Source organism: Lonchura striata, chromosome 1A (assembly GCF_050655825.1).
Source record: "Lonchura striata isolate lonStrDom1 chromosome 1A, ASM5065582v1, whole genome shotgun sequence".
In the NCBI taxonomy this organism is placed as follows: domain Eukaryota; kingdom Metazoa; phylum Chordata; class Aves; order Passeriformes; family Estrildidae; genus Lonchura; species Lonchura striata.
The window spans coordinates 39,204,675-39,493,032 of NC_140741.1; the positions used below are offsets into that span (position 1 = coordinate 39,204,675).

The 288,358-nt window shown below is 37.8% G+C and overlaps 1 protein-coding gene and 1 long non-coding RNA gene across 2 annotated transcripts; both read left to right on the forward strand.

The window, feature by feature from the left end:
* The first annotated feature begins 214 nt into the window (after window positions 1-214).
* Window positions 215-34,102, forward strand: PPP1R3A (protein phosphatase 1 regulatory subunit 3A). Its single transcript, XM_021545243.3, has 4 exons — window positions 215-1,077; window positions 21,456-21,514; window positions 21,618-21,754; window positions 23,961-34,102. The coding sequence occupies exons 1-4, from the start codon at window positions 284-286 to the stop codon at window positions 26,436-26,438; spliced, it is 3,468 nt and encodes a 1,155-aa protein (XP_021400918.3). The 5' UTR covers window positions 215-283; the 3' UTR covers window positions 26,439-34,102.
* A 56,884-nt stretch (window positions 34,103-90,986) lies between these two features.
* On the forward strand, window positions 90,987-202,201 carry LOC146763455 (uncharacterized). The gene is made up of 3 exons (XR_014952207.1): window positions 90,987-108,524; window positions 109,133-109,216; window positions 162,829-202,201. It is a non-coding gene; the product is annotated as an uncharacterized LOC146763455 (long non-coding RNA).
* The last annotated feature ends 86,157 nt before the right edge of the window (window positions 202,202-288,358 follow it).

Below are 288,358 nucleotides of genomic sequence, written 5' to 3' on the forward strand. Positions count from 1 at the left end.
TAACTATGCAAAGAAGACAGTTTCTGCTGTTCTTCTTTTTAGCACATAGAGCCACGTAAAATTAGGGAATACAATATTTCAAATGTATCACCAAAATTGTAACATCTAATACTGCCAGATGGAGAAAGGCCAACATAGCTTGCACACCATAGCATCTATTAATAGACCCAACTCCCTTTTGCAATGTCAACTGTAACATTAATCCTTGTCTTAAATCATAGTATCTCAAATAGCAGCTTCTACTAGTTGTACAGCTCTCTTTCAGTTTATATCAGAGAGCCCAATGGAGTCTTTTGAAGGACCTAGTCAGGTTAACAAGGCTAACTTACTACGAGTCCCCACTGGAAATGATTCCACTTCAGACGACGAAGATGTTAATATTGACATTAAACTTCGTTTCTCCCCATGTCCTCGAAGACGGAATTCTTCAGCTTCAGAGGAAGAGGAGGCAGAGACTCCCACCAACATCTCAAGAAAAGTTTCATTTGCTGATGCATTTGGGTTTGATCTTGTGTCTGTTAAAGAGTTTGATATCTGGGAATTTCCTAATACAGGACAAGAAAATTATATAGAAGATGAAGTGTTCCCTCAGATTGAATATTTTTTCTCCCAGCAGTTTACATTACCTGCTTCTCAAGAAGAACTTTTACAAAAAGTGCGAAAGCAGAAAGTAGTGTTGGAGTCAGTCCTGCTCCTGCCTGGGATTACCTGTATGAACGGCATTATACGAGTCCTCAATGTATCCTTTGAAAAACAGGTGTATGTTCGCATGACATTGAATAACTGGCTCAGTTACTATGACATCCTTGCAGAGTTCATGCCTAATTCTTGTGGCAGTGAAACAGATCAGTTTTGCTTTAAGATTTCTTTGGTGCCTCCTTTCCAGAAAGATGGAATTAAGGTGGAATTCTGTATACGCTACGAGACATCAGTTGGTACCTTTTGGGCAAACAATGATGACAAAAATTACACACTGATTTGTCACAAGAAAGAAACTGTGCCCAAGGTGGATAATAAAGCCCAGAAAGAGGTTACAGATAGGAGTCTTAAAGGCTGCTTAAAGACAACACAAAGCAGGTGAGATTACACCTTAATTTCTGGTAATTTAGAATATAGCTGGTTAATTCTGACTTTCTATGTATGCTTACTTGAGTCAAGACTGCCCACTGTCATTTTCTTCTATTTTACTTTTTTTGTAAATGAAAAATTAGACTGAGACTTGTTTTCAGTAAAGTGTTTGTATATATCAGCTGGTGATTTTCTGCAGACAGATTAGTTGGGATCATAATTTTATGCATGACATTAATTTGAAAGGTAGTGTGAGGTTCTATAAACCCTCTATGCACTGTGTACCAGTTCTGATCTCTGTAGGATATAAACTGAGCTGATGTCAATGGGATCTTTGTTCCAGACTAAGGTAGCTGTACAGTTAAAATAGTTTGCATTCACTTCCTTCGTAAGTCAACAAAAATTTAAAAGCAAAACAAAAGCAAGGTTTTCACACAATTTATTTCATGGTTCTTTTTCTACATGCAATATTAAATCAGAAATGGCACCAGTGGTTCATGAAGCAGAAGTGGATAAATTAGGGAAGAATACAGCAATTAAAATGGTTGGTACAAACTTTTCTGCAAGTGGTTGGGCTATTCTGCAAGTTGTATATTATGGCTATAATTCCTTTCCCCTGTTAGTGGTTCATGCTTCTGTTTCACAAATGGTGAAATGAAGTATGTTTTATAAGGCAGAATCGGTAATATATTAAAGAAAAAATTTATAGAATTTATCATTTATATACTTTTTTGATTAAATATAGACAATTAATAAGTTAATTATAAAGTGGCAGTTGTTAACTTATACTTTAATCCTATATAAAGAAAGACACTTAGGAATAGTCACTTCTGTTTTCCTACTGTTTTTAACTATGTTCTTTCTGTTAGCAAAGCAGTGTTGCATGCAAAAATCTAATTCTCAATTATTTTCCTCCCCAAATTTACTATAAATCATTTGGACTTTTTAAATTCTTACAGAATTAAATCTGTATTTTATTTGTAATGTCTCTTGCAATACTTGGATGCCAGAACTAAGTTAATACTGTGGGTTTGAATTTATGTTGGCGTTTTAGTTCCTAGACTCTTTCCAAATAAGAGAGAGCTGTTTGATTTCACTGGTGCTCTTCCACTGACTGAAGTGGTAGGGAAGGGGGAATGGAACTGCAGTAGTGGGAGCTTAAGGAAGAGGGAGACAGCCAGGACTTCCTCTGTGCAGAACCTTTGTTCCCAAAACCAGACTTGCTGTGGTGGGAACTTCTGCCAGCCCTAATCACACATTATCCCTGTGAGGAGAAGTGCACAATATGGCTTAGTGCTTGTATCAACACCACAGGGTAGAAACCACCCCAAGGCTAGCCCAAGGTCTGGTTCACAGCCAGTTCACAACGCTCTCCTGACAAGTGTCCTTTGGGCCAACTCTGGAGCTCTCATAATGATACTTCCATGAAGGAACATCCCAGTATGTCAGAGCAGAGGGAACAATGCTTTTACACATACTGTGGTCAATTCCTGACATTTGTGTCTGGTTTTATACATAATTTCTGTGTTTTAAGGAGTGTCACATGACCATTCTGGATAAGTAGGATAGCCTGAGATACCCTGCAGAAGAGCTGTGATATCGAACACCATAGGCATGTGCAGGAAGTATGACTCCAGCCTGAGGTGAGGTAACCCACAAGGAACAGATGATGAACATGGAGAGCTAAGTTTCAATTTAGTGAGTCCTGGGCTTCCAGATGGATTCAGGAATAACCTGAAAATTTAGGTACCATTGACATCTAAGGTCAAATGACTCCTCTGTGCTTAATTCCCTAAAATTTCTCATGATATGCATAGTGCTAGCAAAAGTTGTAGAAGTCTTCCTTCTGGGAGATACTTTTTTACATGGATATACTGAATGATTTATGTGTAAGTCAGAGAGCTGTTTTTAAAAGTGGGAAAAGAGATAACATGTCTTCTCAATATAAAATTACTTTTTTTCTAATCAGATTATAAAGTTGTCTCCCTCTATGTCAGACTGAAGAGGAATGCATATGTGTGTATGTGTTTATACATATATGTATACATTTATGTGTATATTTGTTCATATAGACACATATACACAAGTATGTTTAAAATATTCAAACCAAAGTGGTCAGATTCTTGTCTACATTAGGATCTACCACACATTTCTGTCAAACAATTGACATCCATGCATTTTCAAGACTCTCTTTAATGGCAGAAAAATGTACAGAGACCTTACAGTAAATGCAAAAATGAGCTGCAAGTATCTTTGGAATATTGTTTCAGTGGTCACCAAGGCTTCTGACAGACAGTTCTGGCAGTATGTAATCCAGGACTAATTTTATGCTACAGGGACTTCTTTGAATTCACAAGAGTCGCAGCTTTTGCCAGTGTAAATGAGGTCAGCATCAGGGTCTTTTGTTTCAAAGAACTACGATACCAACTTCCATTGCTCACTTGTTTTTCAAAGTGTCTTTGTACATGTTGCCCCTTTGAGTGAGGAGGAACACCCTGCAGACATCTGCAAAAGCACCTCATTATTCTCCTTCAGACCCTCATTAAAACTCCTTTGCTTTGATACCTCGGAAAAAAGCACAAGAAAAACAAATCCCCAAAAATTGGCAAAGTGAGGCTGCTGATGTGCTGTTACTCCTTCATCTCACGTTGAGCAGTGCTGCCCATTTGCCAGCTCTCCTCCAGCAGCCCATCTCTCTCTCTTCTCTTACTTTTAGTTTGGATGATAAACTCTGCAGCATTTATATGTGCTATGCTGGGTGCTTACGGAACATTTAGCAAAGCGGGGGGATCCTTGAACATAACCAGCTTGTCCTTAGAGTTGCAGCATTGCAAATAGATAGAAGTAAAAGCAATTTTATCTATGATTCTCACAATAAAGTTACAGGTGCTATCCATACCCATGAATTGGACATTAATTAAAGATTTCTTTATAGCAATCTGAATAGAAGGATAATTTTAAAGAATACTCAATTAGGACTCAGTTTAAAATTTAGAAACTTGTATTAACATTTTATTTTTTTTTTAACTCTTGGCTCTGAGATATCTATACTTTCTCTTAAAATGTGCAATTTACCTCTGCAGTTAAAAAATAAGACATGAAGGGATCATGGTTTTTAAGCAGAGAATCTGATCCACTCTAGGGCATATTTGTGTGGCTCATTAAATGTCATTAGCAAGAATTAGTTGTGTTAATTAAGTGAAAGGAATAATATTCACTTTCAGAGGAAGTTACTGGGGAAACACAATAATATGACTATTTCAAGTTACCCTTTAGAATATGGTCAAGGACTAAGATGAGTGAATGAGGCTAATAGGCTGATTTCTGACACCATTATTAAGAAATAAATTTTAAAAATGAATGTAGCCCTCAAAAGTTGCACCTGAAAAAAATTTATAGTAACAAGCAAAACTGCATCAAATAATTAATGCTGAAAACTGTCTATATTTGGATATTCAGAACCACATCACTTAAAATGCTGCTTCTTCATTTCATGTTTCATTTGCTTTTGCTTCCATGTCCAGGTTGAAAGTGTTTGCTTAACTTGTACATAGTCATAGATATACTTCAGGAGAAAAATTGACTGTTAAAATTCTAAGACTCACAGGAAGAGGAAAAGCTTAATAAAAAGCCAGTAAACAGTCCTAATTTACATACTATTTATAAATATAAACAAAATATATACACATCAATATATACACATATATTAAAACATAAAATATAAAAATATATTAAAATTATATGCTATATATAATTTTAATATCATTATATATAGATATATACAAGTCAGAAAAATGTAAATTAATTGCATCAGCTCCACTCTTTTATCTTTTTTATTGACTCTCATGCTTTTGGGATATGGATAATGACTCTGAATGTGAATTCTTCCCAGTCCTCGGATTTAGACCACATGATTGTATTGTGGACACCAGGCTCCTGCATTGGTCTGATCACACAGGAACTGGTTGGCTGCTGCATGAGGCAGACTCCTGCGGATCATGCTGAAAGGTGTAGAGATAGAGTTATGGAAGCCACATCCCCTGTCACTGGGGGTGCTACATCCCATTTCTGTGCTTGGCTTTGGTTTGCCATCTGTCAAGAGCAAAAGCAAGAGCACCAGGAAAGTGGCTGATAAGCACAAGAATTGTTTTACAGAAGGGTATCATGTTTGCACTCCTCTCCTTTAACAAGGAAGGTAAAGGCTAGTATTTTTGTCACAACTGTTAGAGTTATCCTCCCTTACCTCTCTGAGCCAACAAATATATCATTCTGACCTCATCCACAAGTGTATCACTGTGATCCAGCTGTGATCCTATGCCTTTTTTTTGTAATTGCTGAACTGTATCATTTTTTGAGAAATAGTGCAACAATTTCCTTTCCTCCATGATGTCACTTTAAAACACAACACAGAATAGGGCAATGGTTCTTAAAAGAGTTTCTCTTATGTACAACACACAATAAGAAAGAAGAGATTAAAACCCACGTCTGTGGGCTGCCAATACCAACTTTGAAAACATGTATACTGAATGGTCTCTAAGAAATTGTCAGTGAGAAAATTTCTTCCATGCATGAGTCCCTTCTTCAGAAGCTGATCAGCTCCTTTCCGATGGGAGGCAAAGGAAGTAAAAGTTGCTGAAGATGCAGCTTGTCAAGACTGCACTGTGGTCACTGTGCTCTGTCTTTCCAGGCAGATGGCAGACCAGCCTAGGTTGTGCTGGGAAATGCAGTTTTGCTGCAGCTCCTCTTGGCCTTTCCCACAAGCTCAAGATGTGGCTAAAAAAAAATCAAAGGCTTCTTACAAAGATGTTTGGAAATAATCTCTCATGCACTTTGCTATGAAGAACAACTGTGTCGTTCCCATCTGGTACATTTAAAATATGGAATTTAAATTACATTCCCTTTTAATCCTTCACCATAATCAGGAAGGTAAAAGAAGAGCAAGAAAGGTGTTAAAGCACACATCTTTGTGTACCTCTGTTTAATCTCAAGGTTGTTTCTAGCACTTTAAGTCATGAGTTATATCTTGATCAGCATACAGATATGGTATTTGACTAAAGTTTATTGCTATTAATAGGAAGTGACTGCAGTCACTGTTTTTACCAGAGAGCAGCTGCTAGAGAAGCTATCCATTCACAGGGAGCCAGCTAAGAGGAACACTCCTTTCACTGTGTTTAATGTGACTTAGTATTCCCAGACCTTCTCTTGTCTCCTGGTCATTGCCAGTCTTTCTCAGTTGTAGAATTAGGTTAGGACTGGCACCAAAAATAAGACTTTTCAACCTACTTGAAAAGGAAGGACATAGGATAATTATTTAAGGTTCTATAAAATATATTATTCAGACAAGTGGGATAAAAGCAAGTTGTGGAACTGAATTTGACTCAGCATCAGGAACGCTTCTTAACAGTAACTCAAGGGTTATCTTTTGAGGAAATTGCTACAGCCTTACTCTCCAAAGTACTTTAAAATAAGCTAAGATAAACCACTTGAAAAATATTCTATAGAGAACAATCCTACTTGGCCAGAAACTATGCTCAGTGGTTTTTTCCTGTCTGTTTAATCATATTATTTCAAAATCTGGGCATGTATACTATTTGACATATGAAACTTATTAAATACCCTGAAGATAGATATTTAGGTTAATGGCTTAAATCTTTGAATGCTATCACAGAAGTGTTAAAGAAAGAGGTGGAAGATGTGGATTAGAGCAACATGCACAGACAAATAGACACATTCTTTCTGTACTTGTGGACTCCTAATTGGAGTGTACCTGAAAGCTGAAAACCTGTCACATTTTTGCTTTTGGCGGTTGCAAACTGTGCCACCCATCTGCCATCCATTTATTGCACTACAAATATTTAAAGAAGCATCTAAAATTTAAAGGAACAATACATGAAAATAACATGTTGTACTGTCAATCCTAGCATAGTATTTACACTGGAATTTATTAGTATCAGTGGTTTCTCATTCATTTCCAAGATCTACTTTAGAAACTGCTCTCACCAATGCTACAGAACAGAAACTTGTGTTCTATTGTGTGGGAAATACTGGTTGCTACAAAGCTTTTTCAGTTGTTTGCATCAAATCATATAAAACCAGTGCTCTGTAATCTGAGCGTCATTTCTCAGCCATGATAAGTACTTGTATTATACATGCATTGCTTGACTTTACACTTGTAAGATTTTTTTCAGTTACTACAATTTCATCAGCTTATTTAAATACACCAACATTGTAACACTACTTTAGCTTACTCTTAGAACTTTTTAATTCATCAACAGGCTTGATCCTGCAATAGGCATAATACATAATTTAATGAACATCAGGAGTCTCACAGAGCTTTGTAGAGTTCTTCATGTGTAAAACTATTCTTGAATTTTAATATTTACAGAACCAGATGCTCTTAGATTGCCAGTTAAGGACCTTTGGAAAAATAGAAGTACATTGCTAAATGAATGCCTGTATGTTCAATATTCTTTTGTTTAGGAAGATATCTGTTTTGCAAATTGAACCAGGCTGTAAATGACCATTTCAATACTATCTCCTGTCCACCATTCAGGTACTACAGTTCATAAATGTTCAGTTGGAAAAAAAAATTGTTCCATTACATTCAACTTGACTTTGCTAAATGTTAGTCTTGAAAAGATGTTTAAAGTTAGTGCAACATTAGCTGAGAGCACTGGAGTCATATTTAATCATTGCAATGAGTACCAGTGTCATCTGAGCTGTTTATTCTGATTATGAACTTTAAGCTCTGATCCAGTCCCCAGCACTACAACTCTGACATTGAAGCAACAGATTCAGCTGCAGTGTAGGTCCAGAGAACCAACTGCCCATGGTATTTTTAATATAAAATATGGATTATCTTCTCATCAAAAAAGGTGGGAAAAATGGTCCAAACAAATACTTTGAAAGTTAAATGAAGTCTCCTCTATAGGGCACAGAAGAGGGGTAAGACCTTTTAAACACTGTGGGAGAAGGTTAGAAGTGGCTATTTGATCCTTAGACCTTCAGTGACATGCACAAGAAGTATTAGTTGACATGCCAAAGCATAATAGGAGGCTTGGTTTTCTGAGTACCTTTCCACTCTCCTCCTGATTCATGAAACCAGCTGATATGCTAACACTAAACCTGAAGATTTATTACTGCTAGTTACTAACTGTAGTCCTAAAGGGCATTGGGCTACACAATTGAGTGGGAATTAGGCAAAGATGGCAGATTTTTCTCACCTTGCACTTAGGTACACAAAGCGGATTGGCATTTTTATTTTGTTTTGATGCACAGTTGTTGTCCCTGCAATAACATTTACAGATACTGAGTGATAAATATAAGATTTTCTAGGCTGAAAAACTTCATGTTATGTTAGAGGGTTGGGGAGTTTGTCAGTACCTGCAGCTACCCTAGTGAATCTGAACCAGCGTCTCCTAGGTTTTTTCCATGTCTTCTTGACAGAAATATTGATAGCTATAAAACAGCTGCCTTCTTGCTGTGTGGTAGTAAACATGTGAAAAATGAACAAAAGGTTATAAAAGTCTCCTGTCATGATGACACCTGGGATTTTCATCCTATTGAGATACTGAATTTACAATTGCTTTCCAAGATTTAGATCATAATTGCCCTCTCTTAAGAACAACTGCCTAAGGTTTGGGGTTTTTTTGTGGTCACCCTTTCTGTTCTCCTGGCCAGGAGTGGTATCTGTGTCTTAGACCCACCTGACTGCCATCTATCTCTCTACAGTTTATCTAAGGCACTTCCCACCTTCTTGTATACATGCCTCAGCACACTGCAGGCAGCCTCTTGGAAAATACTCTCTTCTGACAGGCCAGGAGAGACTGCTCCTTCCCTAATTTTCCCATGTGAGATTCAGAAAAAGACCAGAGGCAACATAGGTTAACGTTTTTCTCCTCTCAGATTTATCCCTAACAGACAAACTTGAAAGTTTCTTTCCTCCAATATTTTAAAGCAGTGGTAAAAAGAAGCAAGAGAAGAACACTACCGCCAGCTCCTTTCTACAAAAACATTTTGATATTTTGACCATACCTCTTCTAGACAAAATGGTGACCTATGGAGCATATCCTCTCGCATTAGGCCAAGCCTAACCGTCAGAAATCTTGATTGCTCATTTACCTTTTCCTCTTTCTCAACAGCTTGGCCCTGGAGATAGATATCCAAATAGAAAAGTCCTGCATTACGAATTCACAGTGGATCTCTCAGTAGACTTTCTAACACCACCCTGGAGAATCTTTTTGAAAGAGGTTCTCTGTTTATTAAATACTTAGCCCATTCTGTCAAAGGACTCAATGAGCTTTCTGTCCAATCCGCATACAAAACAGCTGTGTGACACTTCTGAACAGGTACTGCTTCAACATTGCTAAGGGATATCACAATGAGGTACAACAATCATGACAGAGCTGTGAAAGCATCTGAATAAAGTGGCAGAGTTCCTGTTTATACTTGCTATAGCTTAATTTGAGGTATAACCGACTCCTTTGCAATAGGCTCTGCAGTCTTCATACCTACAGTCATGAGATCTGGGGATAGACAGTGCTATATTAAATGCTTGGCACCAAACTGGTCTTGGGCTCCTAGTTCAGACTGGATGGCACTAAAATCTTCAAATGGACAGATATACATCTATATTTTAAAAAAAAGTGTTAATGTTTTGCTATTAAAACTCAAGGTCTTTTTCTAATGAGCTAGAAAATAAAGACTAATTTCTTGGGACTTTGTTTGCTTTGAGGCAATGATTATTCTCATCCCAAGTCAGGCCAATGCATTTTGTTCTGTGCCACCCATGTCCCTGCTTCAATCATAAACTAAGACCGAAAAATGAAAATATTAGTAATTGGAAAATATAATCCCCTGGATAACACCAATCCAATAATCTTAATAAAAATAGATTTATTACAAACATTGTCTGAATCCTACTGGGAATTATCTTTGCAGAAAAAAATGCTTAAATTCCCTTACATCTGCTCTCTTGATCAATTGTCCCCCTTGATACTATTAATCATAATACTCTATATTGCTTATTCTGAGCATCTTTTTCAACTTCACTTTACAAACTTCTGTTCTAATTTCTCCTTGTGTAGAAATTACTGACAGTCCTTTATTGTCCTTTTTCAGGCTCACCTTTTCTCCTCTTCTGGTAACAGCCCCTTTTCTTAGGTAGGACAAAAAAAACCTAAGGGGTATTTCCTGAAGGTGGAGAAATACCACAGGTTAATATTGTCTTCCTCAAAATTCAAACATTTCAGTAGAGGTTCTTTGTGGCCCTGTTTTCATTCAAAATGCTTGTGAAGTTTGCTTGCCTAACTCTCCTGGAAGTGAAGTCTTCCATTCCCAGGGTAGTTTCCAAACAGCAGCCACAGTGCCAGCCTCCTTTGCCATGCCAGCCTGCAAATGCCCTCACCTGCTGCTCTAACAATGAGTGCACCACGCATCTCCTGCCTCTGTCCTCTGCTGCCTGACTATCAACAAGGGAGCTAATTAGTGTCAGTCCCATTTGTTGGGTGACACCTATTTACTAAGAACTAGGTTGAGCCTTCTCTAACACTGCTGGTTGTTGAAGGTCATATAAGAAAATCAGTCTTGCCTAGATTCACAGTCAGGGCTCCTATTTTACATAAAGCTTCATTTTAATAGGATTGGTTGTAAGGCAATGTTTTAAAATATTATTCAGTTATTTCTGCTTAGTTCACACAGCTCTTCATTTATAGATGTTGATTTTACCTGCAGTTTTTGCTTCTAAATATTTACCTTTGTGGTCTTAATCAGTTTTGAATCTAACATAATTTTAATTTATTATTTCCTGCACTGTTTACATTAAATTCACTTTGTGTTGTGCTTCTATTTTTTAAGTACCTGCTGAAATAAAATAATCGCATAAGCAGAAGGCCATGATGCTGCCACACATGACATATAATAACAGTGTTATGGTTCAGACATATAATATGGTTCATGACATACAAAAACAGGTTATGGCATCTCCACAAGGAGGGATCATTTGAAGCCAAAATGCTTTTAGGTGGGAATTGGCCATATTTCAGGTAAAGCCACCTGAGAAGTCAGAATTCAGGAGTGTGCATTAGGAGCCCAGAAGAGAGGAAGGGCTGGCTGAGCTTCAGTTGTCCTTTGTTTTGTTGTCAGCATGGGCTGCAATTCTCCACATCATGCTCACACTGCTCTGTGCAGGCTTGGTCTGTCTCTAATTCGCACGGCTGTTGGCTTCTGCTACACTTAAGTCTAGTTCCAGGACTCTGCCCTGAGTTTTGGAAACAGGCAGTTATTTCAGCCTGAGGATGCAGCCACTGCCCAGGCCCACAGCTCTGCCACCTCCCCAGCTCTGCCTCCCAACACCTCCCTGAACTTCAGTACAGCTCCATCAAATTCCAGCACAGCTCTGAAGCCCCTACCTCATATTAAAATAATATTTTTTTAACAGTTTGTAAAAGTCTGAAAATGACCTAGAGCATTTCTCTGAAAAGTGTTTTAGACGAGTACTTAGTTTCCTTGCAACTTGTTTTCAGAGCCACTTTAGAGCTTTTTCCAGGTCCCTCTAACTAATGGGTTTGGTAGTTTAGAACTCACACAGGTTGCTCACACCAACATCCTTTTGCTGCTTGCTAACTTTGCTCTGCTGCTCACTTTATCCTCTCCTCTAAAACCTGGGAAGACTCTTCCCTGATCTGATTTTATGTGCCCGGTACCTTTGCCTTCATGTACAGCTGTAATTCTGTGTACAGTTGTTTGTTTAGTGCTCTCCCTAGGGTCAAATATTAGAAGGTTATCTCATTTTCTGTTATCCTTATGTCTTGTCTTTAAAAAAAAACCAAAAAACAAAACAGAGGACTGCTTAATATTCTCAGGCAGTAATGTCAATTTTCTTGCATTTTCTTGCATGTACCACAGATTATTGCAACATATCTTCTTGTACAGTGCACATCTGTTTGTTTTTTTTTTTCTTTATGCACCCTAACCTTCATACACTCCAAGTCTGGTTTCAATTATTGGAATTCTTTAGCAATCATAGCAATAATCTTTTTCTGTATTTAGATGAGTCCTAAGAAAAAAATATATTCCCTTAATTTCTGGCAAATTCTTATCAATACCTTTATATACAAGTTGCTATGAAGATTAGCTATTCTTATCTAATTGTTTCTTGGAGTTTAAGACTGTCTCAGCAGGAGTTGCTGAGGGATGAAACTTCTAATGATGATTTAAAGCAGTGAAGTGTGTAGGCTGAAACTGAAATAATTATTGCTGTAACCCTCTAAGCACTCCACGTTCCTCAAGAGAAAATACTTTGTTCAGAACAGACCCTGAACAACAAAATGCGAAGAAAGTAAAATAAAAAAAAAACCTCCAACCCTTGAAGCAGGATGATAATTTAGAAATAGAATCAGTATAATGTGTAGATGTTCTCAACAATTGCTCAAAATGCATCAGACATGACAATTAAAAGGAAATAATAATTATGGCCCCATTCTAAAGTATGGAATATTCTATTCCATTCAATAAGTCATGAACACTTTAAAACCATCAGTGTAATCTACAAACCTATATTTACAACATTAAACTGGATGTTCTGCCTTTTCAATAACTGTCATCTCATCTCTATTATTTTCACCTCAGACTCTAATTGTTTCTTTTATAGGAGCTAACCTACCAGTGTCCTTGGCAGTACAGTTTATGGCTCATGCATTTACAGTAATTGTTTGGGCAATTTGCCACACAGTATAACAATCTTCACATCACAATCAGTTTTTATAATAAACAGCATTAGTTGTGAAAAATACAAGTGATGCATGATTCTTATGGTAGATAAAGGGCACTGAAGATGCCCTTTAGAAAAAGAAAGGGAAACGCTCAAGCCTTGAACTACTTGAGAAAAATACTGGTGTCACAATAGAGCTAATTAATTTGATGGTACAAACAAGAGGGGGAAAGGGCCTTGCATTCATTAGTGTCAATTGCAAATGAGAGCATGCCGTTCATAAAAATAATATTCTGCCTTCATTTAGATGAAATATGCAGGTAAACAGATAAGAAGCACCAGGTCTGGCAATAACAATTATTTTCTCCTTAGCTTTATCAAGGTTCTTTCTTTTCTGTAGACACAGGGAGCTCAAAGCCTGGGCAGATACAGCTTAGAGGTAGAACTCTGGAGAAGGCCAGATCCTACCACCCACCAGCTGGCTGGCTCCAGCGAGGCCACGCTGCCAGGCACCACCGGGCACTGGAGCCTCTGTGCAGAGCTCTGGTCTGCTCCCGGGAAGATGCACATGCACTTTATGGCTTCTCTCCATAGCACACAGGTGGTGGCACATAAACGTGTCTCGCTGCAGATGTTTTGTGGCCTCTCAGTTTTCAAGTCCAGAAATAGGAGCTCAAGCACTGATCAGTGGTGAAGCCATTGGACACACCCCCAGCAGGCAGTCTTCCATGTTAGAAATTCTCCAAAGGAGAAATAATATATTTGCCTTCTTAAGGCAGCACACACAGGTAATTCTCAGCCTCTTTGTCACCTCCATCCCACATTAGGGACCTGGGAGGTGCTGTGGCACAGCCAGGCAAGGCCCCAGGAGGCACAAAGGTGGCTTCAAGCCAGGGCTGTAGCTCCTCTTCCTGTGGATTCCCGGGCAGCACCGGGGCCTGAGACTAAGAGCTGCATGTGATAATAAATTGTGGAGTGGTTGTATTCTCAAACTATAACTTCAGATTCTAAGAACACAGATATCTATTTAGATGGGTAGGGAGGCTTGCCCCTGTAGTGAGTTTTGAACTGTGCTATATGGAGGCAAGGAATGAATTTGTCTTTACTCATTAAATATTTAGTTCATATATTCAGTCAGTGACATAGAATAAAATTAACTCTGGAGACATCATCACAAAAGAAATCAAAGTCTACACTTTGAACGTCCACATCAGGATCTGTGGTGGCTCCCAAACCAGAATAAAGCTTTTAGATAGAAATATATATATATATATATATATTTTTTTTTTTTTTTAATAGTACCAAGGCTTTTTACCCTTCTTGCATTTTACTCTCAGTGTGAATTGGTGAATTGGTTTTGGAAATATTTTCTCCCCTGTCCAACTGGTATTTTAGGACCAATAAAAATAAAGCAATATTTTAAAGCAAGACAACTGTTATGGGGGTTGTGTTAGTAAAAAAAAATACCTCGAATTCTTATTCTTCTGAGCCTTACAAACAATTCAATAGAACTTTAAAGCTCTGCATAGAAATTTACACATACAAATCTTTCTTAATCCTTTCCAAAATTCCTTTTTCCTAAGAAATTAATTCTTGTTGCATGTTTGTAGATTTTGAATGATATTGCATACAATACTACTGAATTTTATAATGTAGAAAACCCTTTCTCTAGTTTCTCACCCAGGTCTTCAAGATTTTTTTGCAGGCTTTCTGCTTTTGATGTGTACATAAACATTTAAAAATAATTTTTGTTTTTGCTTGTTTAAATGCAGAGACTTCCTTCTCTACTTCTTTCTGAAGTTACTGCTGCTAATGATACAAAAATAACCAAACTAAGCTGCCTGCCCTTCCCTCACCATATTCCCTTTCCCAGCTCCGTGAGGATACAGTTCTGTGTAGGATTGCCTGTTTGGCTCCAGTGACAGCTCAAACATGAGTACTTAACTGCCCTAAATTACCTTTTGCTCTTCTGCTTCTCAGTAAAGCACGGCTGACACATGTAACTACTTCATTTCAGGGATCTCACATGTTGTTTACATCCCAGTGGCATTATTCTTGAGCAAGGCTGGATATTTTTGGCACTAGATCCAAAAGTTCTAGTTGAATTGAAGGTTGCTGCTGTGTGAGGCTACTCTTAGGCTTAGAAATCTGTCCTGAAATTAAAATATAGCTATGGTTTGGTTAGCAAGTTCGGTCTTGCTAGCTCTTTTCATGAGGACATTTTAGCTTCACCACAATTTCAATACATTCAATTCTATCTTCAGGGTAGAATTTTGATTTGGCTTAATTTTGAATCTGCAGTAAAATCAGAAGTATGAAAGAACCCACAAAACCTAACTGTTTTAAAATAAAATAGGTTTAAAAACTTTTTTCCCTTTTACATATTTTAATTAATATTTAAGAAATACATTCTTTGAATACTTTAGCAACCTCATACCTCTCTGAATTTCAGACGAAATAATATTATCGCACGTATTCTTTTAAATATGAGATAGTATAAAATTGATCAGGTTGCATTAATTTCAGAGTTTTTCACGTACGTTTTCAACTCTCCATACTCCACAATCTAACAACTTTAGCCTTTTTTTCACATTTTTAAAAATAAATATCATATTATTTATATAGTAAGAGCTAGCATAGGTGGATATAGCACAGAAGAATGTGACAATACAGTGAGTTATACAGACACACAGACACAACTACAGCCTAATATTGGTGCGTGAATTAAAATCTTGACAAGCTATGATAAACCCCACCCATTATGAAGTAGTTTGTTAGTCCTGGCCATAGTTCCAATCCTGTTTCAGGCCAGACAAAAACACCTCCTGCTCCATAGTTAAAATCCTGGAAGCATAACTCTCAGGGCATATAGCTGCACAGGAGCATTTGAAATAGGGCTGGATTGTGACTTTGGGATCATGAAGTCTTATTTTGTTGGGAAATGTGTTTCATAATCTCTTTCACAAAAATATATTCATGTTTCCATCCTGAGACCCTCTCAGTTTCTTGTGCCCGATACTTACACTGATAGACTACAGGATATACTTTTCTAATGCTTACAGATCTTCTTTTAAGTTTTCACAACAAATGTTTCTGTGAACTCTTTATATTAATGCATTAAAAGTCTTGCTGCTTTTTTAGTCTTTTGAGTATTTACCCCTTTGCTGTATCAATAGAGGGCACTTATTCCTCCTCTCAGACTTTATTTTATTATTCTGAAAATAGAACTACTGTGTCTCCTTCATTAAAATAGATTTTTCATCTTGCCAGTCTTTCTCTAGTCCTCTTCTGAACATGTTTTAGTTTGAATCAATCTTTCTTGGACATTTTAACCAAATTTTCTAGAGTTTTATTGGTGCCTGGTGCCACAATATGAACATTTATTGGAAATCTTTCATAACCAGGACTACCTTCCCTGAGACATTGCTGCTGAACTTGGTTTGCCTTTATATCACAGTGTCTATCTCATCTTGCACCAGTGGCTTGGAAATGGTTTCTGGCAAAAAAAACGCTCTGATTTTTCATGTTCACCTGCTTCTTCCAAGTTCTAAAACCTAGTTTTGTGGCAGAAAATATTTCTAGTCCCTAAATGTATAACCTGACACTTTATAATTTTGAATTTCATCCCTTATCTATTATTCTGATCCTCCAGGCCACCGATTTCTTTCAATCCTCCTCTGTGTTGGTGATGTCTCCCAACTTCCTCTCTGCCACAGATTTAATTTAACTGTGACTTCTTGTGCTTTGGTCTGTAATAACATGACTGAGTAAGTCTGATTACATGACTTGTCCTCTCCAATTCCCCAGCGACGCCTGCTAGCTCCTCAGTCCAGCTCCAGGGACCCTGCTTGGCACCAAGCCCCTCTCCCACAGCCCAGCTCTTATGCTCATCTCCCTATTCTCCTGTTTAATTAGTAAATTTCCCATGTGGCTGCACAACAAATGCTTTAATGAAGTCCAGATAACTGATTTTTAGACAAGGGAAATATAGTAATCTTATCAAAGACAGATATTATCAGGTGTCTGGCATTTTTATGCCATTTTCCATTTATCTATATTTCTGTTCTCATTTTTGTTTTAAGTCTATTGTGAAAACTTTTCGAAGACACCTGGGCCTGTAGTCGCCTTGACACTATTCCCTAAATATAGCTTCTATTTTTCAACTCTTCTGATATTGTTACAGCAAGGACCACTTGAATAGATCTGAATAGCAAAGGTTTTAAACTAATATGTGTTTTCCTCTGTTGAGTCACTCATATTTGGTTTGGAGATTATTATAATTGTTATAATTGTTTCTCTTAATTGGAACATATTTAAACAACAAGTTCTGCTCCCAGATTGCATGAAATAATATAATTTTCTAAATTGCTCCTCCTATCAGTTATGCGTTGCAAGATTTCTCTTATAAGAATCTGCCCCACCACTACCACTATGGTAGAAGAATTTATGAGAAGTCTTTAGTTTGTGGGGTCATATATGGGTTATCTGAAATTTTGATGAAACCTCACTTCTAAAAAACTCTTATTTAACTTAAAAGGGCTAGTTCAAAGCCTTGACATGTCTGAGTTTATTCTAACCCTTCATGAAATCAAAGAAACATTGTTTAATCACTATTTTCTTGTCACTTAGACATTTTCTGTCTATTCTTCACATCTTTGGGGTTCAAGTTTAACATTTCCTCTCTGGGATGCCAATTCCACATAACTTTGGGACTTCTAACTCCTTCACATAATGTAAATCACATTTTCAGTCCTCTCAGTCCTACTAACTAGCCCCTGAACTTCATATTTGTTCTTTCTAATGCAAAATTACAATGATAACTTGTTTTCAGTTCTGACTTATTTTTATAACTCAATACAAGTGAATGATAATTTCATCAAGAATTACTCATATGAGCATAGGTTTTGGAGTTTTAAGCTGGTAGAAATTCAGAAGTTAATGGTGAACTTTATGAAGATGTGCCCCATTCATCTGAATGAGAAAAAGCAACAGAGCTTCTGCAGGTTTATGGCTATTTATAATGGAATGGAACAGCATAATCTGACATAATGGATTTTTTTCTAGCTTGCACTGTTATAAGGATATCTGTATCACTCAAAAATAAAAGCAAACACTTTTTAACAGAATACAAATGTTGTGTTTCTCATCATGTAGGCAAATTTAGACCATACTTCACAACAAAGTGCAATAATTAATTCCTGAAACAAAAACTTAATTAATATTCTAATTTAAAAAAAAATCCGCTCATGGAATTCTGATACTATGCTAGGACCTTTTCAGAGAAATATGGAGAAAAAACTTACAAACTAGACAAAAAACCTTCTAATTGCCCTGTTTGATGAAGGGGCTAATTTTTATTGGCTTTTGGTAAGTATTTCAGTCCTTAGGATATACAAGTAGGTTTGAGATTGTCCTGTAGTTATATGCACCCATAGCCTCAAAGTATCATTTCTTAAATTGAAGTAGTGATTTAAATAATTTTTGCTTTATACTCCTTGTGATCCTCAAACACTGCAGTATCAATATCCTCAATTTAAGCCAATTTAAAATTTCCCCTGAGAATAATTATATGAGGACAGATATTTCTGATCTAAAATTAAATTAAGTAAAACAACTGTTACATTGACATTCCCTGTATTCAGCTATTTGCAGGGCAGGTGTGCACAAATAATGGGCTACAAACTACAAATCTTTATAAAATTAAGTGCAATAGGAAAGAAATTCTGCTACAAACTCTGCAGTGTAGCTGTAAGGCTGTGTTATCATTGCCATACTTTACCTGTGCTGTGAAAAGAAACTTGATGACCAGGGCTCCAGATGCTACTAGAACAAAAGTTAAGGAAAAATTCTGCTCTAATCACAGCAAAAGTAAAACTGAGATGGTCAGGTCACACATACATTGAATGTTACAGTGCATAACTCCATAACTACATTCCAGTTTGAATTTACAATTGCAAGGTGAGAGTCATGCAGCAGTAGGTAATGGCCCAAAATGTATGCAGCATTAGATAATGGCCCAGTTTCCTTTATGTCCAGTCCCTTTCAGAGGGAAAGAAGTGACTTTGTAGGATATGTCACTCCATCTTACTCATGATTCCCATGTGAGAGGGAATGAATCTCCTTTCGGAAGTGACAGTCTTTCACCTCTGATAATAGGGATGATACACAGGACTGCCTGAACACAGATGCTTAGAACAATAAGGCTAGATGAGGTAACAATATCCTGACACATACCCATAATTATCCATTTTGAAGCATCTTTATACCTGTACATTAAAAGGTTTATAAAATAGGTACTCATCCTTAACATCCTTATTCAAACACTATGCCTATATTTTTACCCTAAACATCTTTTAATCAAAACAAAAAATATTCACTACATAGGTAACACAGGAAACAGGGCAGAATTCATTTTCTCCTTTCTCCAAGGTATGAAAAGTAAGCTAAAGAGTAAGGATCTACTTGTACATCCAACTCCATTAGGAGTTTTTTCCCCATATGTTCTGTATTCTGGTAATGTGGGTATTTTTTGTATGAATGATATGCAGTGTGGTTTTTTATGACATGAGGGTGTGATAGAAGCTGAAAGTGGCTCTGCTATTTGGATGTCACAGTAGTCTGTGAACTCTAGTTAGCAGTAGAATATTAAGCTAGATATAGACATTAATAACTCCCCTTCTTCTGGGAATGCTTCTTGAATGAAAATATTGTCAAATTCCTGTTTCTTTAAGAAGGAGACAAAAGTCCCTTCAAGCAGCAAATGGGTGCCATCCCTGCTTTCCAAGAGCTGTGCCATTCATATGGCTGAACACTGTAGGTAGTCAGCTATACTCAAAGAAATGCAGACATTAGGATTCTCTTTTTTCCCCCACTAGAAAGCAGTGGAAGGTTTCCTTCTGGGCTCCTTTTGTTCTGGGATCATTGTTTTGGGGTGACAATTCAGTTCATGTCTTATACATGTCTTGGTTCCTAATCTGAGGCTTTTGCAGACATCCTAATAGCACCTAATGTTTTGATGCATCTGTATCATGGTTAAACCCCAACCTTCAGAATGTCCAGAAGCAGGTGAGCGAAAAAGAGGCAAAAGGGCAGAAGAAAATTGGGAACTAGATGTAACACTAAGCCAAGCCTTTGAACAGTAAAAAAAGCCCAACCAACAAACAAAAACCAACCACCCTCTCCAAACCCCTATGTATAAATAATAAGCACTAATGGTGTACCTTAAAACCTCCACAGATCAACTCAAAAAGGTGGATCTGCTACATTTTTCAGAAAGAAATGCAGATTATAGCAACTGCAGGCAGGGGAAAGTACAACTCAGTGTGAGTGGAAGAGTGAAAACCACATGGAGGCTATGCACATACAGAATTCAAGAGTGACATGACATTCAGAGATTCCAAGAATATTTAGCATTATTGCAATTAATGGTGAAAAAGAATCACCGAGAGAGCATTAAATTTTGTGCTTCAAAGACAGCTTCTAACAAAAAAAGACCAAGAGGAAATTTAAGAGGGCAGTGCAAATTACTCCAAGTATTTTCCAACAATTCTACATCTTCCCCTGAAGTATCTGACAGTGGCCAGTGTCAGTGATCAGATGCAAGACTGGCAAGAACGTCTGTCTGCTTAGGCTGGCAAACCCTATAAAGATGGATTTTTAAGAAGTTGGTAACAGTAGATGTCTACATTCTTTTAATAGAGTATAAATTTAGCATCCTCCTTCTGAATTAAGCATTTAGGTGGCAGAGTTAATGTTATATCAATTCAAATGAAAGACACTAGGAGAAAATAGAAGGGGAAAAGATTAATATTTGAAAATTAGAAAGTAATTTTCAGTAACAGAGGTGGACAGCTGGTTAAAAATCACATAAATTAAAACCTACAGAAAAAAATTGTCCTCATAAAGGAGTCATTAGCAGTCATACAATAGTTTACATTTATATAAGTGACATTCTCTTAACATTTTTTCCTTTTCCACTAAAGGTTAGATCCCTATAAGCACACAATTCGAACTGCTAGCAGTTTGATTGATATCAATTGATATTGATGAGGTCTGCAGGCTCTCAGCATCTCTCTATAGGTGTTTTTTTGTGTTGAACCTGGCCTATTTTTTCACAGCCAGTGGAGCAACAGAAAAAATTGTGCTGGCTGAGGGAAGCAGAATTTGTTCCTGCTGGCCAGGCATAGTTTAGCAACAGGATTTATACACATTCAGGGAGAACCTTTTTATATATTTCAGGTAACAGAGACACCTTTTTCTGCCATCTTTGTAAATATATAAATATTTGAAAAACACAAGCAAGAGAGAACCCTGGCCTCTTGAACACATATATCCTTCCAGACCCTTGCCTGACCCCAAAATTATGCTCTCCTGTCACTGACCCATCTAATCACCTTTGTGCTGCTTCCTCAGAAAAGGACTGGGAAAACCCATCAGAATTGCAATGTTATCTGAAGGTCAACACAGCCTCATTTTGTCAGCCAATTCTTTCTTATGGCCAAGCCTTAATATCAGGTCATTCAAAAAATGCTACATTTTATGTAGCTGTTATTTTCAGAATTTCAAATAGCATTAAAAATGTTGTGTAATTAACTTGTCGTCTTTATATTTGAGTCTAAGGGGAATTAAAACAATAATTTTTGCAGAATAACACAATAATTTTCTTTTTGTTGAACAGAAAAGAAGAAATATTGACAAAGTATGATGATGGCACATGGAATAACTCAAGGACTTCAGGTACAACACCCGGTTTAATTAGTTCCTCCTTACTGCACCTGTTAATTAAAAATAGTGTAACCAACATCATGGAAATTATTCAACTGTTTTTTTAACTCTTCAGACCCAAACATCCCAGAAATTGTTTATTCACAAGCAGAAGACAAAGACACGGAACTAGCTAAAGAAAATGTAAAAGACAAAAATGCAGAATACAACCAGGGTGATCACAATGATGATGAAAAAGAATTAGAGTTGCTGGTAAGTGTTATACAATTATATCTACAGTATTAAATGATTTGAATCCATTTACGCTTCAAAGCTGGTGAAATGCCCCCTTTTAACAGAGCTGACTGATGTACTAATTTACAAATGTAAAGCCTTGGTCTGTACTTACACTGAATCTCTAACTGATTCAACAATAGAAGGTGCTTTGATTTTGATATAGTGCATCAACTTTTTCTGGTCTTAAATTAATGACAACTCCCTTTTACTTCTTTACCAGAGGCTCTAAAAGATGGTTCTAAGGAATTAGAAGAGTAACATTTAAAAAATCTCCCCTCCTAGGCTCTGGGATGGAAATATTTTTAAATATATGCTATTTGTAAAAATTTTATCTTTGTAGTGCTGTTTACTTATAAGATTTTTGAAATTATAACTATATTAGCATAGTAAGCATATATATTTATATTAGCAGTTTCTTCTCTATCAGTATTTTACATTATATTTTTTACAATGAATTTCACACTCGGTGAACATTCAATCTATTTGGATTTCTGTGCATGCATGTGTGTGTGTGGTTTGCCTTGCATTTTTCAGTATGAAAGAAAAAATGGCAATGAATGAGACACATAGAGCAATCTATTATTCCCAGTGTCTGTTCTCAGCTCATATCATTTGGGTGCACAGATTCATAATCATAGATTATAATCGCCATCACCTGTGAAAATGTGAATGCTGAATCAGATAAGAGAGGAAGATGGGAAACATTCTTTTTTTATTGTTAATAGAGAGAAAAAATTCCTCTCATTTCAATATAAATTTTTGTTGTCTTTTACTTCAAAAAGTTTACATTTGTTGCCTATTGTGGAACCTTTCACTGCCCGAAAGTCAACGTTTTGGTTCTTTTTTCTTCATGGTGAAATGTGCAAAGGAAGACCTCTAAAATCCCTTGTTGTTCTCAGTCCACCCTTTTACAAAAAAGAGGATCAAATATAACCATTTGTTTATCAATTGCCAGACTTGTCCGTACAATAAATGAAGGGGGAGCTATAATTTAGATGTTAATTTGCACTGTGCACTCTTTAATGAATTAAACAATGAAGGCTTATAATACATGGAAATACAACCAAATCTTTGAAACACACAGGCATTGGCTCACAAGACAGCTGTGCAGTTGACAAGTAACATGAGCCTTATGTGAGAAGAAGGGGAAATCGTAAGATTTGCATATAATTATTGAGATCATGCAAATGTCAGTTATGAGGAGGGGAAAAAAACACAGGCATCTCACTGTTAAATCCTGACAGTTGGCATCACCGAAGAACTCAAATACACTTGAGCACTGGTTGGCAGAGGGTCATTAAAACAGAATTTGCAGAGACATTAGCTCCCTCACTTTTCTTTGAGTGACGTTTTACTATTAATAGTTTGCAGAGGCTTTGCAGAAAACATATTAATAAGAGAAACTGTAATGGGGGTATCTACAGCAAGTGCAAATGTATAAAGGGATGCCCAAGAAGCTAGCCTCTAATTGATCAGCTAGTGCTATCAGTGTGACTGCTAAAGTGAGAAGAGAGTGCAGTGACAAGTAGGCATAGCTGAATAATACAATATGATATTTGGGAGCTGGGAGGGAGAATGATTAGTTTCTGGCCTTTTACTTTGCTAATCTCATTTCCAACTCATGTCTTACCAGATTGTCTAAAAACAGTCTGGTTTGAAGCCTGTAAAATGCTCCCTGAGAGAAATGAAGCACAGATAATCCTTACAGTATTTGTCAGTGTGAAATGTGTCTTTGTTTTACTGGACAATACCGTACATTACCGGGCACTGATGTACTGTATCAATGCCCTTGTTTAAGCACCAATCCTCCCCCCTCACCCCACAGCTTCCTCTCTCCAAATCTAGAATCAAATGCATAGTGAACAAATTACCCTGCCTTTAAGGAAATATTCTCTTCAGATTTAATTTGTATAAAATCCACTAGCAGCTTACTGAACTCATGAATAAAGAGAGAAGGTTATGAGCACTATTTTATTTTCTGCTCCTTTCAGCACCACCATAAAGCTCATTACCTATGTTAAAAAATACGTGCAATGCAAATCTTGCAAATGGTTTGGAACCTGTTTCCATAAAAGCTTTGTTACTGAAAACAAAACTTTCCATAATGAAATCCTGCCTCCTTCATTTGGTATATTTTTGCAAAGCACTTTTTCATCATTCTTTTTCTATCCTATTGTTTCAGTTAAATCAGCACTTCACAGGAGCTAGAGGTACCTCTTCCGGAGATGAAAGGAATTTATACACAACAGAACCAATTAATTTTCCAAGTGAAACTGAAAGATTGGTGGAAAAGCTAACCTGTATAGAAAGAAGCAGTGACTTGCACCCTGTGCCTATCAGTTCCTCATCTGAAAACACTTCACATGTGATAGGAGAAGAATTAAAAAATAAAGCTACGTATTGTGTAAGAGATTATAATAATCAGCTACCAGGGAAGGGAGTCACTGCTGGCTCAGTAAACAACTATGAGCAGTCTTTGGAACATACTGGTACCAGTGAAAGCCTTTTATCGGCAAAACATTTTCTGACAAAGCAGAATGAGGCTACCAATATTATGGCTACTGGCTCAAGCCGACAAGGAGAGAGGCACACAGATATTTCAGAAGGTGAAATAGACAGTTCCTCGGGAAGTAAGATGATGGAGAGGTTATTCATCAGTGAGGATGCTGCTGGTACCTCAAAAGAGGCCTGTGAAACAAGACCAGAAACCATTTTACCAGAGCATGACAAATCCATGCAATTAAATGCATGCATAGCAAGGACGCTGGATGGCAATGCTAATCCAGCTCTGGAGCACCAGGTACCACAAATGTCTCACCAAACTTTGGATTCATTGTCATCAGATGCTGAAAAAAATGAAGGAAAAATCAAGATGATTGAAAGTAAAGTTCAGGTACACTTAAGAGGAGATTTGTATGCCAGCACTTTTGCACATGCTGGTGTCTCAAAAGATTCTATGCAAAAAAAAGGAGTTGGTGAAATGTCAGAAAGGAACACTGATTTAGGGAAGCAGAAGGAAGTCATTGAAGTAGCAGATTTGGCATCAATCGGTGAGGAGGAAGCTTCCAAGTCTTTCAAGGCATACAGGAAACACAATGCCAAAGCCCTGAACCCAGCACCTCTGCCAGCTGAGAACAAGCAGGCACCCAGGGACACCAGGCTGGATGAAAGGCGACCTGAGGACACTCAGGAACACAGAGGATTCAGGAGGTTAAAAGACAGAGAGACAGACAATACAAATAAAGGGAGACCAATTGGAAGGGAAAGTGAAGCAAACTTTGCAGAGCAGAGGTGGCAAGAAACGGGGAGTGAGGTTCGGTGGAAAATGAGGGGGAGCATGGAACCTCAGACCGTGACTTCCACAAAGGAGCTGTTTACCTGCCAGGAGGCAGAGAGGTGTGAAAAGTCTTCTGTCTCTGAGCAGGGTATTACAGATAAAGCAGAGGCAGGTACAGCTTATATAATTAAAACAACATCAGAAAGTGCTCCAGAAAAAATGCCTGGCAGTGAAAAAGCAGTAATTGCTAAGCTACCTCGAGAGACTGCACTAAGTGACAGGCCCACAGAGGAAAAGGAAACAGCGTTTGATACACATGAAGGGAGAAATGATGGTTCACATTATGCTCTTTGTCAACTCAACACAGTGGGTGTATTATATGACACTGAATTTGAAAAGGAATCAGTTTTAGGTATTTATAATGCAGGCGTACATGAAACACTGCAAGGAGAAACGAAGTCTGTCTGCAATAGCAGGGAAAAATGTACCAAAGCACAAGCAGATAATATTCTACCTGTAGGAGAAGCAGAAAAGGCTTCTGCTATGGGAAAGAAAGATTTGCAGGAGGGTTTATGTTCAGAAGTACCTAAAAGTCCCCTGAGTACTGAGAAGCACCTATACCATGAGAAAGCAGAAGATCTCTACAGGGAAGAAAGCCATGGTAATACACTTTCCTGTTTATGTTCTAAAGCTGAAACAAAAATGCCACCTTCTGGTACAAACACTGTGCCTAGTTACCATTATAAAAGCTCTTCAGTGCCATCTTCAGAAGGGCCCACTATGGAAGAAGGTATGGAGCACCTGTACAGACACTTTGAATCCAAAGTCATTGACAAGATTGCGGCTGAGTCAGGGTACAATTTAAATCTAACAAATGAAATAACATGTCTTAACAAAATCTTCTCTCCTGAAGTTGAAAGAGAAGTACCTTCTGCTTCAGACTCAGCAATTTCTGGAGAAGGAAGAGGAAGGAATACAGGTCAATTTTCCCATCAAGCAGAGGTCCAACAAGAGAGGTCATGGAGACCAGAAGTTTTAATTAGTAAGTGCACCAAAGAAAATGGAGGAAGAGGCTGTCAAACTGACCATTTAATAACAGAGGGGAAAACATTAAGCTGGCTTGATGACTCACCAAAAGAAAGCCAACACACTTCTAATTCTGCTGATATTTCTCACCAGAAGAGTGAAGCACTTAAGTTACCTAGTGAGTCTCCAGGCTTAAAACATATTGCTTTCAAAATATTTTATTTCTTTTTGTTTCTTCTATTTGCTGCAACACTCTACCATTACGATTTGATGGTCTGCCTTGCACTCTACTTGTTCTCCTTGTATTGGCTATACCACGAAGGAAGAAGAAACAAGGAGTCTATTAAGAAGGAATAAGATTGATTGTCAGCTGTGCTCATGATCCATAGTCAATAATCTTCAATTCCATCAAAGCATTTTCACTGTTAAAGAGTTTATTCTTTGTTAGAATCAAAGCAAGATTTTCACAGCAGCATCTTTTATTAAGAGATTACATATGAAGTTGAGCCTTCATATAAGTAATTAAACTATGCAGGACCATTATGTTTGGATCATTAAATACCTATATGAGTATGAGTTCTGAAGCACGTCAAGTTAAAATGAAGTACAGCTGTTGCTTCTTATCAGGATATGAAAAAGCAATGCTTCATGTCTCTGTAGTACTTAAACCTACCATTTACTTGCTTTAATTTCTTTTGCATTAAAGCTTCATATTTTTCTGGGAATTTTTTTCCCAAGATTCTGTGTGGTACGTAACAACCCAAGACACAATATAAAACCTAAGTCAGTATTTGGTGCTGACATTGCAGTTGATAATCTGCTAGTGTAATTAGCCAATGCTCGAAGCAATGCATCTATTGATAGTTTAATACATTTTTCCAAATTTTTATTTCATTCTTCTGACTGAAAATTTCAGCAGTACCCCTGTTTGGAAAATGTAAGGCTTTGACTTCAGTAACGTCATGTAACTTCCAGGATGTAACTGTGTAGCAGAATAGATGTGCTATTTCCATCCTGTAAAGAATGATCACAGCCATGATCACTCACATGCACAAAGGTTTTTGGTTTTGGCAAATGAGGACTGAGTAACATGGCTGAGAATTTCACTGAAAATTCTGGGCAAAGCCTTTTAGTAACATTTTTCATCAGAACTGCTTGAGCATATCTACAAAGCATTAAATAAATTTTACAAAAGAATGCTATAACTGTGTGGAGCATGTCTGAATTTACAGATTTACAGCTTTTTTCCTTATGGCTTGTGACCTAGAGTGACCTAGAGCTAGTCAAACACCAAGAGAAAACACTGGGCATGACCCTGTTGTTCAGTGAGGCTGCTTTGTCTGGTTTGGGTGAGGCAGAAAAGACTAATATCTGCCCTAAGGAGAGCCCAGATTGATCCTGTGCAGCAGTCCTGTGGGGCAGACACATGGGCAGCTTTGCTGCTCCAACACTGCGGGCGTCCCACACAAGATCAAGCCCAAATTTTGTCCAGAAGGAAAAGAACAGACAGGTTATGATGCTCTTCAGCCATTTCCCAGAGGATGGCCACAGATACTGTCACAGGTAGAATATTAAAAGAAGCACCAAGACTGCATAATGTTGCTGAAGCCATAAAAATGAAGAAGAAAAAAAGGGTTGTTTTAAAGCTCTGTTTGTTTCACTTTCCTTACTGCCACTATGAAATACCACAACTGCGAAAGTCATGGTTGCAATAGATGGCTGAAGAGATGTAATAGCAAAATTGTTTAGTTGTTAGCTTAGCTCTTAAATAAATGCTTTAAAGTCCATGTAAAACTTATACACATGTTTCAGGATGAAAGGACAATCTGCTGCAGAGTTGGCATTCCTGTTCTGCTCGGGGGTAAAACTTCAAAAAATTTTCATTTAATAGTGCATTCAGTGGGGTGAGCAAGTATGTATGTGATGTATTGCTCATATGTGTTCATATGTGTTTTGATGGCTGGATACCTTGGCAACTTTTGACAGCAATATATGAACGACTTGTAGCAATGGGCTAGGGGCATTAAGGAGCTACATGGAAGGCTGTGTCCAGGTGTTCAAAGATATATATGAGGAAAATATTAATAGAGATAAAGAAATTAATTCAATAGGCATTAGGAGATGAATCCAATAAAAGGCTTAGACTTAGACTTAAATGAGGATTAGGATTGAAGTTAAATCAGTGTAAATCCAAAGTAATGATTGCAGATCTTCCTTTTCCTGGAGACAACAAATGCTGAAAGAACATATCCTTCTCATGATGGTCATACATACCTTTTCAAAAGGCACAACATTGCCTTACTTCTGGTAGTTCACTTCCTGCAGTCTGAGTCCCTGGTCTAGGTGGATCGGATTTTCAGGTTAACTGGGATAGAGACATCAGGTATTACTTTACTTCCCAGTATGGTGGAAGCTCTGAAATTACATCTTATATATTCTGACAGAATCAAGGTCCTCAGAGAGATAAAAAGTAAAGAAAGCATCCTGTATCTGTCCTGCTCAAAGTGTCACAATGCAGTCAAGTACCAGATTCCTCAAGTAAGAGAAATCAAAGACATGACATATTGCAATCTTACAGTTAAAATAACCATGGCAGAAATTAGAATCTTTAGATTCAGTTAGCTGTTAAAAGCCCCTTACAATCTAATTTACCACATAGCTCTTTAAAGCAAAATTCATAAACTTCAGAGCAAGGACCAAAGTCCAGGTTCCTGACCAGTTACATAAAAGCTCTACACACAAAGTCACAGGATTCAAACTCATATTTGACTATATTCAGTTTTACCAAACCTTGGCCTTTCATCCAGCAGAATTTAGTTTAACAATTGGAGAAGTGTTATTGTGAGGAGGACTGTAGTCATCAGCGTTTAGCAGTACCACTGTACGTAGATGGGTTCCTACTTTCTCAACTGACTAAAACTGAACGCAATATTTTTTTTTCTATTTGAGGCTAGAGACTCATTTGATACTACCATCACAGAGGAGTTTTCTTTTCCCAGAACTTGGTAATGTTCACTTTTTGGAGAGGTCTTAATCTGACACAGTCTAAATCCCTAAGCACTGACAGAGCTAAAGAACTTTAAATGTCTTGGACACATGCCTTATTTTAAAGAGATCTGAACAAGTCAGCCAGCATGGAGGTAGAAAAGCCTGGTTGTGGTTTTTTATTGAATCTTGGGGATTCTAAGCAGTATGCATTTTAAAGATCCTTTTGCTCCTTCACATGGAAGCACAGATATCCTTGAACCATAGTAGAACCATACATTTGTGTGGTAGTTGTCTGTATGTAATCTGCAAGGTGAAAATTTTGTTTCTCATGCATTTCAACCCAAAATATTTGGTTCATTGTTAAAGGCTCAGGTCACCTGATTGGAAAGCAAAGAAAGGGGTTAGGGATGATTGATGGGCCAAGGACCATGGGTGGAGGAAAGTCAATGAATTGAATCAGTCTCTGGACAGTGGCAGAAAAATGTTACAGAGAGCTCAGGAGAGACAATATGACCTAAAAAATTTGCAAGGGATAAATAGAAAGGATCTATTAATACAGACATTCATTAAAAATTAGTGGGCTTTTAATATGTGTCACAATATATTTTAAACAATTCCTAAATATCAGCTAAGATTTGGCTAAATTACTTCAATCTCTACAGAAAGTGTGCTTCAAACAGCTGTATTCCTGTATGCAACAGGTTAAACATTAGGGTTTGCCATTTTAACACGTACAGTTATTCAGAGTTGGAATTTAGGGTAAATATTTGAGTGTTAGAGTAAGCATATTTCATCTACACACAAGTGGAATACTGTTAGCATTTCTCAGATTTGGACTGGTATTTTATGTTCTATATTTAAAATATTTAATCAGCATATCATACTTTATGATTGCAAAACAGTACTCTAGACTGATCTGTGAGCACAGGTGCCCGAACTTTAAAGTATGTATGTGCTTAAAACAACAAAGCAAGTAATTTTATCTTCTTTTATTTATCATTTGATAAACTATCTTTTAAAAATCCTCTTACTTTTGTTTCTAGTATGGAGGAAACACCTTTATAACATTGGCAAAATATTGGGTTTTACTTACTTAAGGGAATAAGTGGTGTGTTGTGCTCTTGCAATGATTTATAATTAGCTTGCCTACAAGGTAGCAGCAACATATTTCCAGTTAATACTTTAATTTCTAGTAGATTCTAGTTATTTCTTCAAGCTATGCAATAGAAAGGTGTGATCTTATATGGTAGGGTAATCCCATGCTCACAAAGGGTTTGATTCTGGTACAATATAGTGATCAAAAATAATATAATTGCAAAAGACTTCCTTACATTATTGCAAGGAATATGAAGTGTATCTACATTCCATATCATGGGAGGTATGTCCCATGGCTATTATCCAAACTGCACATCCAACAAATAAATTAATTTCCATATTGAAGGCTGTCTAATCTGTTGAATTGGCTTAAATATAAATTCAGGGCAGAAGAATTTCTGCACTCAGATATCCTGCTAGGAGGTAGTCAAAACAAGCTACATCATTAATGACCTAAGTACTTCTTGTTACTAATTGCTTGCTGGTTCTTATCAATATGTGACTTTTTGCTCAACAGAGGATGGGCTCTGAAACAAGCTACAGCCTTTAAAGCCCTAGTTAATATTGGAAATGAAAAAATAGAGAGGACAGAGTATGAGCTAGATCCATAAAGGAAGGTTAATATGAAAATGTTCTGAGGCAATATACTAACTTTTATATGCCCAGTGGTATTTACATCCCTGAATAAACCTAAACTCTCTAGTCATTGAACATATGAACAAGAATCAAAACAGACAATATGTTAAATACAGAACCGCCAAAATTTTCTAATAAAAATGCCTGATGGCAGAGTTGGGTCTTACACTCTTGCTGTGCCAGTGGGATTTAGTTAGCTGGATGGCAGGGACATGCTTTTTTCAGGTCAGGTTCCATATTCTGCAGCCCTCTCATGCACTGAGGTACCTAAACAGCTGCCTTCAGAAACAAGGCACTTTGCAGAAAACAAACCCAGAGTTTGGGGACTGGAGAAAATTTAACTCCTTAAGCCATAGATTGGAGGGATGTTTGGATATAAACTTTGTTCTGAGAATAACTCATGCATTTTATGTGAAATTCTATTTAGATAAAGTACAAAACCAATACCAAGACCTTTACATATCTTCAGTGAGGTCTACTTCTTCCTTAGACTATAAATTTACTTTTCCAGGCCTAGGTCAATACCTCATGAACCAGGACTGGAGAATTTTTCTAGCAGTGAACTGTGAATTTCTCTCTTATCCCTACAAAGGTGCTTAAATCAGTTCCACTTCAGGCAATCATGCCCTTTTGTGACTCCCAGCTGAGCTTTCTAAGACTCACAGCTCTTCTGAGACCACTGTCTGCAAAGGAGACTTTAGAGCTATATGGATAATCACAGGACTCAGGACGTTTATCTGATCTAGGAGGTCTTGATGCTGCTGAGGATTCAGAATTCAGGTAGGTGTCAGGGGAGATTTTTTGACCAAAACTACACATGCCTGAGTGAAGATAGTATTTGTCCAAACCATGGGGAGATTGAAAGGAACAGATAATTTCTGCATTCAGAGTAGGCATGAACTAGGTAAGCTGAGATATCCAACAAGTGTGTTATGTATGATTTGGTGATACACATGAGACGTGTGTTCACGTGTGCATGGGTGGCTCTAGGAAAAGGGAATGGAAAGGTGACAACTAGATTCCATAGAAGAGTGGAAAAGAAATAGTAAACAGAATGTCTAATTTGAAAGTTTCTGAACGGCTTTCGCTAGAGACGTGAAAGTTTAATAAGTTCTGAGTAGGTTGGACAGATAACACAAATACGTTATTAGCTATATAAAGTATAAAAATTGAAATACACACTAACTTCTTTTTGTAACTTACCAGCTACCACTTAATGGAATTATAGTGGAGAATATCTTACCCTTGACCTTAATATTCAATGATTCAAGATTAGAGCATTGCTCTGAGGACTAGAAAGACAGCCTCCTTCTCAGCATGTTATAATCCTCCGGGGGGGACAGTCTCAGGCTGGAGCCACAAACCTGCCTCATGGCTGTTTATGCAGGTCAGTCCCCAAAGACATGAAGCTATGTGTGTCAGGAGAAAACAAGAGTATATGTCAGCCTGTGCTTATTATGTAGAATTACAAAACTGTCAGTAAATAGTTAAGCTTCCACAATCCCTGTGGTGTCTGGTATAGTTCTTTGATTTTATAATAGTATACATGGCTGCAGGAGGACTTTTAGATTCCTAAGGACCACAGGGCACGAGCATATCTTGTGTATATGTGATGATAGGGAGATCATAGAGCATACAGGCTCATTTAATGCACTATACAAGCTGTATCTATGTAGAAATTACTGGTCCTCTCTACCAGTGATCTTTCTGGGGCTGCCAGCTGCTTGTACTCCTGGCACTACCTTCTCCAGTGGAGGACAGAAGGTAGCTCCATACTGCAAATTTTCCAGGGTCTCTGAAAGGGAAATAAGAACTGCTGAGGAAAAGACAAAAGCTACCTTATTAAGTAAGTACCCTTTATTAGGGAAGAATCCTTTCTGCTTTTAGGGCAACCATGAACAATTAGGAATGGCCTAAACTCTTTAAGAACATAAAACAATTACTGTCTTGGGGGAAAGTCCTGATTAAGCTCCTCAGAAACTCCTTATTTATTCATACAAGCTACGTGCCTGTCTGTCCCTCTGTGCTATGAATGAGCCAAGACCCATGACTGATAAAGGACAAGAGTAGGAGGCCTCTTGTGCAGGTTTCATACCTCCTTGAATGGTCTAGGCTGTTGAATGGCTTGGGGCAGTTAGGCACACTTAGCAATGCCTATGGGAAATGTCTCAGCAGCCACAAAGGGTCTTGGCTTGTACCCATTTAATTTCATGTTTTGGGAGACAGAAATCAGGTTTTTATATGAACTTTGTAAGATTAGGTATGAAAGACAAATACTGCTTGGTTTATCAAGCAGTTTTATTCAATTTTGTGATGTAATTTTAGTGTATAATCCCTCTATATAATGCAGCATTTTTGTAGAATGATGGCAGAATTATTAATAAATCTTATAGAATAGAGGAAAGAATGGAAGATAAAAATAGCTGGAAAAGAAAGGGAGAAAGTAAGCAAGCAAGCAACCAAGCAAGTATATGCCTGCACTGTTCCATAGTAGACAAGAGATTTACACATGGGAAAATTATCTAAGTTCAGGCTGAGCTTGTGATCACCACATCACTGTTCTTTAAGCCATGCTGCATTCCAGAAAATGGCACAAACATAGACAAGTCTTTTCACTTCCCTCCTTGTACATGAGTAACAATAAAAATCATCAGTATTAGAAAACCAGTTAATAAAGGCTTTGTTCCTGGAGACAATGTCCCTGTTAACTCTGCAGGTGAGGTGGGCAGGCTGCTGTAAATGCAGTGTTTGGATGGTGTGGCCAGAACATGTTCACAGTCTGCTTTGCTGGGACTCAGCTCTGTGTGTTTCACACACACCCACTCATGTGGACACAGCTACCTGTGTCCTTGCCTTCAATCTTATGTTGGTGTGCATGGTAACCTGCATGTACAGCAATTCATTGTGTTATCCATTACATGATATATAATTTGGTATAAACAAATGTTTAAATAAACTGTTATTATCTTGAAATTATCAAACATTGGAAGACATACAGTGTAAGAAACTCAATACTATCAAATGCAGTCATGACCTTTTAGACTAACTAATCTGAACAGACTTACACCTGTAGCTGTACATCATCCTTTAATGTAGACATATCAAGTGAAATTCAAACATGGTGTTTTTTATAGTGTGTTGTCTGATACTGCATAAGGCAATAGCATGACGTGCCATGTGCTTTCCTTTTAATTCTGCAAAACTCAAGAATTTATACATGCAATAAAAATGGATTATAAATTAGATTAATGACAACTGTAATCTCATTAATTATATTTTTAATAAACCAATGCTAAACTGTGTTCAATTGCATGGATACAAAGCTACATTTTCTACTCTGCACTAGGCATGACAATTTTCACGTTTGTTTGTTCCATGAGATATTTAAACCAAACATTTTGTTGTGGGCAAGTTTCACAGTCCACAGGGCTTGAAGCAATGGACAGCTCAGGTGCCCATCAGCTGGAAGTGCAACCCAGAGCCTGAACAATGTTTCTGTGCTCACTATCCAATGCAATGGAAAATGAGCTGTTTCAGAGTGACATCTCAGAAACCCACTGGATGTGGATTCATCCCACTTTTGAACAGAAAGGTACTCAGAGAATTTAAATAAATTCCAAATTAGGTAGATGCTTCAATCCAGTGTACACAGTGGGGTTGAAGAGTTAATACTCTGGAGAGTCTTAGGCCTAGAGAGCTTCCTGCTCCAAACTCCAGGCTGGGGATGACTGGGCTGCCTCACACTCCTCTGCAGATCTGCATTTCCTTCTCTGGGGTCATTAAGAGAAAATGACATCAGTATATGCCAGGTCTCCTAATTAGAGTGACCAGAAGACCATAATCTGGGGCACTCTATGGACCCTTCCTTACGTGATTCACTGGATTATGACCTTGGCTTCACATTACTCAAATCCACTTGGTTCTTGTTTTAAGCATTTGAGATTTAATTGTATTTAAATAAACATTATTTGACCTCAGTGCATGAGAAGAGACAGTATTTTGAAAGAAAATTTAATGGTAATCTAAATTAAATTAGTAACAAAAACTTTCATCTACTTACAATAGCTATCTTGTCTCTTTCTTGACCTTATTTGCCTCATTTGGCATTAGAATGATAATTAAAACAACTACCTTTTCAGATGCCCTGTTGGGGAAAGATGGCTGGGGATACAATTAGAGGAAACCAATAAGTTTTATTCATACCCTAATGTAAATTATAATGGTATAGAAATTATAAAATACAGTTGCTGGTCCCTGGATGGAATGAAGTTTGCACACTCAAAACCTATTCCATGATGATTCCCCACACCACAATCTGCAACCATAGCACCTGATAAGGGGGATAAAATAGGGGATGGAAGAGAATGAAGAGACTGCAGCCAGGCTCTGTTGGAATACTTGCAGGGAGGTGCTTTGCAGCTGAGAAGCTGCATAACACTTGTCAACCAGGGAAGATATGTCTTGCTGTTGAGCCAACAACTGTGGCAAAATCACTCTCCTCTCAGATTATAACCTGATTTTTATCTTGACACACACCTGCACCCCAACATTACCCATCTCCAAGGTATGACTACCCCTCACTGGGCATACACTCTATATTATTTTTGACTATATCTTTAAAAGTGAAGTGAGAGAATTTTACATCCATCAGTAAACAAAAATTAATTACTAAAGTCACTCAAGCTCCACATAAACACAAAGAAATAGTATAAAAGTTAAGAATAGGGGGGAAATTAGGGAAGACTCCATTGCAACTGCTGAGGTCAGTCAATGGGACCGTCTTCTTCCTTATAGGGATGCCTATGGGCATCACTGTCTGTGCTAAATAATTTTATTGGAGTTTGTCTGTGTATTGCTTTGAATGCGTTTTTGCAGTCAGCAACTATCACTGACAATCCTTGAACCTTAATCTGTCACAATTTTATATTAATAAAGAGTGTTACTCTGGTAGTGTGAGTTCTTCATGAGCACTAATAGCTGCTGGCAGTGGGTTATGCTCAAATAAAGAGGAAGATACACTGAGGGGTCATAAAGTGGAAGGACCTGCTGCAGGGTCTCCCTTATGCTGTTGGTGTTTTTTCCTGACTAAGTCAAACCACCTTCTGATCCTGCAGGACTTCTCAGTCAGAATGCTGACAACCTCGTTGGGTACAAGGGTCTTGCCCTTCCTGATAGATAAATTGAATACTAGGGTTCAAGTAAGCCTCCCCAAACAAAGAGTCCAGGAAATCTCCCCTTTTTGCATGTTACCCATTCTTTAATACCTATGGGCCTATGTTCATATTCCACAAGCACACCCATTCAATTTGACATTATGAAAACTGCATTTGGGTTTTTTTACTTCAACTTAATACAAAGACATATTTATACAAATATATGGCAGATAATTTACTTATATACAAATAAAACCATACCATAGTACTAATTACCATTACATTAGTGGTAAGTAAATCATGGTTGAAAGTGGACAGCTACAAAATAAACTGGTGCTGGCAGTCAGGCATGTAGAGCTCTGCTATGGTGAGTCTAGATAGAAGCGAGTACAAAAGCAGAAAATTCAAACTCCTGACCCTGGAACACCTACAGAATAGTACGTCTTCTAAAGATACAGTCCTACAGTTGCTGAAGTTTTCAGGGAAAGTCTCTCTAACTACAACATTTAAAATTGCTACTCCCCTTCAAAAACCCACCTTACTGTTGTTCACTTTCTGTGAAACACCTTACTTGTTCAGGTACTTTTCTTCATGTCCAGCATCACAGACAAAGCTGTTTATTAATCACTGTGTAATTGACCCTCCTGACATAAAGTCTCATACAGCTGGGCAGAGATGCAGGTGTGTCTAATCAGTTCATTGCAGGTAAGTGGAGGCTTGGTCTGCTCATAATCTGGGTCCGCAGGAGGCTGTTCTGATGGACAGAGGTGGCTGAGCACACTGCCAAGTTTGATCACTAGAACAGAGTAGTTCATCCCTCCCTGGGATGAACTACTCCATACTACTGAGATGGGAAAGCAGTCTTTGGTTTGCACAAAGGATGGCACAATGAGCCCACATCTGCTTGGAGGAAACAAAGACATAAATACATGTATAAACTGGGTAACAGTGAAGGTGCTGAAGAGCTGAAGGTGGATGGACAAAGTCAAGCCAGCCAAATTATTCCACAAATTCTGAGTGTAAAATACATAAACTTTAGACAAATTCTTCACATAGATTTGTTCACAAAACCTTGATGATTTAATATAAATTTAAAAAAAATGTGCATAATTTAAATTTCATTGTGTCATTTTGCAATATCAAAAAGGCAGTTTCAAGAAATTGATGAAAATTTCATAGTGATGCTTACAATTTGGGGATTGGAAAGAAAAAAATATTACTTAAAAACCACATGCTTAGGACACAACCTGTGGAGCAGGTTTATGTTATCTGAGACTGAATGGAAGGTCTAACAAATTGCACTGTAGGAGGCTTTTGGTAAGTTTGGCTACAGTTTTTGTTATACACTACAGTGATAAACCATTTTGTTATACCTTACTAACAGCCTCTCCTTGCTATAATTTCTTATGCTCTGTATTATGAAGACTGTATGTTCTGGGCTGAATATTTTCTCATCAAAATTCTTATGGCAGCAGCTATGTAATCATCTCTTGTAAATGAGTGGAAATTAAAAACACTGAATTAAATGACAGATACAACAAGGATATTTTCTGAGGTTCCTGCCTGCTGTCTAGGTACAGCAGAAACCTCCACTCATCTATGATTTCACAGAATCACAGAATAAGCTGAGTTTGGAGGGACCCATGAGGATCATTGAGTCCAACTCTCAGCTCTGCCTGAGTCACACCACATGCTTGAGAGTGCTGTACAAATTTATCTAGAACTATGACAGACTTGGTGCTGTGACCACTTCCCTGGGGAATCTATTGCTCAAACACCCTTTTCTAATATCCTACCTAAACCTCCCCGACAGAACTTCAGGCCATTCCCTTGGGTCCTGTCACTGGGCACCACAGAGCAGAGATCAGTGCCTGCCCCTCCTCTTCCCCACAGGAGGAAGTTGTAACTGCAGTGAGGTCTCCCCTCAGTCTCCTCCGGGCTGAACAGACCAAGAGACCTCAGCCACTCCTCACATAGCTTCCCCTCAAGGCCCTTCACCATCTTCATTGTTCTCCTTTGGACACTCTCACAGCTTCATATCTTTCTTACATTGTGGCACCCAATGCTACCCCCAGCACTCGAGGTGAGGCTGCCCCAGTGCAGAGCAGAGCAGGACAATCCCCTCCCTTGCTTGGCTGGAGATGCTGTGTCTGATGCACCCCAGGACACGGGTGATCCTCCTGGCTGCCAGGCACTGCTGACTCACGTTCAACTGGCCATTGACCAGGAGCCCCAGGTCTCTTTCTGTGGCTCTGCTTTCCAGTATCCCATTCCCCAGTCTGTTCATACATCCAGGGTTGCTCCATCCCAGGAGCAGAATTTGGCACTTTGCAATGTTGAGCTTCATATGGTTGGTGATTGCCTCATTCTCTATTTTGTCAGGGTCTCTCTGCAGGGCCTTGCTGTCCTTGAAAGAGTCAGCAGCTCCTCCCAGTTTTGTATCATCTGCAAACATGCTCAGTATCCGTTCCTGTACAATGCCCAAGTCATTCATGAGGATGTTGAAGAGCACAGGGCCAAGGATGGAGCTCTGTGGAGCCCCACTAGTGACAGGTCCCCAGTCTGATGTCACCCCATTCACTGTAACCCTTTCAGTCTGACCCATGAGCCAGCTGCTCACCCACCACATAAAGTGTTTATCCAGCTGAGTGCTGGACATTTTGTCCAGAAGGATCCTGTGACAGAGAGTATCAAAATCTGTGCTGAAATCCAAAGGGATTACATCAACTGGCTTCCTTTGGTCAGCTGGGTGGGTTACCTTGTCAGAAAAGGAAATCAGGTTTGACTTTCTTGAAATCAGTACTTTCCTCTTGCTCGCTGTAAGCAATGACTGTCTTGTCTTTCAGATGTTTTTCAGTATCTCCCAAAGTAACCTTCTCCATAACTTTCCCAGGCACCAAAGAGAGACTGACAGCCAACAGAATACCCCTGTAGTTGTGTAGTTGGGGTTCTCCTTCTTGTCCTTGAAAACTGGGACAATGTTTGCAGGGTTCCAGTCAGCTGGGACCTCTCTGGATTCCCTAGACTGCTCAAAAATCATCAAGATAGGTTTTACAATGACATCAACAGCTTTTTGAGGATTCTTGTATGAATCCCATCTTGCTCCATAGATCCAGCTGGATATTGGGATCCAGCTGGATAAGCAGATCCTGCACAGTTTCAGGGTTGACTGGGAGCTGATCATTCTCACAGCCATAGTTCTCCAAATCTGGGCACTGAGACCTGTTGATCCATCATCCATGTTGAAGACTGAGGCAAAGAACATGTTAAACACCTCTGCCTCATCCATGTCCCTGTTTGTGAGGTGACCATTCTCATCCTGTTGATGTTAATGTTAATTTTACACCTGGCCAATTGCCATTAATATATTTGGGAAAAAAAAGCTTCTATTGTCCCCCACAGTTCAACTTCAACTCCAGGTGAGCTTTGGCCATATGAATTTTCTACCTACAGTGGCAAACTGTATCTCATTATTTGTCCCATGTTCCACTGGGCATACACTTTCTTAATTTGCCTTATTTCCAAGAGAAGAATCCTGCTCAACTGGGCTGACTTTCTTCCTCACCTGCATGACTTCCAGCATTTGGGAATTGGCTGTTCCTATGCCCTTAAGAAGTGATGTTTAAAAAATGACAAGCACCGATGGACTTCAACACCTGCAAAAGAACTTTTCCAGGGGACCATACTTACTGATTCCAAGAGCAACCTGAAGTCTGCCCTCATCATGTCTAGAAGCTGGAGTTTTGCTTCTTTTGCTCCTGTCAACAGAGTTTTTACATGCAATTGCTTTGCAGTCACTGTGAGCAAGATGGCTGTGAATCACTGCTTCACTTACAAGATCCACTCTGTTTACAAGGAGCAGATCAAGGAATTGAAAGAAAAGGAAAGAATGAAACAGAGAAATAGCAGAAAGGAATTGTCTCAGCATAATCCCACTGTACCTGAGTGGATTTCCTAGCAGAAATCCCTACATGGCTCATAAGTGCTACTTAAGCCAGCAATAGCTTTCCCATTTGGAATCTATTCTCCTGCAGAGCTCAGAGGATAGGACACAGGTAGGCTGGATTTGGGTGACGAATCCCAAGGCGACTGGCTCTGTCCTTTATTGAGTGCAGGCACATCCCCTAGTTATTTAAGTGACAAGCAGGTGGAGTATGCACCCCCAGCCAGACCAGCAGGGATGAGAAATATTGAGGGTATAAATGCAGTAAATTGGAGTGGAATTTGGTGCATTGCTTTGCAGCATATATGTAAGGTGTTCATGCTTAGGACCACATTTAATTCAGAGCTTGAAAATGTCTTGGAACACCAAAGTCCAAATATTCAAGTCTAAGAATTAGCAGTTATGTTTTTAAAGGTAGGGATAGTGAAATAAATGAAAGATGTTTAAAACACCTCTGATTTGGGCTCTTAGAGTTTAATTAAATATATGCAAATTTTCCTTTTGCAAAACACTTTCAGAGCAACTATTATATAATTTTCATTTTATAAGTAAAGAAGTTTCAATGTGGAAGGTTATACTAGAGGCAGTGTGAAAGCTACAAAACAAATAGGGCTAAATATCTCTAAAACTTGCTGACTGTTTCATCTGCAGAAAAGAGGGATTGCAGGGTGATGGCAGCTGACAGGAGCCAGAGATCAGGGAAGTGTTATGTGACTGTCCCAGGAGCCAAAATATTCTCTGATTTCTGTAGCAAAAAATTACCATCTTTATTACAATCTCTTGCATAGCAAGGATCATGGAACTTCAAATAAACAATCCCAGAATAAGAGACAGTGTCTTTTAAAAACAGACTTTTTCTTGATTTAAGGAGAGTGAATGAGAATGCTTTGTATCCTTTGATAGTCTCTTCCAGTGGTTAATTATTCTCATTGTCAAAAATGCATGTCTTTGTTCTTTATTTGGATGTATGCTAATTTCAAACAGGTGTTTTCTTTTGATTGTGCAATTAAAACACTGTAAAGAAATCTACAAGGCACTTCAGACGAACTGAAATTCTAAAAAACTTCTTTATTGTAAAACTTCACAATTGTATAATTATGATAAAACTGTTTTCCACTCTCCATTTAACTGGCTTGTAATGATTTTTCAAAGAATTTGGCACTTTCAAACTATAATTAGGATGTAAAGTTGTAATACATTTTTATTTGTATAAAAATATAGATTTTATTTTTAATTGGAAAAAATACTTTAAGGTAGTAGTTTGTTACCAGCTTAACTGCTATGAGGCTACATTTTTTCCTATCCAAATGGTTCTGCACTGTGTGAGATAAACCATTCTGAGCCAAGCCCAAAAAGTAAGCTAGTTCCAGAGTTTCACTTCTCAAAGAATAAAAATGAAAAATGAAGTTAAAACAATTGCGACCCATGTGCTCTTGCTACACTGGATGCAGAGTATGTGCCTAATCCACCTCTCCAGGGCCCATGAAGCCCCTTCCCCGCGTTCATGATCTTACAGCAGTTGTTTGGCCATGTGGGAGTGTGCTCTGAGAGCTCTTGGCAGTGCCACTGCTGGTGCACACCATGCACAGCCCCTGGCACCAGCTCAGGGGAACGGCAGCAGCAGAACAGGCCGGGGCTGAAGGCCCAGAAGGAGGCATGAAGATCAGCCAGGGGTGGCTGTGACGGTGGTGGAGGTTCAGATTAGAGCCTGCACACAGCTGGAGTGGCACAGGCCCATGTGGTGGGCAGCACATCTGGTGGCAGTGCCGTGACATGGGAGGACAGCACTGTGTGACCTCAGGCTCTGCCTTCCACAGGTGCAGCTGGGCAGATGAGGAAGTTTGGCGTGCTGTTTGATGTCTTTATTATTACGACTTCTCTCACCAAAGCCCAGCCTCACGTCTTCAAGTGTATATCCTAGCATATCTCACTGTGTATTTCCTCTGTTTTCACACTCATTACTAGCAATGAAAGCTTGAAGTATCTGAGAAGACAGCAGAGCTCTGAATTTAGCAGAATCTTCCTCTCAGGGTAAAAAGAGTTTTGGACATATAGGACATGTAGCTTGGACTAAATGTAATTTGTACTGCTCACCTCTTTCCTTACTGTTGTACAAGAAGTAGCAGAGAAAAAAACAGCAGAACAGGAAGCCAAAATCTACTTGTTTAGAACTATTTCCTTAGTTTCTTAAATTTCTAAGGCAGCTTTGGTCTGCTGCAGCACAAGGTCTTCCAGCAAGCTGTCAAGATGTGACTTTAAGCTGCCCAGTGGGAAGAAGTGATAGGGTAGCTCACAAGTGAAATGTCAAGAAAGACGCATAACATTTGGCACATTTGTGAATGTGCCTTGTGATTTGGGGTGCTCATCTGAAGCAGAATATGGGCCAGATGTCTTTGATGGACACAGGAGCTGCTTTTAGAAATAGTAGCTGCAATGTCTCATATGTGCTGAGGTCACGTCATAGCCAACAGGGCGCCGTGGGTCATGACGTGGCACAGAATTTGCACCTACAGTGTCTGCACAGAAGGATCCACAGATGTGCTATTCTCACACCTATGTATATCAATACCTTTTCCAAGATTTAAGATGTTGACTTGTATGAAATTAGAAACAATTAATTTCATGTAGTAAACAGTAATTGCAAAATTCGTGAGTTATTACAGTTTGCACTGACATGACAGCATAAATTGAAGTTTGCATCACTGTTTTAAAAGCAGTTTGATATTAAATATCACATTTTCTTAGTCCAAAATAAGCTAAATGAGAATGAGATTTACAGATAGTTTTTTAAAATGCTAATTTTTCATTTATTGTTATTTTTATTTCACAATTTTTTGTCCCATGCTGCTGTGCTCATAAAACTGCATTTTCCATTTTATAAAAGTATTATCTTGTTATGGTGAGAGGTTTTTGTGAGTCACACTACAGTGAGAAAAACAATGCTATATTTGTCAGTCCAGCAGCACTGATGTAGCTATAGAATAGAGCAGTGTCCCAGGCACTGCATGAATCTTTAACAAGGCTATCAGTACTCCACTTAGATGCTATAGTTATGGTCACATTAGGAATAACAGCTAAACCAGCTAAATGTGGCTTCCAAATCATTATTGCTAATGCTTATGTACTAGATTTGGCAGAAATAACACAAATTGAATTTTAAATGTCCAATACAGTAAGGCTGAGTTGTCAGTGAAAAAAGATTGCTTTTGACCTTGTAAAGTGAGCACATAATTTTCTTTTGTGAATTTATTCAAATTCTGAATTTAAAGTAGCATACATGCACCTAAAGCTGCCAACAATAAAAGTAAGAATGTAAGAGGAAACTAAGAATTGGTGAAATGGTAAATGATGCAGGCTTCTGAGGTTTAATATATTCTTTTCACAATCTCACAACCATTACCTCCAGTTCTTTTTAGTTCACCACACCAAAGAGAGTTAGACAAAGTGAGTAAGTGAATTATCCATCATTCTCTTCTTTACGTTACACTGTAAATCAATAAATTCCCATTCAAAGGGACTGAGTTTAACCTACTCATTAATCCTGCCTCACAGAGTCTAAAATATTATTTTCTTTTCTTTGTCATCACCTATAAGCATGCAAAATGTGGTTTATGGAAAGTGGGAATTATACCAAAAAAAGGTTGATGGAAGATTAGGTGACCATTTACATGCAGAAAATTGAGAGCTCATCAAGCAAGTCTTTATATAATCTGTGGTTGGGTCACTTGTAGCACTTGTAGCTTGGAAATTTTTTAATTCAGGGACCTGATTTCTCTCTGTGCTCATTTTTTCCCCAAAAATTTGTGTTGCTTTGCAGAAAAAAAACAAAACAAAACAAAACAAAATAAACAAACAAAAAAAAACACCAAAAAAAACAAACAACAAAAAAAACCACATACTTGAATGTAACCTTGCGAAACACATTGCAATTAATTTATGATTTCCCACACAGGCTTTCAGTACTGGGACTCACAGCAGTAGGTGTTCTAGCTGTTTGAACAGTACTGCACAGACTGGCTATCAGGAAGGTCTGCGTCTGTTTGATTTAGTGTTTATTTTGGCAAAAAAACTCTAGAGTGAATGTTTGGTACTCTAAAACAACTTTAAAACCTGCTTGGGAGTGGACCACTAAAGGTATGTACAAATATATACAGATCTGGGCTGGAATACAACTCTGGCTTGGAACAGGGCAACTAAATGTGCCTGAGCTAATAACCTACCTTGGAATACAAACTGATTTTACAAACTTTATTTGGTTTGCACCCATCTACTCAGACATAAAATCTATTGTCACTCACACTAGGAATGCCAGAAAAATAAGTAATTTGCTAAGAGAACTCAACTGTCTGCACAGAAAGATATTCCTTTATGAAGAGAGGAGGGAAACATGAAGGCTGGGACTGTGGGGAAAAGGAAACCTGCCTTTCCAGCAGCAATTCACTCTAAAACCAGCTGTCGGCATGCACCCTGCAATCTCATATAAAGTGAGAGGTTTAGTGCAGTGTACCATTATAAACTAAGCATTTAATAATAAATGCATAGAAGGTCTTAATGAAAAAGTATTTTAATTTCCTTGAAATTGGTATTTTAAAAGCCTTTAGGGTTCCAGCTTTCCTAGAGAGAGAATTTACCAGAGTAGCCATAATTTGCATTTTATTTCTGTGGAAAGTTGCTGAATTTGTAGGAAAGTCAAGCCACATACCCTACTGAGTGATAGAGAAGAATGTATAGAGCTTTTTGTCTCAATAATTCATTGCAGTACCAATCTATTCTGTAATGTTAATGGGATACTGTACAAGACTATAGTGTATAGGAAACCACTCTTAAATACATTCATCTCCTTTTCATCACAACCACAAGAAGAGAAAGACAATAGCAGGATGGATTTTATGTCTATTCAGTTACATTTTGTGCACAAAGAGAATACAAATATATTGTTTGTCTCGCTCTTTATTAATTGCCTCACTACCTACTGGCTCAAGCCCAGGTGGTATATTTTCAAAAGCATTAATAACCTCTTTGTGTTCTAGGTCAGTCTTCCTCAGACTTTTAAAGATGTTAATTCCTTATTTCAAGTCAATATTGCAACCACCCTTACATTTATTGTAGAGTAAGAATTAAAAATGTTTATATATGGTAATACAATGAGCTGGTTTAATCCAGTGTGTGTTAAAAGAATGGTTATATACATGCCTGAAAATCAAGTCTATATGGCATGTATGGGGCCTCCCTACCCTGACTTTCTCTGTGTGGAATGTGACCTATTAGTGCCCTAGAAGGTACCCATATTCCTTATCCATAAAAGAGACCAAGAAAGATTGCAGCTCTTGTTCCAGTTGAGACCAAAAAAAAAGGAAAAAAAAAAATCATCCAGGTTGGAGAACTAGGAAGTGCTACACAGTCAGCATTTTGACTTTAGTCAGAAAAATGTGGGGACTGAAATAGCAAGGAAGAGTCAGTTGTGGTGGTTGGGAGGAGAGGATCTCACAGATCTCAGGTACCTTGATGGTTTTGACATCCTGAGAGTTATTCTGGGACTGCTGTTCTTTGGCATGGGTTCTACTTATACTTTAAACTCTTTGCAGGCCCACTTATTTTGCAGTCACGAGCTATCACAGCATGATGACACAGCAGTGCTGCAGGCAGATGGTGGCTGCTGGCTGAGGACATGTCTGATGCCCAATTCTGTATTTCTGCTCTTACTCAGACAGCCCAGCACTCATTTTAGAAACAACAAATACATGCAAGCTTTGTCAGAACTGCAGTGCCTCATTTCTTCACCCCTCAGGCTTCAACCAACCTTTTGATTTTGTGGAACCTCTGAAATTTTTATCTTCCAGTCTAATACTTCTGGCACCAATTCACTCCATTCACCTAAACTAATAATCTGTTTCTGCACTTGAATCCTTCTCTCCTTGAAGGCATTACAGGGCAGTTTAGCCATTTGCCAGTCTTTTAAAACCACAATATAATTTATTCCACACAAAAGCATACTGGAGAAGTAATGACTTCCCATCTCTGAAATAATGGGCAACCAGTACTTGAGGTTGTATGTAGACTTAGATAAAATAGCTGAAGAGACTACAGGCACTGTGTTATCTGTCCAAGACAGATGAGTCCAGCTGGGTTTTCTGGTTTTCTTCATGTTTCTGGACTTTCTCTGGCTCCCACATAGCTAGGAAGGAGCTCTGTACATCTGCCAAAAGTACATCTCTATATATTGCCAGGCTGGGCAATCTTCTGGGCGTGAGATGGTTTGTGTGACCTAATGGTACTGGGCCCAAATTAAAAGTGCCCTTGCAGGGCAATTAGGAAGTACTGTGGAGTATGAGAAAATCATGGGAGCAACATGGAACCTGTTCATGTCCAGAGCAAATAATTTGTTTAGGAGCCAGCTTGATTCTGGGGGATCAGCTGAGTGTTGCTGTAATGTATTTCCAGCTCTGAAAGTGTCCTGCAGATTTGCATGAGCTTATTCCCCATGGAGCTAAGTAGACTTTTTTATTCCGTCTCCAAGCCATATGGAGAGTGATCAAAACCTTCCCAAAGACACATGCCAGCACTGGAAAGGGATGCTATCCCATGCCTGCTGGACCAAAACTGTCACACACACATCTGGGGCACAGACAATCCACAGCCAAATTCTATAATCATGGATAAAAATACCTCAAAACAATTTTAAAAAATCATAATTTATTAAGTTTTCCTTTATCTTTTGTATCCTGATAGGTCCAAAGTATTTCAGGTATGGTTGCATGGTCTGTCTGTCTCAATCTTGCATTTTTTAGTTTTAGGTGCTGTGTGTGTGACAGAGAGCACAATTTCATATCTCTTTAGAATTCTCCCTGTGTAAATATAGGTGCCTCCTCTTCAGGAATGTGACTTGCTGTGACCTTTGAGAAAGCTCGTCTTTGGCTGCTTGGGATTTGCCTTTATTTACTCCCTGCTGTCTTTAGAAACTGCAGTGAGTGCTCCTTGTTGTGGCCACTCAGGCAGCAGCCTCAGAGTTTGCAAGACTCTAAAGACAGGCTTGTAGTGCTATGCTCATGGTGTGTTCAAGTAGTCTTGGATTCTCTAACACAGATTTCACCCGTTTCAGGAACATTTCACCCAGGCATCAAGGCACTTAAAACATGATCTTTAAACTGGAAATACAGCTCATGGGGTGTGACTTCGAAGGTAATTCCAGCTTTTATCAAGTCAGATGTTTAGTTTAGCACTGTGTTGCTCTCTGGAAGGAAAACTTAATATAGTACTGCGTAAAACAAATTCAGATATGGTGGAAAAGTACATCACTGTTCTGAAGATAAGGAGAAATAGTTTCAAGTGCAATATTTGTACTCAGACCTATTTTCTGCCTTTGAAACAGCAGAGGGTCAAAAGACAGATAAAATTTCTTGAAGTGGGTAACTCACAGATCCTTTATGTTTTTTATTTTCTGTGTGGAAACACCATCTGAAGCTCATGCCAAAATGTTACATTATTCCAGCAGATTTGCATTAAAATTGTGCTGCTTTAGACTGAATAAAAATACTGAGGTTATTCCTTATTGAATATCTGGATCACTGTAGCTAGAACTTAATGAAGAATGGTATACCAAAAATAAAATAGAATTTTATGTTATAGAAAACTACTTGTCTAAAACCAGTTTACAACTACACAGTGTATTATTCCATCAGCATTTAAGTATTTGCCACAACACATTTTAGATACCATCAGCCAAGCTGGAGTTTGCATTATATCTCCAGGGTATTTTAGAAAAGGAAAATAAAAGTAGATGTATGGTGCTGGTTTTGGTTTTTTTCCTGTTTATAGGCTTCTTCACATTAGATGATCTCTTAATTAAGCTATTAGGAGCTTTACCTTGACATATTTTCTTACATCCAGAAGGCCTTCAGAATATGCAACAAAATAGAAACTGTACCACAAAATGTAAATGCAGTATGTACAGGTGAAACAGTAATATACATTAATAGAGGGGACATGAAAATTGCCACAAAATATGATAAACCCAATTTCAAGCAAAGACTCACAAATGGTAATTTCCTCAGTGAGATATGGAGGTTTCTGCATGACGAAGGAAATCCTGTCTAATGACTGCTCATTACACATCCTGTTTATTCATAGAGCATCTCAGAAAAATGTGTATTTCCACTTAGGCTGGTTTGATTGAATGAGTTCTTTTCACTAAAATGAACGTGCATCAATGCAAAAGTAAGAAAACCAATCAAAAGCCAAAAAAAATCCTTAAACTTCAAACTCTTTCCATGTTTGAAAGATAAATATAGTGAAAGTATGTTGATTTTAGAAATTACTAGGTAAGGACAAAAGCAACATGTCTGCAAAATGTCTGCAAGCTTTTCCAGCATCACGTTCTCAACCTCAAAGACAGACATTTATGGCAGTAAGACCAGGATGTGAATCTACAGTATCATTATGTGGACAAAACTGAAATAAACATCTACTTTATGTATACTAAGAACAACTTTGAAATCAGTAAAACCCAACAAATGGTTAGATTTACTATTACTATGGAACTGAAGAAGAAGATAAAGGCAAAGAAGTTCCTCAGAAGAGTTGGAGGCTGTTGAAACCTCTATCAACCATCCTCAAACTCTGCTTAGTAGGGGCTGCTAAATATCAGTAACACAAATGTTCAGTTCACAAATAAGGAGATGCTGTGAGATCCTCCATTAACTTACTCTCATCTGATTAAAATCTAGCATCTGAAATTTATTCTCTCCCAATAAGTGTAGTCGGAATATTTAAATAAAATTCTGGAAACCTTGATTTTTTTTTTCTATTAATTTCTATTCCAAGGCAGTTTTGTACTCTGAAAACTCTTACATGAAACAACTATTACTCATATTCATACTCTTTTAAAAGAATAAAAGTGGAATATCAAAAGATGAATTGGAATTTTTGGCACAATTTAGAGCAAGAAAATATTCAACAAATACTGAGATTATTTCGGGAATCACAGTTTTAAATACTGCTGATGTGCCATATTTCATTGTCCTAAGCAGTCTACAAAATGTTCAGGTACCTTTTTAATACATGCTGGGGCAATTTTTCCACAACTAAGTTTTTCCTTTTACTAATAATATTAGTAAAATTAATATTTCCAAACAATTTTGACTGCATTAATACATTGTTTTCCCTCAGTGTGGGTCCTAAAAAAAATATGATAATTTGATAATGTTTAAGTCTGAAAGGCAGAAAAAACTTTCATAATAAATCTTACATCATACCCTCAGCAGACAGGATATTTGGGCTGGCTTGCTGCACTCTTAATGGAGGGAAATGCTGTCTCTTTGTAGTCCCTCTTCTCACATATCTGTCTCAAAAATAACATCAATAAAGATGTGATATGCCAGTAATATTCATTAAGGCAGACCTGAAGCAATTCAGACTGTGGATTAAATTTCTAGATATTGAAAATCAATCTAAAATTCTGACACTAAGTAACACTCACATTAGCATCATAATATTTGTATCTGAAAGGTCCCAGCTAGAAGTGATGTGATTCACTGGCTAATGCCCATCATGATGGACAACACATAAGACTTTCTGATCAGTGAAACAGGTTACTCAGTTTCAGGAAATGTGTCTGGTTGCTTACATTTTACATTTTTCAGGCGTGGAAAGACAAAACCTTTATGAAGAAATGAATTCCTAAGTAAAAAAAAAAAAAAGAAAAAAGAAAAAAGAGAACATGCATGTTTTCTGCATGCCACTATGCCGCTTTATATGAGCAGTCTGGCACATTTTTTTTATATTTCAGTGACATTTGCTGCAACACAGCCTGTAGTACAGGGGAAGTAACACCCTATTTAATATATAATCAATACTGTACCAACCCAGTTCAAAGACAAGTCAGCCTAACAATACTTTGAGATGGCTGGCACATTATGCATTCTGGAAATTCTAATTTTATGTAAATTTGGAAAATGTATGCATGTGCCAGAGTTTCTCTTTGTTCGTGCACTGTTTTAGCATGTGTAAGTAGGAGAGGCTGCCATACAACATGGGTTGCAAAACAGCAGATGGGGGTGATTTAGTCTCTGAGGATCTCTAATTTCTTCTGAAAAAGTACTCAGGTTTGTTATTTTATTACTATGGGGAAATATATATTTTAAAATATATTAACAATTAGTGCTTGTCTAGTTGGAAAATATCTCAGAATACCTTTAAGAAATAGTTCTCCCTGTGGACACTAATTCCTCTGTAGGAGTCCACTGTGAAAATGGATTAAGCTAAACTGGAATAAACCCCCGAAGTCTTAGTGTTGCAGAGCATCTACAGAGAGACTTAGAGCATAGCAGTTATTGTGCTTGAAATTCATGCCTTGACATATTTTGTTGTAACTTCCCCATACAGACAGACCTACACATTATTGCCTCCAGATGCAGTTACAAAATGATACCACTTCTTTCTGCATTTTCTGATAAAATTCAACACTGAAGACTGATTAGGGGTGACTAAACTTTGCAGTCAGAGGTTGAATAGTGCATCCCTGAAATAGTAATTTTATGCAGATTTAAAAAATAAATACATTTACAATGGTTTCCTCTTTGTTCTGCCACTGTTCTGGCATGTCAGATTAGTGGTAGATGCCACACAGCAGGAGTTAGGAAATTCTGCCTGAAAAAGAGATGAGGTTTAAAGTAATTTTAGTTGCTGTCAAGACCAGAGTTCCCAAGTAAAGAGATACATTTAATACTGTTGTAATCAGGATATTTTGAACATTCAGAGTTCATGTTTGTGTTGTTGGATTATTTGCTGGAGTTTCATACCCAAGCAACTGTGTGCATATGGTGAGGGTGTAGCAAGAAAAGAAGATTGTATTTACTGTGCTCTTTTGCATTACTTCAGTCTCAAAAAAATTTTTGACTAACACAATTTTGATGTGTCAAACTGAAGTAAAACTATTCCTGAAGTGCTCATTTTGGTTACTACCTTTCAGGTACAAAATGCAAAGGTGGCTCTAGGCCTTGTTGGCAGTATGATTACCCACTACCTGCTTGAGTTTCTGCAAAAGTTCCCACTGATTCAACTGTACAGAATCAGAATATATGACAAATGTATGGTGTTTGGGAAAACTTGCTTATATTACAGGTCTACAAAATATGATTTTTCTAGAAAGCCAAGATAAAAAAAATATACTATATTCAACTGAAAATCCATGTATATGTATTCAATGAAGATTTTCTGAACATATTAAGTAACAAGAATATGCTGAATTTCTTTGGCAAATACTTCTTGTGAAAAGAAATAATGAAATATTTTCCAAAAAAGCAGTTCACAAAATTTTCTGTGGTGATGAACTTTTAGTAATTAAAAGGCTGGCTTGGTTTCCAGAGTTGCCCCACTAAGCATTTATTTGACTTTTGAGCTTGAATCCATGTTCTTTCTTGAATGCTTTTTAGCTCCTTTTGCTTAGGTCAGCCATATAGGATTGTTCTTTTCCTTGGCCTCTGGCCCATACATAGACCTAGAATATCTACAAGGTACATCTCCAAAATGAAATGAGACCCAAATAGCCAAGCAGCTGAGACCCCTGGAACAGGCCTGATAAGTTTCCCTGGTGAAAAAAGCATTTTTCCCTCACAATAACTCTTTCATGGAGGTTTAAAAATATGTTTAAAGGAAATTAATTTTGCTTTGTAGACCTCTTGGAACACACATATGGAGTCAGCCATCACAATTCAAATAAGCTACCATATTTCAAGGGAGAATATCACATTTATTAGCTATGGAAGTGTATGGGACCATTTTAATCTTTTTTTTATGTCCAGCTGTGAATAGCAGGATCCTGATCTTGAATCTTTTTTTCTGGTGGACGCGAGGACCCCATTACCCTTATTGTGTCCAGCTATGAAGAAATAAGTAGCATACTTTGGATTAGAGAGAGAGAGATATTCAGCCAGTGGGCTGGGATATGGAAGTGTTTTCATTTTTAGTTTTCATTGGTGAGGATTCTATTTTATCCTCTCTGTTGCTCCTTATAAATCATGCAAAGAAATTTGAAATCTGAAGCTTGCTGTTGCTGGCATTTGAACCTAATGTCAAAATGCTTTTGCTGCCTTACTTGTGAAGTAGACAACCTGTGTTCAATGTCCTTGAAATAGTAATTTTGTTAGGCTCTAACCTTTTTCATGCATAGCAATCTGGGTTCAGAATCATAGATAAACCAAATATTCTTAACATTCCCTAGTATATACTCTCACCTTTGAAGAGAGGGTTACAAGTATCAGGTTTAAATTATCATCGGGATAAAAAAAAAAGAGTAATCTGATTGCCCTTCCCAGTCCAACAGTCTTGGACCCAAAAAGAAAGAGGTGCAGAAGCTTTACTTGTCCAGAAGCAGCACCAACAGCACTTAAATCTGCCTCATAAGGAAATGCAAAATCTATCCCATAGCTACTTCACTAAGTACATCTTCTGTGATGCTTATAACATTAGTTTTACATAGTCAGGAAATTATATTTTCATGTTTTCACAGTTGATATGGGCTTGGATCCAGTCTTGGTCCAAACCTAATAAGTTTACCAGCATGTAATTTCTCTGTGTAGCTTTGCATGGATAAATATTTTCAACATCTTCAGTGAAGTTGTGGTTCACATTAAATGAGAAACAGGTATGATCCAAGGAGTCCCTGTAGAAAATGACAACTGACCCTCCAGAATAGGCAGATTATATTAAAGTCCACAATATGACCTAGAACACAGATACAAGCTAAGAAGCGGGTATAGTGGTATGACTGAAGCAATGTAAGTATATATAAATAGTCTTCCTACTTTAATAAATATTAGTTCTTCTCAAATTAGTAAGATATGCTTCCATAATGGAACAGTGAATAAAAAGAAAATATAATTTTATCTCACCACTTATACATATTTACATTTTGTATTAGTCATACATTCTTTTTTTTCCTTTGCTTTTCTTTTTCCCCGCCTGATGTTTTATAGTTACATCCTACAGTTACATCCATCCTAGCATCAACTTCTTTCAGTCAATTTCCAGCTCTTTTTTTGATCCACTTATGAAGGATGTATCCTTCACTAACAAAACTTGTTTTGTCTGTGATATTTCATCTCTGGTAGTAATGTCCAACTTCAAGGATTCATGTGATCACTGCATGCCCTATAGATGCATTAAGAGAAGTATGCATTTAATATTGTAGTGTATATTAGGGTTCAGCTGAGGTTTTGTGCTGCATTTGCACATGTACAAACTTGGTTCCTAAGGAGATGGACTGTGTGAGAGAGAGGTTTTACACCCAGAACCAAAAAATGCTGTATTTTAACTCTGCTTCTCTTCTCAGATGAAAATTGCAAAGAGTGGGTGACAGGGATGTGTGGGTGTAATTGTATAATTAGGCACATGCTGCTGTATTTTAGCACATACTGTCCCCTGCTGGGAGTAATCATATTACTGGTAAAAGTGAAGTTGTGTGCTCATCCTTCCATTCAAAAATGTAGGCTGGTAAGGCTTTCTTTGTCTTTCACTTTCAGACAAAGATTTTCCTTGATCACCGCCATGCCAAGAATGTAAACATTTCCATTTTTTGAGGCTTGCATTCCATCAGGTGGTATTGCAGTATGTAGGATGCAGCTAAGGCACTACAGAGGCTGCCACAGCAGGGGAATGGCCTAGATTGGACTTTCCATGGGATGGGCTGCCATATGCCCACCAGCATGTATGACATTCATATGGCTTGCCCCAGGGAAAATCTTCTTATACGGTGTTAGTGACTGCCTGCTGGTGCCCCACACAAACCTCACAGAGCTTTACAACCATTTTATTTTTTCAGAAGATGTCACATGGAAAGGAATCCTCTCTGCAACTCCCAGTACTATTGCAAAATGAGAGATGAAGACTTACATTCCCCTCCTGTCAGCAGGCTTTTCTTCCCCATGACCGTGTGGTCAGTGGAAATCAAAAGTCTGGGGCAGGAGGGAAGCCTGGCTGCTGTGGCCTGACAAACATAACAGGTATTTTGGCCTGATCATCACTCATGCCCATCCCTGCTCTTGCCCATCTTCAGGTTGCTGGAACTCCCTAGCCAAAGGCAAGCAAGGTTATTTCAGTGCCTATGCTCTCAGCAACTGCACACCAATGCAGTCCTCTCATGAGCAGCAAGATTGTTAATACAGAGATGGGGATTTTTGCTGAAAGAGGTAATGGCTTTTTTGGTTATGTCTGGCTGTTCAATTTAAAATGGTTCTTTTGATTATGCTATGCTACACTTTATGAATTAGTTTATATTCCTCTTTTTCCTCCAAAATTTCACTTGTTAGCTCTTTGCACTTGAAGTATGTTCCTGTCATTAATTTCTGCCTGCCAGTCAAAAGAAGTTTCAGGTTCTGCAGCCCCATACATCCTTCATCAACAATTTTTCTATTTTGCAGACTGAATTTCTGACATTCAAGGTGGTATTTTCTATAAAATTTAGCAATGCTTAGCATTATGATAACTGTCTGGTGAAGGTCTTAAATTATGTACATATTGACAATTATGTAGTCTGTGTGTGACTTTCAGAAACCAAGACCAATTTTTGTTAGCTGCATTTTATATTGGTGACCTTCTGTTTATCAATTAACATTTTTTTATCTTTCTCAGCAGATGTTTGTCTTCTCTTTCAAAGGCTAGACTGTGCTGGAGACTCAGTGTGTTACCAAATATTTGTTTTTCTTAGAACCTCAGAACTGAGGGATTTGAATTAGAAAATTTTTCACTGTGAGCCACTGTTCATATTCTTTTTCAACACACTGTATAGCTAATATTAATAAAGCTATAAATAATGTGTGAATAGGAGTCCCCAACATTATTTTTTTCCCTTATTTAAAAATACAGTAACAAATCAGAAATCCAAATTTTCCATTGCACATGGATATTGGCTTACTGTGTCAGTCATGGGACATGTTGGTACAGTATATGAACCTTACATAAGTTCATTATTAGAGGATGCACATACTTTTTTTATCAAACATTGATAACTTAACACTACAGGCTAGAAAAAAAGAGAATTGCAGGAGGGAAAAGAGTCTAATTTAAAGTTAACTTTTGGGACATTTTTATTTAAGTGGGTTCTTTTTTTTTTTCTTGATTTCTCATCTCAAATATTTCTTTATCTGTTCCCTTTAAAGATTGTTAGTTTCAAGTTAAAAAATCGCAAGTGAATAAAAAAATAAAAGGAAAATAAAAACAGGGGGAAATGCAAGCTGCATGCTGTGTATGTGCATGTGGAAAACAGATTCTCTATAAGACTCTGTCCCTACAGTAAGTATTGGACCAGGTCTCCATTAAAAATCCATTAAGTCCTTTAACCAAGACTTCTTTATAAATATTTTCCTTTACCTAAAATATTAAAGAGTTGTACAAGGGATTACAACATCCAGCATGTTGACAAAAGTGAGTCAAGCCATAGATAAGTGTTTAGCAGAACTGATAGCTTCTCTTCTGTGTCCTTCCTTAAATACAGTTTCTTACCCATCTAGCCTTCAGATCTTATTGCAAAAAAAGTGTACTATAGAAGTGTTGTTTTTCAAACTAAAAATCTAAGCATTGCAATCACTAAAATAAGTGGTTTTTGTGAAAGATGGGGTTCGTTCATGTGGAAGGTTAAGACCGAATTGAGTTCTTGTCCCTACTCCAAGCTGGAGTATGGGAACGTTTCAGAACTCAGGTTGGAATTGTAAAGCCATGCAGAGATGACACATTCTCTGTGTTAATGTGCTAAAGAGAGAGGTTATATTGGTCTGTACACTTCTTCAGTTTTGTGTTCTTCTGGAGATGAATCACTCCAGAAAAGAAGGTGATGCTTCACTATAAGGAAAATTTCTGTATGTTTGGTACCTGAAGAAATTTTCTGGGGACAGTAAAGGATACCAATGATACTCCTAAAACATAAACCTAAGCCCTTAATGCCACACTTCTGCCTTGCTTAGAAATGAGATTTCTTATCAGAATTAGGTAGTTTCAGGTCTAAATATTATGATGACCTTTGTACAACTATCCTATACTTCTGCAATCTGCACACATGGTACCTCATCCAAAATTTTCATTCCCCCCAGACTATCTCTTAATGTACACTACGGATCTACTCCAGGGTCAAAATAAAGTGTTATCAGAGTTGAGATTTGAAGATGGAAATTTGGATTTAGAGTATGAAATTTGAATTCAACACAAAGGACGCTCCATTATTTTATGGCAATAATAAGCTAATATACTCTAATTTATTACAGTCAGGCATAAAGTTCTTAGGGAAACCCAGGCCTATTTTAGGTTAGTAGAGAAAAATTATATTTTCTTCATAAAGAAAACATATTCTGATTCATTAATTTTAAGATATATTGCGTAAAAGAAATATGCTTCACTGGACTTATAAATCACTGTGAAGAAAAGCAAGCTGTGGGAAGAAGAAAACATGTGCATCACTGCTTTATGAAAGAAAAATGTTTGGGGTATTTTCAAAGGTTCAGTTAGAAGCTCAGTACTTCACTGTCCCTTGTGACTTTCAAGTCCTTCCCCAGAAATTAGCAGTTGCCTCTAGGACAGGCAAGGGACCAGGTCACTTTCCCCCCTCTACTGAGTGTGTGGGAGCATGTACCTGGGGTTTAGGCAGAGGACAGGAATGACAGCATGAGATGAGTCTCATGCCAGCTGCCTAATCTCTTTCTTTTAAATACAATCATTTTTGAAGTGAAAACATTTGTGTGACAAACCCATCATGAGCTGTGGCCAGGCTTTGGCTGGTCACTAACAACAGGAGCATTGTCCTGCTTGGCTTCCCCTTTTGCAGTCTACGCTTAAAGTCAGAATGTTCCTTGTCACATCTGTTCTGAACCTACAGCATTTTGAAGGAAAATTTGCCAACCAAAAATAGTAGAAAAAATATTTTAATTTTGCAGGAGTTCCCTTTTGGTTTAAACTAGATTGGAAAGAATGAAAAATGAGCTGTTAGTCGTAGGAGAGGTATCATGGCAGTGATACTTTCTTGTTACTCTTACTGAAGAAAGAGTTTTCATCAAGAAACACACGCAATGTTTAGACTCTTACTGCATCACCTCTCAAATGTAATGTTACCTTAAACAATAACATCTATGTCTGTTTTTCTGAGAACTCTACTGGTTAGTAAATTGACATCTATGTAATTAAATATGCAAATTTGTAATTAAACCAAATTCACTATGTAAAAAATAGCAAACCATCTTTACAAGAAAATTATCTCAATATCAAAACAGCACATTCTCCACTTTTTGTCTCTCACATTTAGTACAACATGCAGTGGTGACAACATGAATGCATGCATTGCACTGCTTTCTTCCCATGCCGTGTGTAAGGCAGAGGCTGATGAAGTCAGGAAACTGTTGAATTTTTTGAAAAAACAATTTTCATTTTGCTCCTGGGTTTAGGTTGATTTTAGTCATTAGTAATAGAATTAATCCATATAACTGGAATCAACATTTTGTATTTAAGTAAAGCTCAGTAGAGATTCACAGACATATTTAAGGGTTTCCAGACTGGAAAACTGGAAGTTTTGATAAACATATGTTAATGTAAACATCCAAATTAACTGAATATATTTGTTATGCATATTAAGACAAAGACTATAAAAGTGTGGTTTACCATGGGGTAGTTTAGCATGTTTGTCCCTTTTTAGAGCTGAATAGAAAAGGTGCACAATGCTATTTTTTTCCCTAATGAAGATTTTATCTGGCACTTTTTTTTGTGGGTGAGCAGTATGTTTTGAACCAGTCTTACTCTTCAAGTCATCTCTTAAACATGATACATACAGAAGTAGTCACTAGATTTAAAATTAATGGTTACATCACAGAAAAACAATATCTTTGCCTATATATGAATATAAGACCTTGTAAGAATGTTATCCTTCCAGATGCAGTCAGTTATAATTATTTGTTTTAAGGAAAGTCAACTATCTTGACAAAGTCTGGAGTGTTAATTAAGCTGAATAATCTGGCAGTGAATCCAATGCATTTTGGCTCATACTGAGGCATCTGATTTAGGTCCTGCAGGGTGCAGTGCTACCTTGCTTGGTGAGCTGAATAATTATTTATATCTCAGGGAACACTAATATCTCTGCTTATCTAGCTTTACACAGGCTGTCAAGTTAGCTGCTCCTGAAGAGATCATTCAGCTGGGCAATGTTGTCCCAGCCAGTGGGTCAGGGTCCAGCTGGCCTTTTCCCATTCTGTGGGGATGGCTTGAAAGTGCTGGAACAACGGTTTTACACCACATTGATTTTATAATCCCTAATCCAATGTCTCCAGGGGGACTATAATTCTTTGTAACAGGCATAAAACAAAGAGATAAATGTGAAAGTTCCTAATGAAAATGAAGGCACCAAGGATCTACTGAGGGTCTCTGTGATTATTTTCAGGGTAGCGATTCACACTTAGGGCAATTATTTTTTGAAAACCATGTTGTTGCAGAGGATAGATAGATACGATTGTTATTTTAGCTAGCCGGATGTCACTTCTACCCTTGGATGAATCCTGGAGTGAAATGGACTGTTCCTCCCACCCTGCAAAAGATTGTGGTTCATCCCGCACCTCTGTACCTGCCCCTAAAACAGAGTCTGTAACCCCATTGGCCCATGCCTTGTCCCAGCCCACCTAGGAACCCCTGAAAAGGGGGCTCCGAGCGGCCATGCGGCCTCTTGGCCCTCTCCTCTCTTGGCCCTCTCCTCCCCTCTTGGACTTCCTCTCTCCCTGGGGCTTCCCCTCTCCTAAACCCTCCGTTTCTCTCTCCCCTCCCCCATCCTCCTAAGCCCGGCCACGTGCTACGCCTGAGAGCACGAGGCTCGGGCATCCCTGAATTCTCCAATAAACCTCTTCCCCCAAGAGCAAGCTTCAGAGATCTCTGCCTCCCTACACCCCCAACCGTGCAACAGGAGCCTACTCATCCCACAACTGGCGCCCAACGTGGAAGAAAAAGGAATCCACGAATTTCGACACCTCCATGCACGGTAATTACCTGTGATAGCCTCCTCTTCGCTCTGAGCACAGGCTGTCGTTGCTAAGCAACGTAGAAGCCTTATCTCTTTAAAGTTTGCCGAGGCATTTTACCCTCGAGCACCATCGCCTGTAAATAGCCGGCTTTTGGAGCTCTTGGGACTGCCCGAGCAAGGAGCTGTGAGCTGGTGGCACGTGGCCACGTTAAGAGAGCGCACCGAGCACTGCCCAGCACTGCCTGCGCTGGAAGCCCCGAGGGGGGAGGTCTGAAGGTCCCGAGCACGGAAAAGCCGTCCGGAGAGACGCCCGGAGCTCTGAGGGGACCTGTGCAGAGTCCTGAGGAGAGGATCTCTGCTTTTGCGAATTTGAGGTGAGCTACACAGGTCTAAAATATGGGACAATCCCACTCTACCCAAGATAGAGATCTCTATAAACAATTGAACCATCTGTTACGTAGTCATAATAGTACTTTGCCCAAGAAAGAGTTAAAATCCCTCTTGGAATGGGTCCTGCCCCACTTCCCTCATACTGATCGATCAGCCGCCTTTACCAAAGAATTCTGGGACTCAGTAGGTGATAAGCTTTTTATTGAGATTTCCAGGAGAGACGCCGTTGCCTGCGACCTACTCCCAGCATTTAGAGCTGTGGCCGAACTGTTCGTTCCTCGAACGCCGGTCCCGGCCATGTGGCCGGCCCACGCGGCTGCTGACGACCGCGCCGCGATCCCCTTCCGCCCCGCCCTTCCCCCTCCCGCCGCGGCCCCGGCCGCAACCGCCACGGCCGCGACCCCACCCCCTCCCGCCGCGGCCGCCCCCCTGAGCGACGCGGTGCCCGCCGCCCCCGCCCCGGCCCCTGCGACCCCCCACCCAACACCCCCACCGCGCCGCCGGGCGCCGGCCCCCGCGGCCGCTCCCACCCCTGCCGCTTTTACCGCGACCGCGAGCCCACCCACAACCGCCGCGGCTGCTCCGGCCCCCGCGACCACCCCCCGCACCCCCCCGATCCCCGCGCCGCGCCGCCTGCCGCCGGGCTCGGCGGCCCCCGCCGCGGCCGCCCCCGCCCCTCCCGACTCCACCATGACCCCACCCCCAGCCCCCGCGGCCGCCGCTCCTGTCCCGGCCCCCGCTGCCGCCCCGCCCCCCCTACTGGCCGCGGGGCTCCTGCCCGCCCCGGCTCCCCCCGAAAACCCTCTAATAGCAGCGGCGGTTGCTACTTTGGCAGGCTCCTTACAAAGCGCCCTCGCCGCGTTTCTACACACGCTCGACCCGGCTCTCGCAGCCGCCGCGTTGCCGCCGCTGCCCACGCCGGGAGAGCGCGTGGCCACGCCCCCAATCCCGGACGTGCGGCAGGAAGCACCGGGAAGCCCGGCGCCTCCACCCCAGCCTGAGCCGCGGCCACGGGGGGACACCCCGGGTCCCCGCGCCGCGACTCCGCCACCCCCCGCCCCCCGGCAACCCCCCCGCGGCGCGGGGCCAACATCAGACGGCTCCGGCGGGGCGGCAGACGCGGCCGCCATGTTGGCTCGGCCGGCGGAACACGTGACGCGCCCCGCGCATGCGCGGTTCGCGGTGTCCCCGGTCCAGCCAGTTCCCGCCGCCTCTGCCGCGCTGCCGACGGAGCCTGCTGATCCCCACGCCGCCCGTGCCGCGATGTGCGATCAGCCAGAACCCCCGAGCTCAGCAGCGGCGCCGGCAGGACCCCCGGAGCCGCCAGAAGGAGTTCCACCGCCGCTGCCGGGGAATTTCGAGTCGCTTCCGGGTTTGCCGCTAAAGCCCTACGTGCCGGGTGCCCGCCCGGAACTCCGGCCAGCCGCGCAACAAGTTCTCGTCACCCCACCGCCGCCCCTACAGCCCCTGGATGCCCCCACTTCCTCTCCTAGGCTGCATCCACATTCCACAGCTGCAGCCTCAGCTTGGAGAGAGCCCTCCACATCCTCAAGTTTCTCCCATGAGCCTTTGCTGACAGTCTCCACTCCTGCCCCTCTGCCCCAGCTGTTGGCAGCTGCTGCATCTAATTCACAGCTTAGCACGCAGCCAGGGAAAGACGAACAGCACCTGGCAGCTGCTTTGACGAGTACAGGATCCACAAAGAACTGTGCTAGCCCTACCAGTACCACCCCTGCTGCCTCAGTTTCCCAAGATGCTCAGGGGATCATTGATGGCCTCCAACTGATGGACAGGCATATATCCAAGCCTCATAGTCCCAGAGAGTGGACAGCTGTCCCATCTCTGGACGAGAGAGAATTCCTAGTAGTGGCAGGATATAGTAGCTTCCCTTTCTCCTATGGTTACCAGCTGTTGGGTACCATAGAAAAGACATCTAAAGCCCTAGAAAGCAGCTTATTAAAACAGAAAAGGGGAATATATAAGGCCACACCCCAAAATAGGTTCAGCAAAGCCCCATATGCATACAATTTTTCAAATTGCTGTATAGGACAGCCTGACATCCCCATTTACAGACACTTTCTGAACAACAAAAAAGTAAAAACAAAAGTCTTGATCAAAACCTCAGTCACAAGAGAAATAGAAAGCCCATATAACCTTGTAACATGGGAGAGAGGGTTTGCTTGTGTCTCTACAGGTGAAGGACTCAGATGGATCCCGGCAAAGAATGTAAAGCCTTACCATACACCAAAATCTGGCAGTGCCCTCACCAGTGGCAATGACTTTGCAGGTGCAAACCAAGAAGCAGGCGCTCAGATTTGAACTGTGCTAAGACGAGATGAAAACTACCTGCCAAAAACAACTCAAGACTATGGACATTTGTTTTCACATGCATGTTACTTTTGTACCCTTGTTACATTTGTTCTCTTATTTCAAATTTTTGTATTGAAGTTTCACCTATAGGTTAACCAAAGACAAATGCCTGGGTAACTCTGGCCAAGACTGCAAGCTCTGATACCATATCTCTAACTGATACAAAGCTCTAATAGACTTTTTCAACCTAGTCAATTATAGAACCTTCCCCAAAAGGTTTTTATAACACTACCTCAGTTAAATTCTTCCATTAGACTAAAGTATTCAAATGGTTAAAATGCTCAATCAGTAAAGAAATAAACGCCACCTTGATTACAATTAATAATCTAGCTAAACAGTTTATCTGAAGGTTTGAGCTCTGCATCTTGGCTGAAGGAACTCTGTAAAGTAAGCTTGATTGTTTTTAGAGTAATAAGTGTAGTTTCATTAGCAATATGTTATGTACCCCAAGTTGTGCAAAAATAGTAATTAAGTCTGTATTTACCTTTTCAAAAGTTTAACGAAAAGGGGCAATTGTTGCAGAGGATAGATAGATACGATTGTTATTTTAGCTAGCCGGATGTCACTTCTACCCTTGGATGAATCCTGGAGTGAAATGGACTGTTCCTCCCACCCTGCAAAAGATTGTGGTTCATCCCGCACCTCTGTACCTGCCCCTAAAACAGAGTCTGTAACCCCATTGGCCCATGCCTTGTCCCAGCCCACCTAGGAACCCCTGAAAAGGGGGCTCCGAGCGGCCATGCGGCCTCTTGGCCCTCTCCTCTCTTGGCCCTCTCCTCCCCTCTTGGACTTCCTCTCTCCCTGGGGCTTCCCCTCTCCTAAACCCTCCGTTTCTCTCTCCCCTCCCCCATCCTCCTAAGCCCAGCCACGTGCTACGCCAGAGAGCACGAGGCTCGGGCATCCCTGAATTCTCCAATAAACCTCTTCCCCCAAGAGCAAGCTTCAGAGATCTCTGCCTCCCTACACCCCCAACCGTGCAACAGGAGCCTACTCATCCCACACCATGTTTCTTAGACCAGAACAGGACAAAAAAATGCATGGGGCAAAGGTTTGTCAAGTTGCTAAAGTGAACCCACATTGCTTCCACATTAGTCAGGTTTACGAGTTTATATATTTTAATGATGCTGTACAGTACTCCTTTGTATGAGGATGTATATTCATATTAATACTTACACATGTATAAGATATGTGCTGAGGCAGTAAGGTGTGAGGCTGAATTTATGCCATTTAGCTTTATATACTCCTATAAATGTAGTATCAAGATTCTTATTTTGACTTGGAATGTGAAATTATCAAAGATTAAGAAAATTATTTGAAGTCTCAATTCATAAAATACTTACTACTTTTCCCTAAAACTCCACAGTTATTTCAGGATTCCAGAACAGTGCGTGTTTCTATTTTGTTCTGGAAGCGTGAACAACTCCAATAAATTTTATGAATGAGAATAAAATTGTGGGTTTAACAATAACAATGAGCTTTAATAGAATGAAAAGTGGACACTGAACTCCATAAAAACAGTGCAATTACAATAATTTTCCCAAATTGTTAAAATACCCTTGAATTCCTGCTCCTGTTCTCCAGCATCCTTACAGAACTTCCAGCATGATATAAACTTCAGGTTTGATAAGCAACCACTTTTTTCCACCATCTAGGTCATTAACAAAATTACTGAAAATCAAGACAGAGCCCTGTGCAAGCCCATGCCATGCACCCTTCTATTCCTGACAGTGAACCACTACTAAGTTCTCTCTGAGTGTAGTTTCCTGCTGATCATATAGGAGTTTTATGAAATCCATGTTTTCCTATCTTACTTTTAAGATTATTATGTGAAGTAAGTTTAGTCCCTGCTGAAGACCAGCCCCAGCAGCCCCAGGAGCACATGCACACAAGGTGAGCAAGAGTGATGCTCTGACCTTAGGCTGTAGCAGTCTGCTACCCTGGCTAGCTTTGTCCCCACTGGGTGTGTGCAGCAGGGATGCTCCCACCATTCAAGACAGCTATGTGCATATTGATGCCCCAATTAAAAAAAATATGCCTCTGAGGCCCAAAGGGACCAAAGGGACTATGCTGATTAGAGAAGCTAACAGCTAAAGTCTAGGCTTAACATATCTCACCCCAAAATTCCTCCATGAAGCCCAGGGTTGCTCATTATCTGCACATCCTTTTGCATTTTAATGGATTTTCAGTCAGCTTGAGGACAGAATGGAACAGGCTCTGAAGAGTTGAAGGAATATCCACAAAGAAACAGTTTTCCTTTCTTTTCTCTATGCTTACAAGAGGCTAAACGATCACCTAACATCCCTGTTTAATGAGGAAGTAATTCCTCTTGCAAGTCCAGCAACTTTGGTGAAGTTTTAGCTAATCAGTTAGTAATATGCAGGAATATCCTGCTATAGATAATCAGTGATGGAGATTTTATTAGCAATTGGTGAGCTGTTACTCAGCCTAACAGGAACTAAAGGTAGGTTTTAAGACCACTGCTTCTGATGTTCTTGAGGTTCCTGGTAATAAAGTGTCCATGACAGCAGCCTCTTATGGAAGCCATAAACTCTGTATCATTGTTCCCATCATATCCTACTCTATGGTCTCATCTGTCTCTCCACCTTCATCCTTGCAACAATGCCAGCAGACATCTATTTTGTGGCTGTCTGTATGCTTCAGGGAAACATATAGTAAAATGAAGGCTTCTATAATGCTCCAGGTATTTTAAGTAGTAAATAAAGGCAGGAGCAGAATCATATTCTGTATTTACACATTGTTGAATTGTACTAAGTTTGATGTTTCTTTAAGTCACAGAGAAATATTAGTCACTGAAAATGTATTTAATAATGCAAATACAAAGGTCAGTAAGAAATGCCACATATTACTCTAAAATTTATAGAATTACAATTTCAAATATTAAAAAAAAATACAAACTTGAGAGAAATTTGAGTTCAGTACATCTGAGTTATTCAAGGTACTCACTGAATAAGGCTCTAGATTATAACTGAATTCATGGAGCAATTTTAACAAAACTCAAAATGCAATATTAAGGAAAAAATGTACAAACTGAAAAAGTTACTGTATATACTTCCTGTACGTAACATGACTGCAAATTGAATTCCTCAAATATATTTGCCCAAAAATATCATGTCAGAAAAAGCACAAGAAAAGAAGAGATGAAATGAACGTGAAAATCTCATACCCCAAACTAAAAACAAAATAACATTTAATTATGTTCATATATGACTTTGTTAATTACCTCCTAAAAAACCCAGTATTTGATCCTGAAAATCATCTGTCTTATGATATAACAAATTGATCTTTGGGAAAATATGTCACTAATAGTTCTTCATGGTAACACATCTCTTTTAAGAGCCAACCATTACAAAATGCTGAATTCCAGGTTTTAACAGAAGAAATCATAGATTAGAATAATTCAAATTTAGCCACAGAAGAATTGAAAGACCAAGGTATTTGGAATGAGAACACATTTTAACCTGAAACAGCTCTTTCAGGAAATGCAGTCTGTTGGTCAGCAATGAAATAATTTGTGAAAGCTTGAAATGATATTGCATTTAAACCTGCTCAAGAAAAATTAAAGGAATTTACACAAAATAGCACTCAGAGACATGAGAGACTCCCTAAGCCTACCAAACTGCATCTCATCCAAAAGCTGATCTCATCCAAAGTCACTGGATAGGAGACAGGTACACATCATCCATAAGCTGTGGATGGTGGCCAAAAGGCAAGTGTCTCTGACCTGCAAAGCATATATGATCCAAATCTTTTAAAGGAATAAAGAGCAGGAAGCAAACAAAATGTTTGAGAAAGTACTTCTGTGCAGCTGTTTATATTAAATTCAAAGGAAAGTAATCAGAATTTTACATTGATATGAAAATGTATCAGCTATCACAATGGGCCAATTTGACTTTTCTCCCCAAATGTTCCCTTAAACAGTACAGCAATTGCAGGCTGTTCAGTACTTCCTCAAACAGAGCTGAACTTTCTAATTCATAAATAACCATTTAAGTAAACACAGCATAAATGAGTATACCTATTTTGCTGAAAAAACAAGATCAGGAAAAATTACTAAAGCACATTTCTTTGTTTTCTTATTCACCTGTTACTATCTTGCCTTCTTTCCTTTTTCCCAAGTGTAAATTATATTTAGACTAGCATACCAACATGTAATTACATGTATTTTCATTATCTTGTAATTTGGCTTGGGAATCTACACAGTATGCACAAAACGCTGATTGCCTGCAGCTGCGGACAAATGATTATTTAGATAAGCAAGCAAGTTGATGAAATGAACCAGAAACTCAGAGCAAAGTCACTCTCAGTCGTGGTGCTTGGAGGAACAGTTCAAACCCTTGGGGCACATTGGGACTAAAGGGTCTGGGTAAACTTAGCTATTGTACTTGTTTTGGTATTAACCAACAACAGTATACAGTGTCCTTGACTGATTACAGTATAAATATTTATTTCTAAATGCTTCTGTGATTTAAACTGTGGCCAGGTTCTAGGGGTAAGGTTGTGAATAGCAAAGTACTACTGAATTACATTTTTTTACCAGCTTTACTAAACACCACACTCCCAGACCTCATTTTTTTCACAGCTCACTATTTAGTAAGTGGTATCTTTCAGTCTTAAAAAAGAAGAAAAAAAGGCAGCCAATAAAAATTGAAAACTATGATAATGATAATTTCACACAACTTTCTAAATGAGAAAATAAATACCTGCAATTAATCATAATACCTGTGTTTTTAAGGTGTCATAAAAACCAACAAACCCCAAACTATGAAACTAACCCTGAATCAAAAGATATCTGGAAAAAAAATGTTCTCCTGAAAAACTAACCTTTCCAGGTACTTCAGGTACTATTAGCAACTAGGAAAACTGCTGGTAAGGAAAACATCCTAGAACCTTTTAACACCCTCACTACTTTCCCAAGCAAGTGAATATCTGAAAGCCTCCAAAAACCCAGACTGTCCCTATAATCCTGACAAGTCGAGAAATACCAAATACATAATTGCAGTGTTTTAGTGGCAGTACTACAGTAAAACACCTTATTTACAACAAATAATACAAAAGTTAATTATTTGAAACTAATAGAGTGGGACTGACAGCATCTGATGTGTCCAGCTGCTGTAACACATCCCCAGGTCCTGTGCAGCCTCCTGACACAGCTGGCCCAGGGCTGCTGCTCCAACCCTGCTGCTTTCCTGCCTCTGCATTCAGGGCAGTGCTGCTGCTCCACCCATGCTCTGCTCCAAGCTGCAACAGCCTCCTGCCCCAGTGGAGCCAGAATAAGAAGATGCTTTACTCTGGGTCCAGTTGAAACAAAATGTTGTGTGGTGAGACCTGTTGAACTAATTTGTAATGGCAAAAGCAAAATAGACACAAGCATATATTCAATTTCAAAAGAGGATTTTAATTTCATAAGCCATTATGTCTTAAAGATAATGAAAAGGCAGTGTGCTTAGGAGACATTTTTTCTGCCCTCAAACAGGAAAACATATTGTAAGAGATGGCCTGCTGATCTTATTTTGAGCAATATTTTCTACAAATTGTTTTCTTTTGAAGCAAAATATCTATTTTGTAGTAAATAATGCCAAACAACACTGTTCTGGAAACACATCAGCACATCTGTACCAGAAAACTTGAAAATAAAATTTTATCTGACCTTCACCTGTGTAACATAGCTAGATTTTAGATAGCATTTGAAGATGAAAATCACTGTAGTAACTCCAGGTATATCAGATATATATAGTTCACATGAAAAAATAACTGAACAGAAGAAGCCTTTTTTATTCTTTTTTCTTTTTCTTTTTTTTTTTTTTTTTCCAGGATGCAGGTGATTTTATTAGGTCAAGTACGTGATTTTTCTTTTTTTTACAGGGCAGAAAATCATTTCAGTGTTGGCATTCTATTTTAGCAGCCTGACTGGAGTTGCTTTAGCGAGATATATATTTTAAGACTGTAGAAGTGAAAGGTCTCAGTTTGAACTCTGTCCTAAATACACAGAATCTGATGCATGTATTAACTATTGAATTTCAGCAGGCTTGTATAATCAGAGCTGAACAAGTGTTTCAGAGATTATTCCTGTTCTAGCTTTCTGTGTACATTTTTCATTACTTCTTTGTTGTTTGTTCTCTTTTCACATTAAAGAAAGAGCTGTCTAAAACAATCTATATATGGGTAACACTATCAACACATTTATTTGTGAAGCTTTACCACTGCAGTCTGTAACACTTCCAAAACAAAAAGGTTGTATCTGTGTATTTTTAATAATTATTAGGAAAGTGTGCAGTCCTGTCCCAGGGCATGGTAAGTAAGGTCATGGTACAATAAGAGTTGCAGGCTCTGTAAGCATTAGTTGTATTTGCATATGTCAGAACAGCCTGTGAATACTAACAGCACAAACACTTCACATCTGCTTCTGTTTACTCCCATGCTAACAGTCAAAAGTACAAAAGTACTGTGTTAATTGCTCTGTTACATACTGACTGTTGACACATTCTCCATAGAGCTTTCATAAATACACTGTTGCAAACAAACTACTAATGACTTTGCTTATTTCCATCCCATCTTTAAAAGAAATCCAGAATATATACACAGATTAATGATTCCTCTATTTAGCAGTGTGTCTTGTTGCTTGCTATTGTGGAGGCTTGTATAAAGGCAGTATCAATTAAGTAGCAATTATCTATGAAGTGGGGAAAAAAAGTGATGATATAAATAAGTAATGTGCATGAAGTGAGAATTTCTGAAAACAACTTGAGGTGAACTCTGAGGCAAGGGCACCGACTAGTGAACAAACCCTCTCCATCTGCTTTTCTATCTAAAACCATTAGAGCCCAATTTGAAGTCTGACTAAACAGCAGTGATACCTGTGGGTCTCCATTGAGATTTTTCACTATATATGACATGCCCTGGAGAAATTTAAAAAAAAATAGGATGGGAGCTGAGGGAAAAAAAATAGACTCCCAAAAATCACCACTAACAAGCTAATCATATTTAAATTTGTGCTTCAAGTTTCTTTTTGCTATGACACTTCAATAGAGAAATACAATTATCGAGTTATTAAAAAAGAACAAAGGAGCTGCAATCCATACCCACTGTCACAGCTAGTGTGATACTTTAGTTTCTGACAATGGTCTGCTTCTTCTGAAGGAGAGAGAAGAGCCCATGGTCACACCTTTCTCAAACAGCAAGCGCTGGTGGTTTTTCGAATGCCCCTTCTTTTCTGATATTGAATGTTGTCACTCTTTAAGAACCTTTCAAAAATGTTCTTTGCCTCCTTCATTCAAGTGTAGACATTCATTGCTGTAAATGCAGCATAAGAGTAATTAATTCATTATTTTTCTTTCCTTTTTTTAATGGTTTCTTCAATTTTTGTGACAGAATAAGATAAAATGAAGTTACTCTATTATTTACTATCACATGTTTGTCTCTTGCACTTACATCTTATTTTGGTCAAGAATGTATGACAGTCACCAGGAGCAAGTCACTCATTTATTAGCTCCATCTTATTGATTTATTCATGTCGTAGGTATTTAATCAGATTCAATGAAGAGTAATAAAGCATTCTAACTAAAAAACACCTTATATATTTTTTTCTCTAGATAATGTTCTTGCAAATCTTCCCTATCTATCATACATAATGCAGACAGAGATGTACAAGGTAGACCTTAGGTCTGGAAAGGCACTCTTGCAGCCACACCAGTGAGGTCTCAGGTGTCTTTCATTTTGTGAGACTGGCTCTTTTCAGCCTTGGTTCACACCACACTTGGGCTGTGAACAGGGGAGGTCTCACCACCCTGTTTCTGTGTGTGCCAGTGCCCATGAATCATTTCAACACAATTTTCTTATCCTAGTTTTCCACAAATGTCTAGTTATAAACCTGCAAAGAAGGTGAAAAATCAAGACCAAACAAACAAACTAGAGCAATCCTGAGCAGACTCTAGGCAGGATGAAAGGAAGGATGTGCATGTGAGGACCACCAAAGTTCTCCTGTCTCCCACCTCTGACCCGCATCAAGGCTCTGTGGAAGTCCTGTCAATCTCAGCATTCCGTCACCTGTACACAGCTGCTGGAGCCATTGCCTCTGGCTTCTCCCACAGACATGCGTTGTTCCTTCCCTTTCATAAGGCTGTTTGATCATGTTTGAGCACCTCTTCCACGTTCTGTTTTCATGCTATGGACAATCCCAAATCACCCCCAGACACAAGTGCATGTGTGTGCAGAAATTACAGAAATGGGTCTAATTAAGTAACAGCAATTGGTGGCAGAAAAGGAGGGAGCACTAGGACCATGCTGTCCTGGTCCCAAGCTAGCAGTGCTGCCAGGGCCCAGCATGTGTTCCCTGAATGCCAGTCCCGCTGGGCAGTGCCATGCCTCGGCATGGGGCAGACAGTATGTGTGGGGTGAGCTTACTGCTGAGTGGGGCTGCAAGGCTGGAATTCCCTCACTCCTGCTGCAACTCCGGTGCCGAGGAAAGTGCCAAGGTCGAGGGAGGAGAGCCAAAAGCTCTTCAGTTGCCTCCCCATGAGTGCTGGGCTTAATAGCAACTGATTTCTATTTTATTCTATGTTATAACTCAACATGATGTTTACTGCAAACAGACACTTCTCTCAGCTCACAATTTTTTTTCTCAGTTCAGTTGTGACTTATTGCACAAATTCTTCAAAATTCTGCTCTGTGGTCTCTGTTATATCTCTTTTTCCAAACAATTAGCAGATCTTGAAGACAGATGCCACCATGAGCCAGAGCAAACAGAAGTCAAAAAAAGCATTTTTCAAAGAATTCCAGAACTGCAAATAAAGGTCTTTTAACATTATATTCCTGAAATCAGACATTGCTAAAGAAAACTAAAATTGGTTTTCTCCTTAACTTCTGCTCAGCCTTGGTTTTTGGACCCAGCACTAAACATGAAAGCTGAACACCGCCTGGAGCCAGGGCTTCTTGACAGCACTACAGCACATGGAGTCAGCAAACACTGATTCTAGCGTGTCATTTGCAGAAATTCAAGTTTCCTTGAGAGGACTTCAGAGTTCAACTGTTTAGAGAGTCCTTTAGAGAGAGCTATTCAGAAGATTTTTGTGGACTTGAGCTTCTCAATGTAAGAATAAAAGTATGGATCATTCCAGTGAGTAATTCTAGAGAGCTGGAAGATGTTAGATTCTTGGAGTCTTGACTGCTTGCATTAGGGTTTGCTGTGAATGAGGGAGGCTAAAACTTTCTTGGTAGGATTGCTTCTGAAAAAGGCCATGGCTGTCCTTAGTTTGGCAAAAGCAGCTTATGCTGCCACACTTTCATTAGAACACTCCTGATCAATTTTCTATTCACCTGCTAAACTGGTGTTTTATTAATTCAGACTTGGGTTATTTTAGCAACAGTAAGAGATCAGCAACAGCCAAGTTTCTTTGCTGATTATTTAAAATATTGTACTTAATCCTGGCTTGTTTGTTTGTTTCGTATGTATTTTCATATTTTTTTGTTTTAAATACATGAAAACCCGGACAACCAGACAACCTTTCTCTGTTTGCACACCTGACCAAATACCTCAACACATCTTTTTTATCAGTAATGCTCTCAAAGATCTGACTCCTAAGGCTTCTTATTTATAATACTGGTGTTTGGTTCTCTCACCTAGTTATTTCTCAGCTATTTTAATATATAATAGCTCAGGTATTTTTCCTTACAGCATTACTCAGCAGCAACCCTTCATGTCTGTGTAGAGTCATATATACGTATATAACTTGAGTTTTAGATTAGAAATTGTTTTTTTTTTTTTTGATTAACTGCTGCTATAAAGTGAGGAAATGTTTCCTTTCTATTTTCTCAAAGAGAAGTTTTGAAACAAATAGGGTCAAAAGTCTTCAGCCAAACCTGCAAAGAAAAATATTTCTACTTTTTCTTAATAAAACCAGTGTAGAAGAGAAATCTTAGAATCTCAAAGGGTTTTGCTATGCCTATTTTAAATAATATCTTGGTTGGTTTTAACAGTTCCTATGAGTTGAGGTGTTTGAACTAGTAATCCTGAGCCCAGTAAAGTTACTACAACCTGAGGAATGCTGAGAAGGCAGCACTAGGAGTAAGATTGCCTCATTGCTGTGTGAAAATAGGTAAAGTGCCCTGTGTAAATACTACATCTCTGCGGGTTCTCAGTCAGTGAAATGAGAAAATGATACTTATTTTATTTAGCAAGTGTTTTGAAGTCCGTAGATAAAAGGAGAGCCTTCAATATCTTGAAAGTCCTGGATAGATCGGTCCCTACCTTCGTCTAAGTGCTGTTGAGAACCTCAAATACCGTATTTTCTCACCTAAAGTGAGCAGTTCAATCCAATCTGCTCAGGGTATCCCTAAGCACACAGACAGAACTAAGCTTTTAAAAAAAATCCATAACTTGTGATGTATGTCCACCTCATGTAAAAAAAAAAAAAAAAAAAAAGGTTACTTATTCTTTAATGTAGTGATCTAATGAGGAAGAGCAAGGCTCAGTTGCTTTTTCTACTTCAAGGAAATCAGATACACTTTTTCCTACCTTTTAGGCAAATCCTGAATATCAGATTATCAAAGCCCTTTCTGGGGACACACTTCATTTTATATTCAAATTTAAAATTAAGTAGGTTGGCTCTGGGTCTGGATGTCTCTGTGGATCTTGCATTAAGTGATTCAACTAAACCTGCCTGGAAAGCATATGCCACAGCAAGGAACATGCCATTCTTCTCTAATATTCCTAACAGCACATATAAAAGCAGGAAGGTAGATGGCTCTGTGGCTCTTGGATGCAAATTAAATGAAACAACAATGTTCCAAGTCACGGTCATATCTCCCATACAACCATGAACTCCTAAAAAGAGATTACAAAAGGAAAAGTATAGTGAAGTTCTTTGGTTTGACATTCTCAGTTGCAAAACAGAGTAATAGTTTTCTACCTATTTGATATATATGTATCTTTCTTACATTGGACTTGTCTTCATGAACTGCCACAGTGAAGAAAGACTTTTAAAAAGGAGATATTATGAGAATAAGTAGGTGAATTGTGGAAGAAAAAAAAATAGATGATTAAGAGCAGCTACTAGTCACTAGCATGTGGAGATGTATTAATGCACTTATTCTTTTCTACTATGTATTAGTCCCTTATTAGCATGTTTTACCTGAGCTTGTCACAGTCGTATTTCCAAACTGAAACAAATTACAATGCTAATAAGTTAAAATCAAATATTTGAGATATTTTAATATTTGAGATATTTGCAAAGGTGAGGCAACTTTAAAAATGCTGTCACTTGTAGCAAAACTCCAACATATAAATGCTAACTAATGAAAACATGTATTTCATTAACATTTTTGTTCCATCAGTATTTTGGATATTTAATTACTAAGTAATATGCAACTACTTTGACAGAAAGTTTCATTAAAGGATAATTAGAAGAACTGAAGAAGTACTGAAGTATTCACTACTTTTAGAAACTACTGTCTCAATTCCTGTTCATATTATTCACCTAATGATATTAAACAAGAAATTGGTTTGCCATTGGTAGCAAAATCTCTGTAAAATCTGTATCAGGTGTTTATTTCCAAACCCCTTCAATTATAACTAACATAGCTGGAACACCATTTGAAGGACTTTGGTTTTTTCTCCATAACAGTTATAATGTTTAAATTCATATGGGCAAATAACTCCAGTTTATGGACAATTTTTTCAGATACTCTTAAGATAGCTAAGCAGCCTTAAATTTTGGATGCCTTTTAATTGGGGCAATCAACAGTTGGCTGCCCAAACTTTGTGTGGCCATTACTAGGGCTGGCACTGATTGCAGACAAATATATGATAAACATCAATACGCAGCTTGCTTTTCACTCCCTCCTCTCTGTGTTTAGACATAGCTTCTGCTTTCACTGTAAAACTATGAAATATGTTGCAGATCTTCTTAGGAGTTCTGAAATTGTACATGGCAAGATTTAAGTAACAGAGAATATGACACCAAAGTAGTAAGTTCTGTGTCATTCAGTGTTTCTGTTTCCTGGAATTATGGTTATTGTGAAGAATTCAGTGGCTTCTTGGCCATTAAAGAAGCAGATCCCCAGCCATGGACTCAAAGTTTTACAAGTGTCCTGCCTTCCACAATATGTATGTAAGCTTGCCTTCCCTATAGAACCTGCCCATCTAGGCTGGGATGGCCAGCTCAAGTAAGGAAGGTTTTATTTCAGTGCAAGTGTTGGGAGCAGGAGTTCTTCTTACCCAACTTAAATGTGCTCTGTCCAGACGTCACATGCAGCAGATTGGTACAACCAGGATGCCATAAAGATTGCACAGAATACTCTGACAATATTTGAGCAATTGTCTAAAGCATCTTTACATCACGTATGCCTCAGGTAACAATGGTACGGAACTATACTTTGCACTAAAGGAGCTAGAAATACTGTGAATCAAAGTGTTTCATTTTTTATTTTATATGCTTAGATTTTTACATTTTATGAACAATATTTAAGAGGCAAGAAAGCTATATTACAACTTTGACCAGACAATGCACCTAACAGCTATAGTTTAACATGCCCATCCTTTCTGTGTTTCATCTCTATATCCACACTTGCTCCTTTAAACCCCTCATGGTGGCCAAACATGTATGTCAGTATCACAACATTTGCAGCTGCTTCCTGGCTCTTTTTAATGCTCTGCAGCAATCTGCCTTTCTCTTGCTTTCCCATTGGCAAAGCTCATGTCAAAAAGTTACCTGATCTTCGTGGTAGTTTTCACCAGGACCAGTGTACCATTTCAGGGTTGAGTCAATCCTTGTTTTTTCACCTTTGATATTCTGTGGCTCTAACAGAAGTCCCATAAGGGAAATTGGTCCGGGCTTTCCAGCCAAGGTTTGTAGTGATATTTACCAAGAAATTCAGAAAACTTGTGAGAGGGGCCAAAAAAAAAAAAAAAAAAAAAAGGCTTATTCATTGGTATATGTTTAAAAAGGAAAAAAGAATCTGCCTATGCATTCCCCAATTTCCACACTCAGAGCTTTCAGTTTCATGGCAATCTTAGTCCATTTCATGCTGGAGATGTGTCCAACTGAGAAGCAAGGGAAAAGCAAGGATTGCTTAGTGAACAGAGGTTAGCAATATTATTATATACCTAAAATAAATCACCCTTATTTTTAGAGATCAAAGTAAACCCAGGATATATATTTTTCATGTTTTTTTCTCCACATTTACTCAAAGCTGCCACATGGATTTGAGAGTCAGTGAAATAACAGAGGAGGACCTGTCCAAACCTAATTTGTTCATTTTTCTGGTAATGCTGGTAGGAAAAAGCCTTGGAGATCACTTCTGCACTGCAGAGGAGGTGGAGCTCAGCTGCTCATGCTTGTTAACAACTGAAATGAAGCAAGTAATTTCCATGAGCAATCCCTTGGGAAAATGTTGCCTGTTGGGTCTGTTTATGAAGTGTCTGTGCAGATCATTCAATTCTTGGATTTCTCCATTCCTTTTGAATATTTGGTTACTTCCTAATTTAGTTAATCTTGTTGTGGGACCATTCACAAACATTTTACTGCATGTTCTTGAAATAATTACCATACATTGTTGTTTTCTGCACAAGTGACACTGTATTCTTAATCCTTTTTTAGGTAAAACTCAAACAGAAAATTGCAGGAGTTACATCTCACAGTGCAATTTTGAAGCTGACTTTGTGAACTAGCAGTTCACTTCCAAAGCCTGCACTTCATATATACTTATGTCAGTAAAAGCTGTGCTACTGAACATTCCTGGAAAGAAAATAAAAGATTGGTGAGAGTGAAGTCAACTTAAAATTTAGTTTGGACTTCTAATATGAATATTTATAAATATTTTTCCCAGTATTTGGGGAAAAATGTGCTGACATAATATTCTATTTTTCCAAAATTCACTTTTCTAACTAGAAAAGTTAAGCAAATGCTTGACCTAAACAGTATAGAAAAAAAAAAAAAAAAACCCACAAAAAAACCCCCTAGAATGCCCACAAGGACATTGGATGTTATTGAAAGAAGAGATGATTTCTCTTTCCAGAACCACTTTCTCTAATTTGCTGAATGTTCCTTGATGGAGCTATTTCAGAAAAGCACATATAACTCAGTATTATACAGTACTGTGAGTCTATAACACTTTCATCACCTGCTTTCTGGTCAATGTTGAGGCCACAATCCTCTGAACACCTGCTTGCTCACTCACCTGGGAAGAGCAGGACCTCATCACTTCCTTTGTTTTGCTGAGCAAGTCTTTATCATTCTAAGGGTACAGGAGATACTGTAAAATAAAGAGCATCTATAAATCACTGTATTATGAACACTAGTAGGGCTCTTCTTGTCCATTTCTTTCAAATTTTCTTTTTATTACCATTTGTATTTCCAGCATGTTCAGACCACTGTTTTGCTGGGCTTTCTTTTTAAATTCATTTGTATATTGCTCATATCCCTTGCACTCTTACTTTATTTTTGTTAAGAACAACTCTTCTTTAGTTAAAAATTTACTTTGCTTTTCTTCCTTTTTTCTTCTTCCAGGCTAATCTTGGCACTCCATGCTGCTCTCTCCACCCTCTAATGCCATCTGTGTCTCCTCTTCATGGTCTCTCCACAAAATTTCATTCATACTACAATTCATAAATAATACTTAGCATTTACATATCCTTTTAAAAATATTAATTAATTAGCGTTCATGTACTTGTAGAGAGCAAGTACATTGTCCTCACTTGGCAGATGGGGAAACAACAGCTGAGATCACACTGTCTGCTCTCTGCTTTCATGGTGCCTAACACAATGGGGTCTCTTGCAATATTTGGTGTATAAACATCAATGTAACATATTAACAGCAGCAATAAGTGATTTAATCAGAAGAAAAATTGAGTTGGAATGCAACAGAGGTGTTCCTGTACTTATATTTGATTTTAATTTCAACAGAGCACCTAGGCCAGAGCATTGCTGTCCTAATACTATTAGGAAGGTACTTAACTGTTCTCCATCGCAGCGGGACACCTCGAGATGTTTCAAAGGAGAAAACTGCCCTTCAGAGCAGAAGAGGAAAACACTATAGAATTTTAATTTTTGAGGGAAAAAAACACGTCCTACCCACTCCCCAGGAGAAAAAAAAAAAAATCAAAACCAAACCATCAAAGTATCTAAAATCTGGCTTCAATAAGCTTTTTTGCCTTAAATATTGTTTTTCAGTTTCTAGGGTCTAATATAATAGGAAGGGCTGGAAATTTTATTTTTAAAAGGATTATTATGATTAGCCTTATTACATTTAGTGTCCAGAATCAGAAAGCTGCTTTATCAGATTTTCCTGAACCCCAAAGGCCCATTGTATTTGCAAGACTACATGTCTAAATATTGGACATTACTGAATCTATTTGACTAAGTTACTACCAGTAGCACAGCAGCTGCTCTACCGTTTTCTAACCTAACATGTGTTTGCTGCCCATATTATCAGATTTACACAGAGGTTGTTGTTGCCATAAGCAGAGGAGAGGTAAATTCCAACACTGTGACCCTTTGCAATCAAGAAACCGGCATTTATTCCAGTGCCTCTCCATGGAATGCAAGAGAATGGCTCCCATGGAACTCAGAAATTCATCCTCAGAAGAAGAGTATTGATTCAGTCTTGCAGATAATCAGGTACCACTTTGAAAAACAGTGAGCCACTGCAGTAAAAAGAAATTTGTGGCAAGAATGTTTCGGGGGAAGAAAATTAAGATAAGAAAAAAATAACCTTCCAAGTTACCTTAACCATGAGAATGCACGTGTTAATATATTTAAATATGTGTATGCCTACAAACCTACACACACCCCACGCGTACCCTTCCCACTAGCGCTGTTGGGAATTGTCCTGGAAGCGAGCCCGCGTCAAGGCGGACGCAGCGCGGGCGCCGCTGGCCGCCCGGCGGCGACGGGCGGAACTCTCCTCGTGTCCCAGCCCACGTCCCTGCACGGGAACGCAGCTTTCGCAAAGCAAAGCGGAGCCGAGCAGAGCAAAGGCAGCAGCTGGAGCACCAGAGGGACCGTGGTAGCGCTGGGGAACGCTTTACGAAAGCAATGGTCGCTAACTCAGAGTCCCGCGTGAGGGGCGGACTCTCCTCGCTCTCCCGGCGATTCCCGGACAGGGAAAGCGCGGGCGCGCCGCGGTTGCCGGATCCCAGGCGCCATCTCGTGGCTGCCGGGGGAACTGCCGCGGGGCCCTTGCCGGAGGCGCGGCCGCCGGGCGGGCGCAGCGAAGCTGCCTTTCTTTCCATAGGTCCGAAAATTCACTGAAAGCCTCGTTTCCTCCAGGCGTCCGTGCTTCCCGGCATTGTCTCCCCGTTCCCTGCTCCAGGCCAGTGTGGAGCACAACGCCGAAGCAGTGATAAACATTCCTGCACCGACTCGCTTCAGGGCTGCCTGCGTCCCTATCGAACACTAGAAAAACTGGCTTTATCACATGGCATAAATATTAGCCTGCCAAAGAAACTCGGGAGACGGGGATCTTGCAGCAATGAGGGGTATTTTCCCCTTTGCAAGACAGTGTTTGCAGTATCTGCAGCATCCAGGTCATGTTGTGCCTAGCTGGGTTGAAGAAACAGCAAGAGTCTGTGTCTGTGAATGTAGATGTGCTTGAAAAATTTATTAGCCAGTGGACTGTTTCATTGTAAACAAAAAGTGATTTTGTTACTGTATTTAAAGAATCCTCAGTTGTAACCAGATTCCATGTACAATCTTACTTATGCTAACTGTATAGCTAATGGATCATTCACTTCTTCAAGTTTAGGTGTGTCATTAATATCTCGAGTCTTCTGATTTCATCTGTGCAATGCTGATGTGATGATCCATGGCACAACATTCAGCTGTTTCTCAGGGGTTCAACAAGTCTCCCAGAAGGCTGTTCCAGGCATTTTGATACCTCAGCTAACTTGAACACACCAGTACCTTTCTACATTTTTTATGGAAGCCTTAGGTTTACACTTCTTTCTAAAGCAATTTCTTTTAACATTCCCGAGTACAGTCTTCTGGCCCCAAAGATATGGAGACTTTGTGTTGTTTAATGCCCTCCACAGTGAATGAGGAAATAAAATGCATGGTGCATTTAAATAAATTAAAATATTAATTCAATAACCCCCTTCTTTCAAAAGAGAAAATGATTCTTTGGTATTCCATTTTATTCCTCTTTGTTGGTCTTAGTAACTTGGACTTATCTTTTGCTAGTTCCTTTAGATTACCTCTTCAGTTAACTACTTGACTTCTGATTTATATTTTGTCGATTTCCTTTCTATGATCTGCTTGATCATTTAGATTGGCAGATTTGCAAGTTTTTTCAGCCTTTTTGTGAACCATAGAGAGTGCCACTTCCAATTCTTCTGCTACTAATAAAGACAAAATTAAGAGTGTTATATAAATACACAACAAATGCCAAGCAATAAAAAAAAAAAATTAAAACTTACAAGTGTTTGACAGGAATTTTGGATAAGAGCTAGTTGACATACCCTTAAATCAAAACATAAACTGAGGATACAGGATATTGTAGGTGAGGATGTACACTTGGGACCTGGAAGGACCCTCTCAATGCCTTCTGACATTTACCTTCTTGGTAAGCTGTATAAACACTTAGATGACAACTTACTGTGGCCTATCAACCAGTGGTGTTTCCCAAATAACTGGTTGATCTCTAGAGTTTATTTCCACCAGCTGGAGTGACACAACAGACAGCTGCACATATGTTAAATACTTTCCTCATATTACTTTTCCATGTGAGCCATTACTGCAATTGTCACAGGGATGTTACTTGCTCATTAAAGGGAAGGGAGCTTGCCCACAAAATGTTAAGTAGCTAGAAAGGCAGCTTACAAAGCTGCATCTGTTGAGGTCTTACACTATGAAAGCTCTTGAAAACTTAGCTATGGATCTTGACATGTGCCATAATTATCAAAGAAAGAGACAGAGATAAGAAAGTTTTATCTAAAGCATGAGCAAAGGAGAAGCAGAATGAGTGTTAATCTTTCTTCTCTCAAGTTATGATGAATTACAGCATAATATGCTGTATCTTGATATTGTGAGTAACCGTACTCACATGGAAAGACTTTGGCTTCTGTGAGATGACTCTCTGTTACTTGTTTTCCTCTTGTCCCTCCCATCTACTCTCAGTGTCCAGACAGTATTTGAGCAGCCATTGTTTGACAGAAGAGTTCAGAACCACACCTAAAGCATCCATTTATGGCTGAGGGCTTTATGGCTAATCAATTTCTCATTTTTTTAAAAAAGCATATTTTGTGACTGACCTTTTCTTTTTTCCAAAATATTTTCAGCTGGGCAAAAAGAAGATGCCAAATGAAGTATCCAAAATAAATTATTTCCCGTTTTTCACTAAAAAAAGAAATTGATATTTCCAGGGAGTGGGAGTGCAAACTCAGGAAGGATCAGTGTGCTTCTCTCAGGAGTAAATTGCTATGCATTGTGAGTAAAAGTAGGAGAATTTTGCTACATATCAATAACCTGATAACATGCAATGTACTTAAACATTTTTATTCATGCACAGATCCTGATTCATTGCTCTGACCAGAAAGATTATGCATACAGTATAGATGATACTGAAAGCTACAGGTACAGTATAAATTAGTTATTCTGACAGCCCCATGGGAGTCAATGTTAAGAAAAACTGTATCTAAGTGTTTTTGTCATTATAAGCCTAGCATCCTTATGGCTTTCATGAATACTAAATTACCTTAACAGCAGTGGAAGCAGGACGCTCTTAGATTCTTGTTTTGCTGGTACCCGCTGACAGAAAGGATTTTTATTACCCCATCCATGTGCACATGTATGCTCTATGTCAGTCTCACCAAAATCCTGGCCCATGTAAATTGCTTATAAAAAGGCTTAGAAAGTATACTGGTATACCTGATACATGAAATCATTTCCTAATAAAAAGCTGAATAACTGTAGCTATGATAAGGATGCTTAGGCGCTAAGTGTGCAAACTTAAAATGATGAAGAAATCATACATTGTCCCAGATTCAGGATGAAAGAAAGGCTGTTGGAATGAAAACATCTAGTACTGTTGAACATGCAACAAAGACTTGGTGCAATGCAGATATGGAAGTAGCGTGGTGGAGACAAGTGGGAACACAGAGGTCAGCAGGTGCTCCAAGGGAAGGAAGGCTTCTGGGGGTGCCACTCACCTTGACACAGGCAGGTTGGACTTCAGTCCTTGCTCTGATTGCCCTTGCTCAGACTGTGTTAGGACCATGTCTGTGCAGTAGACTGACCCGTTTTTTGCCACAGAACCACTCTTTCAAACAAGTCTGGTGCTAAGACTTTTTCCATGTATCCCTGCTGGCACTGAGGATTTTGAAACCTTGGCACTTATTTATTGAACTCACAGGTGTCTCAGATAGCAGCAGCAGAAACAACAAAGGCTACACTGATCAGTAGCCTCAGGGAACACTAGTGAACCCACATGGCACCCCAGGTATTTTTTCCAGAGTTTTAGTCTTGAAGACACATTTTCTTCTCCAAAAAGCCTGAAGAGCTCAAATGACTACAGAGGCTATTTCCTCTGATTTAGATTATGCTGGATTATATCTAGTGGGAGAATCTTTCAACTTTTTATTTTCCCTAAAATGCAATTGCACTGGTATTTTAAGTGTATTCACTTAATTGAATTTTCATATGCTTTATACAACAAATGTCACTAGTTATTTCATAGGTATAAGTTAAAGGACAGGTGATCTGAAATACTCTAATAGTAAGATGTGCTCCTAGTGACCTAAATATCTGATGTCTTAGTGATAAAAATATATAAACACATAAATGAAAAAGATTAAATAAATATAAAAGAAAGCATTTAAAGATGATGGTGAAGGAGGCAAATTATATGAGGAAAAAGAACTTTTTGGAAAGAGTAATCTGCTCTCTAGATAAGGATTAGTGCATATGACATGGAAGAAGGTGTAATTTAAGTATTTTAATGTAGTTTTTACCCTTGCTCTCCATTTCTATTTTTCATCTTTTTGCATAGAATACTTCTCTGCAAACTTGAGCAATCTGTTCTCAGAAACTTATTACAAAGTGGCCATCAGACTATCCTTTTTATCCACTGCAACAGGTGAACTGTTATCCAACTGGCTCATCCCACTGGTACACTTAGAGGTAAAGAAGTTTCGAGGCATCCTTGTAATTGCCTATTGTTTCATATCTAACAAGAATGATTTGCAAACTCTTAAGCTTCTGAGAAAAATTATGTAAGTCCTTCTTGTATTTTCTTCTTCCTAATATTTTTCTAGTGTCCATATATATTTGCTTCATTGGTATATGAACATGAAATTTTTCCACATATATAAAAAAGCTTTTTTTTCCTATTTATTCTTAAGTTCTGTGCAGTACTCCAGAGGCCAATTCTTTAAAATATGTGTTTTAGTGTGAAAATGAAAAGTGAAGATTCATAAATTATTTTGAGAAAGAGCATGTAAAAATCTGTGTTACCTCTTGAATTATATGTAGGAGCTTTTTATCATTTTTTTTATATGGCAGGAAATCTTAAACATATGCCAGGTATGCCAGAGAGGGAGCCAGCCTGGGGAGCCAGGCAAGCTGCCAGAACTTGACCAGGAGACTGGAAGGCTGGTGAGAAAAGACACAAGATTACTCAATTCCCTGTCAAAGGTTTTGATGGAATCAACAGGTTCTAGGGAAATGTTTTGATTCTGTTAAATCAGAATTACATCAGAATGGCTCTTACTGGCAAATTTCTGACTGGCCAACAATCTCAACTTCATTGAAGCGATGTGTCCTGCCGAATATACACAGTTTTGTCCCAGAAGTGCGTGAGTTCTTGTGATTCAAGTGATTGAATTCTTTATTTCAATGCCAACTCCAACAAATTAGTTTAAAGAGAAAGCTATCTAAATCAGAGACTGTTTGGTACACCAACAGTCATCTTCATTTTCCATATTATAAACAAGTCAGAGATGGCCAAATTTGTTATTTTTTTAAAACTGACGGTCAATTAAAAAAGAAAAAACAAACTTTAAAAGTTACAGGCTGTTTCTAGAAACTTATTTACAGCTAAGAATTGCAATCTGATGTTACAACTAGCTGTCCACCAAGAGGAAACATCCTACTCCTCTCAGTAACCTGCAGCTCTTCAATATACCTTGAGTGGTATTCACATCTCATGTGGCCTCAGCATGTCTCAGACCAGCGAGCTGATGTTGAGTCCATTTGTTTGGTTTGGTAGAATAATTTCAACCAGATGGGCCATTTCACCCCACAGTCCCCATGTGGTGGGTCAGGGGGGTGGGAAAGAGCCCATGGACACAGGCCAGGTTCCTGCAGGACAGCTAACCACTGACACACATGTGCAGCTCTGAAACTTCTCTGCCACTGTCCAGAAAAATAAAATGGTCTTCCACAAAACAATTACTGCTTGTACAATTTTAAGCGTTGCCAGTGTCTTTTGACTTTAATCTCTTGCAGAGCAGTGACTCATAACCAATGGCTCTGATTGCAGCTCAGATGAATATTTATTATTAATACTGCTTTTACTATCCCACTAAATTCTTTGAGACAATGGACCGTTAAGTAGTATGAGGCTGAGTGAAATGCCTTCACCATTTAGGGGTTAGCAACTAAACGGCATTATATAATTTGAGTCAATTTCTGCCCAAGATTCCAGGGAGTGAACTCATCAGGATTACTCATTGTTAAAGGAGTGCCTCAGGGTTTAGTACTTTGACTTTATTATTTTTTCCTTTAGCTATTCAAAACCTTGGTTGGTTTGTAGGAAATGTTAATTATCCTTTCTGTGCTGATGTCCCACTGCTGTTTTATAAGCAGAGCTTTGCTTGTACAACTTCAAAAGAAATCTTCAAACTCAATATTACCAAGTTTGAATATTATCTAATTAACCTCCCAGTCTGTCATGCCTTGTTGGTTATCATGAAATAATCACAGCCCCTCAGGTGTTGAAGCTCTAGATGCAGCTAAGTGCCTCTAATTCCCTAAGGGGGTGATTAGCTCATGATAACAATGCTCCCTTGAGTTGTTTTATTGCTTTTATAAAAAGACTTTATTGTGAGGGAAATGTTTATTTTTATGCAGGAGGAAGATGGAGCTGACAGTTGAGGCTGGTGAGTGACTGCAGCTGTTACTCCTGAGCCACGATGCAAACCTTGATATATTTGCTCATTTCTGATACTCCTTGGACAATCACAATATGCTGGCTGGTAATTAAGCTCCTGCTGAATTCACAGTGTGAAGACAGAAAATAAATACTTCTGGTTCTGCCAGAGGTGAGCAGTTAAAACAAAACAAGATGAAGCAAAACAAGAAGTCCCTTCTAATGCAGGGATCATAACCCCCAGAGTATGGAGTATTTCAGTGTTCTGGAAGTTGCTGGATTGATTTCTGTGCATTGTTTTCTGATTAAAAATCTCTGTAAAAGTACAGAAAAGAGACAATTCAAGTCAGTAAATTAATAAAATTTCATTTCTTGCAAAATCATGACAGCATAATTTCTAAATATAAAACCCCAATATCAGTAGCTCTCTGACCATTGACAAGTAAAGTGATACAGACTTTCCTAACAGTGCTGCCTTCAGATCTTTTCCTCTTCTCTTTTCCCACAACAAGTATGCTCCAGAACATTGCTCTTATAGCACCTCACTGCACAGAGCCATGAAAGAAGTGTTGTATCTTCCTTCCAAGTCATCCAGCTCCTTTTCAAGTCCAAAGATATGTGCATTTGTGATTTATCTACTGATAATTAGGCAGTTGGTTTTTTACAGAATTATAATGCTTGGTTGCAGAATTGGTTCATTACAGATGAAAGGAAAAAAAGAGTGATTAATTGACTAAAGAAGAGTCCAAAAAATGTGGCTTTTTTCTTGTATGGAATGACCACAAAGAAAAATAAGCCAATTTGCAAAACAAGCATACTCTTAAGAGCTGCTTGCTATAGCTAATAATATAAAAATTCTTCAAGGAGAGTAATGTGAGTAGAATGTCTCATTCTGGGCATCACTGTAATGGTTTTTATATTTAGAGCTAAAATTTTCTGAAATATTTTCTTATTTTTAATTCAAACAGATCTTGTGAGGATTTCTAAACCTTAGGTTATTGGCACACACATTCATCACTGGCATATGCTCTCAGCTTCATCTGGTATTTTTGTTTCAGATCTTCCCTTGTCCTTTTGTTGTAGTGATAGATATCTGATATCTTCCTTCTCTCTCAGAAATTATCTTGTGTTAAAAACCAGCCAGTTTACAGCATTTAATGGTTTATGAAAGGCTAAGCAAATAGAGGGATCAGGTCTGGATTTATTCTGAATCGTTTGGTCATAGTATCTCAACACTCATTTGCTAACAACTTCATATCCATCAGATGAAGAATCATAGAATGCTTAGGATTGGAAGCAACCTTAAAAATAGTTTGCTTCCAACTACCCTGCCATGGATAGGGATACCACCAAGGATACACACAGAAGACCTCAAAATATACTTTTTAAATGCTAGTACAAACCTCAGGGTTGGTGGCCATGAGCTACAGAAATTTTTAGCAATATCATTTCACATGTGGCTTTACATATTTGCATACAGTTTTGTATCTGTATATCCCAAATGATAGAAGTTTTCAGTTCTAAGAAAACTTTCCTGCTAACTTTAAATGTAAAGATAATCGTCAATATTTGTCTTTCTAGAGTTGAATATTTTGAAAATTCAGTGCTGTCTTTGCCACCAACATGTAAAGGGAAAAGAAGCGTGTAAGGATGACTACGTCACAGCAAACTGCAATTGAATTATGTACACATCACAGACAGGAAGGCTCACATTCCAGGTAAAATCTTGGTATACTTGTCTAAAAAGGTCCATAATCTGAGGAGTAGATTAAGAAAATCAGCTGTGTGATTAAATATTCTTTTTTTGATTGACCTCAGATTTTGGTATCAATGTTTAGCAATAAATGCTGAATTTAATAATGATGGCTACATATTTCAATCCTTTCCATGACATCTTTTTACTGGTAACTGCTTCTTACAAGTATGCAAGCAGCACACTCACCCTCTCAAGAAAAAATAAAATGGATAAAAGTTGGTTCATCTTAACAAAAATTTGTTTCCTAGGTAACAGCTCCTGGTGATAACAGTCACACATCCAGAGCTGCACATGAAAGCCATTTGCTGTGTACAACTTTCAGTGGTCGATAGCACTGCCTGGTTTTGAGCTCTCTGTTTTGTCCTAACATCCCTTAACTACAAAACAAGCAAGTACATAGAACACTTCCTTTGCTGAACACTCTTGTAATGTGTACTGTGGGTGGTAATTGTGGAAAAACAAATTTCAGTCACAATGAAATTGAAAAATTTGGAGGTACTTTGGTCATTAGGATGTTCTGAAGGCAAAATTCTAGATGCTTCTTACTATTTGTAGATGAGGCTTGATGACAACACAGGCTCCTCCTCCTGAAAAAAGGCAGGAACTGCCCAGTAGATCTTTCTGTTACTGTTCTATTTAGTAGTCTATAAATACATCCAGTGTAATCAAAGCAAGAGTTTTATTCTAGCAATATAACTTGAGCTCTCATTTTTCCTAAAAGAAGAAATGAATTATTAATTTAAACAGAAAGAAGTATTGTATAATAAAAACAATTCAAGAATTTGCAGATCTAATGAATTGCAATGTACAATTTTATTCCACTTTAAAATTAACTCCTCACAGCAATTTAAGGTTTCTTTAAAAACATTTTTTTTTCTAGCTATGCAATATAAGTTAATTTATTGTCAATCAGAATTACATATTCCATTTAATAATTGTTACCTTATCAGTTAAGTTCCAAGAATGCTTTGCAAAAGTTATTTCTTTGTCTGTGTATGATTGCATATAGTTATACTTCTCCATAAATGAAACAACATGATTAACATTAAAAACAATTTTAAAGCCTTTTAATAATTTTACTCTGATGAAAATATTGTCCCTTAATGAACACTAATGAAACAGTACTTTACAAATGGTGTGAAAAGTTGCCAAGAGGTGTAAACCAATTATTATGACAAAAAAGCATGAGTTTGGAAGAACCATTTCTCTCATGAAGAGTGTGTGTGAAAAAGCAGAATGAAGAAATCCTTAGGGAAAAAATTAATTTTAATAAGCTTCCATGCGTGCATAAAGACTGTGTAAATCTAAGCTCCAAGTAGAATTTCAACTAGAAAGTTGAAATAAGAATGCTAAACAACTCTCTTGCCAATCTGTGAACTAAATTGCCAAATGACAATAATCTTGTGCTGGAGATGACTCAGGTGAAGGCTCTGGCCACATTCCCCTCCCAGAAGCATATGCTTCCTCCATGGACTACCCAGCCACTTGCAGCAATTGCTTTGATGCTTTGCTCTCCCTTCCTTTCATGATTGCTTCCTTATGTGCTGGGGTGTTCTACACTGCCTGTGCAGTTTTTGTAATGGTTTACCTTGAGGAAATGAAGGTTCACATAAATATAGAACCTTGATAAAGTTATTAATACAATAAGGTAGAAAATGAAAAGGAAAAGCATGTCTAGAATTGCTCATGCTCTTTGTCCTTGGCAGGCTTTATGTTCTTTTCAGGCCTGTCATTTTATGACACCTGCAAAATCTTATTAGATGGGCACAGTGTCCTGAGTATGAAGGTACCAGGAGTTTAACTGATACAACTGCCATGTACCTGGCAGACTAACTTTTCCTGATGTATGAAGCACTCATGTACAAATCTTTACTGTGAAGAATCTGCCATATGTGAAGTTCAGTCCCATGAACTGACTAATTCAAACCATGGGCATTCCTAAAAAAAGTATTGGGGTGTTTCTGACTAGAGATTTTACTGACAGAGTACAAATATTCTCTTTGTAAATGTATATTCCTCTACACACCATTGAGCAGTGGCAAAGAGCTATTTCTTCTGGGGATCTTCTATCCATCTGATGTTTTCCACTTTATACTCTGGAAGAAGTTCAAAGGCTTTTCTCTAACAACAAAGCAGTTCCTTCCTTTTCTACAGATTTGCAAAAGCAAGAGGGTGTCTGGTCTGCAGTGTAACGTAAGGAGGACACACTGAAAATACCCAGGCAAATTTCAAATGTGGTCACCAATGTGGATTATTCAATAGGAGTGATACAAGGGCTGGTAAATATGAAGAGGTCAAAAGTAAAACAGAAATTAAATACTGATGAAAAAAAGTGCAGTGGAAGTGATCTATTTTAGTATAAATCCAGCCCTCCACTACGAAGAGGTGATTAAATTTCTTTAAAAATTTGCTTATCCAGTTCCCATAAACATCATATTGAGCACTCCTATGTCACAGATTTCTTCATGTATCTGCAAAATTCCTACTTGCAAAACTTCAGTCTCTTCCTAGACTTCCAAGAAGTATTCCCTTATGTCTAGCATCTCCCACATATTTGTTCCCCTCACAATTTGTTAAGAAAAGTGGGACCGATAAAATTAAATGTAAACTGTTACATATTCAAGCACAGTAAACAAAGACCACACAGTCCAATATCAGTAACCTGTGGCAGAAGAATCCTGTCTCAAGAATCCTGTCTCATAATTTTACTTGAACTTTGACCACACGGATATTAAGGCAGAGACAATTATATTGGAGAACATCTTTTCAGTAATGTTCCTTCCTCTTTCTCTCAATTTATGTAGCCCTGGAAAAGTTCTCTGTCTGGAGTCCAGAGGCTCTTGAAACCATCTGGTCAAGGACATCCAGTTCATCACTACCACTACCATCCTCTAGTTGTAGTGCTTGAATGCCACTCAGATAATTGTGTGTTTTCTGGTCACTGATGCTGCCAAGATGGATAATTTTTTTTCTTTATTTAATTTTCACTGTCTTGATGTAATTTTCCTTCCATAAATTCATTTTCTTTACCTTTTTTCTCACTCTCATCCACTCATTTGTAAGTGTGACTAATTTTAATTACTCTGGCATTCCCCTTTGGGAAGTGAACAGGATTCTTGATATTGCTTTGGATTGGTGCCCAAAAGGTCTGCACTTTCATTGGCCACTTGTGTCTTTTCAAATAAGACAAGAGAACATTAATAATATTGTGAAGCAAACCCACCTCAGGAATGCAATAAGCTGGAGGGAAGAGTGTCCCATGCTTTACTCACGCAAGATGCAAGCAGCATAAGAAACTTTTTCTGCACTCTATGTGATGAAGGCAGATCAGATGAAGTGGGACAAATTCAGTGTGGCTCATGAGCTGGTTCTGCTCAGCCACACTTTCACAGGTCTGTGGTGTTACACGCTCCAGCTTCTGCTTGTTCATCTCTTAGCTGCCCAGGCCGTGGGATGTTGCACCTCACAGCAAGGCACGTTTTGACTCTCGTGTGTCTCCAGCAGGCAGCAGCATGACTGCTGCTGCAGAGATGAGCTACTGCACGCAGCAGTGATGGCTTGTGTGACTGCTGTGTGACTGACTTGGATGGGCATGTAGTCTAGACTGCCAGCTGGGGAAAGGGGAAATAAAGTAGGAATTCACCACAAAGAAAGAAGACATCTGAGTGGAATCTGAAGCTAAAAATATATTTTTTATTTATCTTAGCATATTTCTCAGGCATTCCAAGAGATACTTCACATTAAGAACAGGAAATGCCTCTGAAACATGATGTCTTCAGAGAAAGCTGGAAAAGAAATTTGAATCTCTACACAAGAAGCATTAGAAATCATGAGAACTAAAACACGTATTGAGAAAAGTGGAATGTGCAAGAGAGATTTCACTACAGTAAAATGGAGAGGACTTCTAGGCATGTAAGTCTCAGATATTTGGAATAGCTGGGGAACTGGCAGATATTTCAGCATGTTATCAGTGAGTCATTAGTGTGTCATCAGCAACAATTTGTTAGCAGCTAGTCTATTATAAAAAGAAATAAGTCATGGCCTTTTTGAGCCTGAATTAAATGTGATATCTTTCTAAATCAAAATAAACTCAATAAACACCTCTCTGCCAATAAACCTACTGGCAGCAGCACTGCCTGATTACTTCTGTGACTAGCTCAGTTTTCACACAAGAGTGATAATTTTCCTAAAAAAAGATTTTGGCTTGTTTGTTTTCTGGTAAAGTTTCTCACCAATGTTATTACATACATTCATTTCTTTAAGGCAAAATTTTAATGACCAGATCAGAAAAATAATTTTGTCTAGGCTTAAATACCTAAAGGTATTTAATTTTGTGTAGGTTTAAATACCTAAAGCCAAAAGGAAACTCTAGGTCCCCTTTCTGTTTTCCCTCTACCCTGTTCAATGAGAATCATAAATACTGTCATTTTACAGAATTTCCTGTATGTTTATTATTCTGCTCCTGACCATGACCAGCTGTAGTGCAGCTTTCATTCCTGGCCCATGAATGATTCTCCATTCAGCTTCTCTTCAGTACATGATTTATTAGACACTGCTAGATCAAATCTATTGGATATAACTCTGAAAAAAAAATTCTGCTTGAAATGGTCTTCCCAAAAGCTCAGTGGTTTCTGTAGTCATTTGCCATATGGGAAACATGCACTCAGATTTGTCTAAGGGGATATGAACTCTCATTTCCCAAAACACTTTTGTAACCACTGGATTGTCAGGTATCTTTAGGTGAAATACTCATCATAACAATTTTCTCCACCTCTAATGTCAGCTTCTAATATCCTTGGGCACTTAGTGTCCTAACCACTAAATCACACATATACGAAGTTATGCTTTCTCTGGCTCCAAGAGTACATAACCAGTCTACACAGATGGAATCAAATGTTCCATTACCCTCTGTCATAACTTGAATCATATGTTTCCTTAGGACATGATGTGAATTTGAATTATGAATGCCTGAGTTAAAAAAAAAAAAATTGAATGCTTGTGTCACTATTGTTTCCTATGGTGTTTTGGAAGTAAGACTTATCTCAGTTTCTGAGGATCTTTAAATCTCAAAAAAGGTTCTGAAAATTGCATTTTGAAGCAAAATGGCATCTTCTGTCAATAGTATTCAGTACATGTTGAATGCATAGTCTGAAAAACCTGTCCCCATTCTTCATCTTGAAGCTAGCACATCTTGAAGATTTTGCAATTGGGCCAATGATATCCTTCAAATCAAGCAAATATCCAAGAACATTAGATCTCCCAAAAAAATTGTTCATGTGGGTTCATACACAGATACATTCTCTGTTCTTACAAAGTTCTTCCTGCATTAAAAATCACTCATGAGAAGTCTGGATAGGGGTAGAGTGTGATAATAACATTGAAACTGAGCACATTTAGCTCAGTAACAAAAAAACATGTTCTGAAGTATACATAACTTCTCTTTATAAATAGCTGAAAACTCTTCATTCCTAGTCAAATTAAAAAAAAAATCAGCAAAAATTAATTATATGATTCAGATAGGATAAATCAAAGACCTTCATTTAAGATGTACCTTCAAATGAACACTATACAGGGAAGATTTGCATACAAAAGGAACTAGTAAAATTTATCAGGAAATCCCCAAATCACTGCACTTTGTAATTTATTTGCACTAAGTCTTCCACTGTTATGAAACAAGATGTTCAAGATATTAAGTCAAGTTGTCATGGAACAAATTTGAGTTTAGATGTGTAAGATTGTGCAACTGCAGAACTCCCTCCTCCTTTAGCAGTCTGGTACTCATAATAGTGTTGGTTTTATTTATGGAGAAAATTTCCAAGTTTGATCAACTGTGTTGGCAATGTTGAAATGGAAATAAGTGCTGATTTAGAACAATTAATATCTAATAGGATAAATTGTTTCAGGGGAAACTAGACATTATTTTGTTGATTCAGAAGATATTAAAGTCAATTCTTGAGACAAAACAGTGATCTCAGAGTAAACGAGTGTTCTCCTCAACATTTGCACTTAATAATGAGCATGGTGTTTTATTATTCTAGCTTATTGCTGAGTACAAAACTCCTTAATTTTTAAGGAGGGTAAAAAAAATCTGGGCAGTGGTATTTTGAAGGCTTGTGGATATGGCACTCAGGGACATGGTTTGGTGATCAGCTTGGCACTGCTGGATTTATGGTTGGATTCAATGATCTTAGAGGTTTTTTCCAACCTAAACAACTTTGTGATTATATGATCAAAATTTTTTTATAGGTCTGATTTCTTCATGCCTGGAAAGGGGAAATGGGGCTTCAATTTTGCAAGCATCCCAACCAAAAATTACTTTGAGAAAATAGCAAAAACCTGAAGGGGTTTTTTCCCCTCTAATATCAGTTGAATAAGCACAATTATTTGTGACTGATATCAAATAATTGTTCCGATATTTGACTATCATGGATCAGCTATTACTGAAATAGAGAAGAATTTGAAAGTATTTTTTTCTGTTTTCCTGCTGAACACCCAGACATTGAATTTTTTCCTGAGCTTTTTTTGCTTTATTTCTCATCCTGCTCGTTTTAGAGTCAAAACAGTATATTTCATGATTACTGGTTAAGCATTTCTAAGAGGAACCTAATTTGTAAGATTTAAATAGGTTCTTTTGTTGTTCACATTCTCATTTTTTCTCTCCTTTAACCTTAGCATGCAAGTCTTTCAGCTCAGGAAAGTGAACTTGCCCTTGGGATGATCCCGTATAAAATTTCTTAGTCAGGTGGCTAAGGGCATCTGCTGGTTTTGTTCTGGATCTGCTGTTTCCCCTGAAAATCCAAAATAATTTTACATCTCTACCTTCAGCACTCTTTTGCACCATGGACTTAAAGGGTTCCATTTCCACATTACTGGATTAATAGAGTATATAAATTCATACTGGGAGGTCTTCTAGAATGTAAGGTAAACAGAAAGTGCCAACATAGCACTAAACCCACAAAAAAAAAAAGGCTCAGAGATCAGTGACACTATTCTACAGTAGTTACACAATAATTTCTGAAGTTCTTTTAGTCAAGTTAAATTCTGTGAGTCACATTAAATTCTGTGCATTTTATATATTCACATCTTATGTTTGTGGGCCTCATTTTTTCCATTGCAAATACCTATTTTGCACAGCCTGGATCACTCAGTTGCAGAAGTGTCACTCCTATTGTGTATTGGTATAACTGAAAGAACATTAGGATTTGTTGTGTAAATGTGAGAACCTGCCATCTGTTTGGCAATGGGAAGATAAAAACTGAGGGAAAACATTAGAGGTGTTAGAATACCTACCAGCTGGAAACTGAGGGAAAACATAGGAAGAAATAAAATATCTGCCAGTTGGAAGAAAGATACAGCTGGTTGCAAAATGCCTGCTATAAGGGTGCAAATTCAGGCATCAAGCTACAGAAAGACATGCTGGGAAATCTCTCCAAAAGACAGCCTTGAACTAGAAAATTAGTAGATCTAGAGGAATTGCTGGGGAAGACAATCTTTAAAACATGGTTTTTTTTTTATTTTTCTGACACATTATATGTCTATAATGTTTATATTCCCAGAAAAAAAAAAGCCTGTCAAGAAATATATTAAGCAAAGGAAAAAAATAACTTCAGTGGGAAGGGTTACAGGCCCATTGTTAACTCCACAGTGCTCTCTGTGTGGTTTGCTAATTAATAACTTCAAAAGCAGAGATAAACACTCTTTTGTTCCTGTTTATTTGATGATCTTGATTAATTAAAGTACAAGTTTCCTTTAAAAAGTCGAGACTGCCTTTAATTATATTACGAACTGTGGCACTTTGTTCTTCAGTAGCATTACACAGTGCATGCAGCCAGTTTTGCTGATTGAAGAGTTTTAAAAAATAAGGCAGGCTGTGTGGACATTTAGTAGCTGACTACAGCAAAATTGGTTAATGACTAGTATCATCTAAATGAGGCAGCAAGCTGAAAGACTCATAATCTCTCCCCATGCACAAATTTTAATTAAATAATTATAATGCCCTTGTTGTAATTATTTATCAGTAACTATGCTCCTGAGTATTGTCCCTTTTACTTTCATCTGTTCTCTCAGCTCAGCTGTACAATGAAAGAAATCAGTTTCAAAGATCTGGTATGATTAATTCTTATTACCAAGGGCCCTATTCTGCTGCCATTATTCAACCTGATTAGTATTTTACTGCACAATTAGTCACATTGAGTTCAGTGGTTCTGTGTGTGCTAAGGCACTGCTCAAAGGGGTGGCAGAATTGAACCCCAACCAACAACAAATTTGGGACTGATGGTCTAAAACAATGGATAAGATACCAATTCCCATCTTCACCTTCTTGGTGAGAAGCCACTCAAGAAAAGAGCTCTGTAAAGTTTTTTTGTGCCTCTGAGGCTCATTCAAACACTTGGTACCTATTTTTCCACCTGGGGACATGGAAAGACATCTCAGCCACCATGATCTTTAGCTCCTGCTGAAGTATGGCTTCCATACCATTTCCTTTAAGTAGCTAAGCCAGACTCATTCATGTTTAAAATTATAGATCTTGGGATCTCAGTAGCTATCAATAGGATGCTGTTCTTAAATAAAATTTAAATTATTTCATTGAGCTGTTTTTTTTTTAATACATAAACTTCCTTCACGTGTAAGCCTGAGAGCATGGATACTCAAATCCCAAATACACAGGTGTCTCCTGTTGTGATGCAATAGAGACAAAATATCCAGAATAAGATTAAAATTATAAGCATTGACCTTGAGCATCTCACAAATTTCTTTTTAAAACTGACAACAACCTTGAGACACATTAAAACCTAAACATAATAAAGTTATGTGAAGAAGCATAAGCTGCATGAAGAAGCATAAACTGCATGAAGAAAAAAAAAATTAAGAGTGGCAGGGCAACTTTTTAAAAATATGTATTTTAAATAAAAATATATTTAAGTATTTTTTAATAAAAACAGTCCTTGTGGAATATGTAGGGATGATATTTTCTTGAACTGATAGCATAGGCATTATGCTATTATATGTGTGTGTTATGTGTCTGTGTTTAGACACATGACAAGCAGTTCTGGAAATAGGAATGTCTCAGCATTTGAATTTCAAAAAGAAAAAAATATTAGAATACTTTAAATTATATAATTATATTGCAAAATTAAGAAGTGTCATATTATGAAACCCTATTCAATGGTGTGCAATTATGACAAAGTAGGAATGACTTGGGAATCTGTATTTCTAAGAAATGCTGATTAAGATACAATTTCATGCAGAAAAAAAAATGATTACTTTATTTGGGGTATTCTGAAATAGTTACACTTACAAAAAAAGATGGGGTTTACTCCTTTTATGCAATCTCTGTTAACAATTCAGAATTTCTCTCTTAAAACCTACCAGACTTGAAGACAGTACTGACTGCGAACAGGGACCACTCAAATCACTTCTTTTGGCAAAGGATTTCAAAGTTACATAGAACATGGAATGACCAAATGCAATAAATATTTGTCTCTTTAGTCATAATACCCAAACTCAAGAGGAAAGAGTTGATTATTAAGCTGTACAAAAGAATTAATTAGAAAAGGGAAAACAAGAAGGTTAATCAAATGGACACATGACTTGTTCACTTAGACAAAGCCAGATTTCACAGAGTACTCTGCAGGCAGTACATGGATCCCAATGGGATCCAGCCCATAACCTAATGCTGATGCATCTTCCTGGATGATGTGGACAGAAAGGATCCCTCTCTTCCAAGTAATGATTGTGTTTTCAGTCCCAAAAATTCATCCTAGTAGTGACTTGAACAAAAAAATTCATGGTGGGCAGTGTCCCTTAGTATCTGCAGGGTTGCCTGCTTAACACTCCTTTTAAGAAAGTCACACAAATGAAAAAGGGATGTCAATCTTTTTTCATATGGCTGGACTTCTTACGAGAAAAAAAAAATCATCTTTTGATACAGTGAAGTATATTTTTTTATGACAAATATTTTAAAAAGGCTGATAGTCAAAACACATTAAAACAAACAGTAAGAAATTCTTTAACTGTATCAGGAATAATAGGCTAAATAAGTGCCTGGGTCAAATGGACTGCCAAAGTTGTAATTAAAATCAATGAAGAGATTGTGGAGAAATTACATCAATTCTTTGTAATCAGTCTTCACTAATGAGTATGAGGCAGACATTTCTAACTCAAGGTTAATTTTTACAGATGAGGCATTGTCAGAGAAAGTGGCCTCTGAATATGAGGAATTTTAGCAACTAGATAAAGTTAATGGTAGAAGATCCCTACGGCTGGATAATATTCATTTGAGAGTTTTAAAAAGGAAAAACAAAAAGTAGCTAAACTACTAACTAAAATAGGCAATATACCTCTAATAGCAGGAGCTATTCCTGAGGATTGATTTTTATCTAAGGGAAGAAAGAACAAAGGATGACCTTGGGAATTACAGAAAAAGGAACAGTGCTTTATAACCACTGAAATTGTCCAAAACCATTTTCATAACCAGCCATTAAAGAGCCTTTTTAAAACTACCTAAGTATTAGTGCTATAAATGTATGGTACATTTTTAATTGATCTTTACATTTTCTCTGGGTGTAATTTTTATTTTTTTCAAGCTCACAAAAATTCAGGAAGAAGACCACAGATATTTGGAGAGGAATACAAGTAGGTATAATTCATCCTTACTTGAAAATTCTTCTAACAATGTCCCTTGCCAAAGACTGTTGGCAAATACTAATGATAGCACATTGAGAACAAAAAATTCTGTCATGAGCCAAAGCCAGTTTGGTGCATGGGATAAGGTTTGTGAGTCATCACCAGCCAGCCAATCTGACTTATTCAAGATTTAACATGCTTTAAATGCACACATGTTCTGCAGGAAGGATAGCAATTTTTTTACAGGAAAATTCTTGCTTTGCCAGGAGTACTGTTTTACTTAAAAAGCCTCTCAAACCATCAGCAATACCTGCAGCAATCTTTGGGAGAGCCCAGGTGAGCCCTTGAGCTGTGGAGTGCCTGTCTGTCTGGAGAGCAAAGGATGAATACTCGCTCCTCCTCATATCTAGTGGGATGTACTGCACTGAAGGGCAACAGAGCTGTGGGCTCAGGTTTTAAAAATAAACTGCAACCTGCAGTAACACAACTAATGAAGGAGGGCATAGGCCAGATTTTTGAAAAATTTGAGTGGAGATAGGTCTTTTCCCCAAAAAAGAAGGCAAAAATACCAGCAAACATTCAAGGTGTTCTTATGCTGAAGTTAACTAACAATTCTGACTCTGGCCTTTTTCATGAAAGAAATAACCATTTTAGGGGGGGATATTTACTTTGCTAGTGATATTATATTGTTGGTGAATATTGCAGAAATAAAGATTGTGAAAATAAAGATGAATAATGGAGACTGCTTTATTCTGTAGCACATTAAATTATTAGGAATAATATGCAAAACTGTACACAGTGAATTACAAGATGAAAAATATTTTTAAATTAATTTCCAATTCCAAGCTCTCCTCATAACACATGTAAAAGCAGTAGATTGATCCTGAAAAGTATTTGCTCCTAAATCCAGCATTTTCTGTGATTTTCTTTCCATTAGCAAAGGGATAAGTTTTGGCAGGTGGCAACCTGTGTTCTGTAATTACAGTTAAGCCTATGATAGTGTTTAGTAAAACAGTAACTATAGCTCCCACTGATTATTTACAACAGTGGGAGTAGAACAACAAAATTTTTGACATCATAACAACCTCAATGCTAGTTTAAAGTGAATTTTTATATCTTTTACTAATCTTTAGACAGAATAATTGTAGTTTGTTACATTTATGGACTATTCTTGTTGCTAAGATATCAAAGTATAAGTAACTAAGCTTTGATGTTTTCTTGTACTTGTACAGCTGAGATGTTCCTACTTTCAAAGAGAGGAGACAATAGTAAATTAAATTAGTTCTTAATAAAACCACATCATGCTAAGGCTTTTGTCAGTTTAATTGTGTTTATTAAAGGTATGATTTCTTCATGTTGTAACCAAATAGACCAGTCAAACTTTCCAGGGCACTGTAGACCAGGCCAGAGTGACTTTTTCATTTACATGTTAATGGAGTCTGCTCCAGTAGATTTAATTGAAGATTTGTTTGCTCTGTGGACAGATGCAATGGAAAAATCTGTTTAAAGCTGTACACTAGGGTATGAATATTGATGTGAATGGGGAAGTAAATTATTATAGGAAAGTAATTTTTATCACATACACAATATAGTTTGAATTCCATGGAGGGAAAAACGTATATGCAGTTTCATACATACTTTAATTTCAAATAAGAGACAGGAGTGATTAAGAAAGTAATATACTCTTTGTTTCCCCTATTGTGCTTCCTGCAGTGTTTCTATATTTCTAGTTCCAAATGGCTGAGTGTCAACTGTCAAGGTGGAAAGCCTCAGGGGTGTCTGCAGTATGTCATTGGAGCTCTCTGAATATGTCAGCTTGACCTATGTCTTTCCTTTTCCCTTCCTTTTCTCCATGTCTTCTTTTGAAGCCATGCAAAAACAGAACTGTTGCTTTAAGGAACCATAGGAAAACAAGCCCACCGAGATAGATATGCTTTGAGCAGCCTTTTCCTACAAAGGAAAATGAAGGACCATAGGCTGGGGATGCATGAATTTAAAACTGATGGGAAAACTGTGATTATTCACCCATTTGTGTGCATGGAGCTAGGAGAAAAAGATGACTAAATTATTTAAATGAAGAAAAGGGGTCCAGACAAAAGACTCAACCCAACCAACCAACCAAATGACAACCCACTTTTGTGAATGCTGTTTAGGCTGTTGCATTTTGAGACAGTTCCTTTCAGAGAGACTAATTTTGACTCCAGACAGCTCAGAACTCAATTAACTTGAGAAAACACAAGAGCAAGTGCCATCCCAGAGATCTTTTGACTCCTGCTGTCTTTGCAAGAGGACACGGATATCTTTCATATATCTGGTGTTATATCTGGTGCCCCCATATAGATAGCTGAGATACTCTGTAGCCTCTAAAATGGCACTAGACACCTATGTTTAAGAAATGATCTGAGCTTTCAGGACAGGATTTTGTTTGGGATTAAGACATCTGGATGTAGATATCTACATGTAGCTATTGGCACATGACCTGAATACCTAAATCCCACTAAAAGGTCATAAAATAAGTTGCCACAATATAGTGCAATTTGAGATACTCTAGGGCTTATCTGAGCCTCACATCCATGTGGGGATGGCAGAAGTGACACAGTCCTGAGACCTTAAGGAGTGGAAGACGGAGGCCAGGTAGGTCTCCTTATGCATTGGAAATGCTAAGCAGTGATTGCTATTTGGTATTCAGTGAATACAGAAATAATACAGTTTTCCTAAAACATAATTTCAGCGTTTTCCCAGAAACTAGCAAATTACACATCATATAATTTTGATGTTTTATGTTTTTTCATTTCTCATAAATGCAGTGTGCCTAATCACAGTATTGCCAAAGATATGTTCAGAAACAAAGACATATTTGGCATTGTTGCAGGCATTGAAACTTAAGTGCAATGCCATATGTTGTTGGGGCAAATTTCAGTCCCACTGATCCCATTAACTCTCAGAGAACCAGAAAGTGATCAAAACATGATGCTCTTTGTTCTTTAACTATATCTTCTGCAAGTGCAACAAGAAATAGCAAAATCTAGAAGTGTCAAGGCAAACCACATCTCATGAGAGTTCCCATGGGCAGAAGAGAGACTGATAAAAAAGTTTGTGCCACAATTGAGCCACTACAGAAGCAGCCTGTGTCCCATTCGTCCCTGGTCCTGCTACTTTCTGGCACTTTCTTTGGGACTTTTCTGATCACATGGAAACTAGATTTAAAGGGTTAAATTGGCAGAAAACTAATATTTGCAGAGATTATCGGACATTTTTTCTGCCAGTTTATTGAGTTGAGCCCGTTCACTCCAGAGGTGGGCATGTGTCAAAGCCAGCACAAATGGAGAAGACTGGAACAATTGTAAAAATAAGATACTTTTCATAGTAGCTTGCTTTCAGGTAGACTGGAGTGTCACATATAACCATAGTCTCAGGTGGATGAGCCTGTTTTTAAAACATTCTGGATCCTTACAACATTCACAATATGCCTTTAGGGTTATCTTTTCCAGTGGAAAAAATGCTTTGAGTAATAAAAATTTTCATGCTATTTGTTTTCCTCTTACATATTTCTACTCTATGGTGCTTTATGAAAGCTGGTGGAAACCCTGAGTAGTAGGAGTGCCAGATTCATCAGACTATCAGGTACAGATGAGGTGGGGAGTGTCACAGCATGCCAAGCCCAAAGCCCAAGCTCTGCAGTGTGCCCTTTCTAATGGAACTCCCTCATCCTGCCTTGGAGCTATGTGGAGTGTGACTGTCACAAGCTGGCTTTTATTTTGAACAGCTGAAAACAGCAAGCCCTGCACACAAGTAGGCAGATAGGATTTCACATGTGTAATGAGGCTGTGTGTGTGGGGGGGAGAGTGCCCTGTCCATCACGCTGCATCTTCACACTAATGTGTAATTTAGCTTCACATTTGTTACAATTTGCACTACGGGCAAGTTTTTACCTTATAAATTCTCTTTCACATGTTTATTTCTTTAGCACGTAGATCTAATAAGACTGAGTCAACAGGCTTGGGGCTGCTAATCTAGTCCTGTCAGATATGATGTTCTACAAACAGGGTGTCCAGTTTCTTTGGACGGGAGCTGGATTTGTTGGATACCAACAGTTTGGTTACTTAATCCAATCTCCTAACAGCTGAAAGAAATTGGAAACAGTAAGTAGCCTTTAATTTAGGGAAAACAAATATTAAAGAGGCAAAAAGGAAGAAAGAAACAACAGGACTGAAGCTCATATTATATCTAAGATTTTTAATAGTATCACTCAGATGTAAATTTAGGTCAGTAATGAAAGTATAGCAACCCCGGCTTCGCTGTCCTCACAAATGCTATGGCTGCACTGGGATCTTTGGGGCATCTCCACTAATTCTGCTGCTTTAGGCACATTGATCAGGAGTCTGTGAAGAGAGAATACAGAAAACAGCCCCTAAACTTAGATCCTCTGCATCACACCTCGGTTAGATGCCTCAAGTAGTTTTAAAGAGATAGAGTAAAATCCCTCTTTTCTATGTAAGTCAGTCAGTGGACCATTTGAAAACACACACACTAACAGACTCTAACAAACTGCAAGAGAATAACTTGGGGTCACTGCAAATGTTTCCAGCATTTGCATCTAAACAACAGGCACACTGATGACACAGACTTAGAAGAAATACACTTGTTTCACTGGACTACATAAAATTGATAGAAAGAAATTAGCAGTAAAGTTTCCAGATCAGGGTTGGGCCTCTTGGGGGTAACAAAGTAGATTCTGAAAGATACAGATTGGCATTTCAGCAATTGGTACCATGCTTTGCTAGGTTACTTAAGACATTACCAGTAATGTATTGCTTAGTTGTACCCATGTACACCATTAAAGTTATTCCAGTGTGGCATAGAGTGAGCAAGTTGAGGTCAAAATATGCCAGCTGGAGAATATTAGGGAAAAATGTTCCTTCAATTTCTGCTTAATGTTCTGATAAAAATAAAGAAGTCACTCACTGGCACTGTGGATATGTTTACTTGCACTACATTATGAGTACTCTTCTCTGACTTACACTGGCTCCTGCAATATCTCTTGCCATTTTCCATTCTTGAATTTCTCACATATTTTCCAGGAAGGAGCAGTTTTTGTTTCTTTTGCAGGAAAAAAGAAGGGGGAAAAATGTTATTAACTGTAGCAAGATGTTACTGTAGTTGTTTTGGGGTTTTATTTTTACAATAAAACTATGTTAAAAGGAAAAAATTATATAAACACATAAGCCACATTTAGCAATGGTATACATAAAAGTTTTATGGAGACAAAACCCTATAGGGCTCTTTTAGAGCTAATTATTCCAATATGCAAATTAAAATTGTGCATTATTCATTTTTGTCAAATAATTTTCATTTGCTTTGGTGTTCTTATAATAAAAATCTGCCAACAGGGTTTCCTCTTAACTCATCTAAGGAAGCCTGTGAAGAACACTCTATATTCAACTCTCTTTTAGATCACTGTGGCTTGAGAATACTTTTAATCTCTTTTCCATTTATAACTGTACTGCTTGACCTTTTTGCAGCAAGGTGTCTTGTATATAAAATGTCAAAGAGAGGATTATAGACATGGGACAAAGATATAGTTTAATTAAAAAAAGTCCTGTGAGACCGAAAAAGGTTACTGGCCCAGATCACAAATATTTAATGCCAGATTACTATTTATGATGTTAAAATAACAAAAAAGGGTTTATGGGTAACTTGTAATTGACCAACCTTTACAGGTGCATATGATAATATTAAGCTTCAAGTAATAACTTTCATATTAGCTTGGAAATGAGTTTTTAAAATTTAAGAAATATTTCCTTAATGTTTTCTGTGTATCATAGAACTATCTTTACAACATGAAATAGGTTAATGGTTTAAAGTCTGTTTCTAATTCAAAATGGTTCTCTAGGAAAGCATAGAATAAAGTGTGAGCTTTTGAAATTTATTTGCATGTTCATTATTTTTTGTCAATACTGAATGAATGATTGAGAAAGGCCAATTCAGAAATTCAGATTTTGTTGCTGATTTGCCCCACAGAAACCGTGAACACATTTCCAAGCTGAGTGGTCCTACCAGGTTTCTCCACTTCTGTTTCACTTGGTGTGATAATGAAATGGAACAATGGTTTTTGTACTTCATAAACAAAGGGAAGGTCACGTACAAGTATTCCCAGAAAAAATCCAATTTATCAGTTAATTTGTGAATCACAATGAGCTCACGATGGTACTGACTGGATTTTGGATCAGGGTTGGGTATTAACAAATCAATGATTCAGCAATGGAGAAACAAGGAAATTTGAAGCCCAGTTTTGAGAGTAGAGCACTCACAGATCTCCTTAGCTTTTACCGACAAACTCATGGAGGTATCAGAGAAAACTTGGCACAACATTTATGCAACTACTTCAGTAAAGGTGCAGTAAATGCACTGTGCAGTGATAATTTGATTTTTAGTTTTTAACATAAAACATTTTTTTTTATTTTTGGTTAAACTTACTATATAAAAGTTGATAAAAAAGCATAGATATATAACATATAATAAAGAATTTTCCTGGGTCCAAATATTTTTAGAAGAAAGTGAGGAAAAGGGTAAGATGAAAAAATCCTTCTCCTGCATAGCAGTGGTAGTAAGAATCTATAAATATGCATGGTAGAGCTTGAATCTGGGCAGAAATATTAAGAATATTATTGGAGAAAAATGCTACCAGGATTCCTATGATGGGACACTCTGGAATTTCTAGTATGAATGGAGAATAAATCCTGCTAGCAAAGGCACTGCTTAGTTATGTTCTATTATGCCAGCTAGAACACTTAAAAAATGATGATAGTATAGCAAGTGCTGGTAAAGAGAAGATTGGTAATGAGAGTGAGGATTTGGAGAGCGGATTGCCCAAAACACGATGACAGTATTTACTCAACACCATGTTGGGTGAAGGCAAACATAGTCTGAAGAGTTGATATGAAAAAGCAGATATTCTAAATAAACCTGTGTGGGAACTGCCTGCTTGGAGAGCAGCACACACAGTACTGATGGGATGGTCCAGCCCTGGAAGTGTTCAAGGCCAGGTTGGATGGGGCCCTGTATAAACTGATCTGTGAGTGGCGTCTCTGCCCAAGGCAGGGGGGACGGAACTAGATGAACATAATGGTCCCTTACAACCCCAACCATTCTATGATTCTATGATTTCAGAAATAATTTTTAAAAAAAAAACAAAAAAACCCCAAAACAAACAAACAAACAAACCAAACCAAAACAAAAACCCTGGATACCCAAAGTAATTGTAGTCTGATCTTAAGATTACACAGCATTACTACAGTAAATAGATGTTAATTAAAGATTGTAAGTAAACAGAAAACATAATATGATGCAATATGGATTTTCCAGAATCATCACTGTATTTTTTAAATCACAAAATAAATTTTATAAACAAAGGAAATATGATGGATATCATCCAAGAGGAAGTAATAAATAAGGTACTGTGTAGAAATTGATAGATAGGCTACAGAAGATGGGCATTACCAAAGCAGTAAAGACAGGGAAATGGCTGGGATGTTCTTGAGTCATTGTTAACACAGACATGAAAGACAAGTTAGGAAAATTCTGCTTTTGAGTTCCTCCAGGTCACACTAAAAAGCTGTGATTAATCTTCAGTATAGAAATCCAGAATAACATATATTAAAACAATGAAATCACCTAATATTTTCAAAGTAAATAATACAAGATATGAAGTAATTTGCTTGAAGGTTACTGACAGAGGTTTCTTCACTCTGCTGCCCTTCTGCTTCTCAGAACTCTCAGACTGTTGGGTACCCTGAAGCAGAGACCTCCAATATCTACCAGGGTTATAAGTGTCCATGTAAAATAGCTAATAATTACAAAAAAAAAAAAAAAAACCTGAGCTGAGTTCTGAGATACTGTATTACCAAGTTACTGTTATTTCCTATGGGCAAATAAATATTGATTAAAATTTTCTGCTGGGTGGTTTACACAGCTCCTACCCTGCTTATTGGCAGTGGGTTATTTCATTTTCCCCAGCTTTCCTCTCCCATGTGCCATACAAACCTTGAGCCTAATTGACCACTGCGGTGCAGTGCTTATACAGGCTGAGCATTGTGACACCTGGTGCTGTGGCTCTTTTGTCCTCTTGTGGATCTAATCAACACCTTTACATTATATAAAGATAAGGACAAATCAGATGTTTGTTTAATTATTACATGTGCCCATCATTTCAATTGGCATAGGCTGCTGGTGTTCAGTCCAAGGTTTGGAGTGCATTTAACTATGGACCTGAAAACAAATGCCGTGGATTTTTACATTCAGAAATATTTGGTAAGTGTGCAGCTTTTAATAAATATTTTGTGGAAGTAGAACTCACTGGTATAACCATTTCTTTTTGTTGATCACAGAGCTGTATTAAAATATACAAACCCTTTCATTTTCAATACGCAAATAAGTCATAGAACTTGACCCTTGCCTCATCCTGCTGTACACTTTCTTTTGCTTCTGAAAGAATATGAAGTTTTCCAATTATGAAGGGGAATTACATTTAGCAACACCAGCTACTGTGATCCTGTGATCCTGGGTTCTTCAAATGCTGCCTATGCCACCAGATTTACACTTCAGATTTCTCACCTGTGTCATTGTTGCCATGTAACCATTTCCCATCCTGTGAAATATAATGGACTGATCAGCGAACCTGACAGGGACAGTCCTTATGCTGACTTCACTGGCTCCAGCCTTTATTTCATCTTTTGATCTAAAAGGCAATAACAGAAAGGATAATCATAATCTGTTATCATTATTCTTTGGTGTGGAGTTCAGATTTTACTAGATTCTATTGGACTCCAGTAGAACATAAGCAAGGGTCTCCCATAGTATGTCAGCAAAAATTACTCCCAAATACATATGCCTTTTTCTAGAGTGGTGATTTTCAGACATAGGGCCATAACTCTTGTCTAGGTGTGCAGAGAATAACAGGGATATCCTTCAGTACCTTCCTTTCCGACTGTCCTTTTCAATTCTTACTCTGCTGTGTAAGACTTTAAAAACATTGCTTTACAAATTACCTATAAGCAGAATTTGGTGCAGGGATGCTCATTTGCATCAGCAGAGGGCCTGAAAAATTGGTCTTTTGTTCATTCATTGCAAGAAGTTGTTCATTGTTCATTCTCTACAAGAAGTGCCCTGAGCACTCTCCTTAGCAGAGCACTTAGTGTAAATATACAGCCAGAATACCCTTTCACAGCACAGTTAAACTAAACTAAGGGCTTGCTTCCAGTAAAAGCAGGAGGTGTCAGTCCCTTTCCCACCTACTTTGTTCCTTCCTCTTCTATGTCTGCACCAAGATGCTTGATGTTTTCTTCCTTTGCACCACACTGGCACTCATCTGATCACACAACAAACTGGGTCAATATGCTAACCTTGCAAAAAAATTCATATTTTTGAGGTGTTTTTACTAGGGTTTTTTTCTGCAGCTTTAATGAATTAAATTGGCCTCTTCAGCCATCCATTGAGCATTGGCTTGGTCTGGTGGCAGGATACAGCTGGGCTTCAGTCCACAGTGTGTGTGCAAGGTAAGCAGGTGTGCAGTGCAGGGCAGTGGGATCCTTCTGAGGTAACAAAGGAGCCAGTACCTCTGTCACCATCACCCCCAAGTATGAAACTGAAGGCAAAACTTCTGGAGTATTAGACATTGCTGTCAGTTCAGCTTTTGTTCTCCTCTCCCCTTGAATTCCCCTTGAACTTGTTGACTCTTCCATTTTCTGGTTTCAAGGGAGGGTAGATTGGATTACAACTGGATATGCAGAATGTAGATTTGAAAATACATACAAGGCAGAATCATAAAGGGCACCCTCTGCCTCTAGCACATTTTTAAGGCAGTCATACCTGTATCCCAGGCCCTAGAAGCCATACCAGGTAACAGACACCCTGTTAGCTCTAACTCCAAAGCTGGCCAGCACTTTGTGCAGTGCAAATTTTTGATCTGCAAATGTAAAAACTGAAAATTTTTCAGACATGTTCACACTTCCTGAGAAAAACTCATTTAAATTCTCAGGGTTGATCTTAAACTGCAAGTCAACTCACTTGATTTGTTATGTGCCCAGTAGCTATTGACAAAGATATTACTCACTTCTCTAGTCTTCTTTTATTCCCCAGAGAAATCTTCCTTATCTTCTTGTGTCTTTCACAAGTACTATTTTCCATAATCCATCAGATTTCATATTATCAGATTGTTTGAAGATGTATGTTCAGATTTCTTTGCTTGCTTAGCAGTATGTAAACACAGGAGACCTCAGGTAGATTTATATGACAAAGGAAGTGACAGGATCTCTTTGACAAAGCTAAGCCAGGAGTCTAAAGTGTTAGACTTCTGGAAGTTGTAGATTGAAATTAGTTCTTAGGACTTGTCCTCCACCAGTGACACAGCAGGTATACAGTGTAGTTTACCCCTATAAACCAATGCGTAAACTCAGGGTTCCTGTGGGACTAAGGAAATTGCTGTGTTCAAAAGCTAAAATTGGTGTTTATCAAGAATTTTGCCCCATATTTGAGAGCTGTCTTGACTTTTCTGTGGGATAACATCCTGTCATAGAAGACAAAATGGTGACTCATTTGTTCCTTCTTCTTCTATCTGAGTAGAATTCAGTCTTAGTTCTAGATAATTATACATATATGCATAACATAAAAAATAATTATGGATAGGATGTTATTATAAATAAAGAGAAGCATTTGCCAGTTCACTTGTTCACTTGGAAGTTGTAGGTATTTAAATAAATTATTAGGGAATAGACACAGATATTGGAGGTAAGAAATTACTGGGGGCAATTTACCACATCTCACAGTTACCAGATCTACAGATTTGCAATGGCATATCTTCTCTTGGGGGGAGTTTTGTCTGGAGAACTTTCTTACAGGCCATGAGAGCAAACCTGCCCTACCTGCATGTCATTAGATTCTGTGCTCTTGAGTGCTGTAGGTTTACTGACAGCAGTATTGCAGATAAGCAGCAGAATGTCCAGTGTGGCTTTATGGCACAGTGCTATGGCCAATGTGTTGTCATTGCCATACAGGTTCTAGATGCAACTCCTTCAAATCAAGCCATCCAACTGTTTGGTCAGCATCATCTGCTACTATGGTGGAAGTTTTCTAATACCATTAGCAATTTCTTACTAAATAAACTGAAGACAGACCTTAAAGTGCACTATTTTCAAGTTAGGTTTTGAACTCCATATGATCATCTGCCCTTCAGGGGCACTGAAGCCTTCTAGGATGTAACAATATGTTTTATAATATAAGGAAATATATGTGAGCAATTTAAGCATCTCAAACCCTATTTATCATAACTTTGCTTAATCTTAGAAGACTTAATTTTTTTTAAAGTTATCTCGAAAACCATCATCAGGAATCATAGGTCCCAAGTTATGGAATTCCAGGAACCATGGAAAATGCAAGAAAGAGTAAGTGAATGACTCTCAATTTCTGGTATGCTCTGAGTTCACCAGATTGGTCTGCCTGTTCAAAGAAGCTTAAAAAGGGTTGGCCAGCTGGGAATCCCTGCTATACTGTCCATATGTTTTAACAGGTGGAAGGGTTGCTCAGTTCTTCACTCTTCTGCTAGGAAGTGGGCGATGCTTGGAGGTATCCAGGCGGTCCCCACTGGGCTGGACCAGTTCCAGCACTCTGAAACTGCAACAAATAGGGTAAGGAAGAGGTATTTACAAAATCAATCTTTAACCCCTGTGCAGTGGAGAGAAATAGCTTCCTTCAGGGAACATAGAGAGCAGCTGAACTAGGCAACTGTTTTCAATCTCTTTCCAGTCACTCTGCTGGGACCTCAGGGAAATAGCTTAATTGGTCCTCTCTGATATACTGGTATAAATAATGATAAAAATCATGCTCATTTGCTCCATAATTTAAGATGCAATTTCTACCAAAATGCATAAAATTCATAATCACCATTGTAGTTCTATTTTTATTACTCATGTCCCATTCCCTGAATAAAAGTTATATGGACAGGGAGAGGGAAAGAGATAAATGGAAATCAAGTTAATACTGAGGAAATGTGTCAAATAAAGTCCTTGGAAGATTTCAAGGTCAGCAACATGAAAAAGTGTGCAGGAAACCTAATAATAGCAAGTAAAATGACCTCACATTTATGAGAACTCAGGTAGAAGAATATGGCTTTGCATTCGCCCTACTGCTGTTTACATTTCCTGTAGTTTTAGTTTGATGTTCTTAATAATAAGAGATTATTGGAGCAAATAAGCAACACAAATTTACACCTCCATCTGTGGTAGGCAACAACTGCTGTGCAACTGAAGGGAGAGTTCTCACTCCACACATTTGAGGACAGTATTTCCAGAGGAATCTCTCAGGACTCACTGCTAGTTTTCAAACTAAGAGAAAATTACAGGAAAACATTCACTATCAGGTAAATAGCAACAAAAAGCTTTATAAATGAGAATTTCCATAGCCCAGGAATATTTAGGATTTCATGGTAATGTAAAGGATCTTTACAATATATCATAATGTACTTTTGATATTTATAATATTGCATAACCAAGGAACTTTAAGCTGCAGAATAATGTTGTTATAGTTTTAACACGGTTACAAGTCCATTATTTTTTATATATTTTATATATATTTTATATATATTTTATATATTTTTTCTAAACTCATTAAAAAGTAATGAATGACCTTTTTAGACACATTTTCCATCCACTTTACAAGACATTAAAAATTTTAGAATTTTAAATTCCTTTGGATGTAATTTTGCATGTCTGTTCTGATGGAAATTTTGAAATTTTCAAAGTTTTCATCTAAAGCCTGACCTACAGGAACTCTACCCCCTCAAAAAATAGCAATGCATGTGTTTTTGATGCCACTGATTTTTCCCCTCATTTGAAAATACAGCAGCTGTCTGCCATGACAGTTACAAATCTGTCAGGTTATATAAACTGGGAAAAAAACAAACAAGATGGTATCAAAAGGGATGCCTACAGTTTCTGAGAATTTGAGCTGCTCATTCTATCTCCCTAGGTTTTGGGGCTCTTGCTGCACAGTAAGGACTTGAGAAGCACTGGTCTCCAGCTGTAGAGATGATAAAAAATGCTCCTTAGACAGGTAAGAATGACACTGCTGTCTGTGTAGGCCTTGGAACCCCTGGTTTCCTTAGGCTAAGGCTCTCTAGCTTTTCCCGGCCCTTAGCAAGATCCAAAACAAACTTCTAGAAAACAACGTAGCTTTAGATGGAAATGTTACCTGTATTTCAAAAGAGGTTTACCAAATATACATGTCCCTATATAGTTAATCTAATTTATAAGAAATTTTCCAGGAAGAACATTCCAAAGATGCTAACCATCTTTCTTCAGACCTATGAAATTGCAGTTAGTTGGGCTCCACTGGAAGACTGACTGAGCAGTGAGGGATAAACTGCTGGTTCACATGTTATTCATACACACAGAGAAAGATTCAGGGCAAGCTGACTAAGCAGTGTTTGACCAATTAAAGTGGCTCTTTAATGTTATTTTTATTAACTACTCCACTGATTTACTATGATTACTGAGTGTCAAAAGTTGCAATGGTTTTGGTCTACACTAATATTCCTACTTTTTCTGTGCTTTTTGCCCATCAAGATTTTTATTCCTTTTAACCTCTGGGGAACATGAAGAACTGTTCTAGTTTCAATGATATTCAACTTGATATGATTTAACAAGCTCCTCTACCATAACTAGCACAGGAACCAAATGTGTTTATGTTGCTGATATACTTTGCTGTTGGACTGTGATCAGGCACTCATGCCAATTTCATTAGCTTTTTTGGCAGTTGTTTACACAAATGATTACCAGCTACAGCTAATTCATTTTCAGGGTCTAGCAGAAGTGGTAGGAATTGATTTTTAGGGGCTAATTTTGCATCTGCTGGAGAGACAAAAAACACGGTGGTACTCCATGACTTGTGCAGTTCAGGAGATCTTAACAGTCCTTTAGGATGAATTTTTGCTATTGTCTTCTTCTTGACATGTTTGGTCTGCAGGGGAGATAACATTCTTAATTGGTGATAACTGCATGGAGCTGTGTTACCAGACTAGCTCTTGCACATCCGTGTTAGAAAAGATGAAGAGGTATGTTTCTCTCTAAGCCAATGCCTATTTTAACTTCTGGCTCTGACTAAGCCAGTGGAGCAGGAGTTAACACCCAGAGCTATGGAAGGGAGATTTGAGGTGCTCCTACCATGATATGTGTTAGAAAACACAGAGCCTCTGAGTTTGATTACTTTTATTCTCTCTTTTCAAACCATCTTCTCTAGACTGCCTTTTCAGACAGACACGTTCTGTACATAGAAGACTCAGGCTGTGTCCATAACAGCTAGTAACATCATGGACTGAAGGATTAGCTCAGTTGGAACTGTAAAGTGTGCAAGACAAAAAAATTCTAGAGTAGTTTGCAATTTTTTTCCTGGGTAATTCCCAGAGGAGGTTTAGCTAGATGGGATTCACATGCTGCTAGCTTAGCACCCCAACACAGACACACAGAAACACAGACTGCTTCCTGGACAGGTGGCCACCAGTCAGACAAGAGAAGCCATAATAATCTGTTCTTTGATCTTTCTGAGGTGTCCAAGATTTCTACTGCTTTCTAGCTTGGATCGCAGTTTAAATAATGATAACATTTTCCCCTTGAGTCCTTCAGTTACTAACTTCTAGAATTTCAACAATTTATTTTCTATCATTGTTTTTTAATCTTTCATGTATTTCACAGCTTTGACATATAAAATACCTCATAGCTCAGGTTTTTTTCCAAGAACAAGTGGACCAATGTCACACATTTGTGAATACAAAAATATATGGTGGCTCATGTACAGCTCAGGGTGTTTTGTCTGTTCTACCCAGCAGATATTCCTTGAGTTCAGGAAACTTCCAGGTTGATCTTTTCTTCAAGAATATTGCTGATGTTGATGTCTTCATCCCCTCCTGCTCAGTCCTGGGTGCCCATCTGGAGTCTCTGGGCAAGAAGAGCTAAGATATGGTTGGTGTGGCCAAATTTAGGGACATAAGGCTGGAGGTCAGATGAGTTATGGCAGGCACTGGTGCCACAGTAAAGAGTACTGGAGAGATTCTGTGTGCACAGTCTTCAGGAGATGGCCATACCATTTTCATGTGTTTCATGTTATAGGGCAGATATATATTGTTGGGCAGATTCATATGCATAGGACAGAACTGGTGATTCACCTTCATATCACAAAGGTAGTCAGTTGCAATGGTCTGTTCACCAGATGTATTTTAGACACCACTTAAAAGACAAAATTTACCTAAAACAGCTCTTGCTTTTCATGTGGGAATGGCTGGCATGATCACTGTCTCTGTGCCATCTATCTTTGTTTCTGCATAGTATTTCAAATTAAATAGCTTATTGACCATTCCTGTCAAGTCTTTTCTTTTGGGGGTGAACTAGCTGAACATTTCTCATGGAAAGTACTTTCCACAGGAATTGTCACCTGCTCTGATTTGTAGCTTAGATAAAAGTTACATTTACTTACTCTAGGCCTTCCTTAGAGCTAGCCTGGGCAAACATAGATGAAAGAAAGATAGCACCAGAATGGTTTCGTTTGTGCCAATTTTTGATAGAAGTTTTTCTGGAGTCTTAATAACTGCAGAAGTCATAAACAGTGCAATAGTCAGTGTGATAGGAAAAAGGCAAAACTGATAGCCTATTTTTAGAGACAGTTTGAAGTTCACTTCAGGACAAAAAAGAGCTGGAGATCACTCTACAGCAACCAGTGTTATGTGATTGCACCGGTTGCATAAAAGGTTTCAAGTGTAAATCTCTTTAAAGACTTTCCATATTAGGAAAATGTCATTTGGGAGACCTGGGTAAGTGTCATGGACCCTGTGGAATGCAGTCATCAACTTCATTTGGTGAGCTGGATGGCTTCCCAGCTATCAGTAATTCCACTGTGGCCCAGGACAAAAACTGAGAGACAGAAGTTGCTATATTTGCTATAAACCAAATATATTCTGAGCCATTAGAGCAACAAGAGGGTCTTTAAAAGGTTGTTTCTAGACAAATAAAAAGCTTAATTCACACAGAAGTTTCACCTCCAGTGTTCCACCTTCACTTTCCAGGTCTGCCAAGTTTTTAAAACTGACCTGACAAATAGGATTGAATAGCTGCCTCTTCCAACAACATATGGGCAGTCAGTTGCTGTAGGGCAAGCAGTCCTCTGGCAGCAAAGAGGGATATACATTTCTGATTCAGAAATCCTCAGGTAAAGTAAAAGCACCAGTAATTATCACCAAAGAGGCTGTAAGAACTAAAAGCAAAGACTATAAAGAGACATCAGATCTTTGAAGAATTAATGATGTGTTTCACTTTTATATCCTTTCACTGAAATCTTCTGCATATTTTTATTCATTGCACTGTGCCTGTACACTCCTTGTAGATTTTTATATGGTAACCAGGTAAATTCCATCTGATGCTCAAATCTTCATACCGGTGGTCTCTAAGGATCTATGAAGAATGAGATATTCGGATATAATACAGCTTCTTATACTATAATACATTTTTCATATTAAACATAGAAATTCTCCATTTCCAAGATGTTTAATACAACAGATTAGAAAACAATTTTATATGCAATACACATTAAGTTTTTGCTATTATAGATCAGCATATCCCAGTGAAGCCAATGGACTTATACCAGTTAACAGTAGTTAAGCAATGTATTGTCTTAAATTGAATATATTTTTTAGCATTACATGCCTTCTTACAACATAGTCCAACAACCTGTGTCTCTCCTGACACTCATGTGGCCCCATGTGCCATCTAGTGGAAAAGGTCAACCTTAAAAGATACTATCAACCTGAGCTAGGAGGGTTTACAATGGAAAATGAAAAGAAATAGTAAGGAAAAAGAGAGTCTTCTATTCTGAAGATAAACATACTTTCAAATGCAGATATATTACAAGTAGGTGGATAGGGATAATATTTGACAGTTTGGAATTAGTATTAAAATTATTTCCAGTATAAATAAATGCTTTTGAATCTTTAACTGCACAAAAACCAATATTGTCTGAGGGACAAAAGGACTTCTTTTTCTTATTCTAGTGATTAGTCTTGATTTCATATAGACAATCTGGAGAAGGACAGAAAAGATAAAGGATAAAAATAGAAAAGTACATGTGGAACTCAGAATTTGAAGGCAGTAGTAAAAGCAGTTGTTAGAATTGATATAAATTTTCCTGCTGTCTGAAATGCAAATGTAAAATAAATCAGTGGGATGTAAATATAGCAAATTATACTACGAATTATTTCATTACTTTAAAAAAAACAGACTCCATGGGGGTTTTTCCTTTCCTTTTGATGTCTCTCTCCAGCTAGCCTGCTCTAGAGATCTGTTTTCTCTTTTTTTTCCTCATGTGATAGAATATATCTGCTACAACTTGTCTTTCTTCAGTCTTTCCTCTCTTCGGTAGCTGCTTACATCTGTTTTTGCAGATCCACTCTCACTTAGTCTAAATTTCCTCCTGTCTTATTCTAATTTTCCTGTTGTTTATAGTATGTTTGTGACTGCAGAACTAGTTTAATTGTATCACCTAACAAATAATTCTTAGAGTATTCATCTTCACAGATGCTTTTCTCAACACTTAAATCACAGCAGCAGTTGTGTTAGTGTATGTTACATTTGCTGTATTTGCAACATGTGGAATGCTAGTAAGTCCAGGGAAGTGCCCTGCATGGAGCTGGACATGGCAGCAGTGCTCCTAGCATCATGTGCTTGGAGAAAGGTTTACCTGCAGCAAAACTCTTGTTTTGAGACCAGACAGGAAAAAACTTGTTGCTGATTAAAGCAGAGTGAACTAAGATTCCCACAAATGAAATTTTGGGCAAGATTCCAGTATGCAAAAGTTCAGCATGCTCCCTATGCCTTTGTGTGCTTGAATCTTTGAGGTAGTGGTTAGGAGAAATAGACCCATAAACAATACATATTTTTTCCTCCTCTTGTTGAAAAATCTCAAGCCTTTTCAATGACTTTGAGTGGGAATAAAAAAATAAAACATATATGGGTCCTACTGTTCCCACTTAAAAGATCCATGTGCATTCATTGTATGTGTGGGTGCTGCAACTTCAGCAGTAAGGTCAGTTTTATTACTTTTAACATGCTACAAAAAATTGACCTGAAAAATGCAGGAGAAACCACAACAAAATTTATGGCAGCAGCTTAAATCTCAGCAAATATATCGAGAATTTTGGAAGAAAAAGTGTACACCTCGATCTAACAGCACAATCCTGTCAAGTAAGTCTTATCATTGCTGACAGGCTTAGAGGTGTGGGAACGTCTCATAGAAAATATTCCCCAAAATATCCCACCATGGAAAGTGTCAGTCAGCCAAAAGACAGAAGCTGCTGACTCCCTCCTCTTGTTCCTATCTTAATGGATATCTGATGAGGTGAAGTCATATCTATATGTCTTCATACACTAACATCAAACAGACACTTGCAGAAGAAACTAGCACTTCATTTCATTGCTTTCTGATCCAAGACAGGGCTTCCACCAACAAAGAATATCATAACATGAACAAATTTTTCTGGAAGAATAAACACTACTGGAACGTGTAGAATTTAAGCTATTCCAATTGCATTGCTAAAGCAGTTCTATATTTTCTCTGGTTCTGCCACTCACTGTTTTAAAGGCATAGTGTTTTTTATGAGCATACTTCAAATCTGTGAAATGTGTATAGACACTGAAAACATAATCCTAAACTGTGGAGATTCAGTGAGTGAGTCTCTGCTGGTATTCACTGGAAGAGCTGACTGATGATGAAGGGGAATTAGAGAACTAAAGAGTTAACTTCCCCAAGTGCATGTAATTGGTGCCAATCAGGGAGCAAGATCTTCTTTCAACAAATTGGTCATAAGTATGTTTTCTACTTCTGTGTATATACACAAGTATCTATCTATCTATATCTATATCTATATCATCTATATCTATATCTATATATATATCTATATCTATATCTATAATCTATCTATATCATCTCACACTTGCAGAGATTTTTCAGGTTATTCCAAAAGTGTGTTCCACAGAAAACATGAACATAAAATATGGTGTATTCCTTTCTCTTTATAAAATGTTGGTATGTGATACCAATTTCTAATCCTAAAATCAGAAGGAACATAGTACTACAAGTACCCATGCTCATGAGAGTGGGCAAGATGCTAGCCCATCCTGGGACAAAGAAAAAGCATGAAATAAATCAGAAATAACTGCATTAATTTGGGATAAAATAATTAAAAGATAAAGTGTATTAATATTATGTTATAAAAATTTTGGCATGAATTTATTAAAACACACTTCAGCAGTCAGAGCAGAATAAAAGCTAATTTGCAACTAGTTGTAATGGGCTTGAAATAAGCTTTAGTACTAGAAGGAAGTTCAAATACAGTAGAAAGGAAATGCAATACAATAAAGTTGTGACTCAGGGGTCTGATTGGGATAATGAAATGCATTTCAATGAATTCTGATGGGTAAAGTGTTATTACAGAGGAGCTTATAAATGAGGGGAATAGATGAAATTTGCCACAATAGCACTACACTGTCACAGTGGCTTTTATTACTATAGAAATTATTTCAAAGTGTGAAAGGTACTGTACTTGGTGTTCTAATAACTAATCCAAAGTGACTATTTCACTGAGCTTTGTTGTTCTTCAGTATCAAAAGTATAGACCCTGTGTCTACTCAGTGACAGAACTGCTAATGCTCTGTTCCTCTTGTCAGCTGTGAGTCTCCTCTGCCTGCTAAGACCAGAGAGCAGACATTTTATTAATATAAAATCCAGGGAGGCTGTGGAAGTTTTGCTGTTTTGCCTGCTCTGTGGGGGCCTCCTGTGGCCTGAGTTAGATGGCTCCTTCTCTCACAGCAAGGCAAAAATAACTCCTGAGTTATGATTTGTGAAAACAGCAGGGCTAATGCCAAGGTCAGAGAGCTGTGGTTTGCTCCCTCTGTGTTTGGAAACATCGCACCTAATATTTTAAGAACTTTAAATTTATATATAGTTTCCTTTGTGCAAATATATACTTTTTTGTTGAAATTTTCATCATTTTACAAACCCAAAATTTGACTTGCCTCAAGATAGTAATTAAAAACACCCAGATTTTAAAATTGCATAACTTTTTGAAAGATTTCTTCTTCACTCAACCATGTAATCAAATTTTATTAGAGACTGTGGTATATGGAGCAATTACATAATTTCTTTAATTTCCCAAGTCTGCGCTGCAAATTTTACAAATTTCCTTAGATTTAGATGCATTGAGTTTTAAAGAAAAACTGTGAATCTTTGCAACTTATGGAATGTTGTTTTAGAATTTCTGTGAATGGTGGTGAAGAATAGATGGTAGGTGAGAAGATGATCTGTAGTGCATCCTTTAAATATATTTAAGGTAGCATTGAAATAATTTTGCATCTTATATAACATAAGATATTATCAATGTCTTGATTAATTGTAAAAAGAATATCTTTTCTTATAATCTTTTGTTCTCCTTAGATTGTGTGTTCTGGGTGGAATTTTGCATGTCTTACATGGTTATGCTCTCTTAGCACACAATATGTTTTCTTAGTGGGCTTTCTTAGCACACAATATGTCTTACACCACAGTGTAAGAATATGTTCCAATATTATTATTCTGCTTGCAGCATATCTGACTTAGGAGGTCTTAACCAATTCTTAACCATTCACTGGAGACTATTTCTGGTTCTGCTCCAAGAGGCTATCACACACACCCCTTCTTTGTGCCATTGGCACAGTTTCTGTGATCTGGGAAACTATGTTTTCCAAAAGGTACAGCCTCTTGTTATTGTTTGGGAAAGAGCCATGCGAAGATCTGGTAGATGGTGCAGTCATGCCATCAAAGAGCACAACTAAAGAATAGTGATCTCTTGCAATAAATGAGAAATGAGCACCTCCAAGGTGAGGGGGAAACCCTTAAATCACACCTGCTGCTGAAAGTGAACTCTCATTCATTAGTCCTAGTCTGTTTGCAGTCTATAAATGTTTGTCTTTCATAAGTTATTTAATATCTTGCTCCACAGCATGATTTGTAACACCTAATGACAGCTCATATTTTACCTGAGCAGCCTGTGAAGCATGTTGAGTTCATGCCCTCTGTAAGATATTTGCATCACATGTCTCCTTATTCTTTCTCACATCTGTTGAGGGCATATAACAGAAAGGGAACAAAAGCCCCTGAGAAAGAGCACATGAGCTTCACAGCAGGAACTATTCTAACTGCCAACAAAATTAATCATATTACAGGAGGTAAACGTGAAGCCAATGAAAGTACCACTTGAGATGCTACTATGAGGAGAATTGCTTTCATTGTGTTTGCAGGCATTACCATGCCAGGCAACATTATCAAGGGAAAAACAAGGAGCATAAAAACAGATGTGGCAGACCACAAAATGCTATATGTTATATAAATCACGTCTTGAGTCCATAACTGTGGTTAGTCAATAATAGGCAGCACCTTTCCCACCTGGAGTGAAGAAAAAGAGGGGAAAAAAACCCATCTTGTTCCTGCCCAAGAAATATTATTCGTATTGTGTGTGGATGTGTGAGAGCAAGGGTCATCCACTTCTCAGCTACAATCAGCCTTTGGAAAGTATCAGACTCACACAGCAGGTAGCAGGTTTCAGCAATCACCATGCATCATGTAGGGCTGGCTGTCAGTGGAGTGCAGGAAAGCAGCAGAAACAAGCATACAGGGAGGTCAGCTTGATGTCTTTAGTTTCTCCCTCCCTCCCCCACAGCCTCCTCTCCTGTTGTTCAAGCTCTACACAGTCAATGTGCCAGAGCAAAATAGTGCAGTTCAAATGCATTCAATAAACAAAACTGGCCTAAAGAATGGTGGCTGTTCAACAATCCAATGCTTCTCTAAAGCAAAGGTTCACAACCTGACATGAGTTTGTTTTGTACATCTATTTGATGCAAGCTCTAAGCAAATCCATTGGGAAACAAAGAGTTTTTAGTGCTCACAAAAGTAGAACTGTCTGAATTCAGTCCTTAATTTGTAATAAACTGCTCTGCATTATGTACCATGCTCTGGGTACTAACTTGAGAAGAGTGATAGTTCTGATTGCAGGCTATCAATAATCAGATAAAGCAGTTAAGCAGATGTATTGGTGGAGAGTCAGAGGAAGAAGCTTCACTGACATTGCCTTGATTGCTCCCAACTCTAATGGTGAGCCAAATGGATTTCAGGGGAGCTAATGTGAGGATCTCTCCTTTTACTAACTCCTTGAAAATGTAATATGTCAGAATCTCTCCCTGGCAATCTTTCCATGGGAGATCTGCATCTTCATTTCTCCCCACCTCATTCTTTTCCCTTTAGAACTCTATGATGCTCCTTTACGCCATATCTGATCCAACATTTATTAAAGAAAAGTTTCACCAGAGATTAAACCTTATCTTCATTCCTCTCTATTCTTTTCCCATTATTAGAGATACCCTCTAAAAATCACCATGTCAGTCTAAGAGAAGGATTAGGGAGTAAAAAATATACAAGTGTTAAAGGGTTAGGTGAAGAGGGCCAAAGCAGCCCACGTCGTTGCAGATATCATGGCATTACTGGCACCTTTAATTTCAATATGGTCAGTGTCACTCTTCCTTAGAGCTGCAGCAATATCATAATAATGGCATATTGCATATCATTAGTACAAACAAAGCAAACCAACAGCTTTGCAATATGGAACCCTAAACTAACATCCACATAGAGACACATGATCTGAGTGTGATCTGTTCCTTGCGAATTGTTGTGCTTTATGTAAGAGCCGAGCTTGATAATTTCCAACAGAGCAGAGAGGTAGAGCCTTTCCAGTAACGAGCATGTGGCGCTGGGAAGGAGCTCGGAGCTGCTGCAGAGCGGCGGATCCCGGCGGATCCCGGCGGATCCCGGCGGCGCTCCCAGCGCGCCCGGCCCGGAGCGGGGCTGCGGCTGCGCGCCGCCCCCACCAGAGGGCGCCGCAACACAGGCTCAGCGCCGCCGCCTCCTGCGCTCCGCTCCCGCCCGGCTCCTCCCCATCCTTCCTGCTCCCTCCCATCCCGCCCGGCTCCTCCCCATCCTTCCTGCTCCCTCCCATCCCGCCCGGCTCCTCCCCATCCTTCCTGCTCCCTCCCATCCCGCCCGGAGCCCTCCCGTCCCTCCTGCGCTCTCCCATCCCGCCCGGTTCCCTCCCATCCCGCCCGGTTCCCTCCCATCCCGCCCGGAGCCCTCCCATCCCTCCCGGAGCCCTCCCATCCTTTCCTGCGCCCTCCCATCCCTCCCGGCTCCCTCCCAGCATTGGCGGCTCTTTCCCATCCCCGACTGCTCCTTCCCACCCTTGGAGGCTCCCGCCCACCATTGGCGGGTCCCTCCCGTCCCCGGCGGTCTCTCCTCTCCGCCCAGCTCGCTCCCCTGGCTCCGTCGCCCCCCGGAAGCTTCTCCCCTCTCCCTCTCCCTCTCCCTCTCCCTCTCCCTCTCCCTCTCCCTCTCCCTCTCCCTCTCCCTCTCCCTCTCCCTCTCCCTCTCCCTCTCCCTCTCCCTCTCCCTGGGGATGACGGAGCCGCGGCTCACACGATGCTGTGCGGCACCGAACATGCTGTGCATCCCACCGGGCTTGAGGCGGCAGCAGCCTTGAGTGAAATTCCAGCAGAGACTAACCTGAGACCTCCCTGGCTGTTTTCTAGGCTTAAAAAAAAAAAATGTTAAGAATGTCATGACGGTGGAGAAATCGTCCCGCACAAAGCTGCATCTCTCAAGATAAGGCAGACGTGGGATTGGGGCGTCAATCATTGGGAATGCTTTTCTTGAGGTTGAAGGCCACATGCTAAAGGAAACAATGAGTGATGCGCTTGTAGAATGATGTAATGGAACACAATATGAGATTGATTTTTTTTTTCCTTTAACCGTCTGAAAATCTTCACAACTTCCTGCAAAGGCACACACAGAACAGTAACTAACTTAGCAAAGACGTCTTCATATAATTCCACGTCAGAATTATTATCAGGAAAATGCAAAAAAAAAAAAAAAAAAAAAAAAATTCTTCCAAGGGAAGCACATCCCTCTCAAATATTATTCTATATATTTTTTTTTAATTACATGGACTGTTTTTTTCCGAATGGCAGGACAAAGGAACCAGCTAGAAGAGGTTTTAATTTAACATCTCGAATAGAAGCTGGCGTCTAACCAGCAGTCTGAATCAGCAAAGTGTTAAAGGAAAAGCTTCAATGCTTTCCAGAAACAGGAGGGGCTTAAGCAGATGTTTAAATCTAAATACGTCTATACGGGCTTTGCTGCATTTGAGAGCAGGAAAGCACAGAAATGTCAGCCCTGGGCTTGCATCTCCATCTTGACAAGAGTGTTTGGTCCTGAGAGGAGTGTTACCAACTGAATTCAGTATTCTACAGACCAATCCAATAAGAACACTGAATGCCTGCATAAATGCACATCCCATAGGTTTCATTATGGAGGTTTGACAGTAATACCACAAGTCAAAGGAAAGTTTTGTCCCCAACATTCAAAATGTTAATGGAGCAGTTTTCAAAATGAGAAAGAAGGATACCATGAGAATCTGATATTCCCTACTTCATCTCAGAAAAAAATAAAATGTGTCTTTAATACATTTTAGTGTTGTGATCATTATGTGATTATGTTGGTTGGTTCTAATAGAGGCAGGGTGAAAAAATGTCAGCTTTCTTAAATTAATTTTCTATGAAAAATTGTTGTTAGATGCAGTTCTGACGGGTGTTCAGGATCATCCCATTTTTCTGAAAACAGAAAAAGAATCCTCTGGTTTATAACACATATATCAGAACCAGGGGAGGAGAACTGGAGAATGAACCAGATAATTCATTTGATGCAGGTCAACAGTTAGACACATTCTGTGAACTTACACAAGCTAAAGAAGGAGCTTGGTGTCTTGAGGAACATGGATCAGTACTGTCAGTTGTCATCACCCCAGCTCATCACTCTTCCTCTAAAATTGAAATAACTAAATGCTTTGTGCATTCTAGAGGGATTGGCTGGAGGAGGAAGCTTTTCTTTTCCTCTAACAGTAAATGATACCCCTGAAAAACTGGGTAATTAATCAAGCCTGTATAGCTGTGATACTGTATCATAATAAGATTGATTAGTCACTGGGTGTACTGTGATGGAGACAGATAATAGAAATTAATTACTGACCTGAACATATTAGGAAGTTTTGTTATACTGTGTTTGGTGGTGTACTGGGGAACAGTGTCACACATCATCTAATGAAAAAATGAAAAAAAAAATCTCCATATGAGAGAAAAAAAAAATAGACTATAGAGAGGAAAAAGATCTAAAAGAAGACTTTTTTTTCCTTGGCTGCAGAGAGTAATGTAGGATGTAGCAATTTGTTTAATAAAGTGTGACATATTTTCAGACCTAGCTCTTAGTAACTTAGAAATATAATAATCAAGGATTTCCTAATCTTCCAGTAATTATTGTCATTCTAGATGGCAGATCTTGGAGAAGCATTTCCTGGGAAAATGTAATGGGTTTTTTTAGTGAAATATTAGGTGAGATGAGAAATTTGAAAAAAATTGTTAGGAAGAATGAAAGTGAATAGCAACAAGGTGAAGAAAGATTTTAGCACCACAATTGTCCTAAAATTAAGAGATGTAAGATATAAAGAAAACCAGAGGCAATACTTCGGTATTTCCTGAAGTAAATGCTGATTTACTTCATGGTAAATCAAAAGGGATTTACCATGAAAAAAAAGGAACTTTTCAGGTAACAAACATCAAAAGCATACACGGGTTTAGCAATCCTGTGCACACAGCACACTTCAGAAAGTGTAAAGTACTGTGGGAACATATAGTAAAAATAACACTAGCATAAGGTATTCTCCTACTGCCAGATCTGCTAAGCAAATAGGAACTTCATTTTGCACCAGCTGCAGCATCCAAGTGGTCTACAAATGTGCCATATGGTCTGCAATACATAGATTGGTGCTCTAATACTATGGCTGCCCCCCACTGTACCCAAGTATGTAGGACATATGTTACACTCCATTACTTAATGGTGCATTACCTTGCATCTGTAGGCATTAATTTACAAATTTCTGATACTTTTTCTTCAATTTAAAGGATTATGTTTTCTGAATTTTCTGTGGAAACACATTTGGATTCCAGTTAAACATTGCAATGAACCAAATCTTAGGTAGATGTACATTATTAGACTTCTTTTTAGCTGTACATAACTTCCCATGGTTCAACAGGACTCATTTGCTTGATGGCTGTTGAAGAAAACAGGGAGCAGCTGAACTACAGCATAGCATCGTTTTGCTACATATGCCACCATATGGAGACAACATAATTCATACCTTAGAAAGCTTGTACTGTCTGATCATCAATATGATTACTTCAGTTACAAATGCTTGTGGGTCATGAGGTTGGACAGCTCGCTATCAAAACTCATTTTTGTCTTGAATCTCTTTGCATTATTTTAGGTTTTGTTTTGGTGGTTTTTTTATTTTTAATGGAAGATTCTGTATTTGGGCAGTTATCTTCCTGTCTCAGACCTGAATTAAATAATATAGTTCTTAAAGTTGTGTTTCCAGTTGGAAGTTTTACAGGAGCCATGATGACAGAAAGCTTAGTTCTCATTAGGAATTACAGTGGCTCAGCAGCACAGGTCATTTGAGGATGCTGATGCAGAAACATGGGATTAAATCAATTTTATATTTCCCCTTAATATCCTATCAGAATAATCTTCTTAACCCATATCATTAAATCATGTAAGAACTTAAGATGACAGCTAAACACAATTAGAATTTCCTAGAGGATATAGCAAGGCATTGGAATATGGCTTCAAATACATATACAGGAAACATGTTCCTCTTTAAAAGAATTCTTTTCTTCAAGTGTCCTGCAGGGATTAAGCAATTCATACTAGGAATCCCTTGGTGTAACTCCCTGTGCAACCAGGAGTGTTACTAGGTGGTCTAGGACAATTCAAAGTCATTATGGCTGATGCCACAACTTTGAAATATTATGGACGTGACATTTAAAATTTAAAATTGGGAAAGAGAGATAATTTTCTAACACTATTAAAACTGACTTACTTCATATACAATATGTGACTAATGGAAGAGAGAGGAACCTCTTGGCCTTTCCAGTCCTCTCCTATTTTTAGTAAGTGTGCATTGCCCTTTACTGTATTTTGATTAGCCATTTTTAAAAAGAAAGGACTGAAACTTTCTCCAATCCATCAAAATAAACATTATTTTTAGGGTACAGAGTTCTGTTAAAAAATAGATCCTCATAGACACTCATAGGCTTAACAAGGTAAATTCCATGTTTAATTGTAAAGGTTGTTCAGTTAGCAGTCAGGAATATACCTACACTGCCACCAAAGAGATAACAAGTATTTTAGTGTTTTGTTTTTTATTTTTCAAACTATGATTCTGTTTTTTTTACTAATGGGTTTAAAGCATAGAGTTACATTCATCCTCCATTTTCTGAATAATGCAAATATTGTATAGGAATGTTAGTCTAACTAAATTAAAAGTATATATATGCTGGGTGCATGTTCATGGTGATACCCATTTCACACCTTAAAGATTAAGGAAGCATTGATTCTCATTGGTATAATCTATTTTTTATTCCATTGATGGCTGTCAATAAAAATATTTAAAGTAATTCAAACTTTCCAAGCAATCCTCAATAATGGGAAATGAGTTCCAGAAAAAAGTTAAGGACAAATAATTTAAGTAAAATTAAAAATTTCCTCTATTGTTTGTTTACTGTTCTAAGTTTATCAAAGCTTTGATCCATTTGTTGTTCTGCTAATTTATGTCTGATCTTTCACTGCCACTTGACTCTCATTTGCCCTGGTCAGGTCCAATAAAACCCCTGTATCTCTTCATCTTAGATAAAATGAAGATATCTAAGACAAAAACTTCTTTCTGACATCCACCTTTGCTCAGCTGCCACCTAATGATGGAGGCATAATTCACTCAAGGTCTCACTGGAAGACTTTCCATAAGAAAATTATTTTATGGAGATCTTGTGTGACTGACACATTTCAGAACCCACCAGCTAATGAGGATTCACTTAGTTGCCTCCTCAATCCCACTTCACTCAGGAGAGTACCAAAGCATCAGGCAGTCTCTTAACTTGGAGGCAAGGAGGAGAGGAGGAATGTGATTTGTTCTCTCAGGACTGAGTTTTCTGTAGGGATTCTGGGTTCTGTTCAGGGACCACAGCTGTATTTTATGCAATGCCTGTTTAAAGGAATTACTCAGTAAATTCTCTGCTGATTTGAATTTATTCTGCTTTCATTTTTTTCCATAACATAGGGAGGCACAGTCTTAGTATTGGCTAAGTAGAAATTATGGCAGTCTTGGAGCTCATAAAAAGAGCTTTTATATTTATGGGTCAAAATTTTCAAGACAGCTTACTTTAAAGACTGAGAATTAACCTGATAATTAACTTTTTCCTTTTTAAAATCTTCATTTCTATTCTTTCTCCCCATGAATTTCAAAAAGGAAAGTGTGCTTACTCAGATTTCATCAGAATTCATTGCTGACCTATGATTTGCTTGATCTGCAGTGCTGGATGACCCAAATGTGTCAACACAGAAGACTTAGTCAACAAAATGGCAGTTGTGGGACATGTGAAATATTGGGGAACCAGTTGAATAATCTAGCCACAGGATGTCCCCATCACTGAAATTTGACAGGGACTCAGGTTCTTAGGAGCACTGCAGGTCCACGCCTACCATCTCTGACAATGACAGACTACATTTCAAGCCTGGTTTTACAGTTGAAAGCTCTCTTCCAACTGTAAAAAACCCTGTACACTACACAGACATTGTGCCATTAGGAAATTACTCATTCCTTCAAAGGCAGAAACCACTTTTCTCTCCCAGCCTCCTGCAGCCCTGAGTCAGGGGAGTGAGGATGAAATGTATTTATAATGAACCTCTCTCCCGCGCAGCCCTGATGCTCATCCATCAGCACAGGTGACAAGTGCTCAGTGCTGTGTCCTGCCCGGAGGTAAATCCATCCTCACCAGCCAGCGCCGCCCCGGGGACCTTGCCCAGGCGCGCCATCAGCTTCTGCTGCCTTTTCCTCTGGTTTATCAAGAGATGGCAGCAAAAAGCCATTTCACCTTTGATCCCAGCCCTGGGGTCTGCCTGTCGCAGGCAGCTGTCCCCACGCCGCCCGTGTCCCCCCGGGGTCGGGCCGCCGCCGCCGGGAGCGGGCCCGGCGCTCCGGCCGCCACAGCTGGAGCTGCCAGATGTGCGCCATGGCAAACCTGGCGGCAGGAGGAGCCACAGCTGCCCAGCGCACCGGCCACGTACGGATGGGGCTCCCCTCGGGACGGGGAAAGGCGTGCCGGAACGGGCTGGTGAAGAGGGATGTTTCTGAAAATGAAAAGAAACGAAATAAAAGCATTGAAGAACCCGCCACTCCCACCCCCAAACCTCCCCCGCCCCTCCCCCCAAAAAAGGCATGTGAAGAGTAAATTCTTTCAGATGATGGAGACCTTCACCTTGGGTTCATGATGGTGGGATTGTCCCTTTTAAAAAGGACCACAAAATATTCAAAATATGCATGTTGCTATCATGATACTATGTCTAAGGTGAGGGACACAGGAATGAACTTTCTGATTCACTGTGACAAACTGACAATTCATTTTCTACAGTGACATTTGTAAGAGCAAAATATTGGTAACATAACATGTTAATAATGACAGCTAGGAAAAAATGTTTTAAAATTAGACATCATCAGGAATGCAACACCAGGCTCTATTTCAGGTTTTTGGTTTTTTGGGTTTTGTTTGTTTGTTTGTTTGTTTGGGTTTTTGTTTTGTTTTGTTTTGGTTTGGTTTGGTTTGGTTTGGGTTTTTTGTTAGCTTTCTTGCTTAAGAAATGAACAATTTTAAAAATAATTGGATTTAAACTGGATTTAAAAAATTTAAAGTGGTCATTAAAGAATTAATCTCTGTCAGGATGCTTTCAGAAACTGATTTCAGATAAAGACAATAAAGTCCACTGCATTTCTAGTCAAGGCAAACTCTGGGGCTTTCAGTGTTGCTGCTTACTTTTTACTATCACTGAGAACTGTCAACAAGTATGAAATAGCACCAGCTGCTTAAATCATCCAGCAGCTCAATCCTTTTTCAGTTAGAGACAGAGAAAATAGGAGATGTACATGGATGGAAATCTGGGGCTCAAGAGGATGGAAAGAGCAATATGGATGGATGCAAGATGGATCCACCTTTCTTTCTCTTCTTCCTCTCATGTGGCACTGTAATTGCATTTTAACCAGTATTGGCCAAATTCCATTTTCCTGTCTAGAAATATGAATGGTGATTTTTTTCTGCCAGTAAAATAGAGTCTCTCTACAGTGGTTAGTTTCAGTTTACTTGAAATTAGAATTTGGTCTCAGTAGTAACAGCAAGCAACAAATAAATGACGTTTTTTTACTATGTGGTAACTTGTGCTGTGATTGATAGTTTTATCAAATATTGTGTTGGTCATCTTCTGTTATGATACAAAGAATAATTCTGGATCAATAAAATTTGATATAATCAAAGAATTGTTTCTAAATTAACATCAAGAAATGTGATGCAATTAATTGTTTTAAATTTCGTGTATTTGCTCTCACTTTTAAATTTCTTAAATCAGCTTTAATATCAATCAACAAGATTATATTAAGAAGATCTAATTAGATTAGCAACAGGACAAGTGAATGAACATCACCCCAAAAAGCATAGAGGATTAAGGATTATTGAGAGCATCCTCAATAAGAGCATTGTTTCCTGAGGTATGTCTGACATTTAGTGAAAATTATATTATCCTTTTAATTTAATAAATGATATGTTTTCTCTTCCTGCCTGGATGCTAGAAATCTAAGAGGTATCTGTAGAGGATGTATGTGTGAGCTCTGCTGCTTTGGGTCAGTATCCATGTTTATCTCAGAGCAACCACCAATGATATATTTAATTAGTTGAAGCAGTCTTAAATGCTTTATGTCATGACATCACTAATGAAATCACCTCTGGAGGAAATATAGGCTTGACTTCAGAGCTAAAAAGCCAGAGTTTATAGGGTTTTGGCCATCAATAGGATTCAAAGGCTTCCAGTGACAACAAATATAAGAATTAAAGGAAATAATTTTGTGAAAAAGACATCACAGGAAAATTAGCTTTCCTTTGTATTCTTTTTCAGTCTGAGTTTTTTACAGCACTCACGAAGGAATGGCAACCAGCTGAATGGCTGTATCGTTGCATTAAAAGTCTAGCCACTATGCCACAATCCTACTATCTATGTGTAGATAGTAGATTTGCAAAATCTATCTCTGTCATCATCCAGATGTCCCTCAACTGAAGAGTAGGCATCAACTATTAATAGGTCAATAAGGATTTTGGAGCAGAGCATTTGGCAGCTCACATATAATTTCTTATTTTGCCAGACAATTAAAAAATTAGTGTCAGCCCAAATTATATTGCAAGAATAGTATTAAAAAATGACAGCTGATTCCTAGGTTGTAACTCTGAGAGTTCATGACCTCCCTTTCTCCAGTGGAGTTGCTATGAATTTTCACAAAAATCAGTTTTCTTTGCTCCACATAGGACTTTCTCTCTACTTAAATGTTATAGATTAACACAAAGCTGTGTGTTAAATATGGGTCAACTTAGAACTACAAGGTAGCCTGATAACTATTAAGTTTCCTTTTCTGGTGTTATGTTTTTCAGAATAACAGTTTGAAAGATCATATGAACAGTTTAGGCTGCCATGGATCAAATACTGCAAATATGTATTGACAACATTGCTGTAGGTAGGACACTTCATTCTTCTCTCAACCAGCTATCATCTTTACTGATGTAGAGCTTTATTACACAGACATAATGATTGCATTTATGAGTTCAAAGCTGCCATATCAACTATAATTTGGAATTCAGGCCGTTGAGTAACTGACATTATGCTTGGAAATAGATATGTCATAAGAAAAGTGGTGTGATGGTGACTTGAAGGAAAGTTAATTATTTATTCTTGTGGTAAAAAAATAAGCTACAGAAAATTTTTAGTTTTAGTAAGATGGGAATCTCTAAAGTTTAATGAGTATACTGTCAACTTTATTTGTAATTTTTTAGGATATGATGTACTCCATGTAACTTCAGAAATTGCAAAATATATTACATTGGTAGAATAACATATTTCATACTATATTACCAATACAAAATTTAGAACAAATATTTGAAGAGCTGATCATATGGGAACACATCCTATGCTTGCCTATGTGATAACTATAGGATGTCAGCAGTGCAGACAGAATTTTAAGATAAAAAGTCAGTATATTGTCAAAATTTTTTTTAAAATTTCAGATTTCTTTGAATTCATCCAATGAATTTGCTTACTTCACAATATTTGTGTAACAGTTTTTTCTAGAGTAGTTACTATTTCATTTCAAGGAGCAATGATATGTAGTACTATTATATGATCGTGGTGGTCCTGAGGTGCTACTGCCTTGTGATTCTGGATACTACTGCAGCTCCTGATCTACCAGGACTGAGAAGAGGCTTCAGTTCTTAAGTTATTTTTATATCAGACTGTGATAGTCTTGCCTACTTAATGCAAGATAAACAAGGTAGGAAACAGGAAAAGAGAGTTATATGACTTAAAGGAACAGCACTAGAGTTCAAACTGGCAGTCACATGCCACAGTGACGGAGTCTGAATTATCATAACATCTATTTAAAATGGATTAATTTAATCCAATTTCTGTCCTATGGGAAGATACATATTCAGGAATAGTATTTGAAGATAATAACTGAAATTGTTCCCACTCTATATTGAAGAAGCTATCCTAGCAGCATTCATTGGAAAAATATGTTGTGATCAAGACTGAACTTCCTTAATAACCTGTGCAAAATGTATTAGAAAATACATGATTTAAACATTGAACCTGTCACAATTTTTTGTTCTTTTTCTCCATCCATATGTACATAATGAAAAACTGAAAGAACTTAAGTAAAACTATCTATTAATTGAAAACAGATTACTTACAAGTCTAAGGGTTGCAGGTCCCTCAAAACAAAATGTTCTATATGAGATTTTGAGAAGTGAATTTTTTGTTTATTTGAAACAATCAGTGTTAAAAACTAGAGGCAAAAGTAATTTCTCAATACGATTTTCCTTAGTGAACAAAGAGTGAAATACATACAATAGAGATCTATGAAATACTTCACATTCTTCCTTTATGTCATCGAAAATTTGCCAGCCTGAAAAGGAACGCTGAGATTATTTCAAAAACAAAACACACTCCTGCTGTGTATGAAAGAAAGCAAATTAATGATATAAAATTGACAAAAGATATATTAGCTTTTGGTTTCTGTTCCTACTCACATCTATGGACCAATGAATTCCCTTTTCAAAGATTTAAATAACTTTAGTGATGAATTTTCTTGAAGTAGTTGTGGAATAAGTGTAACCCTAAGTGAAACATTTTAAGGAAAATTAACTTTTCATTAATGGGCAGAGTTGGCTTAGTACTGAGATGGAGTAATTTATAAAATTGCATGGCTGAGTGTAAGAGTGATGGAATACAAAAGACTGCCTTCTCCTTTTCCTTTACACCTTTTTATTCTGCACCACTTTTTGTTCAAGATGCTTTCTCATTTCTCTTGAGAGAATGTCTAGGTTCCCTGGCAGGGAATGACTGCCTCAGGTCATTCCTGAAAGTGCTTACAAGTGTGGCAGGCAGTACCCCCTTCAATCAGGAAAAACCAAAACCCTAAACACTTTGGGTAGAAGCAGCTCTCCTCATAGTGAAATAGGACAAAGCTGGCCTACTTCAGAATATGATGAAACCAGTAGTTTTTAGGGAATCAGATCCATTACCTGGGCCCTGGGATAAAGAGTTCACAAGCTATATGCAAAATAAGGAGAAACTTTGCCAGCTGTGACCTTTTCAACATACCCTCGTCCCGTTCCTCAACCTCCAGAAATTTTGCCTTTGAGTAAAAAGGGTTTGAATATAGGGTGAGAAAAAAAGTCTACTAGACCAGCAGGAACATTAACAAGTCAAAATTTAGGGGAAAGTGGTAGGTTTCAAGCAGGAAAAAAGTAGCATAATTGGACAGTGGAGGCATTCAGATGTCTGTGTTGTCAGGGTTAGTTTGAAGCAGCACAGCTCTGTAACTTTGACTTGGTTTCTCTGAGAAAATTGACTTGAATGTGTGTGCTAAAACTGTGCAAGATAAGAAAAGAAACACATAGAGATTAAAATTGTGCAACTGCAGTAATTAGCAGGAAGGGATTAAATGAGGAAAACAGTTCCTTGAAGTATATAAAATTCCAGGAATAGAGTATAAAATTAGTTGAAAACTCAGCAACCCTAATGATCAGCCCATTTGATATGGAGACCAGTCCTCTCTGACATGATTGATGACTGCCAAGCAGTGAAGATGCATTGAATGTCTCATTAAGGTTGTGAAATTAAGCCTGAAACTCATTAATCCTAGATATATAATTTGTATCAGCCAATAAATAATTGCACTGCACTCTTAAATTGCCCATATTCTACTTGAAAAGTCTCCTTGAAAGTAAAAGGTGACTGAGGGAAGCACCCTGTGCCATTTTTCCCTGACTTGGGCGTTGCCCCCAGAGTTGAAGCCATCCCTCGTCCCAGCACCCCCAGTTGCATCCCATAGCAAAAACCCTGACACCACGGCTGTGCAGAAGGAGGTGGTGGAGACACAGTGCTACCATACCAGGCTGTGTCTGTCCTCTCTGGTCATTGCCTGCAGAGTTTTTTTTCACCTAGTATTTCTGCAAAGATTTTGTCCATTAAAATCTTTAGGGTCTGGAAAGATAAGATTCGTAAACTGCTTAAAAATCAAAGCTCATAGGAAAAGAGCTGAATTTCAAGGGAGGTAACATGATGAGGGTTTTAACCTCCAAAAAATATATTTTATTTCTAAATATGTTTATGTGGTGCAGCTAGGGGTAAAGAGTAAAAAGCAATTGTAGAGTTCGTGGCCAACTAATTGTTCTTCAGCAATGATTCTCAGTAGTAGTTATTTTTAAATACAAATGGTTTTTGTAAATGTATGTGTTATACCTATGCTCTGTTTCACTAATTTATATTAATTAAATGTAACATTGTAAAAATTACTGTCTGTATTTCCCTGAATAAAAGAAATTAACTGTATGGCACTTATTTGATATATAAAGGTGTCCATGCATTTTTTCTTACAGATATGTTCAAGGAATAAACCATAATAATGGAGAAAACCAAACCCAAGAAAAGAAAATAATGAAATGGGCAAAGGTATAATAGTAATTTTGTCACATTTCAGTTTTCTGCAGAGAACTGATGTTAGTTTTTCTGCAGATACTTCATGTAAAAAAGTGGAGCTTTCTTAGATGTGATGATCCAGGTTTTGCTCTTAATTACACCATGGTTAAACTTTAACTTCAGCATCTCAGTCAGTTTGAATTACATGCTGCTTTCTCTAGGTCTTTGGAGCAAAAAGAGCAATTTATCACAATTCACATTGCCTCAAACTTCGTGCTTGGCCCCCACAACTCTGAAAGAAACACAAATAACTTTTTATATGAGAAGGGTGAGCATTTTTAAAACTTGAAAATCATTCACATTTTTTGAAAGTGTACAAATGAGTCTCATAGAGACTCAAGTAGGGAGAACTGGCAAGACAAGTGAAGAAGCCACGTTCCCCACCAGGTGTTTCATGAAGTGATGCTGACCATAGAGCCTGTCCCAGTAGCAGATAGGGAATGCCAGGTAAAGGAATTAAGTAACTAATAAAATCCTTGAAAGCAAAGTAAAACCTCATAGCCTCTGTTGGTAGTCAGTTGAGTCAGAATAAAATTATTTTGAGTACAACAGTTGGATTTGGAGCAATATTTTGATTGTATGTGTCCTGTAGTGTTCTTAATACAGTAATATTCATAATAGTTGGGCAGAAGATCCTAAAGCCTTGTCCTTCTACTGTATTTACACTTTGAATTCTTGAAAAATAACTCATGTAATGAGCCATGTTGGTGGGAAATATCTTGTCTGTGAATGCCACCACAGAGTATGCATGAGCTGGGACCCTGAACTCAACAGCATCAGGATTTGTTGCATTCTTTACAGAAAATATTTATATCTGCAGCCCTTTATCCTTGAGGATTAATCTTCTCCACTTTAAAGGAAATCCTCTTGATAGAAGTACTTTATATAGAGTATGTAAATGCTTTTCACAATGACTTTTTTTGACCCTCAAAAGGACCTGATAGAAGGATTATCAATCCTTGAGCATAACAGAATTCTCTTGTATTTTCCTAGATGGAAAATTACTCCTAGCAATTTGTTTTACCTCCATATTTACAGAACTTTTCTGCACCAGGTACATTGAGAATAATGCTCTTAAATTAGAGTTTTGCTTGTTATGATGACTTGGTCAGATCTTAGCCATATTGGTAGGAAAATAGTAGAAAAATCTCACTAGTCAACAGAAAAGAAACAAATATCTATTCCTACAGAAGAGATTCCTTGGGGAATATGTGATGAGCTCTCAGACATAAGCTCACTAGAACCAGGCTATTGGAAAAATATCCTTTATTCAAAAGAGAAACTGCTGAAGTAACTAAATTATTGCTACTGTAGGAGATGATTACTGCTCAGCTGTAGAAACCTGCATGCCCTTACATCACATACACAAATAACACAGGTAGTGAAGGCAGGGCAGGTGAGTTGCTGTACTGTCAGTCTGAAGGGAGAGCTGTGAACACAGGCACAGACAATAGAGGAATGTTGAGGAGAAGCCTCCTTGAGAGGTGTGTTCTGGAGCATGAGAGTCTCAGGCTGAGCTGCATATTCCTGCAGCTAAAGAAAGATCTGTCTCTTGTGTACACAGGTCTGACTCCAAATCACTTGGTAAACACTGCATACTTCAGGAACTACCTCAGCATAGCACATCTTACTTTTTTGTTTGAAACTGGAAAAAGGAGAAGGATTTGATTTATCTTATAGAGGCCATTAACACAACAGGTCAGTGATTGCCTATAATGGACAATGGAGAAATGTATTTTTTTACACATTTACCAAGCACAGAAATAACTTGTTTTTACCACAAAAATCTGAATAGGCTCCTGACATGTTGCATGGAACTGCAAAAATAAATATTATATTTAAAGAAATCATGAATTCAAGTATGGAAAAGTAGATTATGTATTTATTAGATGCAGAATTAGATGTGGTTATTAGATGCATAAATTCTTAACAGTCATGTACCAGCTTTGCCAGTGTAGTTTCAGGGCAAACAAAAATGGATTGCCATAATACAATTAATCTTTGAGTCTTGATGAAGATTTTATAATCCTCTCTATCATAAAATTAATGAATACTCTTTACAACTATAACACAATTTTTTATGATCAAAACAAAATAACAAATATCTATAAAAATATGATCTGAATTAAAATTTTATCTTGAGTTACAAAGTCATTCAATGTCCAATAAAGTAATTTCTTTGGCTCCCATTTATGATTCAGTGCTTTGTCCAGAACAACTTACATATATTTCATGCCTTAAGACTTACAATGCCTATGATTAAATAGACAAAGTTTTTAAAATGCACAACTTAAATGTTTATATAGAACTGTTTTAGCTGTCCTCTGCCTGTCAGAAATACAGTAGCAAAGTACTATGAGTGTGCTATTCTGTATTGATGTATAATTATATTCTTTCCAAAATTATAAATATGTAATAATGCTTCTCTGCTGTTACAAGAGCCAGGCTAAGCCCTCTGTAGTATACAACTGAAAAATTAGAGAAAGAGGAGAAAACCCACAGATTTTGTTACTTGTTTCAGTCTGACCATAATTCACTTTTTGCTACTCTAATTGGTCTTCAGATAGGTAATTCTGTCTATTTTTCTCAGCTCCAGAAAACATAGACTCAAGTTACATCCTTTCCTTGCTTGCATGGTTGTGTAGAGAAGTGTGACAGCATATGGTGCAGGAATAAGCAAAAGAAGTAAAGGATAAGATTGATTTTCAGAAGGCAATCTGTCTGAGACCTCCAAGACAGACAAATTGGTTTCCCCAGAGTCTGACCTCTGTGAAATGTTAAGATAAAAATGTTTGGAAAGTACTGGAGCATAAATGCTCTTCTGATCTTAGGCTGTGTAGTCATGATCCAGACCATCTGCTGGGAGCCTTACATCTATCACTTTCATTGCTTTATATTTTAAAAAAAAAAAAAAAAAAAAAAAGTTTCAAAAAGCCCTGAATTTTTCAGATGTCATTCTAAAGATGGATACTAAAAGTCAGTTTTCTTTTCCATACTTGAAAGGCTAGTTGACAGTAAGTAATGGCCAACAGCTGAGGCATTGTATACTAACGAGACATAGGGAGCATCCAGTACTTGGGACAGTGACTTTCATTTTAACAGCTGACTGGCTATTAACTGAACTCAGTTCTGGCCAAATCTGTATCCTGTCCCTTTGCTACATTGCCTTGTGATTTCACTGAGTCACTGTCATTTTAAAACTTTTCGTTTAAAAGCCACTAATATCTTCATCTAGTTGCTAGCAAATTTTCTAACCTTTTCTAACCTGATATTAATACAAGAGAATAACAGAGCATTTGGGCATGGTAATTTCACATATAAATGTCTCTATAAATTACGGTTTCACCAAGAATAATTTTTTATAGCACTTCAGTTCACAAGATGAAAATAGGTTCAAAAGTCCAATGCATGCAGTATATGAGTTTACTTGCTGCAATTGTAATAGTTTGATGTTAATATTCAAATAATTGGATTTATAGGTCACAATTTTGTACTTGGGTGCTCTGATATCATCAGACATCTCATTTGAAGGACCAAGTTTCTCACTTAATCTTTAGTAATTTTTTAGTAATCTGGAAAATGAACTTTTTGATATCTAGTCGAGTAGTCTTTGTCGTTTAGAGGTAAATTTGTGATTAGTGTGGATTCTGATTCCATCTAATTAAATATTAAATATTTTAAAAATATCTTAGTTAAATTTGAGATTCCTTTGAAGAATTATTTTAAGATCTTCCTCAATCTTTTACCCTAGTTTCCTTTGATTTTTGCTTCTCAGCTATAGTTTCAAATTGCTTAAAATAAATGCAGGTCAGAAGCTAAGCTGTTATTATACTGTAGCATTGATTGCTAGTGATAATCTCAGTGGTTTTATAGTGACTACTCATTCATGTGGTGTCTAAGTCTATTTTGATTAGATGCTTGGGGACAATACAGGCTAAAGGGGAAAACTAAATATAGAATGACAATTTTAAAAACACAGTCCTGTTAAGTGCAGGTCCACCAAAATGAGCAATGCTTCTTCATAGTCTCTGCTGTGCGTTGGAGTCTCCATTCAGTAAACCCTTGTTGAAGAATTGTGAAAGGTTTGACAGATGAATTGCTGAGGTAATTACTTAGTTCCTTTCCATTTCACTAGCTTTTTCTCTGATAAATGAAGATTTAAATTCTGGTTTCAATAGTTCTAATCTCAGTATCACAGTCAATTACAGTAAAATGCCTATATATTTTTTCCAGAGTCTGGCCAATTTAAGATTCCTGCCTTCCAGTTGTTTATTGCTTAGGTCAAGAAATAACATATGTATGATAAATCTATCCAGTCACAAATGAAAAGGAAATGAAACTTTCAGTGACAGGTGCATTTATAGCTGATGCTATTACCATCTACCAAATAATACCTTAATTTGATTTTTAAGCAACAAATAAGTATAAAATGAAAGCTTAGAGAAAAAAATTACTGATTTGTATAAATATCTCACAAATAAAGCTAAGGACAGAGAAGAGCCACTTCTAGGAGAAAAAGCTAACAGACAGTGTTGTAACAAGAACACATGATTTTAGAAGTTTAAGAAAAAAAATTGTATGCATGCCAATGTAATGTTTTCTGAGTATATTTTGTCACTGTAGTTTTCAAAATTGCAATAGTTAACAGTGTTTTAAGTTTCTAATATCTCTATTTTTGACACTATTCTGTTATGATCTTATTTTCCTAGCTAACTATTATGGCACAGTCAGTATTCATTCTGTATGAACTAAGGCTACATTAAAGTCTCATATAGTACAAATTTTACTGTCAGAAACTGATGAATGATGATTGTCAAACATTTCCTTAAATTCAATACATATCTCATGTAACTTGAATATAAATGCCATGTCTAAATCTAAACTTTTCAGAAGTGTTTTATAACTCTCAGTAGTGCTCTCAATATCAAGTATCAGAATACCTGATATATAAAGGAATTAACAAATACATTATTTTCTGTAAATATTATTTCAGTGAAAGGCTTTCTTTCTGCATTTAGTTTCTTTGGAAATTAAAGCTCCATGAAAACCCAGTTTAGCACATTAGCTAGTTTCCTGAAGTTTGATTCTGAATTGCTTTCTATCTTTGCAGGAAAGACATTCTTTATGTTAGGCAAAGCACACATTTCAGTGTCAAGCTTGACATTCTTCTTTTAGTCCTTTGATATGTTAAATAAAATAGAATTCAGACTGCAGTGGGTAAGGTGTTTTTTTGAATTTCCATAAACAGAACTGGCTTATGTCTTACAGTCCAAACAATCCTGTCAAATCCATATGCCTTTCTAAAGCTTAGATGTGATTGTCGCAAACAAAAATTTAAAACTGATACAGAATCATAAGGTGATACTTGGTGAGATCACAGTCAATGTTCACCTTTCATTGCATTTGTAACCTTAAATGTGAAACAAAAAGTCAATACATTTGTATCCAACAGGAAACATTGCATAATCACTTAGAAAATGGGTAATTCTGGAGACATACACTCTTTGATACACCATATTTATTAAAAGAATATTCATGTCCCAATATAAGGAAAGAAATAGGCATGCCATGTATATTTGTAGTCATGACTGGAGTAGTCTGTGTTAGGACTTGAGAGCAGAGAAAATAAATTTTAAAAAAAGAGTTCTTCTCACATGCTCTTACAGCTTTAATATAAGCTAAGTATTCAACATTTTAGACATTAATTTATTGCTCCTTTCCTAGGGGCTTTTATGCCCTTTCTGTTACCTAACTGTCTGTCTAGTTTAGTTGTGGCTAACACACTTATGTGGGGAAAAAATAACTCTTCCATATTCCTCCAGCTTCTTAGAATTGTGATTCTGAACAATGTTGCTGATCATTATTTGTATCCTTTTGCAGGTAGATGTTGTCTAGAAGAAACATTTTTGTACTCTTGTAGAAACTGTGTGTAGACAAAGAATGAAAATTTTTAAAAAATCACAATGTACTAGCGTTCCAAGTGAAAATGAATGAACTCCACAGTGCAATTGCTGTCATTGTGCTGAAGATTTTGCGTAGTTAGGATAACCATATTCTCTGTTGTTTCTTTAAGAAGGTGGTTATTTTTTCAATATTTAGCATTTTATTTCTTCACTTTCAAAACTGCCACTGTGTCATTTCTCATTACAGTTTCACCATTAGTACACATTAAGTGTTAGCATACACAGTTAAATGAATGTCATGGTTTTTCAGCTGGATGTGAGGGGTCTTCATTAATATAAAGAACTATGTTAGACTAGGCTGTTGTATAGCACATGTTTTCTTGCACCTGGAAGCAATGCATATACACAAAAGGAAGTTCTTCAGAGTGAAATCCGATGCTCTTAGTGGCAAAGAACTACATGATGTTCACCTGAAAAAAAAATGTACCTCAACATTGCCACACATCCAAAAACAATCTTTCTATATGCTTAGATAAATAGTATGTTAAACTGGAAGTAAGGTGGGACTTTGTATTTGAAATTGCAAAGCATTTCACATTTCAGTGAGTGAAATTTTGCAAATGTGGGAAGTCTCAAGATTACTCACAAACCTCAATTTATTAATGTAAAAAATGCATTGCCATCAAAGTATGGAAGATACCCTTAGTTCTCTCTGCCTCTGTGCTTACTTTTGAATTCTCAGAATAAATATATCTAATGATTTTTATGATGCATATTTGCTCTTATAAAATAATATGAAATTATTCTTCTAAAAAAATTTGAAATCAGTAGAGTCAAATATTGCAGGTGACCCTATGATGAACATACACATGAAGCAGCAGTGACAGGAAAATAGAAATGAAAGAGGATAAATATATTATTGTTTATTCTGAATAACAATTTCTATAGGTTTCCTAATGTTTCCTTAATTAGAAGTACGGGATGCATGACAAAAAATTACAAACATATATGTGCACACACATGGACATAGAAACTCATTCTGAAAAATGTGAAGTGATTCAGAACCAAGTTTTCTTCTCCTTTGTGTATTTAAAATTCTGGTTTCGTATTTCAGTGTTTTGAAAGGTCCAGCTTTTATTTTAAGCAGAATATTCACTTTGTTATCTGATTGTTAATGATGTGATTACTTTTTAATAACACATATTTACATGAGAGTCGTGGAAAAAAAGTGACTCAAAAAATCCATTAATATATACATTTTACAAATTATAAAAGTATTTGACCTTTGTATTTGAGAATTTGTATTTTCCAGAAAAGAAAATGGAAAATTTTGGCACATAAAATTTGTGAGTTGGTTTCAGACAGTGGAGATAGCCATGAAAGGCCTAAGGAAATTTAAATATGGGAGTACTTCAAATTTCAATTAAGCCTATTTGAATTTGCTTAATTTGCTGTCATTTTGCACTGACATGTTGATAGTGTCAAAGTTTTCCCAAGGGTTTCTTATAAAATGGAACAAGCAAAAATGCCATCCTAACTTTTTTCATTCTCTGTTACTTTTCTTTTATTGCTGCTTGCATTTGATATCAGGACCAAGTACCAGAATAGAGAGGGAGAACTGAGAGCAGGGAAAGAAATCTCAAAGATCTGAAATAATTCTGGAAAGTTTTCCAGTGATTGCATTTCAGGTTTTTAGGTTTGAAATCATTACACATGTATGTAACTACACCATACTTTGTTTCGCAGTCTTATGCCAGGCCCCACAGGAGTTGTTTTTTTTAGCTCTTGCTAGTGCCATAGCATCAATTTACAAGATTCTCACACTTTCAAACTTAACTGCTATGTTTGGTGAAACGTTTTGGTTAAAAACATTAAGCCTACTCAGAGCTTTTGCAATCTGTGAGACTTAATGAGAGATTTCCAATACTTGACTATGTTTGACATTTTGTCTGAGAACAAATTTTAGACCAAGAGTTCTATATTTAGTGTCCAGAAGTCTTTTTACTTGGTGAAACTTTGTCTTGAAAGTTATAATAAGAAAAAAAATTTGTCTGTTTCGGGCTGGTAAAAAGTTACAATTTGGGTTATCAAGGTTACTTCAGTGTTTATAGATTTGGAGGCAGAGGGAGGGAAGAAGAATAATCATTCCGATACCGCTAATAGAATTTCATGGAATTATGAGTGAAAAAATTATGAGTGAAAAAAAAAAATATTATGTTCTTGAGTTTCAAGGTAATCAGACAAAAAAAAAAAGACAGTTTCTGCCTTCATATCAATATCTTCAATGACTTCTTAAGCTGAGAGTCCTCCCTCTAGATTATTTCCCTGTGAGTCATTTGTAAATTCTTGGTCAGACTGTACTGAATTTTCCTGGTCTTTTGTGGCAGATCATCTTGGCATAATCCCAGGCTCAATAACTAAAACTAGTTAACCAAAGAGGAGAGTGAGACACTCAAGAAGTTTGATGTGAGTACATTTCTGGAGCTGGAGAGGAGCAGCAGCTCTGCGTGGGGCTCCGCCGCGCTCCGTGACACAGCCCTGCAGTTCTGCCCCCTGACTGCGCTGTGCGTGCTCCTGCTCAAACTGCACCTGCACAGACACACTGGTCCGAAAGCACCGAGGAACCTTGTATTGTGTGAAAGTATGCCAACCTACCTGTTTCACAGAGGTTTGATGCAGCCTGAAATGTTACCTCGTAAACTGTACATTTTAAATAAAGCGCCAAAAACACGGGGGAAAATTAATGTTTTGTTTCTGCTGATGGAGTTTAAAACATCTGTAAGACTTCCAACAGCATGAAACTTACTCAGACTTTGAAAAAATTGAGTAGCAATTATTTTCATTATAGAACCATTAAGGTTTGCTGAGGCTAAATGTGAAGTATTTAAATGAATGAATAGCAACACCTTTGCCACTTGAAGTCAGTATTTCATTGCTTTCAACAAACTTACTTTTGGGTCACAGATGGCCATGCTATCAACTTTTGGATTTTCATGAATTTCTACCTTTATGAAGGTGAGATGTGGAAATGCACTCAAGCCTACAAAGAGATTGCATAAAAAGAGATTCAGCAAAAATGCGAAGCAAAAAGGCCAGATATAACTGATTGGCTTTTCTGTATATTTATCTTTGAGAATCACTCTAACTGCTTAAGAACAGAAATGCTGATTAAGTAAGATATTTCAGAAGATTACTGAAAGTCTCTAAAATCTGATCATCCTACAGTGCCTGTGCCCATTTCCAGGATAATAAATCCTTAAACACAGTGAAAGTGATGCATTAGAGAGTGTCAAAATTATCATTTGTTCCAGACAAGCTGGTAGTGAGTATGCATATGTTATTAGTATGTGGTCTGGTATAATCTGTGAGAAATGACTTTGAGAAGTCCATCCAGTAAAACATCTGAAAATACTTTTTCTCTCTTCTGTGGATGACAAGGGCAAGTTTAGAATAATTTAAAAAATCCAGGAAAGAAAAGTCTCTTCATATTAGAAATAGTCCTAAGAGAAGATTCTCTTTTATTCTTAAGCAAGTTTTGCTATGCCCAATAGTGTTGTATGAAAATATTGAGCATGTAGCCGAATTAACCCCAAATTTAATGCTATTCATAAAAAAATAATATAATAATATTGCAATTACAATATCCAGTGCTAGATCAGAAAGCACAGACTGGTTGAAGAGTGGATTAAATATCTTAGATATTTTTTAAATTTACAGAAACATAAATATTATTACAACCTTTTTGTCGTATTTCCACTCCTTTCTTACAGAGAAATTCATTGTTAATGTAAACTTAAAGCAATGGTTCTGTTTAGCAGGGCATTCAGTTAGAAAACAAAAAGGTTCCTTTTGCAAGACCATCTATTTTACGAGACCACTATTGAATGATTTCTTTTCTGAAAACTTTACTGTGCTTTAGAGAGTACCAAAACTATTAGAAAATTAGAAAATTTAGTAAGTTCAAAAGAGAAAGATCAAAATTTTTTTAAAATAGAAAAATAGAACCATTTAAACACAATTGGTTTTGAATTTAGCCAAATACATTTTAAAAGATTACACAGGCAAAAAAAAAAGTTAAAACTTTGCTTTCGACTGAATTAAGCACTTAACTGAAACTGTGAGATAAAACACATTTGACCAGAAATTCACTTTCTCATAATAATTTATTATTTAAAATATATATATTTAAATATACATCCCCCCCATTCTTTCCACAAGGAACATCTCTTTGTCTGAGCTGCTAACACTGAACTCTTTAGATCGACTGTGTCCACTCTTGCAGCAGCACATTTAGGGCTGTTGACCCATGAGGAGGGGTTACATCTGAGATGAGCGAAAAACGGGATTGACCCAGTTTTAAATTCTGCTGGGCTTGTTGGCATGGTTCTCTGTGTTAACATCAAGGTGCTAAATATCAGAGGAAAAGGAGGGAGGAAGAACCATTTTGGGGGAGACCAAAGCACACATCTGCAGCATGCAGGGAGTCTACAAGGGATCAAGGGAGCAGCATCCAGCACCAGTGAAATCTGCTACGGAGGCAGTACTTGGCCAGAGGTGCAGCACAAGGCAAGCAGCAGAGGAACTGGCTCCAAAAAGCTTGGGAGATGCAGATCTGCAAGCAGCTGGAGGTGAGACAACAGCTGCTCCGTGGCAGAGGGCAGATATCCATCAAAACTAACAAGTCACAGAGCTAATTAAATTCCCAGCTGCTTTTAGGCAAATGAGTAACACCATTAATTAGGATGGCCTTTTTCCCATCTCCCCTGGTCAGAGGGCAGTAGCCTTTTGTTTTTCATGCAGACTGTGCTATTAGAAACTATCTCTGCTATCTCAGGAGGAAAATAAATGCTTTCAGGAAAGGAGTCTGTATTTGATGTGATGTAACATTATTTATATTTGGAGAGGCTTCAGAACTTCCTGTGTACAAAGGATTCTGATCTCAGCAATTCCACATAAATCTCTCTGTGCCTTAGCATTATTTAAAAAAAAAAAAAAAAACCAACAATAACAACCAAGCAAACCACTCCCTCCCCCACCACAAACCACAACAACAACAACAATAAAAAAGGTGAATAGGAGAAATTAGGAGGGTTTCTTTTTTGTTTAATTTTGAGATACTCTTTTCCACATGCACAAACAATGACAGCAACAAGGTCACAATCTCACAGAGCAAAACATAACAACTCTTAGGTTATGGAGTTCTATTTCTATTTGGTTGCTTGAATTTGGCTCAAGGATAGTTGCATTTTTAGTTGCATAGTAGCACAATTTCAAGAGCATTCACTGTGGGTGTTAGCCAGCAGCTTGGTTGTTTGAGCAGTAATCTGTGAATGGATTTGGAAGTTATTCCCTTCTAACTTCAGCTACAGGCTAACATGGAAATAAAACCCAGCTCTTCAGCTCATAGCTCTGGCAAGATCTATCAGAATTAGAGCCCAGACCATTGTTCTCAGTTTGCTTTTTGCATCCTGTGCATTCTGCTGTTTCACTGTTCCTGGTCTGAGTTAGCCCTGGACAGGGGGTTCCTGGGGAAGCAGGCATCCCCAGTGGCTAGTGCCCAATCCAGAGCAGGCAGGTTGTACACAGGTACCTAGCAGAAACTTTCATGTGCAAGGAAGGAGTTTCTACAGGTGCTTTAGCAGTTGGACAGTGTTAGGAAAAAAAAAAAAAAAAGCTTTTTTGACTGCTTTGATTGCTCCCATGGATGTAGAGACTTAAATTCTTACCAGTTTTGGTTGGGTTTACATAATTTTTTTCTTCATCTGAGCCCTTACTTTAAACAACATATTGAGGTACATTTTGATCAAGTTCTTTAAACACTTACCTAACTTTACTGCACAAGTTGGTTTTATTAATTTTTGAGCTGAGGCCTCTCAAAAATTAATTTCCAAATTTTGTATTAATTTTCTAATGTATTTTGTTTTGGACTAAGCTAAGAGCTGTTGCTTATTAACTACTCAAGGGATACACTCTGTATCCATGTATACCAAACTGCATTTAAATATTTAATGCTGTACAATAGCATAAATGTGATAATGTCTTTCCCTCAGAGGTTTATTCCATCAAAATTTATAAATGAAATTAATCTATGCAGGATACTTTGCTTCCCTATGCAAGAAATGTCCAAAATTTTTTTCATGAAGAATTTTTACATTTCAGTTTAGTTATCTATAGATGGTTTCTGTTCAAGATTTACAGTTCATGACAATATATGATTTATTTTTCATAGATAATACTAATAGTACATCCATTAGGTTTATAGTGAATTTAAATATCTATAATAGGATAAGCCATGCTGAAATTTATCTGAAATTCTCTTTGGAGCTGATGACTCTCTATTACCCAAAAATTTAGTCAGTGTCTTAATTAATATTAATTTCTTGAGCACCATCACATCTTCACTTTACAAGTCACATATGGACTGTCAGCCCTTGAAAATCTCTTTTGTTCATGATCAGTCACAACATGGTGATATATCAAAACCAGAGGTTTAGAACAGAGGCAGCACACTTCAGGGACTTCCTGACTCCAGAAATTAATTTCTTTTTCTTCCCCTGAATATTAAACAGTTTGAATTTAGTGTATTATGAGCATGACACAAATCTCATTTTTGTGGTGGGCCAGAAAGACAGGATTTTGAGAATCATGTAACATACTTCTATTTGTTATTATCTTTCTTCCTTAGCTATTTTATTAAAAATAGTTCAGCAATCTTTGTGTGTATTACAATTTGAAAAGATGGCAGAGTATCTTAGCAGTACAACAGAACTTGCAGATATTAGAAGCTTGGAGAAACTAAGGATATGAAACCAATTAATCTTATAACCACTTTAATTCTATAACAATAAGCAGATCGATTCAGCTTAGGTGAAAGTGTATGCCAACCTAGTTTCTGTTAGAAACAAAATACAATTTAATTACTTATTCTAGCTGATCTACCAGTCTATCTTCATGATGCATAGACATTGGAGATGCCAAGAAATTATAGCATATCAATGTCAGTATGAAGCAATTTACATCTACCCTGTGGTTTGGTTACAGTACAGGATACAAAAATATAGCATGCTCAAGATGTGATGAGTAACACCTTTATTATGCCCATTGACTAGCACTAAATTAGAACATAACACCCCTGGCAGTACACATGACAGCTGCATGAACATAAGATGAATTCCTTACGTCAGTATATTACAATTAATGGCATGTGAATTCATAATGATCAAACACTTCTCATGCCCAAGATATTTATCAGCTATTCTTAACACAAAATGTACCAGCTCATTGAGAAATGAGCAGCAACTTTTAATAGGCTGGTAAGTGGCAGTTAGAAGAAGAGGTGGCAAAGTCATTATCAAATATATATTTGTCATCTTATTTGATATTTGTACAATGGCAAAGATTTGACAAATACATTAAAATTGATGTTTGAGATATTTAGGGATACTGGGAAACACCAGTGTCTTTTGTTCACTGCTGACATTTGTCCCTCATGACCCATTCAGTCAGTCAGGCCAAAGGACCAAGTTCAGTCTTTTTCTAGGCTTTATAAATATGGCTTGGAAGCCTGACTGTATTTTTTGCTCATATTTCCATGCTTCAAAATGCAGAGTTCTAAGCATTTGTGTAACATTCATTTTGGTGGCTGCTGAGGATGTTAGTAACAGCTATTCAAAAGGCACCTCTTTGAAGAAGAGAACATTTTCCCCTTCAACTGAGTATGTCTTTTAGATCTAGACTAATAAGAGATGATCCACATTGTTAAGGACTTACCAAGTGTCACATTATCCTTGTCTGAAAGACCATATACAACACACAGCATCTCGGATTAACTCTGAAGATCCAAGTCCAAGAATGTACTCCATTTGCACTCACAAGCCAACAGCCCCTGTCATCTTAGTTTAGATAGAGAAAAAACCCCCAGACTCATGTCCAAACAAGAGTCTTAACTGCAGCATGAATTGTGGAAATAACAGAAAAAGAAGATAACCTAGGTCTGGTGGACCCTGCTGAGCCATCTTCCCAACTGACTCCACAATCGAGGAATAATTCTCATCTTCCAGTGTTATTTTTGATACATATTTTCTGGCAACTTTATTTTATCAACAAGAGTTAGAAAGTACTTATAAATGGGAGCATACACAATTTGGAAACAAAAACTTTGTTTCATCTAAGTTTCATTTTGGTGTATTAAGTTTTATTAATTGCACCATCCACATGAGCATTGACCAAGGCAAGTCACTGGCTTTTAATGTGTTTGGGATTAGGCGAACACAGTAAGAAATAGCTTTACTTCCAAAAACTGTGAAGGCTAGTCCTTTATTCAAACTGAAATTTTCTGTCATGTGCAGAAAACTTAAAGGCTTGGAATTAACCTTTCTACATCCTAGAGAGTGATCTGAGAGCTCCTTTTGTAAGCAGAGCATTCAAAGGCAGGAGACTGAAGAGATGTCTGAAAGACAGGGTAACTTCCAAGAGAAAATGGTTCTTGCTCTTGTTTTCCACTAAAGGAGTGATGTCAACCAGAGGATTTAGCAGGAAAGATAGAGAAACTGAATCCAATACAAATAATTACTGAATATTGTTCTGCATTGCCTTTCCACTTATTAATCATTGCTTCCAGCCTGGTATCTAATAAAAAGTCTTCATTTCTACATTGAAAACTATATTTAAAATTATTTTAGTGTAATCAGTGTTTTCCAGCTTGTAATATTTAATCTCTTTATTGCAGCAATAATAAGAAAAATTTAACCCCCCCCCTCAAGAAAACTTTAAAAAAACCCCAAAGAATAATGAAAATTACTGGTGTTTGCTCACCTTCCATAAAATTGCTACTCCTGAATAATATGGAATGATCCCATTCTAATAAACCTAATTTTGTTTAAAATTTCAGCACCTATTTGTATTTGTATTTTATTAACTGTGACTTATCCAAGTGCTTTGACTTGCATCTAATTCCATTTCATCCTTTAATGGATTTGCATATTGCTTGTGTTATGTAAGATTTTGCCAGGCATTTGTTCTTGTTAAATACTCTGAATTCTTTTTTTTTTTTTCACCCTCAGAAATATTATACTTTCAAAGACTCAAAGATGTATTCAGAGATCTATTTCAAGAGCACCTTTTTCTTTGCACAAATACACAAAGAATGAAATCTTAAAATGACTCTGCTAAAATCTTTCAGGCTGTCATTTAATATGCCACTAGGGAGAATATCATGGCTCTAAAGACCATAAAGAAACTTTTATTTCGTCTTCAGAAGAAATAATTGCCTTGTTTAGAATTGAACAAAGTGGCAGAAAATCAGCCAGTAATTTCTCACAAAGGAGCACTCACTTTAATGAAATCAGGCTTAGAAAACAAAGAGGTTGGATTTGATTTTGAAATATGTACACTTGTGACAGCACTGCATGAGACTGCACAAGCAATCCCATTTCAGGTATAAAAATGATGAAGTAAATCAAGCTTCAGGCTCCCTTAAAATACTGCTGTTGCAGCTGTCATTGTTTTGATGGCTTAAGAATAGACTGACTTCTTTCTGAATCTTTCTTTGATCTTTGTGATCCAATGAATGTTACTGCCTACTGAGAAGATATGATTTATCGTTGTGTATGGCTAAAGTTCTTGGTAAGTTTGCAATTAATAAAAGTAACACCTCTGCATTCTCCTATCCTTACTGTGGAACTTATCCTCTAAACTTTAATTTGTTTATTATTCCTCAGCCTTCCATGTAATGCTGGGAACTGCATAAGCCTGTGAAAGCTATTGAATTGAATTTCAATTAAGCAATCAGGATTATCAAATAGTAAACTGACATCTGAAAAGGGTGAAAAACAGACTGGGCTGGAAGATGGCAGGTTCTCATTCTCCTTCCTTGGCTTAGCAGTACAAGATGGAGCACTTCACACTTTGAGTGCTGCTTCTCTGGGAACTGAAATCCATAGTAGGTGGCAGATGATAGTTTGCTCCTGGTTAAGAAGATCACTGTTACCAGTAGAGCTTACTTCAAACATTAATGGGGACTATTTCTATTTTTATAAAACTACTAAAGGACAAATAGAAGTCTTCATCAAGAAGACTTGTCATTACCTTAACTTTGTTGGTCAAGAGACTATGCACAGACCTAAATCCAATAGAATGCATGTTTTTGCAACACCTGGGCAAATAAGAGGCTAATTGGTCAAAACAGGGTAAAAGATATAGTGACTTCCAGCTCTTAGGAAGTAATTTTTTCTTCCTGCCAGTAATTTTGCAGTATTATGTAATTCTTTGCTCTAACTTCAGTCTCATCACTGCAATATTGTCACTTTACTTACACCTGGTAGTAGCTTTGGCTCCATGTACATGCCAAAAAAATTATATTTTTATATTTGTGGTGAAAAGAAACATTTTTCCCCAAAAGAATCAGAAATCTGCTTTTATATGGAATACAAAAATAGATATTCACAACACATCTTCCACAAGAAAATAAATTGTTTTCCAGATATACCTAAGCTGCTGCTTCATCTCTTCAGGTCTTCATAATAGTTAAATTTTCATATTTATTGAGATCAGTAACATTTATATATACACACAATTCAGAGGAAATAGACTAGAAAATTAAATAATCAAACTCTAATATTGGGAAATCATCCTGTTCTTACTTTATCTGAATCAACTCTGGAAGATTCAACTAATAAACCATTCTCTTTATTTTATTTCTAATTTTTGATTTCTAACCTGATCCTATTAAAATTTAAAAATACCAGACATATGGAAATTTCCAGGTGAAATGATCTTAATATGAAAAGATTTTTTTTTCTAATGAAAATATGTTTCTTTAATTGTTACTATCTAAATGAAAAATTGGTCCTATACAGTGGCTAATATTGAAGTTTGCCCTTTTTATGCAGTGAGAAATGACCTTCAGTAGTGTAGGCAGGGAACAGCACACCCACCCACACATCCAGGCACACAGTCATTCGCTCAGCTATAAAAACATTACCTAGCTTCACTCTGCTTCCAGCACCACACCAGGGAACCCAGGTTTTCTTCTGGCAGGAGACAGACTCACTCTGTGAAACGCTGCTCTAAAGGAATTATTTTTGCAATATGGAATTTTCAAGGATAATTCCAGAATGCAAGCATGCAACATGCTATGTAATAAAAGACAAAAACAAGTAAAGAAAAAGTATATCCAAGATGACAAAATAGAAAAATAAAATATTGAAATTAATTATAATTCTGAAGTCAACAGATTTATGGTTATTTCAATCACAAAAAAATTGTAATGATTTAATTGAACAACTATTGGAATCACTGATACAATTGGACTGTTAGAAATCCTTTAAAACATTATTATTTTTACCTCAATTAATTGTAATGATAAATGGTGATGGGTTCAAAATTACCACTACAAGATAAATGTATTTTTAATGTGCACTATAAAATGCAAACTTCATGTGTCAGTGGTCCTCATTTGATTAAAAATTATTAATTATCAGTTTGCTCATGCTTACTTGTGAGCAAGAACTACATATATCAATCACACACAGACATGTATTCAAAGGTGGTGCTACTCCAAATTGTTGTGCAGTCATTATACTATAGCCTTTCCCTCTGTGACTCAGATGAAAAATGGAGAAGCCATAAATAAGATCATCTCTCAGTCAGCCCACATATTCTTCTTTTAGGAACATTTTTTTTCTCTATCTGAGCTATGCTAAGCTAAACTGAATTTCATTGGTGTGAAATACCACCTTTAGTTAGATTTCTATAAACAATTATCGGCTAGCAACACCTGCACAACCTCTTCAGATTTTGTGAGTTGTAAAAATATTTAGATTGGAAGGTGTTTCTCTTATACAACAGAATGGCTTGAAGGGTGTAGCACAGAAATTATTCAGCCATTCTGTTTTGTTTGTTATTTTGTTCTTTCACTCTCCAAGCAGAGACAATAGAAATGCATACAGACTGTAAGGACAAGCTGACACTGTCCCTTAAAACCACAAAACTGCACTGAAGGCAAGAATATGGAGGCTATAAAAAGGGCTGAGTCCCAAAGGAAGTCTCAGGGAAGTTCTGGTTAGTTGAATGATGCAATCATTTTAATAATCCCAACAGTAAGCCATATTAAAGTGTGTTATTCATGACATGAAGGCAGACAAGTCCCAGGGGCTGCCTCTTCCCTTTGTTCATCTGTCTAAAACCAGCCACAGTCTCTCTTTGCTTTGATTCAAATCTATCTCTGAACTATGTCATACATTAAAAGCATGACTGAAAAGAACATTCTACTTTAGAGGTTGTGTTTGAGAAAAATACTAGATTCTCAATTTTATAATTTTTAATGAAAAATGTTCCAATTTGGAGGAGTTAAATACTTACTCTCTTTGCTTGGCAGACAACTGAGGAAAAATCTCCACTAAGCTGGCCAGTAATGCTTCTCACAGGGAGTTCATTGCCCAACCCAGCAGGCTAATAAAAGCTGTTTTTTTTGAGACAGTTCTGATAATTGAAGGAAATATATTCATCATCAATCTTAGACTTACAGAAATGTTTGTTATTCCAGTAGAGAGATGAGTAAAAAGCAAAAAGATCTTGTGGTCAGTGAAGGTTTCTATCATAGGACAAAAAAATAAAATGCTATACAAAGTTGTTTGGCGGCTGCTCTAACTTTAGCCACCTGTCTGACCCCTTGAGCTCTTCTGAAACTTTGCTGATCCATACTCCTCCTCTGACTACTCTGTCAGACTCAAGGGTATTGCAGGACAGGTTTAATTTACCCTGTACAATTTCAGTATATGTCTTTACATTTGCATGTAGGTGTAGATAGATATGATTTTTTGTATTGTGATTTAAATGATTGTGTGCTTCAAGCAATTTAGGTTAAAAAAAGAGTGTCTTTGCATCAGTTTTCACTGTGTTTAGAGTTTTCTTAGAAGCTGCTTAAGAATATTCTATGGGAGTTTAGGGGAAAAAAGTAAATCCTTATTTATAATAAAGAAGGACACTGGGTTAATTTCTGCAAGTCTATGTTGATATTCAGTGACACAAATTACATTAGAATAAAAAGTATTGATTTGAGCATTGATTTTTTCTCAATTTCTTATTGACTACCAACTACTCTTCTGTTTTTCATTTTTATATTTTATTAGGTCTGTACTTGCAGATGTTAAGACAGATGCTGCTGTCAAGGAATAAGCAGTCACATAACTGGAACTCTACGCTGTTAGTTTACTCTATAAAAAGATTAATGGGATATCTTAGGTAAATATAGATTGTTTATAATAACAATTCGATTGTGAAAAGTTGTTCATTGCTTTTAGTTCATTAATGCTAACTAGTTTATCAATTAAATCTTAGAACTTCATAGAATATGTTCCTTTGGCTCTGGCAGGTATCATTCCTAAAATTTAATTAATGTGGCATATATGGTGTGCTGTGAAGACACAAGAGAAAGACCATAGGATATCCTCTATTCCTGTGCTATTGATTCAGGGAGATGTTCCATCTTGGGGACTCTGACTTCAGTGATTTTTAGGGGCCAAGGAGCCAAAATGTGGCCAGCATATTTTCTGGATTTTGAATATTCAGCCCTTTCCTTTCTTGTATTCTTTGCACAACCTCTTCCAGTCTGGACATTTAGACAACACAGACTTGCCATTGATGAGAAATAGTGCACAAAAATCATGTTTTTAAGAGATTATATTATCGTTAAAAAAATAAAATGTGGCTTGAGAAAGGTCTTACATGTATTCATGAGGAAGGGAAGAATAAATTTCAGGGACCTACATCTTCTCAATGGCTTTCCAATACTTCAAACCAGTTCTGAAAAAAGGAGTCTTATGACTCTTTTTTTTCTAGCAGAGTAGTGCCTTTTATAATGAGCAGTTTTAATGTCTATTCCTTCCTTGATTCTTCCTAAACATGTGGATTCTAATAATGTTTCCTCATACTGAAAGGTATTTCAGCTATTTCTGCATATTTTTTTATAAAATATGTATCTTTCTTTATCCAGTGAAAATTTGAAAAAAAAAATTATTTGATATCAGTACCAGTTTATTAAGCCTCTCAGACTTGTAATTCATGACTGTTAGGAAAAAAAAAAAAAAAATCCATCTAGGGTCACTATTTGCCCTTTGCTCTCTTACAACCACAGTGATGTGCTGAGACTCCTAAGGCAGTAGGGCTATTTAAGTACTAATCTTTAAAATGCCAGAACAGCCTACTTCTTTCTTTGAATATCTAAGAACCTTTTCTGGCTAGTTTCTCTTTTAGAAAAGCAGAGGAGGAAATCAAACTTCCCTAGGTCCAACAACAAGTTTTAAAAAAAGAGGCCTCCAGCTTCAGCTTTTTGAAAGAATAATGCTATGAATTGGCTATTAAAAACCAACATTTTTTTTGTCTTCTGAATCTCAAATCTAGTTTCTTTCACCATTTTTTCCCTTCAGAAGTCTTCAGCTCTGGAGAGAAATGTGTTTTCAAAGCACACTGCTACAAATACCATGCAATGCTTTAGAGAATCCCTGCTGTTTACATGCTTTTTTGAGATGCCTGATTCCCATTTTGTAAATAAAGCCAAGTGTCTCAGAACACAAATGAGTACTTCACTCTTAAGGTCTTAAAATTTTACTGCCAGATTTACCTATTTAGAGTCATAACTTGTTCTCAGAGGTAGCATATACCTATGCTCCAAGCAAGAACTGTTAGAAGAAAAGCCAAGAGTAACATAATAAAACGCAGCCCATTAGAGGATGAGATGGTCACCTCACAAACAGGGACATGGATGAGGCAGAGGTGTTTAACGTGTTCTTTACTTCAGTCTTCACCATGGATGATGGACCAAGGCGGTCTCAGTGCCCTGAGCTGGAGAACCATGGCTGTGAGAATGATTAGCTCTCAGTTGGCCATGAAATTATGCAGGATCTGGTCTTCCAGCTAGAACCCTACTAATCTGTGGGGCCTGATGGGATTCATCCAAAAACCCTCAAAGAATTGCTGATGTCACTGTAAAACCTTTTTCAAAGATTTTTAAGCAGTCTAGGGAATTCAGAGAAGTCCCAGCTGACTGGAAACAAGTAAACATCCCAGTTTTGAAGAAGGAGAACCCCAGACTACAGGCCTATCAATCTCTTATGGAGAAGATTATTTTGGGAGAAAAACACCTGAAAGACAAGGCAGTCATTGGTTACAGCCAGCACAGCTTCATGAGTGGAAAACTGATTTCATTTTCTGACAAAGTAACCCACCCAGCTGACCAAAGGAAGCCAGTTGATGTAATCCCTTTGGATTTCAGCACAGATTTTGATACTCTCTGTCACAGGATCCTTCTGGACAAAATGTCCAGCACTCAGCTGGATAAACACTTTATGTGGTGGGTGAGCAGCTGGCTCATGGGTCAGACTGAAAGGGTTACAGTGAATGGGGTGACATCAGACTGGTGACCTGTCACTAGTGGGGTTCCACAGAGCTCCATCCTTGGCCCTGTGCTCTTCAACATCCTCATGAATGACTTGGACACTGTACAGGAACGGATACTGAGCACGTTTGCAGATGATACAAAACTGGGAGGAGCTGCTGACTCTTTCAAGGACAGAGAGACCCTGACAAAATAGAGAATGAGGCAATCACCAACCATATGAAGCTCAACATTGCAAAGTGCCAAATTCTGCTCCTGGGATGGAGCAACCCTGGATGTATGAACAGACTGGGGAATGGGATACTGGAAAGCAGAGCCACAGAAAGAGACCTGGGGCTCCTGGTCAATGGCCAGTTGAACGTGAGTCAGCAGTGCCTGGCAGCCAGGAGGATCACCCGTGTCCTGGGGTGCATCAGACACAGCATCTCCAGCCAAGCAAGGGAGGGGATTGTCTGCTCTGCTCTGCACTGGGCAGCCTCACCTCGAGTGCTGGGAGCAGCATTGGGTGCCACAATGTAAGAAGGATATTAAACTAGTAGAGAGCATCCAAAGGAGAACCACAAGGGAGGTGAAGGGCCTTGAGGGGAAGCCGTGTGAGGAGTAGCTGAGGTCACTTGGTCTGTTCAGCCTGGAGGAGACTGAGACCTCATTGCAGTTACAACTCCCTCATGAGGGGAAGTGGAGGGGCAGACACTGATCTCTTCCCTGTGGTGACAAATGACAGGATGAGAGGGAATGGCCTGAAGTTATGTCAGAGGAGTTTTAGGTTCAGTATTAGAAAAAATATTCCTTACCCAGACGGGGATTGGGCACTGGAAGGGGCTCCCAGAGACGTGGTCACAGATAACACCAAACCTGACAGAGTTCAAGAAGCTCTCAGGCACATGGTGTGACTTTTGGGGATGGTGCTGTGCAGGGATGAGAGCTGGACTCAATGTTCCTTGTGGGTCCCTTGCAGCTCAGCTTGTTCTGTAAGTCTGTGAAAGTCTATCCATCTGCCAGATCAGAATTGCTCCAGCATTTCCCTTTATGCTGCCTAGATTGTCTAGCACTCGTTTATTAATTAAATATAATTAATATTAAATCAGTAGCTGATAGCTATTCAGCTGTGCCCATTCTACATTCCTAGCAATTCAACCTTTTCTGATGGGAGTTGCTGGAAACAGCCAGTGACATGAGTATTTGAGGGTATCAGGATGGCTGGCCACCATAATCTCACTATTTTACAGATAATGAAAGAAATTTATTTTAAAGAGAGTGCATTTAAGTAAGTTTTCTGTATGACCTCACTGTGTGACAGTGGGTCTTGAAGTGGTGTAAATATGACTGAGGAGATACAGAATCATGGAGAAAGTTTGCCAGTTTTTCCCAATCAGGCTATTTGTCTTCTTCTCCTTTATTTGAAATGCAGGATATTTAATTTTTAAGCATCCTCATTCGAGAGCCAAGATATATCCTGCCATGAGAAAATCTGGGAACAATTTACAAGCTCTGTTGCTGCAGCAATGCAACTTAACTTTTAACTTCAATTCTGATGGAGGAATTGCCACACACTTTTTTTTTCTTTTTCTAAAGGATAGGGACAAACCATGTGACACAGCCACCTGTAGAAATTAGCCTTACCTGGAATGTTAGGCTGCAAAACCAGTAAAAAATGGAAGATTTCCATTAAAAGGGTGTCTCAGTGGTATTATTTTTTCACCTATCAAACTTCCTGAAATACTAGAAAGTAATTCTGCAAGAAAGCAAGCAAACATGAAAGAAAAGCATCACACAGAAAGAAAAGGCGGCAAAATCTTTATTTTTCCCAGTAGAGATATATACTTCTGAAATGGTTAAAAATTTACTCTCATGCAGAGGCAAATATTTACACTGTGGAAGTTATCCAGTTTGTTACTCCCTCTCAGTATCTAGAAGACATAACATTTAAAAACAAGGTGTTTGTGACTCATGCAGCCCAGAAAATTATTTCTGAAGCTTCTATTCTTTATAAAATACACAGACAAATAGAGACAATTTTGTTACAGGTTTACATTTCCTGATTTAAACATTGTGGTGCGAAACTTGACCAAATTCAAATATACTGAGACAAGTTCATTTACTGATCATGTCATTTACAAATTTAAAATACAATTGGTGAAACTATGTCATAAGTTGGTAAGACAGCTGCTATCTAGTGCACACACTTGTTTGTTTTCCTTTGGGGTGGTTTCTCTCTGTGAGATACGGACAAGGGTTTGACCAATTGTTTTTACCCTAGCTTAGTTTTCTGAAAAAGGACAAAAATACAAGAACATTCTGGTAACTTTAGCGGAATTGCCCTCTTTCTTCTGAGATGAAAGAGGAGATCATAGAATGCCATCAGGAATGTTGTATGTTCCTGGTAAAAAACCATAAAATAATCTTGAGTTATATCTCACTCACCTGGCCATGTAAAGACAGCAGAAAACTTAAATGGTGTTTTTAAAGGATTGTATAATTGGAGAAATATCCTTGCTCTCTAGTCTAACCAAGCTGTGTATGGACAAATATAAAATATTTTCATAGCAATTACTATGAATTATACAGTTAAGAATGTGGAGTTAGAAAAGCAACGAGAAAATGAATGTGGCATACATCCTGAAATAACACCTCCAGAACTCAGATTATTTTGTAAATATTGTTGCCATTTTTAATATTTTAATTAAAGTTGAAATTCTGCATAGATTGAAGGAAAAGAAGCAGACCACAGAAACTGTGCAGCAAGACCAGGTTTATGCATTGGAGTGGTAAAAAGTAATTTAAAGCAGGGAATAAACATTAATGAGGTTCAGAAAACAGTGAAGGAAGTACACAGTAGAGAAAGTACAAAAAACACAGGAGAATTAAAATATTTTGCAGACACTGGGGGAAAAACAGAATTTATATAATCTTGCATTTTATCAGAAAGGAGACATGAATACAAATAAAAATTTCCACATAGCAGAGGATAATTCCTAAGAGAAATATTTATGTGACATACTGAATGATGTTGACAACTTTATTTCTCAATATCTGTGCATATATAATATATATTTCTTTGACCTACCTGTAGTGTGAGACTGTGCCATAATGAACAGAATATCTATGCAGGTGGCAATGAAATATTCACTAAGGCAGTTGATAGTTCTGAGGTACAATCCAAGGTTAAGAAATGCGTAACCCTGAGGCTGACAAAAAACTAACACAAAAAAATATTTTTTGTCACCAGAAGTAAATTTTAAGATCCATAAATCTGAGGTTATTGCTTGCAATTCTTAATGAATAAATAATTTTAGTATTCTGTTGCTTTCAAATGAAAGTTATAACTGTAGCCTTCTTCTACACTTTAAGTAGGGATTATGGGAAAAAAAAATTACATCCATTGCTGCCATGTCAAATACATTACAAAACACCATACTAGCATTTTGAAAATGATTGTAGAAGCTCTTAAGAGATAGTTGCAAAATGCAGCAGATACACCTTCAATGATAAACCCCCCATTACTGACCATAACACTTTTTTCCTAGCAGTGTATATAAAATCACAGTTCAGCATTTCTTGATGGTCATTTGACCTCGTTATTTAATAGCAAATCTTCATGAAGTTGAGATTCTTTTGCTTTCACTGAGACATCTAAGAGTTAGGCTTCCAGCTCAAACAGATTATCACAGATTTATTTTATAATCAATGGAAACAGGTCTCTTTATCAGGCAATTCATCTTATTGGCAGCAAAAACAAAGTTTCAGTTTCCCCAAAATAGTTATCTTGAGCTTTTTGAGATCCAAATACGTGCATGTGCTTGTCAGATGTGATACATGATAGGTGGGACACCCATTCACATGTGATATGTATCCTGGTAATCTGAAGTGCCAAAAGTGACAGCAGACAGCTGGATTATGATGAGTGAGTCTTTCCCTGAGCATCCAATGAAGTGGTCACTCTGAAGGGCTCTAGCTACAAAAGGAGCTTAGGATGATGCCTTAAATGAATGTTTATAGCTTTTAGGTCCCACCTGTTATACTAACATTTTTTTTTTCCTGTGAATAATGCAACTTGAACAGAGAAATAGATCCCCTCTACTTTATATGGTTGGCTTGAAGATCATCGTTATCAAGAGAATCTATGCAAAAATAATTTCCTCAGGTGATGTGACATTTACCACAGCAGAGATTAATTGGAAGGGGACAGGTGCTAAATATCTATCAACAATATATATTTTTAGATTTAGAAAAAAATGTGAGAGAAAGAGACAATAGATATTATTTTTTCCTGCTTTGGTCTCCAAAGTTGTCATGCTGCCCAGTATTGCCCAACTAAGGACACTATTACTTTATGTGTTTACTTTGGGATAATATAGCAAGAAGAGAGTGTGGTTTAGATCAGTTACCTTTGTAAAGTGCTCTGAATTGCCATTTGGAATAGCCAAATCCATGCCTTGACTCTAAACAGCCAAGAGGAGCAAGTGTCCCTGTTAAGCCACATCAGTCCTGTTTCATGTCAAACACAGACAAACACAGACAGCTTTACCTGCTCCTTTCTTTTGCCTTTTTTGTCTGCTACTCTGTATGTTTATGTGGGTGGCAGAAACATATGCTCACATCCTCATTTGCCTGCTTTAGGGAACAGATTAGAATTTTCCTCTTCAGACAGTCTCCTGAATAGTGTAGTATATATAAAGTAAATGTGAATTTGTTCTTTCCTATTGGGGGAGGTGGGGGAAGGTTCCCTTTGTATAACTAATCATCCCTGGAATTAGGATTCAGTTCCAAGACGCTTACATCTGATATGGGCATTCTGTTATGTAAAAGTTTGCTATTTGTTTCCCTGGTCCAATAAATGCTGTTTTATTTGAGATACATAATAAACGTGGGAGAAAGGAAAAGACATGTTTCTCAGCTTCATTCCTTTGAAAGTAAAAAATTGAAATTCAGGTGGATTGTCTTATATTCTAACTAGAGAATTAAAATTAACTGAGCTCTCCATGGGCTGTTTTCCTTTATGTCTTATCAAACTACATTTTTTGTGGCTTGCTAGCAGGCAGCAGGCTGATATGATGATGATATTACTGATGTATATGCAGATCCAGAGTCAGACATTTACTCATTAGAGAAGTTATCTGGTGGAAAACTGTGTGCTTTAGATAAGGTAGCAAATATTTAACAAGGCCCACAATGTGGGTCCAAAATGTGGACACCTGCACAACACTATGTGTCCAAAAATATATGACAGTCTTTTGTGGTGGATGGCAGATGGCTTTTTTGTTTTAAAGAATGCATATGAGAGATGATTACAAGTTATTATTCATAAAGTCAGCAATGGATATAAGTGTTGGGTTTGTTATAGAGTTTCATCATGTAGTTTGCATAAAATTATTTAGGATGATAACATATCATTAGAGGAATGGCTATGCTAAGATGATTCTTTGATAGAATTTGCATTCTTTTAAGTCTCTGCATGATAACAGCAACAGTAATTAAAATAGTGGGGTTTGTGGGTTTTTGTATATAGGCTACAGCCAGCTGTCAGTTTTGGTAATACAGATGAACAGTCCTTTATGGAGTTGGGGTAGATAATTTCTAGGCAGATTGTTTCTTAGTTATTCTTAGAAGAAGCATATGTGCTGCATACCAATGCCAGGAAATCACTTGCAGCAAGTGTGTTAGTAGCAAAAAACCCCTGCTATTAATTGACACTTATAAATTTAAACTACTCATATATTTTAGCCAGTAATACCACAAACACAGAATAATTTAATTAAGGCTGGGAATCTAGTGCAAAATAATCTAGGTTTAAGTGTTAAAACAGGATTTCTGAAAACTTCCTTTTGCAGTAAATTTTGTGGCAATACAAAAATTATGCAAAGTTCTACTGATAGAATTATTTTTATTTTTTCAAGAGAATTTCAGTGAAGTCTTTCATAGAATGCTTTTGTGTTCTTGGAAATTCAGAATAGCATAATTGCATAAATTTCATTAAATGGCACAGTTTAACTGACCCAGCTCCAAATTTCCAAACTGGATCATTAGTGTTCTTATGGAGTCATAGCAAGTAAAAAGTTAGTCTTCAAAATTAGTAAGGGTACAAAAAGTAGGTGTTGCAAGCCAGCTAGGAGAACACCTAACCATAAGATGTGTATACTGAGAATTTGTCATTTCCCACCATCTCATTATTTCTACTCAGGAAGCAAGGTTGAGTGAACACTAAAGCTGCTTTCCTCAAACTGTGAATGATACACTACAATGATTCCTGTCTCTAAAATGTAACCCAGCTTCTTCTTATATTCTTAGTGGTAGCAGTATTCATAAGGAGTATTTCCTTATTTTTCCCTAGGCATTTGGAGAATTTCTTTGGCAAAATAAACAAAATAACCTCGCTTGTTGCACACCAGATTATTAAAATATGCTGAATCAAAGGAAATAATTTTATTTTTCTTTAAATAACCACAACATGTTTCTATGTATATATGCTAATAAAGGTAACTGGAATGGCTAGATATGTTCTTCTGTGGAAACTGTTCTTTGTTGCAATAAAAAAGCCTGGGGAAAATGAAATGTAATTCTTTAGTCTCAGAGACTGTAGAATTTTGAGGTACTTTAGTGTTTAATATATATGAACCCATGGTCCTGACTTTTTCCCATTTACCTTTACTAAAAAAAACTAAAAAAACTTTTTCCCATTAAACTTTGCTAAAAAAAAAAAGACTCAACACAAGTTTTGGGAAGCTTATTTTTATAAAAGAAGTATTTTGATTTCTCCACTAAAAAAAAACCAGAAACTAATCAAACCATAGGAAACTCTCCACAATTTGTTTTTAATCAAAATATATCTGTTTGAACAGTACAAAATAAATGGAGGAGAAGAAGATTGCACAGTATAATTGCAGTTCTGATTTAAATCAAAGCTTTTTTGGATGGAAAGTTCTCAGACTTCTACAATGACATATGAAAGTCCTAGTGTATTAGATGGTTTTCTGTAGGTTGAGAAGATGGTGATGAATAATGGGAAGCTAATTTCTGCTTGGCTAGCATAGCACAATATTACTCATTTGGCCTATAACAGAAACCTTCTATATTCCCTGAAACATATGCAGCCTCCTGCTGTGGAAATGGGTTTATTTGCTGCTGCTGCTGGTTGATATTATTATGCTTTATTTTGCTAATATTCAGAATAGCAGTTGTATGTAGTGCACAGTTTGTATGGATCATGTTCAGTACAGCTCAAGCTATATGTTAGAACAGGGAGACAAGACTCAATTTGGTTTCAAATACTTCAGTCTTGGAGATATGTTACATTTCAAGCATTTTTAAAATAAATTAATATCTAATACACCTTGTGGTTTACTCATTCTTTGTCTGCAGTCAGTTTGCTTTTGATTACAAATTGGAATAAAACAGATAATAGTTATCATGGTAAAAAAACAGTAAGCCCTTTGTATAAGGGACGTGATTTGCTTACTTTTTTATTGTTATAGTCGATGTTTCTATATTTATTGTGTCTTGGTCAGAACATCCAACAAATAATATTAATATACAAATCAGTAAATACAGTTCAGATTTTCAAAAACTAGCAACCACAAAAATGCTCCCATCTGCTTGCAAAGAACTGGCTCAAGGCTTTAAAAAAAACTGCCTTCATGTATGTAAGAAATACTGAAAGTAATAAACTATGAAGTAGATATATTTTAAAACTAAATTGAAATTCTAAAAAACAATGCAAGAATGCTTTTATTTGAAAGAAAAACCACTATCTTCTTGCTTGAGGTGTCTCCATTTTTCTTTCAGATCAATCACAGCAACTAGGGAAAGCACATTTGAAATCTTCAGCTAGCCCTGAAGATGCTCATTTGGTGCTGTTCAATTTCTTCCACCATGATGCATTAATTAGTACTAAAATATCTTCTGTATAGAAGTGTTTACATTTACTTCTAAAATAGAAGTGAATAGAAGTTTAGTTAAACACTGTAGGTTATTAAAGATGTGAAAAACTTATACACATAAAAAAATGTTGGGTATTCATTAAATAATAACCTCATAACATCTGTAACCCATTATTTCCCTGATCTTTCTGATGAATAAAATAATATTTCTAGGCATAATATTTTTCCCTTTATGCATCTTAATTATAGTATTTCTTACATTTACATATATAAAGGATATAAAAATATAATTTGGTATGTTATTTTTTCCCAAAACTACTGGAATTTGCTTCTTTTCCATGTTATTATTGGGGGGTTCCTGAAGAGACGCTAAAGCACACTGAACTCCCTGTGCTTCTGTTTAAGCCCACAGTTTGTCCTGCTTGACGTGAACTTGCAAAGTTGATTTTTTTGAGTTCTTCCTGCAGCAGGCAGCCCAGAACAGATGCCAAGAATGATGACACACATTCGCTCCACCTTCTCTTCTCCAGACTAACCAACTTCACTTCTCTCCAACCCTTCCCTTGGAAAATATTTATTTGTCCTCTGAAAACATTCATTATTTTCCTGTATCCTAAGCAGCAGGTCCACATTTTTACTGATGATGGTATTCCACATTGAATATGATACTTGTTGTGATTTAGGAATGTCACTGTTGAGTAAGAAACGACACAAACTCACCAGAAGGCTGATTTGCACAACAGCAACTTTACTATGAATATTCTCTCCTTTTATAGGCTGCTCCAATACAGACAGACCAGGCATTTAATCAATACATTTCACCTGATTGGCTAATTAACAAAAAACACCTTTCTTATAAGCAATTTTTGAGAAAAACAGGAAAACAGAGAGCAGAAAAACACCACCTGCAGGTTATTTTTAATAATAAGCTGTCATTATTTCTCTGCAACTCCCTAAAGTCTCACAAGCTGACCCTGAGAATACTTATCTAGTTTTCTTGCTCTCTGACCAGGCTGTCACATCTGCATAGGAATGGTATCCCTGGTATAGTATGCCCCCTAAGAAAACCCAAAATACAAGATGCACCCCTGCCCCATACGGTGAAAGTTACAAAAGGCAAAGACCATGGATTGAGATAAGAACACTTTATTGGAAACAGCAATGAGATAAGAAACCAGTAATAGCAACAACATAAATAATAAAAATGTACAAAGAGAGGGTGATTTATATGCAAAAATGCTCACCAAGTGTGGGGCAATGAAAAACAATGGCAGACCAACCCTCCTGCTACCGCGTCTTGTTCACAACCCTAAGCCACACCACTCCTTCCCAGAAACAAGAGTCCCCTCAGTGATATAGGTCATATTAATTAACAACCTAGACATGCCCACAGAGCTCCAGATTCACCCCCTGCCCCTGCCCTTATGGGTACTGTGAAAATATTAGCTCTGTCCTGGCCAAAACCAAGACAATACTTCAGTGAGGTATATTTTCAATATTCAATGCACTGATAAGCAGTGAGATGATTATGTATATCTGATGGCCTTATCTTGAAGGCTTACTCCCTTTCTACATCTCTTCATGATGGTCACCATTTCACAGTAGCTTGACATTGCAGCCTTGTGGTCCCCAGACATTTCTTTTCTAAATGTTATGTACATGCTTGAATATTCCTGCTCAACTGTAGTACTTCCTATGGCTCTGCTCAGAATTTCACCTTTTTATCTATTCCATTCCTCAAAGTCAACAGGCCTATTTTGAATGTAGTTTAAATTCTCTGACATACTGGCTGTCCTTCCCAGTACGGTACCAGCAGCAAACTTAATGAGTAAACTCACTTCTCTATCATTCACTTATTTAATGAAAATATGTAATAGAAATAAAGAATTGAGTAATGAAAAATTCTGTCTCATACATTCTTCTATCTTAAGAGTGAACTATTGATAATTGCAGTCTTTGGGTGTTTTTATGTTCTTTTATCAGTTAGACTGACATTACATTCCTAATTTATGAGAATTTCATGAGATAGAATGTTTTTCTGTTTTTCTGTTTTTCTGTTTTTCTGTTTTTCTGTTTTTCTGTTTTTCTGTCCACATAACCTGCCATCCTGCTGTGGAAGGAAATGAGATTAGCTCGATGTGATGTGTTGTTGGCAAATCCACATTGGCTGATGTGGATTTCCTTATTGCTTTGCAGGTGCTAATGGTATGATGACCTGTCCAACTGTGCAGAAAGGACTGTACTTAACTCATCTTTTACATCATGCAAGGTAAGCTGGCTCTCACTGAAGTGACTGGTCCTTCTGTTATTGCAAAATACAGCTGGCATTTTGAACCCTGTTTCAGTCCTTTAGCTAGAATCAATTTTTCTTATTCATAAACCAGAGAAAAGTGCTTAGGGACTAGAGTAGTTATTAGGAAACTGCTCTTAATAAGTTATATGGATATAATTAGATAGGAGTTATTATATAAGTCCCAGTTTTTAATTTTACTAACCAAAGAAACTCTGGGAGTCAACATGAATTTTAAAAGAAAACCTCTGTTGTTGACAATGGATAAAATGTCTGAAGTTTCCCTTGTTGAAAATTAAGTCCATCTTAAGTGAGATGAGAAAAAGACGCTTTTCTTTTTGAGTAGATAGATTGAAAGGTGGTCATGGAAAATCTGTAATCACCATGAATCCAGTTAGAGCCCATTATGATAGACCAATCATCAGAACAAAGATTCAGTGGAATGCGGATTAACTGAAACACTTAAAAGCAGGAGGCCATCAATGTTTCATGATTCTTATACCTGCTTCATTAAGTTTATTGCTTTTTTTTTTCCCAGGTCTATTTTGGATAGACTCTGTAATTTTGCTGAGTATCACTACCAGGTAAATGATGGCCTACAGCAGAGTTCTGTGCACTCAGGTCCCAGGGTCTAGATAAGCAGCTTCTGTTCTAGACTACGAGTAGGGTCTCAAAAGGTGCCCTCCAACCTAAAAAATTCTGTGAATGAGGAGCATGGTCTTATTCATACTGGGGGAAAAAATTGTAATACAGATATAACCCAATAATGACCAGATAATTACCAAATCAACCACTGAATTCACTGATTTCATTCTATGTCTTCTAAATAGCTACTTACATCTATGATTATGTAGCCTAAAATCATAATAAAGGATATGTCTCACATGTCTGTAGATCAATTTTTAAGTGATGGAAGATCTCTTCTGTCCATTTTCCCAAATTCTTTGTTTCTGCACTTTTAAAAATTTTTTTTTAAGAAAAGTAGTGATAGTAGTCTGTGTGCTTGCAGTGGTTTCAAGATCTGCAGAGGTATGTGTTTCAGAGCTGCACAAACATTATGCACGACTAAGAAGAGAATGATGGCTTTAGACACACACCTTTTCAACCTGACTTAAAAATGCTTTGTGCTCAATCTCTTGACACATTTAGGTCTCTGAGTAAATATCTGTAAGTTGTCTGTAAGTACAGCACATTTTCTGCTGGATGGCATGTCAAGTATATGCATGTGTTTGGAAAGGCTGATTATGGTGATTGTAGGTTGTAGTATGATTTTGTAGAGGATGCTCAAAAAAAAGATACATAACAACACAGTTGGCATTTCTTTGTTGTGAATTTAGGATGCTGAAGTGCTAGAGTCCTTTCAGTGTGTTTGTGCTCTTATTTTCTGTGCCAGATGAAGTTCTTGCTGCTGAAAGAATATAATTATAAATAAAGTCTGTACATAATTTTTCAACCTGAACAAGGATTTATCGATTTCACCTGCTGTTGCTAGTAGCTGGGACAAAAGATACAGTAATTTGTGATTTGCTGGATCAGCTTAATGTAGTCCACAGGATCAGGAAATTATAAGTAGCTCTCAGATGGCTTCCATTCCAGGTGTCTCAGATTATAAGTGCAGTTTCAAATCCAATTAAAAGAAAGCTTTGAAAGTACTGGGTCTGAAGCATCGTAGTTCTGTGTTTCTTACCTTACTTTTACCTTATTCTGGAGCTTGGGCAGTTGAAATAGTTTTGAATTTTCCTCATCAGGGGAATACTGTGTAATTTGAATTTTCCTCATCAGGGGAATACAGAGTAAATCTGCTCTAGCTCAAGTGAAAGCACTGAAAAGAAGGCTTTTCTTTTTATAGCAGCAGTAACACAGTTCTAAGTGCCTTAAAATTCAGACCTCTTCAAGGTGAACCACCAGATGTCCTGGACTCTCTTTCCTTCTTCTTCCTTCCCTTCACCTATTTCATCACTCCCAAACTAGATAAAAGTTTAAACCCTCTGTTGAAATGATTCTGTTAATTTCTCTGCTAGTTTCTAACTCATGCAATTATTCCTCAGAATGAGTCTTTTGATTCGTGCCATCTGAACTTCAGAACACTTTGCCTCAATTAAAACAAGAAATTGCCAACATATTTTCAAAAGGTGGTCCTATTCATCTGGTTTCAATCAGAACTTTTACTCATGCCTCTGAAGTTAAAGCTAAATCATGGTCTTAAAGAAATACACTTTTATGGAACTTGTACTTAGTTCAGTATTTGGGAATAAAGCATAAATGGAGCTACACTGGTGAGAGGAGCCTGATCTACAGCATTAATTACTTGAGGAATAAAAATACCAGAGAATTTTGAGTGGTATTATATGATGCTTAAACAAAGAATATGGGTTTTACTGAATGCAACCTACACTGACATCAACATCTGATTTTGTGTCTAGAATCTTTAAATAGGACTCTCTTGTGTATTCTGACTTGTTTTCCTAAGAAAATAATTTTGTAAATGTTTTGTATAAGTCTTTTCAGCCTGAATTTCTGTTGTACAAGGAATGACTCACAAGTCTTCATTTCAGGGCCTATCCTACTTATAATTTTTGACTTTGGCTGAAATCCAGGACAAGCAACAAAAAAAGAGCAACCATAACTCCTTGAGAATAAGTTGCTAATAAATAATATTATGGAAACAGATGATGAAAATTTGGAAAGTTTTATTTCTATATTTATTAAGGGTTTTCAGAGTGCACAGATATCTCTGACTAGGATTTTCTAATGCTGTGTTGGCACTTTTCATTCACACATGTTGGTCTCTTAGGGTTAGGGAACAAAACACCTTGACTTGAGCAATCTAGCCTAGTGGTAAGTGCCCCAGTCCATGGCAGGCTGCTTGGAACTGATGATCTTTAAGATCCATTCCAATCCAACTATTCTATGATTCTATAAAACTGTGGATAATGTCTTTGTAATAGCACCTGGGAGAGTTTTTTTATTCCTCATTATGAGCAGTATATCAAGTGGAGGCATGTCATACAAGTTTTGTGCTCACCAACTCCTTTCTAAGACAGAGCTACCAGTTTGCATCCAAAGGCACTATGGCATTCTCCAACTGAAAATAAGTGAAATATTGGTTATAATTAAATCCGTCAAAACCAAAGAGACCAGAGTAAGATATGTGAAGTTGAGTATAATGACATTTGGTTGCATGTCTTAACCATCATTGTACCAAATTTTGTGTATGAATGCCTGCACTAAAATGCTGCAGCTTTTGTTCTTTCTTCTTTCTGTATGTTTGTGCTTTTGTATTAGGTGTTTTTGATTATTACATTTTCTTTCCTGGCTAGTTTACTTTGCAACTAAAAACTAACAAGATAGTAGGGTGAAGGAGGATGAAACAAGCCTATTCCATAAGCCACCCTGAAAGCATTTCTTCCTGTTGGTTTGCTAATGAAAACCTTTATTTTAAGGTAACCTCATTCATTAGTTTATCAGGACAGGAAATGCAATTATTGGTTTCCTGAAATAATCAGCTAGTATTTTACAAAGCTTGCACAATTGTATTTTGGTGTCTGTCTATCTATGCATTCGTGTATCTGTTTGCTGCTACAGACATTGTTTGCATTTTCACAATCTCCTCACATTAAGAAATGTTCTCTCCCCATGTTAAGAAATTCAGTTTCAGTGTAGTAAAAAACAATTAACATCATAAAATGTGGTATTTTGTTGCAAGTGCAAAGTACAGCACCAAGGACAGCATTACCCCAGCCGCACAGATTGGGGGATGACTGTCTTCAAAGGAGCTTTACCAAAAGAAAAATAAACCAAAACAAAACCACAAACAAACAACCCCCAACAAATATATAATAAACATATCAACTTTGGGGGACTCAGTCAACAACAAATTGAACATGACCAAGTGGGGCATCTCAACTGAGTGTAGACATCAGGTTAGGCTAAGTGCTTTTAGCCCTCTCTCTCTCTGCAACTTGTAAGACCACATCTGGAGTACATATAACTTCTCCTCACAACAACAATGACATGGACACATTGGAACATGGCCAGAGGAGACTTCCAAGACAGCAAGGGACCAAAAATTCACACCATAAAAAGAGGCCGAGAGATCCATTCAGACAGGAAAAGATTTTAGAATATTAAAAAAAAAAAAATGTTTAATGTGCAGAGAGGACAAGCTAAAATCTATTCAAGGTACACACAGTAAAAGGATGAGAGACACTATTCACAAGACTGCAGTGTAGGAAATTTTTTGAATTTTTCATGAAACACACAATTTTTTACTATGAAAATGTTTAAATGCAGGAACAGATCACACAGAGAGCTGTGGGATCTCCATCTTTGATGTCTTATGCTTACATCTTAGTACATAGCATTACAGATGTCTCTAGATTATTTAGGCAACTGAACTGTCTCTCATGTGTCTACCTTTAAACAAGGGCAAGGACAAGGATAAGGACATGTCACTCAGTGACCATGACCCCACTGTGTTAAACTTTCTATAAAGGAGAGCCAAATGGGCTAAGAAGGAATGAGAATATTTCTGCTGAACAAAACTCTAAGTTTACTGCAGGTATATTAGCAAATAAATTTTGAGAAAGGCTCTTCTAAGTTAGTTAATAGAGCTGCTTTATGATATGTGTTGTGAGTGTCTCAGGAGGCAGCATGAGCAGCAGTATTTCTTGGTTTAAACATTTAAGATGCATTTAGCCATAGTTATCAGTTTGTAAGTGAATTTCCAGATAGACCTTAACAGAGGACATGAGCTTAAATGAATACTAATAGTGAAGACAGGATGCTGGAGTTCAAGTCAATATAGAGAAGCCAATGGAGAAATAGAAGAGAGTGATGTGTAAGTGTTGTTTCTCTCCCTGGTCTCAGAGGCCCAGCACTTGTAGTGCTCCTCAAAATCTAGTGTGAATCAGTCAAAAGATAAGGTGACATATGCTTCACTCAGCTGCTAGCTATGTGCTTCTGACAGTCAAATATACTTCCTATTCTCAGCTACTGAAACCACTCTTTTTCCTGAATGTAAAAAAGTCTTCAGGAAATAAGTTGAGAGAAGAATCTAGTCAAGATTATAAAAGAGCTAGTGGAAAAAAAACAAAACAAAACAAAACAAAACAAAACAAAAACACAAGAAGAAAGAAATATTAAGAGTTAGTCAAGAAGCTGGATATTTTGATGGAAGTTTTGGCCAACTTTATGGATAATAAGGAGTTAGGGCATGACTGACTGGATGTAAGATTTGTTTCCATGAAAGGTACAGAGCTCCTCTTCATTAAACTGGTGCCAAGGAAAATCAAAGTGGGTCTTTTTTTTATGTTAGGATAATCAGAGAGCATCAATTGTTCAAGTGTTTTCAATTTCAGTTTGTTTAGAAGTTTCATTCATTCTTCCTTTAAAAGACTTAACTCCAGTGATATGCACATGGATTTGTGTTAAAACATGGTAAGTGCCCAAGATTTCTCAGTTTATCCATTTTGCAATGCAGCAGAGAAGATAGGAGAAAATTACTGATTTGCTAATCCCTTTAGGTAATAATATAGAAATCTTGACCAACTTCTTAGATAAGAGGCTACTTTTGAGATCCTTTGGGTGTGCATGAAATAGGGTAGATAACTGGAACTCTGAAAGCATCTCAAAGTATTGCATGAAAAAGTATCAAAGTGTGCCTGAAGCAATATTTTTCATAAACATGGGCTATTTGGAAACATTTCCCCAGCTTTTCCATACACCACCTACTTGTCAAAGCTTGTTCTATAAAAATTGCTACATTAGCAAAAGTGTTATATGGAACCTCCCAGACAGCACAGAAGCAAAAAAACTTGGTAATTTTTTCTAACAGAAAGTGAAAGAGAGAAGTTATTATGAAAATATTTTCAGGTCTATATGGAATGTATCAATAATGTTACTGTACTCATTTCAGCGAGTCAAGTATTTGCTGCAATCTGAATAACCTACTGTACCCTGATGGAAATACTTTTAACAACCTCTAGAATTATTCATAGACAGAGTCAATTATTAACAAATAAATGCAAAAATCATATAACTCAACCTAAAAAAAGCAATAGAACACAGCTTTCTGAAGAAAAGTACCTCAATGCATATGTACTGGTTCTCAGTACAAAATTCAAGACAACATTGGATTGGCCCTGTCTTTTCCTTGTGTTCCACAGCAAAACAAGTATAAACAGCTTTGAAGAAGGAACTCTTCACAAGACTACACTTTTGGCAATTATTCATTTGATCTCTTAGGGTAAGAAACAGACTGCAAGTAGAGAACACGCTGGTAGAAGCTGTGAAAATAGGAACATCAAAATGATGGTTAAATAACAGTCACTGTGTTGAGATTTGTGTCCTGTTCAGCAAGGATCTGTGCTTTATGATTCAGTCTTTGTGAACCAGATAACAAGTTCAGGAAAACTGTAACAAAAAAAAATTACTCAGAGGTCACATATTATATATTGACATTAATCTAAATATGTAACTATAAATGCAGACCCATATCCTTAAATGTGCAAGACTGGGAATTATCCAATTGTGGAAGAGTGAGAGGAAATTAAATCTCTTCCCACACTGAGGCACACCATCTCTCTGGTGGAGGACAGTCTGTGGGAATGGAAGCTACCAGGAATCCCATCCTGCTCAGACAGCAGAATTCTGTATCTGAATTTCAGTGACAGACACTTCTTAGGCTAAGGCTCTTGTTAAGACCAAAATATTTTGTGAGGAAGATTCTAATTCAACAAGCTTCAGCCAAAACACAGGCAGTAATTTGAAGGAACTTGGACCATCAGGAAGGTTTCTATCAAAAAATTGTCAAATTCCTGCCAGAGTGCTTGGAATCCTGCTCAACAAGTGCTACAAAGCAAAGATATCCACCTATGACCAGGGACAGGTCTCACATGTGATGAATGTCAGTTAAATGTATCTGGGATCTCCACCTCTTGCCAAATCTAGCTTCTGGATCCCCATCTGGCAGCCAGTGACTGCTGTCTGTGCAACAGGGCTGTCCAACATGCCTGGGATCTGTTTCTTAGAGCCTGCCAGTGAGGTTCCCAGGAGGCAGAGAAAATAGGGACTGGGACTGGGATCTGATGAGTTTTATTTTGATACTTATATTCAGAGCTTTCATTTCAGTAGAGAAGTCACCAAAACATTTCAACCAGTAATCCACCGAAGAAAGAACCCTTCTGGTCAATTTTAGCTTGATTTGAACTTTTAGAAAAGGGCTGCCACTTTCTGTCCCTTCCCTGGGAAGCAGCTGGCATCTTGGTCTTCAGAGAAAGAGAAGATAATTTTACACCACAAGAGAAAAAAGAAGGATGAAAGGATTCTCAAGGGAGATTTTCATGCATAAGGAAAACCACAATAGAGAGGAAGGGGTGAAGTTCAATGTCCTCCTTCATTCACATGACGACAGTGTCTCCCTCACATTAGCTATATAGCCTCCACAATTATAGTGTTTGAGGAGATATTAATGAGTAACAACTTCCTCCTCAGAAGCTGCAGAGAGGCATTATTTCATTTAGGAGATGAAGACTGAAGAAAAAAAGTGTAGTCACAGTTTTCTTGGCATCCCTGTTCCTGCCTCCCTTCCACAGTAACAGAGCAGTTGTCCTCCCTCGCCCCGTGCCATCAGAGCAGGAGCCTTTCTGCACAAGGCTTGCAGTGGCCTCTGCCTCCTCTGCCATGGGCTCCACGGGCAGCTCCATCTCACCCAAAAAGTCCTACTCAGCTGGCACAACATCAGTGAGCCTCACAACATGGGCATGCACTACAGGAAGCTGCTGTACACCAGGCTTCTCTCCTCAGCTCCTTCATCTTCCAACACTGGCTGCAGCAGAGCCTCATCCTTATGGAGCTTTGTCTCCCAATACAAGGGACTGAGTTATTTGCATTGTTTTGTGAATTTTGGGGGAGTCAAAAGAGCAGAGTGAATATGACTGCTATTGCTCTGTTCCCAGCTTCATTCATGGAAAGAAATATGCCGCTGCTTTTTATCTTAATTCAGAAATGAATCTTCAGGTACAGGTAATGACTATGTTTTGGAAAATATTACAGTGACGAAGAAGCTCTGCTGAGAGTCTGAGAAGTTCTGTAGAATTTCAACATTACTTTATGGGGGAAAAAATATTAGACTGTCTGCATTTCTTGCTTTTTTCCTTGTCTCCTCAACAAATGACACATGACTTACTGCAGATGATTATTTAAATGAGCTCATCCTGGAAGCAAAACTGAGATATGCTCTTTCTTCTCCCCAGCCCACTCTTTTTCTGCTCCTCTAGTAAATTCTAAATGTACCGGGGAATACTCATTAGCACATATTTTGTTTCAACATCTTGTAGAAAACAGATAGAGAGAAAGAAAGATGAGAAGAACTGAAGAAAAAATAAAAGAAAGTTGAAAAAAAGAAAATAAAGGAAGAAAAATAAGGAAAGGAAAGCTTAGAAGAAGAAAAGGGCACAGAAATTACCTATATTTGTGGTGGCATTTTCAAGATAAATTCTTCTCAAGTTAAAAATTCACACACCTATTGAGGTGACTATAAGATATTGTTCAGAACAATTTGAACAGTAATGAACTTACTGAAGTGCCATGAGAATGTTTAGATTACTTCAGGTATTTATTCATGGCACTGTCTTTTCTGGCTGTTCACAGTGTTAACAACACTTACATTTTAAGAATCTATTTACTCATTCACAGCAAATTTCACAGTATTCTGTGGTTTTCTAGATCATCCTTGGCAGGATCCTTGAGGATAAACTGCTCCACAATTGATTCTGCCTTGCTCATGAGGCAACTCTGGGCTATGTTAGGAGTTGCACAGTTGGCATGACAGGAAAACGTGCTCCAAAGGCCATTCATCTTTATAACCACCCTCATTTGTCTCTCCCTCTGCCAACTCAGTCTGGATAGCTTGCATGAAGGATCCCTCTGAAAGCATCTCTAGTCCTTGTAAGCATGTGCAGAAAGTCTGTCCTCAAAATTAATTTTTGGGCTCAGAAAATGCTTCACACAACTTTATGTAACAACCCTGAGGCATCATCAAGGTGCTAGAGAATACCCTGTGTGATTATCAGTATAGGTGCAGATAACTAAAACAAGAGCTATCATTCTCCATAAGAGAGGCAGCAGGTCAAAGGGTTTCTACTGTCACTGTTCAGTCCAAAAACCAGCCTAACAGTAAATGTGAGATGGTGGTGGCCAGGTACAGCACACTTCAGTGCCCATAGTATTTCTTGTCTGTATCTAGTCAACCAAAGTGACTTTTTTTTTTTTTTTCAGAAAGGTATATATATATATATTTCATCAGTTTTAAAGAAAAACATGAACAATTTTAAGTTTACACTTAACAAAATACCATAGTCCTTCTAAGCTCTATTGTATTGTACTGACTTCTTCTGATGCTTCTATCATACTGTTCTTTTTTCACCTACTTCTGATGTCAATAATTTCAGCAAGAGTAGCCAGTTCTCAGCTATGTATGACTAGACCCGAGATGGAAGGTACAAGAACCCAGTGTCAACCATGTTGCATCATAAAACCCAAGCATTGTCTGTAATATGAAACAAAATGGAAAAGGATTTCTACAAATATCTGGATTTATAATCTCACAAATAACTTACAGTGAAGGTGTCAGTCACCACCGGATATTTTTAGACAGACAAAGACCTTATTTCCCAGTTTACAAGGAAAAATGTGCTCTGCTTGGACATCTTTTTCCATGTAAATGATTTAACCTTTTGACCATCTGGAAGTTAGAAGTAGCAGTATTTGAATTTCTATATGTAATTGAATTGCAGATGTAAATTTTATGAAGTATGACTAGAAATGCAAGTCTCACGTTATTGGAAATTTACCTCTTCATTTGCACATGTTCCACTACAGAACAACATGAGCCAAGTGCTATCAGTGCTTGAGAATTTTCCACTTGCCATCAACTAATTAAAACCAGACAGTAACAAATAATCATCATGACCCTTAGTCAGAGGGACCTTTTAATATAAAAAAATCTCTTCCTCATCTATTTGGCTAATCACTTTTGCACAGCTTCTTGTTCCTCAGGAGCCATTCAGTGGTCCCCTAGACACTGTGAGAGCTCCAATAAATTTTGTCTGTGGTCTTCTCTGCCTCAGAAAACTCTGTGTGAAACACTACTGGTGTCAGCAAAGCTTTTATCATATTCATACTATGGCTGGTCAGTGATCTTTCTCTGGATTGTTATCTCTATCTTACTCGACTTTGCTGCTGCTCCAACTTTCTTCCTGTTTATCCCATGAATACTCCCAAACTGATGCCCTCTCATGCCTGCATCTTGCCCTGAGGACTGAATTCTTGCCATGGGAGTGACACAGTCATTCTACAGGAAAAAGGGGGAAGAAGAAGCAACATGTAACCTTTAGTGACACAGTGACTGTGGAAAAGGTTAAGTATACAGCGGTGAAAACAAGCCCTATTGTCTTCTTTATTTCAATGCAGATGTGTGGAATTGTCATCGCTGTGTGATAATTTTGGAATTTATTCTAATTGATTTTGTATAACCCGAACAATGTCTCATTATGTTGTGTAATACACCTCAAGAAAAATAACATTAAGTAAAATAGTGCTTCAGTCAGTGGTGCCCTACATGATAAGGGTTCTCCTATGAGAGGCTTTGTCCCATTTTTTCCTCCAGTGTCTGGCTTTTTTGTCTTTTATTTATTATTATTTTGTTATGACAATAACACAGATGTTGCTTTTCAAATTCATTATCATCCTTGTTTCTCAACATTTCCCAAATGACACCATGGTGAGACAGAGCACCATGCTTCCATTTCCTTGATAATCATTTTCTCCAAGGAAACTGATAGGTTTCAATATTATGTTGATGATGAAGGTACTATTTGTATACAGCTAGATTGGTGAGTTGGGTTTTTTCTCTCTCTCTTTTTTTCCTTTTTTATCCTTTTTTTTTATTTTTTATTTTTTTTTTCAGTATTTCCCCCCTTTTTCCAGCACAACAGCCTTGGTGCTTTCCAGGTCACTGAAAATGGGACAGAATGCTCTGAGCTACATGCCCTACTGTTCTGCTCATATGCACTGATGCTCCCTTTGTAAAGAAGTACAAAAAGCAAGCAGGAGAATGCAGAAGTGAATGTTTTTTATTCTGTACTCTAAGTTTAACAGAACAAACAGGTTACAGACTTCCTTTGTACTTGAAATATTTCACATATTTGGACAGGTACATTTTGCTATGGGATTTGATAGTTTTTATTGCACAAGGTAAATGTTTATATGAAACTGTTCTACTTCTGCAATGGCACTTTAATGCAGTAGTGTTTTTCAAATAAAACATTTCTTTATGGATTTCTGCTCTTCAGAAACAGTTTTTTTCCCCTTGCATTATCCAATATTTATAATATTAAAAAAAAAAAATTATAAAACCCTGTAACAGCATCAAAATAGTCAGAATAATTACAAAATGTGTTTTATTTTAAAGGGTCCGGTGCTGTGCACATAAATACAATGAATGCTAGCTGACCTGGGATGAAACACAGAAGAAAAGCTGAGGTGAGGGAAATCTTTGCTACAAAGAAATGTTTTCTGTAAATATGAAAAAAAGGAAGTTTCTTACTGCAAAAAGAATAGAGGTAGGGAGCTCCCCCTTTCTTGGGTGTAACTTGCTAGTTTTTCCCATCTACTATTTTTGAAGTACCCTAAGATTGATGGATTCTAGTACCGAAAACAGATCTAAAAGCAAAGATTCAAATGTTTCAATACAGTGCAATTTTAATAGTATCAGATAGGAAGAGATGGGAAGGTAACACACTTTCAAAGTGTGACTAGGTAATCATGATAATAGAAAATATGTTCTAAACATGTTTGGAGTGATAAAATACAGTGGATGGAAGCTTTGTTCTTATTCACATCTGTAAACCAGCAGATTATTACAGACATCTGGCTTTCATCTCAAACAGACTGAAATTTCAGTGATGAGGCTTCCTTTTCCTGTGACATTACAATTTTTACATCTATGGTAAAAATGTTAAAATATGGTTGCAGATTTTTTTTTCTCCTAATGTGATTATATTTTCATAATTTCTGTAGAGAAAATGGTGTTGAATATTCATTCAGAATCATCCATATAGTTCCTGACAAAAGTTCTTTCATTAACATGAAACCAGAACATATATCTACATATATCTACATATTTATGTACACAATGCTATAGACACAGAGACAAAATTTGGGATTGTTCTATACCTAGGACAGTTAAATTGTTCAAAATGAGTGTTGATTTTGAATGCCTTTATTTATCACTATCAATCTTGAAATATATGATGGGGACAATCTTTATAAGGCAAATAGAGGTAATTTCTCCTAGATTTTAAATTTTAATCTGAGTACTCAACTCAAAAAATAAGCCATTGCATAAACATGGGGTTTTTTGTTTGTTGGTGGGTTTTTTCCAAATATAGATCAATGGTTCATAACATCCTGGATGTGCTACTTGTTTTCTTTCCTTTTCTTTCAAATGTGCTGATGAAAAGAGAGAAACAGGTAAGCTGACTCCACTTGAGAAAAATTAATTTATGCAGACTATTGCTAGAATTAATGAAAACAATGCAACTATGTATACTGTGACACAGAAGGACATATAAACCCAGGTTTCCAGTGCACAAAGCCTTTGACTCAATCCAGACAAGTTTGTTTGCATGGGTCCATTTTCAGGAAGGAGCTGGTTGCAAGTATTTCACTAATTTTAAGTACTTTAGTGGAGCAGTTATTGAGTGTTTAGGACTTTAATATTTAGATTTATGTACTGTTCACCGCCTCCTGGTTCCCTCAGCTTGGAAGCATGCTCCTCTTACGACTCCGAGGCAGACTGCCACCTTCTGAAGCACTAATATCACTGTCTCTAGCATCTGGGGGATTTTTGTGAGGCTTTCAAGGGTAAATAGATAGGGTCCTGAGGCTTTTAAGTGTAAGAAATAAGACCAGACCTTGAGCTTAGGTAATGCCTCTGATAGGTTCCAGAAATACATATTCTCAGGTAAACATAAGCATGTGTGCAGCATGTCAACAGAACTTTGTCGAGTCAGAACACTGAAATGTAGTAAAGTAAATAAGTAATCAAATGTTATTAATCAATCCAGATTATTTTCTACAGAGCATATATCATCTTTATCATCTGCTGGGAATCTTTGCCATTTAATCTGAGATTTAGGACAAACTGCCTAATCTCAGGTTTTAATTCTAGGCACGCTTCAGTTTCTAAAGTTCTCCCCAGGCAGAATCTCTTTGATTCACTGCAAAATGAAGTTTGACACAACTTATTATGAAGAAATACTTCATTTGAAAATGTGCAAAGTAGCTCTAGGAAAACAACAGCAAACTGAGAAAGCCCTGCCAACAGTGCAGCCTTTCTACAAATGCAAAAAAATACAAAACTAGAAGAAATTATTTATCATTAACAATGAATTTTTCAAAAAGCTGTGCATGGAATCTGTGAAGGTACCCTACATATAAAACTGTTGACCAGAAAAATATTGAGAATTTAAAAATTGGCTATGCTGTGCTGAGAGTACTTACAGAGAACTCAGTGGTCTGACTCATTCTTAGTAACCCTGTCACCTCTCTTTGTTGCTGTGGGAGAAATACAGGAAGAGTATTTATTCAGTAGGTCTTGTGGTATCAGCTACTCTGAGTCAGTCTTGAAGACATTTCACAGGTGACTGCATCCCAGGTTGCACAAAACCAGCCTGTCAAAATCTCATCTCTATTTTGTCCTTCTCAGCAGAATGCTATCATTTTTGTGAAATCAGTGCTTTAATGTCCACTTACAAAAGGCTTGGATTTAGTTCTGCAGCTTTCCCTCTCCACATTCTCTTCTGTTCATTGTTCTCTTCTTTCACTGGCATCTGCAATGACATCTTACATCCAGATATAGCTCATATTGCACACCCTATAAATCAGATTGTTGATTCACATTGTGAAGTGTTTCACATTTTCTGAGAATTCCTTGGGATGCTGTAGCCTTTTCCTCTCAAAGAAAACTCCTAACTAAATAGTTAGGCTTGATATGTTGATACTTTTTCATTCAATGTGCTAATGGGGGGAAATGAAGGAAAGGATACTCTTTATTGATATATATTTTTATTAGTTAAAAATTTCAAAAAAAATGTCAAACCTTTTGAGTGGAAAGATCATTAGCAGAGAATGCAGGAGTGCATGGGGTACTGGACTCCGGTTAAACCTTCATGGATTTCTCATCGTCTTCAGTACAACTGTGAACTCCATGAAACTTACTCATGTTTGGGAGACATCGCAGTAATAACTACCTGGAGGGAAAGAGATTGGCAGCCTCATCACCTCGGTCTGCTTCTGTGAAATCTCCACAAGTACTTAAGAGAGAAATACATGGTTCCTGTAACACCCAATGGGTCATTTCCATATTCAGCTTTTTTTCCATTAAAAATAGAATTTTCCTCTTCATTTGATGCCAAAACAAGCCTGTAGTTTGCAAGTGACCACTTTGCTGTGACCCATGACTGACACATTGAGATAAATGTCTTCAACAGCCAGACAAGAAGGACCTGGGAGCTGTATGAGCAGCCCATCTGACAAGGTGCTGTATTTCTGCAACAAAGAGGGCATAAGAGGGAACCAGCTCCAGAAATAGATACATTTTCCAGAAACTTTTTCCCTTGTCATCCTTTTGTTTTCATTGGGAACACTTTTTCTTTTTCAAGTAAGAAAGATAATCCAATTATAAGAATAGTCCCAAAATTTCTCTCCCTCACACAAAAGACTCTTTAAATTATTCTTGATGCCATCCAAAATATTATCCTATGGTAGGAGGGAGTTTTCTGCTCTTCTGAATGAGCATTATTTTAAATGCAAATTTTACTTGCTGAATGCTTAGAAAGGAGTCAGTAGCTTCATTGCAATATTCCCTTCACTGGTTCATAAGGAGGGAGTTGAGATGCATTTCCCCGTGCTGGCCCAGATGTCTCATGTGGTGTGACTTTATCAAAAGGGGGGGTGTCTCTTCATCAGAGATCAACTAATGCAAAACCAGCACAGGGAGAGTAGAAGGCAAGGAACCAGCACTGCTCCTCTGTGTCTGTGCACAGCAGAGCAAACCAGGTGGCTGCAGGGTGTCACCAGCAGCCTGACCACAAGCCATTGACTGGCCAGCACTCCGCTTAGATGGCAGCCCAGTAATCAACTTACCTGCTAATTGGAGAAAAATGTTTTGCATGCTCTTCCAGCTCTGGCACAAATATCAAAAATTCAATATATCAAAAATTCAATATTATATTAATAATATTTAATATTATATTCAGCTGCCTTTACAGTCTATAGCAATAGAGTACTTTTTTCTTATTTTTCTCACTTTCGTGCATATAAATATGAGAGTGTGCAGATGCAGAGGGCTGTCAGCTACCTCATATTCCAACTCCTTGGCAATTTAGTGATTCAGAAATACAGTTTCATGCAGGTGAAAGTAAAAGCTTTGAAAGAAAGATTTAAAAAGCCTCTTTTACATCGAGGCAGCTCCTTTCATAGGTGTGCTGAAGCAGGAGACCTAATTGCTCTTCTGGCTTTATGCACACAGACAGAAAAAATGTGAAATGTTACATCCTAGAAAAAGCTGATAGCAGAAGGTAAAGAATTTGTGGCATTGTTATTACAAGGAAATCAGTTCAAATCTTTGGAGAAAGCTGCTGAATAACTGACCTTTAAATCACTGTAACTGGTACCTATTCAGCCATCTTTGGAAAATGGGTACTTCTAACTAGGCATTTAATTAATAAGATTTAATATAATAGGTTTTGCCACCTGCTCTATCTAAAATTGTATTGAAAACAAAATGCATGGAGGTGCTGTGACCTCCATCTGCAGCAGCAGCACCACCTTTGAGACCTCAGGAGTTCTCTACTACTTCTAAATATTTTCTTTCTTTGGAGATGTGCACAGGTAAAAAATATCTGCAGGAACTGATAGAAGCAGTTCACCAAGATAAAGTGTTCTTACATTTCTGACATGTCAAGAACATCTGCTTTCTTCTTACATAAACCATTGAATGAATATTCTCATACAGCATTAGTGAAGCATGCAATATTTCTTCACTAAGAGCATTCCCCTGCCCTCCAGATACACTTAAGAAAATAACTCTACATGGAAGGATGATACACACAATAGCTAAAGGGAATGCAATCACATTCAGAGAAGATAAAGAAATCATAAACAGACACCTGCATTTCTGGAAGTTCCTTGGGCTCTTGCTATCGGCAATTCTAGCAAAACACTTCATGGCACAGACCTAAGTCTGCTCCCAGAGCTTTCAGGTTGAACCACAGGCTCTGGCACACATTGCTATTGTGAGAATAAACTACCTCTATGAAAAGAAGTTACTTAGGAGAAATACTATTAGAAATAAGCACTAGCCAGGCAATTCTTCCCCAGGGAAGGGAAACTTTTAAGCATTCAAAGAAAATAAGAGGAGGAACTGCAGAAGACCTAAGGGATAAATCCTCAAGATTATCTTTGTGTGCATGTCAGACTACCCAGTCAGGCCAGCTCCTTCTGCCTGCATAGGGAATTCAGGCTCATCTATTTCTTATGCCACGACACAAGCATAACGGACAGAGGGAAAATTTCTGCCCTGAGACCACCATGTTAAAAATAAGTCCAGGAAGATCTGGTCATGACTAAGGTTGTTCAATGACATTTTTCAAAAGAAAATAGAAAGCACTTTGGAAGCAGGAGCAAGAGAACACGATTAGTCTTTTACCAGGCCATCAGTAATAATATATATATAAATATAGGGAGATTTTGATCTAGATCTATTCTGGTTCTGCAACTTCAGATTTCCTTCCTTCTTTACAGTTTAAATAAAATAAATTTGCCTGCTATTTTGTATTTGTGTTGTGTTAGTTTCCCCCTTTGAGATAAACTTTTATACATTATCCTTTTATCCATTATACTTTTCACATTATCCATTATACTTTTCACCAATTCCTACACTGGGCAAGTGGACTGTTCCCTAACTTGGCTGCAGCTGACTACTGTCAGCATCCCAGGGAATTTTCTCCTAATCTTCCCAGCTGAAGTGCTACTGAGCACAACTCTACCAACTGTGTTTGCTCCTTTAACATCTTGACTACTTGACCTTTGAGCTCCACAACAAAGCCTGAACTGAAACATCAAACAACACATTCTTAAAACACCAACATGTCATATTCTTCATAAAGGACATATAGGTCAGTGCTAAATTTTTAAAGACCTTTTCCTTTTTCTATGAATAAGACATGGATCTTTTAAATGTGTAAAATGCTAGAGTGAAGGGTCTTCCTACAGTCTTTGTCTCCTGTAGAGCTACTACCTCCTCAATAAGAAAAAAAGGTGCTCTTGTTTAAAGCTATGGGGGGCATGCTGAGCTTCCCATCCCCTCTCTTAAACGTTTTGCCTTTTTTTCCCTTAAAAATCCTGTTGAAAGGAGTACATTTCTTAAGGTGAAATTCAGAGAGAAGGACTAGAATAGCTTCCTGCAGGCAGTTGCCAGATTGATACATCAAAGAGATATTGCTTTCTGAATTGAGTGGCACCAATCAGCAGGAACTGTCAGTCTGGGGATATAATAACTGTGGTGCCAGTCTTCAGGAATCTAAATGAAAGTTTCAGCTGTACTTGTATATTTAAAGTGCCTGTTGGCTCAGGGAGGGAAATAGGAAGGGGGAAGAGCTTTTCTGGCATTGTCAAGGAAAGGATGGCATCTGAAGAAAAAAAACTGGCAAAGCACAGAGCACCTGGATTCTCCTCTGGGACCAGTATGAGAGTGTGATGACCGAAGGCATGGAATGGATCTGCAGTCCCCTTAATTACAAACCCTGTTAACTATCTTTCTGAAAAGAAGGCAAAGATTTTTACAAGCCTGTCACATTTGTCATGCTGAAATCCTACCAAACAGCCTCTCTGGACTGCAGTCCAAATATAGATCCCTGAAACCTCTGCTCAGCTGCTGTCTGACTCTGTCAATGTGTGATGTATGTAGACACCTGATTTTTAAATTAAATTCCTCAATTCTTACCAAGATGGAGACAGAAACTCCCTCAGAGCTGGCAGAGCTTGTGGCCTTCCCTTCATCCTGCCCAGATATGGCTCCAAGCACATAGGGAAGATGACAACACTTGGAGAGCCAATTTGGGTGGGGAGGGCAAAGCAGTGGACTCAGTCACAGCACTCATCCATCAGCTGTAGGGTTGGGGGAGCCCATTTCCACTTTCCCACAAAACTTCTCTGGTGTCCAGACTGTCACTGTAGGCACAACTATTTTGCCCCTCCTCTTGAAGCTGGTTTCTTCACATTACACAGGTGTGGCTAGTATAAAGGACAGACTTTCAGGTGATGTCAGAGAGAGATCAGGTTGTTTTCTGCTTCCAGGGTCCTCTCAGAATATTATCACATTAAGACTTCTCAGCACAAAGGAATACTGTTTGAGCAAATACAAACCCCTGGTTACCCCATCCAGGAGTGCCCAGAGCACCACACGGGGCATTTTGGAAATCCTGATGTATTGCTACTCACAGTGCTATGACTGACATTGGAGGCCTTTTGCAGGTCTGGGACTACAGATGTAATCAGCTGGATCACCCTCCTCTAAGGGCGACACAAGTCTTGGGATCAGAGATCTTTTAATCAAATTCTGTTATGTGAATCATATTTCAATTGGATTTTGCTTTTTTTAATAGTCTGCACTGCAAACATGAGAAAAATCTTTATATCTATGCAGTACTTATGACTAGTGAGTAAGGTCACAGTGCTGATTCAGTTTTCTGCATATACAGCTATGATTCACCAAGCACAGGAAAACTCTCCAAGCATAGCAATTCAGGTAGCAAAAACAGGTAAAAGGTGTCTTTTCTGAACCACACAGGGAGTTGTCTTCATCCCCAAAAACCTCAGGCTGATTTAAGAATTATTGTGACGAGTGTAGATCTTCAGCTTCAGGTACTCCCAGGTTGCAGATCTGTGATACTCAGCTGACTTGAAAAATTGTCTGGAAAGCCATTCTCCTGCTTCATCAAGCAAAACTGTCACCATCTACTAAAAAAGATGAAATTACATGATATGTGACCTCACCATTCCTGCTATGGAGTTTCTAGGACAGTAAGACACAAAAGAAAATAAGCAGATCAGAAGAGGGCCAGGCACCTGGCCAAAAGGATTCTTCCTAAAAGTTCATAAGCTGGAAGTATCTGTCATTCATCCAGCCATTTCAGTTATGAAATTAAATATTCTGCCTTTAAATATATTTGGGGTTTATTCTCTTAAATTTTACAATATTGAAACTAAGTAAAGAAAACACTTTTTAAAATAAATTTAATTTAGAATAATTTTAAATACATTTTCCACAAATTCCCTTTTCTCATTTACATCTTCTGGTAATGAAAAAAAGAAATCATGATGTCTGTGGAGTGGGACTAAATGGACATTTGAAATACATTCTTTTCCTGGGAAAGAAACAGATAAAGTCTGATTTCTCAATTTACCTGAGCATGTTCTCTCAAGGATGATAAACACTGAAAGGTGACAACCAGTTTAAAAGGATATGTAATACTGATTTTATAAATGGGTTCAGGTTAACCAGATATGACTGCAGAATTTCCATCTGTCCCTTTGGGGAATGCTCTGCAGTAGTACTGAAGATACATGGCAGATCTCATGTTTAGCCTCTCCAGGCTGTTTTGTACTCCTGGATGTTGTCAATTGTATTTGCATTTCTTTTTATTCTCAGATTTTTCATCCTGGTGTCCAGTGAGGAACAAATTCTTGTGTACACATCCCGGAGCAGTGTTATAGGCTATATGCTTCTATCCCAGTGCATCATTGACTGTCTTAAAGTCTTGGATTTCTTCCTTAAAGGATTTTGCCTAATGTCTGCTCTGCCAGCAGTAGAATGATCTTTTTTATTATTTGTCTTTAGAGCAGCTGTCAGAATAAGAGAGAATTATAGAAGGTATCCAAAACTGTTTTTCATTAAATAATCAAAACAAAATTCACTTCCTCAAAATATATGTGAAATATTTATCCTGAAAAAAAAAAGACCAAGCCAATATTGAATGGCTGAAAATTAAAATTAAAATAAAATAATAAACTTTAGTCTCTAAATCAAACTCATATTTCTTTGTATTGACAATCCTACCCCAAAAAATTCCTTCATAGGGACTATTCATTCAGATTATCTGATTTACACCATGTAAAAAATCAGAATATGTGATAAGGAGCATTTCGAGCTTAAAATTTTCACCATGATTTTACTCGGAAGTTATTTTCTTTGGCTTTATGAATAGCATGAACCACAAAGAGCTAACATAGCTTAACTACCAGTGAAAACCAAAATCCAAGGTTGGAAGGAAATAAGAAAAGGAAAAGGAAAATTTGAGCTCTTAATTCTTGTTTATTTTTAATGTATATTTACATTTCCACTAGTTGTTATTGTATCTGGGAGTTTATAAGGATATTAAGAAAGACAAGTAGTCACAGAAAGAGAACCTCTACAAAATAATCTAGCAATAGTGAGGAGATTTGGGGAAAAAAGATCCCTGATGTCTCTGTAATTGTTGCTTACAGTGATTTAAACACATTCCTCAGCAGAACCACACCTAGGCTGAGATGTGGATATGGCACACAATGAATCAAAGTCTTGATGCTCAAAACTGGAGCATCAGTTATATTTTTATGATGCAACCTTCATAGTTTAAATATTTTCAATCTTTTTTAATAGAGTAAAATTGTAAATTAAACATTTAAAAATCATAACAGTTATTAGATTGTAAACTCTTTTACCCAACTAGTTATTTTTCTTTGTATTTTCTCTCCCTTAAATATTTTCCTTTTTGTTTGCTTGGTTAGTTTTTGGTTTTTCATTTGAAAGACAAAGACCATTCCCTAAAAGATGTAAGGATGGATTCAAAGAATGTAATGTTTGCAGGCAGGTTTTTTATTTATTAATTATGCTCCCATTCAGATTAACATCTTGGCAGTGTCTTAGCTCACCTCAATAACTCTGTTTGCCAATTTGGTCTACCATTTGATTGATTAATGAGAAATAGAACAGTTCTCTTGCAGTGTGAATGCGCTGAATATTAGAAATTTCATGATGTTGTCATAAATATAGTGGCTTTTATTTAGAGAGGTCCAGGTACACAGCTGGCTCCTTGAATTTTGATATATCTGTTTATTCACAGCCTTAATTTTATTAGCTGTGTTGGCAGAGAATTTTGAATTTCTTGATAGGAACAGGGTATTTTTCAAGAGCTTGTCAATTTTTCCTGTCTTTAATTGCTATCTACCTTTAGATGAGATATAGAAGTAAGTAGAAGGAACTGTAGCTTAGCCTGCACATTGGTAGATAAACATAATATTTTAGTAGATTATTTCATTATTTAAGAGCATGTTATAAAATGAGCACATCAACTGTCTTCTGCTCTCTGTTGACTGCTACAGGAAGCACCACCATTGACAGAGCAAGTAGAGATGCCGAGTTACACTCATCTGCTGCTTTGCATTGCTCATGTAAGGAGACAAAAATCAAGCAGAAAGACTGATCAAGAAACCAGGTTGTGAGCGTGCAAGAGCAGTGTTGTGAGGTAATGCTTGGGAAGGAAGAAGAGACACTGAATCCATAGGAGACAGCAGGTTTGGGCAGTGAGCACCTGCATTGAAAAACTCTGTGGGAAGGGTCCAAGGCTTTAGTGAGCACCTGCATTGAAAAAATCTGTGGGAAGGGTCCAAGGCTTTAAGTATTATGATGAGGAACCCAGTGTTTGAAGAGGGAAAAGGCACAAAACTCCCTGATTAAATAAAAGTGTTGACTAGGTAGAAACTTGCATTATCTTTCTTTTTAAGGAATATATACTGACATGATCTAATGAAACTCTCTGCTTTGAGGTTAAAAGTTGCTAGGAGAAATATAACCCTTCAACCAGTTAAAGCCATAACAGTTTCCCATCTCCTTATCTGGTGAAGGGCTAATGTGACAGCTGCCATGAGGCATCTACAGTTATTCTCAAAAATAACAGGAGAATGTAGGAAAATGTAGAAGTATACAACTTCTCATTAGTTTTCTTCCTGATCATATCAAGGCTTTTTGCTGAACACCTGATGGCACCTGCTTCCCTTCAGCTGTTCCCAACAGAAAGACTGAGAAGGCTCTGCTGCAACCGTGGTCTCTGCATCACTTTGCTTGTAATGCTGCAGCCCTCACTGCTCTGTCTTCAGTGAAGGATACTGAAAATCAGCTGGAATTAAGATCAACTTCCAAAACCATTCTAAGGTTGGACTTAATGCTGAGTTTTGTGTGATGCTCATATTTTACTTCTAGTATTGTCTGATCACGTGAAAGATGTGAACCTCCAGTTTCTCCATTAGCTCAACCAGTGGACTCAGACACTCAGAAAAAAAGTTTCACAAGGTGGACCACTTTCTGGAATGGCTCGAGTTTCTGATGTAAGGTTCCTCAATGCATCTGTAAGAGAGGCTGAAAGGCTTGTGCTGAAGAAGATAGGATTGCTGTAACAAAAAGAGTGGCTTGTCTAAGACAGTCTACCAAAAATTCTGCACTAAATACTCTACAAATATATAGTCTTTGGTGCCTCAAATTAGTTGCCCAAATCAAAGGCTAATTGCAAGCCTTCAAAACAAAAATCCAGCTAATATCACCCCTCACCACAACATACTGCACAAATAAAATTTGCAATGAGTAATATCACAGAAAAATTCCCTAAGGACATCTATAATTCTGTCACATAGAAAGGTTTGAGTAGCATAAAATAAATGTGTCCTTGGGGCATTCACTGACATATGAGGGTAAAACAAAAAAATTGAGGAGCCACTCAATCATTGAGTGGTGTTCAGCCAGGGCACTGAATGCGACAGTCTTGCAGAAAAAAACTGTGGATGATCCTCAGTCAAACTGCCAAAATTCATACACAACAAGGGGAGAGCCCACGGCTGTACAGATTGAAATGCAGAGAGATACACAGAAGGCTTAATTCTGGCATTTTGTAACTTTTCACTGTTTGCTTTACAATATTAATGTAACTTTATTGGTTATCTTTTTTAGAACATAAGGTTGACCAGAAGAGAAGGGTATCCTTATGGAAGTTCCTTTTATGGAAGTTCTACTGTCATCTGTGTATTTTTTACATATTTTGAGAACAAACCACTTTTATTTTTACGTGGTACAATTGTGCTGAGCTCCTTTTGAAATTATCTCCTGATTCAGTAGACTTATTGGATAGCCATGAGGGGAAACCTTTGGTACTTTGAGGTTCACTGTATTATCACCATTGCAATTTGTTCCACGGAACTTATGTTCACTCACCTTGGATGCCACCTAACTAATTTTCACTAGAATTTTATTTCTTCTATTCTGACTAGCACAGGTTTCATAAACCATAGGAAGCAAGCAATTTTGAGCTCGTTCAGGTACATCTTGCATCTACAGTAAGGCAATTGACTGCAGTAGCCAACACCCAAGTAAGCCTACAATCTAGGCAAGACACAGGCATCTTAGCCCTGCTATGGGTTGGTGCCTGCAGCAACTCCTGCTCCATGGCAAGTGCAAGGCAGGGCTGTTGCCTAGTTCTACCCCAGGGAATTAGCTTGCTGCATATATAGATGGGAGCACATGTTATGCTCATTTAAGTGTCAGGATCTGACACAGCAGCATGTACTATCATTCAGGTGAAGGGAGGATTCTGGCTAAGTACACCAGAGCTTCTCTTGGGAGTTCCATTTTTCATTGTTCCTGTGTGATCCAGAAATGAAGGGGGAAAAACCAACAAACAGAAACAGAGTCAGACCTAATATTTCTTAACACATTTAGTTTGGTCAAATAAGAAGTCTTCTTTCAAAATGTGTTGCAGTTTTCTGTACCTTGTCAATTGAAAGAAGGGAAAGTACATATTTTCAGTGAGTGCTGCAAATGTGCCCTACCAACTCGGTGCAATATTTAAAGGATGAGAACTGACAGTTCATCCTCTTTTGCTCTAATATGCTGAATCTAAATGCCCTAAAGTGAAGAAAGCTAGAATTTCTATTCAACATTCAACACCCACATTCCTAAATTCAAAAGCATTTGGGATTAATTTTAATGTTCATTCCTTACAGGAATAAAAACAATTTGGTCTGAAGCTAGAAAACTCTGGGGTCCTGTCTGCTCCTCCCTGCTGTTGTCTGGCAAATCAATCTCATGCTTAATTGTAGACTGCACCTGCAGAATATTAAATGTGGGGAGTGTGCAATGCATTTTGAGTGACCCTCACCTTGGTATGACAGATGCTTCCTGACAGTGCAAACACAGTGAAAGGATAACAGCTGTCCTCTCCCATCACAGGACCCTGCCAGCAGTCAGGCAGTAGGCATCCTGTGGCAGCTACTGACTGGGCTGCCAGTCTGCTCTCACTGTCTCCTTATGCCCATGTCTTGTAGAAGGGGGCTGTTGAGCAAACCCCTCTGAAGCTGTCCCTTCTCTGGTCCTCAGTTTAACACCCTGCTGGAATTTGAGCTAGAGCTCCCTGTCTGTTCAAGAAACATTACATGGTGTTGGGATTCAGAGACCTTAAGCTAAAATACTAATTAAGCAGATGTTAATCATTGCCAACTAGTATTCAGAAGAAGGGCTCTTAGAAAAGGAATCATTAAATACATATGGAAAATATTAGGAATAATATTAAACATTATCTGTAATGCTTCCAACTAAAAATAAGATGGAGTTAGCTACTAGAGATACTGTAGTTCTTCCTACACAGATATGGCTCTTTTCTTCTCTACCTCTATTAATAGGATTGCAGCTGCAATATTAATTTACATAGCATTTATATTGCATTAAGACTAAAATAATTTAGTGCCCATGCAAATTCAGTCCTCCACAAGTTTCTTTAAGAGGTGTTTCTTAGTCTTTCCAGAATATAGATGATAACCTATTGCCTGGACTCCAGAGATTAGAAAGCAAGGCAGCATGTCAGTCAGTCCTTTCAATGTTCTCCTGACTCACATTATCAAACTTCTTAAATTCCCCAAATTCTGACTGACATGTTAAGCACTAATGACCCTGTACTTAACAGTTAACACAGAAGTAGGGCTGATGTTGGATTCATCAATAAAATATCTCTTCCTTCTATCTATAGGGTTTCACTTGAGAACCTGTATCACTTGCCTATGCATGGATTAGTAGACTGCAAAGTATTATCTTCTTCCAATAAACCCAGGTTAAATAAAATACAAATATCCACACAAGCATACAATCACCCCAGGTGCACCTGCCTGCATTCCCATCTGGAGAGGCAGAATTCCATCTTAAAAACAGTGAATAGTGAAATGCAGTCTGTAATCTATGGAGGTCACAGATAGTTAATTCTACACCCTGTCTGGTCCATATAACAATTTACGGTAGGTCAGAACTCACTCGTGGCAGAGAAAGAAAGCCATTATATGTATTTGAAGTGGTGAAAGTGGGGACAGAAGATAGAATTTACAGCAAATTCATCTGGGTTCTTCACTGCTCAAGCCTTTATCTTGCAATCTTTTTTTCAAGCACTTTGACTGGAAACACTTTGAAGGGTGAGCATGTATGTCTTGAGGGAAAAATCAACTAGAATCTTTCTCAGATAGAGCCAGAAAAAGCTACCAAGCATTCCTTAAGGATGACCATCCTCCACTCCTGATTTTTCTGAGTCTCATAGTTGAATGCCACAGCTCTCTACATGTGAGTCCAGAATATTTCTATTAAGATCCACCTTTCTCTTTAGTTGCTTTATTTTTCTGTCCTGTGGCACAAATTCAAGTTCTTGGAATACCAAAGCTTGTAAATTACAGGATTAGATCTCTTCCCCTTTATCTACTCATCACCTCTGCTCTGACATTGAAAGAAATTACTATTTTTGGAGCTGAAACATCTATTTGAATCTGAGCACTTAACACAGCAGGGTCATAGTCAGTAGCAGATACTCCCTGGGGACTCATTAGGACTTCCAAAATTGTGTATAAATGCACTATGAATGTATATATATGCTCCTGAAGCTTGGAAATCCCAGTGTGACTAATGTTCGTATGCTGAAGCCCAGAAAAGAAATCAGCATCTTTCCAATCAAACCCAAGCAGGAAGATCACTTTCAATTCATTATTATTTTTTTCAGCTGAAACAAGCTGAATCACTAAATTTTGCTTTAATTACAGCTCATAACAAATCTTCCTCCATTCTTTGTCTACCAGGTGAAGATTCAGGATGGCTGAGTTTGATCTGAACACATCTGTCTTCAAGTGAAATAATTTCATTGGTGCTGGAGTAATTTAAGGACTTCTTCTAAGCCATCACTGAAACTACTTCCCAGGATGGCACACGCAGGACAAGCTACAGAGTGAAAAAAAGCAACTGGAGGAGGCAGTTTATATTTAATTTTTGTTCAACTATTTCCTTTTTCCCACCCTTTGCGAAAAGCAAAACAGCCTGCCCAACGTTACTTCAGTCTACCACCAGTGCTACCACCACTGCCGATGGGCTCTGCAGTGGATTCACAGTTCAGTTCATAACACATCGTCTCTGTTGCTTTTTCCTCATAAGGGGGAGGATTCCTCATGCTCTTCCCCCACTCTGGGGTGGTGGGGTAGGGTCCCTGGCACAGCCCTCCACAAACTTCTACAGCTTGGGTCTCTCCCATGGGCTGTAGTCCTTCAGGAACAGGTCCAGCATGGGGTCACAGGTCCTGCCTGCAAACTTGCTCCAGTGTGGAGTCCTCTCTCTAGAGGTCCTGCCAGGAGCCTCTGGCATGGGCTTCCCACAAACTCACAGCCTCCCTCAGGAATTCACCTGCTCCAGTGTGGGGTTCTCCATGGGCTGCAGAGGCACTGCCTGACTCACTAGAGTCTGCAGCAGAGACTGAAGTGAAACTCTTCTCCAAAACATGGGGCACCTCTTCGTCCTTCTTCACTGACCTGGGTGCCAGCACAGCTGTTCTTCTCACATATTCTCACTCCTCTCTCTTGCTGGCACTGCTATTGTGCAGAAAAATTTTCCCCTTCTTAACTGTGTTATGCCAGGGGCACTACCACAGTATAGATGGGGTAACCTTGGTTAGTCTGTCATGGAGATGGCTGGCACTGACTCTATGGACATGGTGGAAGCTTCCGGAAGCGTCTCACAGAGCCACCACTGTAGCCACCCTAATATCAGAACCTGGCCACGCAAAGTCCCCCCACAGACCCTTCAGTTTTCTCTGTACTGTATTTTTTAGCCTCATATGGATGTTTCACATACACAAATCATACTTCAAAATTCATTCCCTTAAACTGGAGTCTAAAAAACTAGTTCACATGGATACAGTTCAAGTTTGTGAGAAAGGATGGCAATGAGGTGATTTTTATTTAACCTGAACTAAAACCAGGGTCATATATTTCTTTTCTTGGAAAGAAAGTGAGCTGTTGCAAAAGACCTTGAGGAGAAAAGAAGTTACAAGAAATGAAGAAAAGTTCTTTTGACTTTTCTTCAAGCCTATCTTTCTTCAATACAAAAATTCAGCTAATATGACTTTTGGTCACAATGAAGATCTTTATGGTTCAGAAGCATTTAAAGATTTGTATGCTAGTTCTGCGGAAACCTAGAGTTAATGGAACTTGAACATTTATCATCATATTTGTTTACTTGAATATTTTTAATGAGGTCAGCCTAATTATGTCTTATTATTTTCATGTTTCAGCCCTAAATTATCAGCATGAGGATCAATTACAACACTGTATTTTCCTGTTTAAAAAGAAGTTAATGGATAAGTAACAAAGTGCTGAAACAGCGAAAATATTTTTTTCCAAAAAAATAACCTTTTCTGCAGCAGTCTTGCTGATAACTTTGTTAAATTATGGAAGATCTCACAATACCCATAAACTTCCATATAGGTCTCTTGTGCCTCTGCTGTCCCAGAATATTTGCACTTACCAGAACCAAGCTATGAAAAAAGGGCTTTTTCCCCTCATTAATCTAGACTTACATTCAGAGAATGACAAGTGTTCTCAGGTGGCTTGGTTTTTAAGTGACTACTTTGAATTATTGAAATCTATTCAAAAGTACCAACTACCTCTCTGAGAGCTGGGCCCTGTTAAACTTTCCATTTTGGGCAACCTAAACAGGACAAATCAAATCTCACACTAAAACTAAATGTAGATGTATGTTAATGGTATTTGTTGCAACTGGAGGTAGTAAACATCTAGCAATGCAGGAAAGTTTCCTTTTGCATTCACATGGTGTGTTCATGGTGTATGTGCAGTTTTTTTCTCCCAAGACTACCAAATTCACATCAAACTTGAGAATAAGACGGTTGACTCTATGCTTCTTCCTCAGTGAAAAAGATGTCTTTGGATGCTTGTGGAGTATAGCTCTGCACCTTTCTTCTTGTTTTTGACTTTGCACTACATACAGCTGTTCACTGGGTCACTGTGACCACAGTTGTCACCAAGCATGAGCAGAAATAGGGTATGACCCTGCAGCCTTGTGGGGTCCTCAGAGGAGCCCCACAGCCTGGCATCCTGCATGTCTGCAGGTCACCAATGCCCCATAAACTGATCTACAGCCTCAGTGCTGGAAAAGGATAGGAAAAGAACATATTTGAGTTCTATAAACAGGAGGGCTAAAAGATGCTCTTCCTCTACAGAATAAAAGCTTGAGTAGATGAGTCTATCAGTAGGATTTTAAAAATCAGCTCTGACAAGAGATGGCAATACAACATTTGTTTCTTCTGGTAGATTTTGCAATTCAGATTTAAGCTTGTGACACTTTAGCGTATGAGAAAGCTGTCAGAAGCATTTTAAGCATAGTTATTTTTCTCTTTCCTAGGCTATGTAAAGGTAACCTGGGTTTGTATCTTAAGGAATTAAAGCAGAACATTTTGTATAATTCTGAAGTAGTTTTTAAATATTGTATGTAAGACACAGCTTTATGCTGCAAACGTGATGATGAGGTAATGGTTATTAGTATTCACTTGATATAACCTAATGTATTCATTGCCTAATCACCCTTGTGAAATATGGACCCCTCCAAGTGAGATGACTAAACAGTATATATTGCTATCATACATTCTCTCTCCATGAGATTCCAAAAACATTAAATGCATGGGAAATATGTTTCTTCCACCAAGATTAATCAGTGCAGTCAGGGAGACTGATGTATTATACTGCAATTCATTTCAGTGAAATATTTCTACATGGCTGTTGATAGAGAACAAAGCTGGAATTTGCTAAAATGGTTGTATATGGTATACAACTTGCCTCACAACAGCAGGGAACTTTTAGCAGTACAGCATCTCATTCCTAAAGGGTTCTTTTCTTAAGCCAAGATGCAGCAAAGTTGGCAGCTAGGCCCCATCCAAACTGGTGCTAGACAAGATGCAGAACCACAGGGTTTGGACAGATGTACCACTGACAGATGGTGCTGAGATTAGTCATTATCAATCAGCTTCAACTTGCATTTATTTCTCTGGTTCAATGCCAGTCAGTGATGAACCCTGACTGATAATGCCTTATCACAGGCTAATATTTATTAAGAATTGCTGACTCCCTAGAGATTGAAGTGGAGGCACAGACCCTGCTCACAGGAAAGGACAGACATAACAGACTGAGTTTGTTCATTATCACTAACACTGGTGCTTACAGCTCCAGCATCAGCTCTGCCAGTGCCACTCTCTGTGGAGAGATCAAGGGTTGCATAGAAGTGGAAAGACCAGCTGCCACTTCTTCAGAGGCATTTCCAACCAGTTAAGGCCAAAGTGTGCTCTTTGGGAGAGCATAAGAAGAATACAAGTAGGCACTGATATCTAGAAATCCAGGACTGGCAATTTTATTAGTACTATGTCCACTCTGTCTCAGGAATATAAAAAAAGTACATGTATCAGTACAGATACAGAGACACATACATATACCACTCTATTGCATAGGCATATGTGTATAAGAGGGTAGATGGGTCTGTATATTTACACCTGCCTCTTCCTCCATAATAAAATCTTATGAAGTGACAGTAACAAAGCTGGACTGGATTCACCACATCAGCTATGATCTCCCATAACATTTTAATATAATATTAAACTCATCCCCCAGCCCTAACTGACAAGGCTATAATAAAAACCTAAACATTAATACACTAGATTCAGCCTTGATTTACTCAAGTGAAGTTCACACCAAGACTCAAGTCTCTCCCTTGACATTAGGGAGATTTTAAAACCGATGCTAAAAATAAAGATAGCTGTCCTTACAGTCTGACTAGTATCTACAAATTATATTAAATTTCTCTAGAGAAAAAAAAAAGAAATTATGCCATAAGCAGTAGACAATATATGTTCATTATCTAGCTGTCATAGAAAAGTTTCTAAAATCTTCACTGCTGATATTGACTGGAAGAAAAAAAAGCTATAGTAGATAGCTGGTTTAACAAAACTGTCCTAGCCTGTCTTTTATTTGGTAAGGATTAAAAGAAAATCACTGCATAATGCAATATACCCAAGTCAGCACAATAGTAGGAGGAGTCATTTTATCAACAGGATTAAGTCTCACAATAGAATAATCCATAATGGAATTTACAGGAATGGAGCAAAAGAGAGAGCTAAAATGGTTGGGTTTTTTTCCCAAGAGTTATAAGGAAATGATCTAACGCTATGTTTTTATAAGCAGAGATCTTTCCCAAAGCATTTCCTAGGATCATTTCTTTTATATTTAATGAATTTCAAGAAGTGAGGAAGGTTGATGTTTTATGTTTAATATAGTCCCTGAAGAGCAGAATAAAGCCATGAAGATATTCTATGTATCTAATTTTACAGCTGCCAGATATGCTTTTTTTTCTTGAACAAAGACTCTCCAGCAATTTATGAATGCAGTTAAATGTTCAGACATTTCAGTGCAAGAGAGGTTTTACCTGTGCAACTGAGAATATAGGGAATTTATAAATCCCAGGTTCTCAGCAGAAACCTATCTCTAAAGCAATGCTTGTGCACTGATTTCTCCCCTGCAGACAGATAGGGTTTCATCACAAACTCCCCCCAAACTCATTTCAAACCAATACTCTCCAGGGTAGGCTGGGCAGTGTCCAGCTGCCTCTCCCAGGATGGAAGAGTGTTTCAGCATGGGAGGCACAATGGGATGCTGCAGTCTGTGTTCAAAGGGGAAGCTCCGTAAAAAAGCCCAGGTCACAGGAGAGACCACCAGTCATCTGCACCTCCTCTGAGGCAGCACCCAAGAATCAAATAATTCCTAACACAGGAATTTCTCTACAAGCTAGGAAGCACAGGTGCATTTAGAATCCATGTAGATGTTTATGGTATTTCCACAGGTACTTTTCATGGCTAATGTAATCTAAGTAAAAAAAAACCAACACCAACCCTTTAAAAATAATTACCTACTAAGAGCTCATTCCTTAGTGGAATCTAGCAAATTTAAGCAATTATTTGGCCATAAAAACACATCTAACTTTTCACTGTGAAATACAGAGAAGGAAGATAACATCCTCTAATTTTTTTTTTTTTAATTCACAAACATGATTTCAAGTAAATAACCAGCTAGTAGAACAAATAACATATTTGAAACATTTTAATTCACTGACAATCTTGAGAAAATAATCAGCAGCATCTGATGTATTATAAACTACTTTATGTGCAAAATATCACACTGGGTCATGTTGTATTTAACAGCTGAAACACAAGCTCAGCTGACAACTGACACTGTTATTTGGAGGAAATTTCTTATTTACCAAAGTAGTTTTCTTGGTATTTTCTAGAATCCCACACCGGCTAATTCAATTTGTAAAAAAAAAAAAAAAAAAAAAAAATTGAATTGATGCCAGAGAAACATACCTGAAAAAATATTCATAACTTCAATAATAGTGGTTTGAACTTGCAGCACTGACATAGATAAATAGGTTGCCTAGTAGGTTGTTTACTGTGCTATTGGACCTGGAGCATGATAAAGTAAGCAGAAAAGGGACTGGATAAGCTTTATCTCCATAACAACCAAGAAAAGAATGATTACAAAAGAGCATGGAAAAGCCACCTTCACAAAACAGGCTTTAACTTCAGAGCAATGGGAGCAGCACAGCACACTGTACTGCTGATGTCTAAATAAGAAAAGACAGTCTTGGCTCAAAACTATTGCATCTCATACCAAACTGGGTGCTGTGGCTGGAATAATAAAAGTGCAAAAGCTATCTAATACAGCAGCCATATGGAACAATAAATTCTTTTAGAGGACTTGAATTATAATCAGTATGTTACAGACGAAGGAAAGATAGCATGGCATTAAAGTGATTTTCGAAATATACCGTTATATCAAGAAATCGTTCACACACTATTTTCCTTTAGCATGTTTCAGGGCATTAAACCATTTTAAAATTAGTTAGTTTTTCTTTGTTTCCCACAAGTTTCATGATTTGAAAAGCTCTTCACTGTAGTTTGACCTAACTGAGCAAGTTCTTTTAGGCTTTACAAGAAAGACACCATTCAAATACAATCTTCACAGAAACCTCCTAGCTGAATTTAGAAAGGGACAGACTTTTGAAATGAAGAAGTCATTGGGAAGGTAGACTCACAACCTGAACCTTTTCCTACTCAAAACATGATTGAAACTCCTGCTGGCTTTAATGAGCATTGGATCAAAACCTTGGTTTTCTCTTTGACTACGAATTAAGCTCTTTGATGTTAAACTACTGTTAAGGGGAAACTACAGCTTTAATGTTCAGGCCGTCAGACACACAATTTCTAGAAGAACCTCACTTTAACCAAAATACCTGGGGGCATTTTTCTTCCCCCCAGGTACAATAAGTTATCAATGAAAATAGTGCAGACATGTTACTGGTATATGTAGTTATGCTGAATGGAAACAGCTACCCTGGCTGCCATTAACTATTTAAGTTAACTCTTCCCTTCTCTTGCAACCCACAAACTTTTTGCATAATCTCTCTTACATACCTTTATTTCAGTGAGTTAGAGGCATAATGACAATTACATTTCCTTGAAAAATTTAAAAGCTCTTTTATCTGGGACTTTTCATTTACATTGCAAGAGAAAAACTCAACCTGAAATGGCTATTTGGTTTAGATGTTTTCCCTAGGCTGTTTAATGCTTGAAAGATAAAGGGATTTTTTTTTTTCTTGGTCAAATAAGGGTTCCAGTAAACAAGAATTGATGGCAAAATTTCAGACAAATATAAGTAAGTCTGGAGAAAAAAAAAAAAAAGGCAATTTTCAATAGAAAACTTCCATTAAAAATAATCCCAGTGTTTTTAGAAAGAAATTCTTAACCATGTAGTAGATCCCCTGCTCCTGCCCTTCCTACCTTGGACCCAACCCATGGTAGAGAGCAGTCTTTGTGCCTATGGCAGCCACAGCACAGCACAGCAAGAGAGGATGCTTGCCTCAGTTTCCTTACTCATGTCTAGTGCCATTCCAAAAAACAAAAATCTTGCCTGAATTGATCACATTTGTCCTATTATTAACCTCCCTATCACTAACCTACCTACATGAACAACTTTCACAAAGATTTTCAGTCCAGATACCAATTAAATGTTTTCTAGGCAGACATTGTACAGGTATCTGTGCAAGGCAAACAAACTACAACAGCTTCAATTTGCAAATATGTGTGTAAGATTTATTCAAGCACTGTCGCTGTTGTAACTCGCGGGCAGCTCCCCTCACCGCAATTCCCCGAGCCGTGTCGTGCTGGGCGGTGAGGGAAGAGAACGGGCGGCCGCTCCCCCGTGAAGCTCTGCGGTCCCAGTTGGTGGTGCAGGAACAGACGGAGGTGACACGGGACATGGCGGTGAGCAGGATGGTTTTATTCAGTGAGCCCTGAGACCCTTCGGAGATGGTGAACAAAGGTTTTATACAAGAACTCAGGAGGAGGGGTGTAGGAACAGCAACCACTAAGGGAATAGCAGGGGAGGAGTTTAGGGCTAGACTAACATATCACAAACCTATCAGGGGAAGCAGGGGCGTGGAATAACACAAAGTAAGCAATAGGGTGTTGAGCCTCACTAAATAGACAGGGAATGCTCTGGAAGCGGGGGAGGAGGCTAGGAGGAGTGACAGGGAATGTTCTCGGGAAAGGGGCAGGGAAAGGGAGGATTGACAACTTGAGGGGGTTAGGGAAGAGCTTGGGAAGATTGAAAACCAGGGAAGGGAGGAGATTGGGGTGGGGAGGGGTGAACAAACACTGAACAAATATCAGAATAAAGAAAAAAAACACCACAACACTAGTCACTCAAGACTAGTTGTTATTTTTTTATTATTATTTTCCTTACTTATTTATTATTCTTTTCCTTACTGCCATATGTTTCAATCAAGTCATAATTTCATTATCTGTGCCAAAATATTGTAATTGCAAAATTCTTTCTCCCACATAATGCACAAGAAATACAGTTGCAAAAGACCTGTCAAGGCTGATGTGTCATGTTTACTGTTTCAGTATTAGTTTTACACTGAAACATGTAACTCAAAATGCATTTTTAGTAATTTTGTCCTTTTGTTTGTTTTGTTGCTGTTCTCTCCGAGTATATGTTATTAATCAGAGGAAAAATAAGAAACTGATGTTTAGCAGATGCAGGTGTAAAGATGCTAAGCCATGCCTCTGCAACAAACCAGGTTATTCAGGTATTCATGCTGAAATACAACCTACCAAATTAACTCTGCACCAAGAATACTGGAAGTGGCTGGTTTTCAGTAAAAGACCACAGTCCCTTTTCAATCCCACACAACTGGTAGTTTTACTTCTCACTCCAGGAAGAAGTGGATTCAGACATGTTGTCATAAGCAAAAAATGGAAGAAGGCTTTACTATGTAAAATCTTCCACTGCCATTTCTAGCAGGTTTCAAAATATTTACCCCAGATGAGTTTTTCATGAACTAACTGTGAGGTACTCTTACTAAATAACTGACTTGGAAATTATCATAGTAGCACTAGCTAAGTTTGTTATTCAGAACATCTTAAAGTCTTTCCTTTTGGTATATTTAACAAACATTGAAGTTTCAGACCAAGCCTTACCAGCATGAACAGTATCTAATTATAAAGTGTTATTCCCATGAGTATGATTCTTGTGGAAAATTTAAACCCTTTCCAAGATACATGCATATTCAGCCCATATAGCATCCATAAGCAATTTTCATTTAAGCAATTGTTTCTTTGCAGCCTACTGTGCAAATCCTACTTATAAAGCTTACAGAACATTGATGGTGAGTAATATTTAAGATATAACCAATATATGATAGATGACCTTATTTGCTTCCACAAGAGAATTCTTAATTTTTCCTAGAAGATTAATGTCATAAGTGGCCATCTGTGCTGATTTTGGCTGTGATAGATTTAATTTTCTTCATAGTATCTAATATGGGCCTAAATTTTTGGATTAGTGCTGGAAACATGTTGATAACACAGGGATGTTTGAGCTGCTGCTGAGCAGAGTTTACCCCGAGTCAAGACCTTTTCCACTTCTCACCCCTCCCCACCAGTGAGGAGGCTCCCACTTGGAGGGGACACAGCCAGGACAGCTGACCCCAGCTGACCACAGGGATATCACAGACCATGTGGTGTTGTGCTCAGCACACAGAGCTGGAAGAAGGAGAAGGAAGGGAGTGCTGTTCAGAGTGATGATGTTTGTCTTTCCCAGTAACTGTTACCCATGATGGAGCTCTGCTTTCCTGGGGATGGCTGAACATCTGCCTTCCCATGGGAAGTGGTCAATGAATCCCTTGTTTTGCTTTGCTTATGTGTCCAGCTTTTGCTCTGCCTGTTAAAATGTTTCTATCTCAACTCATGGATTTTCTCACTTGTACTCTTCTGATTTTCTCCGCCCTCCCTCTGCAAAGAGACTGACTGAATGAGCAGATGCATGGGGCTGCTGTCTGAGGTTAAACTACAACAGCATCATATACCTGGATAGATACACATGCAGAGTATGCTAGTATGTTGCTGTTCATGACCGACTCCGGGCGGGCGCCAGCGGGACACAGCGGGAGAGAGGCGGCGCCGCTTTTTCCCCTTCGGCTCTGCGAGGCTCAGTTCTAGTGCGGGAACAGATGAAATGGAGACACGGAACTAGGGTGCAGACACATGTTTATTGTGGGACCGTGTCCCCAAGACCCCGGGACACCGACCCGGCATCGGTTATATCCCGTGCTGGGGCGGGGGGAACCTGAGCCATGGACAATGGGATGGGAGGCAGGGGAGAGGGGCAGGGAAACGCCGGGGACAGCGATGGGAAAGGCGGGGGGGCAGGGACAGACTGCGTGGTGAGGGGGAAGGACAAGGGAACACAGGAATGGGACAAGGTACCGCGGGAGGGAGGGGGAACGCACGGGAAGGGGCGAGGGGGAATGGGGAGGAAGAAGGGAAAATTACAAATTCCCCCACTAGTATTTTATTCAGCTGTGACCCAATGAAAGTTGTCTCCCAGTCTGTAACACAGGGAATGAATTCAGTGATACAACGTCTATGTGTTCTTCTAAGGCAAGCCAAAAATCTTCTAGAGTAAACCTCATTTGCACAAACTCCACCATGATTCTTTGTTTCACACAGGCAGATAGATAGGCATAGGACAAGCATAAATAGTTTTAAAGTAAAAGAGAATAGATTCAGGTTAGAAGTCAGGAAGACATTCTTCACTAAGAGAAGCTGAGGCATTGGAGCAGAGAAGTTGTGAATGCTTCATCCCTGGAAGAGTTCAAGGCCACTTGATGGGGTCTTGGGCAGCTTGATCCTGTGGATGCCATTCCTCTGGGGCAGGGATAATTTTTAAGGTTCCTTCCAACAGTCTAGGATTTTAGGATTCTATAATTGTTAGCACTGCACCGAGTTAGAGGATCAAGTCCTCAACTTTAAATGAATGGGCTAACTTGTAGTGAATCTGCCCCTTCTTTTGCTTAATATTTTGAGTGTGTACAAAACCAGATGCAAGGTTCCTTTCATATCTGTTCAGCTACTTGTGTTTTTTCACAACACTTCAGTAGAGAAGGTTAAGAGCTCCATATCTGAACAGTTTATATCAATTATATGTTCATGCAGAGTACAGATATATTAAGGAAAAAATGTTTTAATCTCCTATAACTTAATTTACTATAATTTTACTGGACTCAGTACTATCATCATAAAATCATGTTGTACGTGTTGCACTGTCCACTGTTTTTCCATTACTGAATAATATCCTGCTATGCTCAGTACTGGCCAGATTCACAACAACCCTTTTTTCCTTATTAATTAACCTGAAATCTAAACAATCCATGTACTTGACAAGGTTTTAATGACCAACACTAACAACTAATTTTGTTTCAGAAGCCTTTTTGAACCCTTGTTTGAATCTGGCTTAGCTATGAGGACAATAAGTTTGGCCAATTTACATATATGATTAAAAACTGAGAGCAGGAGGGTTTCACAAAGCTAATTCAGCTCAGTTAACATCCTAAAGAGCTTTGCAAAGACAACTATCTCTCCTCAGGCAATCAGGTTTTGAACAACTTGGTGACTAGCCTGCACTCAACACGAATTTCTCAGTCATAGATCATTATTTCCTGCAAACATACTTCCTCACCCTTATCACTTTATATGAAAAGGTTTAAGATCCTTTTGAAGGTAAGCAAGCACAAATAGGCTCAAAATATGAAATACCAGAGGAAATTTTTTCTGAGGCACAAAGAAAAGTTAAGTTCTTAGCTCTATACATGTTTGTCTTTAATGACTCTTGCCAGGATCCAGTGCAATGACATTTACAGCAGCATAATTGTGGCATGGTGCTACTTCATGGCAGCCTGAGATTAGGAGATGAAATTGAAATAACATGGTAGGGGCAGACAGATGGAGAAACGGCAACTCCTTTCTCAGCATCTCAGCTCTGGGAAGCCATTCCTGCCTGTAACCACTTCTAGAGTGGCTGCATGAAAATAACATCATTGGGATACTACTGGCATGCTGTACTCCTGCCACAGCTGGACCAGCTAGAAATACCCTAGACTGATCTTGTCTCCTAACAGTCAGAAGAGCGAATTCCACTGTGTTTCTTGTGCTGAGTTACAGCTCTGGTGAGTCAATTTGCAGTTCAATACAAGAATTAAACAGTCACACAGTGATGAGTAGTGAGGCACTGTCCTGGTTTGTAAGATAAGCTTGTATTCTATTTGCCATCTGTTGGAGGTTGGGCAGGTTTGTTATCTCTTCCAAGAACAATGGTTTGCTCGGAAGAGGTAATGGTTTGTTAATGGGCCATTGACTGACTCACTTGCAGGGCTGGTAAACGTAACATCATCCCATTGTGAGATGCTCCACCCAGAGGGGGAAGCCAAGCACTCTTTTATTGTATAAAGGGGTACCTTTTGGGGGACAGAGCAGCTCTCTCTTTGCGGGATTCCCAGAAAAGCAGCTCATTCGGCACGACTCCCGAGAGAAGCGGCCGGAGTGCGGTGAGGCAGCGGTGGCGGAGCTCGGAGGCAACCCCGGCGCAGAGGAAGACCGTCCCAACTGCCACCAGATCTTCAGAGAAAACTATACCCTTCTAAAGATCACCACTTCAGCTGCAATTCATCAGCCACTGCAAGAGGAGCAGCTATCATTGCAACCGGACTGCTACCAACACCCCGAATCCTCAGGTTGTGGACTTTATCACTAGTTTTGTTTGTACCAATTGCATTTGCCTTTTTAAATTGTTATCTAGTTTTCTCCTAGTAAAGAATTGTTACTCCCATTCCCATATCTTTGCCTGAGAGCCTTTTAATTTAAAAATCCTGGTAATTCGGATGGAGGGGGTTTACCTTCTCCATTGCACAGGAGGCTTTTGCCCTCTTTCACAGACTCCTGTCTTGTCAAACTGAGACAGGCACTTTGGCTTCCCAGGAAGCCAATATTGCCCTCTCTGCTGCTGTAGTTTACCCATTCACACCTCCTTTTTTTTTTCTCTGTCTTTGCTAAATAACTACATCAGGTATTCCTCTTCCTCTGCGAACACAAAAATTTGTATCTACCCACTTATTCTGGGTTAAAAACCTATATAAACAACAACAACTAGAACTGCTGGCCTTTTTTGCAGGACCTGTGCATGCTTCCTACATAGTTGACAACAGCTGCACTTTTAGGCTCTTAAAATACTCACATACCTCTTGAGGATTCAGTCAGGTTACAATATTTATGCTCCCAAATGGTCTTCGGAAGATCTCATGTTCTGTCCTCTTCCCCAGGAGGTGCAGTTGGATGTGAAAGCAGGGCTTCAGCACTGTGCTCTTTTTACATCACACAACTGCACCAAAGAGGCACAGGCTGTGCTTCTTCAACATGAACTGCACCAAAGAGGGGGTTTCATACTGTTTTGTATTTTAAACAATTATATAATATAATTTCAATTGTATTTGTTTTCCTACTTTCTAATTACATCTGTCCAGAAATATATTTGCTCTGCTTTCATCTGCTCTACCACTGCATTGTTCTGGACATAGCCAATAAACCTGTCAGCATAATACCTAAATACGGGTAAGGTAAGTCTGTGTGTGGAGAAATATAAGGATATTGGCAAAGAAATTACTGTCTGCAAGAAAATTCTGTGAGATAAGGTCTGTTTTGGTAAGAACCAGATGAGTGGTATCTCAGTCTTTGTTTTATTGAAACTGGAGAGACAGGAGGAGAGAAGTGGAACTGGCATGTAACATAGTGAGAGATAAGCCTGGTAAGAAGGGATTAACTTTAGCAAGTGAAAGAGGTCAAAGAAGGCTGAGATGCCTTCAGAAGCCTTGATTATCAGGAAATGCTTAGCAATGTACTAACTCCTCACCTATAAATGACTAATTGGTTTTGAATCCTGTCACAATTCATGCCCAGTCTTAATATTTAAATAAAGTAAAACTATTCATATATTTGAACAATTGTATATGATGTTCAAAGACCAGAATTTAGAAAAATACACAGTTTCCAGAACCATTTCATATGTGGCTTTGTTAATTAGCAGCTCTTATAGAACATATATTCATGTAGCAACACCATTCTAGTAGTCGTGTGGTTTTGTCATTATGCTAGTAGCAATACAAGATTAGAGAAAAAAGTCACTACAACACAGGATACAACTAGATTAATATACTCAGTTGGAACATTAGTTCATTTCTGAAGCTGAAGCCACTTTATCACTCAATGGTTTGGACTGCAGAGTATCGAGTAAAGTCAATGAACAGTTGTATTGCTTGCTTAAAGTACCTCCAGCACACAGACACTACAGAGCCAGAAAAAGAAAGACAGATAGATAGATGATAGATAGAAAGACAGATAGATAGATGATAGATAGATAGATAGATAGATAGATAGATAGATAGATAGATAGATAGATAGATAGATGATAGGTAGATGATAGGTAGATGGCAGTGTTCAGCTCTACATGGATTTTGTTGATGTTGAGCTGTTCAGCACTTTCCCAAACCTTTTGTTCTCAGACCTACCCCATTACCTGAGAATCTTTAGTTTCATTAGAAAAGCATAAACTTTTGGTTCTCAATAGTTCAGAGAAAAGCTTAGGAATTTTAACTGTCATGACTTCAAAACTAACCTCATTTATTGGCAACTTGCCCTTTGAGTTTTTTAATGCTTTAAGCTTGCAACTTCTAATAATTTTCACTAATGATGGTGAGCCAGAATAATCTGTGCCAAGCTTGATTTTGACAGAAAATTGAATTGACATCAATGATATGCAAATATTTATTTATATGTCTTTGTCTAAATTTATGTATTTTATATAGATGCTTAGTATGCAAAATGTGGTCACATGCATAAATTATCTTACAGCTGATGAGGTAGTTATTCTAGACTTGATTCAATACTATTACTATTCAGTGAGAAACTAGCAACATTTAAATGCTTGCAGAAATTATGTGTTCTAGATTTGAACAGAACCACCAAAATTTAACCCCAAACAAAACCAAATTCTACAGGACATTCTAGAACTGACTGTTTATTTTACTTTTATTCTCTGAAATATAACCTTTGGTGGTTTATTTATTAATAATCTTGTGCATATCATGAGAAGTTCAAAGGTTCCCATTTTCATCTGAAAAATTAAGCCATTAGAACCACATTTAATATGTGACTGGGAAATTAGTTTCTGTGCTCCCTCTCTTTTTTGTACATGCATGTGCCATGTGAGTCTTGTGCATTGTCTATTAACCCATCAAGGAAATTCTAAATTGTGAAGATGAAATTCTTTCTAGATACCAGGCTATTGATGATTAGTGATAATTCATTTTTATATCACTTTGCTTGCAAATAGAAGCAAGCTTCTATGTTTTATTTATCTTTTTGACCTGGACTAACTGATGTCAATTTCAGAACATTAACAAAACCTTATTATAATAAAAAACTTGATATTTTAAATGCAATGGAAACCACAATTAATCTAAGAGGGGGGGAAAGGCCTTTCCTAATTGAGTAGCTGACATAAGAGTCAGATGTTGCTAATAAAATATATTTAGTAGAAACTCACTTTAGTTTTGAATACAAAAGAGAATTGATGGTGAACATTCTTGATGAGTCATACATAGTTTTCATTAAATAAAGAACTTGTGCATTTGAATGACTATATATTTTTCATTTTACAAGCCTCTTAATATAAAAATATATACCATGTGTCTAGATGGGCTAACCTGCAGTCACTTGAGCCTCTGGCCATGGCAGGCCTCCATGAAACTGTGTTCTTTCCTTTCTAGGAGTTAAATAGCTGATATGGTATTGTGTCCAAATGGTGCAGCACTTGGTCTTAGGCTACTCTGTTCAGTTAGGGGAAGGCACAGATACACAGCACTTCCTCTGAATTCATCCAGGTGGGTGACGAATTGATGCAGTCTACATGGGGCAGAAGATGTCAAAGAATATAACCTGATACTATGATTTCAGAAACTGACATGGCCACAGAAATTCAGATTTCACATACGGAAGAATTTTTATTGCCTATGCTGTCATCTGTGATGAAGATAACACCAAAGGAGACCAGATCCAGTATTGACAAGTGTGACTAATCAGTGAGCACCTTGAATCCATGGCATCCCTTGTTCCTACTAGCCTTGTTCTGCTCACTTTGCATTACAGACAAGGAAAGGGCACAGAGATCTCATATTTGGAATTTTTTCATGCTGGGTGATGCCTGTGTCCAATAAGTTTTTCTGGGAAAAGATGCAGTCATTTCTAATTGTGAGGGCAGCTGCAATATGCAGCTTTACCTACGTGAAGCCTGGCAGTCTTACTGAAAGCCTCTGCTGACCTCATACTTCCAAGGTGGAAGCTGACATCAGTCAGAAGAGTTAACTCATAAGGGTGACATGAAATTTTATCAAACCCGTGAAAACTTACGCAAATCCAGCCAAGTGGTAAATTACTGGAAAATTTCTAGTCCAAGGGCTTGTTTTTGCTCAATTTCCTGTCTCTGATGGCGACCAGTATCTTGAGAAAAAGTATCAGAAAAGGGTATGTGGTACTCCTTCTTGGCATTTATCCAAGCCTTGGCCAGGACCTTGAGGTTAGAAAGTGATCCTGATGCACTCTTGATTTCTGCAAAGCAATTGGATGTGCTTTGTGGGTTAACCTAAGTTCTCACAAAAATCAATTGATTGAAAAATTTGAAGAAAGGAATACCTTATTTTTTTACAAAACTGGAAGGATTGAGAGGAGCTAAAGTGCAATCCAGACATGTAAGAAAAAGAGGGGGAGGGAGAAGTAGAGGAAAAAAATATAAAATATAAATTTCTCATAGGATAATTTAATGAATATCGTTATAAGCTTTTATAAGGAAAAAAATAAAATTTCTACATACAAACTATTAGCAGCTGTTTTCCAATTATCATGTAATCAAAATAGTGTTTCTTAAAAAGCAAACTTGGCTACTGACCAGAAATTAATACAAAAAACATTAAGTGGTACACAAAATAAAGACAATTAAAATAATATGGTTTACTTTAGTAATTTATAATGACTGTATAATTTTTAAAAATTAGAAGATTTTTTAATGAAAATTGAATTGGATTCCTGTTTGTTAATGTATCTGCAGCTTTGAAATGAAAAAAAGAAAAACAGCCAAACAATTTATTTTTAAGCAAATAAAGAATGAAAATTCAGACTTTCTTTCTCTAAATTTTTGTTAGAGTCCTCTCAAAATACACAAGCATGTAAAACAACATCTCTGATGTTTTCCTCCAAATGCCAGATTACAATTTGACCCATTTTGCATACAAAAGCATATAATGATGACATACATATAATAGCTCTATGGAACAAGCAATAAGAAAAAGGTAGAGATAGTTCTATAGCTGCATTTTGATTATGTGTTTTCTTCTTTTGTGAATGTAAGGTCAACCAATGTTATTATTATTTAATAACACATATGCATCACCTTTATAATACAGAGAAAAGAAATGCCTCCTTCATGTATAAAGGTCAATTATGCCTTGAAGGCTTGTAGAAGTCACTGTAACAGTGATAATGAAAGGTTACAATTTAGATGAAGTCTAGTTATGTGAGTTAAAATCCAATAATGAAAACCTGAGAAGTGTTCCATATAAACCCAACAATTATAACTCTAATAAAAAGGTTGTTCCAAGTAGCTTATTCAACATCAAAAAAATTAATAAAAATGTTGTGTTTGAGATCAATTCTTAAGCCTGCTCAGAGAGATAACCAAATTATAAACTTATAAATCAAATTATGAAGTCCATTTGAGTCTCATATCCATGCATGACTCCGTATTTTAACTGGAATTAGAAATGGTCACCTTGTCCCATATTCAGCAAATAAGTTGTCATTTTCCTGGTCAAAGTAATTTTCCTGGTTAAAGTGGTGTCCACAAATGTTAATACAGCTAGGAGTCTGACAGCATCTTCATCATGCAATCTTATTTTCAGAGATTTAACACAAGCTGGCTGTCAAACCCAGTTCATTGTTGAAATAAGAAGTATAGTGACTCAGAGCAGTGAATTTCCTTAACACAAGGAAAGAAAAGAAACCTTGTGTTTAACAGTATTTTCGTTAAGGCACACAAACTAATTTTTTAAAAGGAAAGGTTAGCTGTCAAGTAGACATTTAAACTCACCTAAGTTTGCAGGACCCTGTAGTGCTTGGGTTAAATTATGCTTTTAATTTAATGACAACTTCATTATAGAGAAGTTCTATTTAGTAAAGATTCTAATCATCTAGGTAACTTAAAATGTACAAATATTCCTTGTAGGCTTAAGGCAAGTCATATATATAAACAATTATCAAAGAAGAGAAAAAAAACTAAAAGGTACTTTGGAGTGCAGGTACCAATAATGTAAAAAAGATCCTCAAAGACATCTGAATAAAGAACTTAATGCTTAAGGAACAACATATTTGGCTGCAGTGTCTGACTGACTCTCTCTGCATCTTCCTCCAGCTGGGATCCTGTGAAGCTGACTCTTCTCTGGCAAATATGTCCACAAGAGACAGCAAGACAGATTTCTTTGAATTGAGCCAGCTTGTACACTTCCCTGGAAGTGGGTTTCAAATTTATTTCCTGAATCAAACTAGAGCTACAAGCTGAAGTCTTTCCACTTAATACTGTTCCACTTCATACAATGGCAACATTCAGTTATTGTCAAAGCTAAATATTGAAGGGCGGTTAGAGTCTCATTGACTTTCCCAGGTAAGATTTAGGTATGATCATGAGATCACTACACCACTTCATTTAAGTGACTTTTTCAGGAACAAAAGATTTTGGAAGCATCATTAGACATCAGGTCAAATATAAAACAGCTACTTATTTGTTAATAAATACCAAAAATGTTGAAAATTAATAAGCTCAACACCGCAGTAAAATATGTTTGCTGAACCAGTTGGCATCAGTTAATTGGGGAAGATCTGACTTCCACTGGTCCTAAGAGCAGATCCTCCATGCTACTGACTTGCCATCTTCCAAATCCATGGTGTTTTTCCTTCAGAAAACATCTATCTTTCCAAACTGAGGTTTCTCCTCCTGAACCCTTGACTTGCCAAGGAGCCCAGTCTCAACAAGTTCACACCTTTCTGCCTTTTTTTTTGTGTGTGTGTCATGACTCCATGGCTTTTCTTACAGCACTTCCTACTTTGCAATCACAATCACAGAACAGCAATGACAGAATCACAGAATCACAGGATGGATAAAGCTGGAAGGGACAACAGAGGGTCAGCTGGTCCATCCTCCCTTTTCAAGTATGGTCATCCTAGAGCATGAGGCACACAACTGAATATCTACAGCGAGGGAGGATCCACAACCTCTCTGGACAATCTGTTCCATTGCACGGTCACCTGTACAGTAAAGTTCTTCCTTATATTCAGGTGGAACTTTCTGTGCATCAATTTCTGCCTGTTGCCTTTTGTCCCATTTCCTGGCACCACCAAGAAAAGTCTGGCTCCATCCTTTTGACATCCTCCCCTCAGATACTGCCATTCCTTGATGAGGTTCCCCCTCAGCTGTCACTTCTGAAGGCTGAAAATGCCCAGTCCCCTCAGCCATTCCTGATAAGAGCCCCCTACTCCTTTTTTTGCCCTCCAGGACCCTCTCCAGGATTCCAGAAGTGGACACAGAGTTCTAGATGTGAGCTCACCAGAGCTGAGTAGAAGGGCAGGATCACCACCCTTGCCCTGGTGCCAGTGGTCTTCCTAATGCACCCAGGACGCACCAACAGGACTCCTGCTAGATGTGTGTTGTCAGTGAGCTTGCTGAGAAGGCATCTGTCCCTTTTAATCCAAGTAATTGATTAATAAATTAAATAAACGACCCAGTATTGAACCTTGGGGGACTTTTTTACTATCAGGCATCCAATTAGTCTTTGTGCCACTGATTACGACCTTCTGGGATTTGCTGTTCAGCCAGTTTTCAATCCACCTCACTGCTGGCTCAGACCACATTTCTTGACTGCCTGTGAGGATTCTGTAAGAGATAAGTGTTGAAAGCCTTACTGAACTTGAGGTAGACAATATCCACTGCGTTTCCCTCATCCATCCAGGTCGTTGTTTCATCATAGTAGGTGATCAGGTTGGTCAAGCATGATTTACCTTTAGTGAATCCATGCAGACTATGCCTGATCACCTTGTCATCCACATGGCTGGAGATGGCCTCCAGGACTGCCTCAGAAGTCTGAGCCAAGGTTATGCATGTGCATTGTATCAGAGTTGGACCTTGAATTCCTGGTCACAAATAGCTGAATTTCAGGGTAATAAAAAGGTTGTGGTCCCCTAGGACAGTGAGATGACAAAATTCAGGTTCCTCTTTGCTTAATATTATTGAACTGGAAGAGCTACAGTAAGACAGGATGTCAAAGTACCATCCTGGAATAACTAAAAGAACTGATGGCTAATTTTTTTTACATCTTGGAAATAATAAAAACCCTAGAGAAAAATGATGATGAGCAAGGATATGAAACCCCATGCTGTGACTCTGTGACACCCTTTGCTTTTGCTTCTCAACTGGGCACTTCCAGTGTAAGTCTGCGGGATTGCAGCACAGTAAGAGCTAGTTAATATGGAAAAGAGTCTCTTTTAGTGTCTGTGTGCCTGGCTACAAACAAGGTTCAGGCATTGACACTGTAAGGCAGCATAATACTTCCTGTAGGCATTACAAGCTCAGTACTTTGAAAAAATTCACTAAATATCCTGGGACCTGGAAGGATGCTGAAGCCTGAAAGTTTCTCATTTAGCACTCTGAAGAAATTACATAAAAGATATCCAGCAAGATAGTTTGGGTGGTTTGGGTGGGGTTTTTTTTTGGTGTTTTTTTTTTGTTTGGGTTTGGTTTGGGTGGGTTTTTTGGGGGGTTTGTTTGGTGGTGTTTTTTGTTGGGTTTTTTTTGTTTGTTTTTTTGGGGTTTTTTTTTTGTATTTACTTGGACCTACCAATATGTTTATTCATTAATTATACCAAGAATGGCTGACAGAGTCTATTTGTGAGGGTGGAAGACTTCATTTTCCTCTTGTCAGGCAATGAAAGCTTTTGTTTCTGAAAGATAAGGGCAGCTCTAGGTCCATTCAAAAACTTAACTATAGTGTCTGAGGCACAATAAAATAAAAAATATAGTACCTGTGGAGGCCGAGAGGTGACTGTAGTGGAGCAAGGATTATAGTCAGAAATATAAACTTAGAAAGCCCATCTTAAATTTCTCCTTAGATACTTATCACCTGCTTCTTTAGTATATTCAGTCCTTTATCTAGAGTACTCAAGTGATAAAATCAGGGCAATGGATATAATCTAGCCCTTCATTTTCAGTATTCATATTGCATTTTGAGGCAATGATTTAGATCCAAATTCTATTTACAGCTAGGGAAAATATCTTTCATAAAGAAATCATTGTAAATTTTGGCAATTTTTGCATTGCTTATTCACAGTCCTTTATTAAGCCATCTCTATAAATGTCTAAACAATATCATATGAATAGCATCCATCGCAGATTTTTTTGTGCCTTTTTTCAATGAATAATTATCTATCTTGACATTTTTCTAGTTCCTTGAACAGCCATTATTCTCAGACATACATATATACCACTACTAATACTAGATCTGGAATATGCTGAAAGTCCAAAATATCGAAGAATATATTTTCAAGCAACACAGACATTACAGCATGCAATGTCTGAAGTTTCATATTAAATCCACAACTACTGTATGATCTCCCAGAGAATAAAAGAGAGAGGCATCCTTTGTACTGAATCCAGTGTTAATCTTCATTCTCTCCCATTTTCATGGTGGACCTCAGTAAACCCTCTCAGTTCCCTAGCTCAAAGACCTAGCCTGAATAGCTTGTGTTTAATGCCATCACCACATAAAGTCCCCATAAATCCTCCCAGTGGACTAGGTATCTATGAAATGTGCTGCAAGCTTTATTACATTCCCCATTTTGAAAATTTAGAGGCAAGTGCTTAAAGAATGTTGTGATTAAGATGGGTATTTTGATTACCAATAAGCTGGAGCACACAGGTACCACAATTTATGTTACTTCAGGGAGCGGCCAGACTGAACTGGATATTGCTAAAGTGAAAAAAGATATGTTGTAACATCAGCTGGTTCTACATCTGCCAAAAGAAAAATGCAGCTCATGGAAGCATTGTTCTTTAGAGGCTTGCTGGTACTTGGCATAGTAATTGGAACTAACAGATGTCTAAAACCAGGTGGTAACACCCAGTTTTCTTAATCATAATCACCATTAAATATTAAGGAGTGTTGTCATTTCTCACAAGTACATGGGGTAATGGCTTTTTCAGAATTTCCTGTTTCTACATTGTCTTTGGAAAAGCACTGGCAAGAGCTTGGTTGCTGCTCCTGAAGGCATGCATGGTCAGTGTGTGGAGCACAGTGGTGATGTTCCATGAGCTGCCTCTCTGTAAAGATTTCCCATGAGCTGCTGATCAGCACCTCTGATTTTCTGGTGTCCATCCTCCAGCACCCGCTGCATTGTGTCCTGCCTTCCCCTTTCAATGAGAGAAGGAACCCAAGTCATAAACTAGTCTTGACTCATAGTTTCGACTCTAAAATTTAGTTCTGCTTGCTATCATGGTAAGTCTTCTAAAGCTTCCACTTAGAGGAGCCTTAAAATAGAGGGGAATTAGGCCTGACACATTTTTAGCTATATAACTAAGCAGTGTTGTATTCAGCAGAGAGAGGTTATTTTTGCTGGATCCATAAATTGATTTCTACAGGAATGCTGCACCTAAGAAGTGAAATTCTTGCCTTAGCAGAGATATGGAAAAAAGGCTGGGAGCTGTTTATGTCATGTTTGCTGTTGTTTTGTATCTGACTAGGTATGTTTGCATGCACCTGCAGACAGAAGATTTCCAATCAAATCTAGCTTAGGGATGGATTCTAAAAAGAATAGATGCACTCACTCATTGCAGATTTCCAGTAGAAGCTGTACTTTTTTAGCTTTCAATGGCCAAGTTCCACATAAATATAAATTAAATACAAACACTACTGTGCTTAATTTGGGTCAGAAAACTGACATGAGATCTCAAAACTGAAACAGAGATGGAAGAAGACACTTCTGGAGTAAACTTGAATAAAGTCTTTTACCTTTTATATTTGCCTCTAAAATTTTCCTGCATGAAAGCACTATAAAATACAAGACCTTTAAATTGTGCATAATTTATGAGGAATAAGAAAATTTCCTTTTCATCTGTTCCAGTCTATTGGATCTGACCACACTTGAAAACATTTTACTTCCTTCATTGAGAAACAGATATTCCGAAATGAGTACATATTCAACCAACTTCTTAATAAGAGCTTATATTTATTAGAATCTGCACCTATGTATCAACCACAGCTCCCTGAAGGCTTTGGTGGTCAAACCAGATCTATGGCAGCAATGGGACCAAGACTGCATGCAGCCCCCAGGCCAGGCTCCCCACAGAAGCTGGGGCTGAGGACCAGGAAAAGGCAGGCAGGGCAGGGTCTCAGCCAGGAGCCACAGCCTCAGGTCAGCAAGTGAGGTCAGAACTTAAGCACTGCATAAGAAGAAACATATTTTCAGAATATTTTTATACATCGCATATAAATTAAAAGTACTATCCAAAAACTTTTTTTTTAAAGTATCTTGCAGTCTTTTAGAATCACTGTGAGTGGTGATTTCTGTTCTCTCTGAGGAAACTGCCCTTTTCCTGACATTTTCTGCGTTTCATGTGCCTTCAAATGCAAAAAACAAATCCTCCCATTTGGGACAAACATCACACAATGACTGTGCTTCACAACGCTCTTGCTTATCAGGTACAGCTTGTCTTCATTTTCTTGTCAAAAATACCATCTTAGTATCCATTTCATCATAAAATTGAAAGACCTTTCAACCTCAGAAACATGAATACAAACTTGCCAAGTAGATCTTAAAATGCAAAAAAGGATATTTCTGGTACAGCTGTCACCAGTGCAAAAGCCAAGTTTTCCCCTGGCTGGTTCAATCCTGACTCTGCATAGAAGATCTTGGAGTATGCAAAGCACATTGAAATAAGCTTGTGGTTAGAATGATAAAATGTTTTAAGGGTTCTTTCCCTCCCTCAACACTCTTCATGCTTACGTCATTGGCCTCTTGGTAAGAGTCACCACATTTTTCTCAAATCCTCTGATTATCAGTTTTGAACTCTAGGGTCATCCTCAGTTCCACAAACAAAATTATCTCCCAATGACTTACAAAGGAAACTTGAAATGCTGTGGGACTTTGTGCATTTGATGCAAATTTGTATTGGATTGTCCTATTTTTGTGATTCTCAAGGTGTGAAATAAAGAAATTTTCAAAATGAAAACTAAAAATGTGTAAAGTGGGAAGCCTGGGTAATTTCTCACAGATTCAGACTGCGCCAAAAACCTGCATGCAATGTTCATTAAACATCCACAAATGGATGTTTAATGAAGTCTTGTCCAATTTAAATGCTTTAAATTTGAAGTGCCAGAATAAGTTAATCCATTTTTTCTCAATGGAGATTTTAGTGAAGTAAACAGTTTTGTATTATATCACGATAAGGCATTTATCAAGTACTTTTGTAGTCAGAAAGGGGTTTTAAGAGATCATTTTTTCCTGCCCACTGCACAAGAGCAGCTGCCAGCTATGCAATTCGAGTTCGCTGGCAGCCTGGGAACGGAGGCTGCACCAATGCTGCTGAACTGAGTGGTGCCAGCACTCACACCACAGCAGTGCTGGGAACTCTGTGCCAGCCTCTGCTCCCCCAGAGAGCTTTGGCACCATTCCTGAGTCCCAGCATGGCAGAGGCTGACCACAGCACAACACTAGAGGTCAAAACTTAATATGACAATATTGCAGTTTTAAAAAATTGAAAAAAAAAGTGCTTTTTTATTTTGTCATGATGATTTTAAATCTATAAATTAACTCCTGGACTCACAAGCAGAAATTAATCAGAAAATCATAAGATTGTTTGTGCTGGAAGGGACCTTTAAATGTCATCTAGTCGAACCTCCCTGTCACTAGCAGGGAAAAATTCCATTAGAGCAGACTGCTCAGTGCCCCATGCAGCCTTTCCTTGACTGTTTCCAGGACTGGAGCATTTACCACCTCTGTGGGTAACTTGTGCCAGTGTTTCATCACCTTCATTTAAAATAAAACCTTTTATACCTAGTAGAAATTGAGCCTCCTTTAATTTAATATTAGTAGCCTTTGTCCTATCACTGCAGACCCTACTAAAAAGTTTGCCACCAAATGCCTTCTCATAGTTAAAAAAAAAGCCCTTCTCTTGATAGAATAACTTCAGGAGTTCACAGCCATTTTTCCTCAGTAACTAATAAAATTAAAATATCTTCTGTCATTTTTCTTGTTAATTGTTTTGCGGCTTATGAGTCAATTCAATTTAAACAGTGTCAAATTTTGTTTAGGCCCAACTGATTTATAGTACATTTTGTGACCTCACCTTACTGAGAAAGCCACTTTGGAAAGAACAATTTTTTGTTAAGAAGCACTACAATTATCTAATATAGCTCAGGCACAGCCTATCTTTTCCTCTAGGAAAACATTTCTCATGTATTAGTTCTGTGGGGTTATATAACATGAAGATATAGGAGTAAAACTTTTAGTTTGATAGCTAAAACATACTGCCTAGTACTTAATTTATAGAAACAGAAAATTTTTAAAGCAAGTATCAAATTGTAATGCATAATTTTCAGTAATGTCAAGAACTGCCACTCACACATTATTTTTTAGTTATTAGGTTGTTTACAGACCAATCTGGCAGATTAACATTTATAGCTTAAAATATGCTGGTTGCAAACTTTGTAGAGTTGACCTTACTTTGGTAATGTTCCCTTAATTGCAAGTATTAAGTTTTAGACTACAAGGATTAGATGGAAATAATACACCACAAAAATACTTTTTAAAACATTAAAATGTGCAATCTAAATTGTTTTGCTGTTTTTCTGATGCTGAGTACTCTTTACTTACTTGAAAAGAAACCCATCAGCTGTGTTCCAGAAATTTCTTTCTAAAGCAGGTAAGTTAAATTGCTTATCAACAAATTATCTGTCATCACTTTGATCCAAACTTATTACTACCTAGTTGGTTGAAAATTTTTATCAAAATGGATTTGGTGGGAACTGGGCTATAAAGTTATGTCATGAGAAAACAAATAGGAGGGAAACAACTTGAACTGGAAAGGAATGAAAGAGGTTTCAAATCTCTGCTAATCAGCATCTTCCTTAATACCATATGTTGTAACTATGAGAATGTAATTTAAAAATTTAGAAATACAGACTAATTTTCATATATTTCCATTAATGTAATTAAAATTTGCAAGTTAAGTTTTACAAAACCCCCACCATGGGAAATACTGAATATATTTTTGATGTTGCATGAAAACAAAATTCAAAATATCAGTTCAGGAGTTTAACTAACTCAGATAAATGCAGAAAAAAAGGACAGGATGCTATCTAACAATTTTATCATTCAGCCAATAAGGAATGGAGAATGAAGCATGAAGTAACGTGCCTGATCTTCATAGACAAAGTAGCCAGGAGAAATAATAGAGTGTGCTGTGCTTTCAACAACTTGCTTTTGCTCTTTTGAGACTGCCAGCAATAAGTATCAGATATTTCTTCCTGCTTCTTGGTCCAGACATTTTGCTTGCAGCTTCCTCTGTGATTAAACAGTCCCATTTGTTTTCAGTGTGACATGCAGAAAGTTTGTTTGTAACCTGTGTTCATTTTTTGTCAACTCTATTCAGGCATCTTTGAAGTCATGTGAATCATCTGCTCTTTGTCTTCATTTTCTTTATTTAATAATCCAGTTCTGTGATTGAAGTTGAGAAGGTAATAGTTTGCTTTACCAGGCTGAGGTTTCTAATAAACAGTCAAAAATATATGCCTTAAGATAATTTACAGTCTTGCTGTATCCATGGAAACATGACGGGTGGAGAGAGTTCCCAACAGACATCTGTTTACCTAGCTGTTTGCAATTGCTAGAAACACCTTTTTTGGTTGCCTTTGCCAAGTTTTCTTATTGCTCTACCTTCCAGGGCAGAGACCCTGAATACAGATTGTGAGCATCTGATTTTCATCTGTGTTTATGGAAATTCCCATTTTTATATTATCTTCATGCTACCCAAGTGCATTTGGTCATTCTTTGGAATTATGTATGGAATTATTAAACATATTTTATTTATTTTCATATTATTTATAGTTGTGAACTATTTTATTATGACATTTCAGTAGTTATCAGTCTAAAAAGTTACCATCTTAACAAGTTCTGTTATTGCAGTGGGACAGGAAAAAGAAGATTCATTATTGTTATGTTTTAAAAATCAGATGGAAAATATAAATGAGAAAAACACACTGGTATGTAAGGGAACACTGAAGTTCAGCTGTGCACAGTCATACACTCACTGCTCATTTACTCACTGTGTTATTAATAGACAGAGGTTCTATTTTTGTCAAACAGGCTCAAGTCATCTATTCTCTTCATTACAATGCTCAAGAGCACTATAAGACATTTGGGAACAGGATTAGAATAGTAGAAAAACAACACAGAAGTGTATTGCACCAAGTCTTTATTTGCCATAATCAAGTACTAGGAAAGCAGAAAAGCGAAGGAATAGTTTCCAGAGAACGGCCTCTTTCCTTGAGACACTCTTACAACCCAAATATCTATCTCACACCTTTTACACACATGGAACACCTTGCTAACTCCTTACTGACAAACACAGTGTTGACAGCCATGAAGAAAACCTTTTCATGTTGTATCTCAAAAACCAGTTACTCTTTTTGCTCTTAGTATTCTTACTGGGAAACTTGTGACCACCCACCCTTCCTATGGTCAGAAACTATTTAATAATTTCCATTCAAAATATAGCTAATCAAATAGTATTAGATATTGAGGATACTTTGTTATTTAACTCAAAGAGCATCTCTTCAACTATGATGTCTACTTTCTTTTCATATTTACAGACACAATCCTATCATATTGAATCCATTTAATCTTGTTTGGTCAGATTGAGCCAAGTAACTTATGGTTTGACTACTTGAAGAGCTCATGCCTTTATATATATATATGTCATCATCTATCTCCTGACCAATTCCATAATATATTTCTTATTAAGTTCAAGACAGCTTATCTTTCAGTGAGAATGAAGAAACACTAGCTTGAACTTACCATGAAGTGAGTGCAGCCAGGCAAACACCTAGTAGGTACTACCTTTTGGTACTACTAAATCTGCATACTTCTCAAACTGGCACTAACTCATGCACATATCAATATCTTGAGACTCATCTTTCATTGCAGCACATATTTTGTTTTAATTTTTAGGGTAATTTACATGTACCTACTTGAATATACTAAAAAAAATGTTTCAAACTTTTGAATAAAAGTTTTGTCCATTTCTAGCATCACTGGAAACATTTTGCATGTACTTCTATGACAGGCATATTCTTTAAGTGGCTCACAGGCATTCTTATTCTATAGTTAACACATGCAAGTTTGCTCTCCTTTCTTATTTGCACCTGTTGTATTTCCAGTTTATGGCAGTCATTCTTCTTAGTCCTTGGCTGCATGACCTTGTACTTGATACTATATGTTATCCTTCTTATCACTCCAGTTCTCAAGGTCATGCAGCTCTTCCTGTATGAAATTCTGATGCTTGTCTGTATTGATTGCTGTTCTCAGCTTTGTGTCATCAGCAGATTTTATCAGGGCATGGTTATTCTTTGTGCCAAGGTCACCAATAAAAACATTACATATAATTGGCCTCAAGACCTGTCCTTGGGGATAGCTACCTTCTCTCAACAACACTGTTCTTGTTTTAGCAGTCTCCCTTTTGTCAGTTTTTTATTTGCTTTGAAGCTCTTTTGTTGTGCTTTACTGTTGCCTAAAATTGGAAGAAAAACCCTCCAAACAATATTAGAATTGATAACATAAAGGGCAGTCTTTCAATGAAAGCTTTCAGGTGCACAAAATATAGCTATGCAATATGTGGCATCAGATTTTCACAATTTTTACAAGTATGATTAATTCGTATATCTAGCAATTACATCCAACAGGAGGCAAGTTGCTCTGGTAACCCACCCTTGGACCTGCCCCATTGGAATCCCTCCAAGGGGTTCTTAGCACTGTGTCTTGTTATGTCTCCTAAATGCTGGTGCAAAACAAGATGACCTTGTTAGAAATTCTCTTCTTGAAAATAAGAATAAATAGAAATTCAAGAAGGTGACATGATGTGCAAGAAAGGACAACTACTATTCTAAAATGTAGGGAAATGCTAGAAACTGTACAGCTATATATTGAAAATCCCCAGAAAACTGTTTAGGGACAGATGAATTTATCCTTTAAGATTTTTCTCTCTTCCTTTGTCCATGATATTTGCTATGTCAGCAAAGACAGAGACAAGGTTGGTCTGGCATGATCTGTCATGCATTATCCTCCATTGTGTTTTATCCCTATTCTCCATCAGCCCCTCTGTCTTTGCCTTTTCCTTTAAATGCTCTAATGCTTTGCAGATTACTGTAATCAGTCTGTTCATAGTAGAACAGGCATATGTGACTATGAACTAGCTTGTAAATAATTAGCATGCAAATTTAGATTTTTTCCATGGGGCATAGTGGTAAAGCCAATGCAGAGCCACCTGCTGTTGTTATTAAAACAAAGCCCTAAGGTCAGTGTTTAAGTCTCTTATACCTTCATAAATACCCTTGCTACCAGTCTCGTGGTTAAAAGGACATTAAGAGTTGCACTTCCACTTATCTCTTGCAATAAATAATTTCCCTTTGAATGCTGAAAATAATTAAGTTTGGTTCCTTGTTATGAAAGTGGCTCCCACCTCTGCCTCAGAGAAGTTAACTGCCTGTCATAGGCAGGATGTAAACAATTCTACTCTCCTTGGTATTTCTGTTATAGCAAACCCCGTCTCTAAAGAGCTCTCCCTACATTATATAAGTGAGCATGGGTGCCTCATCCAGGATTGTGAACTATGTTGGGTGCTGAGGAACTGGAAATTGCTCCCATTATTATTAATTCCATTTACGAACCCTTTAAAATGTGATACAGATTTTTTTAAAACAGCACAAAGAATGCTCAACATAAAAGGTTTGTTTCATCATGCTCTATTTTTTCTGTTCTAAGCAAGGAGAAAAGGATAGCAAAATATCTTCTCAAGGTTGCAAAGATCCCAGGGCAAGTCTGTAACTCAGTGTTTATCACCATCTCAGTTCCAATATACTTTATCAAGATGATTTTCTTTCACATTTGCCCAGAATACCAAGAGGGTTGCCTCACCTGTGTAGTATCTTGTCCTACATTAATTTGTAAGGAATTTCAAATGCACCCACTATAGTAAAGTAGTCTTTAGCTTTCATAGACACTCTTCTCTGCTTTCCTGTTCTCATATCATACTCAGAGACAGGCTAAATCCTCCTCCTCAAATCAGCTATAGAGAAGTTTATGATAAAATGGTGTTGCTTTATGCACAATGGGTTACCTCTAGCTTGTTTCTAACACTTGCTGCATTATTTTGGTTTCTTGGTCCTTCAGAAAACTCTCACACATTGACCAGATGCACATTATGATTTTTTTGCATGTTCGCTAAAAGGAAATACTTTTAGAACATCTTACTTCTAGATGGAGCAAAAAATAAAACTCATTAATCATGTCCTGTAGAATGTCACTATTATTGATGCTGTGGAGAGTTTCCACAGTGGCAGTAAAATATTCATATTTTCAGAGAACCAATTACAAGGTACAGTAAATCATTTAAACGTGTTATTGGTGATATTCAGAAAGCAGTGAGAATTTCTTCCTCTACACATAATTACCTGAGGCAACCACTTCTTTTCATGGTCAGTGAGGGGAAAATTATAGTTGATGGTGAAAAGAGGAACTTGTGTTTGCAGAGAAAATTTATGCCATTAAAAATCAACAATTTTCTACCTTTGACTTCAAGACTGGAATTGCAGTGTTCACCTCAGTGGGTAGCAGAAAACAAGCTCCATAATTCCTTTTAAAACCTTAACAATATCCTACTGAAAGTACAATTTGATTACCCTTCCCACTCTTGTAGTACCCCTGTTCATTTTGTCTGCATTTTCTGTGAAAACAAGGCCAAAGAGAATTTTTCTAGCACTGTAAAAAGGCACAGCTTCTTTGTTTTCTGACAGAGGTCCTTTCTCTTAGTCATATTCCTTAACTCCCACAATAATGTAAGTTAAAGAGAAACAAATTCCTAGTCACCATTCATCATGTTTTGAACTCTATGTGTTCCAAATCCCTCTCTCAATACTGCCAGGTCACTGGTGTTTGGCTTGGGGGACATTGTGACCATTTTATACACATGTAAGAAAACCCATGGTGATTATCACTTTACTTCCTTCCTTAGGTCCACAGCCCTCAGGTATCTGCATCGCTTTCACAACTTACTATAAATATGGATTGCCTCTCTGGATTAGAGAATAGCCTTTTCTCCGTGTATTTTATAGCCAGAAACTCCCAGCAATACCATGAAAGAATTATATAACAGTAGGAAAAAGTCCCACAGGTGCATCTTTTCAAGCTGCTGCATACAGCCGAACAACACTGGGCATGTGGCAGCGTAATTGTTGAACAAAAGCTGCACACATTTTCTCTGCCTAGTTACTGCTAATAGTTACTATGGAAACGTAAATTAAATAATTGGTGATACATTGGACTCTAAATATACCTCTAAATGTTGTCTGAAGTTCCCGTGTTTTAAAGCAAAACTATTTTGAATGTATATAAATGCAACTATGGGTCTGAAACACGAGATGTCCTGCTACCATTACTGAACTGCTCTCTAGACAGCATTCCAAAACCACAGTGAGAAGATATGTTGGTTCTGGGAGAAAAGACAAGATCTCTCTGCTTCCTCAACCTCTCCTTGTTTTATTCCTTTCTTTGTCTTTCTTTCCTATTTCTGTTGACTTTATTGTTTACTTTTCTGTTAGGTTGTTTCTTTGATCCTGTTTGGCATCTTCGTCTCAAATATAATTCCTTCACTATTGTCAGAGAAATTCTGTGGCATTAAATTGCAAAGTTGAAAATATATCGAAACATTTTTAAGCATACTTGTCAGAGTTTAATTGGTTTTGCTTGACAGTCACTCTAAATCTCCTTCTTGTGATAGACCTCCTTCCTTTGCCATTCGTGACTTAATCTTCACAACCTTCTTCTCTTACCCTGCCAGGCCTCCCAGAAAAATAATGGATGCTTCAAAGTACGGCTGACCTTCTTTGACTATGGAATGATTACGCTGTGCTTTCCAGAAAAACATGTCATCCAAGAGCCAGCAGACAGCAACCTCTGATTGCAACCAGGGTGACTCTCCTGTGTTTACACTGACATCAATTGTAAATAACCCCACTGAAATCAGTGAGTCAGCTCTGTGCATTGGTATATATCTGAAATGAGAATCAAACCTCTGTGTTATTATCTCCACACTTTGATAAAAGCTTCCTACAGACCCACTGCAGTATAAAGTCTACACACAGCAGATTTAATACCCATGGGCACAGTTCTTACTTATAAAAGTTAACTGAAATTAAGTGTCTAAATAAAGTCCAGCTCTGAAGATCAGATTGTTTCCCATTGCTTCCCTTGTGATCACTATTCCAAAGCGTTACTGATCATTATCAGCTGTAAAAAGGGGCATGGCTTTGCTTTTAAAGAAGAAGCCCTCATAACTTGGCAGTTTCTTATGGCAGCACTTTGAAATGTATTTGCAATTCATTAGACCTCCACACACACAGATAAATGCAACATGTTTGGCTTCTAAATGCTATTCATATACACATAATCTACCTTAGCTAAACAGCACACATACTTTGTGCTGCTCTACAAGGCTTGGAATGAAGCCACATAATCAATCACTTAGCACTAATTTCATGGGCACAAACCATGACTTCATACTTCCTAATTTTTTAAAATTTTTAAAATTATATGACCAGAACTTTTCCTACTGGTGTGTGTGTATAATTATATACACATATGTGATTGCATTCACAAAGACACAAAAACAAGTGCATCCTGTATAGAGATTTTGTTGTTGACTTCAGTGAGAGATGCATTTCATGTGTGTGAAAGTGTGAACTGATGTCAGATGAGAAATAAATTACTTTAAAAAAAAAAAATTAAAAAATTACTTTTAAAAAAAAAGCTTTTTGCCCTTTGATCACCTTTCCTCTGCACATGCCAATGCATCACCCTTGGGAATGCCTCAACATAGGAAACCAATGGGCCCTCTGAAAGACAGATTGAAGTGTTTTGCATCAGCCTCCAAGACAAACGTTGTCTTCTTCAATATGGCAGAATCTCAACATCCAAATGTCATTGTATTTCTGTCTACAATTACAATGACTTTTTTGTTGTTGTGCCTCAAACCCTATAATGAACTTCATTTCACTTACTAGTAGGTTACGTTTAAAATGCATGTCTTAAAGCAGACAGCATAATGCATGTGACATGAAGTCATCAGTAGGAAGTTCATAGTTAAATATTTTGAGATCTGAAGGATTAAAATTATATTATTTCACACTTTAACGACTGGATTTCATATGAAAATTCTAAGGATTGGATTTCATATGAAAATTCAACAATTCAACAAATTAATTTTTCAGAGGGCAACTGAATTACTCTGCTATTCTTTAATTTGATACTTGGTGACTCTTGCATTAGAAACAATTAAAATAAATCCATTGGAGCAATTAAATATAAAGAAATAGACAACTGTAACCCCTAAAAGTTTCAAATATGCCTTCAGTGGTACAGCATTTTACAGAATATTTATAAATTTTTAAACATAAAGAGAAATTATTTCCAGTTCCTTTCATAAAACAACTTTTTACAGAATACGGTTAGAATATTTTATCATCATAAAAAATAAATCCTTAAAACTTCTTAAAGTTAAGATTTGAAAGTGGGCATGAAAGTGAAAGTAGGTGTGTCAGTAAATATTTTTAAGATTCCACCTAATCTGAATTAGGACTATATAGACATGGGTATGTTCACTCATGTTGTGCTTTCAGGATGAAAGGCAATTCCTATGGAAATAAGAGGCATGCAGCTACATTTTGGTATGTTGGGTATAACCTTTCACCTCACTGTCCTTTGCACTGTGTGACCCATGACACCGTGTGAACTTAAGAAATGCCTTGAATTGCAATGTTAATGGTCCCATAGTCATTACTGTGACAGATGTGAATATACAACATCTCAAGAGCTTCCTTGTGTTTTAGGAACTGAAAAATCACCATCAAAATAATTATACATTTTCAGTGACAAGAGTTCCTGACAGATTGAACACTGGTATGTTTACCTGTCACAATTTAAGTGTTTATTCAATTTAAAAACAACAGTCTTCAAAAATATTTACTTAAGGTATTGGCAACAGCAGAAAAAAAATAAGAGGAAATAAAAAAAACCCATTTCATTAGTAAAGAAAAAGACATTATTTCAATGGATTTCATTATCTTTAATTAACCATGATTGCACCCTTCAATGGGTTCACTTACTTTGCTGTTTTAATCACTCATTTAATTTATGTAGAAACAATTATGTAAATTATAAGCAGTAAATCAGGTAACAAGTAATAATGACAGATAATGCAGTTACTTTATTTTATTCTCCATGAAATGCAATGATATGATTTTATCAGAAAAGGAAAAGAGCAACATTACCTGATTTGTCAGTGATCTCTTTATACACACACTAAGCTGGGAGACTCGGTTCTGAGTCTGGAAGAACCGACCCCAGAATCTTGAGACTGGAAACAAAGATTAGTAGTGATCAACCTCTATACACAAGAACTGGAGGTAGCTTGTTGAAAGTAATTTGTTCCAGGGAGATGCAAAAAACCAACGGTAACTCTGAATTATTTTGCTCTAGAATTTTCCAAGTCCAAGTGTGCACCTGCAAAAAAGTCAGAAGAACATTTATAGGATTGTCCTCTGTGCATGTATACACACATGGTTACACACATACATTACCCAAACCAAGGCACAAGAAAGGTCTGTGAGCGATCAAATACTATCTTAACTTTTTTAAAGAGATATTTTTGTCAGTCAAATACCTTCAGGAATTTCAACCTGCTATTTCAGCAGTGATTGGATTTAAGAATTGGTCCTGAGGAATGTGTTCTCTCACTATCTTGGCCACTATTCTATAAATATGCACCTCTCCCCTTATGAACCCTTAGGCTGGTGATGTACCAATCCTGGACCATTCCATGCACACGAAAATCAAATAGAAAAGGAAGACTGGCAAACACAAATCAGATTGTTTCTTTTAAAGTCTAAGACACAAAGGTTTAGCCTGTATTTTTAACAAATATGCAGAATTTGTATCTCTGTAATACCTATATTTTGCATTGAATGGCAGCATTGCTCAGGATGATCAGTTCATACCTGTCTTCCTCTATTTTCCAACCATACAATGATGTACAATAATTGTGTGAAAGATAAAAGTATCACTTTTCAATAAATTATTTTAAAAAACAAGCAGTGAGTTTTCTTTGTCTACTTAGGCAAAGAAAATTATTGTGACAGTGCAAAATAAAACCTACAGTAGTATTTAGATGACAATGTTGATAATTATCCACTTCAAGAGCACATTTTGTTTAATCAAAATAGCAGTTGTTTACTCTTATCATATTCACTCTGCATACACATGATCACTTGGAATATTTATTTCAGGAATGAAAAAGCCAGCTACAGTTTTCAGAACAAAATTCTTTCAATTTTCTTTACATAAGCTGGTAAGGTATACTTGAAGATTTTCAGTAAAACTCTTCAGTAAAATTTTTGTTTAAAACTTCAACTATGACTAATTTCCTGCTTTGTTCAGTGAATTAGTTATTTCTGTAAATATACAGAACTTTACAATTTAAAATTTACTTTGGTATTTAGAATACCAGCCAAGAAAGAGTAAAATAATTTTACATCTCTAAATAATTTTATGCACAGGTTTATAAATAGCCACTGTTGATTCTTCTACTTCTGTAAGATATTATATTTTCCTCTTTACTTTCCCAGACTTATATGTATAGCACATTTTTCTACACATAAATTTTCATTTCTGTCATGCTGCAGAAATGCCCACATAAACCCCTCAAATACTGGCTTGAGAATATTTTGACAAAAGATTGGAAATTTTCTTTGCTATGGAACTCCTGACACACCGTAATAATTACAAGAAATCAATTTGCTGTTGATATTACAGAAAACTTCACTGCACACCACAGAGAGATGTTTATTACCTTTTAAGGCTGTCAGAAATATTCACCAGAACAGCTTTCAATCCCGGTTTCAAACAGGTTTCCTAAAATCACTTCATGTTTGTGGTTCTGAGCCTCACTTGCTGGAAAAAACCTGTGGCTTCTTTGATAAAGCTTTAGTAACATCATTCTTCTGATGATGAAAGAGCAGAAAGTGATTCCTGGGTCTAAGTGTCTTTTTCTGCAGTTGTTTCCATGAACTAAAGACCTAATTTTCCACGTCCTCTTCAGCAAGTCCCTACAAAGTTGTCACATGTTACAACTTGGGCTCCTACCATCAGCTACTATCTCAGGTGCCCAAACAACAATCACCAGGGTAATTGAGAGCAAGTTTTCTTCTGATCACTTTGTTGAAGATGTTTTTGTTCCTTATATACTGTATCTCATAGTCCCAGCTATTCATTTCTTATTCAGGACCATAAATAGAGCATGCTTCTTGACTTCATTTTACTTTGGCTTCAAGGATACATCTAAATGCTGCTTCCTACACAGAAACATTCAATGAAGATCTCATTCCAACTACCTAAGGGAAAGTCTTTGTGAAACCTAATCACCCCTATTGTAGTTTTGTTTTGATTTTAACTGTAGTGTCTGTTCAGTGGTCAGTTTTGTACTGCTGTGTCCATTGAAATTAGCACTGGAAAAATCCAATTTTCATCTAATTTTTATGCCTTTTCAATCCATTATTTCTCCACCAGCATTTTCTTCTCTACAAACTCATGCACAACTTAGTCATCTAAGTTTTCAAGATCATTCACTATCTGTTAGCCACTCAGTCATAACTGCCTTTTATGTTTTGCATTTAGTCTTTCCTCCTTATTGCTCTTCATGCTTGAGAAGCCTTTCCAATAGCTATCTCCAAATCTACTTCATTGCTGTCCACATTCCCACTTAAATCCTCTTGTTCTGTCACATTTAGAAACACCTAATTTGAGTTAGGCCTTTTCAACATCTTCAGTGACTGCTGTCTAAACATTTCTTTGTGTTCTTCTTTTGTCTGTATCGTATGTTATGTTTTCTTTTCATTTCAGATTACAATCACTCTAGCACAGACACTTTTTTTTGTCTTCCCATCTCTTCTTACATTACCATTTTATATGGATAAAATAAAAACTGTAAGCTACCTTAATAGAGGCAAAACATAAACTGTGAGCTACCTTAATAGAGGCAAAATTATTGATATTGAATCATGTTGTTTGCTGCATAAAACTACTAAATCTGAAATTTGTAACAGAAAGCTGTACTTCCGTATTGCTTTTTCATGTCTCTCTTTTCTCTAACTTCTTTCCATTGAGTTTCCTTTTCATATTTTTGTCTACTTTCATTTAGGAAGCTCTCCTCTTCTTCTGACTCTTCCACCATTATTGCCTTGTGCTTGTTTCTTTGCTCATCTATCTCTCTATTACATTTACATATTCTTCATTCTTTCCCTCTGATGTCTCTCTCCTCCCCCTCAATCTCTCATCTTTCTTTTCCAATTATTTTAAAAGATTCAACAGCTACACCTGCAAAAATGCAAATAAATTGTTCTTGACCTTAATACAAGAACAGACATTCAGAAAAGAGTAAGATATTTCTGCAATACCTTCTTTCACTCAGTGTTCTATGGTATATGGACTTGGATCAAGTTTCCAAACCAGTCTCACCTGATCACCTCTTCTTCCTGCTTTTGGCTTCCAAAGAATCAAGTACAGAAAAGCAGAAAGAATTGCTATAAAAGAGACGTTTGAGAGGGGGAACCAACTGCTTCAAGTCTATTTCTTTTTGGTACAAAGTGAGTTCCCATGATATTGCAAAAGATGAAGCATTTTGCTAAGAGATTGTGTTCCAAAATGTTTGCAGAATACTTTGTGAAGCCCCATCCTTCACCCATCTATTTTCCTAGTTAAATTTCAACAGTTTTTTGGGGCTTTTTTTCAGTAGAGTCAAGCTGGCTAAAGCTAGCTAGAAATAGATTTTTTCCCTCTGGAAAAAGTGTACATTTTTCTGTCAAAGATTAAAACAAATATATTTTTCTACATTATTTTTTGAATGAAGTGGAAGATTCTGCTGTTCTGCCAAGACACACTTTAAGATGATCGTAGAATATTTTCTTCCTCTAAATTGCTGAGAACTTGATAGATCACTGACTCTTTAAATTTCATTTAGCTAAAAAACACCATTTTTATTGAAAAAAAGCCATTTCAGCAGTTTGTTTTTATAATTTAATAATCAAATGAAACAGACTGTACAATATGTTTTATGCTTATTAATTTTTTTCCCTTTTGACTGAAATAATTTGCAATCCCAGTTACAATATGTGATCAGAACCCTCACTGTGGGGGTATATTGAGGACCATGAAACAGGCTTTGGAGCATGTGAAGTAACTAAGAAAGTGCTAATGGAGGACTGTTTAATGGAAACAGCATAAAAAATCTGTAAAAAAATTAAAAATCACTTTTTTAATGTTTCTGCCTCCGGAAGATCTTTTTTTCTCTGTGTAATAAAATTTACCATGATCTGTTGGTGGCCTGAGTTCTAACAGATGACTGCTGATAACCCAGTGTGGTGATTTAAAACACAGCCAACTTCAGTTCTTGGTTTCCTTTCCTCTGGTGAAGGTTATGACTGCTGTTGCAAAGGCATTAAAAAGCAGTCTGCTCCTAGCATCAGCCACTCCAACACACAAAGCTTCAAACAGCCTAAACTGCCTCTGGAGGGATGGTGAAACATTTTTGGGAGCTGCTACAGGTAAGGCAAGCTGGCTGCCTCCCAGCAGCCATGAAGGCTGCTGTGGTAATTTCAGCAGAAGGTTATTCTGCTCCACAGCACCACCAAGTCCTGGACACTACAGCTCCTTGCTCAGTAAACATGATTCAGAGCCTGCATACCACATCCACATCAATAGAAAATTTTCTGTGATAAAGCTGTTTGTCATACTGGTTGTTTTGCCATACTGTATGTTTTGTCACAGTATATTTCCATATGAAACAGTACAAAATAAGAAAATGAAAATGACGAAGTGTGCTGAAGGGATTAACAGTGTTTGCTGCTGTGTAAATTTGGACCACAATTACAGAGTTTTATGAGAACATAAAACCAGTTCAGGGTCACCATAACAATGCTGCTGCCAGTTCTTTAATTGCTCTGCTTTTCATTGGTTCAGAAAGTGGTTGAATTAGACCCTTGTGTTGCAACATGAGGCAAAGCCATTGCTCCTACATCACAATGAATGAACACTCCCTGGAGAGTCATGGTGTGCTGAGCCTTCAGTGCCCCCTTTGGCCCCTGGGAGAATTTCTGCTGCCTTTGGCCAACGTGGAGTCACTTCTCAGTGCTGCCTGCACAGCTCCCTCCTCTCCTTGCTGGCTCCAGGAGAGGACATGCAGGGGTCCTGAGCAGTTGCTAGGATGTTCCAGCGTCCTGCTTTGTAGATTTGCCATGCTCTGGGGCGAGGAGTGCTGTGTCATTTTGTAGCTCACCTTAGAAACATCTGTCTCTAAGAAGGTTAAAGCAACTGCAACTCAACATAATTTCCAAGGCAAATTACCTGAAGAAAGGAAACATCTACAGCCTTACTTGATCTGAATAGCACAAATGCAAAAGCTCTTGAATGCTAAAAAGGTTTCACAACATTTTAAATAACTGCTTGCTGGAAAAGCAACTTTTGAAAACTTTTCCTTGCAAAATAGAGGCTCTCCACTGCCAGCATGCTGACAGTTTAAGTGTGCTTCTTCTCATGGTAGTTTATTGCTAGTGGCACTAATGGCTGCTGATACACCAGTCAACACGCACATCACGTTTCTCTTTGGCAGTGGCAGCCACATAAAAGTTTGGCTCATGTATGCATTTTTATGTTACAGAGGAAAAAAATAATTCTGAGCTACTGTATACCTGCCTTATTCTTCACTTCAGAAAAGCCAATGTGCAAAACACATGTAAGTAATATCCAGTACTCCTATTAATTAATAACCAAAGTTGACATAGAGTTATATATTTCCTTAATATTTTATATGAAATCACTATGAAGAAAAGAGCTTACTAATCAGATAACATTTTCTATCACCCAGAGAAGAAATAAAAACTGCCTTAATCTCTATTCCATCTATTGAAGATTGAAGATACTTGCCCTTAATTATCCAAATACTTTTATAACCCAGCAGTGAATATCTGCATCACAACATACCTATTCATGCTTTTTCTCAAGCCATTGCAGGTTCTTCATTTAGCTCTAGAAGTTCTATATCTTGCCACAAGTACCTGCCCTACTCTGAGTCCAAGGCTGCAGTACTCTTGCACTGCTAACACAGTCATAAGATGGCAGACACAGATTTCCATCATTCCGACCATCATTCCATTCATTCCATGAACACAGCAGAACAACTTGATATTGTCAAACTCAGGAGTCTGACCAAAATCATATTCTGATTTTCAGCAAACACACACTGACTTCGAGAAAGTGTAAGGAAAACTGGAGCCATAACATGTAGGTAGGTATTCATCTTTTTCTTCCTTGATCATTAGGATAAGTAATAATTTAATATTTATTATAGTCTTTCACCACAGAACATGAAATAATTAATATGATTAACTGATTAAGAAATTATAAACAAAAGTATTTAGAGATTAGTAGAACACTTTTCCTAACTGAAAATCTACCTTATATGCTTCATCGATGGAAAATGTGTCTCTTTATCCCTGCTTTTGACTACTATGGCAAATATCATAATACTTAAATATAATCTACCACCCATTAAGGAAAAATGATAATAATAATCACTCAACCCAGATGACAAGCAGAGTAAAGTTTTGCAAATCAAGTTTTAATCTTGAGGGAATCACTTTTCCCTTTTTGATTTCTCTATGCTGTCCTAGTTCATGTCACCCCAGGACTCTGGTCTATCTGTAGGTGAATCTAGCACTGCTATCCATCATTTGTGACAATTTCATAAAAGCTGTGATATATATAAGAAGAGCAAGAAAAACCAACATAAGTGAATTCTGGTTGAGTTTTCTTACTCAAAGAATCAAGTATAGCTTCATTACTGACTCTTCCTGCTTTCTAAATAGAATAAAAAGAAACAAATGAGAAACATTATTTCTCTTTTCTTCAAAGACACATTCTTGAGCAAAGTAAATCCCTTGTTCAATCAAGAGCTTGGAATGAATAGCAGAAATGGTGTTTGCAATACTTAATTATGTTTTTAGATTGATCTTGTCACCACGAGAAATTCTTGTTTGGTGAATTCCACAATTTTACTTTTTCTCTTGTGTGTTTTCCTGCAAAGAATGTTTCCCAAATTTTACTGAAAAGTGACCTAAAATGCATAAATCTAAAAAAAAAAAAACAAAACCACAACAAAAAACAAACAAACAAATAAATAAATACAAAAAAGCAGAAAAAAAAAATAAAAGAAAAAAAGAAAAAAGAAGAAGAAGAAAGAAAAGCTGCCACTTCATTCCCCAGGCTCCTCACTTGATATTCTCCAGCCCCCTCTAAGCTGGCCATCAATGCCACTAGCAGTGAAAGTGAGAACCAAAGGGTTGCTGATGCTAGCACCTCTGTGTCGATTGCTGTAATAGCCAGTGCCCTTGGGATAAGAATATTTCTCCAAGCTGCAAGCCATTAATGCCACTGTTAAGGGTCCTCCTCAAGAAGCCATTGACACAAAAATGAGAGTGTTCTTCCTACAGTCAATAAAAAATAATTGCAGCAAATTAGGTATTTGCAAGAACAGAGAGGCACACTTAAAACATGATGTAACCCCTTGGGTATCCAGCATAAGTAGTGCACTGTGAAGAAAAGCAAGAACTGGGATTCATCTGAATGTACATAATGTCAAAGCACTTGTCCAAAGTTTTGCCCATAGAAATGGGCACACCTGAGGTTCTGTTTATGTAAACTCTTCAAGAGGTACAGTTAATCCTAAAAATAATGTAGGAATTAATATTATACAGAGATTTCTAGATTTTTTTAATGGTCTTTACTAAGATGGTCATAGCTTCTTGTCTCTCTGTACTTCAACCGAGTACCTCAAAATCACAAAATCACAACCTGTATCAGAAGAAAAAAAAAAAAAAAAAAAAAAAGAAACATCCTAAAATAGTGGTGCTTTTAGCTATCTTCCTGTGATAATGTCCCTAATTTTCATTTTCTAAATCACCACTAACAGGGCTGAATAGTTACTTGGAGGATAACCTCATCTCAGGTCATTTCCTTTTACTGGGAAACTTCAAGATGGAGTGGTGGAAAAATATAGTAAGGAACTTCTTCAGGCTGCAGGTGAGAGGTAGGTATATCTATACCTATATCTACAGAGATTAAAGTATATTTGTAACTCATTAATGGACAGCAAGTAATTATGCCACAGTTCGTTGATGATAAGAAAAATCTGCTTATGGAAAAAAACCAAAATTGTTTCCAGGTTCCTCCAGCAATATAGGTTTACAAATATCTGAGCATTCTCTTAACTCTATCAGTGGCTTTTTCAGTTATTTTAAACATTGATATAAATCAAAACACAACTGCTTTTATCTACATCCCATGCTGCAGACACAATATTGATAAACACAATATACAATCCAGACCAAATAACACTGATTCTTTCCTCCCATTGTCACTCTTCCCAGAGAAGAGAATCAAATGTTGGTTCCTGCACTAAAAATAGTAAATACAATGAGATGGGTTAAGAAGGAAAGTCTTTGTCAGTATATCTTTATGATTTATTAAGTAAGGCATGTTTTGATCTGGAATACTGAATAATAATAATGCATTTACATACATCAGGATTTTTTATTAATGAAATGTATATAATAGAAAGTAATGGAAAATGTCATTATGCAATGCATTATGAAGTTACAGAAAAGACATTACATGAGGGATAAATATAGAATTAAATTGAGTGATAAGCTGCATGATGAAGTTTAAATTAAACTTAGATCCTCTAAGCAAAGTAAATTATTATACATCATGACCTGAATATTTTAATAAAAATTTAGTAAGAAAATTTATTAGGGACAGAGAAAATATTTTTTTCATTGTTGATAGTGTAAATTTTATATATTCTTTTTAAAGAGCTCTTAGAGGAAAAAGAAATTCTAAAATTAATGTCACAAATTATAAATCTGAAATGGAACTAAAAGAGGGTAGGTTTAAATTTTATATTATGAAGGAATTCTTTCCTGTGAGTGTGGTAAGACACTGGACCAGGTTGCCCAGAGAAATTATGGAATCCTGGAAGTGTTCAGGGTCAGGTTGGATAGGGTCCTGGGCAACCTGGTCTAGAGCCTGGCATCCCTACTCATGGCAGAGGGGCTGGAAATACATGATGTAAAATGTCCCTTCTAACTCAAACCATTTTGATTCCATAAATCCAAATTCTACCTTACGAATAAATGCATTCATAGTACCTTTTTTCCCTGCAAGCCATCTTTAAACTAGTTGTTTCTGTGAAGAAACTTTCTTTTACATTCTGTATTGTCCTATAACTTTCTTCTTGGAGATTTCTAGTACATTCCTCTGAAACATTTAGAAGAGACTGGTACTGGAAACTTCTATCAAGACCAATACAGGTCTTGATAGCCTGTTCCTTTCTTGCCATCTCCTTTCACCTGTGCTGCATCATTGGCTATCAGTGCATGGGACAGCACTAGAAAGTATGCAATGAACACAGGATGTATTTATTTCTTGCTGACATTCCATTCATATTCTCTGCATCTGTCTCTGCAACTACCTATAACATAAACTTGCTATATCACACCCGTAATTGGTTCTGCATTGGTCAAAATTATATGTTGCTAGTAGCATGTAGTTGAACTAAAGTGTTATGGAAAAAGTTCTCAAAAGGGGAGAAAGGTAACAGAACTCATATAGGAGTCTCAGATCTGTTACTTGGGTTCATCTATACTTAGTCTAAATACTTAAGAACTCCTGGATTAAGTAAGAAGCAGTGGATGTGTAAAAAAAAATCTTATGTTCAATAACAAATTAAGGTAAAAATCTCTCAGATTGGAATAATAGCAGCACTGGAACCTATATGGAAAAACAATCACTGTTTAGACATACTTGTGATATGAATGAACTTTCCCAGTGTTATCCAGGAAAACTTTATTTTTTACAAAATGTTGCTGTCTGGAATTCTCCAGTTCTAAAATAAACTAAAACTTTCAAAATCAATTATTACCCACCAGCTACTTTGCAATCCAGATGCCTTAGGGAAATGGAAACATACATGCTGCTTTGATAAATCCGGTAGGAACTGCAGGACTGACAGATCTGATGGAAGCTATCATGATTAGCCTTATCTATGTTTCCTTCTTTATTATAGCCATTTGCTTCTTCAAGAAAATACTCCTGTCTGCCTGCAGCATAGCTTAGAGCTACAGTAAAAGTAATCTGTTTTTTCTCACCATACACAAGCAGACTAACTCAACAATCATTACACAGAACAGGCATGGAGAACAGAAACTCAGACTGTCCCATCAACAATGTCACATCTCAGTTCCTGTAAATCCTTTGGAACAGGATTTCTACAGTCAAAAATAGTCAGTTAGGGGCTTATGGCACCCTTTTAAACTACATCAGTAGTTCATCCTGATCTCTAACCTATCAATAATTGGTATCTCAGTTACTGCAGAGCCAGTGCATAGCAAGCATTTACAATGGCACTGTGTAATTTCATCTAGGGTACCCCAGGATAGAATGCTAACAAAACTCATGGAAGAAAAACAAAGCAGAAAGCTCTTGAAGATCCTATTGATATCACTGTCAGAAAGCAGGCAATGCTCATTTTCCATTCCAGTCCTGTGGATTTGCAAGCAGCACAGGGGAATAGCAAAGAGACCACAGGTACCTTTGCAAGGACTCAATCACCTATGCAGGGTGCCCAGCATTCAAAGGGACCTAAGATTTACTCACTCTCTACCTCTTCTCATTCTGTTTGATTGAGGCGATCATGAAGTCACTTGTTGTCAACCTTTTGTCATCAAGATGCAGGAAGGATCCTGTTCTACGTCTTTTTCTTTGCATCCTTCCTAGTACAGCTGGTGCAGAGCATTGTGTGACCCCAAACCTCCAAAAACAATAGAATACTTCTTCAATGCCTTTTTTCCAGGAAATCTCTCTGATCAGTTCCACACTTTAACTTTACTTTCCAGATGTCATAATCTAAACATTGTGAGATATTCCATTGTTTTACATAATTCAGTAGCCAGAAATAATTAGCATTTTTGTATGACCAAATTTTATTTCTATTAATCATACTTCAGAAGGACTTTTTGTATAGGTTTTTTACTTAAGTGAGACTGAAAACTCCCAATTTTTCACAAAAAAATGCATTAAGCATTTTCTTCAATATGAAAGATAACTCATTTTAAAACATTGTTTTACTCTGTAACATGATTTGGGAAGTAATCAGCCACAAATGGATACTGACTGTTGCAGTCTAGTTTCTACTGGATTGACTTCCACTCTGATTTGAATAACCTTGATTCCTACTGAAGCCAAATGGAGATTCAAATGTTCCAATCCTTGAAAAATTAGGCCACATCTCAGAATGTTGATATTCTCCAATCCTTCCTGTCCTTGCTGACTTCTTAATTCACAAAGGGTATAGCAATATCTTTGAACATACTCTATAGATTTTCTGGTGATTAGTTCCCCGGTCACAGTATTTCCTCTGGTTATATGTCAACCATGGACTAGATCTGAAGTGTCAGTACAGGGGTGTCAAGTAATAGAAACATGTGGCAATGTTTAGCATTCATAAAAATCAGTTAAACATGCATGGTGGTTTGACCTTGGCTCAATGCCAAGTGTCCACCAAAGGCATTGCTGTCACTCCCCTCCAGCTGAACAGGGGACAGAAAAAATTAATGGCTCCTGGGTCAGAATAAGGACAGGGAGAAATCATCCATTGATTACTGTCACAGGCAGAACAGACTTAATTTGGGGAATTAATTGAACTTATTACCAATCAAATCAGAGAAGAATCATGGGAAGTTAAAAAAAAAAAATCTTAAAAACACCTTCCCCCTCCCTTTTCTTCTTCTTGGGCTCAACTTTATTCCCAGTTCTCTACCTGCTAGCCCTGCAGAGGTGCATTCATTATTTACAATATTTGCCTTCCTGAGTAACCACTACACCTGCTGAAGGCCTACTTCCCACAAAGTGTCTGGACAACACATGCTGCTGGGAAGTACAGAATAAAATCCTTAGGGTTTTTTCCTTTGCTTCGGCATGCAATATTTCGCTTTAGTAAACTGCCTTATCTCAACCAAGGAGTTGTTTTCCGTCTCATTTTCTCTCTTCTGTCCAGCTGAATAGGAAGAGTGGTAGAGCATCTCCATGAGGACTTGGCATCCAATCAAAGTCAATCCTCCACCAGTCCTTTTTGGCACCCAATGTGAGGCGAGACAATGGCAGTTTTATATTAAGCATGCTATAGGTAATTATCAAGTAGAACGTACATGGAGTTTGTCAGCTGCAGTGCTTATCTCTTTATTTTGCTGAGTTTGGGAACATATTAGTTCAAGTAATGGCTCTGTGCTTTGCCCTTACATTGACAGCCTGCTGTGTTGGGTGAACTATCTTGTGGAGATGATGAGTGAACAAGTCTCTCTCCCTCTACTCAGAATTGATGTCAATGGTTTTTTCATGCAGGCTCCCATGATCCTTGTTCATGCTTATGTGGCATTTTTAATACTGCTGTTTTATACTCTTAGCATATTACAGGGTTTGTGGAATATGGTGTCATCCCTGTATAAGACAAAACAAATTTTGTGTGAGAAGATATTGAAATGTGTCCTGAAGTGGGCACTCTGTGGGTGGCAGAGTGTTTGAGAGGATTTGAGCAGGTTCCTTGGCCGGTTATCACCTCCCATTACCCAGGACTTAACACCTGAACAGACAACCAGCCCTGACAAATTGATCTGTCAACTGCTAGAAGGGTGCCTTGCCTACCCCAGTGAAAACCAGCAGCCTCCAGCACTGCCCTGGAGCCTGGCCTGTGCCCATCCAGGCACAGTTCAGCATTCCCAAGGGAGGAACCCAAACTGCATCTGAGTACACTATGGCTGAGATAGGGATGGAAACGACAACAACTGCAGTAGTTGTTGTAGAAGGAGCAGGAGGAGAATCAGGAAAGGAAGGATCTGATCAAGCCAGTCCTTCAACAAAGAAATTGAAGAAAGTAGTGAGGCAATTCAAAGAGAAAGTCGGTAATTATCCAGTCCCTGACTTTATCAGAATTCTCTGACAATTTATAGCAGCAAAGCTGGAAATCGCTTTGACAACTACAGTATTTCTGGAATTGTTTCATAATCTCGCTTGGAAAATGGTAGAATAACTCAGCTAAATAGTAATTTTTATATCTTATTGTGTTATTCTATCTTAGTATCTTCATATATGATATGGCTGCCAGAATAACATGTGAAAATAAACAGTCCCTGTCAAATATACCTTCAAATCTTATTATCAAATATAGAGCAAAATACTGCAATGCATGAGGAGACTGGTATGAAACACACATCAACTTTTTTTTTTTTTTTAATGAACTAAACTTCTATATGCTATTTGCTTGAAGATAGGATTGATGTCAGTCATTCTCAGATGGCATGTAGCACTTCAAATAGTCTCTGCTGAAATGCTTTTGCATCTTTTGACAGTAATATTCACCTGATACGTATGAACTCTGGGCAGCACTGCAACATACCATAAGGCCACTGAAAAGCCAGAGAAATTCACTACTGCAAAAGTTGCATCTGTGCTGACATTATATAAAAAAAGGAAGTATGAGAACTCTGCATTGATAATGAGTACAGAACCCCTGAATATCAGCAGTCAGTAGTTAATAAAAATTCAGAGTTTTGTTTTGAGTCCATTGGAAGCTGGATGACAGAAGAAGTTATGACAGCAGGAAGAGAAGCTGTCAAAGGAGCACCAATGTGTAATGAGAGAAGACATTTCAGAAAATAGAATATGCCTCCATTTCTGCTTGTCAGGATTCATTGGGGCTGAGTAGGTCTGAATTCACTGCTCAAAATGGACAGTGTACACTGATGTCTAGTAGCAACCAGCCATTCTTCAATACAAATTCACCTCAGAATGGAATGCATGCCCAAGCACTTCCAGGGCACTGTGTCTGGTTGCATAAGACTCTCTTTAGACTCTCCTTTCATGGTGATTAACATGATTGTCAGGCATTTACCAGTACTGTCACTGTGGCATATTTAAACTAGAAAATATTTATTATTGAAAAATAACTTCTCTCATTTTTATAGCATGTGCTCAAAAAGGAGTTAGTGCTTCCTTTTTTTGGCTTGCAAAATTGATGTGTACTTTGGAGTAAGTTCATTTTTGGGAAAATAAGGAAACATGCAAAGAAATACACAGAAAAGTTCCTAACACTAGACAGCTATAGACTATTACATGTGTCAGGAAAATGGCATTTGAGTTAAATATAGTGTAAGTACAATTTAGTTTTGCATTGTGTCTTTCAAGTAGAAATCAAGAAAATATATGTTCTTTTATTTTTATGTTCCTTTAAGAGAATTGTCTCTGGTGAATCAGAGCTAGAGATTGTTGGAAGCTGAATGTCTACAAATAAATGTATATGATGCTTTTTTTCTGAAAGGAAACCTCTAAGGCTAATTGTTCTAATGTGCAGAATGACATTTTACAGACACGCCACAAAGATGCATGTCCTAAATGTCCTGATACAAAATACTTCCTTCCCAAATCTCACATGCAAACATTAAAATGCTCTTGTCTGACCTAAAATTGTTTACAATCTGAGTCCTACAAAACCTAATGAGAGTTATAGAGTAAAACTCGTGCTAATTTTGTTGTTGACAAAGCTTTAAGGCCAACATTGTGTCTTGTCTCCACCATGAGTGAGCAGGGAGCAAGTCCCTCTGGAGGCCCGTGCAATGTACTGAATCAGCTCTAACCCTGTTCCTTCAGTGCTCCCACACAGATTTACAAAGACCTGCAGAGCTACATGTGATTTTGTAATTGACAGCTAAAGGTGGTACCTTGGCTTGATTAATAGATACTGCAATATCATTGAATCCCAGCATAGCCATTTTCCACCCCACAGAGGGAAACAAGTTATAGAAGCAGCCCAAGCAGTCTGGAAACTCCACAGAATTCTCCTTTCTAATGAGAGGAAAAGGAAACTGTGGGCTTATAAACAGCAAAGACTGGGTGAATATTTGCGTAGCCATATGCTCACTTTCATCAGTGATAAATGAACATAAGACATGCAACTACTTTGTTTGGGGGAGGAATATTTGGGAAACTTTGGATCTGAATCATATTACAGAATAAGCAAAAGGGTCCAAGAGAGTCAGCAGTGAATAATAAAGCAGAAGGCTGCAAGTTCAGAAAAGAACTGGTTGGAGGTTAGCATAGATATTCTAACAAGCCTAAACCTGCCCAGGAAAATCTCCAAAGCTTTTCATGGGCTGGTCCTAGAAAAGGCCAGACAATCCAAAATGAAGAGCGACATGGTGAGTCCCACCCCTCTGAGGGATTCAGGACTCTGTGATCAGAGGCACTTCATTGACACAGCCCAGCCATATCTTTGGATCAGGCTGTCAAGGAAATTGTGAGGTAAGAAACAGAACTCAGAAGATATGCAGAGCAGCAGCAAAGATAAGGAAGTTAAAACTGTAGACACAAGGATGGTGAAATAGGTTGTAGCATTTCAAGGAGGAAAGTTCAAGAGGAAAAATATTAACTTTAGGAGGCACAAAATCTCAAAGAAAAACCCAGGGATTTGAAGAGAAGCAGCTCAACACCTCTGAGAATGCACTCCAGTGAGTAGTGAAGTGCAGGCTGTAATCATTGCCATTTTGTACTTGTGTTAGCCACTAAACAACGATTCTATACTTAAGTATATCCTATTTGCAGCCTCTTTGCATATGTTAAGAGGTGCCTGACCTGGAAAATTACAACTGACAAAAAGAATATGAGCAATTAAAAAACCCTTAGGATGAGAAATAGGCAAAACTGAAAACAAAGTAAATAAAATATGACCATGAATTAGCCATGGATGCGTGCCTACAGCCTTATTTAGCAAATGCTACCATAAGAGATATTGCTGTGACTCCCTGCTGTGCATGTTCTCTGCAATACATGATATTTATTTAAAAATAAGTATGCCCCATCAGGAGGTGGATTTCCAATGAGTATGAATAATACCAAATAAAATCAGCATTGCATTTCAGCTTTTCATATACATGAATTGTTAATCTGACATTACCTATGCCTGCACTGCATTTGCAGATTGACATCATGGTATCTTATACTGTACTAACTAGCCTGAGTGTTTGTGGAAATCTAACTTCTGCAGAAAAGAAGGGCCTTTTTTTCCAGCAAAAGCTGACAAATTCTACCTGTGTCCATCTACTGGGTACCATGATACTGCAACCAGACTTCTGCTAATGTTTGAATAAAGCCTGCTTTGCTGTAGCTATTCTGCAAATGAATTGTTTTGCTCAAAGAGGGGACAAAGACCACCAAAAAGAGTCACTTAAATGAAGCACTGAATGTAGCTGAGAATGCTGCCAACCAACAGAAGGTTAGGAGAAAAGGATTTTGAGACAGACTGCTGGCACACTACAGATGAACCCCAAGGAATGAGTGCCACAGTGACAGAGACTCAGACACCAATTCCTGTCTCAGACTTGTGGCAGAGGAAGGAGTCAGGCTCTTACATACTCTCAGAAACTTCTCTGAGAAGGGGTTTAAGCCTCAGGTTCCAGCATTAAGAAAACCACTTTGTAGAATCATGGCGTGAAGAAGAAAATAATAACAACCTTATTATTAAAAGAAACTACACATGTAAGATGAAGAACAAACAAAATTCAGAGAAGAGCTAGAAAGTACTGAAGCCACACTACTTGAAACTTGGCCAGATGGTAGGATTTCATTTTTAAAAAAACAAACAACCAAACTCTGGTATAGTTACTTTAATAACTGTCCCATCTTCCCTTCACCATTAAGCTACTTGGATTGATTCTGCACAATGATTAGCCACAGTTCTTTCATTTCCATCTTTGGACCTGGTGTGGTTTCAACAGTGTTCTCCAAATGCTTTCCAGCCAAAGCTGGGATCCAGTACTCCCTCCTTCCCCAGTACTCCCTTGTTATCTTTGAATAGTCAGCCCATTCTGGCACTAGTTTTCTAAATTTCCATGTTTTTATATAGTCCTTTCTCTCATCTTGTAAGTTATAACCTGCTGACCTCTTTAGCTAATTGGATAGAATGATGAAATGCTCCAAAAAAAGTAAATTTATTGTTTTTGTGATAATCTTTGTCTGGCATTTTATACTAAGAGGGTATTTAATTAATAATAACATAGTTTTCTCTATAAAACCAACTTATTTGCTGAGGCAAGCGTTTAATTTTGTTTGGCAAGCAGACAGGAAGAAAGACAGCAATTTAAATTTGGGTTCTCATTACATAAGAAGAAGGTTTTTAGATGAACTATGTTTTATGTTTTTCTCTTTTCCACTGTTTTCTATTATTCCTCACTCACTGTTTCAATTCTTGTTAAGCTGTCATTTAGCATTTTTTCCCCCTGGAATGACAGCAGGATATGCTGCTTACACTGGCTAGACAGATGCCTACCCCAGAGAGTGAGTATATCGGCTTCTGGACTGCACAGCCTGTACCAGCATGGTATGTATTCTTGACATTAGATCTTTGGCATTAATGTGTGTCAGTGACAGGCTTGTTAGCAAATCAGGTGTGCAAAAACTATGCAATAAAAATAACAAAGAGCTAATTTTAGCCCCCAAAAATAAATTAAAACTATTTCTGGTTACTGTATAAATATCTGTCTGATAATTAAAATCAAACAAAGTTCCTGCAGAGTTATTTGAATTGTTAACATTTTCTTATAAACCCAGAATTACTGAAAAATACTTGCAGTTTAACCTTATTTTGAGTAATATTTAAAAGGTGCTTAATTCGTTATTGCTATTCAAGTTCTTAGAGCACCAGCATAAATACAACTTCTGCTGTGGGAGGGGATATTATGTCTTCATAAGATGCCATGTTTCTAGAGTCTTACAGGAACATTCTGCTGGACTGAAACTTTGAAAAGATGCAGTTAACCTGCTTATACTAGCATACAAGTCATCAAGAATGAAGTCTCTTTGTCAGTGCTCAATCTGCAGGGGTGGCTGCACTAATTTCATCCTAACCTGTTTCCCTCATAAGTGCAGACGTTACTATTATGTCATTGTGGATCCTCATTTCCCACTTCCACTCCTGCTAAGTCCATTCAGTGTCAGCATGGCAATATCTTAACCAGGACAACATTTCTCAAAGGAAGGGAAGAAGACAATCATCCCAAGCCCTTTTGAAGGACTGTTTTGATGAAATGCACATAACTAGACAAATATAAAAGAATTTAAAGCAAAGGGTTCAATATCACTGAGTAAATTTGGATTAGGTGGCATTCCAATATATGCAGTGACTATTGTAGATAAATACAATAATATATAATAAATACAGGTTTCAGCTAATCCACCACCAGTTTGGTTGAAATCACCACATGTATAAATGGTGTTGGACCCATCTGATTCATCATTACAAAACTGTACAATGTAGATATCTGCAACTATGCTGAACTTGTAAATTTTACCATTTATAGAAGGGAAATAGGTTCTCTGCACTGTGATTCCACCCATCCTAAAGTATGCTTACAAAATAGATCAGAAAACTTGCAAGGGCATCTATTTATCTACTGACTATTATGGGAGTCAAGGCTGACTACATCAAAAACAGTGAATCCCACCCCGGTGTCTTGACACCTCAGTCAATGGAGAATTATTGAGGTTAATTTGCAGGATGGTGGGGTTTTTTTTGCATTTCCACTTGGAGAGCAGACTGCTTCAGGTTTATTACTTGCTTATGCCATGGCCAACCAGCACTATCTGTGTGCCATGAAAAAACACCCTGTCCTATCTTAGTGCCAGTTGGAGAACGTGTGAATGGAACATTGTCAAACTTCAGACTACACTATAATGTGAATTTCAAACAGCAAAAATTTGGCACAGTTCTCATTTCATCCTAGTTGGTTCTCGCCTCCTGAGGTTCAGGTATGTTGTCAGCCTTCAAATGGGATCAGATCCATTTAAAGACTGTGACATTGCAGGTGTCAGAAAAATCACAGATTCTACTTGGAACCAACATTTTTAATTACATTTGGCATTCCCATGCATATTGCTGTCACTTCTTTACCACTGATGGCAATAGGCTAGGGAACGTTCAACATAATTAAAAGCTCTCATTTCTAACACATTCCATGACTTCCATGCACTTTCAAACCTTTGGAGTCCTGTAGTGAACAAAGTGGAAGGGAAACTATAGGAGTCTTGACATTTCAAGCACCACATAAAAAGTAAGATCCTGCCCCGGTACTGCCAAAAAATGTCTGCCAAAACCAATCATCAGGAAGCAGCGGATTTTATTCTGTCACCTCGCTATAGAGCCTGAAACTTCTTCTAGTAGTAGCTGCTTAATTGACTATGCTTACTTTTGAAACCAGGCTGAAGGAGAGGTAATGACATTAGTGCTGGTCTCCACCTTATTCAGAATAGCACTGTGTCACTCTAGAATGTGGAAAATGCATTTTAGACTCTCTTCCAAGTGACAGATTTCGAACTCCCCCAGAAGACAAAAACAACAATAGGTTAAAATTGCTGTTTCCCCACTTCTGCCAAAGCAAAATCAGTATAAAAAGAAGGCATCAATAGTCTTGGGATCAAAAGCTGATCAAATAAGAAAGGTGCCAGCGCTATGATTTTGTGATCAGGGCACTCATTTAAGATAGGGTAGGTATGAGTGTTCCTGTTCCCTATTCCCAGAAAAAGTTGTGCAGCTGACAATCAGGTGGAAAAACTGGCATGATCCAGAGTGAAGAGTGATGAACTTTTCATCTTCCCTTCTGAATGACCTCATTCAGAAGAGAGGAAATCAGCAGCAAAGGTTTTCAAGACTCTTCTAGATCAACTTCAGCAAAACCTCTCCCAAACATAAATATGAAGTGTTCAAATTCCTCCACCCTCTTAAAAATCACACACCATCAATCTCCTACAATGCAATACTTCTCTCAGGGCAAAGCTTCAGATCTTGAGGATATATATTACAATATATTGTGTCAGGTGCTAACTCTTCCAGCTCCACAGGACACCTAAAGAAGAATTCACTTATGGTTACTGAAAGTGAGTGGTAACATAAGCACTTTGTCTGATCCCTTCCTGAAGCAATTTATAAGATGATCTGTTAGGTCAAATGGCACTATGGTATTACTCACAAGTTCTTTCAATGAATTAGAGTAAAGGACAAATTGCAATGACAGTGCAACACATGCCTCCTGTCCCATAATATGACCTCCATGCAGCAAAATTTTAGAGCATCTTTAACTTCAATATCCCATCCATAGCAGTACATCCAGTGTGGCAAAACCACACATTTTGCCTGTAGCATTTCTATGACACTGATATCATGCATCCATATTGTAAGGAAAACTTGGATTTGGTCTGAAAAACTGTACTAAAATTAATGAGGGTATTTCAGAAGATTTAACCATTGGATTAAACCATTTGAGTTTCTCTTAAACTGGTATTTGAAAAAAAGTTCCTCTGTGCCACTGATGTATAAGCCTGGGAACATCACATTTTCTCTTTCCTCTTCAAGTCTTATTTTTTCTAATAAATTGAAATGGTTCTGCCACCACTGAACAAGAAGTCCATAATCAGAAGAGTAATTTAACTCAATTATGAGATAAAATTAAAGAGTACCAGACTTATAGTTGCCTGTTCACTCTTCCAAAGGAGTAACACAACAGCAACCCAAGACTAGCCTGAAAGTTTACAAGGCAGTGATCCAGAAAGTTAAGCAATTGGAACACAATTTTGAATGAACTTTGCATCCTGTGATTAAAGGCCTCAGACAAAAAAAAATGCTTACAGTAAGACATTGTCTACAAAGTTATGAGTCACAAAAATAAAACAGACAGCCAGTTGTCTGGCAAGACATTTAACAAAGTTACAAAGGAATAATGCAGAACAGTTTATCAGACTGTTTTGTGTAAGTAAGCTTTTAAAAGTCTTGTGCATCATCAAGATAAAATTAAACAATTGTGAACATTTCTAAGTGCATGGAATACAAATCTCTCCAGCATATATAAAATGAAGAAGAACTAAGCAGTTTGGTGCAATAAATGCTGTCAGATGCCTGCTATCCTAATAATCTAATGGTTCACATGTTATAACTTAGAAGTGAAATTAGCAAGAAAATTTGTTCCTCAGTGCTTTAGAAAGAAATATTTTATAAACATAAGTGATTCTTATTCACCCTATATCTATATCCACAAATCTAGACAGAGAGTCACAGTCTTTTTGTTTCATCTGCTTTGCGAAACAGTTGTCATGGCATACTAAAAGTTCTCATTGTTTTTTCACTGCTGCTTTACTGGCTGTTTTAATCTGTCACAGTAAAAACTCTCAATTTCTAAGGGAGAACAGTAAGTGGTGGCATTTGTCCTCCAAACATCATATTTGATTGGCTTTTATTTTAGCAGGAAAATCTTTTTGCAAAGAACAGTGGTGGGGGGCTATTTTGGCACTGCCTTAACAACAGCAGACTCTGAAACCCTCACTCAGGACTCTAAAGACGTTGAGTAGCCACTAACTCCTGAACTAGTTCCAGAAGATCCAGAAGTCTCTGCCCAGAGTAGAAATAGGTTATGCACAGTTATGCATATTACAATCTAAGTATTCTTTATGTGAAGAATACCCAACACAGGTATTAAATTTCTTCCATAGATGTCCCCTTGGCTCAGAAAGCAGCAGGCTTCAGCCAAGCAAATCAGTAGTACTAAAAATGCTGGTCCAGTATCTGATATTAATTCAATAGCCTGAGGCTGCTTCCCTGAAGCAGAAGAAACATTAGCAAAACACAGGATTGCATCTGCAAGGTAGTTGAGGCAGCTTCTGTCCACATTCAGGACATTAGCAAATGGCAGAGAGATTTCATGTGTTTGTTGGTTAGACTGGGAACTACAACAGACCTTCACAAAATGTGCAGCCTTTCTACATGATTACATCCCATGTTTTTTATGGAATTTATAATGAAATGTATAGTTTATGGGGTAGATGCACAGCAGAGAGATTAGCTTGTTTTGCGCATTTTAAAACTTCATAATTATTTTTAGGTTTTGTGTTCAGCTGCATTTGTTTTGTTTAGGTGATGTGAAAAATGTTTGAAATCTCTTGACTTAGTGCTTTTATGTCTGACACCAGCAACTTCATTTAGATAGTAAAGGACTTAGTCTGATACAAGTAGTGATAAGCCTGATGCAAGTAGTAATTACTCTCTGATAAGAAATGCAATTATTTTCAATAACAGAATTTTTAATAACATGAATTTCCAATAACAGAATAACTCAAACAAACAACAATGTAGAGGCTTAAACAAAGTTCTGCAGAGTCTTCCTTTTATTTTGTCTTTTGAATTAATAATGTTTACTTCTAATAGTCAGTTTAAGAAACAAAAAAAACTTCTTTAGCAATGTGAAGCCTTTAACATGTCCATTTTTGAAAAGGAGTGGCCTTTTCTACCAAAATGGTGCATAAAGAACATACCTCAGACACTGCAGAGCTTTTTGATATTCATATTGAATTTTTAGTTTTGAAGACTCTAATCCAAAAATGAAAAGTAACTGAAGGATTACTCAAGCTTTGCAGAGAAAGCATAAGCAAGTTCAAGTATGAGCTAGATGGTAATTCACTATATCACTATAGTAGGTAAGAAGAAAGAGCAAACCAAGTTTATTAGTGAGGTTATTAAACAAAGTAGAGTGAATGCCTGAGGACAGACCCTGCACCTCCATAGTGGTCCTGTCTCCTTCCTCTCTCCCTTGCTACTGCCAATTCCTCTTCCATCAGCAAAGACAAGGACATTTTCACCACATGCAGCAAGGCTTGCACTCCTTTCTTCAGTTTAACTTTTCTTACCTCTTAAACCTACCTATATCTTGCTTTGCTACTGGGATATGCTAAGCACATACAATGAGCAGACTATGCCAAAGATCTTGTTTTCTTTAAGACTTAAACACCACTGTTGCTTCAAGATTCAAACACTTTATAACTTTTGTTGTCAAACTGTTTTCTAATTTGCACTGCACATGAAACATTCACAGCAGGTTGGCCATACAGTCAGGTAATGGCTTTTTCCTTCTTTTTGTAGCAGGGAAGATTTCAGATGCCCCAGGTCACATTCACTTCCCTGACGGTAGAACATGACCTCATTAGAGATGTGCTTTAGCGTGGCATCTCACCTCCCAGTGCCAATCCAGGAGGGCAGGATGACTGCTTGAGTTAAAGCCTCCTGCAGGTATCTTGGAAATGAAAAATATCTTAAATAGCCATAAAAGTATGTTTAAGCAGCTGGATGCAGACTTTCACTTAGGAGTCAGTTTGAGACTGACATCTAAATCACAGTTTAGAAGGAGAGTGTGATCAAGTAGTAGGGCACCTGCTAGAATTAATGCTATGCATATTAATTAGATTGACAAACTTATCTCCATTCCCATTTAGGGGCTGAAACCTTGCAACATTAAGAAAATTAGGAGATATTATCATATCAGTTTTGTAAAGAGCGAAGCTGAAGTGAATAGGATTAAGGGCTGGGCTTTGATTTCATGCTGGAGCAGTGGGTTTCTGAAAGACAAGCACCATGGTCTAGAGAGGGCCGGCACTCCAGCCTCAAGGCTTGGGTAATTGTTCAAAATTTTAGGACCGTACAGGACACTACATAAGCAGAAATCTTGTGCCTATCTAGCAGTTGTCTATCTACCAGGATATCCTGATTTTGTTTTCTGATAGTTACCATTAAAAGTGTTTGCTTCATTTCTGCACAGTGTTTCTCCTCTTTGGACTGCTGTTGAATCAATGGTGCTTTGACATTGTAGTTAAACCCTAACCTTTGAGTGTGTTTAAGTACTTAAATCCCTCATTTCCCATGGCGTCTGAGTCCAGGCACTGGCCATGGGTGCTTCAGAGCAGCCTCTGTGAGGAGAGGTAGGACTCCTCCAGGTGGAACACAGCTGGTTCCAGATGACTCCTGCCCACCTGCCCCAGGCAGGGCTCAGCCAAGCCCCTTGGGCACGATGGTGGTAGTGCTTCAGGGAAACAGATCCAAGAAAGGGCAAAATGCCTGATGAAGCAGAGTGAGAAACAGCCTTGCAAACAACCAGGTCAGAGACCCACATTTGAGAAGGTGGTGAAGAACAACATTAATTGAAAACAAATTAAATTAATCTGTCCCAAGTCTGTTTTATTTGTGACAACAATTGATGTGATCCCCTTACCCTCTCAACCCATGAGCTTTTATTTTATTTTGTTTCCCCTGTCCTGTTGAGGAGGCGCAGTGAGAGTGTGGCCAGGTGGGCATGTGACAACTGTCAGATCAGGTCTGCCCAGGACAAGTCTACAGTGAGTGGTAGTTACACTGACAAATTTAGGAATTTGATCACAGCAGAGATTTGATGAAAGCTCAACATGGCAGCTGCAAGTCCCCAGATCATACTGGCTACTTGTAGTTGTTAAAAAATTATTGTTGTAGGTCTGTTTTCATGCACACTCCACAGGGTCCCCTAGTTTGATGTATATTCATGGCCCCACCTTCCACAAAACAGCGTTACCTACACTGTGCAGGCTGCTGGCTCTGTAGTGCCCTGTAGTGGTCTCTGCTTCCCAGGCACTGCACTCACTCACAGCCAGCTGGGTTCCTGTGCCCCACTTTTGCTTGTGTCCTCCAGCTCCCAGCTCCCTTTTCTACCCTAGATAAGCATTTCTGCCCCATCTATTCTGCACCACAGCCAGACAAACTTGTGCACAGGGTCTTTGACAAGTCAGAGCCCACAAATAACTGTTCAGATCACGTATCAGCCTGTGTAGGCCTTTAAATGGATGTTTGCCAGTGTGGGCTTCTATTCTGATGTCATTCCTCTATTCTAGCCCTGCTTTTTATGATATTTTTAAGAGCTTAATATCTTCAAGACTTCATTTCAGTAAAATTTTGGGGAAATTGACCAGTCACTTCAAAATATATTTGTGGTAGGGGAAATGACTTGCAGAGAGAGACAGAACAATCACAAAAAAAAAAAATACAGGAAAGCAGGCTAACAGACTATTGAGCTATAAGTCTTTTCAATTTTAATGCAGAGGAAAAATCTGAAAATACTTCAGACACAACAGGTGCCATCTACAGCATTTCATCTTGATCTAAACAGCGTGAAATTGTATATTTGTACCTGTGACTCCTGCCATCTGCCCCTGAGATCAGGCTGAAGCATTATATGCTGGGACTGCATATTACATTGCGAAACATTACATGCAGCAATCTTCAGTCTCCAGGGGCCACACTTCAGTTATTAAAGATGAAAGAGGCAAAAATCTTCACCATTTGATTTCTGGCACAGAAACTTCTCCCTATGCAAAGGATTAACAAGATTTCTAAAAATTATTTTCTATAGCTGTTATGCATGTATTATGTCAACTTGGTGGAATCATTTTCTTAAGAAAGAATGGAACTATACATCAAAATCATGTTGAAAGGACAAATTCGAAAGTTATTTTAGAATTAATGCAACTGCCTTTTATGTTGGGTGGGTAAATAATAACCTTTCCAAGAAGATGGCCTTGGGAATATAATTAATTATGTAACTGCCATCTCAATGTTTCCTCCTCCACATTTGAGCCAAAAAACTACCTGTGCCCCTTAGCCAACTCATCATGCATATCTGAGAAAACGTCTTTCTTCCTTCTGAAATTTGAAAGCAAGATTACAAATATGAACATGCTGTCTTTTATTGACATCCCATTTCTATTAAATACTGTCTGCAAATACTAGTGGGAGAGAAGTTCTTCCACTGGTAAAGAATTGGACAACTAAGATACTCACTTTGCCCAAGCTCCCTCAGGCTAGTCACAGAATCATAGACTCATTCAGTCTGTTCAGGAGCTCCATGCCCTGTACCTAATGTTCATTAGCAACAAGATGTATCAGCTGTGGAGAAGAACCAGGGTAGCAGAGCTGCATGGTTCTGCTCTCCATGCTGGCTCCACAACTGTGCTTTGTGCTGCACAATTGTATCCTGAGAACCCCAGTCAACAGAAGAGGGAAAAATAGTCCTCTTTGGAATTGGTTGGAAGTCAGAAATCCAGCCTTTCTTAATGCAGAAATGTGTACCATTCATGCTGCTGTATGCATGCAAAATGCAGGACAGTCTTTTATATGGTGACTTTACCGATGTCACAAAAGTACAAAATGGGGATTGGTCTTAATAGTCCTACAAACTACCATAAAATTTATAAAATGAGATCTAGATCCAAAGGGACACAACTTACCAGTTCCATGGGATTTCCATGTTTCAAAGACACCAACACAGCTATATGTATACTCTAATTTGCACTTTCTCTAATTGTTTCAATTTTTTATTCCCCATCAGAATTAAAGTTTCCCCCTCTGGGAGTTGGTAGAACCTTAAAGAAATTAGAAAATATCACAGAAAATTTTTAGAGTTTACTTAATGCCCATTAAGTGAATTATATATTTTCTACCTTGAGTTTAGAAATGGGAGTTGAGGATGAAAGGCCAATTTTTTCACACATTAAACATTCACTGTGTTGGGAGGTAGTCTGTTCCTTTCATTTCACTGGCAAAAAGGAGAGCAAGTCCCCTGAGATTCCTAAAGCAAGCTTGGGCTAGTAAACAACCTCAGAGAGGTGAAATGAAATGAAATGAATTAATGTAAAAGTGAATTCCATCCAAGAGTGCTCCATTTTCACCCACATACTTTGCAGTCAGAAAACCTGGCCACTGTGAGCACAGCGGTGAACTATTTTTTTTTTTTTAAAGCACCCTAGAAATTTTCTTCCTGGTTTCTATTCCCCTCAACATATAAGCAGAGGAGGAGAGTCCTTGATGCACAATGCCTCAAAGGGATGCTTTTGTGGTGCTTCAGCCTGTGCCATTTGTCTTACACAGGCCTGTGTCTAAAGACACAGACGTGCTGGAATGGCTAGCAACAAACATCAGCATAGTAATCAGGCATAAGAACATTAAACTAACTGGAAAAATCATGATGGCTTCACTGACTGAGATGAAAAAAAAAAAAATAAACTATGCATAAAAATTAATTTAGTTTGCAAAATGCATTTTAATGTAACAAGACTCTTTTAGGCACTGCATGGTGTTGGCCATCATACAGGGAAAGTATTTTAAATATGATTTTCATCTTCATCATTTTAAGACCTTATATATGGACTCCACTTGCACTGTTTATAATAATTTCGATCCTCAGGAAAAGCTCGACTGAGATATGACTGCAAATAAGGCATAGGAACAAGCAATTCCCAAACAGCTTAAAACATTTTTTCTCTCTGTCCTCCCCACTCCAAATCTCTTCAGATTATGTGTAGTAGAAATGCAATGCAGAGTATCTTGTGATATGGATTCCCATTTAATTTAAAAAGCCAACACCTGCATATTTTGGCCAATAAAGCACTCTGCTTTTGCCAAACTATCTGATCTCTTAGTGTCCTTCTTGAGAAAGATGTAAAGCCTCCAGTATCATTTGAGTGTTTTGGATGTGTGAGACCATGAATTCTTTAAAGTGTACAGATTCCTTTAATTTGAACGAGTTAATTAGATACACCTAAGGAATTGGAGTACAACAGGACTAGAGGTGAAAAGAAAGGTAAAGAGGCTACAACATAAATGGTGTATGACAGGCTGGGTTCTTTGAAGGTTCAAATGCAAGAATGGAGAATGTGCTCTTCTGCTCTCTATAAATTTGAGAAAACTAATTTAACATTTGCCTACCTATTTTAGCTTCTGATGCACATAAGTGACTATATATTATTCATCATTTTACCTTCATTTTGATTTGATCTTCCCACTCGACTCTTAATAAGTCTTGGTTTTAATTAGGCCAGCTGCATCTTGTAAAGTAATGGAGGCACAACTTTAAAACTATGAATTCCAAACAGTAAATGCAGCCTCACATGAAGAAACTTATCATGAAAAATAATTTGACATTAATGTTCGAAGCTTTGCATTTCTGTAATGTGATAAGTGAGAATAATTTCCTCTGCTGCTGTAATTCTTATAGGACATGTTCACTTAATACAAAATTTAATAGAACAGAATGTGCTCATGAAATGCGAAAAGATTAGAAAAAGTTATGCAGCATGCATTTCAATGCAATTTGTCCCACACATCTATTTTAGTTATTGCAGACCACCTGTTAACTAAATGCCTCATGTGACTAGACAAAATATCATGTATCTGCTGTGACTGTCCCACTTTGAATACTAAGGAAGAATAACACTTGTCATTTACATCACTGACTTAACAGAAGGTAGCAGTCCAATTTCCTGATAGCTGGTAAGCATCACTATTACAGGATTCACTGCTGAATTGTAATTTAAAGGCAATAGTTATTACATTTCTTGTTAAAACATTTAAGGGGTACCCTAATGATGTGTAAGTAACACCTAATCAACACATTGAAATTCATAATGATTCAGCACAAACAAATATGCTTCAAATAAGTAATTTATTCGCAAAGACACTCCATGCAAACTAAGACTACTGAGCTCAGTCCACATCCCAAGGTAATCTTGTTTCAGTTGAATAAACAAGGATCCAGACATGAATAACAAGAATTCATGAATAATAACTGTTGTGGTGTATTTTCTTTTTTATTGTTTTTTCAATAGTTGGTTTTGTACCCCTCCCCCTTCCCTAAGGCATTGGTTTAGTCATTCCTGTCAGTCCCCCCTCATACCTACCCTGCGTTTCAGAGAATTCCTGTCATTTATGTATCCCTCGCTGATCCATTGGTTTAGCTAGACAGTTCCCCTCCCCTGGAACTCCCCATTGGATTAAACACTGTAATCCCTGCCTTATGTTCCTCCCCTGCCACTCTCTTATTGGTTCCCAGTCCCAAGCTCCACCCTGGTCCTGTCCCTTAAAACCCACTGCCCTGCTTGTGTCTTGGTCCTTGCCTCTGCTGTATTTTGAGTTTTGGACGGTTTTTGTTTTGCCCTTTTGGCATAATAAACAATCCTCAGATAAGCAAGCGTTGATCTTTCGGTGGCTGCTTAGGAGGTTCGGGGTCCCGGGGGAGGTGTCGCACGCCCCTTCTGTCGCTCACACCCAGCACGCCTCTGCACGCCACTGCTGCACCACAGCAAATAACAATTTACAAACAGGATTCATTATCTAGTCATCTACAAGTTGATAAAAGGCAGCTAGACCTCTAAAATGCAATTTGTGAAAATTGCAGAATGACAGAATTGTTAGTGTTGGAAGGGACTTTTGGGGATGCTCTGGTCCAATCCCTCTGACAAGGCAGGGTCACCTAGAGCAGGCTACACAGGTGGGTTTCGAATGTCTGCAGGGAGGGAGACTCCACAACCTCCCTGGGGAACTCATTCCAGTGCTCTGCCAGCCTCAACATAAAAGTTCTTTGTCATGCTGAGGTGGACCTTGATGTGTTTTAGTTTGTAGCCACTATTCCTTGTCCTATCACTGGGCACAACAAAAAGAGTCTAGAACCATCCTCTTGACACCTGCCTTTGTGATATTTGTATGCCCCACTGGTCTCTAGACTACACAGGCCCAGCTCCCACAGTGCGTCCTTATAAGAGAGATGCTTCAGACACCAAATGATCTTTGTGGCCTCTCAGGGACCCTCTCGAGTAGCTCCTTGTCTTTCTTATACTGAGGAGCCCAGAACTCAACACAGTGCTCCAGATGTGCCTCGCTAGGGGTAAATAGAAGGGCAGGATCACTTCCCTTGACCTGCTGGCAATGCTTTTCGTAATGCACCCCAGGATACCATCAGACCTCCCTACATAATTTGGCAAAAACATTTGTCAAAATGACTCGTGTCAACATTTGTCAAATCCACTACAGTTGATATCTTGAATTGTCTTTTTCTATATGGCAAATTCTTTATAATTCCATTATTTACTCACAAAATACTTATTTTTAAATACTGAATGCTATGTACTGAATGCATTTATTATTGGTTTATTTAACAACTTTCTTTTAAAGTAAGAATTACATTTGTAAGTGTGCAAACATGAAACAAGATGTGATTATGTGAAAACACCAGGGTTTGTGAGATCATGCTAACTGGATTAAAGAAACAGAAATGTCTGATGTGAGAAAATCTGTTTCAGTATCAATTTCCATTGCTGACAGAGCTTAGTTTCTAAAACTGTTTACTACTTCCATATCACTGCATGAAACTGTCAATTAATTTTGAAATTTTCCTTCTTCCATTTTTAATTACATGAAATAAAACTATCAATATGCTACCTATCACTCAGTAATTGGAACTGTTAACATTTTAAAGTTTGCTTGTGAAATTACTGTATAATTACTTCTTACTCTAGCATAGGAATTTAAATATGTTCCACTATGAGTCTGCAGCAAATCAGAAACTTTGACACAATATTGTGTAGCTATTGCAAAGTTTGAATACATATGAAATAATTTTCTTTACCTCTATGCTTCAAAATTATTTCTACAGTTAAGATTTTGGCTGACCATTGCATGATTCCCTCCTACTCATACCTTCCCCCAGTCCAGAATCACAGCATTTCCTGATTGTCCCTCATTTAAAACTGTGATATTGTAGTGCCTGGATGCCAGGCACCTACCAGAGCTGCTCTACCACTCCCCTCCACAATTGGATGGTGGAGACAAAATATAACAAAATGTAACAAAAGATTCATGGGTTGAGATAGTATCTGGGAGAGAGATCACCCACCAAATACTGGGTAGAACAGACTCAAGGATATTAATTGAATTCATTGCTAACAAAATCAGATCAGAATAATGAGAATTAAATACATTTTAAGAAAAACTTCCCCCTTCCCCATCCTTCCCAGTTCTACCTCCTCCCTGCAGCTGCACAGGCAGACAGGGAATGAGGGTTATGGTCAGTACATTTTGTTTCCGCCACCACTCAGGGAGAGGAGTCCTGCCCTTGCTCCAGTGTGGTGGCCCTCCCACAGAAGGCAGTTCTCCATGAACTTCTCCAACATGAGTCCATCCCATAGGCAACAATCCTCTCCAAACTGCTCCACTGTGTGGTTCATTCTTCCCCAGGGTGCAATCTTCAGGCACAGCCTGCTCCAGCGTGGGTCCCCCATCAGGTCACAAGTCCTAGCAGGAAATCTCCTCCAGCATGGGCTCCTCTCTCCATGGGTGTGCAGGTCCCTGCCAGGAGCCTGGTCCAGCACAGGCCTCCCACAGATTCACAGCTTCCTTTCCTGCTTCCACCTGCTCTGCTCTGGGTCCTCCACAGTCTGCAGGTGGACCTCTGCATCCCATGGTCTTTATCCGGGCTGCAGGAGAATCAGCTCTGATGCTTGGAGCAGTTTCTCCCCCTTCTTCTCCACTGACCTTGGTGTCTGCAGGGCTATTCCTCTCTCATATTCACTTCACTGTTCTCTGGCCTCAGTTAAATCTGTGCATCAATTTTGGGGTTGTTGTCTTCTTAAATATGTTATCACAGAGGTGTGGCACCATTTCAGATTGCCTCGTCCTTGGCCAGCAGGGAGTCTGTCTTGGAGCTGGCTGGCATTGGGTGAAGCTTCTGGCAGCTTCTCACAGAAGCCGCCCCTGTAGCCCTCCCACAACTAAAACTTGGCCACGTGAACCCAGCACAGAGACATTGTTTCAAGCCCTTCAAATATGCTTCAAGATATGCCAAAGTTTGCCTAGATTTGGAATATCTGAACATCCTTACTCCTTCATGAATTGAAAAGCCTGGTTCAAAAGTCCCCCAAGACTTATTATCTGTGGATCACTGACACAATAAACCAGAAGCTTTCAAGGAACCATTTGGGTCAGTCATATTGCTTTGTGCACAGTACCCGGGGAATCTTTAACATATCACTTATCGACATAATTCAGAACTATATCAGACTACTTAGGCTGTGCTTAGGGAGCATTAAGGCAATAAATCTGTACAAAATCCTAAGCTCAGCTTTTTAAAAATCCTTATTGAATTTTTTCAGCCAAAATTATTTGCAGTTTTCTGAGTGACCAGTTCTTTGTGTGAAATAACTTGTTTCAAAGCATGTGCCTGCCACAATATAATCCTGAATGCCACTCTGGCACCATCTGGAGACCAAGTACTGTGTCACTTCAGGAGTAACTAAAAGATACCCAAGGATTTTGTGTCCCTTATTTGTCATCTAGAACAGCACCAAGGAGACTATAAATAACCTGCCAAGACTTAGGAACACTAATTTTCTATCAGTGGTTTAACAAACCTCTGTCTTTCTCCACAGTTTCTCCATAGTCTTACATTCAACTCCTGTTCAGATTTTGGCCAGCACACAGCTCAAGCAAGGCCTGTTGCACGTGCCCTGCAACAGCACTGGGACCAATGCCATTAGGTCAAAGTGATGGCAACTCATAGGCATGACATGGTAGCCAGAAGGCCTGCAGTCATTACACAGCCACTGTCACCTGCTGCTTGCTGTCTCCTGCAGCAACAATCCTTGCACATTGATTTACTGGCACTTTTCTTCAAAACCTGCTAACTCAATGTCTCAGTTTGAAAAAAGACAGGTCCTGCTATGCAAGGCAGGAGGCTGTCTTGAAATGGAAAATGTAAACCCCATCCCTCTGAATTATTATAATTTTGAAATTAAGAGGCTCTCAGGCAAGGATATGCGAGTAGGAATAACATTTCTTTCCTAGGATAAATAAAAATGCAGTAATACAAAACAACACTGACAGAGTCAGAATATGACCTGACACCTTCTCAGTCAGGGTGTTGGTGGCAGTCCAATTAAATGATGGCTGCAATCTCCTGGAGTGACAGATGTGGTTCTGTTGAAACAATGATCCTGTAGAAAGAGTTTAGGTTTCCTCTTAAGGTCAAGCAGTGGTGTAGATGGGCCTGATCTTCCTCTGGGAATCCAGTGGAAAAAAGACTGATCCTCTGGGAGCCCAGTGGGGTTCCAAATCTCAGATTATATCCGGGTAGGAGTGTTTGGCTCCTCCCTCTGGGTGGAGCATCTCCCAATGGATGATGTACTTTTATCAGTCATGCAATGACACTCAATGGTCCATTAACAGAAGACATTTCCCAGAGGGAGGATTGCTTGTGGAAGAGCTAAAGAAAGCTGCCCCACCTGTTTTTAACAGGTGGCTATTAACAGCAGATAACTGCCCCACCAAACAGATGGCAATAGAATAAACACCCCCAGCCACATCTTGCATTTGCAACCTAAGACACTCAAAGAAATTGGACCAAACTTTCCAGATGGAAGGTGCAAATACTTCTGTTTATACAAGGAGTTTTTGAAGCAGATCTTAGAGCAGCTGGAGAGCTGGGGCTTTCATGCTTCCTGATGTGATACAAGGGATGCTACATTGTGATGGAAGAGGAAGAATGAGCACTCTCACCATTGGCTTGATTACTGTTTTGCTTACAGGTGCACAAGTTACAAGCTGTTAGCTACAAGTAATAAGTTAGTAAGTTACTATTACTACATTAGAAACTTCAAGAAATAAGCAATGAATTAGTGAACTAACTTTATACTAGTGTCAACAAAGGGGACTGAGCCCCTGTAGGTTATGTTTGTTTTCTCTTCTAATGAGCTCATATAATAGTTTGTTTCACAGAACACTTCACCTTTGAATTTGAGAGATCCAAACAGACTATGACAGTAGTCGTCTTCCAGGGTTTAAATGCCCATGCTCAAATTCTGCCCTGATCTGGTGCAGCCATATAATCTGGGATCTGTTTTGCAGAAGAGACCCAAGTGGATCTTGCTTGATCTCCTACTGCTTGATAAAAAACTGGTTGGACAACGGAGGCTAGACAGCATTTGAAAGTAGTTAAGTGTCAAACACAGAAGACTGTATAGAAGTTCCTCTGTAGTTCATCCTAGCTTTAGTATTAACCAACATTTTATCAAGACTCTGAAGATTAAACAGAATGTCTTCCTATGCTGTTTCTATTGTATTATTACAAGGATTGTATTTCTGAAAGACAAAACTAAAAGGGGCTGTACATATCTAGGCTAATATCATTAGAGTTCAAATATCCTTAACAAACAAGAAATCGTCTAATGAAAAACAGAAAACAATTCACCAGAAATAAATGCAGGTTCCTACTCTTAGCAATAATTGAATACACAAATGTAGGATGTACAGCATTTTAATTTGATAGCAGATCTTCAAGAATAGATTTTAGAGATTACAATGGATCACAAACTGAACATCAGTGAATAATGGATAATGTCCTACCCACAAGATAAAACATCCAGTAAAGATTTATAATTAGGCATATGTGAAGACAAGAGAAATAGCCTCCTTGCTCTTTCTAACATGAATTAAGTTTCAGCTTGAATATGGGATCCAGGACTCAGAATTTCAAGAAAGAGGTAGCAATCTAAGCATAAAACATAAAGAGTCAATTAAAATGGAAAATTGCAATTATTTAGTCAAAGTTGCAACTAACTTGAAAATGGCTTATCCTGCAGCAATAAATAATTGTGGTGGACACTGGGAAAATCTTACTAACAATGGAAGAGCAAAGCCCTTGAACAGGTTGCATATTCTGAAGGGGATATTCTGAACAGGGGATATTTTGAAGTCTTCTGTACTGGAAGTATATTAAAAACTGTTGTAATTAATGCCTTTGTCAGAAAAGATATTATATATATTACAGTGCCCATACTGGATGTGGAAGGTCATTCTAGGCTATTCAAAATGTTAGGAATAAAATATCATGAGATTGCAAGGAAAAAATATAATTTTTATTACTCTTGTTCTTTTCATTGCCATTTATTTGTATTACAAAAGCAGCATTCATCATGATGATGCTTGCTCAAGTTTCATCCATTTATGATGCTTTTCCAAAGTCCATTTCTTCTGTTAATGAAGCAGGAATTTTTAAAAATCATGACAAAGTCTAAAGATTAACAAATATATAACATATTTGATACTTAAGTAAGCTGTCTTTACATACAGCAGGAAGACTTTCAAAAATAAATCAATAAACATGTATCAGATTCAATATTTAATGTCCCAGCAAGAGAACAAGTATATTTTATGTTCTTGTACCCTTAAAGCTGTATATCAATATTATTAGGTTATATATTGTGCATATTCTCAGTATGGTTTCCTCAGCAACTATATTTTGGGTATCTTTGCTATGGCAACCAAAGATGATTGCTTATTTTACTGTTTAAATTAATAATCCATGTCCTGAACCATAAAAGCAATAGTTAGATAATACATCTACAAAAAGGTAAATAAACAGGTGTTACACAAGTGCAAGTTTTCTGAAAGAGCTATTACTCTGGTGTGGGAATAATACATACGTACATCACTAATTAGACTCTGTATTTCAGTGCTTAAAATAGAAACGCTGAGCTCAGTTCTAGCCTTATATAGACGAGGGCACAATAGTGGGGTTTACAACCTAAGTGACAATCATCTATTATGCGAGAATCACATTATGTCAGAATCAACTCCTTTTATATGAAGACAGGAGAATGAATTTCCCAGTATGCCCTTCTGCTCCAGTCTTGCCCTCAACTGCATGAGAATAAGTCTATTAAGTCAAAGGAGTCTCTCTGTAAACTGAAATTGAATTTCTGACTTGAAATTCAGAAAACGGAAAGAGAATTGTGCCTTTGTCAATTTTGTTTGTAGAATTTCTAATCACACTTAGCTTATTGTTATGTAATGGGTAAAGTATGTTTCCATAAGATTTCATAAAGCTAGTGACAAAATATTCTCAATCAAGAGCATTTTAGATTTCAGGATGGTAAGCACAAAAGCTGAATACCTCTCTAAGTAAACGTTTTTTCTGTCTTTAAACAAATATAAAGAGTATCTTGATGATCTGAATAACTTTGCAATTTCCATTTATATAAGAATTATTTTATATTTTTGTTCAGCTCTCCACATTTCAGCACTCTGTCATCTGACTGTGAAGTGGCTCACAGATTTAACTATACACACAAGTCTAGAAACCTGGTTTATGTTACCAGTCTGGACTTGAGCACTGTTTTCATAAACCATATTTACACAAAAAATACACAACTTAAATCAGTAGTGCCCTTATATTGCATGCAACTTACATCATCTTCTCTTAGAAGTAAATGGTCAATCAATGTAATTTACCTTATGCCTGGTCTGAGAATTAAAGCATCATAAATTTGGGAACTTACGCAAGTCTAAATATATGGTCTTACCATAATACTTCCATCATCCTTTGATATACATACCAGGGACTCCTGAGATAACAGAAGCCAACAGGAAAACACCAGGGAAATATCTCAAATTACTTAAGGAGTGTCCATCTAGGACAGCAACACATCCCACAGCCCAGCTGAGGTGCCTTTACACCAATGCACAGAGGACGGGCAGCAGGAGGAGCTGGAAGACATGGGCTGCTAGAAAGTTATGACCTTGTTGACATTACTGACACATGGTGGGACAAATCCCATGACTGAAGCATGACTAGTAATGGCTATGGGCTGTTCAGAAGAGACAGAGGAGGAGAGGTGGAGAGGCTGTCACCTCTCTTGATGTACATCTCTTGATATGAATGAGGTGAAGTGAGTGTGAAGACTTGTCTCTGAAGAACAGCCACAAGCAGGTCAAAAGCCTGTGAGTAAAGACCAGAGACTGAGGCAACAAAGGTTCCATGTCTACTACAGGTCCCTGCTCAGGAGGAGCCTACTGAAAAAGCCTTCTTGGTCCAGATACAGGAGGCATCATGTTCGCAGGCTCTTGTCCTATTGGGGGACTTCAAACACCCCAACATCTGCTGGGAAAGTTTCACAGCAAGGAGCAGGCAATCCAGGAGACTCCTGAAATGCATGAAGGGTAATTTCTTGAGCCAGGTAAGAGACAGTCCTAGCAGAGGGAATGTGTTCCTGGATCTGATGGTCACCAACATTCACAAACTAAGCAAGACATGAAGGAGGGAGCCTGAGTGGCAGTGATCATGCACTGATGGAATTTGCAGTCCTCAGGGATACAAATCAGGTATACAGTACAGTTAGGCCCCTGAACTTTAGGAAAGCAAACTTCCAGCTCTTCAAGAAGATAGTCAGTGGGATCCCCTGGGAGACTGACCTCTGGGACAAGGGAGCAGATCAGAGCTGGCAGGTCTTTAAGAAAGTCTTCCATAGAGCACAAGAGGTAGAAATGCCCAGGAGCATGAAATAGGGCAAGGAAGGCAAAAGGCATGGCTGAGTAGGGACCTGCTGGTCAAACTAAAGGCAGAGTAGCAAATCCACAGGCAGTGGAAACAAGGACAGGCAACCTGAGAAGAGCACAGAGGTGAAGGTCACTCGTGCAAGAATGGGGTGAGGAAGGCCAAAGAGAAGCTGGAACTGAAAAAAGTACACAAAGAATAACAGGAAGGGTTCCTACAGGTATGTTAGCCAGAAAAGGAAGTTCAGAGAAGGTGTAAACCTCCTGATCAACAATGCTGATAAATTGGTAACAACAGAGCAAGAGAATGCTGAGATACTCAACAACTTTTTTTGACTCAGTCTTCAATAACAGCCTCTCTTCCCATGCTTCTGGAGTGAATGGACAGTGGGATGGGGACTGGGGAGGTAAAGTCCCTCTCTGTAGGTAAAGATCAGGTCCATGTCCACCTGAAGAACCTGAATGTACATAAGTCTATAGGACCTTATGAGACGCATCCCGGAGTCCTGAAGGAATTGGCTGATGTAGTTGCCATGCTACTCTCTATCATATTTGAAAAGTCATGGCAGTCAGGTCAAGTCCCAGGTGAGTGGAAAAAGGGGAAGCATTGTACCCACCTTGAAAAAGGTAGAAAGAAAGACCCTGAGAACAGCCCATCTGTCACCCTCCCCTCTGTGCCTGAGAAAGTCATGGAACAGATCCTCCTATAAGCTGTGTTAAGGCACATGAAGGACAAAGAGGTGATTCAAGACACTAGCAAAATTTCTCCAAGGTCAGTCCTGCCTTACCAACCTAGTACCAGCCTTCTATGATGGAGTGACTACACCAGTGGACAAGGAGAGGTGTAAAGATGTCCTTTATCTGGGCTTCTGTAAAGCTTTTGCCATGGCCCCCCCTCAATGTCCTCTGTAAACCAGAGAGAGATAGATTTGATGGGTGGACTGTTAGATGGATAAGAAGTTTTTTGGACAGTCACATCCAGAGGATAATGGTCAATGGCTCAGAGTCCCAATGGCCATCAGTGACAAGTGGAGTTCTTCAGGGGTCTGCATTGGGCCCAGTGTTATTTAACATCTTCATTAATTACATAGACAAAGGGCTCAAGTACACCCTTAGCAAATTTGGAGAGGACACCAAGCTGAGTGCTGCAGTTGACACACCTGAAGGATGGGATGCCATCCAAAGAGACCTGGACAAGCTCAAGAACAAAACTGGTGGAAATGCTGTGAGTTTTAACAGGACCAAGGGCAAGGTGCTGCTGCTGGGTCAGGGCAGCCCCTGTATCACCACAGGCTGATGCAGAGCAGCCCTGCCAAGAAGGACTTGGGGTGCATGAGAGGCTGCCCATGAGCAGGCAAAGTGCCCTCCCAGCCCAGAAAGCCAATTGTATCCTGGGCTGCATCAAGAGCAGCGTGGACAGCTGGTCAAGGGAGGGGATTCTGCCACTTCTCCACTCTGGTGAGATCCAGCTGGAGTGCTGCATCCAGCTCTGGGGCCCCATCACAGGAAGGACATCAATCTGTTGGAGCAAGTACAGGGGAGGCCACCACAGCAGTTGGAGCACCTCTCCAGTGGAGAAAGGCTGGGAGTATTGAGATTGTTCAACCTGGAAAAGAGAAGGCATTTGGGGATCCATTCCAGTACCTGAAGGGAACATACAAGAAAGATGGAGAAGGACTTTTTACAAGACCCTGTAGTTACGGAACAAGGGACATTGTCTTCAAACTGAGAATAATTAGATGTTAGGAAGAAAATTCTTCCTGTGATGATAGTAAGGCACTGGGTCAGTTTGCCCACAGAAGCTATAAATGCCTCATCCCTATAAGTGTTTAAGGCCAGGTTGGATGGGGCTTTGAGCAACCTAGTCTAGTGGAAGGTGACCCTGCCCACAGCAAGGTAATTGGAACTGGATGGTTTTTAAGGTCTCTTCCAATCCAAGCCTTTCTATGAGTCTATGATTTGTTATGTTATGATGTGAAGAGGCAAAAATGCATAAAAATGGATAATGTTATTTCTTGTAGAGAGCTAAGTTCTGAAGACAATACCCCCATGGAAAAATAATGGAAAACACAAGAATTCATTTAGCCACACAGTTATTTTTTTTCTTTAGTCTTGGCTCCATTGTCTTGTGCCTCAATCTGTCCACAGAAATATCTTTCCTACCACAAAACATGTAAGATGTCAAGTTATACTTGTGGTACAATAGTATCTGAAGGTGTGATGTGGTTCCATAAATAGCTATGTTTTTCTCTAGGTCAGTCAATATTTAACTATTTCCCAACTCATTTTCATGGGAATCCAAGATTAACAAAATCATCTCTCTCCACATAAACCAGGGTTTCATAGTTTTAATGATCTTTGATGCTCAGATCCTAATGGAAATACTTCAGTTATTCCATTTATTTGAAGAACTGAATAATCATAAAACAGCCACTCTCACCCAGTCTTTTTTACAGCAACTTTGCTAGCTGATGCTCTTTTTGACAATTACTCTGTGTCTTTTTATAGAAGGTTAAATCATAGCCATCATTTTCTTAAGCGAGCATAGGGATTTCTGAAGAGAACATTACCTCCTGAGTAATCTAAATAAAGGTGGAAATGCAAATCAAAATCATCACATGTAGGTTCAGAAGCGCTCACTGAATTTTCAAAATACAACACCTATGTATAGTTTTCATGAATGAATATAGATGTTTTCACTGGTTCACAGCATTATCACATTAAATGTTAAAAAGACCTTATTGTTTATAATCAAATTTTCTAAATGCTCTAAAATCCATATGCTGGCCCAGCTTTCCTTGAAAATCTCCAAACCTTAAGATATTCAGACAAGAATGTCTGAGTAACCCACAATGCAGTCAAATACCACCGTAAAAAAAAATTAAAAAAATAAAAAGCACATTCATAATTTTTTCTTCCATACCATGAAAAACTATGTCTTTGTCTCAAACTAGTATGTTGAGCTTTTTTTGGGGGAAAACATTTCTTACAGCTTTCTTCATGGTTAAAGTCTGAATATCTACAAACTCCAGGTAAAGCTTATAAAAAAAGCATTTTCCAAAGGCAACTGGCTATTTTAAAGGGAGCTTGGTGAGTGATTCCTGTTAATGTGCATTAATCACAGTCTATCTGTCAAATTCTGAGTCTGGATCCCCAAAAGTCTGTTTACTAGGAACATAGAATTCTCCATCTGTAGTAAAACCTCTCTTCAAAGACTAATCTGCTAAGACTTCTGATTTGAAACATGATGGGTAAGATTAATTTGCTATAATATTAAGTATTCAAAAATTTGGATATCACAGTATGAGCTACATGGACATAAAAAGACATTTACAAAAAGAAGTTTTATCTCAAGAAAAAGTTCTAGAATATGTTGAATAACTTCTAGAGAAGCTCATTTCCTCACTCTTGTGTAACTGATGATAGACTCAAACTGATGCATAATTTTGGCACTGGTGAGGTGAAGAGGAAAAGAAGACACAGGTCTGAGGAAGATGGAGGAAACCAGAAGATGGCACAATCTTTACGGAGGAAGCTATGCCTCGCTGGACAAAACTGAAGTGGTGTCAAGTGAGATGCAGCAATGGATTTGGAGAAAGAATCAATATCAAACAGTGAATTTTCTTCTTCAGATGTCATTCTCAGTAAAATGGCAATCCAAGATTAGAACTTCTCCTGAATACCAGTGTTCTATCCTGTTTTTTGCAGATACCAATAAACAGTAGACACTGTCCTATACTTAAATAGTTTAATCTTATTTTCATTGCATTTTCCTTAGTATTTTATCAAGAAATTACTCCTTCTATTTCAAGATGAAAATTCTCCCACTTTTGCTTGTAAATTCATTTAATCTTTCTTGACAAAAAACTCTCACCAAATTGTAAATGGTTCATTTAACCGAAATGCTTAGACCAGTATTATAATTAAATCACCAGAGACAAAAAAATCCAAAAGGAAACTCTCCCAAAATGTACCATATTAGAACCATTAAAGAAAAAGGAAAGGAATAGGAGGCATCTTAGCAACAAAGGTAGGAGATTAAGACCTCCTACACAGAGTGGTTACATTATTTTGAAATTAATTTCAACATTTTTAGGTATTTCAGCATTAAATATTACCAATTCTAATTTTTTTCCCATTAAATAGTGTAACTGACTTCTATAATCTGTTCCAAGACAAACACATACCTGTGGTTTGAGACTGAGCTCTTTGCATAATGCATGCATTTGTGTTGGTTTTCACACCCTAGTAATTATCAAGCAACTTGACAATGTTAACCTTACTTCTTGCTAAAAGCCCTGTTCTAGTAGTAATCAATCAACACTTGCAGAAGAGCAGATTAAGTTCCACAGAAACATTCAAAACAACACAAAGTATAGGAATATAATTGTGAGGAAATTGCAGACACTATTTTCATACTTAACTACATGATTCTTTTCCTGTTTTACCTTACTAAATATGACAATGGTAAAAACAATGCCTTGAATTCTGCATTTTAAAAAAATTACATTATAATAGGTGATAAGCAGGCAATTAAGCCTTTGAAATCAATTACTGCAGAGTGAGGAGGTGGGCAAAAATCAGCAAATGCTTACAAGGCAACAAAAGAAATGTCACCAGTTGAAGGATGACCTCTTTATGGCTATAGAGATTTGGGCTTACCAAAAGTAAAATATTACCTACCTTATAGAGAAAATGCTAAGGAAGAAGATACAAAAAAGGAGGTCACCGACTTTCAAATTAGCTACTGGACAAAAGAGCACTGAGCTGAACAGTGAAGGGTATTGTTTCAAACAGAGATGCTATACTAAGAAGCCCAGACAAAGCACGGTCTTGAAATAAAATGCCAGTGTCTTTTGAATACTGAGCATTTCTTCCAGATGATATGTAAGTGTATACAAACCATATATCTACACTTATGATCCTGTAGGGAAAAAAAATACAAGAAATAATTATAGACTAGGAGAGTTGTGAGGTTTTTTTTCTGGTTTTATTGGCAGATAATGACTAGCCACTGGAAAATTCAGAAAACCTGACATAACTTGTATAGTAACTTATTTAAGTGTGCTGATGATATTATTCAGAGAAGCAACAGCTTGCTAATATTTAGGACTGATTGAGCTTAATAAGCAAAGCTTAACTTAAGCGAGAAGGAAGAACAACCTGACAACATGAAACATAAGTACAATGGGGAAGTTCTCAAATACTAAAACACAGGGTAAACATGAACATTCAAAAGCATATGTATACAAACTTCAGAGATTGAAGAACAACAAAGGAAATGCAGAAAATTCTAGCAAGTTCAAGAGATATATTTATCTGGTTTGAAATAGACACAGTTCCCAAAGACTCATGGTAATATAAGGAAACAAATTTTAAAACTTTTTCAGCTTCTAACAGAGCACACGAGTAGTGGTATCTATGTCAGAATTGCACAGCTGAGGCACACACCTTCAGCAGCTGTAAATTACTCTGAAAAAATAGCCCTATTATTGCCTCTTTATGTGTTCTGAATTTAACGGCAGCAATGAATGATACTAAAAGAAGATCACTGTAGTATTGTGATTGGTGAAATGAAATCTATTTCTTATACTCAGTCTTAAGCTATTACAAGCACAGTGGGAGGAAATCAAGCTGTTCCATTGAGAAAATTGGTACTGAGGATCTGGGAACCCTTCAGTGGGTATAATGATTCCTGTTAAAGAATGAGGTGACTCCTGGACATGATCAGCCTCAACTTCTGCCACCAATACATATTTCTGGGAGCAGATCGTCACTCTAATGATCTGCAGATCTGCAGTGTGTCACCTGAATTAACAAGTGCAGATGTGTTGGCTTTTTTGGCTGGTCATTCAACGTGCGGACACCTACAAGTATGTCCATGCCAAATATGCCAAGTATGTCCAGCGAGATGCTCTTGCTGTGTCTTGCTGCTGTAACTGCTTCTTCTAGTATCATATCTGAGCCAAGCTGCAGCCTCTGTGACGTGCAGCAGTTCTTGTATCACATAGTACATGAACCCAAACTATTTTGTACAGATCTCCTTAGCAAAGCCAATGTTGCATACAGGTGCAAACAATTGTGCCAGAATTTCTCAAAGATTCACTGTCCCATGTGAACTAAGAAAATTTTTTCTATCTCATAAAAAGCATTTCAGAAGGAAATAAAATATTTATCCATCTTACTGCATCATTCAAGAAGTTAAATGGCAGCATGATATCTTAAACCATATCAGGTCAGGAGGGAAACAATCTTGTCTTTGATTTTTTTTTAAAGCAAGAAACTTTCCTAATACTTCTGCACCCCATTTCTGTCCCCACCATAAGATAGTACACAACCACAACCATAATAAATGTTCCCAGAGATGGTATCTGGAGAACAAGAGAAGGGAATTTCATGGGGGCTGCTTACACACTGTCCTCATGATCATCTTCAGATCGCTCTTACTTAGCAATACCTCCAGCATACAGTATTTATTATGACTGAAGAAAAATGTGCCTGCACAGCTTTGCTCTCTGCATATGTCTACATTCCTGCTCAGCACGGCACTGATATAAAGACCACTACAGCCTAGAAAGCCCAGGGAAAATTTTACACATCCCCTTCCTTCACAGAGGGACTTAGGCTCTGACACTTTCTGTCATCAGCCTGTACTGCCCATACTGCACCCTCCAGCCCTTCCTGGTATGTGATGTGATGACCATAGGGAGGGATCCAAGGAAGTCAGTTTCTTCACCAGACAGGAAAAGAAAGGTCTGCTTTCTTCAGTGAAACTAACATAACTATACAAGGGCAAAGCCAACAGAGAAGAATCAGGCCTAGATTTGTGCTTATCCACTTTTCTAAAGGCATACATTTGAAAATGGTTTTATTGTTGAGAATAGCAAATGCAGACTTCTACAGAAGTACAAAATATTACATTATTATATAATTTGTACCATGTTCTTTGGAAAATCGCATGAAAAATTTCTAATATCCTCCAAGAAAACTTTCTTCTTAGGAAAAAGTCTTATTTAAGGTAGCTTAAAAATAAGAATAGCAGCAATGAAAATATGCTCAGAGCACCCCTCCAGACCTGCTAATGGACATGCAAAAGAAGCAACACAGATAGCCATAGCAGAAAAACAAGCTGCATAAGGCCTTGAGCAACCTGGTCTAGTGGAAGGTGTCCCTGCACATGGCAGTGGGAATCGAGACTAGATAACCATTCCAAACCCTTAACATTTGATTAATCTTTGGGAGATGTCTCTGCAGTGGCTGATGCAAGAGAGACCCACCTGCAAATCTTCTAACGAGGAAGTATGCAGGAAGTGCAAATCCAAGTTATTCATTTTGTGTATTTGTTTTACCCGAAGCAAATTAGAACAGAGATAAAAGCATCTTACCACCACACAGCTATTTAGTGTGTAGTGATACCTTTGACATGCAATTTGTCTTTCAGAGGGGGAAAGATTATTCAGACTGACATACCTCTGTGTTTCCTTTCTGATCTGAGGTAGTAGAGTTGACAGCAATGTTCCTTGGTGTCACAATCTGGCTGCAATCATCAAGCTGCCCACTTCCAGAGAGGCAAAAATTTACCATGTTGATATATTCTTACTGGCAGTGTAGCTGTTTCATCTCATGTAGAAGGAACATACTTCCATGTTAGGTTTTGACAGGTCTCCAGAAAATAAATGCACTTATCTGGCAATTTCTCTGCAGAAACACTATGATACTTAACCCATTTCCTGAAGACCAACAGAAACATTTTCATTATTATTGACAATATAATCAGCATTATATGGATTTTCATTATAGTACTTTCTTGTCATTAGGTTTTTAGAGAAGCTTTAAGATGAAAAAATATTGTTTGAAGAGTATCTAATATCTAGCAAGAAATTAAGGCCACAAATTTGAAGCTCTAATGACAACATTTTCTCTCAACCATTAGTTCCTTCCTCTCTGTCAGGAGCTGACTGGAAGAAGTTTTGACATTGTTGCTCACTCTGTAGAAGACACTATTTGAAACCTTAAGTCTAGGCTGTTACAGTGTGTGGCCCATTTACCTGAGAGAAGCTAAATAAATTCAGTCGCCGTTGTCTTTGTTCTGGCATCAGAATTGGTGTGCTTTTAAAAAGCAATAACAATTTATTCTTAAAACAAACATAATCTCTCTTGGAAAAGAAATTCATTCTAGTTCAGCATGTCACCAAAATAAATAGGATACTGCCATAACTGGGGGATAAATATCCTGCCCTGCTGCATGTCCTTTCCTCACTCAGCTGTTCTTCATGATGTTTTCCTCCGGCTTCCGAGCCAACTGTGTGTCCTGAGTTATCCTGGTGTGATCTCTATCATACTTCATGCTTTGCTGTACCACCTGTGCTCCACTTTTGGTTATTGAACAAGTCTGACTCTTTGGGGTTGTAGATGAAAGAATATATTGGTTGTAAAAAATAATATGTGGACTACATTAAAAACAGTATCAAACATTACTAATTAATTACCTAAAGCTATTTTAAGCACTTGTAGGTATATATTTTACATACTACCTAGGCATATTCATCACCTAATGGTACAGAAGCAAGAACAGCACTGAGTATCCAGGGACTGTCATGGCATACCTAAAAACTTGGTGGTGTTGCCAGTATCAGAATTGCTCTGAGGCAGTCTGCATGGTGAGAATGAGGTGTGTTTTTGCAGTGACTGAGCAGTATTGGACCACATTAAAAATCCCATTTGTTCAAATAATGGTGGTTGAAATCATTCCCTTCAATCATGTTTCCTACTTCATGCTGGTCCTACCATGCAGGCTCATAATTCCCATATTTCCCATAGGATAGAACTAAATCTGTGGTACTTTTGTGAGATTATGTACAAAAACAATCCTTATTTCTAGAACTATCCATACCAAGGAAAAACACTATATCTGTGTAATTCTGCCAGCTACAGGAGTGAGGCCTTGGGGCCTTGGTCTTTAACTGGGTCATCAGCTGAAAAACCAGATAGGTTCATTGCTCAGAATGGGAGCAGAAGAGCCTGTGGTAGGACAGACATAAAAGTACATTGGTTTGCTGCATATCCAGCAGAGAGGAACGAAGATCTAATAAGAAAAGAAAAATCTGATCAATCAGTTCAGGCCTTACCTAACATAAATCTTCAAGTCATCCTAACAAAGCAGTGAATAAAAGGGAATTTGTGGTTCTAAATTCCAGTTACTTATCTTGTAAATGCTGCATGGCATGTTACAGAATCACAGAATTTTTAAGGTTGGAAAACACCTCTAAGATCATTTAGGCCAACTCTTAACCCAGTGCTGCCAAATCCTCTTCTAAACCCCATCCTAAAGTGCCAGATATGCATGTCTTTTAAATACCTTCAGGGATGGTGACTTCTTCCCTGCCAGCTCATCTTTCAGCACAGGCGGACAGTCTGCTCCTGTGTCTTGAAGATTTTATTCTGGAAGAATGCCCAGCCTTCCTGGCCTCCTTCACCCTTCAGGACTGCCTTCCAAGGTACTCTCACAACTAGTCTTCTGAATAAGCCCAAGTTTGCCCTCCTAACTTCTACAAGAATCAAAAATTATAATTTAATGACCACTGTGCCAAAACAACATTCAACCACCAAAGCACCCGCAAGTCCATGTGGGTGGGATCCCAATATGGGATACAAAAACCTCCCCAGAATTTTTAAGTTCTAGAGCTCAGAGTCCTGCATTGGTTTTTTTAATGACTTGGAATCCAAACTCCTGAATCAAACCACTTGGCTTCCTCTGCAGTGATGCCAAGATGGTTTTTTGCCTTTTCTTTCATATACCTTTCATATATCCTCAATATTGCTAACATGCATACTTGTAATTCCTTATGTTTAATAACTTATTATAACCCTAGTATTCTCTTAGGCCAAGAGACCAAACATCCCAAAGGCCTCATAGTAAGAGGCCAGAAAACCTTATGCTATCTTGGGAAACCAAGGTCCTCTCTAGAACATGTACTATAAAATAAAAATTTGGCCCATCCAGAAAGAAATTCCTCAAATGAAGGAATATCATGCCATTCATCTAGGTCTCCCATTAGAGCATCTTTATTAGATATGCTAATTTGTAAAGTCTGTAAATTATATATGAGATTTATGTGTGCACTGCAGCATATCCCACCTCGATGAAGTGGTGAACCAATAAGGATCCTTATTAAAATAGCAAGGTAAAGACCCCTTATCCCTTAACCATGTCAGACTGGATTTTTTTAAGACCAGAAAAAGGCATCAGCAGTATGCAGGAGACCTGCAGGCTAAGGACAGGACTCTTCCTTGGAAGCAAGGAAGATAACCTGTTAACCAAGGAAGATCTAGCTTAGTGCCATCCCCTCCCCATGACTTGTGTTTCATTTGTTTAACACAGGCATCATACATAAATGTGTTCTAGTCTGGTTGCTGTCTCTAGACCCACTTCAGAGTGAGAACTGCTGGTGAAAATCGGTCAAGAGTGCTGAAGGCAGGCTCACCATCCCAGAGCAGTGCCAGGACTGCATCAGCTGAGACTGGAGCATGGCATGTGGTGGTGGTTGTGTACACACCTTTGAACTTTCCCTTACAAATGCAGAGGAAAGCCAGGCACGGGCAAACAATAGTTTGAAAAATACTATCTTAATAGAAATCAAATATAACCACTCACTGAACAATAATTCACAACCTAGGACCCTTGAGTGTGCTTTCAAAAAATAGTCTGTAGAAAATTTAAATTGCAAATGAAGCTACTCTAATCTTAGCTTCTTTAAATGCCTTACTACATGGCTCCTTCAGGGTGACAGATTATTAGATTTAGATTTCTTTCAAGTTAGTCTCATGACAACCATTTGGGAGATAATATAATCTCCATTTCTCTGCAACTCTGAGGTAGACTTCAGCTGTTTGATGCACACTAAAGACAGCTTTGTTCCAGATCCTTGATACCGTGCCCCACAGAAAGCTCATCTACCCCTTCATTTGTAGTCCAGGGTCTGTGTATGTTTTTGCCTGTTAACAATAACAAAAAAATGCTCCTCGAATCACCAAAATCACACAAAACTATTTATGGCTGAGCATATAGTCATTGTTCATCCACATGGACAATTACAGCATTTCTAGTGACCAAACCTTGCTGGCAGAGTGATTGAGTTTTCTCATGCAGGGAAAATATTATCTAAAGCTAAAGTATATTGCAAACTATTTATTGGTTAATCACCAAACAGTAAAGTTCTTGGTACAATTTCTCAGTAGAAGTATATTAAATTCAACTGAAGCAATTAAGGGAAAGAAATAAAATACTATTAGAGCACGGAGTATTATCTAAGTGTTTACTATTGCTAAATTTTGTTTGGACATATAATCTCAAGCTATATATTTCAAGTCCACAAATCTCATGCCATAATTACTATGAAAAAATGTTCTCTATTATTCCACATCTTGGTAGACATGGTGGGATTAAGTTGAAGAGCAGAGTTCTAAATTGAACCATAACTATTCTCACTGATGTAAATAATACAGTATTTCAGAACTAAACTCACAAAGGAAAAAGTTAACACGATTGCTTTTTGTCTTGCTAGATAACATTGTAAAAAATTCCTATATCAATGTCAACGTCTAGAAATTGGATCTTTTCCTTTGAACATCTCTTTTAAATATTATGACAAAAAAACCCTGATATTCATATTATTAAAGTAGAATTAAGGACCTATGCACAAACCCCAGTATTGCTTCCATACCTTAGAAATAAATCTGAACTGATGAATACTTTAAAAAAAATCCACAGCTATGTTGCCCGAATGGACATTTCTAAGAGGGCATGAGACTGCACCTTAGGACAATTGCAGTAAGAATAAATTACCTTTTTACCATTTCCTATTCCTTCTGCAGATTTTGTCAGAAAAATTAATATATCTTACATTGCATTCTCTACTTGCTGTAGTCTGTCTCAGGAGTGAATTATCACCAAATTTTAATGCTTCAATACTGTGCATTTTTATTCTCATTATATCCTCCCTTTTTTCTCAATCTTGTGAGAAAAATTATAATAATAAAGAGAAAATAGCAGAACATTTATCCATTTATCCATTCCCTTGACATCTTTAATATTGTAACCAGAACAGAAAATTATATGAATATGATTTGTTCTTATACTAAATATAGGTACAAGGAAAGAAATACGTTTAAAATTAATCAGTCCCCTGAAGATTATGAATCCCTGGTCCATCTTCAGTGCCCTAAAATGTACTTCTACACTGAGTATTGTCATCAATTAAAGCTACAGTCAGTATTAAACATTGACATCTGCCACTGTGATGTGAACTGCTGTGAAGTAAGCCTGAAATTGGACATGATACCATTTTGGTACAACGAAGCACAGAGAAAAGAAAGGCAGAGCATTAGATCTCTGAAATGTTTTAAAGAAGCACAGATATTAGGAAATCTGAACTCTGCAAGTGCTTGTCTGTAAAGTGAAGAGGATCACATTTCTGCTAAATACACAGAATATGTTGTATTTAATGTTATTGGGTCATTCTTTCTTTTATAACAGAATGAGATACAAATACATAAATTGTCATTTTCTTAGTATATAACATTTCCATACCAAGGAAGAAAATAAATCCATCAGTGTCTTATAGTATCATTTCATAAGTACAATCAATCTTAAAGTACATATATATTTCCATAAGTACACATATATCATTACAATATCTATACACACATAGATATACATACAAATACAGATATGATATTCCAAGTAAAAACAGCCAAACAACTTTTTGCAAGTGAGCTTAGGACAAGGTTGCAGCTAAATAAGTTGTCAAAACTGTTTGTCTTTACCAAGGAAGATGTGTAAAGAAAATTATTGTGGATGCCTGCAGAGTATGTGTATACTCAATAGCAGTGACCATGATCAAATTCATACTGCTTCTCTTTTGGACATGACTAGTTTACCTGATCCTCCCAGTGTCAGGTCAGTCCTTTAGGGTGCTCTGCTATCATGTGGTTAAGAGCAATTCCAGTCCCAAAGAGATCATCAACTGCCTCAGTAAGAAATGGGAGAAGCTGAGGCACAAAGACTTGCCATAGGGATAGAATAAGAATCAGTGACAAAGAATGTGATTTGAGTTTCATGACTGCCATGCCACTATCCTTTCACTTTCTAGGAATTATTCATCAATCTGAAAAGCAAGACAATTTAACAACTGGAGCTGATGTGAAGATTTTTGTTTTGATATTGGTGGAATACATCCAAGTGCACCCGATATTTCAACTGCCTTTATAAAATATTTTATATGTCATAAAGTTCATCTAAAGAAGCCTAAACATCTTACAGACTAGAAGTACATGCATTTAACTACCTACTTGAATCTGAAATCGAGTTCAGATTAGAAGCAGTGTGAATTGAGGGGCTGTGAATTCCATCATAGGATAGAAAACCCTGGGTGATGCTGGGAGGGATGTTACCACTTCTTTCCCTCTGCTGATAAATCTGTTCATCTGCCCTGTCCCTGTACTCTCTTAGTAATGTCTCACTGTGTTTTAAAGGACTGCTATTTACTAATAATTCATTCTTTTGCCCACAGTATTTTCCAACAAATTCTAAAAATATGAAAACATGTTCTTATAACTGAGAGAATAACTAGCAAACTAGTGTGTTAATAAACTCTTATTGATTATTTCCCACTAAAACAAAGGCATCCCCTGTTTTTAAGGTAATACAACATAAACATGCTAAGTTATCATTCACTTTGATCAGATAAACAACTAGTCTTGCATAACAATCAAAAGGAACTTTTGGGTTCATTTTTAGCAAGCATAAGGTTTTATCACATGCCTCCTTCCTCCCTGCCTTAAATGCATAATTTTTGCTTAAAAAGAAATTTGTTTTATTGAATTTAGTTTAAAAAGAGAAATTCCTTCCTGACACTAAATCAATAATAAATTATAATCTAGTCCAACTCTGAGTTTAGGAAAGTCATAATAAATTAACTCATTATTAGTCTGAAATGCACTTCTGTGGATATACACAAAAAATCCTATTGTTGACAAGAAGCAATTAACTATAAGCCTTAGCAGAGTCTTGGGGTACCTAGAAGTTCACATTATTTGGAAAATTAATAACTAGATCTGTTAGCTCTGTATCTGCATTTTAGCTAAGCTTTACTGCTTTAAAATTCAAATGAGATCTCCATTATCCCTGAAAAGCAAGTAAATTATTTTCATATTAATAAAACAGTGATATTATTATGTTACTGTAGTCAAGGTTCTTTTCTAATTATGCACTCAATAGTGAGCACAAAGGAAGTAGAAATGTACCAGTATGCAGAAATAAAATGGAAAAGTATGATCAAAGTTCATGAAGTTTTCCTTGTGGGCAAGGAAAACATAGTTATTTTCAAAGATCATGAATTATGGAAACATGGGTCACATGACTTAAAATCATAGGAAAAGAAATCACAGTTAAAAGTTTCCTATTTTCTCATTTGAATTTGTGATGAACAAACTGCAACTTACTGCTTTCAAGAGATCTTTTCTGTGTCAAAACCTTGGCAGAACTATTTCTGCCAGAAGAATTTCTGAAATTTCAAGAAATTTTATGTATGCTTTTAGAGGAAAGTGATACAGTGAAATAATGAGTGCAGAGAGGGATCTTTCAAGTGCACAGTTTCAGCATGCCAGGAGGCCACCCTGCTAAACACACTCTTCTAACATAAGGGGATTTTGTTATGACTCCTCACTACCTCCACTGCTGGCCATGGTGGCAAACTGCTGCTGTCTCCTCCTCTTCAGTTCTCCTCCAGACTAAACCACACACTGTCTTCCTGCTTCTCCATACCCTGATGCCTAGAAAATTTTCAGCAGTATGTCATCATTTTTACACAATCACTTACTTAACCTCCAGTTTCATGCTCCTAGTTGCCATAATCAATTTTGAGGGGCAATTTATCTGGACACCTTCAGTTTTTCACTATATTTGCATATTATTATATATAATGAGTAGCTATTAGGCATTAGTATGCTTACCAACCCAAAGTCTTTGCAGGTGGGGAGGGCTCATTCTCTGCAGCTGACTGGAAGAGCTTCCAGGTGCTGCAGAGCTGCTGTGCCCCACCAGCTCCACTGGGACTGAACAATGATGACACAAATCAATAAGACTGATTTCTAGGCTAACTGTTGACCAAATTTCTTGGTTTTATCCTTTAAGATTTTCTTGTGTTTTCCTCTTGAGTGTTTCAGCTGCTAACAATCCTGTCTTAACCGTTTAATTTTTATCTCTAAGTTTATCTTTGTGACCTTTCTGCATAATTTCTGACAGGTCTTCCTCATCAGCATGAACAAAGGTTATCTAGTGGGCCTGTATGAGAACTAGGACTTCAAACTTGTGACACAGGTGCAGGACCCCTGGGTTCATCTGGGTGCACAGCCCTTGCTATTCTTTGCCAAGCTTTGGAATCCTCACTCTCACATTCCTAAGGAAAGATTTTCTTAATCCGTCCCAGAGTTGACCTACAACCACATACAGACTGAACTGTGTGTAGATTCCCATCCATTACCAGGTCCAGCTCAATCATCTAAGATGTCAAAGTCCTAAAAAAAAGAGTTTTTAAAATAGAGATCTACTGCTAGTTCTTGGGTAGAGATTATGTCTTTTAACGCCTGGATTCTTAGTGAGGGAGCTTTGATGTGCTACTCAAAGGTTGGTTGTGGTTTTTTGTTTTGGTTTTTTTTTTGTGTTTGTTTTTGGTTTTGGTTTTTTTTGTTTTTATTTTTGTTCACAGCCCACTGTACTAAGGGACCAAAGTGCAGCCAGAGAGCAGACATGGCATAGGAAACATGGTAAGCTTTTAGCAGCATGATACTTCACAGCTGGTGTCTAATACAGCCATTTGCTTGACCAGCTGTGACAGAACACATCACTGGCCAGAGCTGCCTTCTTCTCCAGGAAGCTGGGACAGGGTTGGTAAGCTTGTTCTCTGTTCTAACAGAGATTATACAGTCCAGGGATCTTAACATGCATGACCAACTATTCATTCTCTTCAGTGATCATAGGAGCTTTATTTTTTCATGCCTGACCAGGAAAGGAGAATCTGCACATTAATCATTGACTCAGGTGCTATTTCAGGTAGACATGATGGAAGGTTATAACATATAATGTGGCAAAGCTGCATTTGCCAGGCTTTGGTACAGTGCTGGAAAGTGCTTTGAAAGCACCCAAGCACTCCTCCTATTACAGCCATACTGAGAGAGAAGGAATGAACAGCCACTGATCACTCTAGTTATTTTTTGCTCAAGTACATAGACAGTGCATAACCTTTTGACTACCAGCAGTGATAAAACCAGGCCACAGAATTTTGCATCATCACTACCTGCAGTTTATAAGATCAAAGAAATAGGATTCATATTTTATCAAATTTATCCAATTTATCTATCAAATATTTTCTCTGAGGCATTTGCAACTCCAAAAGTCTAGCTAATGACCTTAGAAATGTCAAATCTTGTTGCACAAGTGTTAAGCATCTTGGGAAAATGTTGGATTGGAGATGGGTACCTAAGACGTTTAAGTAGAAAATCAAATGTATTTTTTTGACGGGTCCTGCATAAAGGGCATTTTCATCTGAGATAAGATGCAAAACCATTTAAACTACTAAACAAAAGCAACATAAAATTTTCATTCCGTGTTTTAGAATGAATGAAATGAATATTGCAGAATGTTAGGGTATTTCATAGTAATCTAAGACTTTACCACTGTACTTGCTTCAAGAGAAAAGATTCACACCAGTTTTGTCCAAGAAATACTAATGTTCCTTTTCTAGGTGTCTGTAGTGGTAAGTTGAAAGTGCAATTACAAGAAAGCACATTATGGATATGACATAGCAGTATTAATAAAAAGTTATAAAATTTGCAAAGTTACCTTATCAGCCTGGATGTACAATGACAATAAGCACACCATTAAATACTCCATGATCTTATCCAGAGGGAGCACTTGACGAAGATCCATTACCACAAATAATCAAAATGAAGGACATAAATTAATGCCGCGATATCTAACTAGTTCAGACTTTTCTGGCTTTTACACTGATTGGCAAAAATTAGGTATTTCTACTACATTTCCCCAAGATACCTACAACTGCAGTCCAGTGAGAATTTCTTGCTAAACAAATCTGCTTTTGCCAGACATGCTATATCTGACAGCAGTGTCTGACAATGGGCATATAGCCTGAAGGACATTTTAAAACTATATATGTGACTACCCATAGGATAGTGACTCCAGGTTAATTCCCAATACAGAATAAAACATGTTAAAACTCTGAATCAATACCAAGGTGGTTGGTCTTTCTGTCTTGGGTGATCCAGAATAGAGATGCCAGCTACTGAGTCCTCATCATGTCTTCTAGGGTCTTCTTAGGTTAGTGATGACATGCTGGGTCTGGATGTGCTTTCCAGTACTCATCAGGAAGCCAATGCAATTTAAATTCCTTTTCCATCAAGTCTAAGGACTTAGTTAGTGTCTCTTGGTTTCTGATCTGGATATCCTGAGAAGCTGTACATAGATCCTGAAGACCTGCTGGTACTGGTGTCATCAATACATGCCAGTTTTCTGTTGTACTTTTTGGTGCTTCTGCATTTCCCTTCACTATGCACACATATCAGTCTTCATGTTTCTTTATAATTCCTTTCATAGATAATATAACCACAAAATTATATCAATGAATCATGTGCTGACAGCTTCTGACATTTTGCTAAACAAAACCAAAACCCCTAAACAGTCAGAAAACAAAGTTACTGAAGAACTGCAGGATGAGAAAAAGACAAATTTGGGTTTAAAAAAGACCTACCAGTATTGTAGGAGTTGCCGCAACCTCCTAAAAAGAACACTGTTTGTCTCTGGGATAAGAAACTAGTCACCAGCATCTGTTTTTCAGGAGATTGACCCAAGACTTATGCAAGATTTTTTCTCAACAACTATGAGAGATGGACAAAAGTGTTTAGGAGACTGGGTAAAAGGAAATACTGTGAAATGTGCCAGAAAAGGCCACAAATAGGGACTAATCACATCAAACTGGTCATGGCATAAATGGGTATCTGGACCGGCCACCCTCAAAAGTAGCTATGCTAAGAGACCACAGACTTGTTCATCCAAGAACAGCTCAAAGATTAAATAAGCATGGTCAGCATAGTGTTTGTTCAGTGGTATCTTGATTTATTTATAATGACATGATATATTACTGCTATTTTTATACTAATCATCAGCAGGAAGAGGAAAATATGACACTGGACAATACTGCTTTCAGAGACTGAGCTTCCCAGGCAGAATGTCTGTGAGTAGCACAGCAGAGCCCTTGAAGTGCCACACTGTCTACTGAGTCAAACATGGACTAAGCCTGACCCCTGGCAGGATCCCCAGCACTGCACAGCCACAAGCAGAGGATACTACAAGTTTCTTCAACAGTGCCTAGCTCTGAGACCTTCTCAGTCATGTCTGCAACCTGATAATCAGACATCTAAGACCCCTGATACTAGTGCCAGGTCACACTGGTGAGTAATTCCACACTGACATAGCCTTGTCTCTGTGCTTCAGGGGGTGAGGAGAGGCCAGAGACCTGCCCTATCAGATCCTCAGAAATTAGGCAAAATTTGATTCCACAGGAAGAAGTTTGGGTGCAAGCAAAGCAGCTAAGCTCTCTGGGTTAACCCACTCATTTTTGACCGATACACTCAATTGCACCTCTTTCTGTATTTAAAGACACTTTGCCTTCCTATGAGGCAGAGCAGCTTGGCAGCCAGGACACTCCTGCCTTATTGTCAAAAATGCAAGTTTGAATTCCTACTTTGAACCAGGCCCAAGTAAAGATTTGAAGCTGAATCTTTTGGGTTGCTTCCCACAGTACACTATTGTGTATGCACACTGGCACTTACACAGCTGGTTCTGGGCTGTGCTGAATGCTACATCCAGCTGATCTGCACCTTGAGCTCAGCCAGATATGGGGCTGCACTCCTACAGTGGAGATCCCTACAGCCACACTGAGGATCCCTTTCTTGGAGCTGCCAGTTATCTCTCTTGAACAATTAATGGAAAGCTTGTTAACCAAGTGGCAGTGTCAACTCATAGATGGTTCAGCATATGCCTGGTGGCAAGATTATAAACATTTACTGGTTAACAGATTGATGACAGTGGTATCACATGGAGATACACTCAAGGAAATAAGTCCTCTTGATGAATTTGACCCATAATTGCGAGAGTTATGACTATAGTACTTTCAGGGTATGATAATGGGAATTGTCTACTGCTTTTTCATCAATAAATTTCAGCTGCTAAATTGATAAAGCCACCAGTACTTTAATTCAGATTCAGTTACTCATAATCTGATGTCACAACTGAAACACTGAAAACAACACTGACTTCAGTTCAGTAACTCATAGAAAGAGAAAGCATATAGCAAAAAAAGGTGCTATGCCAAATTTCCTTAAATGATCACAGGGAGGATTATACAACATTTATCCTCTTATTACTCATCTCGTCATAAGGCCTATTTCATCCAAAGGCTAGATAATATGCTTTTTTGTAATACTGCTTCTTCAGGGAAGTATGACTTGCTGCATCCTATCAGCTTGGAAATGTCAATTGGAGGAAGTGAACCAAAGAAATCAATAAGGTTTATTCTACTTCAGAATTACCCTAAACTCAGAGCAGATACCTAAAAAACTGTTAGAAAGAAAAACAGTAATAAATACATTCCACTTACATAAGTGGAACATAAGTTATGTTTCTAGTATAAGTTAAATGGGGGAAAAGAATTTGTATTTAATTTCTTCAACATATTAACTCCAGATGCAGTCAAAGCACTAATCTCTCTATTAGTCACTCACTAGGGTTTACAATGCTAACAAGTAGTAATACTTTTCCTACATCAAGGGTTTATCATTCATCCTTCATGTAGATAGCATGAAAATTAACACTCCACAGAGACATCATAAACAAAGTCAAACACCATAGGATTATTAAATAGTCCAGGTAATTTTCCTCATCTTCCAAAGAGAATTTTTTGCACACTATAATTTTCTACAAATCTATTACGGTCACAATGACTTGCTCTTGAGGTTTTTAGACCAAGCACAGAGAAAAAAGTGTTCCTGTGCAATCTGAAGGATTACAATGTGGAAAACTTTCAGTAATAGTTGTTGACCTTTCACTATAGAAAACTGTCAGAGCAGTGAAACTAAGAACGAGGATTTTTCCAGTGGCTGCTGGGATGTGTTACAGCCTTTCACGTGTGTAATAATTCAAATCCTGCCTGGACCAGTATTCTTCTTCCAGCCATACTCAGCTGACAATTACTCTGCTAAAGTTAAATGATTGCCATCAGCTTTCTCCTGAAGAAAGCAAACAAATAAACAAAAAATTAACTCTTAGCCTCTCTTGTGTTCTCCAATACAATTCTAGTTCTGTGAGACTTCTCCAGAGAGCCTCAGCATCAAAGCACAATGTACCTGTTCTAGTAGCAATGAAAATTACAGAACTGATCAGAAATTATTGCTTCACAGCAATAAATTTAGATGATGCCCATACAGCTCACATCCGAACACTCACCAAAACTAATCTTCTATTTTCTTTCCCACAGTATGAAGAATAGAGCCACTAACTGCAGCTCCAGCATAATCTTATATCCATCAATACATTCCACCATCACTTAAATGTCAATTGGCCTTGACATAGCTTTCTTTTTAAATCAAAATCAAACCTTTTCACTCTATACCTCCTGTTAAAATACCAGTCCATGCTCCTATCATCTCCCTCTTTGACCCATACAACTTTTTTCTTTATGGCCTTCCCATGATTTGCATAAATCTTTTCTGATGCATTGAAAATAATAAAATAAGCATGAAACAAAAGGACAATATTTGTAAGGAAAGCAATGTCTAAACCAATCTGCATACAGCTATTTTGTTCCAAAACACACAGCCTAATGGATATAGGCTTTCTAATTTCCTGCAATCATGGATAAATAAGAGGCTACATTACTACAAGCTAGGAGGAGAAAGTGTGACTTATTATCTCAAATTGGACTGCAAATCATAAAAGAGTTGGAATAAATTTTGAATCTCTCAGTGCTTAACACTTCCCGAAGATAACAGATACTGAAAAAATAAGACCCCAGAGACTATCAATATTAGCAATTAACATCACTTATTAAATACTTCCAATATATTCTGCAATAAGAACAAATAGGGAATGGGTTTACAATTCAATCAAAAGCATTAGAATGCAGATGCTTGGACAAAATTTGTTTCAAATTCAGTAATCTCCTGTCATCCCTTTTTTTAGGAGTTTACTCTCTACATCTCAGGAAGAAGTACATAATAGAACCCATTTTCAAATGGTCTTTATCAGAGAGGCCTTTTAGAAAGGCCTCTGCAGATATGCAACAGTACGTAACACTGAGTCATAAAGCTCAGGTCCTATCCACTGAAAATGCAACCTTAACACCTAGAAAAGCATTATCAAAAAGTAGGATACTAGTTGAAGGGATTTAGTGCCTTCTCTATTTGCTGGGATACATATTTAGGGCTTGATCTGGCAAGGTCCTAAGTGTACTGCTCCTCACACCGTGAGCAATCAAGCATATGAGTAAATTTAAACAGCTGACTCATTTCTTTGACTCTCTGTGCTCCATGTACATGCATTGGGTGGTATGTGACTGATGAAGTGCTTCATGGGATGCCATCCAAAATGTGCAGACTTTCATACTGCTCAGACTAAGGGAGAAGTTAAACATCCTAAATATTTCAAGAGAATATATGTGTTTATGCACAAACATACATATACACATACACATACATATTTATATGCATATAAACACAATTTTCTGTATGTATTTCATACATTTATATTTTCATAGTATTGTGTATTTTATCTAAGGGATAAAGTTTGAGCCTTGTCCTGCTGACACTGAATTTCCAGCCACACATGAAATCTTTGCAGACCATATTTCTATACACTTCTGAAGAGAAGGAACACATCCTTAATGCATAAACTGTATAATTTTCCCTAGTACTGCTCTAGAGTTACACAAAACAGCAAATATCCCTCTAAGTGAAGTAGCCTTTATCCCATTTGAATTTGAGCATTAGTAAAATCAAATGTTTTGCAATTAAGGATGCTACAAATAAATTCTGAAATAGTGACAGAAGTATATAGCTATATTACATATATCTTTATACCTTCCATCACATCTTTGTGATCTTTGAATCTCCACTGGAACACAAGGCGGATCAGCACAGAAAGGATTGAACTGTGTCATTGCAAAAGGCATTTCCTCAGACATTCATGGGCACTGTGGTTTTGGCAGGAAATTTCATACATCCTGACAGAGATGGTGCATATTCAGAAAAGGATTTTCCTTTTCGGTTTCCACATAAATCTGTGGAAGTTGACACAAGCTACAGTGGGAACAGAAGTGGGGAAAAAAAGCAGGCACAGGATCCTTTCCTGACTTCGCCGTTGAACTTCTTTAAGAATTCCAGAAATTCATTTCATCTTTCTATGTCTTGATTATCTCAGATGTAAACTGGGGATAATTGCCCCTGCTGTTCTTCATAACACATCACAAAATCTATGCAGGAAAGCTAATATTTAAACATCCAAACTGTACTAAATCTATGAAAAAAAAGATTCCATTACTTTGGCAAGTGAGTTTGGATTGACTGCCCTAATACTAATCTAGCTACTATTATTATTATTATTATTATTATTATTATTATTATTATTATTATTATTATTATTTATATATATGTTTTTACAAACATATACATCTATATAGCTTCTATATTTCATGTGTCTTAGGTTTTTACCACCATGGTCACTGAAGTAATTAAGATGATATATATCAGCTTTAATTACATGTATTTAGAACTGTATTTCTCAGTTTGCACATCCCCAGTGATATTTCTTATGGCAAGAATTTTCAGACTGATAATAGAAGCTAAATAAATTTTCCCTTAAAAGTTTGTGTAACATGTGAAACACAAAAGCATTAAGCAGTTATATTTTTCCGAATCACAGTGTTTTTTGTAAAAACTGTCGTGTATTTAGTTCAACAATGAAATTCAAACTGTTTTACTAATGAAAAAGGAGCAGACTATTGAAAGCAGAGAGCTGGCTCATTCAATGTGCCCCTCATGAATGATGCCACTTCCCTGTTCAGTGGCATTGAAATAACCCAGACTCACTTTGCATTCTACAAAGTATTTCTAGGACCTCCTGTGATAAAGATATAGGAAATACATTCCACAAAGAAAACACAACTTCTTGGCTTGCAACAGCAAAACTTCAGCATTTACCAAACAATTTCATGTAGCTTCTAGGATAAATTGCTTCTGGTGAAATTATTTATAGGTTTTCCCATGGGCTTACCATTGCCATTGGACTACTGAACACACATCAGAAAATTTATGAAATTTTGATTATATTGGGAAGAATAATTACTTGTTTTTCAGATACAGGTGGATTCATTGGCATATGAATGAGAAAATTCCAATATCAGACAACAAGACAATACTTTAGATAGAGAATTCAAGAAACCTTAAATAAAAATATCCAGGATGAACACCCATATTTTAATTAGTTCTCAATAGAGTGATCTTCACTTATGACTTCTTTCTTTAAAGAGTAGTTATAGTTTCATAACTATGTGTCTCAGATATTTTTATTCTTTCCCATTTTCCTTCTTCGGGCTTTGTTAATTTTTAATTCTGTGTATACATTTAATTACTTATTGCCTTGAATATAATTCCATAAAAATCTGTGTATCAGGACTGATCACTCTTCATGCATAACAGTTGAGCAGCCTGGTTCTTGACAGTGGACCATGACAAAATGGTTCTGAAAGATTTTACTCAGTCTTAAAAGATTGTTTAGAAAGACCCACTGCAAGAAATGCACAAAAGCATGTTTCAACTAGTGACCCAGAACCATTTCTAATAAATTATATAAATATATGTGTTTATATAATTATATAATAAATATTATATATATATATATACAAAATAATTATATAATAAATTATATAAATATATTTATAAATACCACATATTTAATGTGTGGTAATTTATTTAAGAGTCATCAAGGGGTGTATAAATTCCTCCCAAACCTCTCTACTCCTCAGACTAGTGTAGAATTTATAAGCCATAGCAACATTGTAGGGGCATTGGTTTTGCCAACAGCATCCTCAGCTGTGTTAGGAAAAGCATTGCCAGCAGTTAAAGGGAGACCAGCCTACCACTCAGCACTTTGAGACACAGCGGGGGCTTAAAGAGAGAGCCAGTCTCTTTTCAGTGATGTCCAGTGACAGGATGAGACAATGGGTTCAAACCAAAATAAAAAAAACTCCATTTAAACATATGAAAAAACTTCTTTAACGTGACAGCAGATGAAACACCAACAGTATGCCCAGAGAGGGTGTGGAGTATCTATCCCTGGAGCTATTCAAAACCAGGTGGTTGCACTAAGTGATCTCCAGAGATGCCTTTCACAATCAGCAGTTCTGTGATTCTCCTTCCCTAGGTAAGGAACTTTGGCATGTAGCACAGCTCCTCCTTCTGAATTTTGTCCCTTCATCTGACAAAGATACACCACCTGCAGCATAACTGCAATTTCTTGTTTTTCCAAACTACCTTCTAATTTCAGCAAACATTTCTTGGGGCACCAATATTGAATAAAACATATTTAAGGCATGCATATATGAGGGACAATTTGTATAATGTCAGTTTTTTTATTTATAACTAACATGCTTAGATTTAGATGGCTCAAACTCCATAAGAAGGTAAACTTTATTTCTAATAATACCTAAAGATTGGGGGAAAAAAAACACTGTGGATATTTTCTTCTAAACAGATATCCAAATGTTGATTAGATCTAGATTTGAAACATATGATTACACAAGTTTATGATGTTAAAATCAATTTTAATTTTCAATAAACTTCTCCTACTTGTAACAACCATATGCACAGAAGTCAAGAAAACATCTGACAGCATAGCTTGGGAAAAAAAAAGCTTCACTACAGAAAACAATGTGCAGATGACAGCTGCTATTCCCCCTTTAACTCTTATTCAACTTCTCTTATGTTAAATAGTATCTTCTTAAATTTATCATTCAATACTAACAAAGTTGTCATCATCAGGCCCTTTGAAATGGAACTGTTTCTGCTGTATACATTTTCCTGGCTAATATTGTAAAATACATTTTTCTCAGAAAGAAACAGGCAGACAATATGAAATACTCAAACTACTTGTGGAAGCACTCTTGAAGAATGAGAGAACATCTCAATAGCTTACATGAGTATAAACACTGAAATCAGGAAGACTAGATTCAGACTTTACTTTCTCAAGGCCAGAGGTAATTGGGATGCATCATTCCAGTTGATGTCTACCACTACTTTTGTTATGCTTCTACAAAAGCCCAAGAAATTTGCTTCTTATAATCCACAAAAAGCATGACAGTTTTCATAATAATCACAGGGAATCCCCAGATTTACCACTGTTGATGAGTAGCTCTCACATTCCCCTGTGGAGTTCAGTGGGGAAGTCAATCAATGGGTGTTTAACTCTGGCTGGCATCCTCTGCACTCTCTCCTGCAGTCTGGCTGCTCCTGCCTCCTGCCAGCACCAACTCCAGAGCTTTTTTTGTTGCAGCGCTGGCAGCTGTCTGCATGTCTCTCTGCTCCAGCCAGCGCTGCACAGAGACATCTCTCAAGTGCTGGCAAGAGAGCTCAAAGAGATTCCAGCAGGCAGAGGAGATCCCCTGCCAGGCTAAAGGACTGAGGGAAAAAGAATCACTGGGATATTTAATCCTTTTTTTTTTCATGTCTGTATAAAGGACAGCAGGAAGTACGTGACCCCAAAAGAAAGAATTTTCTATCAAAAAACAGTGCCATTCTTTCTGTAAGCCTTTCTGTGCTCTCAGAAAGAAGCAACTTTTGCTTATTGAAGGGATCAGAAGGAGTCTGCCAGGGCGACAAAAGAAAAGAAGTTAACCTCCTGACAACGATAATAGGTTAAGCCAGTATGAAGGAAGCTTATACTGCAAAGATCTTCTAGGACTGAGAAGAAAATTGTCTTTGGTTCAACAGAAGAGGAAATGCAATACTAGAGGATTAAGAAGAGAAGGAACACAGTAAAAATGAGAAGCCAGAGAGACGCCTCTTTGCAGCAGCACTTTGCATAAACAAAGCTGCAGGGGTCACAACAAGAGACAGGACATGCCTAAGTCATACAGGCAGAGAGAACTCTTAGTAGGCCTGTGCTAAAAGCAGTAAGACTTCAACACAATCAAGTGGGAATAAAAAGAGAGGGAAGATGAAAACATGAGTCATGGATGATATTCAAAACTATTTGTCAATAGGAGCATCAAGGGCACAATATCTTGCCAGTTAAAAACTGAAACCTAGCACATCCCCAGCAGCAGAAGAAAGAGGAGCCAGCATTAAAGATTTGAAAAACAAAAGTGAAGTAGAAATGGGAAAGGACAATTTTTTTGAAGTGCATTGGGGTTTTTTTTAAGTGTTTGCTGGATTTGGGAAGAAGAATGAGAGTTTCTAAAGCAGTCCATCAGTCAGAGCCAATGATGAAACACAGGCTTTTATGCCTAAGTCATTAAGTGGAAATATCCATGTGATATCTGGCTGATGGAGGAAGGATTGAACCATACTGAAGGAGATGTAGGATTAAAGCAGTTTTGAATGGCATGTTTGGAGAGGTTAGAGATGACAGGAATAAAACAGATGAAGTGATAGGTACAGGAAGGAAATCCAATGGGTGTTTTTGTGACAGGGATGATTTGTGACTACTTACCTTTATTTGAGAGGAAACTTAAGGACTTTGAGAAAAAGAAAGGAAAAAAGGTAGGATGAAGTAGACACACAGGATAGGAGGGGGAGGGATAATAAAAGAGGAAGAGAAGCAATGAAATCAACATTTGTTGATTTGTGACAGCAGACCAAGAAGAAAATATGGAAAAGGTCAATGATAGAAGTAATTAATTCTGTATTTTAACTCTGGGGTGGGGGGGTTCTGTAGAAAAAATTAGGTAGTTGCATTAGAGCCTATTTTTTTCAAAGGAGAAAGACACAGTGAAGCCCAAATGAAGAAAGAAATGTTTTTTTGTAGGAGAAAAACTGGATGTAGATCTGTGACTGAAGTGAAAAGATGAGGACATAGTGATAGTCAGCTAAAATGTCAGATTAAGTATCATCAGAGAAAAGTAGCTCAAGGGTGAACATGTGCATGGAGAAGTGATAATCACTGTCCCATAGTCAGCATCTTATCTATAACCAGAGTTATCCTTTTTTGTTACAGCAGTGCAAATAATGTTCAAAAATTATTCAGAAACCTCAGACATGCTCATTTCAGCCAGGGTAGAGTTAATTTTCTTCACAGTGGCTGGTATGGGGCTGTGTTTTGGATTTGTGCTGTACACAGCGCTGATAATGCAGGGATGTTTTTGTTGTTTTTGAGCACGGCTTACACAGGGCCGTGATATTCATACTGCATCACTGGCAAGGGGGCTCAGGGTCCATGGGAGTTTGGGAGGTGACACAGCCAGAGCAGGTGACCCCCACTGACTGAGGGGACATTCCAGACCATATAACATCATGCTCAGTATGTAAAGTGAGGGGAAGAAGGAGGAAGGAGGTGACATATTGGAGTGATAGCATTTGTCTTCCCAAATGTAGTGGGTTGAGCTTGGCTGGGTGCCAGAGAGCTCCAAGCCACTCTATCACTCCCTCTAGCTGCATCTCACAGAAGCCACCCCTGTAGCCCCTCTGCTAACAAAGCTTGGCCATGCAAACCCAATGCACCAAGTAACTGCTACGTGTGAAGGGGTCCCTCTCTCCAGGCTGAACACCTGCCTGCCCATGGGAAGCAGT

What these genes read in the sequence shown, in the direction of transcription:
- PPP1R3A (XM_021545243.3), top strand. Translation starts at nt 284, where the DNA reads ATGGAGTCTTTTGAAGGACCTAGTCAGGTTAACAAGGCTAACTTACTA. An exon ending in TTAAAGACAACACAAAGCAG is followed by an intron (nt 1,078 to 21,455) that starts GTGAGATTACAC and finishes TTTGTTGAACAG; the next exon opens with AAAAGAAGAAATATTGACAA. An exon ending in GAATAACTCAAGGACTTCAG is followed by an intron (nt 21,515 to 21,617) that starts GTACAACACCCG and finishes TTAACTCTTCAG; the next exon opens with ACCCAAACATCCCAGAAATT.